Source organism: Jaculus jaculus, chromosome 4, assembly GCF_020740685.1.
Source record: "Jaculus jaculus isolate mJacJac1 chromosome 4, mJacJac1.mat.Y.cur, whole genome shotgun sequence".
Classification (NCBI taxonomy): domain Eukaryota; kingdom Metazoa; phylum Chordata; class Mammalia; order Rodentia; family Dipodidae; genus Jaculus; species Jaculus jaculus.
In genome coordinates this window covers 140,996,651-141,285,008 of record NC_059105.1, presented here as the reverse complement: position 1 = coordinate 141,285,008, position 288,358 = coordinate 140,996,651, and the positions used below count along the sequence as shown (strand labels likewise).

The window sequence follows — 288,358 nt, the reverse complement described above, 5'->3', positions numbered from 1 at the left end:
CCCCAGCTGAATGTGTAAGTCAGGCCATAGACATCAATGAACCCCATAGGCAATTTAAAGAAATTTGCTAGAACCAAGACTTCTGTGTTCTTTGGATGCTCATGAAGTTTGTCTGCAAGATATCCAGCTGGATCCAGAACGAAGCTTGCTTGACCAGGGAGTAAAAACAGATGGGACTGCACAGCTCAATGTACTGGTCATCTCTTACCAAGGAATTGAGCCAAAGCTGAACATTCTTGAAATGGCGAAGACGGCAGAAACTGTTGAAGTGGTAATTGATCCTGACGCCCACCATGCAGACGCAGAAGCACATCTTACAAAACATGTTACTGTTGGGACCCCTCCTCACGGAGGGATTCCAAGCCTGGGGAATCCAGCGAGACCCCAAAGACTGACACTGACGTTTCTCGATGCAAAACAGCAAGAGGTGTTTATTGAAGTACCAGTGCACCGGGGCTCAACACAGAGTCCCCACGCAGGAGGGGTGAAGAGCCCCGAATAGCAGCTTTACAGGGTTTATATAGGGAAAAACCACAGAGCTAGGGAGGGGGTCTTGCTCAAGGGACTTTCCATATAGAGTGGATTTTGATTGGTGGAGTCCATCTGGTGTTGCTTGCCTAGGCCAGAAGTGACCACAGGCAGGACAGTGGCTTCCTGAGTTCCAGAAAACTGAGACAGGGTTCGGGAACTAGGCAGTTGAACAAGGTTCAAGATCAGAGACTATCATCTTAAAATAGTTGTTCTTTAGTCAATTTGTGGCAAGCAAGCAAGCAAGTTACAAAAGCTAAGAAGGCAGGTTAGCATGGTAACGAGGCTTTTAATCTCTGTAACCTTACATTACAACCATTTCAGATGAAACCTCGGAGCAAGTGACAAGATGGGCTGCTGCTCTGGAAGGATATAGGAAAGAACAGGAGGCCTTGGGGTACCCTATGGTCCTAGACAGTGGTCCACAGACCAAGTCCTGCCTTGGGTGATTTGGGTAATGAAGGAGTTCAGCATGATATAGACCTCACCACACTCAACATTTCAGGAAGAGAATTATGTAGTCTCAACTAAGAAGATTTTTTTTCAGCGGGTCCCTTGAGAAATTCTCTGGAGTCATCTGTAGCTTCTTTGAAAAATATGTCTTGGCAAGCCAAGAACAGCAGATGAATGAGATAGTTACAATTGGTCAACCTGTGTAGATTATCCCAGCCTCAGTGCAGTGGGCTACCCGACCACCATTAAGGTTATAAACAGTCGTGCAAAGGCAGCTAAGGTACAGAGAGCCCCAAGGTTTCAGAAGAAGATCGAAGTTCACCGGGGAACAGAACAGGAAACAATGGTCAAATCCAGCTGTGGCAATTTTTGCTGGAACTTCTCACTGACAAGGGTGCTCGAGACTGTATTTCTTGGGTTGGTGATGAAGGAGAGTTTAAGCTAAACCAGCCTGAACTGGTTGCACAAAAATGGGGTCAACGTAAAAACAAGCCTATAATGAACTATGAGAAACTCATTCGTGCATTATGGTATTATTATGATGGGGACATGAATTGTAAAGTTCTAGGCAAGTGATTTGTGCACAAGTTTGTTTGTGACTTGAAGATTCTTATTGGCTCCAGTGCAGCAGAACTGAACAGTCTGGTCACAGAATGTGAACACAAGAAACTTGCAAATATGCAGCTCCATGGAATTGCCTAGCCAGTCACAGCTGTAGCCCTGGCTACAAACAGCAAAGGATAACAGGCCCCAAACTCTATGGGAGCTGAAGGTTTCTTTTAAATGTTTACAGTAAGTATTGATCGTATCTTTATTACTGAATTTGATTCTTATTTCTAGACTGTACATCAGATGTATGGTTTTTACTAGTATTTCATAGTCTTGCAAATTTGGATGTTTTTACTTTGAGCATATATTTTAGAAAATGTGTACGTAAAAGGAACACCACAACGTGTGCAGTGTGAGAGCAGGTTCATTGTGGAATAGTTAGTTAACAGTCAGGAAAGCTAAATTGGTCGGTTTTACTATCAAGCCCTACCCAAACTAGTTAGTAGCATCCGAAGCTGAAGCGTCAGTGCAGCATCTCCAGGGAGCAGTCTGCTTAACTTTTCTGAACATGGGACTGCTTCCTCTCTTTGTTTTCCATGCTGCTTTCCATAGAACCCGAAAACGTGAGTTCTCGGCTAAGCAGTATGTGCCTGTTTCATCTAATCAAGCCGAGCTAAAACTTTCTTATAAAATCATAATAACAAGGGACTAAGGTATCAGGTTATTTATATGTTTGCAAGTAGAGGACATAATTAGTTAGCTGGCAAGGAGCAGTGCTGAAGAAGGAGATCCAGGTTTCAATCTGGCTTAACTCAAGCCATTATTAAAGGGTTTTTGTTTGATTGCCTTGTTTTATTTATTTATTTTTTTCAAGGTAACATCTCATTTTGGTCCAGGCTGATCTGGAATTAACTATGTAGTCTCAGAGTGGCCTCCAATTCAGGATGAACCTCATACCTCTGCCTCTGGACTATTGGGATTGAAGGCATGCACCACATGCCCAAGCCCCATTCTTTTTTTTTTGTTTGTTTGTTTATTTATTTACCTGTTTGAGAGAGAGGTAGAAAATGAGTGAGAGAGAATAGGCATGCCGAGGCCATCAGCCACTGCAAACAAACTCAAGAAACATGTGCCACCTTGTGCACCTGGCTTACATGGGTCCTGAGGAATAAAACTTGAATCCTTTGGCTTTGCATTCAAACACCTTAACTTCTAAGCCATCTCCCCAGCCTGATTAATAGTGTTCTATATAGGTTATTCATTTTATCAGGTCAAAAATTTAGATTATTTTGAGAGGCATTTAATTGTAGTAAACCAGCTATTACAAAGTTCCAAAATTTTCTGGTTTTGCCCTCAGCGTTATAAAAAAACTGAAAAACTGTACCTCAACAAAAAAGAAAAGTTTGGTTTAGTTTGATGTGACTTCCTTTCTTTAAAAAAAAAAAAGAAAAAGAAAAAGAAAAAGAAAAAGAAAAAATTTGGTAGTTCTGATTTATTATGCCAGACCACTTGTGTTTCTGGTGAAACAAAGACTTTAGATCAGACAATAGTACTTAATCTATGAAGATGTTAGTTAATTACTTGTAAATAATAATAAAAGGAAAGTTTGACCTCCTTCTAGGCAGTCTTTAACACAAAGCTTCCACTTATTTTTGTTTTTGAATATATATGTGCATGTCTGCAAATATCTATACACATGACTACCTGACCACCTTGGATGTATTCATATATGCAAGCATAAAGATACTCAAAAGGGAGATTATTCAATTGTTCTTAAGACCTCTGAAACTAAGTAACTATGTGCAGTGCCTTACTGCATGCTGATACTAAACAGAAATTGTCAGGAAAGTATTTTTGGTTGGTTGTTTTTGGTTTTTTGAGGTAGGGTCTCACACTAGTCCAGGCTGACCTGGAATTCACTCTGTCATCTCAGGGTGGCCTTGAACTCACAGTGACCCTCCTACCTCTGCCTCCTGAGTGCTGGGATTAAAAGTGTGCGCCACCACGCCCAGCAAGTCTTTTTTCTTTTGTTTGCTCTAATGTATTATGCATGGATCATGATGAGAAACTGGCAGATAGCTGTCATATGTCATAGGAGAAGGCTGTTCCTCAAATACTACTTTACACATGGTCCTCATCCTTTATTTTATATACAAAAGTGGCTTTAGAAAACCTCACATGGTGTGAGAAGAGGGCCAAGGCAGCGGTGGCCTGGTGGTGCTACCAGCCTGCACAGTGGTTTGGACTGAAGCCTAGGGGCAGGACTGGGGGACCAGAAGAAGGGTCTCAATTACCTGTGCTGTGCTACAGGACTTGAACATGTATTGTTAGTTCATTTATATTAAATCCTTCAAGATTGTGCAGTAAAGACCTAAAAAGAGTAAATTTGTATCATTCATTTTTGCTTATTTACAAACCTACTACTGTAGACTGGAAAATTTATTAGTATAATTTGGGTACTGCAATTATAGGACTATTTGAGCAGAAAACAATAGAAAATAATAGAGGCACTGTCTTTTCAAAAGAAACAGGAAGTATAAAAAAGATCTGCCATCATCCTCTTCTTAGGGCCTAGCGAACTGAGAAATGACTGTTCATAAAGCTAGTGGCGATCACCCCAGAACTTGAGTCTTCACTTCCAAGGGAAATGCTTCAGACATTGAGTTAAAGCTGGAGCCAAGAGACTTCATGTCTCATTTGTGTAAGTTTTTAAGAACGGGAGGTCCCAGATTTCCTTTAAATCCATAAAAATCAAACTTTTCTCTGTTAAGCATTTCCCAGATGCCCCACCCCCAAACTTCTTTCTGTCCAGTTTCTCCTGGTGGAAGGGTTTTGTTTGTTTGTTTGTTTTGAGGAAGTTTCTTGTACTCCGCCTAGCACCACCCGTGATGCCCAACAATAGTCACTGCTGTTTCATGAGCTCATTGGTTTGTCTGCACTTGCACGCCCGTTGTCCTGATTGGAGCCAGTGCTTGCTAAATTGTCTCTTAAAAATAGCTTATGTTGAGAGAAAATGTAAGTCATGCTGTTAATACTCAGTTTTCTCATGAATTTTTCATGGTAGAATTTTATTTTCAAAGGAAGACATTGGCCTCTCTTATGTAAACATAGAAATAATGAAGTGTTCACTTTTGTTTTCAAACATTTTTTCCATGTGGTTCACACAGAGCTAATTTTTATACATGTCTTACTAGCCTGAGCCTGAAGTCTAATGACATGTGTTGGCCTTGAGAGAATCCAGCCAGTTGGCAGAACTGCAGTATCCAGTTGATCTAATATGAATCAACTGATCACATTTATTTTGGTATCAACCCATATAAATAAATTAGGAAGAATTATCTAGTTTTCTTCCCAGAATAATAGTGATGTTAAAATATGATATTTCTTTTAAAGGGTTGTACCATCAAAAAATTTGGGTGAGATCAGTCATTTTCTGCAGTCATCATTTTAGCCTACTGCCTTTTTTCAAGAACTAGACTATCTTTGAAATAGCACAAAAATATAAAATTCATAATTGTGAAACCTATGATTAATTTAATGTCTTCTGATCTAATTGACATAAAAATATTGATATTTCAATACTTCACTTATTCTCAGGAAAAAAAATCTTTTGTAAAAGGGGGGAGGATTTATTCATACATTTTTACTCCTTAAATAAAGATGCATATACTGTCATAATAACAATTATGTATTTCTTTGTATTTTTTGTAATTTTACATAAAAGTTATTTTTACTCAGATAAAAGTATTTGTGCATAAAAGTGTAAAATAGTAAATGAGAATAAAACCATTATACAATAAAAAAATCACATAGCACCCATTAACTAACAGTAGTGTCAGAATCTTTTAAAATTCTACTTCTATCAATAGGATAAATTTAAATCTTGGGAACATTGGAAAACCAAATAATTTGTATTAGTTTTATGTGATTTGTTATCATTATAGTTGGAAAGTGATATTCTAAAACATTGTGCGTTTGTTACATATTACAAGGTAATGGCATCTAGGTCATAGGTATTAGTGGTCTAATGTTCAGAACATGTTCATAATTAAATATATATATTTTTAAATTTATTTGTAAAAGAGGAAGAGAGAGAGAAAGAGTGAATGGTTGCCCTTGGGCACCAGCCACTGGAACAAATTCTAGATGCAGGTGCCACATTGTGCATTTGGCTTACATGGGTACTGGGGAATTGAACCCTGGTACTTAGGCTTCACAGGCAAGTGTCTTAACCACTATTACTATCACTCCAGCCCTAAATATATTTTTAAATAATAAAATACTTTGAAAATTATTTAATCCACTTGGTTTACTTTATATATATATATATATATATATATATATATATATATATATATATATATATATATATATATTTAGCCCTTAATCAAGTTAAGACCATAAAAATTGTGATATCAATTATTATAATTGTGTATAAAAATTGAAAAATAAAATATAGTTTCCAAACTGATAAAAAGCAGCATGAACAAATGAAATATAGATGGTGAAGTTTTGTTTTTCCTTTGTAAGGAGACAAGTGAAGTAAGATGAGAAAAAGGAACATAGAATTACACATTTTGCTTGTGTCATGATAAAAAAAATAAATCAATGACAGCATTTTTCTTTAGAACAATTTTGTTTCTCAAGAGTAATGGTTCTGATGGAATTGATTTTTCTCAATCACTGTCAGGGCTTTTCTGAGCATTTCACTAACAACAATAGTTTTCCTCAAAGGAAAAAAAAATTATGAAATATTCCCAGGTGGGAATAAATGTGACAAATAACATAGTATATCAATCAAGCCACCCCTACTCAAAATGCTGACGAACAAATAGAAATGAAATGTAAATATTTTATGTGGGAAAATAAGTAAGTACCATAAACTTCAAGTTTCACTTTATTAGACATGTGCATGTATAATGCACACTCTCATATATACATATATGAACATAAACATAGTTACATAAAACTGTGAAAAATAAAAGGTGAAACAAAATTATTTTTAAAAATTGTTTTAAGAATTACCAAACCAGAGATCTAGAGGCCCCTAAGAGCCCATCACTGAAGTAGAGTTAAAATGCCCCTGACCTGGCTCAGGGTATTTTGCATAAGAGGGGTGGACAGATTGTTAGAGCCACAGGTTGGGACATTATGCACAGAGACATTGCCTCTCCTCCATTACTGATTGCTGCCCCACAATGCACTACCCATAATCCTCATGGGGATGACTTGCATCCCCAAAAAAGGAGGCTCCTTTTGGAAAAGGAGAAGGGATGAGGGAAAAGATGGTACCAACATGTGCTGTTTACATACTAAGTATGTATGTAACTAATAAAAATAAAATTAAAAAAATTAAAATTAAAAAAATTAAAATTAAAAAAATAAAAACAACAGATGTGTTGATGCACACCTGTATTTCGAACACTTGGGAGTGGGCCAGAAATTTCTTCAGTTCCAGGCTGGTCTGAGATACATGGAGGGTCTCAGGCCAGCCTGAGCTACATAGCTAAGACTTTGACTCATTTTTTTTTTTTTTTATAAATGTAGGTTTTAAATTGTGTATACAGCATGAAGAAATGAGTTTTCACTTTGTCCATCCACTGAAGTTTGGGATTTTAAGTTATATCTATACCTATTTAATTACCTAATTTTATATTTTTGCTTTATGTAATTAAACTTTGGACAAAGTGTCTTGAAATTTTAATTCCTTTAAATAACACTCTATTATAATTTTGTTTTCATAATGAAGACTTTTGGATAAATATACATGTCCAAAATTTGTAATATTCTCCCCCCTCCAGTCATGATAGACCAATTGTCATTTTAGCCTGATTTGAGAGAATATCATGGAAACATATGGAGAAATTTTTTGAAAAACATCATGGAATTTTATTTGTGCCTTAACATTTCTTAAAGCAAAAGTTTAAGTCTCCTATTTATATAATGTTTAAGAGATTACCCTAAGCATGTTTCCAGCACTTTTCAGAAGAAATGAAGAATGAAGGAGAAACATGGGTTTGGTTAAGTCATCGCTGTGTTAAGATTAATATCACAGCATTGTTTGCACTATTACATGTAGCAGAATTACAAAAAAAAACTGGGCCTTATTTTTGTCATTTTGTAGTTTCTTTGACAGCTTACCTATTCTTTCACTGCATGGTTATTATCAATAAATTAAGAAAATATTGTGTTGTACTTAATATTGAACATTTTTTTAAAAAGGTAGATCAGGGGAAGGGATTTTGTATGTGTGTGTGTGTGTGTGTGTGTGTGTGTGTGTGTGTGTGTGCGCGCGCGCGCGCTCGTGCTTGTGCTTGTGTGATCTGTGTGTGTACAATAGGTATTGCTAAATATGAGCATGCAAAATCTAATAAAGTACAAAATCACTTGTTTGTTCATAGAGCATGGTGAAGAAATGTGCTATTTTTGTTTAAGATTTTGTTATATTTATTCCTACTCAATCACCTGATTGTTATATTTTTGCTGTACTGAATTAGTCTTTGGACAAAGTGTCTTGAAATTTAGGCTTTTAATCTATAATTTAATGTTAGATATTATTTTCTTTGTTACTATATAAATGAAGGGGAACATATTTTTAATTACTTCAAATAAAACTATAACATGTTCATATATATTTAAGGTACAAAACCACATACATAAATAGATAAAATAGTTGACTATTTCTTCTTGAATTTCGTGGAAGTTTATTTTAAATGAATTTCAATAGTTTATACAAATGAAAAATGAATTTTGAGTAATCAAAAAAAAGTTTCATTATAGAATCTGATTCCATTGTTTTCTATTTCATATGCAAATTAGTAGTGAAATGCTTTAGCTCTAGATATCTACTGACAGCCTTCTCAAAAGTTGTGTTGTCAGTAATGATCAATTTCAGGGATAGTTAAAGAAAATATGATAAAATTACAACTTAGAGGGCACATAACAATAGCAAGATGCTGCACATTGTACCTAATAGACAACACTAGGTTATTAAAACTCTCCAAATATATCACATGAAGTAAGTTCGAAAACATTCCCTGGCTTTTCATACAGCAGTTACTAAGCAACCAAAAGAAATTCCGAGAATACTAATCTTTATACAATCTCTTCACTGAGCCTATGGTAAATATTTAAATCCAATCTGAATTTTAATTCTTTATTTCTATAAAAATTACTATTTGATATATTTAATTTGGGGGGAAGTTTTAATGCAGAGACTATTAACTAAAACTTTGTAAGTAACACACCCTTATTTTATTAGAAAATATGGTCCTCCTTTAATTAAGAAAATTTTCATTGGGAATGATATTTATCTACATTATCATAGTCAAGTATACACTTACTGGGAGATGTTAAAGTTGATAATTTTTTGCTTTCAACTTTCATAAAATTCAAACATCAGAGAATATTATTGTATTTTCCTCTGAGCTTCTCTTATGTTGATATATTATACAAATATTGATTGCTATCAGCAAATGAACATATCACCCTCAAACCAGGTGTTCAAATAACAGTCTTATTCAAATGCCTGTTTACCACATAAAGGTAGTCATTGGGGAGATAATACAGTCTGTATAGTGTAATTTATATGTCAAATCAATGAGAACTTGTTTAGAACTAAGCCTGTGTCTGTGAAAAAAAAAATACTGAAAATGTTTACAATCAAATATAGCTTCTAGGGCTGGAGAGATGGCTCGGAGGTTAAAGGCACTTGCTTGCAAGTCTGATCACACAGGTTCAATTCCACAGTACCCACATAAAGTCAGATACATAAACTGGCACATGCATCTGGAGTTTGTTTGCAGTGACAGGAGACCCTGGCATGCCCATACTTACTCTCCCTCTCTCTCTCTCTCTCTCTGGCTTTTTCTCTGCTTCATTCCCTCTATTAAATAAGTAATTAAACTATTTAAAAGAAAACAAATACAGTTTATGCTTGCAGATACAATAGATAATAATAAAGGCAAACTTTCAACTAACCAATGTTTTATCAGAAATAATAGAGACCATATAATTAGGTAATGTTACATATAAAGATAAGATCTTAATAGTGGTCTATTTGTTACTTACAGCTTGATCTCAGAAGGCAAAGTCAAGGTTTATTTCTATTATTTAAGAAATAAGTGATCATATTGTGAGAAGGGCATATGACAATATTCTTGACATTTTCCTTCTTGCTAATAATTTTCTACAATATTAAGTACAAATATTTTACAGAATTTTTGTTTATATCAAGAAATTGTATAAAAGGTAGCATTTTCAGATTTTAGCCAAACTTGGCGGTTTTGTTGTCAATCTTTTTTATTCTGATATTTTTCTTACTGAAATTTTAATATATGTTACCAATAACATGTAATATTGTACAAAATTAATGGATACCCTTTGTGAAGATGGGAAAAATGTCCAGACAAGACCAAAAGCGGTTTATGGAGGAAAGGGTTTATTTCAGGCTTGCAGTTTTGAGGGGAAGCTTCATTTTGGTGGAGGAAGGGTCTGGATAGAACATTTTTCCATAGTATGTGGTAGGAAGCAACAAGAGAATGAGCTAGCTATCACTGCCAAGCTGAGCTATGTTGCCTCAAGTGCCACACCCAGTGACATACTTCCAGCAAGACTCCACCTCCAAAATGTGTACTTGGCTATAGAATGAATAAAAAACTTAATCTCAAACATAAAAGGCCATGGGGACATTTCCCATTAAAATTATCACAGCACTAATACCTAATTTAACTGTACTTTTCATTAGAATACAAAGCTAATTGGCTTAAGAAATTGGAAATAACAAGGAAAAATAACAGCTAGAAAAAAAAAAAAAGAAAGAAAGAAAGAAAGAAAGGAAAAGTCTTCAGTCCTACAACCTTAAGAAAATTAATTGTGCCTATGTCTCAGGTTTTGGAAAAGTAACCATCCCTACCATGGTCTCCAGATGAAAAGAGCCCAATTAACCACTCCTGCAAGTTTGTGATTCCTGGAGCAGGAAATTCAGATTGACTTAACCCATCCTCCAGCCTACAAATCAATAAGGCATCCCATAGGTTCTTTTAAATGTTAGTCTACAAAATCAATGGAAGTTGATAACACGAGGAAAGAAACTAAATGCAAAAAAAAAAAAAAAAAAAAAACCTTGGGCTGGAGAGATGGCGTAGCGGTTAAGCGCTTGCCTGTGAAGCCTAAGGACCCCGGTTCGAGGCTCGGTTCCCCAGGTCCCACGTTAGCCAGATGCACAAGGGGGCGCACGCGTCTGGATGTTCGTTTGCAGAGGCTGGAAGCCCTGGCGTGCCCATTCTCTCTCTCTCCCTCTATCTGTCTTTCTCTCTGTGTCTGTTGCTCTCAAATAAATAAATAAATAATTAAAAAAAAAAACCCTTGGATAACATGCTTCCTCATTTTGACATATGGGAATTAAAGTCAATTTAACTATGTTGTATCCTCCCTTTTTAAACATATGCAAATTATGTATGTCTAAATTTAAATGATTTTATAAAATCAATAATCTTATTTTATAAGTTACATTACTATCTAGTAGGTAGACAACAATATAGAGAAACATAGAAGAGGAATGAGTTAGAAGATATATAAAAATATTTAAGTAGGGATGGAGAGATGCCTTGGCAGTTAAGCGTTTGCCTCTGAAGCCTAAAGACCCCAGTTCGAGGCTCCATTCCCCAGGACCTACGTTAGCCAGATGCACAAGGGGGTGCATGCATCTGGAGTTCGTTTGCAGTGTCTGGAAGCCCTGGTGTGCCCATTCTACCCCCCCCCTTTCTCTCTCTGCCTCTCTCTGTCACTCTCAAATAAATAAATAAAAATGAACAAAAACAAAAATTAAAAAAAATATATCTGAATAAAGGCAGTAAACAACTCAATTTTATTTTCAAAATGTCACTGCATCATAACTTGTTTATGTTGAATGCACTTACATAAATAAAATCAAGATATGTTATTCTTTCTATAGATTTATACAAGTCCTAACTATTTTCTTAGCTCTATGGACTCTGTTCTGTATATTCTCTCAATCCTTACATTCTTGTTATGTTTAATTCTCCTGAACATGTTAAACCAGCTCTTTGGTGGAGTTCTGTATGCCCTCTGCTTGAGTGTGTGTATCATTGTGCTGGCACTCAAACCTCAAATTAAGTCACCTTCTTACAAAGTTTTCTCCTCTTTTTGTTTAATGTAGTCTTAAACATTATATTTTCAGTCTATAAAACCAAATAGCCCCTTTTCAATATTTTAAGAGCACATCTTTAATTGTTTATCACCTACTGATGGAGTTCACATTAAAGGAGTGGATAAGAATATTTGCTTTTTTTATTCACTATACCACAATGACTAGAATAGAGCCTTGTACTCAACCAATGCTGTATAAATTGGATCTTTGACGAACTCTGCTAGATTTATAATCTTCATTTGAAGTAGTCTGTCCCTGCATATCATTAGAGGACAATACTGTAGTGAGAATTACCAGCCCTTCATGTTATGCTGCCTCATTCTAAATGCTCAGAAGCTTATGCGTGGAGTTCTGACATGGATACTTTCTTACTTCCAACTCCAGAACAACACTCAGAAAAATATTAACATATTTAATGTTGTTTTGCTTCCTATCTTTTAACACTGCTTAAATAGTGAATATAAACACAGCACTAGAATCTATATTTGAAAATAGACAAATAAATTGGGAAGGATGCTCCAAATGCAGTTTTAATAAATATAGTTCTTGTTATTTGATTGAATTTCATAAAGTGTTTTCATTTATTGGCTTCATTTCTAACATCATGTAAACTCTGATAGTGAATTAATTATTTGTTCTTTTTATTTATCCCAGTAAAGTTCATATGATTATAAAAGATTCATTTCATCTTGTTCAAGTAAATTATGATTTTCCACAGGGTTATCTTTCAAATTGTGTTCTCTCTATTATTTGCATATTTGTATTAGCATTATTTTTAATACATGAGTTGTGAATTATTGCTGTTTCATGCATCAAACAATCTTATCTGTGCCACTCTGCAGATATACATATAAATTCCTATCATGAAATGCATTTGGCAATGATTCTTATAAACACCTAAAGAGTGAAATTCTATTCGCATTAATACAATTACTCTCATAGCTTCAAAGAGCACAAGCATTCTTACTCGATTTAGTTTTGTGGTGATAAAAAGAAACGACTTAATAATTGATAGGCCTTATCATTCTTTCAATTTTGCCATACATATATTAATAGACTAATAATATTTACATGGCTCAATGATAATGCATGAATTTATCTCTAAAATAAAAGTACATCATTTATTATATATTCAAATATAATGGTACACTTAGGTTGGTATGTTAGACCATGTCACATAATAATACTCATGAATGTTATTTATTTATTTATTTGTTTGTTTGTTTGTTTGTTTGTTTATTTGAAAGCAATAGACAGAGAAAGAAGGAGAGAGGGGTGAGGAGAGAGAATGGTCACGCCAGGGCTTCCAGCCACTGCAAATGAATGCCAGATGTGAGCGCCCCCTTCTACATCTGGCTAATGTGGTTCCTGGGGAATCAAGCCTCAAACCAGGGTCCTTAGGCTTCACAGGTTAAGTGCTTAACCACTAAGCCATCTCTCCAGCCCATGAATGTTAATTTTTAAAAATTATTTATTCCTTTATCTAGTTATGAGAGAAGCAGAGAGAAAGAGAGAGACTGAAAATATGGGTAGAATTCTCATTGTCCCAGGTACTTTGTAAGCTTCTGCTTTGTATCTTCGCTATCAAAATTGTTGTAATTATAAGTAAAACTTGATATTGAATGAGATCTTATCTCTGTTATCATCCACTTCTATTTCCAAGAAACATAGGCATGTTCCAGGTTCATCAAGTGATAGTGGCAATGATTATCTGAATATAGTGTTACCTATTTCCCATGTATAAGATGCACACAAATTCCCATGCATGGATTTTATTTTAAAACACCAATCTTTTATTTGCTAGTAAAACATTTCAATGTTTTTGACATACAATACATTTAATGGTTTTCATCTCCAAAAGAAAATAAATATTTTATGAGTATATAGAGACCTTAAAATATTGAATTTTTACATATATAACATATTTATATTTTATTTAGAGAATAATATTTAAAAAGGACAGTTTCACATTATTGCTATCTCCATTAGAAAATTTACATGTTCCATTACTTACATATGAGTATATTTTATTCCAATTTTACATTTGTAGTGATAACCTATTGATTTTATATGTAATTAATTTTTGAAGTTTACTCATTTTTGTAAAAAAGATGGTTCTCTTATTTTTATTTTATTTTATTTTTTCTTGAATGAGTTTTTTGGTACTGTAGGTTGAATTCATAACCACAAATATGCTAAGCCAATGATCAAGCATTGAGCCACAATCCTCATTCCTTAGGTTAAGATTTTAATGTTAATTACTTTTATGGATTAAATAGCATTGCTTTTCATCATATATGATGTTAATGTTTATCCATAAATGTTGCATCTTGAAGTTGTTTTCTGAATTATTACTTATAAATATCACATAGTAAATTTTACTCAGTATGTAGTATGGAATATACATATATATACATCTCAGTACAAGTTACTCAAGTTATAATAATGTTGATTGGAATTTTAGACTGAAGAAATAGATTGAATTGTGAAAGTAATCTGCTCTGATGGAGAATTCTTTACTCTAAAACCTTAGGTTTTTTCTGGTTCCAAAGATGTTTCACCATAACTCCACACTGAGCTGTTGGACTAGGAGGCCTATGAGACCCCCCAAAAGGATGTAATACATTGTAGCATTACAATGAAATGACAAGAACGTTTTGTTAAAGACACCACAGGCTGTTGTCCTGGGACACTGAGAAATAAAGATGGGATTGAGAAAGAAACCACAGTGTCAGAAGGTGCTATGCAAGCCCTGAGTCTGAACAAGCAAGAGATCATGCAAGCTAAAACATCAACCCATGAGGCAAGATGCACCCAACTGTAATCGTAGCACATAATTTATGTGGATAGTCATCTACTCACTGAGTAGGAATCTCTGCTCAGTGGGAGGAAATTCATGCCTGGTACTGAGAACCAAGTCAAAAATATAAGTCTTGGAAGGTCATATACCCCAGAGAGATATTTTCACTATCCTTTGGCTAAACAAAGACATCATACTCATCAAATAAACTTCTAAGTGTATATGTTAAAGTTCTTTGATTAATGCTGTTCTTATACTTTTTTGGAGAACTTTTATTTTACAGATGCACAAAAATGCAATGGAGACATAAGACTCATGAAAATTACAAAAGACAAAGCCCAGGGATTAGCCCTGAATGAGTCATTTCTATCATACCTGTATGAGGTCTAGGAACTGTGAAGTGATAGTTCAAAGAACATGAGCGCTGGCCTCACTGCTAGCCAGAATATAGTTTCTTTGAAGATGGCAGTAGGCATTGAATACACCAAAAAAGATGAAGTCAAAGGGATACCAAGAGTTCCACACTTAAAAGAGATTTCTATCACGTTCTAAAAGGTTCAGGTTAGGTGTTGTAAATGAGTGAGACTATGTGTCGATTTTTTTTTCTGTGATTGGGTAAGTTCACTGAGAATGATCTGTTCCAGGTTCAACCATTTTGCCTCAAATTTCTTTGTGTCATTTTTTCTTACTGCTGTATAGAATTCCATTGTGTACATATACCACATCTTTGTTAATCATTCTTCTAATGATGGACATCTGGGTTGATTCCAGCTTTTAGCTATTACGAATTGAGCCGCTACAAACATGGTTGAGCAAATCTCTCTGGCCTTTGGTTTGAAGGTTTTAGGGTAGATGACCAGTAAGGGTATAACTGGGTCTGTTGGTATTTCTATAGTCAGCTTTTTCAGGAGTCTCCATATTGCTTTCCAAAGTGGTTGTACCATCCTGCATTCCCACCAACAGTGAATGAGTGTCCCTGCTTCTCCACATCCTCGCCAGCATTTATTTTCATTTGACTTTTTGATGTTGGCTATCCTTATTGGGGTAAGGTGGAATCTCATAGTTGTTTTAATTTGCATTTCCCTGATGATTAGGGATGATGAACATTTTCTTAAGTGTGTGTTTGCCGTTTGTATTTCTTCCGCTGTGAATTGCCTGTTCAACTCTGCTCCCCATTTTGTGAGTGGGGTATTTGTCTTCTTATTGTTTAGACTTTTGAGTTCTTTGTAAATTCTAGAAATAAGGCCTCTATCAGTTGGATAACCTGCAAATATTTTCTCCCACTCTGTGGGTATTCTATTGGCTTTGCTTATTATATGCTTGTCTGTAAAGAAACTCTTCAGTTTCATATGATCCCATTGGTTGAGTGACTGTTTAAGAACTTGAGCCACTGGGGTTTTGTTCAGGAAGTCTTTTTCCATTCCTATATCATGGAAAGTACTTCCTAAATTTTCTTCTAGTAGTATTCAAGTTTCTGGCCTTATGTTGAGGTCTTTGATCCATTTGGATTTGAGTGTAGTGCATGGTGAAATATGTGGATCAAGTTTTAGTTTCCTGCATGTGGTTATCCAGTTTGTCCAGCACCATTTGTTGAAGATGGTATCTATTTTCCAGCCTGTATTGTTTGGGCCTTTGTCAAATATCAAGTAGCTATAGTTGGTGGACCCAAAATCCGGGTCCTCAAGTCTATTCCTTTGGTCTATACTCCTGTTTTTATGCCAGTACCATGTTGTTTTTATTACTATGGCTTTGTAGTATAGCTTTAGATCAGGTATGGTGATGCCACCAGAGGTATTTCTTTTGCTGAGGATATGTTTGGATATGCGAGGCCTTCTGCCTTTCCATATGAAATTTGAGATCATTTTTTCTATCTCTGTGAAGAACACTGTAGGGATTTTAATTGGAATTGCATTAAATCTACATATTGCCTTTAGTAGGATTGCCATCTTCACAATGTTAATTCTGCTATCCAGGAGCATGGGAGGTCTTTCCATCTTCTCAAGTCTTCCTCAATTTCTTTTTTGAGAGTTTTTATATTTTCATTGTATAGATCTTTTACTTCCTTGGTTAACATTGTTCCAAGGTATTTTAATTTTTTTGTTGCTATTGAAAATGGGACTATGTCCTTTATTTCTTTTTCTGTGTCTTTGTCATTTGCATATAGAAATGCTACCAATTTTTGTGCATTGATTTTGTATCCTGCTACTTTGCTATAGGAGTTAATCACCTTCAGGACTTTTAGGATGGAGTGTCTCAGGTCTCTTACATATACAATCATGTCATCAGCGAATAGAGCTAACTAAACTTCTTCCTTTCCAAATTGTATCCATTTTATTTCCTTCTCCAGTCTTATTGCTTGGGCTAGGACTTCCAGAACTATATTTAAAAGCAGAGGTGAGAGAGGACATCCCTGTCTTGTTCCTGATCTCAATGGGAATTCCTCCAGTCTCTCTCCATTAAGTATTATTTGGGCCTTTGGAGCTTTGTATATTGCCTTTATTATGTTAAGATGTTGACCGGCCATGCCAATTCTCTCCAATGTTTTGATCATGAAGTGATGTTGTATCTTGTCAAAGGCCTTTTCTGCATCTATTGAAATGATCATGTGGTTTTTATGTTTAAGCTTGTTTATGTGGTGAATTACATTGACCGATTTTCATATGTTGAACCACCCTTGTGTTCCTGGGATAAATCCCAATTGGTCAAGGTAGATAATGCTTTTGATGTGTTGTTGAATTCGGTTTGTGAGCATTTAGTTCAGGATCTTTGCATCTATGTTCATTAGGGAAATAGGCTGGTCGTTTTCTTTTCTTGTGGCATGTCTGCCTGGTTTTGGGATTAGGGTGATACTAGCTTCATAGAAGGAGTTGGGTAGCTTTCCCTGTTCTTCAATGGTGTGGCACAGTTTTAGAAAGATTGGTTTGAGTTTTTCCATGAAGGTTTGATAAAATTCGGCTGGGAATCCATCTGGTCCTGGACTCTTCTTTTTTGGGAGGTTTTTTATTACTTTTTCAATCTCCGTGAGTGTGATGGGTTCATTAAGGTGATTAATCTGCTCTGAGTTTAGCTTTGGTAGATGATATGCATCCAGGAATTTATCCATCTCCTCCACATTTTCCAGTTTTGTGGAGTAGAGGTTTTTGAAATAAGTCCTGATGATTCTGCCGATTTCACTGATGTCTGCTGTGATCTCTCCTTTTTCATTTGGAATTTTGTTAATTTGGAGTCTCTCCTTTTTTTGCTTGATCAAATTGGCCAGAGGTTTGTCAATCTTGTTTATTTTTTCAAAGAACCAGCTCTTTATTTTGTCAATTGCCTTAATTGTTTCCTTGGTTTCCAATTCATTAATTTCTGCTCTGATTTTAATTATTTCTTTCCTTCTGGAGCTCTTTGGGTTGGATTTTTCTTGTTTTTCCAATGCCTTTAGGTGAATGGTTAGGCTATTGATTTGGGATCTTTCTGTCTTTTTTATGAACGCATTGAGTGCTATGAATTTTCCCTTGAGAACTGCCTTCATTGTGTCCCATAAGTTTTGGTATGATGTATTCTCCTTGTCATTCAATTCAAGGAATTTTGCAAGTTCATTTTTTATTTCATCCACTATCCATTTATTGTTTAAGAGTGTGCTATTCAGTTTCCAGTTGCCGTTTGGGTTCTTGTTGGTTTTTTTGTTGTTGATTTCTAGGAATATAGCATTATGATCTGATAGCATGCAGGGAATTATGTCGATTTTCCTAAATATGTGGAGGCAGTCTTTGTGACCCAGTATATGGTCTATTTTAGAGAATGTTCCATGAGCCGCTGAGAAGAATGTGTAGTCTGTGGATTTGGGGTGGAAAGTTCTGTAGATGTCTGTTAGGTCTAAGTGCTCTATGGTTTTTTTGAGCTCTCTTACTTCCCTGTTGAGCTTCTGTTTGGATGATCTGTCTACTACTGATAATGGTGTGTTAAAGTTCCCAGCTATGATGGTGTTGGTGGTTATTTCTGTTTTATTGTCAAGTTGGTTTTGTTTTATGAACTGTGGTGCCCCTGTGTTTGGTGCATACAGATTTATGATTGTAATATCCTCTTGATGGATTGTTACCTTTATAAGTAGGAAGTACCCTTCTTTGTCTTTTTTTATTGTTTTTAGTTTGAAGTCAATTTTTTCTGATATTAATATAGCTACACCTGCTTGTTTCTTATTTCCATTTGCTTGGAATATTGTTTTCCACCATTTAATCCTGAGGAGGTTTCTGTCTTTAGTGGTAAGGTGGGTTTCTTGAAGGCAGCAGATTGAGGGGTCTAATTTTTTGATCCACCCTGTTAGCTTGTGTCTCTTGATGCATGAATTAAATCCATTAATATTTAGGGTTATGACTGTGAGATTTGATTTGATCTTCCCTCCCTCCCTCTCCCCCTCTCCCCTCTATCTCTCTCCTCTCTAACTCTTGTATATTAGTTATGATTTTCCAGCTTGGGGCTACCATCCACAATGAGCTTTTGATCAGAGAAACCTACAAGGTTTCCCAAAACAATGACAGACTTCTGTCAGAGTACTTGATGACCCACCAAAGGCCAGTGGTAAGACCCTATTGCTGAAGACTCCATATGTAGCTGATACACAAAATCAAATGGCATGGCTGGAAGCCAGGAAAGGGTCATTCCCCAGACAGTCAGCGTGTCTAGTGCCAGAAGGTGTTACATGGGCGACTGGAGGAAACGACCAATATCTGTCCAAGCAACTCATTGTCTAATCTAATTAGCAACAAATAACCTGACGTGATGCCCACACGAGTGCAGTAGTGGCACACAGCCATGGTGAGGAACCAACTACTCTTGATTTGGCTAACTGATCCACTCAGTGGTACTAGACCCATAGCTGGAGCTGGGAAACAGGTCAGAACCATACCCAAACACAAGCCCACTCTACAATATTAAGCTATCATCAATCATGGAGAACAAGAGGGCCTACACCTATCAATCTATCAAAAAAAGTAAGTGTTGTTTCAATTGGAGAATCTGCTTCTCTTTTTCAGATAGATGCAGATCCTATGGAGAGAGCTGCCCCAACATACCTCAATTTGGCCCAACTGAAACTAAGGACAATTGGTGAAACAAGCAAGGGTGATGTTTTCCTGTGAACCGGATACCAGCACAAAGGGGAAGGAGACCAACGCAGAGAAAAATCAACTCCTACCAAATCAGAGAGCCAGAGCCTCAGAGGCCCCCAACACCTCAGCACTGAAGCAGACTAAAAATGAACCCAACATGGCTCAGGGAAATTTTGCGGAAGAGGGGGCGGAAAGAATGTCAGAATCACATGTTGGGTCATGATTTGCAGAGACATTTAGCATACCAATAACTGGGGACTAACCCCTCAGTGCATGACCCATTTATATCAACAAGGAGGGTCTAATGGGAGGGTTAGATCATAGATGAGCCTAAATAATGGTACCAAACTGCCTGTATTTGATGAAAAGAAAACTAATAAATCAAATTAAAAAAAAAAAAAAAAGATTCAGGAACATGAGTGGAAGAGGGTACCTGAAACAATGTAAGAGCCACAGGTTTTGTAGGCATACTTGCGGTGCTGGCCTCCTGACACCAACTCACTGACCTGTTCATGATGCCGTGGTGGTTGCATATACTCCCATAAGACTAGCGCAATTCTGAGCCCATCAGCATTTTGACCTAGAGGAAGTAGCATAGGGGACAAAAGGAAGGATATTACAAAACAGAGGAAGGGATACCTTGAAATATGAGGATCCTAATGGGGTGGGTGTGGAGAAGAGGGGAAAAAAGTTAAAAGGATGAGAGGATGCTCAGATTAATATATGTTCATATATTAACATTATCACTTAAAAAGATCTAATGTCAGTTATCTAATCTGCAATTAAAACTAACTTAGAAAAAGCATATCTCTATTGCAATATGTTTCTGTTTTATTTATTGTATTGTTTATAATACCTGAAATATTCATATGGCCTTTTCTATACTGAATAGCATTCATATCCCCAAATATCTTATCCACACTTCACTTTTCTTAGAATTTCAGAAGAATTTACTTTCTCTTTCCAATTCTCCTGGCTTGCTTTTAAGTTAAGGGAGTATATTTTGCTTTTGTAAGTCATCATAGCTCCTTAACTTATGAAGAAAACCTTTGGTACAATAGAAGAGTTTTTTTTTTAATAATTTGAGGAGAATTATTTGGACAGTTTTATAAAATATGTAACTAACAATTATGCTAATAATACATTCCAACAAAACATGTTGATACATTTTTAGTATAAAAAAGCCATCATTTTCAACAATTTTATCTAAACCTAGAAATAAAAATGTCCTATTTTGTAGAAGAGTGGCAAATAACTTTTATCTACCATATGTAAAAGAAATTTCTATTCAAAGTTTTGCTTTTTATAATTAAGGAAATAAGTTTATGTACACATTCACATTAACAAGTATGAGTATTTAAACACAAACCAGAATACATGTTTAAAATAACTTAAACAATTATAAGATGGAGTGATAACATATAATAATTTTGTACCTTAAATTGTAGAAAGCTATATCTAAGAAAGAATTTTGAAATTTTTTACTATGGTACAATAATAAGTATTAGGGAAGCTGAAATAAACATTCTACTATAAATACATGTATCAAAACTTTATGATACCTCATAAAATATGTACAATGTTTATATGTTCCAGTTAAAATGAATTGGTAAACAAGTAATAAAGAATATACAAACAACTGTCCACTCTTTGAACTGTTGTCTCCATGAAGTACAAAAATATGAATTATCCGGGCTGGAGAGATGGCTTAGCGGTTAAGCGCTTGCCTGTGAAGCCTAAGGACCCTGGTTCGAGGCTCGGTTCCCCAGGTCCCACGTTAGCCAGATGCACAAGGGGGCGCATGCGTCTGGAGTTCGTTTGCAGAGGCTGGAAGCCCTGGCGCGCCCATTCTCTCTCTCTCCCTCTATCTGTCTTTCTATGTCTGTAGCTCTCAAATAAATAAATAAGAAATGAACAAAAAATAAAAATAAAAAAATATATATGAATTATCCTCGTGTTCTTTCCTAGTCAATAATGTTTATGAGCAGATAATTATTACATTTTTGTGAGCCTAGAGTCATTATACTTGAATTTGAACTATGTAAAAATGAAATTATGCTCTATATATTACTTAAATTTTTGTGTGTAGAGCACGTTTGTGGCGCAGTAGGTACACGCGTGTGAGTAGATGAATGCACTTCACGGAAGCTGCAGGAGTGATGCACCAACATAATCTGGGACACTTCTTACAATGTTGATTATTATGTTCCCCAAGTGTTTTTAATTACTAATCCTAGGTTGACCCCAAGAATAAGCATTTCTGATGTATTTTGATATTATTCTCATGTTACCAATTCACTTTTAAAAGTAACGCTGATGGGAAAGAATTAAATAAAATAGGAATTGACATGGAGTAAAGTAAACATTTTCAATGACATTTAAGTCATGACTTTCAAGTAAAGAGCATCTTTTTAGCAGAAGCAGTAAACTCTATGGGCAGTTTGGGAAATGGTCAGTTAAGAGACTATTAAGACTGCTAAGTCCTTTCCTAGAAGAGTACAAATTTTGTCCTGGAATATTCTCATAATCAGGCCTTGTTTTATATATTTTTAATACACACAGCCCTTTTCAAGGAAACATTACTTTTCTATTGTTACTCATTTATGACTTACCTATTATTGCACATGTGTATTTTGAGCTAAAATCACACTGTGTAGTATAGCTTAGTGGTCATCTATTATGTACCTCAGGTGATCTTCCCCTCTCATTTTCTCGAATGCTGGATTTACAAAAATATGTTTAAATCTTTCTATGAAGGTCTCTGGATTTTACACTATACTGCCATCGCTTCTGTGGATTTCTTTCATGGGTTTTACAGGAGGTAAGGTAATTAAACTCCAACTTAAACTGGACATGTCAAAATCTGCCTACTCGAACTTTTGTCTAAAAGAAACATGTATAATTTATTCACATGCTTTATTGCCCAAAGGAAGCCATAAATCTCATAAAATTTCAGTTGTCTAAATATAAATACTAGTGAATATCCAGAAATGTTTGGTAAAAGCATTTTACATGTATTTCCCCACTGAATGTTTTATTTTGATTGTTTCATGTGTGTGAGTGCGTACACATGCAGAAACAACAAAACAAATTCATACTTCTTCCAGAGAAACACTATGCAGTGTGTCTTTCCATCAACAAATCATCCATCATGCTTCAGAAATAAATCTCTCAAAATAGAAAAGTAAGGAACTTCAAATAGAAACATTCTTGATCTTATTCATACACAAATATATTGAACAGGCATTTCAAAGTAACAGCAATAATCAATTCTGAACCCTCAACTTTTTTAGTTAAATGTTAAGCCACTTCAGTTTAGGTAAGGTTTGGGATAAAGTGCTCCTAGGAAATTCTATTCCTAAAATCCTTTATACAAAACCTGAGAAGTACATCCAGTCCTCTCTGGTGACCTCATTATCTTCCCCATATGTGTCTGAGGTGAAGAATGATTTTGTCAATCACTGTCCTAAGGACTCCTTTGGGTACACAGAGAGGATCCCTCTATATCTTTCAAGCCTTTGATCTTCACGGGGTGCAATTATCAGGCCACTGACTCTTCTGTCATCCTTGTCTTTAGGGAAACACGTGAAGTGTCAATTTTTGGGCACTCTGTACTTCAAGCTTGCCTTTATTTTGCTTCACCATAGAGATTTAAATTTAAGGCCATCACTCTATAATATATGCTTTACATATGTAACATAAATTATGGAAATATTGTACTTTGCTCTAAGAGCTATAAAAAACATATACATGAGTAAAATACTTCCTGCTAAACAGCTAGTTTTTATGGGAACTTTTGCTTATAAAGGCATTTATGTTTTATTAGTCAAACAAAATTAGGTAATAAAAAGCAGTTTGGATAGTACCTATTTAAAATTTCTGTGTATATTTACCCTCAATGACAATAATAGATTTTGGTCCTCTGAATAGCCAAATCATCAGAAACTTCTATTTATAATTTTCTACTCAAGTATAATATTTGAAAGACATTTACTATGGCACAAAAAAGGATCCACTATGCACCCAGGAATCAGATTTTAGATAGTTACTCTGAAGAGAGAAAAATATATACCCCACCAAGTATTTTTGCCTCAGTATTAATAGCAACATTATTTCTCATAGTCAAAACACATAAAGAATTGAAGAGCTAATACCAAATTGATGTATTCGTCCAATGACAGGTCATATCATGATCAGAAATAACAATGGTCCAAGTCATTGAATGGGAAGGTTTCAAGTGCCACAAGAATGAAACTCATGCTGAGCAAGAGGTGGGGGGGTGGGAAAGACCCATGCAATGTAATAATGTTTACATAAAATAATTGAGAATGAACAAGTGTACTGACAGAAAACTGATAACTACCTGCTTCTAGGTCAGAAGAGGAGATTGACTATACAGTGGACGATAGCAATGTTCCTGTATCATAGAAAGCTACTGGATTTTGGCAATGGTTGTAGTTATGTTGCTACATATTATATGTTTGTGTATTAAAAATATTCAGCATCACAAAATTACACATTTAAAATTAACATATTATATTATATTACACAAAATTAAAATTGTAAAAAGCAAAACTCACAAGGAAATGATTTATATGTTTTTATGTAATTTAATTTATTGGTTTTCTTTTCAACAAATACAGGCAGTTTGGTACCATTGTTTAGGCTCATCCATGATCTACCCCTTCCCAATGGACCCTCCTTGTTGATGTAAATGGGTCGTGCATTGTGGAGTTAGCCCACAGTTATTGGTAAGATAAATGTCTCTGCATATCATGACCCAACATGTGACTCTGACATTCTTTCCACCCCCTCTTCCGTAAAATTTCCCTGAGCCATGTCGGGTTCATTTTTGGTCTGCTTCAGGGCTGAAGTGTTGGGGGCCTCTGAGGCTCTGGCTCTCTGATTTGGTAGGAGTTGATTTTTCTCTGTGTTGGTCTCCTTCCCTTTTGTGCTGGTATCCGGTTCATCAGGAAAACATCATCCTTGTTTGTTTTGCCAATTTTCCTTAATTTCAGTCGGGCCCCTTTTGAGGTATTTTGGGACAGCTCTCTCCTTAGGATCTGCATCTATCTTTCTTTCCCCCGTATTTGCAGCGCAGCTAGGCAGTCGCCATCTTGGCCGGAAGTCATGATTTATATTTTTGAGAATATCAAACAATGATCAAGTAACAATTACATAGAAGTAGCTGTACATTTCCTTTGACTTAAATCAGAGAAACATGTAATAATAGTAATTCAAATGATGAATTTGTGAAATGGATTTTTATGAAAACCCATGAAAAGGAGGTACTTTTTCAGAAATGACAATAAAAGTTACTCAGCATTTCCAATCTTAGTAGACCAGGATGTCTGTATCTTGGACCCAGGTCTGATAATATAAAGATTAGAGCCCACTGTCTGTTAGCAGGCTATGGATAAATCTCAGTGGATAAAGTGCTTGTTGAACAGACATGAAGACCTGAGTTTGGACCCCAGAATTCATGTCAAAGCTGCCCATGGTTTCACAACACTGCAAACACAGCATGGATGGAAACATGTGAATTCCTAGGCTTGCTGGGAGGCTAGTCTAGCTGAATTTGTGAGTTCTAGTTTTAATGAGAGACATTATCCCAAAAGGTAAGATGAGGAATCATTGTGGAAGTCATCTGTCATTGACTTCCTGCCTGTATGTGTATGCATACAAACATGCACACATACACACACATACTAACATACATGGAAGCCCAGAAACCCAGAGACACATACAAAATCATTCCATTTTCGACTACCAAGATTTTATGAAAAGCAAATATATCATGAAAATATTCATAATTTTGTTTAAAAATTACTCATTGCATATTCAATATTAAATTCTCAATACTAGCTCTCATATAAGATGTGCAAAATAAATCCTCATTCTCATTCAAAAAGTAAGATTTATGCTAAGCATGGATTTAAGTAAAAATATATCACATGTTGTAACTAAATTTGAAGGGCATATAAAATTTTAGTAAAGTTTCTGTATATGTTAATTACATTTATTGGATTTATAATAAATCTCATCAAATGCATTAAAGTTTTAAAGTACTTCTGTAGGATGATTAACTTATTTTGATTTGAGTGCATTCAATTGGGTATCTATAATGCTATAAAAAATTCATGATTAAGAAAAAAATTGTATGTATGTGCCATTTAACAGCATTTTATTAAACATGCAAATGGGATCATGAAAAGTTGTTTTATTCAATATGATTTACTTTGAAGGATACTGATAAAATACCATGTAAATAGGATTATTACATTTTATATAAAATTTTTGAGGGAATTATAGGAGTCATGTAGTTTTATTTTTAGGTAGCCAGCTAGGGGGAGGGCCCAAAGAGGATTCAATATCCAACCCAGTCCCATTTCACCCCTCAGCAACAGCACTCTGTACTCAGGTGTACTGGCATTTGTGGGGGGGTGGGGGCAGCCTTCTGAGTCCAAACCATTCAGGTCTCTCTTAGACTCACCTGAGACTGAGGGTAGTGTTAGGTTGGTGGGCACCCAAAATGGAGTCACCAAGGACAGCAGGAGGGTGACAGACATAAGGAAGTAGGTTATCCACATTCTTCAAGGAACCACGATCTAGAATCTCAAGTTGAAATTCTCCACTCTTGAGAGTCAGTCCTGGCAGCTCGTCCCCCATCTTCCACCACCCCGCCGGCCAAATAAAAGCTTCTATCTTTGCTCAGAGTGGTTTACATAGTCTTGGTCACTCCTGAGCCTTACAGGTAGTAAAACCCACCACAGCAAACTATGACAGGGACTACCCAGGCAGGCTACACCTCTTGTTTTTTTTTGGTTGTTCATTTCTCTTTGCCTGAACTTCAGCATTCCTGCCCCAGAAGACTCTTCCCTTTACCCCATACGTACATATTGCAGTAGCCTGGCTGCTGAAATGGTAAGGGTGTTTGTTTATTTCTCACTTTATTGCTCTCTTATTACCTTCTTAGCTTTCTTTACAAGACTTGGCTCTTTTTTAATGTTCAGGGAAAGCCCTCTTAAAGTTTTTCCTCCATCCCCTCGTTTTGCTTCTTAGGTGAGGTCCCAGGTCCTGCTTCTACATGAGTGAATATACCTATTCCAGCCTTCTCTCTGGATTCACAAGATCCCCTGAATAAATGTAATAATGATCTATAACTTATCCTTCTCATTACATTTCAATGTTTTACTAAAAATAAACAACAGCCAAAAGTTTGGGTTCATAGCATTTCCTGAATGCCAAAAACCTATGTGACTAGTAGATTACTTATTATTATGTATTACTTATTATTACTTATTAAATCTATGTGATTAATAGATTGGGATGCTTTTTAATGGTTTGCATGAAAATGGATTTCAAATGTGCTACTTTATGGGCTGGAGTAATGGCTCAGTAGATGGTTAAATATACTACTTTGAGAAGGAATTTGCATTGAAAATTGAAGATACAGCAGACTCTTTTCTTTTTGTGTTTTTCTGCTGTTTATTGCACATAAGACCTCACTCTGTAGCATGAGCTGCCTTCTTTATCAGCAAGTTAGTTGGGATGCTATCAATTCCATGGCTTTAGATCTGCCTAAATCTCCCAAATTCTAGAATTAAAAGCATGAGTCACCACACCCAAATACGAACAAGTGCCCTCATAAACAGATATCAATAGGATAAAGCAGAGGATTAGAAAGAAATACAGGGTTTTTAAGATAATTATGGTAATATAGTTTTCAGAGACCAAAGTGTAGCAAACTGAGGTTCATAATTTAGAAAACCACAGTTTCTTTTTAGTCCCATAGTTTTTGTTAACACAAAGCAAAGGGGTCCAGAGCAAGAAAATAGGGGAGGGTGCTCTGAACCACCTAGAGAAAGCAAGAGAATGCTTTTACATTTTCCTTGTGAGGAAATATGGTGTTGGGGGGAGAGGGCAGTCTTACTCTACATTGTGAAGTGTCTGGCCCAATGCTACATGGGTTGTGTAGACAGTGTGTATAGACTACATTTCACATGGGGGATGGAAATTTGCTAGACCCATACAGTTAGTCCCCAGTCTTTCTAAGGTGGACTTTAATATTGGTTTGGTTTCCCTGGAGCTAGACTCTGAGAGGGAGGAGCTGTCTTCTCCCACCTAGGTAACACTGGCCTAGGAATTACCATAACAGAAGGTTTTGATCCTAGGAATGCAGACGAGGCCTGTTTTTACTTACAAGGAGGGGTAGAAACAACCCATTGAAGCCTCAATCTCCACAATAAAGGAAGTTGGAGCTGGGGAAGTTACAGAGAGTATGGGTGACAGCAAAAGGTTCTGAATCCTTGATGAAACCAGAAGCATATGCATAATCACATATCAAATAAAAGCAAATAGTAAATTATACAGCAAAGTTCTGAATTTCAAGCAGATGAGAAAAAAATAGTTATAAATTTTAATTTTTTTTCTTTTTTTTTTGCCAAAAGATGAAAAGGCACACAGATGTAAGCTCTAGTGAGATTAAAATGAGGAAAACAGCAATATATGTATATGGAGAGAAAATAATCACTGAAAAAAAAAAAACTGTATATAAACAATATATAAACTTGAACAATAGCTAAAATAGGGATGGACCCATGAGAGGTAAGATCAAATGTACTTTTCAGTGAAGGATGGCAGGGTAGAACATTTGGATCCAGAGCTGTTAGGGTCAGAGCCTGAGCTCTGGCACCCCTAACACACTAGCCTAAGCTACCCATCCTTAACAATTAAACTGACAAGTTATAATAAAAACCAAAGAAAGGAGGTTTATTCAATGTGGTCACACTGGGAAGAGGAAAAAAGAGGCTCCTCCCTCCTCCTAGGCAAGATCTACTAGTTTTGAGGGACTATTGAGATCAAACCATAGTTGTTTACTAGTGACATCATAGTGGAATATTGTGCAGAGACAAGAGGTTGTGAAGGACTCAGGAACCAGATGGATGCCATGACAGGCTTCAGAGTCCCAAATAGGCCTAGGTTTCTGTTTCTTGGAAAGGTCTAAGTTTTTATTTTCTAGTAAGGATGGGCTTAAAAGTTACTGGAAACTGATTATGCCATACATTCCTGAAGTCATAAAGCTCAATTTCCCTAGCTCCAGCCTGCCAACCTTGCCGTAAGGGTAGGCTTAACAGTTAAACCGATTATGCCATACATTATGCCATACAGTCCTGAAGTCATGAGACATTCCTGTAGTCATGGATGAGCTCAGTCCCCTAGCTCCAGCCCGCCAACTTTGCCTACCAAAACCCTAAGCCAACCAGAAGAGTATACTGTTTAAATCAACAAATCATGTACCCATCCCCTTCTTCTATGTTCAAATCCCTATATAAACCCTACCCTCCCACTACTCGGGGCTCTTGTACAGACCCACTGCAAGAGACTGAGCTTAAGCCCAAAATAAAGCTCCTTGCCTTTGCATACGCGTTTGGTTCTCTTTGGTGGTCACTGGGGATGCCGAGAACTGGGCATAACAGCTAGAGATTTTAGAATCTAAATAAAGTCATACTGCATGTGGCACTTGCTGCAGGCAGGTTGACATTGCTGGTAGAAATCATCCAATTAAGAGTTGCTTGTGGGGGTAGAGGTTTATTTTGGCTTAAAGGCTTGAGCGGGAAGCTCTGTGATGGCGGGGAAAACAATGACATGAACAGGGGGTGAACATCACTCCCTGGCCAACATCAGGAGGACAACAGGAACAGGAGAGTGTGCCAAACACTGGCATGGAGAAACTGGCTATAACACCCATAAGTCCACCCCAAATAATACACTGCTTCCTGGAGGCATTAATTCCCAAATCTCCATCAGCTGGGAACACGCAAGTTTATGGGGGACACCAGAATCAAACCACCACATTCCACCCCTGGCCCCCATAAACTGATATCCATAAATGATGTAAAATACAATGTATTCAGTCAAACTTTAAAAGTCCCCATAGATTTTATCAATCCCATTGATGTTCAAACATCTCCATAGTCCAATGTCTTTTAACTGACTGAGCTATAAGCCAAAAAATAAAAATAAAAATCCCCCCCAAAACCCACAATGGCACAGAATACACATTCACACTGCAAAAGATGGCAGTAGGCATAGCAAAGAAATATTCTACCAATACAAAATTTAAAATAACCAGGGCAAACAAATTCTGTAGCTTCAAGTCCAACAACTTCAGGCAGTGACAAATCTCCACCTCCGATAATTCTAACCAGCAACAAGTCTCTGACATTCCTATTCCACTCCTCCAGCTAAGGCTACTCACAGTCCTGGCAAACTTCATCTGGGGCTGGCAGCTTTCCTTAGCAGCCATCTCGTGGTGCCAGCATCTCTACTGGGTCTCCACTACAACCCAGGGTTCACCCTCATGGCCCCGTGGGGTCTCTATGAAGGCATCCAATTAACCTGCTTCACACTGCCCATAGCCATTTCCAAAACACAAGACTGTGTTGCAAACTCAGTGACTGTTTCTTTTGTGCATTTCTTATACTCCACAACTCCAGGTAGGGTGGTGCCAATATGTTAATCTGGGGAGGGGGAATAAAGCAGATTTTGAAGAACAGGACACTCCTTGAGCACTCAGGCCCCTCCAAAAGAATCTGCATTCTTCCTGTTGCCTCAGTGCAGGTCAGCTGGCCCAATCTCATAGTTTGTCATCTCTCAATTGCAGCTGAACAGGAAGCAGTTCACCCAAAGATTTCAGTTTTTCTGTGCCATATCCCTCTGCTCACACCAGTTCATTTCTACACAAAGCAACCCTGCACAATTTCTCAGGACCTAGGCATAACAGCAAGCTTCCCACACAAACTGCTAGCCCAGTCCAGGCAAAGCTCTTTCTCACCCTCATAAGCCAAACCTCACAGTCCATAGTTCTTATGCATTCAAGCCTTTCAACTCTGACCAGAATAGCCCATCAAGTAATTATAGCACTACAAGGTGTCTCTTAGGTCAAGGTTTCAAATCCTTCCACAATCCTTTAAAAATCCATTCCAAAAGGCCAAAGCCACATAGTCAGGTGTCTAGTAGCAATCCCATTTCTAGGTACACCTTTGCCGTTGCAGTCAGGCTCACATTGCTGGTAGAAACCACCCAACCAAGAGCAGCTTGTAGGAAAAAAGAGGTTTATTTTGGCTTACAGACTTGAGGGGAAGCTCCAAGATGGCAGGGAAAACGATGGCATGACCAGAGGGTGGACATCACCCCCTGGCTAACATAAGGTACACAATGGTAGCATAAGGTAACCTAAGGTAGACATAAGGTAGCAACAGGAGAACGTGTCAAACACTAGCAAGGAGAGACTGGCTATAACACCCATAAGCCTGCCCCCAACAATACACTGCCTCCTGGAGGCATTAATTCCCCAATCTCCATCAGCTGGTTACCTAGCATTCAGAACTCCTATGTCTATGGAAGACACCTGAATCAAACCACCACAGAAGTGTTATATAGTACATTATATTTTATAAAACATATACACAACAATCATCAACAATTAGCATCACTAATTTACAACAGTCGATGATTGCATATATATATAATTATATATATATATCTATATTATATACAATATATGTATGTATGTATGTGTGTGTATATATATATATACACACATATACATTACTCATTAGCTTCTATTAATATTAAAATACAAGATATATAGACACACATGTACTTATCACATTTTATGAAAAAAATATCTCTATTCTAGATAAAATGTAGATGGAAATGCAATTACGTCACTTCTTTAGTCTTCAACTTATTTGGCCAAACTAGTGATTATTTTAGCCAATCATTTCTTTTCACTTGAAATGACTTACCTCTTGGCTTCTCAGGTAAGATTTTACAATACATGCTTGCTAGTCTCATTCTCTTTAATTAGGTCTTCAGAATTTTGTGACTTCTCAATCTAAGAGATATGTATGGATCAATGTACTCATATTTCTTTTTTTTTAAAATTATTTATTTATTTATTTATTTGAGAGCGACAGACACAGAGAGAAAGACAGGTAGAGGGAGAGAGAGAGAATGGGCGCACCAGGGCTTCCAGCCTCTGCAAACGAACTCCAGACACGTGCGCCCCCTTGTGCATCTGGCTAATGTGGGACCTGGGGAACCGAGCCTCGAACCGGGGTCCTTAGGCTTCACAGGCAAGCGCTTAACCGCTAAGCCACCTCTCCAGCCCTCATATTTCTTTTATGCTTTACACATAGTCCTTTTAGAATATCATCTACTTTGATGTTATTAATATCATGATACAAAGTAATAACCACTATATGATCATGGCCTGGTGTTAATTCAATATATTAAGGAAGATATACAAAATATTGATAATGAAATCTCCCAGTGGTCTTTCAAAATAGCATAGAATAACATTCCAAAAACACATTTCTCTAGCAGTCTCTTCCAGGTCATTTCCAGTAAAGAGTCTAATGTATCAGTTGCCAAACACAGTAATGTCAATGTCAGTCTTGATCATTTACTTGGGGATTTATAAAGTCTCACCTGAGCAGTGCCTCCTGCTCCCTCTCTGTCCACATCTCCTATTCTTTTCTACAAAAGCACAAAAAAAAAAAAAAAAAAGTAGAGTTCAGCATTGTTTTAGTGATGTAAACATACTACTTATATGTGAAGTGGTTCAAAGGTTTCCTAAATCCTTCAGGTATCAACTTATGGGTTTTAAATAAATGAAGTCGTTTTGCCTACATATTTCTGATTTCCACTTTATATTTCTCTTCTTAAATCTCATTAATACCCACCTTCAGGTACTTGTTTGCTGATCTTATTTGTTTTCTACTTTTCTGCTGACATGTATTTTTGCCATTTGCCAATTCATTTTCATAAGTTGTGTCTGATATTAACTCAAAGCTAATAAATACTTAATGTTTATATAAATGAGAGAGTGAAGTTAGATGAGCTGTGTTTATGGTGTAATGGGAGAAAAAATAAAATTCTCTTTATACTTATAAGATTTTTTCACAATGAAATATATGTAATGCATATCTAGACATATAAATATGGAATTCACATATATTCTAAGTATTATAGCATCAATTACAACTAACATTCCATTTTGTAAAGTTTAAATTGATAAATAGCAGAATAAAAATAAATAAATGCAGTCATATAGTGCTTATATTAGACCTGCATTTCCTTGTACTAATATTATATTAAGTCGTTGTAACAAATGTTACTATTAGGAAGGATAAAATGTATAGTACAAATCCAAACAGATGTCAAAAAATGTGTTTGGGGTGTATTTATTTTTATTATAAGTCATGAAAAAATAAACTTAATTAAAATAAGAAAAATATAGTCAAAGGTGGGAAAAAAATCACAGACATTAAATTCTCTAAAGTGAAAGTAAAAGAGTTTCAAAGACGAGTATTCACCAGAGGCAGATTCCATGGCAGGATTAAGTAGGATAAGAACAAAACCCAGGGATTGGATATATTGATGAGGAATTCATTAGTAATTGTAGCAAAAGCTCCTTCTCTGTAGTCATAAAGATAGGGACCAGGATTTGTGCTTTGGGGAATAAAGTGGATAGAGACATTGACATTAACCATTCAAGTCAATGGAGGCTACAATTAAAGAAGGAAATAAAATGTGACATGGTGAACAAAATAGATCAGAAAACAAGTCTTTTTTAAGCACGTTGGAGTGCAAGATGTGGGTTGAGTGTGGGAGTGAGAAGTAGAGTAGAACAGCCTTAAAGAAGAACACTGAAGGGACAAGGCTGCCAAACTAAGGTGCCAACATATAAGAAGAAGGTCAATATTCCCTCTGAAGTCAAAACTCTAGCTATTTAAATACATTCTTCCCTTTTAAAAATATTTTATTTATTTATTTGAGAGTGATAGAGAGAGAGAAAGAGAGAGGTGCAGGCAGAGAGAGAATGGGTGTACTAGGGCCTCCAGCTACTGAACAGGAACTCCAGACACTTATGCCATCTGGTGCATCTGACTTACTCAGGTACTGGGGAATTGAACCTGGGTCCTTTTTGGCTTTGCCAGCAAGTTCCTTAACCACTAAGCAATCTCTCCAGCTCCTATTTCTCCCTTCTTAAATGAGAAAGTTTGAAGTTCTGTACCATGTCAGCATATGAAAATCATTTCAAAAGAAATTATTTAATATGAACAATGAGAAAGAAGATGCTTACGATATGTCAGGTCACTATACTTTGAGGCAATTTATATGTTCTCTCTCCTATGAATACTTTCTGAACCTAATTTGGTTGCTGCAATTTTAATGAAAACTGTTTTTTATTTCTGAGGAATAAAGATTACTGGTGTTATTTTGTACATTATTCAAAAATATACATACATGAGAATATCATCTTCAATTTTATGACAGTAAAATATAGCAGGTAATAATGAAATGCATCACAATACTGGGATATATAATATGGGAAGGTTAAAAATTAATTATGATAATTGAAGAACTACTATTGTATATTCAGAGTAAATACAAAATGAAAATCTGCTCTAATGATCTTTTAGTGCACATGGTGTAAATTCATCTTAGGGGTCTTTGGGTATCAGTCACTTTTTAGATTATCAATCATGATTAGAAAGATTAAGCCTTTAGTTAGTAAGTCTATATCTTGTTTGGCTTTAATAAATGTTTACTCTTCATAGAAGTTGTCTGGTACACATTGTTCTAGGCTCAATTTTATTTTCATATAAATTCACATATTCATGCCCAAATACCTAGAACCTCAGAAAATCAGTTTAAACATGACTTTAAAGATATAATTATGGTTAAACACGTGCAAATTGGTATGTTACAATAAAGCTTGCTTAATGTGGTTATGAGGTGTACAAAGAGTTATCATAGAGTTACAGAGAAAATGTCTCAGGGGGAAATAACAACAGGATGGCTATCTTCACACCAAGAAGAGAGAACTCAGAATAGCAAACCTGCTTACAAATTGCTTTGATGTTTTTAACATTTAGATCTATGTTAATCACAGCAAATGAAAACACAAAATATTTTCTTACATTGGACAAAACTATTACCAGTCTTTAAGTAATAGCTAGTAGCAATAAACTAAAATTTGTTAAGAGGTTACATTGCACACATACATCAAATGCAATTAAATGATTTATCTAAAGTCAAAAGGAGTAGTGGCACCATTCATGACTGTCATCAATGAACTGACTTCATGCAACTTCATATACTTCAAAAGATAGTCTGAGCCCAGGTAACTTACTAAAAACACATAATAAATGGATGATAAGAGAATAAAAATCACATGTTTGAGGAGTAAAACGCAAGTTAAAAGTATGGGTACTTAAGGTCTGTTACATAACATACATGCTATAATTGGTAAATAAAATAAACTGGCAACTTCTCAATTCACAGTCTGATATAAAAACGGAGTAGCATAAATAGAATTATACAAAATTTTGCTTCATTATGTATTATGATCTGAACAGTGCAAGTTTGTGAAGGACACATCTTGTTCAGTGGATCAAGATGCTTGCTTGCAAAGCTTGTGTGCCCATGTTCCACCCTCCAACCACCCACTCAAAGCCATATGTGGGCATTCTATCACACCTGCAAGAGAGCCTGGCATGGCCCTCCCGTACACAAATACAGCAAGTAAATTAAAATTTAAAACAATAAAGAAATAAAAAGTTGTCAGTGTGAGCTATTCTGTCACAGTGATGTCATATCTGGCATGTCAACCAAGCTTAATGGCATAAACAAAGAATAACACAAAGCATATGAGAACAGGGTGTGTATAATGACTCAAGGTGAAATTTATACCACAAGGCGTACACGAAAAGTGATGACTTTTGCTAAGTCTAAGTTTTATAAGGTAATTAACAGTGGAGAAAAATGAGTTAGAATAACAACTGTGGTAATCAATGAGTTGGATGTAAAAAGGTATAATTACAGAGGGTTTGTTGTGACTAATAGTGACAGTTTCTCCTTATGCATCTATAAGTAAATGACTAAGAAAGCCTGATGCGATGGCTCATCTCAGTTGTTAACTTGACAGAATTTAGAATCACCATGGATACAAATCTCTCATCTTGTCTGTGAGTAATTTTCAAGATAAGGTTAATTGAGGTGGGAAGACCCACTCTGAATGTAGGCAGTGACAATTCATGGGCTTGGGTGCAGGACTGAAAAAAAGTAAAAAAAAAAATGAGCTGAGTAGCAGCATTCAGTTAGCTGCTATATAATTGTGAATGCAGTGTAACAAGCTGCTCCGTGCTCCCACAATGCAGTATTCCTTCTCTGCCATGCTGGATTTCGTGCCCTTGCACTATAAATTGACAATGCCAGGAATTTGTCATAGCAGTGAGTGACATAATTAATGCTCCTGGTATATACTTTTATGATGTAAAGGAACACATGGTACTGAGAAATTTCATCTGTAAAGATCACAAATATTTGTATCTTATGTTATCAAAGATACCAGCAGTAATATTAGAGTGAACATATTCATATACAAGATAAAATAATAAATAAATGGCTGAAGAGATGGCTCAGCAGTTAGGCACTTGCTAGCAAAGCCAAAAGAACTAGGTTTGATTCCCCAGTACCCACATAAAAAGCCAGATACATAAACTGTAGCAAACATCCAAAGTTTGTTTGTAGCTGCTAAAAGTCTTGGCATGTCCTCTCTCTCTCTCTCTCTCTCTCTCTTTACAAATAATTAAATAAGAATATTTTAAAAATAAACATTGAGGAAAATATACTTGAATGTCTGGATGAATGAAACAAAACCAATGCTTTTGTAAGATGGATAAAAATGTTTTAAAAGTAGTTACTTTGATATTCTACTCAAGAGAGATTGAGATGAAGTGGTACCCTCTAAAGAGATGTTAGCTTTTGGTCCAGCATAAACTTGAAGATGAATGTATTATATGGATAGAATTTATATACATATGGGATTTCATTAATAATTCATTATAAATTCTAAAGAATATGGTAGAACTAAAGAGGAATGAGAAAAGATGAAGAATGGGGAAAGGTAGCACCTTGTAATCTATGAGATGAAAGTGTATTTTTGAGTTCTTGGAATAGTTGTTAAAATCAGGCATAAGAGAAATAATCATATTGATTTCAGTGGATTTCAGCATAAGAGATCTAATAGTGTTTCAAATGGTAGGAAGTAGGAAAGTATAAGTTTTATTTGAAACTGTGATATGAATACATAAAGGAATAATAGAGAGGACATTTGAAAATCATCACTCTGACCTTCAGTCTATAAAAAATAAGTCCAAGAAGCCAATGTGTTTATCTTTCCTAAATAGCATAGTGTAGTTAACCAGAGTTGGTACAAATTAGTCTGCTGTTTCTTTAAACAACCAAGGACTTTTAATAATGATTCCTGGAAAAATAGGTACACAATAAAGAAAATTATGTTAATAATTTACTGGTCTTTAATTTTTCTCCCCATTGTTATTTGTATGCACCACTGTGGAAAGCCACATGAATACCCCTGACTAATCTAACAGAGTGATCCTCCTAAGTGAGCCTGCAGCCATAATCCCTTTTTCTGTAGCCTACAGTCAGAGCATATCCAAAGCCTTCCTTTACTTCCATGGTGAAACTTACTCTTTCTTCTGCAAGTCTTGGACTCTGCTAAAGCATAAAGTTATGATGGGCAAACCACTTGCTATAGTTTAAAGTTGGCATTTGTTTGTGTTGTAATGTAGCCCTGTTCCTCTAGACATAACATGATGCCACCATGGAGTAGAGATTATCTTGGTCTGTAATCATGTTAACTAATCTAGTACAACAGTGCTGGGATAGCTGAGACTACAGCACAAATACAGACAGTGGAGGCACTGGCAATCCCTAGGAAGAGGAGTGAATTATTGAAGGTCACTCACTGGGGATTTGAGCCATCCCTCCTTTCCACACCATTGTAGCAGAAAGTGATGTTGGAAGATGCAAGATATACATGAAATGCAAGGTTAAATGAAATTGAGACTAGATGATGTAACTTCCATGAAGTCATTATTTAGATGGTGTGGGACTTTGCAGTGATACATTTGTTCAGAGGTCACCCAATCCTGTAAACTCCTCACTCATCCTCTGTAAGTAAGCCCAATAAACACATTTGTTCACCAGGTTTCACTTTAGTAGAATTGTACTGTAGTCTGTGTTTAATAGTCTTTTGGTGTTGAATAGACAGGCATTTGTTCATATCTCCCCAGTCTGCACATCCTGTATTCCATCATCCCTGTCAACACTAATAATTAGTATAGAAGCAGAGTCATAATTTAATCTCAGTGCTCCTATGTAATGTTGGTTTCTATAAAATGACACATTTTAAGGTTAACACCATGTCACATGTGTGTCCTATTACTTGTTGATGGCATTAAGGATTATTGAGAAGATTGACAATAGTCCCTAAGACCTTTCCTCAGTGATGGCAATCCATAATCTTTTGTTAAATATTTGTCTTAATTCAACTCCATACTCAGGAATTACTTTCTTAAGGAAACCTCTTCTGATTACAAAAAGGAATACTGCATCCTATCTTCCCATATTTTAGTCATTCATTTATCTTCAATTTTCTCCATTATTCTGCATTTCTCATCTTTTCATATATTTCTTGTTGATATGTTAATTTGTATTGCACAATTCCTACATTAGAAAAAATCTTGAGAATACAAGATAGTGATTCTTTCTTTTTTTAATTTTTAAAAATATTTGTTCTTAGTTATTTATTTGAAAAGAAGAGGGAAAGAGAGAGAGAGAAGAAAAGAGGCAGAGAGAGAGAATGGGTGCACCAGAGCTCCCAGCCACCACAAAGTCCAGACACATGCACCACCCTATGCATCTGGCTTACATGGGTCCTTGGAAGTTGAACTTGGGTCCTTTGGCTTTGCAGGCAAGTGCCTTAACTGCTTAGCCATCTCAGCAGTTGGGCAATGATTATTTATTTAACTCCCCCTCTCTCCTTCTGCCTTTATCTTCCTTCCTTTTTCTTCAATCCATCCCTTCTTTGCTCCTCTCCTTTACTTCCTTCCATTGTTTTTCTTCCTTCCTTCCTTGCTTTGATGTTTTAATTTCAACTTTACTAAGCTTCAAGGTATTTGCTTAATAAAACTAATGGATAAATACATATTTGTTTGCATTAAGTAATGGCATTTTTATAGAAAATATAAGGGAATATACATATTTCAACACTCGTCCCCATCCACACCAAGTGATAGCTCCATCTTGTTTAAAGTTCCATTTTGTTGATATCAAAAACATGAAAATTTGCTTCTAATAAGCTTATTTCTCCTAATTTCTGTCAATAATAAAGACCATTAGTTTTTAAACACAAGGAATTATCTAAGATCATAACCAGAGATGCATGCTGATCACTAAACCTGTCCATCATTTTTAAAAATATTCTGTTTATCTATTTTTAATTTATTTAAGAGAGATAGGGGAGAGGTGGATGGGGGAGAGAAAGAGAGAGAGAGAGAATCGGTGCACCTGAGACTCTAGCTGCTGCAAACAACTCCAAATGCATGTGCATGTTGTGCATCTAACTTTATGTGGGTACTGGGGAACCAAGCCTGGCTATGCAGTCAAGCGCCTTCACCGCTATAGCTCTCCAACCCAGCAATGTTGTTTTTGAGTATTCTCTCTTTGAATTAGAGCAAGAATAGCAGCATTAATACTCAGTAATACATAGCGGAAAATACATTGTATTCACTATTTTTCCTTGCTATTGTTAGCAAAACCTTCCTTCTATGATTAAAAGTTTTATAAGTGACTTGTTGTTTTGAAAATGAAAACTCATTTACACATTCATTGGCTTTTGTTGAGAAACCCTTAAGTTGACTTGAGACTTCTGACAGCATGTTTTTCAAGTATTTTTAACTTAAATATTCATTGTTTAAGTCTATAGAAATTTAAGTTTTAAGCTATTGAACACTTCTTTTCAATTTACTGGACCAAAAATACTGGTAGTTGTGTCTCCTCAAATTCATGTGTTGAAACTCTAACAAGGGAGATGTCACAGAGACATTTTTTTTTAGTTGTGTCTTTTAACCAGGATACAATGGTGACAGGGACATTTATGAATGAGACTATCACCAACAGAAGCAGCAGAAATGCTTAGGCACCAAGAAAAGAACACAAAGGAAACAGAGAGTGTGAATCAAGGAAAGATCCCAAGAGTAAGTCAAAGCTGCCATCAGCTTGATATTTGTCTTCCAGAACCTTGTGAAAATAACCCACTCTTCCACAGCTTAATAAAGCAACCAACATTTGCAAACTACTATGCTTCTTTCTCATATTTTATTTTTCTCTATGATAGTAAGTTTTCAAAAAAAAATCTGTAGAAAAACAAAAGTAATTTTCTAGTGACAATTGTTTTTGTCATCTCTGTCATTAATAACAAAATAACACTATTTACACAACCTTACCGCTGGCTACAGCAGGTGCCTCTTTAAACATCACTTTACAGAAACTGCTATTGAGGTTTTATATACCTTAACTTATTTCTTACTTTTAAGATTGCAAATTAGATTTATTTAATGAAAAGGAATTGATTTCACTGAAGATGATTTTTTTTGTGTTCTTTTTACGTTGCATATACTTCAGAATAAAATCAGAAACTCTGGACTATAATTCTGGATCAAACTGAGAACATATTTTGAAATCTAACTTGGTGTTTCTGATTTTTAATTATCTCTGAGTATAAATCTGTCATCAAAAATTAACTTTTTAATTTTTTTCACATGAACTTTATTTAAAGTCAGTAACTCTAAGGAGATAGCAAGGTTAAATGAAGTCTTAAGAGTGGATCCCTAACTGGTTAGGACATGAGAAAGGGAAACACACCACTGCCCTCTCTGCTTCTGCACATCTACCCAGAGAAACGCACCATAAGTGCCCAAATGGCAATGCCAGGGCCACTCAGAAGACTGTATACACCCAACAAGGGAGGAGGCCCTGCCAGAAGAAGTCAACTCGAATGCCACTTCTAATTTAGACTTGTAGATTTCATAATTGTGGGAAAATAATCTGAAGTTAAACTAACAAGCTCGTGATATTTTCTTCTTGCAGATAAAGCAGATTGGTACAGACAGTACTAGAGTAACCATTGTCTAAAAATATCGAAAAGGCTTTTGAATTGGGGGATATGTAAATGTCGAAGAGTTTTGAAATTTTTTCCTAGAAAATATGCACAGAGATAAGAAAATTCTTTTTTTGTTGTTGTTGTTGTTGTTGTTGTTTGTTTTGTTTTGTTTTTCTAGGTAGGGTCTCACTCTGGTCCAGGCTGACCTGGAATTAACTCTGTAGTCTCAGGGTGGCCTCGAACTCTCGGCGATCCTCCTACCTCTGCCTCCCGAGTGCTGGGATTAAAGGCGTGCGCCACCACGCCCGGCAGAAAATGCTTTTGAAATAATTGTTATAATGCAATAAAGAACTTAACTTAATTCTAGCATTTTTAGAAGAATGAACTTACAAAGTACGTTAACATATGACGGGTACAAAATAAGTATTGCCTGACATCTCATATTTGCAATTAAAAAAGAAATGAACTTAGAGAGGTAGAGAATGGAACAGTTCCCAATGGTGGTCATTGTGTGGAAATGGGAGATGTTGATTAGATACAAAATTTAATATAAAAAGACTAATTTAAGAAATACCTTACACAATAAAGTGACCATCACCAATAAACCTGCATTTTGTACTTGAGAATTGCTTGAAGGTTTGATTTTGTTTGCTCTAACTTCAAAAAATAAAATAAATAAATAAATAAATAAATAAATAAAAAGAGTGTGGAATATGTGTCAACTAGCTTGATTAAGCCATTACACAATGTATAAATGTATCAATGCATCATGACATATACCATAAACATGTACAATTTCACCATTAAACATATTATACGTGTAAAAGGTGATTATAATTTTTAGAAATTGAGAAAAAGGAAGTTCTAGAGCAAAACAAGGGTGTGTCCAGAATACCCCTCTGCAGGGTGTTTCATAGGACATTTTTATAGAATCATCCTACTTGAAGCCAAAATTCATGCTAAGTTATAGTAAAGAAACACTTCGAACTTGGACTAAAGATGATATAGGTAAGGAAATAAAAGGGGGGTAAGTTGTTAGTCTTCTGAGATCATTCAAAGTATATAGTGGTGCTATCTGTCTGGGAACATGAATTATCCTTCAGGAAGAAAGGAGAATATCCTTCAAGGTAATATGGATGTTGTCAGAGCGGTCACACTTAGAATATGCTTGCTAGCTTAGGATATCTATTTCTTGTATTCCAAGCTCATAATGATCTTACTGTCCTTTTCCCAGCATAAGCACGTGTTTAGCAGAAGGGTTGATATAAAGACATGGAAACTGTGCCATGCTGCCAACATAGTTGGCTGGAAGGCAGGGCTTGCACCCACATGGGCCAGGAAGATAGAACATTGTTCCACCCTTAAAATCTAATGGGTTCTCTAGAAGAAGAGAACTGACAGAATGAACTGTATTAAGAGGAAATTTATTGGATTAGTTTACAGCAGTTCAACAATAGCAGCTTGCAAGCCTGAGGGTCACGGAATCTGGCAGCTGCTCAGTTGGTGAAGCTGGATGCCTCAGCAATCCCAACCAGGCATTCCAGGCCTGGAGGTGTCCTGGAGAGCCACTGGTCTTCAGTCCTTGTTGTTCTTCAGGCCACACTGGCCTTTAGTCCACACTGGAAACCAGCAAGAAGCACTTGCTGGGAGGAGAGGATATTTTCCTTCCCAGAGCTTCCTTAGATTAAAGCCTCCCCTGCCACCCCCAGAGGGGCCACCCTCTGGAGGAAGGGCTCACCCTGGGAAAAGGACTTCCCCTTTTGTTAATCTTTCCTGGAAGCAACCTCTGAGGCTCACTTATGAGGAATGTCTATGGATTCCTAAACAGATCAAGTTGACACAAAACTTAACCGTAACAGTATGTCTACCTTATGTCTATCTCTATAATCTGAAAATGACTGTCATGTAGATTATCAGTTATACAGCTGAAAATGAAATTGACTCAGGATGGATTATACCTTAAATCCCTTGGTCACATGATGGAAATGATATTTAAATGAGCTTTGAACTCAGAGTTGATGATGGAATGGGTTGTGACTTCTAGGATGTTGGCAATAGGTCAAGGCACATTACATTTGAACAGGGTATTACTTCTTAGGTGACAAGATTATGAAGAGCTTTAGGCTGATGTGATTCATATCAAAGTTAATATAGTGAAGTTCTAACCCCAAGTTCCTCAAAGAGCAACTATGTGAAGACAAGTTCTTTAATGAGACCATTATGTTAAAAATGAAAGCATTAGAACTTTAGCTTGTGCATGATGGTAGGAAAAAGAACTTGCATCAGAGGCATGTATTTGCAGAGGACCACTGCCTTATGAAGAACTTAGGACCAGCCTTATGAAGGCCCCGCATAAGTACAAGGCTTGGGAGAAAGTCAACTTTGGCAACGCATTGACAATGGAGTTCTATGCCTCTCAGCTAGGAATTATATATATATATTTTCCCTGTTGTTTGAGTTACTTAGCCTAATGACACGTTTGTAGCAAACTAATACAACTAGAGTCAACAGTCAATTAGAGTACAACCGCTTGGAGTAAAAAGGGAACAGATTCTCTCAAAATACCACTCAAATGCTGCAAAACAAATCTACAGCAAAAATATTTTAACCATGTTATTCATATTTTGAATTAAGATTCACCCATACCATACAAATTTATTCTCAGAGACCAAGTCACTTATTAGTGATTTAAAAATATTTATAACTAAAACAGGCCAAGATACTTGAGTAACCTTTAGCAGTTACCTTCTTGTTTGTGGGTAGGAACACCTGAACAGAATTAGGCTGTGGAAAAAGAGTTTATTTCAGGATCATAATTTAGAAGGAATTAAAAACAAACAAACAAAACAAAACATGAAGATCTGCTCACCACTTCACATGTCAGCTGCAAAGAAAACAGGAAGCTAGCTCTAGTGGACTTAATTTATAACTCAAAGGCCAACTCACAGTGACAAACCTCCTCTAGTAAGGCTTCACCTCCTGAAGGCTCCAGCAGATCGAGACTTCTTGAGGAGCTTAATCATAGCAGTTGAGACTACAGGAGCTATTTTCCATTCAAGTTAACCTATGCCTAAAGGAAATGTTATGCTGTTTATATGTTTCTAACATATTGTTGCAGTCACTGTTACAGAAAACCTCTGATCAAGAGTGGGGGGTGTCATTTTGGCTTATAGACTTGAGGGGAAGCTCCAAGATGGCAGGGGGAAATAGTGGTATGAGCAGAGGGTGGACTTCACCTCCTGGGCAACATCATATGGACAATAGCAACAGAAGGGTATGCTGATCACTTGCAAGGGGAAATTGGCTGTAACACCCATAAGCCCACCCCCAACAATACACTGCCTCTAGGAGGCATTCTCAAATCTCCATCAGCTAGTAACCTAGCATTCAAAACTCCTAAGTTTATGAAAGACACCTGAATCAAACCACCACACATATTATTACTCTTATTCATACATTTTATTTTAAAATACTAATCACAGCAACTGCTTATCAATTAAGTTTTCATTAGATAATTTTACTGTGACTATGGCACCAAAAATGTTTTCTAAATTATGAAGATAATGCATTAGTCAAACTATAATTGTTGAAATGTATGTATGCCCACATAGTCATATATGTGGGCAGATAGATAGATAGATAGATAGATAGATAGATAGATAGATAGATATTTTTACATATATGTATATGATGTAAACAAACACATATTCATACACAGATGCTCCTTCCTTACCATGGGTTGATCAACCCATCCTAAACTGAAAATATTGAAACTTGAAATTTTATTTCATGTACATAATCTAAGCAGCGCTTCATGCTGTTCATACAGCAGACTGTACGGTACAATATATTTATCATCTTGATTTCACATATTATTTATATAATGTTAGAATGAGTACTAGGTTGTAAATAATTTGACAAGCTCAATGAGAGTGAAAAGGAAATTGATGATTTATGAATTTAATGGTATATCAGGTAGACATATAAGGTCTACTCTTACACATAGAAGATGCAAATCCCTGATAACTCTAATTTCATAACTTTTTTATTGGCAACCTCCATATATATACACAATGTACCTGGTCATAATCCCCTCCTCCACCCTCCTTTGTCTCTCCTCCCCCTTTTCTACTCTACTCAACCCTTATTCTTTCCAAATATTCCCTCTTCTATTTTGAGGTCATTTTTTTGTTTTGTTTTGTTTTTCTCTCATACAAATACAGGTGTGTGTAGGTAGGGTAAATCACTGTGAGGTTTTGAATGCAATGGCCACTTATGCCTGAAAGACAGCATCCCAAACAACCCCCTTGTTTTTTTGGTTCTTACATTCCTTCCAATACCTCTTCCGCAATGCTCCCCGAGGCTTGGCAGGTTTGGTAGAGATGCCTCAGGGGTGAACACTCCACTCTCACTTCTTCTCTGCACTCTGATGATTTCTGGGTCTCCCTAGTTTCCACAACTATCTGAATAAAGAAGCTTAACTAACAAAAAGTGAGAATACCACTAATACATGGGCATAACATGAGTATTTATATGGCAGTCTATTGAGCATAATATATGAGTTTAGCCAGATAACACCCTCTAGGGCTGAAGTCCTCCAAATCCATAAGCTTTTGATTAGGGTTTTAGTACCAGTCTTTTCAATGGCTTTCCATATTATTTATACTACTGATATTCTGATAAACTGTTGATTGGTACTAAATTCAGAAGGGCATGTTAATCTTAATAATAACATTTTGATATCTTACATTTTTAAAGGCCCTCAAAGCACAGTTCAGGAAAAAATATCTATAGCCTCAGGGCAAAGCCAGTAGATTAAAACCTACATCCATGTCCACTATCTATGTAGGGATGCCAGCCTGCTTTCTTTTGGAAAATTTAAAGCCTTTTCTCTTTTTTATTTTTTTTTTATTTTTTACTTTTTTGGTTTATTTTTATTTATTTATTTGAGAGAGACAGAGAAAGAGGCAGAGAGAGAGAAAGACAGAAAGAATGGGCGCGCCAGGGCTTCCAGCCACTATAGACAAATTCCAGATGCATGCGCCCCCTTGTGCATCTGGCTAACGTGGGTCCTGGAGCATCGAGCCTCGAACTAGGGTTCTTAGGCTTCACAGGCAAGAGCTTAACTGCTAAGCCATCTTTCCAGCCCAAGCCTTTTCCCTTGATTAGTCACTTCTAAACTGGGTTAACCATAGAAAGATTTTTTTTTTTTGAGAGTATATTTTCTTTTTAATTTTTAAATCAATTAAATTTTTTTTGTTTCTTTTATATATATATATATATATATATATATATTTAATTTTTAATTTTTTTATTTATTTGAGAGCGACAGACACAGAGAGAAAGACAGATAGAGGGAGAGAGAGAATGGGCGCACCAGGGCTTCCAGCCTCTGCAAACGAACTCCAGACGCGTGCGCCCCCTTGTGTATCTGGCTAACGTGGGACCTGGGGAACCGAGCCTCGAACTGGGGTCCTTAGGCTTCACAGGCAAGCGCTTAACCGCTAAGCCATCTCTCCAGCCCTTTTTTGTTTCTTATCTTAAGTTTCTGTTGATAATCTCCTTACATATAGTCAATATATCCACAAACATAATCTTCTCCCACTAACCCCCTTTCCAATATATATTTTAATTTGATGTCAAATAAACACATAAATTGGTTCTAGCATCATCATCCAAATGAGAAAATTCAAATTAAAACCAAAGTGAAGGACTGGACGGATGGCTCATTGGTTAAGGTGCTTGCCTACAAAGCATAACAACCCAAGTTTCATTCCCCGGTACCCATATAAAGCCAGATGCATAAAGTAGTGTGTACATCTTGAGTTCATTTGCAGCCTCTGGAGCCCCTGATATGCCCAGTCTTATCTGTCTTCTCTTTTCTCTCAATCTTATTCTTTCTGATTGCAAATAAATAAATTTTAAAAACAAATGAGATGTAATTAGACACTTAGCAGAATGGACTGAGAAATCCTGATGAAGGTTTGGGCTGGGTTCCAAATCCAATGTTTGGAGTCCTACTGGGCTTGGAAGAGGGCATGTGGGAAGAGATGCTGTGGAAACTTAGGTCATCCAAAATCATAACTGAAACAGTTGTCAAAAAGGAGGTTGTATAAATAAACAGTCTTAGCCTGTAGGGAAAGCATTGAAATCAATTGGAAACTTTTTGTTAGAGGCAGGGAAAAGTGGATATGAGAAGCAGAATTAAGATTTACAACAATGACATAGTATGCCATTCAGGAATTTTTGATAGATTAAAAGAACAATAGTTCAAGGCATTAGGGTTGCTTTCATTTTAAGACTAGCTGCATCATATATGTATGAGTATGAAAAGAAAATGTTAATAGTGACAGAATGTGCATTTGTTTTAACAACTGAGCTTCCCTTGTGTAACCTATAGAACTTTTCTGCATCTTTTATTTTGTTCTCCAAAATCACCGGAATCTTTTTCAAATAAGGCTGATTTGACTGATTAGAACTTCTGTGGTGGTAGAGAAATAGAATTTTCAGAGCCAAATTATCTTAGGCTATCTTCAGTCCCTTAATTGCCAAGTCATCTCTACAGCCATCTTTAGTCCCTTAATAGCAACACTTGCCCATCCTTGTGACTGTCAGGTAAAGACTTTTGGAAGGTTTTAAGTGACCATTAGCTCCCAGAAGCTCAGAATGTTATCAAATAGTTTCTGGCCTACAGCAGAGATTTCCCCACTTGGCTGTAATCTGCTACCTGGTGTTTCCACCAATGTATTTGAAGTACGTTTTGATTTCTGACTGCCTTTTGTTCTATAAATATAAAGCCTTATGACATCAGTAATATGTTGGTGTGTGGTGTTTAGGGTACTCTGAATCTGTGTTCCAAGGACAGTCACTCATTTGGATTCAGAATATATCATCTCTACTCTCTTTCAGGTGAGAGCTGTGTTTTGCTTCAACATATCTCAGGGTTGTTCATTATAGTAGACAGTATACACACATGACTAGTGGCTATGTATTGGACCACACATAGCTAGACTTTGGCAATAGTTGCATGATACAGAGATAAGGCCATGTGGGTAGAGAGGTAGTATTGATTTGAAGTAAATTTCACTTTTCATTTGAAAACACTAAGACAGTGCTTACTGGGAGAGGTAATGATAACTCATTGCAATATAACCTGATTTTTTTTTTTTCATGAAAAATGTTTGGGACATTATACTTGTCTTTCTCCTACTTTTTTTTTTTTTTTTTTTTAAGGTAGAGTCTTGCTCTAGCCCAGGTACACCTGGAATTCACTATGTAGTCTGAAGAAGGCCTTGAATTCACAGCAATCCTCCTACCTCTGCTTCACAAGTGCTGGTATTAAAGTCATGGGCCTGGTGGCTTGTCTGTTTTTTGTTTTTTGTTTTTTTTTTCTCTAAATTTATTAACATTTTCCATGATTATAAAAAATATCCCATGGTAGTACCCTTCCTCCACCCCGCTTTCCCCTTTGAAATTCTATTCTCCATCATATCCCCTCCCCATCTCAATCATTCTACTTACATATATACAACACCAACCTATTAAGTACCCTCCTCCCTTCCTTTGTCTTCCCTTTATATCTCCTTTTTAACTTACTGGCCTCTGCTACTGAGTTTTTTTTTTTTTTTTTTTTTCTTTCTCACACGGAAGCCCAATCATCCATAGCTAGGATCCACATATGAGGGAGAACATGTGGCGCTTGGCTTTCTGGGCCTGGGTTACCTCACTTAGTATAATCCTTTCCAGATCCATCCATTTTTCTGCAAATTTCATAACTTCATTTTTGTTACTGCTGAGTAGAACTCCATTGTATAAATGTGCCACATCTTCATTATCCACTCATCAGTTGAGGGACATCTAGGCTGGTTCCATTTCCCAGCTATTATAAATTGAGAAGCCATAAACATGGCTGAGCACGTACTTCTATGGAAATGAGATGAATCCTTAGTATACATGCCTAGGAGTGCTATAGCTGGGTCATGTGGTATATGTTTTAGGAACCTCCACACTGATTTCCACAATGGCTGGACCAGGTTACATTCCCACCAAGAGTGTAGAAGAGTTACTCTTTTTCCACATCCCCACCAACATTTATGATCATTTGTTTTCATGATGTTAGCCAATCTGACAGGAGTGATATGGAATCTCAATGTAGTTTTAATCCGCATTTCCCTGATGACTAGTGATGTAGAACACTTTTTTAGATGCTTATATGCCATTCATATATCTTCCTTTGAGAAATCTCTATTTAGCTCCATAGCCCATTTTTTGATTGGCTTGTTTGATTCCTTATTAGTTAACTTTTTAAGTTCTTTGTATATCCTAGATATTAATCCTCTATCAGATATATAACTGGCAGAGATTTTTTCCCATTCTGTAGGTTGCCTCTTTTCTTTATTCACAGTGTCCTTTGCAGTGAAAAAATCTTTGTAATTTCATGAGATTCCAGTGATTAATCTGTGGTTTTATTGCCTGAGCAATTGGGGTTGTATTCAGAAAGTCTTTGCCAAGACCAATTTGTTGAAGGGTTTCCCCTACTTTTTCCTCTAGCAGTTTTAGAGTTCCCGGTCTGATGTTAGGGTCTTTAATCCATTTAGACATAATTCTTGTACATGGACAGATAGCAGGATCTATTTTCATCCTTCTACAAATAGATATCCAGTTTTCCCATCACCATTTGCTGAAGAGGCTGTATTTACTCCAATGAGAATTTTTGGCATTTTTATCGAGTATCAGGTGGCTATAGCTGCCTGCACTTACATCTGGGTCTTCTATTCTGTTCCACTGATCTATATGTCTGCTTTTGTGCCAGTACCACACTGGTTTTGTTACTATGGCTCTGTAGTAGAGGTTAAAATCAGGTTTGGTGATACCACCAGCCTTTTGTTGTTGTTGTTGTTGCTCAGTTCTATTTTAGATATTCAAGGTTTTTTTGTGATTCCAAAAGAATTTTTGGATATTTTTTTCTATTTCCATGAATAATGCCTTTGGAACTTTGATGGGGATTGCATTCAATGTGTAGATTGCTTTTGGTAAGATTACCATTTTCACAATATTGATTCTTCCAATCCAAAACAAGGGATGTTTTTCCACTTCCTAGTGTCTTCTGCAATTTCTCGCTTGAGTGTTTTAAAGTTCTCATTGTATAGATTCTTTACTTCCTTGGTTAGGTTTATTCTAAGGTACTTTATTTTCTTTGATGCAATTCTGAATGGGAGTGGTTACCTGATTTCATCCTCTGTGTGTTTGTTGTTAGCATATATGAAGGCTATTGATTTCTGTGTATTTATTTTATATCCTGCTACATGGCCGTAGGTTTTTATCAGCTCTAACTGTTTTCTAGTAGAGTCTTTAGAGTCCTTTATATATAGAATCATGTCATCTGCAAATAATGATAACTTGATCTCCTCCTTTCCAATTTGTATCCCATTTATGTGTGTCTCTTGCCTTATTGCTATGGCTAAGACTTCCAGTACTATATTAAATGAAGGGAGGGCAGTGCACACCCTTGTCTTGTTCCTGATTTTAGTGGGAAAGCTTCCAGTTTTTCCCTGTTTAGTAATATGTTGGCTGTAGGCTTGTCATAGATATTCCCAGTCTCTGTAGGACTTTTATCCTACAGATGCTGGATTTGGTCAAACACTTCCTCTGCATCTAATGAGATGATCATGTGATTTTTGTCCTTCATTCTATTTATATAATATATTACATATAGCGATTTGCACATATTGAACCATCCCTGCATCTCTGGGATAAAGCCTATTTGGTCAGGGTGAATGAGCTTTCTGAAATATTCTTATATTCTGTTTGCCAATATTTTGTTGAGAAGTTTTGCATCTATGTTCATGAGGGAGATTGGTCTGTACTTTTCTTTTTTTGTTCTATCTTTGCCAGGTTTTGGTATCAGGGTGATGCTGGCTTCATAGCAATTTGGTAGAATTCCTTCATTTTTTTATTTTATGGAAAATCTTAAGAAGCAATGGTGTTAGTTCTTCCTTGAAGGTCTGGTAAAATTCAGCAGTGAATCCATCTGGGCCTCACTTTTTTTAGTTGGGAGTTTTTTGATAACTGTTTGGATCTACATGCTTGTTATAGGTCTATTTAAGCAATTAATCTCATCTTAATTTGATTTAGGTAGGTCATATATATTAAGGAAATCATCCATTTATTTCAGATTTTCATACTTTGTGTAGTATATGGTTTTATAGTATGTCCATATGATTTTTTTTTATTTTTTCTGGCATCTGTTGTAATGTTACCTTTTTCATCTCTAATTTTATTAATTGCTGTCTTTTCTTTCTTTCTTTTGGTCAGATTTCTTAAGGGTTTATCAATCTTGTTTATCCTGTCAAAAAACCAACTCTTTGTTTCATTGATTCTTTGGATTGCTCTTTTAGTTTCTATTTCATTCATTTCTGCTGTAATCTTTATTATATCTTCCCATCTGCTGATTTTGGGTTTGCCTTGTTCTTCTTTTTCCAAGGCTTTGAGGTGAAACATTAGGTCATTTACTTGTGAACTTTCTAATTTCTTCATATAAACACTTAAAACCATAAATTTACCTCTTAGGACTGCCTTCATTGTGTCCCAGAGATTTTGGTATGCTGTGTTCTCATTATCATCTGACTCTATAAATTTTTTGATTTCCCTCTTGATTTCTTAACTGATCAATTCATCATTTAGTAATGTGTTGTTTAATTACCATGATTTTGAGTATGCTCTATGGCCTGTCTTGCTATTGATGTGTAGTTTGATTCCATTTTGTTCAGATAGAATGCAAGGAATTATTTCAATTTTCCTGAATTTGTTAAGATTTGCTTTGTGTCCTAATATATGGTTTGTTTTAGAAACGCTCCATGTGCTGCTGAAAAGAATGTATATTCTGCAGCATTTCTATGAAATGTCCTGTATATATCTGTTAGGTCCATTCCTTCAATGTCCTCATTTAGACCAGATGCCTCTCTGCTTATTTTTTCCCAGATTGACCTGTCAATTAATGAGTGCGGGATGTTAAAGTCACCCACCACCACCGTGTTTGGTATTATCTGTGACCTTAGTTCTAATAGTGTTTGTTTGTTGAATTTGGGAGCCCCCATGTTAGGTGCATATATGTTTAGGATTGTAATGTCCTCCTGTTGGAGTGTGCCCTTAATCAATATAAAGTGACCTTCCTTATCTTTCTTGACTAATGTTGGACTGAAGTCTTCCTTGTCAGATATTAGGATAGCAACCCCTGCTTGTTTACTAGGCCCATTTGCTTGAAACACCGTTTTCCAACCTTTCACCCTAAGATAATGTCTATCCTTTGTAGAAATGTGAGTTTCTTGGAGACAACAAATTGTAGGATCCTGCTTTTTAACCCAGTCTGCAAACCTGTGTCTTTTGGTTGGGGAATTGAGGCCATTGATATTAAGTGTTATTATTGAAAGGTGTGTATTTATGTTTGCCTTTTTTTTTTTTTTTTTTTGTGTGTGTGTGGTTCTGATTCTACCTTTTCTCTCTTGTGTTAACTAGTATTTGAATATTGTTTATTTTTTTCCAGGTTCCTTATATGTGTGCTTTTCCTTCTCTTCAGCATGGAGGATTCTTTCAAGGATTTTCTGTAGAGCTGGTTTTGTCTTCAAATACTCCTTTAACCTGCTTTTGTCGTGGAATGTCCTTATTTCTCTGTCTATTTGAAAGGATAGCTTTGCAGGGTGAAGTAACCTTGGTTGACAGTTGTTATCTTTCAGAATTTGGAACACATCACTTCAAGCCCTTCTGGCTTTGAAAGTTTGTGTTGAGTAATATGCTATAATAATCCTGATGGGTTTGCCTTTGTAGGTAACTTGATTTTTTTTCTCTATCTGCTTTTAATATTTTTTCTTTGGATTGTGTGTTTGGTAGTTTGATTATAATATGGCGAGGAGAGGTTCTTTCCAGGTTTTGGCTGGGGTTCTAAAGGCTTCCTGTATCTGCATTGGCACCTCTTTCCCAATTTGGGGGAAATTTTCTTCTATGATTTTGTTGAAGACGCCTACTATGCCTTTGGAGTGGAATTCTTCTCCTTCTACTATGCCCTGAAATCTTGTTTGATCTTTTCATAGTGTCCCGATTATCTTGAAATTCCCACTCATACTTTTCTATAAGGTTTTTTTGTTTGTTTGTTTGTTTTGTTTTGTTTTGTTTTGTTTTGTTTTGTTTTGTTTTGTTTTCTCTTTGTTGGGCTGTATTAGATCTGCTGCCTGGTCTTCTAGCTTAGATATTCTGTACTCTCTTTCATCAATTCTACTGGTGAGATTTTCTACAGAGCTTTTTATTTCATTAACTATATTCTTCATTGCTAGTAATTCTGACTGGTTTTTCTTTATTATTTCAATTTCCTTATTTATGTCTTGTATTGCCTTCTTTATTTCATTAAATTGGTGTCCTGCATCTTCTTTGATTTCTTTTATTTCCTCTTTGAGTTCCTCTTTGAGTTACTCTTTGACTCCTTTGATTTGTTCTCTGACTTCTTTGAATATATTTACAATCATTCTTTTGAAATCTTTCTCAGGCATTTCCTCCAACTTGTTCTCACTGGCGGTCATCTCTGATGCATTAATACTTTTTGGTGGATTTATATTGTCTTGATTTTTCATGGTTCTTGTTTTATAATGTATACATTTTTGCATCTTGGATTAAATTAATGTTTGGATTTTCTAGTTTGCTGGGTATTCTTAGCTGTATCAATTGATCTGATGTTGTATATCTTCAGTGTAGGAGATTAAGATACTAGGTGTGGCTCTTAACACTCAGATTTATCTATAAAACTGTTCCTAGGGGTTCTGTTTGCCTGCTATGGGAGTATTCAAGTAGGCTGAGTGGAACAATATACAGGTAGATTCTAAAATTTAACTAAACACTGTACACATTCAATCAACAACAGTACAGAGTATTTATGCAAGAGTAACTGTTATAGCAACTAGATCCTCTATCAACAAAGACATTAAGATTTCTGGTCTGTTGAGGGTTCCACATCAGCTTATGACCAAGTGAGATCCTTCCCTCGTGCAATCCCAGTTACCTTTTTGGATGATTTTGGTTTCAGTCAAGTAGGCTGGCTGGGTCGCTGGACCACTGTTCTGTATTCTGGAGCTGGGCACTGGCTTTTCCTGCAGTGCAAACCGAGCCTGGCGGCTGTGGCCCTAAAGATGGGCATTCTCACTGCTGGATCCACTGCTGCTGTTGCTGAAGCTGCCACTGCTGGTTCCACTGCTGCTACTGAAGTAGCCGCTGCTAAAGCTGCTGCTGCTGGGCCCACCACTGCTGTGTCTGCTGCTTCTGGGTCCATGCTGCCTCTGCTATAGCCACTGCTGCTGGAGCTGCTGCTGCCGCTGCTGGAGTTGCTGTTGCCAGTGCTGGAGCTGCTGCTGTTGCTGCCAGAGCCAGAGCTGTGGCTTCCACCACCACTTCTGCTGCCGGAGCCAGGCCGCCACTGCTGGAGCTGCGTTGGCCTGCCTGTGTGGGCTCTGGATGCTTTGGGACTCTACTTCTCTGCTGTCATTTTAATTTCTCATACACTTCACTTTTTAGTAAAAGTATGTATTTTACTGGGTTTTCTTTGGCTTTTTCTCCCCTAGGCTTCTTTGGCATGGTTCCTATGCCACCATCTTAACTGGAAGTCTGAAATATTTTCTTAATGGAAAGGAAGAAAGCAGAATATGCTTTTATAAAGCGAAATGTGATATATCTCCTCTATGATCTTTAGATAGTCTGTTGTTAGACTTCCCTAAAACCTCACAGATTAAAAAGAGTCTTCAGGCATCAAAGTTGTCAGTCAATTTCTAAAGCCTTTTAAATGTGAGACAGAGGTAGGAAGGTGGGGATAGAACTTTATATGGTTTGTCCTAACACACCTCAGACCATCTTGCACTTCCAACAACCGCTAGAAAACATTATGGGGGTTAATCATGCAGAATCTAATTAACTTTTAGCATTACTTTATGAAAGGACCTTGAAAGTCAGGTCTGAAGAAGAGAAAGCAAGGAATTTGGTTTCAGAAAAGTAATAAATTGTTATAAAATAGCCATTTCTGCAATGATGTTGAATTCTAAGCCCTTCAAGAAGTCGGTTGTAGAACATGTTATATTTCATTGTGTCAGTAACAGACTCTCTTCTGTAAATTATTTTTCTCTTAAGGAATACTTTCTCTGGCCTTCAAAGTAATACTTAATACAGGAATGCCAGGAGTAGGCATTCAATGTCTTTGAAAGCTAAACCATAGGAATCTCATGTTACCACTTAAAGTACCTTGAATTTAAAAGATAATGTGCATGTCCAAATTACTGTATTAAAATTCCTACATGGGGCTCAGGCAATATTTCAGTGCCCAAACCATTGCTTGCATAGCCTGCTAGCCCATGGTCAATTATAGTCACCCACGTAAAACTGGATGGGCATTCAATGGCAGTGGCAAGAGAATAGTCATATGTGGTTAAGGGTAACTTAATCAAAATTGCTATATACTCACATTTAATGTATAAAAATCAACCATATGTTTTCTCACCTTATTTTGTGCTAGATATTTTCACTTAATGAGATCAAGTCAGATCATATTTTGCTACTCAGTTAGTTATAATGAGGTTTTAGTGTAAAATTACTGTACATATATAAATCTTTATATTTTTACTTATTAGGATTTGAAAGTTGCTGTCTTATGTATCCTATTACTATGGTATAAAAGTAACACATGATCCCTCCTCTCTGGAGGATGTGCACATGGAATGAGTAGGCCAGGGTTCCTTGTTCATTTCCCAACCTCCAGATCCTTGGCCCCAGTACCCCTGCTGCTAGCTTGGGAGCACCCTGGACCCTGTGTGCCTGCTACTAAGCAGGACTTTTGCTCTACCTTCCTCAATGACTTGCCTCTGAGTTCCCAATTCCCAGTTTCCCTGGGCCACTGTGGTAGCTGACCTCATGCTTCTACACTTAGCTTCCCAGGTCCTGGTTCCCCAACTCCCTTTTTCCTGTGCTGAAGAGCACATGCAAGTAGAGTGAGTAGGGCTGAGATCCTGAGCTCCCATTTCTCCACCTCTCAGTTCCCCCTGTACTGGCGATATACTTATGATATTCACAATCTGCACGTCTACATTTATAACCACATCCTAATTTAATATTATTCACATTTAAAACAGATCACTGATTGAGGATCCTACAAGAACAAATGCATCTTTCCTTTTCAATGAAATAAGAATTTTACCCAAGATGGTTAGACTGCAATGCAAATAAAGTATAAAAAACAGAAAACTGAGTGATCTCAACCAAGAATACCTAGTCTTGGGCTGGAGAGATGGCTTAGCAGTTAAGCGCTTGCCTGTGAAGCCTAGGGACCCTGGTTCAAGGCTCGGTTCCCCAGGTCCCAAGTTAGCCAGATGCACAAGGGGGCACATGTGTCTGGAGATCGTTTGCAGAGGCTGGAAGCCCTGGCGCACCCATTCTCTCTCTCTCTCCCTCTATCTGTCTTTCTCTCTGTGTCTGTCGCTCTCAAATAAAAAAAAAAAAAAAAAAAAGATTACCTAGTCTCACAACGGAAGCCCCAAAAAAGAAAAAGAAAAACTTAGAGAAAACAATAGACATCGAATCCCAAATTGAAAACACAACAAGCTAGCAAATCAAAAAACAACAACCTAGCTACTGGAGTCTGAACCATACACTTTTAAACAGTAAATGAGTTGTGGAAGAAAAAAAAAATGAATTGAATGATAATGAAAACACAACTTACCAAAACTTATAGGACACAATGAAGGCAGTCCTAAAGAAGAATTCATAGTGCTAGTACCTTGATAACAAAGATGGAGAGATCTTAAGTTAACAATAACCTAACCATCCACATGAAGGCATTGGAAAAACAAGAAGAATCCAAAAGGTCTGGATGGAAAAACATATTCAAGATGAGAGCAGAAATGTACGAATTGGAAAGTAAGAAAACAATTCAGAAAATTGATGCGAGTCCTGCCCATGAGGTCCAGACAGACATGGAGGGAGGTGGGCTGGGCCTGGCTGTGTGTTTGCTGACTGGGGCTTCCCAGGGCTTCAGCCAAGCACTGGCCCCGCACCTGGCCTGGCCTCTGTCACCCTGTTCTGCTCCCTGCTGCTCCCAGAGCAACACACACTGACACAAGGTGAAGCTGGAGCAGGACACACTGCAGGCAATTTTGGGGATGTTTGCAAAGGCTTCCTGAACCTGATTGACTGAGCTGAAGTGAACAACTACTGGGCTGCAAACTTGTCCTCTATGCTTTGCTTGACCTTGGGCACTGTAAGGCCTTCCCTGCTAGCCCAGGCTTCAACAGGACTGGGGTGAACATTTTGTTGCTCTGTGCCATGTAGCCCTTCAAGGGCTGGGCATGGTACTGCATAGGGAAGGCTGCCAGGGATATGATGTGCCAGGTCCTGGCCACTGAGGAACCCAGTGTGAGGTTGCTGAGCTATGCACCAGGTCCCCTGCACACAGATAAAAGCAGCTGGCCCAGGAGACTTCTATGGACCCAGAGTTAAGGAGAAGACTGCAGCAACTGGAATCAAAGGGGAGCTGGTGAAATTTGGGACTTTGGCTCTGAAACTGCTCAGCTTGTTGCAAGTGAACACATTACAATATGGAGCCCATGTTGATTTTTATGACAATTTAGTTCAGGTCTTTTGCCTCATGTCCTTTCTCCCCTACTTTTGGTCATACCCAGAAGGCCTGTAACTGTCCATGTTCTTCCCAAACCTATCTGATGCAGATAAACTCTCCAACACTTGCTGGTGCTGTGAGTCCTCAGCAAGCTTCTGTAGCAGAGGTCCAGTAGAGAGGGGGAAGGTGTTGGGGCTGTTGATCCCCAGGAATACAATTTTAAGAATGAGTAGAGCAGAGAAACAAGCTGAAAACAGAAGAGAGGAGGACGAGTCTCTTGCCTGTGGTAGAGAGGCAGCTAGGAGGACCTGTGTTAACTGGTAGGGCATCCCTGGTCTTGCTTAAGGCAACCGGATCTTCTGTTGTACTGTCTTCCTTCTCATGCCTTCTCCCTCCATTATTCCCCAACCCTCCCTTAGCTGTAGTCAAAATAGTAGTTAAGGGAGATACAAATAAAAGGCAGATGCTCTTACTAGTGCCTGCTTCTTCCTCTATGCCTGGGCATGTTCCTGAGGCAATTCAGTGTTGCCTTAATCTCCTAGGGAGTTGTCACAAAGATATCTGCCTCCTCTCACCTGAGGTCCATTCAGTTGCAAGCCCAAGTCTAACATTGTCCAAGAAAGACATGGCAAGACACCTCTTCATGCTTTTTGTCTACACTGAACCATTTTTACTTAATGATATTTCAATGCCCAATAAACAATTGCCCCTCATAGTGGATCCTTGGATTTCCAGTTACGTTCTTGTCTGCATGGAAATGCCATGAATGGATCCTAGCTCCTCTCCTCTTAGCCACTGTCTATGTGGTCCATGAACCACAGTGTAGTTTTTTTTGTTTTGTTTTGTTTTGTTTTTTTAAGGTAAGGTTTTACTCTGGCACAGACTGACCTAGAACTCACTCTGTAGTCCCAGGCTGGCCTCAAGCTCATGGTGACCCCAAAATGCTAGGACTAAAGGTGTATATCACCACACCTGGCTGCACAGTATATAGGTTTGAGACCAGTGTGATTTAAAGGGAGATGGTCAAGTACAACCCTCAAGTTGAGTGTGGAGACTCACATTTCTAGTCCCAGCACTCAGGCTAAGGCAGGTTAAATACCATGAGTTCAGGGCAAGTCAGGGTTACAGAGTGAGAATCTGTCTGCAAACCATGGGAAAAAAAAAAAAGTCTTCCTCCTAGTTGGTAGCCATGGGTTTGGAGTGCCAACTGAGGGCTTGCAGCCATACCTGTCCCATATTTGAGAGTTTCCAGATAGCCAATGCCAGTACTCAGGCTTGTATCTGTTTGTATAAAAGGAACTTTACTGAATTTGTGGAGAAATGCTTTGTACCCTAGTATGTGATCTGTTTTATAGAATGTTCCATGAGCTGCTGAGAATGTGAATTCTATGGAATTGGGGTAAAATGTTCTATTGATGTCTGTTAAGTCCAATTGATTTATGGTATTGTTTAGCTACATTACTTGTCTGTTAATTTTATGCTTAGATGATGTGTATATTGGAAGTAATGGGGTATTAAAGAAAAATTACAGAAAAGGTAAGAAGGAGTATCCTAAGGCATTGTCTGCACTCACCAGAAAGACTGATGTATTCCATAACCCCATAATGAACATGAATAACCCCACTGACGAGGGGCATCCATGGAATGAGTGTAGTGGTAGGAGATATAAGAAAATAGCATGAGGAAAATATGACTAACATGTTATTTGTTCATAAGTAAAGTTCATAATCTATAGAATGAACAAAATCTAAAGGTTAAAAAAAAAGAAATTGATGAAATAAACATCTGGTTCTTTGATGAAAATGATTGATAAACCCTTGGTCAATTTCATGAAATAAAAAAAGGAAAGTCTCAAAATGACAAAATCAGAAAAGAAATGGGAGTGGTCACAACAGACATCAATGACATTGGAAGAATCATCAGTATATACTTTCAAAACCTCTACTCCCCCAAATTGGGTAATCTAGAAGGAATGGATGCATTCACTCACATCTCACCTTCCAAAGATAAATTCAGAGCAGATTAATCTCATTAACAAACCTATCACATCCATCAAGATGAACAAGATATTCAATAACCTTCCCTAAAGTAAAGTCCAGGATCAGATATCTTCTCATCCAAATTCTATCAAACCTTCACTGAAGAACTGAAATAAATTTTTCTCAAATTGTTTCACATAATGGGAAAACAACAAATCATCCTTGACTCCTTTTATGAAGGAAGAATCACACAAAACCAGACAAAGATACAAGAAAAGCAAACTATAACCATATATCCCTGATGAACTTAGATACAAAATCCTGGACATAATCCCCCAAAACTATAATCAACAACATGTCAAAAGCATTATCCCCCTTGATCAGGCAAGATTCATCACATGGATGCAGGAATGGTTCAACATATAGACATTGGTCAATGTAATACACCACAAAAATAAACTTAATCACAAGAACCACATGATCATTTTAATAGATACAGAAAAGGCCTTTGACAAAATACAAAATAACCTCATGATCAAAATTCTGGAGAGAATAGGCATGGGTGGTATCTCTCTCTCTCTCTCTCTCTCTCTCTCTCTCTCTCTCTCTCTCTCTCCATATATATATATATATATATATATATATATATATATATATATATATATATATATATATAAAGCCCAAATAATATTTACTAGAAAAAGACTCAAAGAGTTCCCATTGAGATCAGGAATAAGACGGGGCTGCACACTCTTACCATTGCTCTTCAATACAGAAGTCATAGCCCAAGCAATAAGACAGGAGAAAGAAATAAGAGGGATACAAGTTGGAAACAAAGAAATCAAATTAGAGCTATTTACTCATAACATGACCCTATACATAAGTCACTGAAAAGGTTATACCTTAAAACTTTAAAGGTGATTAGTTCCTTCATTAATGTGGCAGGATACAAAACCAACACAAAAAAATCAGTTGCCTTTCTACATGCCAGAGACAAATATATAGGAAAAGAAATTAGCAAAGTTGTTTCATTTAAATTTTTTTAATTGGTTCATTTTCATTTACTTATTTGAGAGTGACAGAGAGACAGAAAGAGGCAGATAGATAGAGAGAATGGGCACACTAGGGCTTCCAGCCTCTGGAAACAAACTCCAGACACCTGCACCCCCTTGTGCATCTGGATAATATGGGTTCTGGGGAATCAAGCCTTGAACCGGAGTCCCCAGCCTTCAAAGGCAAGCGCCTAACCACTAAGCCATCTCTCCAGCCCAGTTGTTTCATTTTTACTAGCCACACACACACACAAATAAAATACTGTGGAATAACATTAAACGAGGATGTGAAAGGCCTTCATAATGAAAACATAAAAACACCCAAGAAAAAAGTTGAAAACTTGCGAAGATGGAAAGACCTCCCATACTCCTGGATAGGTGAATTGATATTGTAAAAATGGCCATTCTATCAAGCTTATTTACAGATTTACTGCAATAAAAATTATAGTATCAGTCTTCATAGAGATAGAAAAAATTATATCAAAATTCATATGGGATGGCAGTAGACTAAAGAAAGTAGACATATCTTTAATAAAAGAATCACCTCTGGAGGTATCACCATACCAAATATGAAGCTACACAAGTCATAGTAACAAAAACAGAATTATACTAGCATAAAAACCCAAATATAGACTAATGGAAAAGAATTGAAGACCCAGATATTAGTTCAAGTAATACAAACTACTTTGCATTTGATAAAGGTGCCAATAACACAGACTAGAGAAAAGATAGTATCTTCAACAAATGGTGCTGGACAAATAGGATAACTACATGTAGGAAAATGAAAGTAGATTAATTCATTTCACCACATAGAATAATCAACTCTAAATGGATTACAGTCCTCAATATAGGACCTGAAACTCTTCTAGTATAGAATGAAAAAGCGCAGGAACTCTCCAACATTTTGGAGTGGGGAAAGACTTCCTGAAAAAAAAGTAGCCCAGGAAGTTAAACAATCACTTAACCAATGGGGTCTCCTGAAGCTAAAAAGCTTTTGCACAGACAAACATACCATAATCAGACTCAATAGATTACCCATAGAATGGGAGAAATGGGAGCTATACACTGACAGTGGCCTAATGTCTAGAATCAACAAAGTACTGAAAAACCTAAACAATAAATAAAATCAAACAACTCACTCAAAAAAAAAAAAAAATGGAACAGAGAACTGAATAGAGAGTTCTTAGAAAAAGAATAAAAATGTCTAACGCATACTTAAGAAAATGCTCAACATGCCTAACCATCAGAAAAATGCCAATTAAAACAACTAAGAGATTCTACCTTACTCCAATAAGGATAACATTCATTAAAAAAAAATCAAATGATAACAAATGTTGGCAAAGACCTAGTGATTCCTTTACTGGCATTTACAATAAAAATTCCATACTTCAGTACAGAGATATTTTCTCAGCCATGTTTATCATTACTCAATTTATAATAGCTAAGAACTGGAATAAACTCAGGTGCCCATCATTGGAAGAATGGCTAAAGAAGTTGGGCAACTTATGCAGAATGGAATTCAACTAAGCAGTAAGAATAAACTATACACTGAAAGTTGTAGGAAAGTGGATGGACTTCAATTGGATTATACTCAGCGAACACACACAATCACAGAAAGACAAATGCTGCATGCACTCACTCATCTGCAGTTCCTAACCTGGATCACCTAGAGTTGGTAGCATACTGGATAGGCAACTTCAGGTCCAGACAATAGGGATGGGAGGGCTTAGGAGGAAGGAAATTGGGAAAAAAATAAACACAAAACTAACCCCAAAGTGATGTGCATAGAAACATTTCTCCTTGAAGGTAAGGTAGACTATAACCCTCAATGTGAGTATAGGGGATGCACCAAAAAAAAAAAAAAAAGGAAAGACCCTGGAGAGGGTGGAATGAAGCCTAACCTTAATAAATTTTGGCTCTTATCTGTAAGTCCTATTATCAGAAATAGGTACTACCCACATTGATCTGCTGATCAGAAAAACCTATGAGGTTCCCAAAAAGAAGACAGGCTTCTGTCAAAGCAATGATTATGCAACTGAGATAAAAAGTAAGACCCTATTGCTGAAAACACCATATGTTGCCAACATAAAACACACAGAGACCTGGTTGGAATCTGGAAAAGAGCCAGTCCCTAGTAAGTTAGGCCATCTAGTACTAGAAAGTACTATAGGAGCCACTGGGAGAAAATGGTGGAACAACAGTGTGAGCAGGCAGGAGTCTAAGCTACTCAGAAGCAACCAGTTTGACAAGAAGTACACAACATTGCAACATTGGCACATACCCTTCATAGCTACCCAATGGCTTACTGATTGTCTAAGAGATCTGATGAGTTTAAAGGAACACGTATCTTGAACTGGAAACCTGGTCTGAATCCTATGGAGACAAAAGTTATCTCCAATGTCAAGCTCCCACTAGTCTTTGGCTAAAAAGAGGGGCTACACCCATCAAAATCACCCTAAATTAATAACAGTTATCTAACTTATTCTATGTTGGTTTAACTCTCCACTTGAGAATCTGTTTTACTTTTTATAAGGTAGTAAGACCCAAGAAGATAAAGCACCCCTCACATTTCAGCAAAGGCTCAGTTGAAACCACAGAGGAATTAGAGACATGAACAAGAGTGCTGCTTCCATAGTAAGCTTGACATTCAACACCAGCATGAAAGAGACAGATGCTGAGGACACTCAACAAATATCAAAGCAGAAATCCAGAAGCTCCTAAGAGCTTGTCACTGAAATAGACTTAAAACAAACCCACCAAGGCTCAGGAAATCTTGCATGAGAGGGGGCAGAAAGATTGTAAGAGCCCCAGGTTTGGATGTCATACACAGAGGCATTGCCTTCCCTTAACAACTGACTGATTCACCCACAATGCTTAACCCACAACCCCATGGGGAATATCAGCAACCATACTGAGGAGAGCCCCCTGAGGAATAGGGACAGAGTGGAGGGAAATGATGGTACAAACACAAGATATGTCCATATAAAATATATTCTTAATAAAATAAATATAAATGAATAAATAAGTTTCACAAAAAAAATCTCTACATTGTAAACTACAAAATATTACTGAGCAATAGTAAATTTCTAACCTAATGGGTATGTACCTTGTTTGGGATATGAAGACTAAGTATTATTAAGTTTGAAATGCTTCTAAATATTACCTGTAAATTCCTAGAGTCCCTAGCAATATTCCCAATAGGACATTTTAAACACTATTTTTTTTTTTCCTACATGGGCTTGGAAACAACATATTCTCAATTTTTTGGAATGGAATTTATAGTATTATGATAAACAAAATGTCAAGAATGGTTTATACTAGTCAACTTTCAAAACATTTACCAGGGTATTAAATACACGAATGTCTTGACATTACAATAGTCATTTAGATCACGAAACACTAGAAAGTTAAGAGTATTCTCCACCTGTTTAAATATTTGATGCCTCAGTAGTCACTATTATAATTATAATGATTCTCACACCTGTGGACAATAGTCTTACAATTCAAGTGGCTTGAACAATTTGAAATATGTTACAGTAGGATATTAATGCTAAAATTTTCTTTTTATATAATGTGTTGATGTAAAATATAGTTCTACATAAGAGCTGAAGTTATATCATTTATAATTTGAAATATCAGAGGACATATTGCTTTCCTCATGTTAGGCAAAGATTAATTGAATACAGCATAAAATGTAGGATTATAAAGGGATGAAACTGTCTTCATCAGAAACAATAGCTCTTTTGCTCTTCCAAACATAAATGAGAAAATGAAACAAACAAACAAACAAAAAAGACATTGGAGAACAACATGTGGAATCATAAAATGTGATAAAGTGTTTATGTCTAAATAAAAGAGGAATTTTTAAATTTTCATTTATTTATTTGAGAGTGACAGAGAGAGAAAGGGGCAGATATATATAGAGAGAATGGGTACACCAGGGCCTCCAGCCACTGCAAACGAATTCCAGACATGTGCACAACCTTGTGCATCTGGCTAATGTGTGTCCTGGAGAATCGAGCCTCGAACTGGGCTCCTCAGACTTCACAGGCAATCACTTAACCACTAAGTCATCTCTCCAGGCCATAAATAAATTTTTTTTTTTTTAATGAGCATAAAAAATGGAGGATAGGGTCAAAGGTTTGAAAACCTTTCATCAGAGAAACATGAATGAATCATAAAGAAATGAAAAATTGCTTATAAAATTGATAATCAAGTAAGGGCATTTTTAAGTCACAAAGAGATTTCCTTAGATTCACACCATGAGTGGTAAAATAAAAGTGGAAAATAACCATGTGTTGGTGAGTATCTGATATAATTGGGGGTTTTCACACACACTGATCATGGGTGTGAAGTACCATGACTTCTTTAACAGCCTCATCAATATGTACAGGCACTCATATTTATCAGCAACCTGAAGGTATATCCATGAGGATTAATCCCTTAGGTATTTCACAGGAGGAAAAAAAAAATGAATTAGGACAGAGACTATGAAGCTGTCTGTAAAAGCTTCATTTATAGTGAACAATAACTGCAAGGAACTGGTGTACATTACCAGATTGATGAATGATTAAACTATGGCATATCTATGTATCTGTACTTGAAATATCACTCTGTATAACAGCAATAGACTAATAGATTTATATAGTTGAGAAGAATATGACAAGGATTGTGCTTAAAGAGTTAAATACCAAAGTCACTTCTGGCTAAGATGGCAACGGCCTAATTGTGCCACACATCCCCGGGAAAGAAAGGTAAGATATTAAGGGTTCACTATGTCTTTTAGGGGACAGCAATCTCCAGTAGATTGCCAGTGGGAGGGCACACTGGGGGGAAAAAAAAAAAAAAGAGAGAATCACTGATTCCCTCACATCCGTACCCACAGTCCCAACTTAAGGAAACTCCTGCACTTACTGTAGGGAAAGGCCCCAGGCCAACATAGTTCCACTTACCTCACTGCACAGGGGCGATCGCCCTGCTACCCCTGATCAGGAGTGACCTTGGCCAGGCTACGCCTGCTGGTCTATTGGAACTCAGGCTCCTTTGATCAATTTGCCCACCAAACAGTGCCATCATGCTGATCCCCTGCTTCTGGAAGCTTAGCCTGCTCCACCCACTAGCACACTTACTGCTCCAGCCTCCCGAAAATTCACACGTGAGCCCAGGCCCATTGCAACTTCCCACATGAGCTCAGACTGTGTTTGTCACTTGCACTATCTCAGGTGCCATCCCCTCCCTTATCTGCCATGCTGGCTGACTACCATTCTCCTGTTGCAGGGGAGCACAGACTGCTTCCAGGTCCCAGTGTTCCACCATGACAGAGTCTGGGCAGCTTAGGTGTTTGGAGCCTCAGTGTCCCTCCTAGCATGAGCACTGGCAGCTTTGGCACATTACCATGTGAGAGCTCAGTCAAATTTAGCGCCCTGGCAAGGCAGGAGCTCAGGCACTTTGGCAAGTGAGAACCAAAGCACAGGCTGCTTGGCAAGTGCCTCCGGCTGCTTTAGACTTCCCTTGTGCTTGAGCCCAGGCTGATCCACACATCTACATGCCCATACATGGCAATAGGCAGACCACAGCACAAAAGAAGTAACATGAAAAATGAAATGCAAGAAAATTCAGTTAGATCACCCAGTCCTTCAATAGACATCTCTAATCAAAACATGGAAGAGTCATTAGGATCAGAACACCAAAATGAAGCTATGAGCAATACAACCCTGACCAAGCTACTGGTAGAACTTGCAGAAAAGCAACAAAGGACTGATAATCATGTGGATACTGACATCACTAGACTAGGCCTAATAGATAAGAAAATGTAAGGAGTTCAAAGACACTTAAGAGATATGAGTTGGAGTGAAAAAAGAGGACCTTAAAAATCAGCTGGTGATGCTAAATGAAGACATAAAGAAATACAAGGATGAATTCCAAGAATCACCAAGAAAATCAGCAAAAGATGTGAAAAGGGAGCTCGACAGAGGGATGGAAATTATGCATAGAAAAGCAGTAGAAACTACAAACCTAATTGAACAAGTCCAAAATTCTCTAGAAGGTCTCAAGAATAGAGTCAGCCATGTAGAGGATAGAAACTCTAATCTGGAAGACAAGATGGAAGAAACAGTTTGAGAGTCCAAAAGTCTCAGTAAGTTCAAAACTTTCTGTGAACAGAACATGAGGGAATTGTGGGATACCTTTAAACATCCTAATATCAGGATCATTGAAATACCAGAAGGAGAAGAAATTCAGACTAAAGACATGGAGAACTTACTTAACAAAATAACTGAAGAACTTCCCAAGTCTCTTAAAAGAAAGGCCCATCAAGATACAAGAAGACAACAGAACTCCAAACAGACTGAACAAAAGATGAAATGCTCCAAGACATATTGTCATTAAGACTCTAAACATTGACACCAAAGAGAAAATCCTAAAAGCAGCTAGGGAATAACAGCACAACACTTTTAAAGGCAACCCCATCAGAACTACTCTAGATTTCTCAGTGGAAACATAGAAAGATAGAGAGGCCAGGAATGAAACACTGCAAAGTCTAAGAACCTATGGCTTCCAACACAAACTACTCTATCCAGCAAAAGTATCACTCATAATAGATGGTAAAAGAAAATTTTTCCATGACAAAACTCAGCTTTAAAATTATATAAACACAAAACCAAACCTATAGAGAGTATTTCAGGAAATTCTTCACAGAGAAGAAACAAATAATCAAACCCAAATGCCTACAAGAAGCAGATCACAATAACAGGGTAGGCACAAAAAAACTTCAAAGCCCATGAAAACACCAACACATATATACCATCACAATATGGCAGGGATCAAATAAAATCTCACAGTAACTACCCTAAATATTAATGGCCTTAATTCACCCATCAAGAGACACAAGCTCACAGGATGGATCAAAAAATTAGAACCCTCAATCTGCTGTCTTCAAGAAACCCACCTCACCACTAAAGACAGACACCTCCTCCGGGTGAAAGGGTGGAACACAATATTCCAAGCAAATGGGAATAAGAAACAAGCAGGCATAGCTATATTAATATCTGATAAAATATACTTCACACCAGAAATAATCAAAAAAGACAAAGAAGGCCACTTCCTACTTACCAAGAGAGTGATTCATCAAGAGGATATTACAATCATAAATGTGTATGCTCCAAACACAGGGTCACCACAGTTCATAACACAAAACCTACTTGACAGTAAAACAGAAATAACCACCAACACCATCATAGCTGGGGACTTCAATACATCATTATCAGTAATAGACAGATAATCCAAACAGAAACTCAACAGGGAAGTAAGAGAGCTCAACAAAACCATAGATCACTTACACCTAACAGACATCTACAGAACTTTCCATCCCAAATCCACAGACTACACATTCTTCTCAGGAGCTCATGGAACATTCTCTAAAATAGACCATACACTGTGTCACAAAGACTGCCTCTATATATTTCGGAAGAGTGACATAATTCCCTGCATAATATCATATCATAATGCAATATTGCTAGGAATTAACCTCAAAAGACCCACCAAGAATCCCAATGGCAACTTGAAACTGAACAGCACACTTTTAAGCAATAAATGGATAGTGGATGAAATGAAAACTGAAATTGCAAAATTTCTAGAATTGAATGACAATGAGAACACATCGTACCAAACCTTATGGGACACAATGAAGGCAGTCCTCAGGGGAAAATTCATAGTACTCAAGGTCTTCATAAAAAAGACAGTGAGATCCCAAATCAATATCCTGACCATCCACCAATAGGCACTGTAAAAGCAAGAAAAATCCAACCCAAAGAGCTCCAGAAGGAAAGAAATAATTAAAATCCAAGCAGAAATCAATGAATTGGAAACCAAGGAAACAATTAAGACAATTGACAAAACAAAGAGCTGGTTCTGTGAAAAAATAAACAAGATTGAAAACCTCCTGGGCAATTTGATCAAGCCAAAAAAAGACATGCTTCAAACTATCAAAATTCAAAATGAAAAAGGAGAGATCACAACAGACATAAAGGAAATTGGGAGAATTATCAGGTCTTATTTCCAAAACCTCTACTCCACAAAACTGGATAATGAGGAGGAGATGGATAAATTCCTGGACACATACCATCTATCAAAGCTAAACTAAGAGCAGGTTAATCACCTCAATGAACCTTTCACATACATGGAGATTGAAAAAGTAATAATAAAAAAAAAAACTCCCATAAAAGAAGAGTACAGTACCAGATGCTTCTCAGCTGAATTCTATCAAACCTTCTAGAAGAACTCAAACAAATCTTCCCCAAACTGTGCCACACAATTGGAGAACAGTGACAGCTACCCAACTCATTTTATGAAGTTAGTATCACCCTAATTCCCAGGCAGAGATTCCACAAGAAAAGAAAACTATAATCCTATTTCTCTGATGAACTTACATTCAAATATCCTGAAAAAAATCCTCGCAAACTGAATCGAACCACACATTGAAAGCATTATCAACCTTGACTAAGTGGGATTCATCCCAGGAACACAGAGGTTGTTCAAGATACGAAAATCTGTCAATGAAATACACCACATAAACAAGGTTAAACAAACAAACAAACAAAAAACACATGTTCATTTCAATAGATGTAGAAAAGGCTTTCGGCAAGATACAACATCATTTCATGATCAAAACATTGGAGAAAATTAGCATGGTTGGTTCATATCTTTATATAATAAAGGTAATATAAAAAGCTAATAAGGCCCAATTAATGCTTCATGGAAGGAGACTTGAGGAACTCCCATTAAAATCAGGCAGGAACTAGACAGGGTTGTCCATTCTCACCTCTGCTTTTCAATATAGTACTGGAAGTCCTAGCTCAAGCAATAACACAGGAGAAGGAAATAAAAGGGATACAATATGGACAGGAAGAAGTTAAGTTAGCTCTATTCACTGATGGCATGATTGTATAAGTAAGAGACCCATGAGACTGCATCTCAAAACTACTGAAAGTGATTAACTCCCATAGCAAAGTAACAGGATACAAAAATAATGCACAAAAATCAGTAGCATTACTATATGCAAATGACAAAGACACAGAGAAAGAAACAAGGTACATGGTCCCATTTTTAATAGAAACAACATCAACAACAACAACAAAAATACCTTGTAATAACATTAACCAAGGAAGTGAAAGATTTATGCAACAAAAACATAAAAACACTCAAAAAAGAAATTGAGGAGGACTTGAGAAAATGGAAAGACCTCCCATTCTCCTGGATAAGCAGAATTAATATTGTGAAGATGGCAATAATACCAAAGGCAATATACATAGTTAATGCCATTCCAATTAAAATCCCAATGGTGTTCTTCACAGAGATAGAAAAAGTGATCTCAAATTTCATATGGAAAGGCAGAAGGCCTCACATATCCAAACATATCCTCAGCAAAAGAAATACCTCTGGTGGCATCACCATACCTGATCTAAAACTATATTACAAAGCCATAGTAATAAAAACAGCATGGTACTGGCACAACAAACAGGAGTATAGACCAATGGAATAGACTCGAGGACCCAGATTTTGGGTCAAGTAACAACAGCTACATGATATATGACAAAGGCCCTAACAATATAGGGTAGAAGAAAGACAGTATGGTCAACAAATGGTGCTGGTCAATCGGGATGACCATATACAAAAAATTGAAACTTGATCCACACTTTTCACCATGTACTACACTTAATTCCAAATGGATCAAACCTCAATATAAGACTAGAAACTCGAATACTACTGGAAGAAAATTTAGGAAGTACTTTGCATGATATAGGAATCAAAAAAGACTTTCTGAACAAACTCCAGTACCTCACGATCTTAAATCCTCACTCAACCAATGGGATTACATTAAGCTGAAGAGTTTCTTTACAGATAAGCATACAATAAGCAAAGTCAATAGATTACCCACAGAATGGGAGAAATATTTGCTGGCTATCCAACTGATAGAGGCCTAATCTCTAGAATCTACAAAGAACTCAAAAATCTAAACAGAAAGCAGGCAAACACCCCACTCACAAAATGGGCCAAAGAGCTGAACAGGCAGTTCACAGAGGAAGAAATACAAATGGGAAACACACACTTAAGAAAATGTTCATCATCACTAATCATCAGGGAAATGCAAATTAAAACAACTATGACATTCCACCTTACCCCAGTAAAGATAGCAAACATCAAAAAATCAAATGAAAATAAATGCTGGTAAGGATGTGGAGAAATAGGAACACTCATCCACTGTTGGTGAGAATGTAAGATGGTACAACCACTTTGGAAAGCAATGTGGAGACTCCTGAAAAAGCTGACTATAAAGATACCAACAGACCCAGTTTTTCCCTTACTTGGCATCTACCATAAAACCTTCAAATGACAGGTCAGAAAAATTTGCTAAACCATGTTTGTAGCAGCTCAATTCGTAGTAGCTAAGAGCTGTAATCAACCCAGATATCCAGTACTGGAAGAATGGATAAATAAGATGTTGTATATGTACACAATGGAATTCTACACAGCAGCAAGAAAAAGTGGCACAGTGAAATTGTGAAAAATGGTTGAACCTGGAAAACATCATACTCAGTGTACTTACCCAGAAGAAAAATTGCCACATACTCTCACTCATCTATAGCACCTAACCTGAATCTACCCAAGATGCCTTACATACCCAGCAAGCATCTCATGGACTAGACGATAGGATGGGTGGGGATGGAGGGGAGGGCAATGAAGGGGGTGGGAAACACAAATCTAGACCCAAACGGCAATGGTACATCCTAAAAAGCAGATCAAATGACTGAACCTTCACCTGGCCCTTAGAGGGAACACCTGAGCCACAAGACATGAGAGAGGGTATGATGAAGACTGACCTTAATCTTCTACAGCTTCTCTCTCTCTCTGTCTCTTTCTCTCTCTCTCTCTCTCTCTCTCTCTCTCTCTCTCTCTTCTTTCTAAGTCTTTTGTATTAGTTATCTTTTTCTTCCTTTTCTTAGTGGGCACTGACATATAACTCCGAGTATCAGCATGTGGCTATCATCCACAATCATCTTTTGCTCAGAGAGACCTAAAATGTTTCCTAAAAGAAAAACAGATTTCTGTCACAGTACTTGATGACCCACCAAAGGTTAGTGATATGACCCTACTGCTGGAGGCACCTTGTGTGGTTGACACGTAAAATGTAATGGCATGGCTGGAAGCTGGAAGAGAGTCAGTCCCCAGAAAGTCAGCACATCTAGTGCCAGAAGGTGTTACATGGGCGACTGGGGGAAAATGACCAATATCTGTTCAAACAACTCATGGTCTACCTACTTGGCAGCTAATAACCTGTCATGATGCTCACACAAGTTCAATAGTGGTGCACAGCCATGGGTGGAAACCAACTGCTCTTGATTGGGCTAACTGATTGCATCAGTAGTATGGGACCCATACCTGGATCTGGGAAACAAGTCAGAACCATATGCAAACATAAGCCCGCTCTCCATTATCAAGCTACCACCAATCTTGGGCTACCAGAGGGCCTACACTATTAAATTTTCTATTAAAAAGTAAGGGTTATCTCATTTGTCTGGTGCTGACTCTCCCTTGGAGAATCTACTTCTCCTTTTCAGATAGATATAGATCCTAAGGAGAGAGCCACCACATCATACCTCAAAATGGCCCTGGCTGAAATTAAGAACAATTGGCAAAACAAGCATGGGTGTTGTTTTCTTGGTGAACCAGGTACCACCACAAGGGTGAAGGAAATCAACTTCTACCATATCAGATATCCAGAGACCCAGAGGCCCCCAACACCTCATCACTGAAGCAGACCAAAAATGAACCCAACAGGGATCAGGGAAATTTTGCCGAAAACAGGGAGAAAAGAATGTCAGCGCCACATGTTAGGTTATGATGTGCAGAGACATTTATCCTACCCATAACTGTGGGCTAACTCCAGAATGCATGGCCCATATACCTGAACAAGGAAGTTCCAAGGGGTGAGGGTAGGTCATGGATGAGCCTAATAATGGTACCATATTGACTGTATTTGCTCAGTACATAACTAATTAATGAAAAAAAAAAAGAGTGAAATACCAAGTATACTAAGTATAATGACTCCCCCCAAAAAGCCATGTGAGAATATTGAGGCAAAGTTTATGTGTGAAATATTGACAAATATAGATGTACACACATGTATGTGTGCATATTCTAATATATATAACATATAAATTCTAATATATAATATATATTTAATATATATTCTAATATATATCTATTTCTATTTTTTAATTCAAGAAAACAAAAATGTAGCAAAATAAATGTAAGGAGTTCAGATTTGAGAGAGAATATCTGGGAAGAATGATGGGGGAGATTTTAATATGAAGGAAATGTTTATATCTTCATTGTTGTGATTTTTATACATTTATATGTATGTCAAAATTTTTTATCTATAAATGTTTTAATTTGTTTCATGGACCTTGCAAAAAGCAAAATTTTAAAAATTATGATGGGTTAATATATAATAAATATCAGTGCTGGAATTATAAGCTTAGTTTTAAAAATTATCTTGTTTTCTCAATTTTCTATTTATGATGAGAATATCACACTAACTTTTATTTCACTAATCATATCCAACACAGAATTCCTTTTTACAGTACACCACATGAATTCTCAAATTTGGGTTTATGACCTAAAACTTTGATTTATTTCTTTGATCTAAACCCAGGATACGAAAAGCAACTCTGTTGGTAACTTTGGTAGATATTAATTTGGCTACTGAATGCCTAATGTAGATTTCAAATACTTTCTTTTCCTATGGGCACCGATTCCTCTGGCAGTAAATGAATAAAGTATATTTCATCTTTGAGCTCCTCTAATTTAAAGCAACTTAATCAACCGTCTTCATTGAAAGATTCTGGACTACAATTACCACACTAATATCTAGCTGTCGGTTCTTTTCAGGCCTGGAACCAGAGAGTAATTGCATTACATGTATTTTCTTGTGGAAATTGCTTTGTGCCTGGAGGTGCTTTTTTTTCCCTTAATCATTTCTTTCCCATGATGTAATTGTGAGCCACGTAGAGGAACTTTTAGTTATAATATTCAAATATGTTTTTTTCTCCATATGGACAAGATTTGGGCTAATATTAATGATAATTTGAGAGCACTTAATGATGCCCAAGCTACATTATTTGAGGTTACTCTTCCCTGCAAATTTGATATGTTTGTCATGTTTTACTGTTAATGATTATTATATTATGTGATTAGTTTATATGTAAACATTTAACGTATAATATTTTCATGAATATTTTCTCATGTTATGATTTAAAGGTATTTTGTGGCAGTGAACACACTAAGTTCTTAATAGTTGTCTAAAATATTATTGTACTTTTTCATCATACTACAAGTCAAGATGTCATAGTCTTTAAGAAAATACAACACCATGAAATAAAATTAAATATCATTAATTTAATTTTATTTATATATACAAGTCATACTTCAAAGTGAATTCTTAGTCTATAGCACATAATCATTTATCTAATGTTTTGAAAGTTAATAGTTCAAGCTGATCCTCCACAAATATAAACATAATTTGCCTAATTACATATAATAACACTTTATCACAATTATCTTCATGTCTAAAGGAAGGTCTATGTCCTACCTGATCCTAAGTTTTACTTGTAAAAACTGACAAAATGGCTGAACCTTCACCAGACCCTTAGAGGGAACACCTGAGCCACAAGACACTGGAGAGGGTATGATGAAGACTGACCTTAATCTTCTACAGCTTCTCTCTCTCTCCTCTCTCTTTCTCTCTTTCTCTCCTCTCTCTTTCTCTCTCCTCTCTCTTTTGTATTAGTTATCTTTTTCTTCCTTTTTTTTAGTGGGCACTGACCTGTAATTCCCAGTACCAGCATGTGGCCATCATCATAATGAGCTTTTTATCAGAGAGACCTACAAGGTTTTCTAAAAGAAAGACAGATTTCTGTCAGACAAATTGATGACCCACCAAAGGTAAGACGATACTGCTGAAGACACCTTATGTGGTTGTCATGTAAAATGGAATGGCAAGGCTGGAAGCTAGAAGACAGACAGTCCCCAGACAGTCAGCACTTCTAGTGCCAGAAGGTGCTACATGGGCAACTGGGGGAAAATGACCAATATCTGTTCAAGCAACTCATGGTCTAACCTACTTGGCAGCAAATAACCTGTCGTGATGCTCACACAAGTGCAATAGTGGCGCACAGCCATGGAGGGAAACCAGCTGCTCTTGATTCACTAACTGATCCCCTCAGTGGGATGGGATCCATATCTGGATCTGGGAAACAAGTCAGAACCATATGCAAACATAAGCCTGCTTTCCATTATCAAGCTACCACCAATCTTGGGCTGTAAGAGGGCCTATACCTATTAAATTCTCTATTAAAAAGTAAGGGTTATCTCATTTGTCTGGTGCTAACTGACTCTCCCTTGGAGGATTTACTTCTGTTTTTCAGATAGATATAGATCCTAAGGAGAGAGCCACCCCATCATACCTCAAAAGGGCCCTGGCTGAAATTAACAATTGGCAAAACAAGCATGGGTGCTGTTTTCTTGGTGAACCGTTTACCAGCACAAGGGTGAAGGAGATCAACACAGAGAGAAATCAACTCTTACCATATCAGATATCTAGAGACCCAGAGGCCCCCAACACCTCATCACTGAAGCAGACCAAAAATGAACCCAACAGGGATCAGGGAAATATTGCCGAAAACAGGGAGAAAAGAATGTCAGCGCCACATGTTAGGTCATGATATGCAGAGACATTTATCTTACTCATTACTGTGGGCTAACTCCAGAATGCATGACCCATATACCTCAACAAGGAGGGACCAGGGGGAAGGGGTAGGTTATGGATGAGCCTAATAATGGTACCAAATTAACTGCATTCACTGAGTATAAAACCAACTAATAAAAAGAAGGTGAAAAAAAAAAAAAAAAAAACAAAACTGGCAAATACTTCTTGGCAAAGATTCTGTGTGGTAGTTCAACCTCTATAAGTCGTATTTGCTTCTATAACCCACTATTTGTACTAAGTATCATTGGTAGAAGTCTCTTCCTTAATAATTCCATATACAATAATAAACACTATAAAGCTACATATACTTCCAATATATATGTGGTTAACTTTAAAGAATTAAATGGGTCCTTCTCCATCTTATGATCTCTCACTGTGCATGACCTGCCCCAAAGCCTACAAAGTTATTAGGAAATTTACTGAAAATGCATTTAACCCAATTGAGCCAGGGCTAATTGTCTTTTAAAATTTAAAATCCAAATGATCTTCGGTTGGTCTCTAGAATTATATTCTTGTTGAATTCCAAGCCGCAAGGTTATATGACATTCCTTTCTTCTAATAGTCTGAAAGTTTACTCTTATATACTACACATATACCTTCGATAATAGACAATTATCCTGTGCTTTTCATGACACAGATTTTGACCCTGATGAAATCTTTGGAAATGTTCTCTTTCTTTGATTTATGAGATGTCAGAGTTCCTTAGTTTGTTTGATTATTTACTTATTTATTTATGAGACAGAAAGAGAGAGAGGAAGGGAGAGACAATTGATGCACCAGAGTCTCCAGCCACTGATATAGAACTCCAGACACGTGTGCCACCTTGTGAGCAGGCACAACCTTCAGCATGTGTCAACTTGTCCATCTAGCTTACACGGGATCTGGCGAGTCAAACATGGGTCCTTAGGCTTCATAGACAAGTACCTTAACCACTAAGTCATCTCTCCAGCCCTACATATGTTGTTTTCTTAAGCCTTCGACCATTAATGATCACTTTCCTTCAAGTCTTCTTCCTCAGTGTTTTTATTTCTGCTTCCCTTTGTCACTTAAAGCTTTATGAAAGGTCATTTTCCTCTTTACTTATTACTAGCACTGATTTGTTTAGACATTCTCTTGCATCACAGCGTTTATAACTACCATATCTGCTAAGTGGTAGTCATTGCCCGAATGTTTTATTTTTGCACTGAAAGGGTATTTGTTTATCCATGTGTAACTTGAAGCGTCTTTCTAAGGGAAGAAAATAATTTCTTTCCTTCAATTGAAGCTTGGCCATAAACTCATTCTGAACATTGTCATGTAAATCAAAGTGGTTAACTGAAATAGGATTATCGATATGGAAGAATTCTAAAATCCCTTTTCATTTTCCTTCTACAAACTAGTCATATATATATAAGAAGTTCAGGTTAGATTTTTTTTACTGATTGGCATGAAAGACACCTGCACTTGATCCATAACCTGGTGCTGTTACAGTAGGCTCACCATGAGCCATTACATAAAATGTATATGTGAAGGTTTCTTGACGTTTTATGATTCCTTTTATATTTGGAGATATATTCCTGATTTTTTCTTTGGCATACCCAAATGTTAGTAATATATTTATTTTGTATATCCTGAACTGAAGTCTATCTCCTGATGAAATCATACTCTTCAGTTGCTTACTGGAATATGCTTAGATGTCCCATATCCTTCTCAATGTTACCATGTCTCCAAAGTAATAGTAATCTATCTTCAGCTCAGTTTGCTTACTTTTCTGTTTCTTATTGCAAGAATGAAATCATCACATATTCATCAACTAAGGCCAGAAGGTTCCATGTTGTTCTTGGTTCTTATGCTTATTTTAGTGTCACCTTTTAATTCTGGGCTGCATTATTTTTATTTCCAAACTTGGTCATAATTTTTTCATGACACCATGGTATAACTAATTTTAACTCAGCAACTTCTATATTGCTATTTTTTTTATTTCAATTCACTCTGCTCTATTGTTAATATTATAGTTTTTATTTTACTAATATGTCACTGCAATCTACACATGATCAGACTGAAAGTATGAGTTTAACATTCCATCTTTCAGGTTGAAATAAACAAGCAGGAGTCAAGAAAACAAAGCATGTTTAATACCTTCCGGTGAATGTAAAAATATGGCAACATTTATTGACACATTTTTGAAAAAATGAAATTACTAATTGCTTGTGCAACTCTTATTTTAATATATTTTCTTATTTAGTTTATAAGCTAAAAAGGACTTACTTAAATTTTTGCTGGATAATTCATGCACATTTCCAATTTTACTTTTTTAGTGCATCTTACCTTGGCAAATTTTCTATAGCTCTTTTCAACTTTCCTTAACTCTATAGATTCCTCCTTACATCACTTCTCTGGCCATATACCTGTACACTTTTATTTATTTATTTTTTAGTTTTTGTTTACATATTCCATTAGATTATAATCTTTTTGGAGACAAGTAAAAACATTTGCTTATCTAGTGTGTCATTCTTCCATACACAACAAATTCTACTTCAGGATTCAAGGATTATCACCTTATTAGTATATTAATAAATTCTGTCTTGCCATAGACTCCAACATAACAATTCTTTATAATTAAAATCAAGTAAATGGGCCGGAGAGATGGCTTAGCGGTTAAGCACTTGCCTGTGAAGCCTAAGGACCCTGGTTCAAGGCTCGATTCCCCAGGACCCACATTAGCCAGATGCACAAGGGGGCACATGAATCTGGAGTTTTTTTGCAGTGGCTGGAAGCCCTGTCATGCCCATTCTCTCCCTTTCTCTCTCCTCTCTCTCTCTCTCTCTCTCTCCCTCTCTGTTTGTAGCTCTCAAATAAATAAATAAAATAAACAAAAAAAATCATCTAGTAAATAAGATTTTCCCATAGATTATAATAGGTAAAATTTCAGTACCTAGTGTCTGAGTAAAATTATTGAATAGAAATATCTTATAAGTTAGTAGAATCTTTTAAGGAAAAATAGATATTGTTTGATGCAATTGATATCATTTAATAAAATTTTGAAAAATCATAGTCGTCATTCCTGCTACAAATTATGACAACCAGAAAAAACTTTGGAAACATTACTGGAATAAATATCTAAGTATTATTTATTAAATGCCTTTAAAAATTTCCAACTTTAGTCTTGTATATTCTATGTACATGTGATTTATTTTTGTAATGATTAAACTGAAAGGTGATCTCTAATCATGAATAACAAAAAATCATCTAGCTAACCAAGGTATCTATGGTCCTCAAGGGACCTAAATTTTATACAACATACATGCAGTTCTCCTTATCCTATTTTATTTCTTACTAGTTAGGATTTAACGTTGTACAGAAAAAGAAATTGTAGTATATAATATTAAAAATGCTGTTATGATCCTGGCTTGGTGGTACATACCTTTAATTCCAGCACTCAGGAGGCAAAGGTAGGAAGGTAGTGGTGAATTCAAGGCCATCCTGAGAATACAGAGTGAATTCCAGGTCAGCCTACACTAGAGTGAGACCCTATCTTGAAAAACAAACAACAACAACAAAAAATAACAACAAAAAAGCAGCTATGCTTTTTCTTTGTATTAGAATATATATCAGGTATTTTAGCAATTATAATCTTTGTTAAAAGTACAAAGCATGCCACTTATATCAATGTTACATCTATTATACTGAATTTGTGCCAAGTGCATGTGAAGATTGGCTAATGATTCTGCAAAAGCTTAAAACACAATATATTGTATGGAGGAAATATTATTAACAGTCCATCTAAGTAATAAATCTGTATTGATCAGGCACTCATTTTTATGTATATCTAATCAAAGCTACATAAATTTTTCAATAACTTTTTAGAAAATTTGAAATATAAAACCAAATCAAAAGAACATAGATATAAAAACAAAGTCAAAATATCTCCATTATTTTTCAAGGAAAATTGAATATACTTTTCATAAACCTTACTGATTTAAAAATCTTTGTTCTTATTTTAAATATATGTTTTAAGTTACTAATTTTAGATTATACCATTGAACCTTTTGCATGTGGTATATTCCTATAATATGAATATTTGGGGTATTTAGGAGGCTATCACATTTTGATATAAATTACTGGCAGCAATGCAATACTACATGAACTTGAAATGAAGAATTATATGATTTGGTAGTTTTAAAATATAATAAAATTTTGTATATTTAGCTTAGCAGAAACTAGCATTATCATCAATATAAATGAAACTATTTTATAATAACCAATTGATTATTAGGGAAAGTTTATTCAATTTCCTTAAAATAAAAGAATGTTGATAATTCTCTTTGACCAAAGTGAGCAAGGCCAATTATAAAACTAATATATACAAATGCTATGACTATCAAATAGCTATAGGACTGATGGAGATCTAGAAAGATCTCAGTGCATATTAGAAATCTTATATTTCAAATTTATTCTATAATCCAAGGTCCTTGTCATAATAACAGTGACCTCATATTGTTTTTTTTGTTTGTTTGTTTGTTTTTTTTTAGACCAGTAGCATCTATAATCAACTCAAGAAAGGGAATATTCAGTATTAGAGTTTCAATACTAAGGGATGGTCTTATGATACTGGAAGATTAAAAAAGTAGATGTTATAGATAAAATTGAGACTTAAAGCTATGTGAGGCTGAGTCTGGACTATGATTGTACATAGACCACAAGAGAGTAAAAGAGTCAAAGAGATGGGGGAAGGGACAAAAGGAAATATGTAGCAGAAAAGAAGGTAAGTTGGGGAGAAGAAGGGGGAAAGAGGATGAAAGAAAAAGATGAAGGAAAGCACCACAGCTAGATCTTATTCTTAGTAAGCTATAAAAGTTGCCAAAATATATGAAAATATTAATATTCTACTAAAAAGTTATACAAATTCTGTATACAATTAAGAAAATACTAATATTTACATTTGTATTTATTTTTGGTATTAGTCTTATCATGTAGATTTTTAAAAAATGTACCTTTCAATGTTGCAAGTAGAACCAACTGATTACAGGTCTGTATTAATCTGTTTTAATGGTCTGAAGTGTATAAAAATTAGACATATATTGACAATAAATGTAGCAGGACTCCATGTTTGACCTTCACTAAACATGAAAACCATGCTAAATTGCAGATCTACCTCCTGTTCAAGGTATAAAAAGCTCTTATATAAAGTATTCATGAAAAATTGGGTAATTTCTGCATGGTCTAAAACAATAATTTAATTTATTTAGTGTTTTCCTAGGATAATGTACAATTCCAACTTTAAAGTGTGCCCTAGTAAATATTATGCTTACATTGAACATTCAAGATTTGTCTTATGAGAAGGAACCATTTAATGGACGTAGATTGCTATGTGTTGATATTAAAGTACTGCTGCAATTACTATTTTCTTTTCCAATTAGTCTTCACTGGATAATCTCTGTGAACATGTAAAATCATACATTTAAAAATCACATTAAGAGGAGATGAGTACTGGAGAAGGGAAGGTTGAACTGGGGTCAGGTAACCAGGATAGAGCAGAAGATAAGAGAAAGAGGAAAGTTATTCAAAACTAAAGATATAACATACAGAAAACTAATATTTTTGATAATAAAAAATATAATAATAAAAAAAGAGGGCTGGAGAGATGGTTTAACAATTAAGTGCTTGCCTGTGAAGACTAAGGACCCCAGTTCGAGGCTTGATTCCCCAGGACCCACATAGGCCACATGCACAAGGTGGTGCATGCATCTGGAGTTTGTTGGCAGTGGCTGGAGGCCCTGATGCACCCATTCTCTTTCTTTCTCTCTCTGCCTCTTTCTCTCTCTGTGTATTGCTCTCAAATAAATAAATAAATGAATAAAAATTAAAGAAAAAAATTTTAAAAAGAAGAAAAAGGGGTTGAATGGATGAATTGGGGGGGGGTTCTGACAGTGCTGTAGACATGGGATGTTGCAGGAAAATCCCAGTGCCAGAAATGGGTATCTTAATGAGGTGTTGGTCAGGGTGGTCCCTGAGGCCTCCAAAACAATTATCTCCTATTGACAATGCTCTTGATTATCCTCAATAATTATAGACTAGATTGTTAGAGATACCACATACTTCAGTTACATGTCACCTTGAAATCTAGCTGAAACAAAGCAGGACATTTTCCTGATGGTTGGTTTACTTAGCACTTGGAAGTAGGAAGTTGACTGCTGGAGAAAAAATGTCTTTATCAGTAGTGGAGCCTTGGAACTACACAACAGACCAAAAAGGCAAGAAGTTCCCACTGATGCAATTGTGGTATGACTGTTAGAGTTGCAATCAGCTGGTCTCTGATTAGACTGAAGACCCACTTTAGAAAGGAATTTACACCTGGTACTAGAAACTTAGTAAAAATAACATGTCAATTAGGTCATACCTAAGGAGAAAGCCACAAATGTTGTTTGGCTAAATGAATATGTTGTGCCCATCAAACTGTACACTGATTAAAAGTTGTTTCTTTTATATCTCATCATGTGACAATAAGACCTACAAATCTGATATCTGGAATGTGTTGGATTGAGGAAATAATAAATTTGCTTCAAAAATTTGTGCTTTTGATATAACTCAGTGATAAAGTGATTGCCTACCTTTCACACAAGACCCTAGGTTCAATACTCACCATGATCCACCCTGAAATCATACTAGTTGTAACATACTTGCTTCATTTATATTTTAAACTTTCTACAATAATTACAATTAATTATAAAAGATATAATTTTGTGATCATTCACTGCTAAATTAGAGGGTATATTTCCATTCCTAAAAGCAGAAGCTTGTAATGTTTTCCACATAATAGTGACTGAATCATGGATGAAGTATGCTATTATTTTGCAAATTTTATAGATATATTTTCAAGTTCTGCTTTGAAACTATTATGACAGGGGCTGGACCAACCATGGTTATAAAATATTTAATTTTAGAAGAGATATTAGAATTATAATCAAAGCTGTCATTCAGGCAGAGCACATTTTCTCAGTCATACAGTTCACTAAAATATTGAAAACTAAGGTATTGTTGAAAAAATTGCAACCTTAGCAGTCTTCAGAGAAGTGACAATGTCTCCTCCCCATCTTAAACTGCTTCTTAGAATGTAGAACTCCAAAGGTTAATGCTTGCCCACTATGAGACATTCCATTCATCTCTTATCTCCTCTACATTTGAATAGATTGTACCTGTGATTTATTAACTATCATATTGCCTCTTCTTTCCCCAGGATATGCCTCTCTGCATGTAGAAAATCCTTTTTTGATTTCAATCAGATAATGTAGTGGAAGTATGGAGTCTTTTCTTTCCACGTGTAAGTTAGACTAAGTTCCTTAATGTCTTTGAAACCATTTATACTTTCCTAGAGAAAAATAATTTATTTTATACTTCAAACTGTACCTTTTTAGAGATTAAGAGAGCAAAAGTGAGAGAGAGCGAGAGAGAAAGAGAGAGAGGGCTCACCAGGGCTTTAGCAATTGCAATCAAATTCAAATCATTTGTGCATGCCACCTAGTGCATATGTTTGACCTTGCACTTGCCTTACCTTTACAAGTCTGGCTTATGTGGGATCTGGAGAGAAATCCAAAATGTGTCCTTAGGCTTTACAGATAAACAACTTAACTGCTAAGCCATTTCTCCAGGCCTCAAATTGTACTTTAAACTATATCTACTTAGGGGAAACTGTGTAAAATCCAATAAAGGAAGGCAAAAGTCTGTGGTATAGTTATTATAATGGATGGAAACTTGAATCACTTCATGACCAGTTATTCAGAAAATGTATCAGCTTCCTATAAACAGTAGTTACCCCCAATGCTGCAAGTGTATGATCTTAAAATATGATTGTCTAAATAAGCATTTTGAAATCTTCCTCTGTTTTCTTCTAATATTTTCTATTTTTTTAATTTTTAGTTTTCTATCCAGCAAATACAGGCAGTTTAGTACCATTAGTAGGCTCATCCGTGACCTGCCCCCTCCCCATTGGCCCCTCCTTGTTGAGGTATATGGGTATTGTGGAGTTTGCCCACAGTTATTGGTACAAGAAATGTCTGCGCATCTCCTTACCCAACATATGGCTCTGACATTCTTTCCACCCCCTCTTCTGCAAAATTTCCCTGAGCCATGTTGGGTGCATTTTTGGTCTGCTTCAGTGATGAGGTGTTGGTGGCCTCAGAGGCTCTGGCTCTCTGGTTTGGTAGGAGTTGATTTTTCTCTGTGTTGGTCTCCTTCCACCTCGTGCTAGTATCTGGTTCATCAGGAAAAGAGCACCTTTGCTTGTTTTGACAATTTTCCTTAGTTTCAGCTGGAGCCCTTGTGAGGTATGATGGGGTAGTTCTCTCCTTAAGATCTGCATCTATCTGAAAAAGAGAAGCAGATTCTCCAATGAAGAGTAAGTTAGCAACAGGACAAATGGGATAACACTTATTTTTTTTAGACAGAGTTTAATAGGTGGAGCCACTCTTGTAGCCCATGACTGATGGTAGGATGATACTAGAGAGTGGACTTATGTTTGCATATGGTTCTGACATGTTTCCCAGTCCTATCTATGGGTTCCATACCACTGAGGGGATCAGTTAGCCAAATCAAGAGCAGTTGGTTCCCCACCATGGATGTGTGCCACTATTACACTTGTACAGGCATCACAACAGGTTATTTGTTGCTAAGTAGGTTAGACCATGAGTTGCTTGGACAGATATTGGTCATTTCGCCCAGTCACCCATGTAGCACCTTTTGGCCCTAGACACACTAACTGTCTGAAGATTGACTTTCCCTTGGCTTCCAGACATGGCGTTTCATTTTACGTGTCAGTAGCATATGGTGTTTTCAGCAATAGGGTGTTACCACTAACCTTTGGTGGGTCATCAAGTACTCAGGCAAAATCTATCTTGCTTTTAGGAAACCTTGTAGGTTTCTCTGATAAAAAACGCATCATGGATAGTAGCCCCATGCTGGTAATGGGAGTTACAGATCAGTGCCCACTATGAAAATGAGGAAAAAGATAACTAATATACAAGAGTTAGGAGAGCGAAAGAGAGAGAGGGAGAGTGAGAGGGAGGGAGGGAAGATGTAGAAGATTTAGGTTAGAGTTGATCCTACCCTCACCAGAGTCTTGTGGTTCAGGTGTTACCTGTAAGGGCCTGGTGAAGGTTCAGCCATTTGTTATGCATTTTAGGAAGTAGAATTTTATGGTACCATTGCCATTTGGGTCTAGATTAGTGTTTTCCACCACTTCGATGCCCTACCCTCCCTCCCAATCCATCCTAGTTTCTGGTCAATGAGATGCTTGCTGGGTATGTAAGGTATCTTGGGTAGATTTAGTTTAGGATGAGTGAGACTACGTGGTGATTTTTTTTTTTTTTTTCTGTGATTGGGTAAGTTCACTGAGAATGATCTCTTCCAGGTTCAACCATTTTTCCTCAAATTTCATTGTGTCAATTTTTTCTTTCTGCTGTATAGAATTCCATTGTGTAGATATACCACATCTTAGTTATCCATTCTTCTAGTGATGGACATCTGGGTTGATTCCAGTTTTTAGCTATAACGAATTGAGCTGCTATAAACATGGTTGAGCAAATCTCTTCTGGCCGGTGATTTGAAGGTTTGATGGTAGATGCCCAGTAAGGGAATAACTGGGTCTGTTGGTATCTCTATAGTCAACTTTTTCAGGAGTCACCACATTGCTTTCAAAAGTGGTTGTACCATCTTACATTCCCACCAACAGTGGATGAGTGTTCCTATTTCTCCACATCCTCACCAGCATTTATTTTCATTTGATTTTTTGATGTTTGCTATCCTTATTGGGGTAAGGTAGAATCTCATAGTTGTTTTAATTTGCATTTCCCTGATGATTAGGGATGATGAACATTTTCTTAAGTGTGTGTTTCCCATTTGTATTTCTTCCTCTGTGAAGTGATTGTTCAGCAATTTGCCCCATTTTGTGAGTGGGCTTCTTACTTTTTAGATTTTTGAGTTCTTTGTAGATTCTAGAGATTAGGCCACTATCAGTTGGATAACCAGCAAATATTTCTCCTATTCTGTGGGAAATCTATTGGCTTTGCTTATTGTATACTTGTCTGTAAAGAAACTCTTCAGCTTCATGTGATCCCATTGGTTGAGTGACTGTTTAAGATCGTGAGGTACTGGGGTTTTGTTCAGTAAGTCTTTTTTCATTCCTATATCATGGAAAGTATTTCCTAAATATTCTTCCAGTGGTATTCGAGTTTCTGGTCTTATAATGATGTCTTTGATCCATTTGGATTTGAATATAGTGCATGGTGAAATGTGTGGATCAAGTTTTAGTTTCCTGCATGTGGTTATGCAGTTTGTCCAGCACCATTTGTTGAAGATGCTGTCTTTTTTTCCAGCCTATATTGTTCGGGCCTTTGACAAATATCAAGTAGCTATAGTTGCTTGATCCAAAGACTGGGTTTTCAATTCTATTCCATTGGTCTATACTCCTGTTTTTATGCCAGTACCATGCTGTTTTTATTACTATGGCTTTGTAATATAGCTTTAGATCCAGTATGGTGATGCCACCAGAGATATTTCTTTTGCTGAGGTTATGTTTGGGTACGTGAGGCCTTCTGCTTTTCCATATGAAATTTGAGATCTTTTTTTTTTTTCTATCTCTGTGAAAAACACTGTATGTATTTTAACTGGAACTGCATTAAATCTATATATTGCCTTTGGTAGAATTGTCTTGTTCACAATTTTAATTCTGCCTATCCAGGAGCATGGGAGATCTTTCTATTTTCTCAAGTCCTTCTCAATTTATTTTTTGAGTGTTTTCATGTTTTTGTTGTATAGATCTTTCACTTCCTTAGTTTAATGTTATTCCAAGGTATTTATTTTTTTTTGTTGCTATTGAAAATGGTACTATATCCCTTATTTCTTTCTCTGTATCTTTGTCATTTGCATATAGAAATGCTACTGGCTCCTGATTTTTTGTGCATTGATTTTGTATCCTGCTACTTTGCTATAGGAGTTAATCACCTTCAGGAGTTTTAAGATGCAGTCTCTTGGGTCTCTTTCATATATAGTCATGTCATCAGCAAATAGAGATAACTTAAGTTCTTCATTTCCCTATTGTATCCCTTTTATTTCCTTCTCCTGTCTTATTGCTTGAGCGACCACTTCCAGTACTATATTGAAAAGCAGAGGTGAGAGAGGACAACCCTGTCTTGTTTCTGATCTTAATGGGAATTCCTCCAGTCTCTCTCCATTAAGTATTATTTGGGCCTTCAGAGCTTTGTATTTTGCCTTAATTATGTTATGATATGAACCAACCATGCCAATTCTCCCAAATGTTCTGATCATGAAGTGCTGTTGTATCTTGTCAAAGGCCTTTTCTGCACCTATCAAAATGATCATGTGGTATTTATGTTTAACTTTGTTTATGTGGTATATTACACTGACAGATTTCCATATGTTGAACCACTCTTGTGTTCCTGAGATGAATCCCAGTTGGTCACAGTGGATAATGCTTTGGATGTGTTGTTGGATTCGGTTTGCAAGGATTTTGTTTTGGATCTTTGCATCTAAGTTCATTAAGGAAATAGGCCAGTAGTTTTCTTTTCTTGTGACATCTCTTCCTGGTTTTGGAACTATGGTGATACTAGGTCCATAAAAGGAGTTGGATAGCTTTCCCTGTTCTTTAATTGTGTGGCACAGTGTGAAGAAGATTGTTTGAGTTCTTCCATGAAGGTTTGATAGAATTCAGCTGAGAAGCCATCTGGTCCTGGACTCTTCTTTTGCGGGAGGTTATTTTTACTTTTTCAATCTCCATGAGTGTGATAGGTTCATTGAGGTGATTAATCTGCTCTGAGTTTAGCTTTGATAGATTGTATGTGTCCAGGAATTTATCCATCTCTTCTACATTATCCAGTTTTGTGGAGTAGAAAATTTGGAAATAAGTCCTGAAGATTCTACCAATTTCACTTATATCTGTTGTGATCTCTTCTTTTTAATTTTGAATTTTGTTAATTTGAAGCTTCTCCTTTTTTTGCTTGATCAAATTGGAAGGGTTTTGTAAATCTTTTTTTTTTTTAATTTAATATTTCAAAGAACCAGCACTTTGATTTGTCAATTGTCTTAATTGTTTCCTTGGTTTCCAATTCATTGATTTCTGCTCTGATTTTAATTATTTCTTTCCTTCTGGAGCTCTTTGGGTTGGATTTTTCTTGTTTTTCCAGTGCTTTTGGGTGGATGGTTAGGTTGTTGATTTGGGAACTTTTTGTCTTTTTTTTTAATGAAGGCATTGAGTGCTATGAATTTTCTCCTGAGGACCGCCTTCATTGTGTCCCATAAGTTTTGGTATGAAGTGTTTTCATTGTCATTCAATTCAAGGAATTTTGCAATTTCATTTTTTATTTCATCCAGTACTCATTTATTGTTTGAAAGTGTGCTATTCAGTTTCCAGGTGCCGTTGGGATTCTTGGTGGATCTTTTGTTGTTGATTTCTAGTAATAAAGCATTGTGATCTGATAATCATGCAGGAAATTATGTCAATTATTCTTAATATGTGGAGGCAGTCTTTGTGACCCAGTATATGGTTTATTTTAGAGAATGTTCCATGTGCTGCTGAGAAGAATGTGTAGTCTGTGGATTTGGGATGGTTTGGGATAGAAAGTTCTGTAGATGTCCGTTAGGTCTAAGTGATCTATGGTTTTGTTGAGCTCTCTTACTTTTCTGTTGAGTTTCTGTTTGGATGATCTATCTATTTATGATAATGGTGTATTGAAATCCCCAGCTATGATAGTGTTGGTGGTTATTTCTGTTATTGTCAAGTAGGTTTAGTTTTATGAACTGTGGTGCCCCTGTGTTTGGTGCATACAGATTTATGATTGTGATATACTCTTGATGGATCGGTCCCTTGATATGTAGGAAGTAGCCTTCTTTGTCTTTTATGATTATTTTTGGTTTGAAGTCTATTTTATCTGGTATTAATATAGCTACTCCTGCTTGTTTCTTATTCCCATTTGCTTGGAAATATTGTTTTCCACTCTTTCTCCCTGAGGAGGTGTCTGTCTTTAGTGGTGAGGTGGGTTTCTTGAAGGCAATAGATTGAGGGACCTAATTTTTTGATCCATCCTGTTAGCTTGTGTCTCTTGATGGGTAAATTAAGGCCATTAATATTTATGGTAATTACTGTGAGATTTTATTTGATATCTGCCATATTGTATAGGTGTGTTGGTGTTTTCATGGGCTATGACGATTTTTATGCCTACTCTGAGTTTGGTTATTGTGACCTGCTTTTTGTAGGCATTTGAGTTTGGTTATTTGTTTCTTCTTTGTGAAGAATTTCCTGAAATACTCTCTGTAGGTTTGGTTTTATGTTCATATAATTTTAAAGCTGAGTTTTGTAGTGGAAAGTTTTTCTTTCACTATCTATTATGTGGGATACTTTTGCAGGATAGAGTACTTTGAGTTGGATGTGATAGGTTCTTAGACTTTGGAGAGTATCATTCCAGGCCCTTCTAGCTTTCAGGGTTTCCATTGAGAAGTCTGAGGTAATTCTGATGGGGTTACCATTGAAAGTGGTGTGCTGCTTTTCCCTACTGCTTTTAGGATTTTCTCTTTGGTGTCAATGTTTAGAGTCTTTATTATAATTTATCTTGGAGAGTTTCTCATTTGTTCCAGTCTGTTTTGAGTTCTGTTGGCTTCTTGTATCTTTATTGACCTTTCTTTTAAGACACTGGGGAAGTTTTCTTCAATTATTTTGTTAAATAAGTTCTCCATGCCTTTGGTCTGAAATTCTTCTTCTTCTGGTATTCCAATGATTCTGATGTTAGGATGTTTAAGTGTATCCCACAATCCCTCATGTTCTGTTCACAGAAACTTTTGAACTTACTGAAAGTTTTGAACTCTAACTGTTTCTTCTGTCTTGTCTTCCAGATCAGAGTTTCTGTCCTCCACTTCGTTGACTCTATTCTTGAGACCCTCTAGAGAGTTTTGGACTTGTTCAATTAAGTTTGCATTTTCTACTACTTTTCTATATATCATTTCCATCCCTCTGTCATGCTCCCTTTTCACATCATTTTCTGTTTTTCTTGATGATTCTTGGAATTCATCCTTGCATTTCTTTATGTCTTCATATAGTATGGCCAGCTGATTTTTGAGGTCCTCTTTTTTTTTTTCACTCTCCCTCAAACTCTTAACTGTCTTTGAATGTCTTCTAATGTCTTATCTAATTATTCGCGCTTATTGATTGTAGCATCCACACAATTATTGGTCCTTTGTTGCTCTCCTGTAAGTTCTACCAGTAGGTTCGTCAGGGTTGCATTGCTCATAGCTTCAATTTGATGTTCTGATCCTAATGACTCTTCTTTGTTTTGGTTAGGTGCATTCATTGTAGGACTGGGTGATCTAACTGGATTTTCTTGTATTTGATTTTTCATGTTATTTCTTTTACACTGTGGTCTGCCCATGACTGTGTATGGGCAGGTAGGTGGGTTGATCCTCCTGGGCTCTAGCACGATGGGTATCTGAGGCAGCTTTGGGCAGTTGCCAAGCAGCCTGGGCTTTGCCTCCCACTTGCCAAGGCTGCCTATCTACTGCCTGAGAGGGGCGTCAAAGTAGCCTGAATTCTCAAGAGGTAATGTGCCAATGCTTCCTGTGTTTGAGCTTGGAGAGGTACTGAAGTACCAAGCCTGAAGGAGCCCAAACTCTGGCTGGGAACAGTGGGCCTTGCAAACAGTCTGCGCTCTCCTGCCACAGGAGAATGGGGGATGACTGGCGTGGCAGACAGGTAGGGGATGACACCTGAGCTGGTACAAGCGAGAGATACAGTCTGGGCTTGTGTGGCAGTTGCTGTGGCGCTGGATTCACTGAACATGAAGTGGCAGGAGCAGTAATGTGGGCAAGTGTGCACAGCAGTTTAGCTTCCACACACAGGGATCCTTCGGCTGTGATTGGAGCGTGTTTGGCACACAATCGAAGCATTGTGGCAGTGGCTGCGGCAGCTGCAGTGGTGGAGCGTGGTGGCTAGTTGTTACTTGGTGGGAGGGGTGGTCTATCTGCTTGGGAGGGGATCCACTATTCCCTGTCCATCCCCCCCCCCCCCCCGTGTCCTCCCACTGCCAAGAAGACCCAGAAAACGCCTAATGGATTGCCTTTCTTTCCCCGGGATTTGCAGCGCAGCTAGGCGGTTGCTATCTTGGCCAGAAATCCCCTAACAGTTTCTTATATTTGTGTACTTGATTCATTTTGGCTTTACTTTTATTTTACTTATTTATCTTTTTTGTTTTTTCAAAGTAGGTTTTCACTCTAGTCTAGGCTGACCTCGAATTAACTGTGTATTCTCAGGGTGGCCTTGAACTCACAGCAATCCTTCTACCTCTGCCTCCCAAGTGCTGGGATTAAAGGTGTGTGCCATCATGCCTGGCTTTGGCTTTACTTTTAAGACAAAAGTTACATTTGCTTTATAAAATTGCAAGTGGTGACTATAAATGCATATAATCTTCTTTGACATATTTTCTTGTAGAGTTAATATTTTCATATTTTATTATAACCTTCCTTGTCTTTATTTTTTAGTTATTTACTTCTTCTTCTTCTTATTATTATTATTGGTTTTTCGAGGCAGGGTCTCACTCTAGCCCAGGCTGATCTGGAATTTTATGAAAAGTTTTGTGGTTACAGAATGTGGTGCACTTGTGTTCTCTGTAACTGTTACAACCTAAGCTATTCACAGTAATTTCAGGAAGAGAACTTGAAAGTCTTCACACAGTCCCAGGTAGCAAAGTATTGTAAAATGTAAAGAGAACATTACCTGCCTTTACTGCCATGAAATTAAGTGCCAACCACTGAGTAAGTAGTTTAGATCAATGTTGCTTAATTTTCTTATTGAAGTGACAATAAAATATTAGTTAATAGATCATTATCTAAAATGATAAGATGGAAAGTTAAAACCTTTGCTCTAGATGTAATTTTTATGCAAAAAGAACAACAATGTATCAAAATCAGTAAAAATAAAATATTGTAGTAGTCATGATTTTAGCATGACAAGAATATGTCATTACAATCACCCAAAAAAGAAATAGTGTGGTGGTGCACGCCTTTAATCCCATCACTTGGGAGGCAGAGGTAGAAGGATTGGTATGAGTTCAAGGTGACCCTGAGACTACATAGTGAATTCCAGGTCAGCCTGAGCTAGAGTGAAACCCTACCTCAAAAAACCAAAAGAAAAAAAAAAAAAAAAAAAAAGAAATACTGAAACTTACATCAAAATTTCTAGAAAACAGAGTATGATGTTTGAAACACTTTGGCAGTAGTTAGTAATGATCTCTTTGTCTGAAAGGTGGAATAAGAATAGAATTATATTCGACCTTGTGTTCAAGTGCCCAAGAGAATGAGGATGCTATTAACTAAATTGTCAAAGTGGTAGAAAAAATGTATTACATTCTTAAAGGAGGTCATATAATCAGAATAAAATTTAATAAAATTTAGTTATCTGTGGGATATTCAATAGAGAAGTTTCTACAATTAATGACAAATTCATTTTTGGTTCAGAACAGAAATGGCACATGAATGAAAGTTATTATCCTCTATATTGTACATTATAAGTTGAAACTATGCAAAAAATTAAAATCTTGAGTTTATATGATTGTTTAACTATGGCAAAGTTCACATTATTCATATTGTATAATTATAACCATATCCCCCAAACATATATAATTTATACCCACATGTAAAAGTTAAGACTGGGAAAGTCCACATTTCATGGGTGAATGCAGATTAATCATTGGTCTTTATTTTACATGTCCTACATGATGTATCTCAGAGCATCTTCTAAAATATTATGATTAAAAACCCAAAAAGGACCTACATAAGTTTTTATTAAATTAGAAAATCAGTTCAAAAAAGGAGTATCAACTTTTATAGCAGATGATTTGGAAGAATTACATTTCCAGTTGCAAATAACTAGGATTTAAACTAAATACCATGACATAGAATTTCAATTCAAAATGAATATTACAGATAAATTTAAAACAAAAAATAATGGAAATTCTTGGAGAAAGTAGGACTAGAAAATGATTCTTTGCTATGACACAAGAACAAAATTGAAAGATACATTTTATGATTTTGACATCATCTAAATTTTAAAATATTTTTTCTGTGAAAATCTTCAATGATAAAACTTAAAATAATAGACTGGAGTGTACTATTTACAGTGAAGCATCAAATAGAATACATTAATATCCAAAATATATTAAAGATTTTTAAATTCACCAATAAATAAACATAGAAACACAACCCTTATGAAATGACCATGGGTACATTTATTATTCAAGATAGGTTTAGAAAATGAAAACTTCACTTACTAAAATTCACTGGAGAATTGCAGATTAATAGTACTGGCATATATCATTATATTACAATGAGAAAAGTTAAGATACAAAACTAGTAATATTCAATACTTGTGAGAATGGAAATATATCTGAAAATTCATTCATTGTTGGAACTATAAAAAACAGTCACACCAAAAAAGAATTTAATATTTTATTTCAAAAGTACTTATCACATAACCAATTTTTAGGTTGGGAAGGGCTCCCAAGATAGAATCACCATGGTTATCAGTATCTTCAAGACACCATCTGGTCATTGTCCACCACCCCCCTTGCCTAACTGCCCCAGGTCATGGTTTTCTGCCCCTTGTATCATAAGTTATCTTGTCACTGTTCTCTTGCCACACCCTACCTATTTTTAATGGTTAATGTAATTATCTCCCTTAAAGGAACTTTTCTATTCAGCTTAATAAATAAGTTATTTTTTCCTTCCTCACCTTTCCCCAACTGGAAAAGCCCTATAAAACCCACTACCTGAAAAAACAGGTTGGCTGTGCTCCTGTCTTGTGAGTCAGCCCTGGAAGCTCCTGCATTTCCCGAATAAAAGCTTTCATCTTTGCTTCAGCGTACTTTGCGTGGTCTTGGTCACTCCCAAACCTTACACCAATCAATTGCACTCTTCAGCACTCTTCCCAGAAAAGCACTAAATGTATTTAAGAATAAAATATCAGCACATGTTTTCATATTAAATTTGTAAATGGGTATTAATTATGGCTTGATTCTAATAACAAAACAAATGAAACTTTCCAAAGTCCTTTAATGATGAATGAATTGGGAATGTGTTAAGCTTTTATAATATGGTATACTACCCAGTTATAAAGAGGAAACAATTACTCATTCACCTAAGTTGGTCCACAGTCAGTTTTTATCTTCAGGAACATCAACCACCTTTTTGAAAACAATATATATATATATATAATTTATTTGAGAGAAAAAAAGAGGGAGAGAGAGAGAAAATGAGCAGGCCAGGGCTTCCAGCCACTGCAAACCAACTCCAGATGCAGGCTCCCCCTTATGTATTTGTTTATGTGGGTCCTGGAGAGTCCAACCGGGAACCTTTGTCTTTGCAGACAAATGCCTCAACTGCTAAGCAATCTATCCAGCCCTCATCCACCTTTTTTGAGACAGTGTCTTGAATGGCCCTATTGGCCAGTTAGGCTAGATTGGTAGGACAGTCAATCCAGGGACCTCCTGTTTGCAGTTACACAGTATGGGACTTCCAGCTCAAATTGCCACACAATATGTTACATGGGTACTGAGGACCAAACTCAGATCCAGATGATTGGGAGTTAAGTACCTCACCAACTAAGCCATCCCTCCAGCCCCATGATTATATTTATGTAACATCTTTAAAACAACATAATCATTAATGTTCAAAAAAAAAAAAAAACACCTCAAACTGCTAGAGATTTGTGATGGAGAAGGAGGCTAGCTGTTAAGAGGAAATATGCAGAAGTCTTAAAATGAGATTACAATTAAATACTCTGATTTTGGTGGTAGTTACCTGAAACATCAAGTGTTATGTTTATCCCACAATATGCATGTGTTGCATTGTAGGATATGTTATTTTCAATATCTAAAATGTTAATTTTTTAATTCTTGGTGTATCATTATTATTGTAAAATCTAATACAGGGTTTGTGTACAACAACAAACAAATTATAATTTACTTAGAGCAAATAATCAGTATGCCTATTCTGGTTTAGCCCATTTTTCCATTCTGGAATGAACCAAGGAGTAAATGTGATTGTTAATATAATGGAGTTTACTGACATAAGCAATGTGGACACTTACATACACTTACATAGGTGAGAGGCAAGTGTCCTAGTAACTTCTGAGTCTTGTCAGAAACAAATTGAGAATGATTATTGGTTTTTACCTGTATCCATTGCTATGTAGATGGCTTTTTTAAGGAAGGATGTGAGACCAGTCAGTTTCTGAAATTTTGTAATCTAGAAGTTTAACTTCAAAGAGTGTTTATCATGTAAACTAATAGTCATATTTTATTTTTCAGTCATTTAGAACAACTGACATTTTTGAAAAAAAATACTCAGAACTGCATATCTCTAGGGAAACATGAAGTATTTAAATACTTCTTTTATATTACCATTATTTTTTTTTATTTTAGGCTGAATTAACTTTGACAGAAAATATGTTCATATATGCCTTTGGAATATTGACAATATATTGCTTTGTTATTAAGTATATCCAGAACATCAGCTATCTACCTGTATTCAGTTTTAATAACCCATAAAAAACTCAATAATTGCCTTTAAGACCTCAGTAAAATTCAGAAAAGTTTTATTAAATGTGTTATTTGCTTACCAGCATTTACCTAAGTATTTTTTTCTTATATAGAGAATTTAAATAGAACTGGTGATTCATCAGTGTCTGTCAGAAAGTTTTATACTGACTTTTGTAAACTGGATTGGCAGTGTATTTATTTCATATTGAATTTCAAAAGAATAAAATACAAGATAGGTGCATCAGTGTTGATCCTGAAGTTGACAGGAGTCTTTTAAAATAAGGACAGAAAGGCACATGCATAAACAACATGTTCTTGCAGAGAGCAGGAGGATTCATATTTCTGGGAGATCTCTTGTTACTTGTCATACACCTTTTACAAATTCAAGCACTTCAGTTGTGAGAATATGGTGAAGATTGGAAATATTGTTCCTTTAGAGGTTTTACAAATCAGAAATTTAAAAAAATTATTGGGTACATACTTAATTCCTAAAGTTTGTTTATGTAATGTAAGTTTTTGAGTAATCAGTATATGTTTTCAATGAAATAACCACATACTTACTGAGTAAGTGTATACAAACATTGCAAGTACTTGTAATAAAACATGAGGTAGCTCACATAATTACAAAAGTACTTGTCTAAAAGTCCTCTGGAGTAAAATTCCCAGAAATAATAGAAAGAATGACTATTATTATGTATGAAACATTTATAGTAATTGAGAACAGTTATATTCTAAGGTATATGAAAATGTGGCAATAGGAGGAGCTTAACTCTCAGTTGTATATTTTATTAACCACTATCAGTTAAGGAATAGTATGTGACAATTATCTTTACTGCTCATGTTAAAAATCATCCTAACAGGGACTGGAGAATGGCTTAGTGTTTAAAGCACTTGCCTGCAATGTGTAAGGACCCAGATTTGATCCCCCAGTACCCACGTAAGCCAGATGCACATGCATCTGGAGTTCCCTTGGAGTGCCTATTCTCTCTCTCTCTCTATCTATTTCTCTCTCTCTCAAATAAAAAAAAAAATCATCCTAAGAGCCCAGATTGTCATGCACATGTGAAATTGAAATATTTGAAATATATTGTGTAATCCATGTAAGAGCTATACTATGTATGATTTGGATTAAATTGATAGTCATTATAGAATCTAATATATTCATCAACTTGTGCACCTCCCATATAACTGTGCAGTCTGCCTGGATCTGTTTAAATGTTCTAGATACACAATAATAAGCAAATTCATGGCATTTCAACTATTGGAAGATTGGATGGAAATAAATTAATTTTTCATTTCAAGATTTTTACAGATATGGAATATGATTCTGCTAAGTAAATGGAAAGCTACTCATCTGATTCTGGTGAAGTAGGTGTGTTACAGGATTTTACTCCTAGCAAGTCAGACAGAACCCAGGGACTAGTTTGTTTTTAATTACAGTCTTTGTGTGTTAGTTAGTGTCTGTGAGTGTGGATTCAGGTGTGACATAGCATGCTTTAAGAGATCAGGGATATATCAACGCCTACCAAATCAGAGAGCCAGAGCCCCAGAGGCCCCCAACACCTCATCACTGAAGCAGACCAAAAATGAGCCCAACAGGTCTCAGGGAAATTTTGCAGAAGAGGGGGCGGAAAGAATGTCAGAGCCACATGTTGGGTCATGATATGCAGAGACATTTATCGTACCAATAACTGTGGGCTAACTCCACAATGCACGACCCATATACCTCAACAAGGAGGGGCCAATCGGGAGAGGGTAGGTCATGGATGAGCCTAATTATGGTACCAAACTGTCTGTACTTGCAGAATAGAAAACGAATTAAGAAAAGAGAGAGAGAGAGAGAGAGAGAGAGAGAGAGAGAGAGAGAGAGAGATCAGGGAACAACATCTGCTGTTAGTCCCTGCATTGTCTATTATTTGAGGCAATGTCTCTTATTGTTCTCTGCTGCCTAGGTCAGGCTAGCTGGTTCCTGAAATTCCAAGATTCTATTTTCCCCTCATTCCCATAGAACAGATGGGATTATACAAATTCCACTGGCATCCAGTTTTACAATGGCTCAGGGGATCCAAACTCAAATCATCAAATGTGCACAACAAGCATTTTACCCACTCAGCCATAACCCAGCCCACTAACCAGATTCAATTAAGTATAAAAGCCTTGTTTCTTTATTTTCAACTTTCTTGACTAGACGTTTGGTATGTGTGGGGGGGGCAGTGTTCTAGGCATCATAACTCAGGTCCTCATGCTTGCACAGCAATCACTTTTTAAACTGAGTCATTTCTACAGTCCCTTACCTACTTAGCTTTTCACTGACAGAATTTTTACTTTCATAAAGACAAGTGTAATATGTATAAAAAAACCAAAGTTTCATTATTAAACACAACTAATATCTTCACTTAGAATATACATACCATCTTGAAAGAATCGGCAATCTTTTTTTTCTATTTTTAATTACAGTTTTTATTTAAAAAATAGTTGAAACTACAAAATTAACATGAAAGTAACACATTTAATGGGCAATAAATTATGTAATATGTCAAATGAAATTCTAAGGTCTTGTCCAAATTTTCTGTTATATTGTCACTCTCACATACTTTATTGGTAACCACTGGTCACTGAAATATGAAACATTCAGGACCATCCAATGCATATTAGTAAGCAATAAAGCAAATCATTGATAAAATTTCACAATTTTTTCAGATACACTATCTGTAACTAAGTACAGTATCGCATAGTTTGCAAAAGCTATGAAGGGTATCATGCTATTATAGATTTGGTTACATTTACAATTGTCCATAGTAACAAATTTCAAAAGCGAAATCTTGGCATTTGTTATTCATTCACATTTTTAATATTTTAAAAACATTTTGGGGCTGCAGAGATGGCTCAGCAGTTAAGGTGTTTGCCTGTAGAGATAGACGACATTCACTCAGTTCTCCAGTACCCATATAAGGGCAGATGCACAGGGTGGCACATGCATCTGGCATTCGTCTGCAGTGGCTAGATACCTTGGCATGACCATTCTCTTTGTCTTTCACTGCTTTCAATTAAATAATGAATTAGTAAGTAAATAAATTCTTTTTCATTTTGGAAGGTGAATATCAAAAAGATGATTCTCTCTGTTATTTTAATATTGCATATATTTGATTTCTAATAGAAATTTTATCAACAAACTGAATAAATTGAATACACTTGCCATAAAATTGAATGTGAATATATACGAAATATTTTGATAGAGTTACATTAAGCTGCCTGACTGAGAAGTGGGGATTAGCTGAGAAGACACATTTGTTAACTGAATCCCCATATACATATCAGGTGCCCTCCTTAATATTTTAGTCTATAGACTATTATCTGATGCTCTGTACACAAATAGAACAACATACAACATACTCAATGTTGCTTAAACTGTGTCTCCAATTTATATATATATATATATATATGTGTGTGTGTGTGTGTGTGTGTGTGTGTGTGTGTATGTGTATATATATGTATATATAGTTAAATATATATATGTGTATATATATATGTATATATAGTTAAATATATATATGTATGCACTTAAAGTCAGGGATACAAAAAAAATCCTTCAATCCTTCTGGGTCATCTTGTCTATTTCTGTTCTAATTGTGGGACGGTTTCAGGCAATTTTTTCTTAAGTATTCTGTTCAATTTTATATGATTCATATGACACAGCTTCTGTTATTTCCCATGAGACCCTGTTGGTAAGTAAGCTAATACTCCAGTACAACTATTTTACATTCTCACTTTCTCACTTCGGATTTCGCCTCTCCTTTTTGGTGCACTTGGTTGAGTTTGTTGATGGAATGATGATCTGTCACAGTGTCCTTCAGTTGTCATGAGCACCTCCACTGCCACACCATTTCTGAAAAGCACAGCAAAATCTACTGTTTCCAAAGTTAAGGAACCATAAGGTACCACACGAGATAGAATAACATTGTAGAAACAAGCTTACATAATCACATTTAATGTCCAATAGAGAATTTGAGTCATTTACATATATAATCATATATATGATTATATATAATAATTACATAATAATCAATTAAAACAGCTACAATTTGAAAAATTCTCTGAAAGATTATATTTTATCTTTAAGTCACTGTGTGAACTGATTGGTGTCTTTACATGAGCCAAGATGATATAGTCAATTGGCTACAGTTAAGGGACAAGGTATTTATGATGTGTGGGGCTATTTTAAGAGGAGCATAGTAAGCTTTCACTATATATATACATATATATTATATATATATATATATATATATATATATATATATAGAGAGAGAGAGAGAGAGAGAGAGAGAGAGAGAGAGAGAGGGAGGGAGGGAGGGAGGGAGGGAGGGAGGGAGGGAGGGAAGGGGAGGGGGAGGGGGAGAGGGAGAGGGAGAGGGAGAGGGACGGAGGGATCTGCATATATATTTACAGAAAAATAATGTCTTTTGAACCCCTTTCTTATGTGGACCTTCTTTGACAAGATAACTCTATAGCCTGTAACTAGACTACATACAGTGTACATTCCTAATCCAGAGTCAGATGCTTGATTTAGAGAAGTTGTTACAAAATATCTTGAGGCTCAACCCTTAAAATTTGGTGCTAATTTTCTCAAAATCACATGAAACCAATGTGTAAATTAAATTTACTTTTCTGTATTTCAAATCACAAAAAAATGAGAGCATTCAAAAACACTCTGAAAATGAAATGAACTTAAGCAGACACTTTTAAGTGGAAAAATCTTTCAATCAAGATGGTTTGGTTAAGGAAAATGTCCTGTGGACTAATCCTCACTGTTCAGGAGTGGAAGGATGTTGACTATTGCACATTACGTTTCCCAATCATGTCAATCATTAGCTATTGTCTCATCTCAGCCTACAGTGAACACCTCTGTCTGTAACTGTTGTTTTTTTTATGTTGTTGATTGTTTTGTTTTATATTCTAAGAAGGAAACATTCTACTCTTAGCCTATATTAAATAAGTACATATTGGAGCTTATTAAGAATAAAAGTATAGCATTATTTTCAAATTAGTCAATATGGGTATACTTCCAATACATAGAAGTTTTGTGTGATTTTTGAGCTAGGCCAGTTAGAATCTTCTTAACAATATCTATCAGCTTCTACATGTAAATGCTACAACCAATGTAGAACTTTACTGAAGAAGCAATTTTCTCCTCTTTTTAACACATTGTAAAATGCAGACACTGAACACTGCACCAGTACTTCAGATTTGCTTATTGTGTTCCGTTTCATTCAGTTAAAAATCTGGGAGATAATACCTACTTAGCTAGCTACCTAAATACCAAGAATAACAAAAACAAAATATTCATATCGCTTATTTTTAAAGAAAAAAATGTATTTGTAATATCATGGATGATACTTATTTTTTGTTTCATTTTACAAGCAGTATTTTTAAGCATTGAGGCTTCTACATAGCCCTTGATGATACCTATGTTTAAAAAAACACAATAAAAATGAAAACTTTAATTAAAATTGTAATGAATCTTGTGTTTTATTCTATAAAAATGCATTTTGTCTCAAAAGAAATCAATTTGGGGCTGGAGAGATGGCTTAGCGCTTAAACTCTTGCCTGTGAAGCCTGAGGACCCCAGTTCGAGGCTCTGTTCCCCAGGTCCCACGTTAGCCAGATGCACAAGGGGGCGCACGCATCTGGAGTTCTTTTGAAGAGGCTGGAAGCCCTGGCGCACCCATTCTCTCTCTCTCCCTCTATCTGTCCTTCTCTCTGTGTCTGTCACTCTCAAATAAATAAATAAAAATTAAAAAAAAAAAAAAGAAATCAATTTGAAAGCTGCCATGGCTAGGATTAAATTCCATTTGTACTCATAAACTACATTTGTTGTCTTTATTGCAATGTTATTTCATGTCCAGAAAAGACACAGACAGTATGATCATTTTATTTTCTATAATTATAATTTTCTATCATGTATTTTGCTATGTTTATTTGTATATATGTATGATTTGATGCACATTGAAGTATTTATGATTTCTCTATACAGAGTTATTGAAACAAGTATTATTTTTTATGAAGCATTTTCTCCTTAATAGCTATAATTATCCTAATAAATGCTTTGTTATGTGCAGTGCCTTATCTGTAACAATGTATGAGCCAATGATTTTCGTTATGTAATAGACTTGCAAGTCCTTAATAAATTAGAACAAATTATGAAAACACCAACTCAAAGAACTATGTTGGATTTAAATTTGATCAATATGATGATTTGAGAGTAAAATGCCCTCAACAGGCTCAGGTGATTGAATATGTGATACAGGCTGGTGGCATTGTTTGGAAAGGTTGTATAACCTTTATAAAATGGGATTTTGAAGGAGGAACTATGTCACTTGGAGAAAGGTTTTCATGTGTTTTATCCAGGCCCCACTTGCTGTTCTCTCTCTCTGCTTGCTCTGAATATAACATGCCAAACATCTAATGTAGTTCTAAGAAACTGATAAAGGGTAGAATTTTCTGTCACAGTGTAATTATTGTTAAATGAAAAAAATTACAACTTTGTATGTGTGTTAATATTTTATTTATTTATTTGGAACAAGAGAGAAAAATTAATTTATATTATTTTACATATATTTATATATAATATATAATACAAATAAATTCAAGAATAACTTCCTGCCAGGCTCCTTCCCAGTCAGGTAGTGCCAAGGGAAGAACCAGGCCTGCTGGTTCCTCCCTAGGGGTTGAGGGGATGATGAATGCCGGACGACTCAGAAAACTCTCCTGGCCACAGGAGAAAAACCACACTGAGTCAGGAGTCTTTTCAATGCAGGAACTCGCAGAAACAACTCGCTTTATTACTCTGAGCAGTTGCCTATATCATGTTGGGGACGAAGGCAGAGATTTTAGGATGGGGGAAGAGGTAAGGCCAATAGTAAACTTTAACTATTGAAATGGTAACTACAATTGCCAAATGGAGGTAGCAGGCCAGAAACCATTAGGCATCTTGCTAAGTCATAGCTGGCCAGAGACAGGCTGCCAAATTTTAGCTAGGCTCAGGAAGTTCCACTAGGCCTCACGCCTGGGCCTTTCAGGGCCCCAAAAATTCCAAGAGACATTAAGAAAGTTAAAAAATGGAGGCTGGAGAGATGGCTTAGTGGTCAAGTGATTACCTGTGAAGCCCAAGGAGCTCAGTTCAAGGCTCGATTCCCCAGGACCCTCATAAGCCAGATACATAAGGGGACGTATGCATCTGGAGCTTTTTTGCAGTGGCTGGAGGCCCTGGAATGCCCATTCTCTCTGTCTATGTTTCCCTCTCTCTCTGCCTCTTTCTCACTCTGTCTGTCTGTCACTCTTAAATAAATAAATAAAAATAAATAAAAAAGGAAACCAGAAAATGATGTGAAAAGGGAACTCAACATAGGAATGAAAACTATACATTAAAAAAGGCAGTAGAAAATATAAACTAAGCTGAACAAGACAAAAACTCTATGGAAGCTATCAAGAATAGAGTCAGTCATGTGGAGGATAGAAATTCAGAACTGGAAGACAAAACAAAACAAAACAAAAAAAATAGTGTAGGAGTCCAAAACTTTCAATAAGCTCAAAAAATTATGTGAACAGAAAATGAGGGAAATGAGATATACCATTAAAAGTCCCAACATTTGGATCATGGAAATACCAGAAGGGGAAGAAATTCATACCAAAGGCATGGCAAACATATTCAACAAAATTATAGAAGAAAATGTTCCCACCATGTCAAAAGAAAGTCCCATCAAGAAATAAGAAATTAACAGAACTCCAAAAATACTGTTACAGAGTAGAAATTCTCCAAGACATATTATCTTTAAGACTCTAAACATTGATAACAAAGAGAAAGTCCTGAAAGCAGATAAGGAGAAACAACACATTACATGGAAAAGTAACCCCAGTAATTACTTCAGACTTCTCAATGGAAAACCCTAAAGCCAGAAGGGCCTGAAATGGAACATTGCAAAAGTCTAAGAACTTTTTGCTTCCAAGCCAAAGTACTCAATCCAGCAAAAGTATCCCTCATAATAGATGGTGATAGAAAAACTTTCCATAATGAAACTCAGCTTTACAACTGTATGAACACAAAGTGAAACCTACAGAGAGTACTTCAGGGAATTCGCCACACAAAAGAGTCAAATAACCAACCTCAAGTGCTTCCAAGAAGCAGATCACAATAACCAAACCCAGAGAAAGCACAAAAAAACTACAAAGTCTAAGAAAACACAAAATCTCATAAACCACCACAATATGACAATCCTCACAGTTATTACCTATATATTAATGGTAGTTTTTCACCCATCAAGAGATGTACGATAACAAGGTAGATCAGAAAATTAGACCCATCAATCTGCTATCTTCCATAAACCCACCTTACCACTAAAGACAGACACTTCCTGAGGGTGAGGGGGTGGAAAATGATATTTCAAGCAAATGGAAATAAAAAACAAGCATGCATAGCTATACTAAGATTGGATAAAGTAAGAGTTCAAACCAAAAGTAATCAACAAGGACAAAAAAAAGGCACTTCTTAGTTATCAAAGGAACGATCCAACAAAAGGATCTCACAATCATCAATCTTGCTTCACCAAACACATGTTCACCACAATTCATAAAACAAAATCTACATGAAAATTAACAGAAATAATCACCAACACCATCATAGTTGGGGAATTCAATAGTCCACTATCAGCAAGAGATAGATCATCCACACAGAATATTAAGAGGGAAGTGAAAGAACTCAACAAAATGATAGATCAATTAGACCCAACTGACATCTACAGAACATGCCACACAAAATCCACAGATTACACATTCTTCTGAGCAGCCCATGGAACCTTGTCTAAAATAGATCATATATTAGGTCATAAAGCCTGCCTCCATATATTTAGGGAGATTGACATAATTCCCTGCATGATATCAAATAACAATGCTGTATTGCTAGAAATTAACAAAAAAAAAAAAAAAAAAGATGTGCCAGAAATCCCACCAGCTCCTGGAGACTGAATAGCACACTTTTAAACAATAAATAGGTAGTGGATAAAATTAAAAAAATGAAATTTCAAAATTTCTAGAAATGAATGACAATGAGAACTCAACATACAAAAACTTATGGGACACAATGAAGAGGAAGAAAGGAGATGTTTCAAATTAACAAAATTATTAATAAAAAAGGAGAGACAACAACAGACATAAGTGAAATTGGTAGAATCATCAAGACTTATTTCAAAAACCTCTACTCCACAAAATTGGTTAATATGGAGGAAATGGATGGATTCTGGACAATACCACCTACCAAAGCTAAACTTAGTGCATATTAATCTCCTAAACGTACCAATCACACCCATTGAGATTGAAAATGTAATTTAAAAGAAAAAAAAGAAAAGAAAATCTCCCCACAAAGAAGAGTCCAGGACCAGAAGGCTTCTCAGCTGAACTCTATCAAACCTTCATGGAAGAACTAAAACCAATTTGTCTCAAACTGTGCCACATAATAAAAGAACAAGGGAAAACTCTCCAACTCCTTTTATGAAGCTACCAAAACAAGGCAGAAATGCCACAAGTAAAGAAAACTATAGGCCTATTTCACTGATGTACTAAGATGCAAATTCCCTGAACAAAATCCTCACAAACCAAATTCAACAACACATTGAAAGCATCATCTACCTTGATCAAGTAGGCTTTAATCCCAGGAATACAGGTTTGGTTCAATATGCAGAAATCTGTCCATGTAATATATCACATAAATAAGCTTAAACACAAAAATCACATGATCATTTCAATAGATGGAGAAAAGGCCTAAAATGTTTGACTATAGATTTACCAACAGACCTAGTTATACCCTTACTGGGCATTTACCCTAAAAGCTCCATGCCTTCATTCAGAGAGATTTGTTCAACCATGTTTATAGCTGCTCAATTAATAATAGCTAAGAACTGAAATCAACCCAAATTTTCATCTCTGGATAAATGGATTACCAAGATGTGGTATATATGCACAATGGAATTGTACTCAGCAGTAAGGAAAAATGACACAATCAAATTTGAAGAAAAATGGTTGAATGTACAAAATATCATTCTCAGCAAACACACCCAATCACATAAATACAATCATTACATGGTCCTACTCATGTGTAGTTCCTAACCTGAATCTGGCCAAGATGGTGATATTCTTAATAGGCATCTCAAGGACCAGAATATAGGGAGTGTGAGATGGAAGGGGAGGGGAGGAGAGTGTAATTGTGGGGCACAAAACTGGACCCAAATTGAACTGCTACCATAAAACCCTATATTCTGAAAGACAGACTAAAATATTGAACCTTCATCAGGTCCTTCGAAGGAACACCTGAATCAAAGGGCCCTGGAAACCACATAATGAGGACTAACCTGAATCTTTTCCTGTTCTCTCTCTCTCTCTCTCTGTCTTCCTCTCTCAATCCTCTTCTCTCTTTATCTTGTATATTACCTATCTTTTACTTCCTTCTTTTCCCTTGGCACTGGCCTGTAACTCTAAGTACCAGGATGCAGTGGTTAACATCCACAATGAGCTGTTGATCAGAGAGACCTACAAGGTTTCCAAAACGAAGACAGGTTTATGTCAGAGCACTTGATTACCCACTAAACGTTAATGGTAAGACCCTACTGCCAAAGATATTATATGCTGTTGGTACAGAACATGGACAGATATGGCTGGAATCTAGAAGAGAGACAGTCCCCAGACAGTAAGCTTGTCTCTTGCCAGAAGATGCTACATGAGCAAGTGGGGGAAAATGACCGACTTCTCTCTAAGCAACTCATAGTCTAAGCTGCTCAGCAGCAAGCAAACTGATGTGATGCTCACCCAAGTGCAACAGTGGCAAACAACCATGTTGGGTAACCAACAGCTCTTGACTTGGCTAACTGATTCACAGTGGAATGGAACTCATAACTGGAACTGGGAAATAAGTTGGAACCATATCCAAAAAACAGAGGAATTGGTAAATGAACAAGTTTTCTGTTTTCTAGTATCAGAACAATGGTGAAGGAGATAGACACAGAGAACACTCCATTTCTACAAACCAGATATCCAGAGACACAGAGGCTCCCGAGACCTTATCACTGAAGTAGACCTATGAACACATCATTGCTCAGGGAAATTTGCAGAAGAGGGGGCACAAAAGATTGTTAGAGCCACAAGTTGGGACATTATTCACAGAGACACTATCTGTTCCTCACAACTGATGGCTACCCCCAAAGTGCATGACCCACAATCCCCAGCAAGGAGGGTTCCTTCAGAGGAGGAAGGACAGGGAGGAGACTAATGTTTGTACTAACACAGCTGTTTACACTTTGAGTATGTATACAACTAATAAGAAAGAAAGAAAGAAAGAAAGAAATAAAGAAAGAAAGAAAGAAAGAAAGAAAGAAAGAAAAAAAAAAAGAAAGAGGAGACTTATGGCCAAGATGGAGACCACCTAGCTGCACTGCAAATCCCGGGAAAGAAACGCAAGGCATTAAGGGTTTTCTGGGTCTTCTTGTCAGTGGAAGGGCACGGAGTGGGGGAGGGGGAGGAAACAGGGAATTGAGGATCCCCTCTCAGGTGGGTAGACCACCCCTCCCACCCAATAACCACCATGCATACTGTGCCTGCTGCCTCTGTCACCGTGCGCCAATTGCCTGCCATCTATCCCTGCGTGCAGAAACTTAAACTGTTCTGCACACTCGCCAAAATTACTGCTCCTACAAAGGCATGCTTAGCAAGCCCAGTCCCACAGCAACTGCCACACAAGCCCAGACTGTGTCTCTCACTTGGGCCAGCTGAGGTGCCTTCCCCTACATGTCTGCAATTCTGGCCGTCTTCCATTGTCCTGTGGCAGGGGAGCACATATGGTTTCCATGTCCCAGTGTTACCAGCCAGAGTTTGGGCTGCTTCAGGGCTTGGTAACTCAGTCCCCCTCCAAACTCAAAAGCAGGCAGCTTTGGTGCATTACTGCTTGAGAATTCAGGCAACTTTGTGACCCCTGTAAGTTAGGAGATAGGTGGCTTTGGAAAGTGGGAGCCAAAGCCCAGGCTGCTTGGCAACTGCCCCAGGCTGCCTCAGATTCCCATTGTGCTAGAGCCCAGGCTCATACACTGTTATGGGCAGACCAAAGTGTAAAAGAAATAACAGGAAAAATCAAATGCAAGAAAATCCAGTTAGATCACCCAGCCCTACAATGAAAACATCTAACCAAAACATAGAAGAGTTATTAGGATCAGAACATCAAACTGAAGCTATAAGCAATGCAACCCTGACAAACCTACTGGTAGAACTTGCAGGAAAGCAACAAAGGAACAATAATTGGGTGGATGCTACCATCTTTAAGTTAGAATAAATTGATAAGAAAACGGAAGAAGTTCTAAGACAGTTAAGAGTTTGAGGGAGAGTGGAAAAAAAAAAGACCTTAAAAATCAGCCGGCCATACTAAATGAAGATATAAAGAAATGCAAGTATGAATTCCAAGAATCATTAAGAAAATCAGAAAATGATGTGTAAAGGGAGCTTGACAGAGGGATGGAAATGATACATAGAAAAGTAGTAGAAAATGCAAACTTAATTGAACAAGTCCAAAACTCTCTAGAGGCTCTCAAGAATAGAGTCAGCGAAGTGGAGGATAGAAACTCTGATCTGGAAGACAAGACAGAAGAAACAGTTCAAGAGTTCAAAAATTTTAGTAAGTTCAAAAGTTCCTATGAACAGAACATGAGGAAATTGTGGGATACACTTAAATGTCCTAATATCAGAATCAGTGGAATACCAGAAGGAGAAGAATTTCAGAACAAAGGCATGGAGAAATTATTTAACACAATAATTGAAGAAAACTTCCCTAGTGTCTTAAAAGAAAGGCACATCAAGATACAAGAAGCAAATAGAACTCCAAACAGACTGGACGAAAGGAGAAACTCTCCAGGACATATTATCATTAAGACTCTAAACATTGACACCAAAGAGAAAATCCTAAAAGCAGCTAGGGGAAAAAAAGCACACCACTTTCAATGGTAACCCCATCAGAATTACCTCAGACTTCTCATTGGAAACCCTGAAAGCTAGAGGGGCCTGGAAAGAAATACTCCAACATATAAGAGCCTATGGATTCCAACCCAAACTACTCTACCTGAAAAAAGTATCCCTCATAATAGATGGTGAAAGAAAAACTTTCCATGACAAAACTCAGCTTTACAATTATATGAACACAAAACCAAACATACAGAGCATATTTTAGGAAATTCTCCACAGAGACAAAATTAATAATCAAACTCAAATGCATACAAGAAGTAGATCACAAAAACCAAACTCAGAGTAGACAGAAAAAACTTCAAAGCCCATGAAAACACCAACACACATCTACCTTCACAATATGGCATGTATCAAATCAAATCTCACAGTCATTATCCTAAATATTAATGGCCTTAATTCACCCATCAAGAGACACAAGCTAAGAGGATGGATCAAAAAATTAGATCCCTCAATCTGTTGCCTTCAAGAAACCCACCTCATTACCACTAAAGAGAGACACCTCCTCAGGGTGAAAGGGTGGAACACAATATTGCAAGCAAATGGGAATAAGAAACAAGCAGGAGTAGCTATATTAATATCAGATAAAATAGACTTCAAACCAAAAATAATCATAAAAGACAAAGAAGGCTACACATCAAGGGACCGATCCATCAAGAGGATATCGCAATCATAAATCTGTATGCACCAATCACAGGGGTACCACAGCTCATAAAACAAAACCTACTTGACAATAAAACAGAAATAACCACCAACACCATCAAAGCTGGGGACTTCAATACAGCATTATCAGTAATAGACAGATCATCCAAACGGAAGCTCAACAGCGAAGTACAAGAGCTCAACAAAACCATAGATCACTTAGACCTAATGGACATCTACAGAACTTTCCATCATAAACTACACATTCTTCCCAGCAGCCCATGGAACATTCTCTGAAATAGAACATATACTGGGTCACAAAGACTGCCTCCTCATATTTAGGAAAATTGACATAATCCCCTGCGTGATATCAGATCACAATGCTATATTGCTAGAAATCAACAACAAAAGACCCACCAAGAATCCCAATGGCACATGGAAACTGAACAGCTCACTTAAACAATAAAGGAATAGTGGAACACAAGGGTGGTTCAACATATGGAAAACTGTCAGTGTAATACACCACATAAACAAGGTTAAACATAAAAACCACATGGTCATTTCAATAGATGAAGAAAAGGCCTTTGACAAGATACGATACCACTTTATTATTGAACGTTGGGGAGAATTGGCATGGTTGTTTTATATCTTAACATAATAAAGGCAATATACAGAGCTCTGAAGGCCCAAATAATACTTAATGGAGAGAGACTGGAGGAATTCCCATTAAGATTGGGAAAAAGACAGGTTTGTCCACTCTTACCTTTGCTTTTCAATATAGTACTGGAAGTCTTAGCTCATGCAATAAGACAGGAGAAGGAAATAAAAGGGACACAATTTGGAAAGGAAGAAGTTAAGTTTGCTCTATTCACTGATGACATGATTGTATATGTAAGGGACCCTAGACACTCCATCCCAAAACTCCTGAAGATGATTAACTCCTATAGCAAAGTAGCAGGATACAAAATCAATGCACAAAAAGTGGCAGCATTTCTATATGCAAATGACAAAGATACAGAGAAAGAAATAAGGGACATAGTCCCATTTTCAATAGCAACAAAAAATAAATAAATAAAATACCTTGGAATAACATTAACAAAGGAAGTGAAAGATCTAAACAACAAAAACATATAAACACTCAAAAAATAAATTGAGGAGGACTGGGAAAATAGAAAGACTTCCCATGCTCCTGGATAGGCAGAATTAACATTGTGCAGATGACAATTCTACCAAAGGCAATATATAGATTTAATGCAATTCCAATTAAAATCCGTACATTGTTCTTCACAGAGATAGAAAAAAATGATCTCAAATTTCATATGGAAAGGCAGAAGGCCTCGCATAGCCAAACATATCCTCAGCAAAAGAAATACCTCTGGTGGCATCACCATACCTGATCTAAGGCTATATTACAAAGCCATAGTAATAAAAACAGCATGGTACTGGCATAAAATCAGTAGTACAGACCAATGGAATAGACTTGAGGACCTGGACTTTGGGTAAAGCAACTATAACTACTTGATGTTTGATAAAGGCCTGAACAATATACACTGGAAAAAGACAGCATCTTCAACAAATGGTGCTGGACAAACTGGATAACCACATGCAGGAAACTGAAACTTGATCCACACTTTTCACCATGTACTACACAGAAATCCAAATGGATCAAAGACCTCAATATAAGACCAGAAACTCGAATACTACTGGGAGAAAATTTAGGAAGTACTTTCCATAGTATAGAAATGGAAAAAGACTTCCTGAATAAAACCCCAGTAGCTCACATTCTTAAACAGTCATTCATCCAATGGGATCACATGAAGCTGAAAAGTTTCTTTGCAGACAAGCATACAATAAGCAAAGCCAATAGATTACCCACGGAATGGAGAAAATATTTGTGGGTTATCCAACTGATAGTGGTCTAATCTCCAGAATCTACAAAGAACTCAAAAATCTAAACAGTAAGAATCAAACATCCCACTCACAAAATTGGGCAAAGAGATGAACAGGCAGTTCACAGAGGAAGAAATTTAAATGGCAAACACAACCCAAAGAAAAATTCATCATCCCTAATCATCAGAGAAATGCAAATTAAAACAACTATGAGATTCCACCTTACCCCAGTAAGGATAGGAAACATCAAATATTCAAATGAAAATAAATGCTGGCAAGGATGTGGAGAAGCAGGAACACTCATCCACTGTTGTTGGGAATGCAGGATGGTACAACCACTTTAGAAAGCAATGTGGAGACTACTGAAAAAGCTGACTATATATGTACCTACAGACCCAGTTATTCCCTTATTGGGCATCTACCCTAAAACCTTCAAACCAAAAGCCAGAGATATTTGCTCAACCATGTTTGTAGCAGCTCAATTCATAATAGCTAAGGGCTGGAATCAACCCAGATGTCCATCTCTAGAAGAACGGATAACTAAGATGTGGTATATATACACAATAGGATTCTATACAGCAGTAAGAAAAAATGACACAATGAAATTTGAGAAAAAATGGTTGAACCTGGAAGAGATAATTCTCAGTGAACTTACCTAATCACAGAAAAAAAAAAAAAATCGCCACATGATCTCAGTCATCTACAGCACCTAACCTGAATCTACCCAAGATACCTTACACACCCAGCAAGCATCTCATGGACTAAACAATAGGATGGATGGGGAGGGATGGGAGGACATCGAAGGGGTGGGAAACATTAATCTAGACCCAAACAGCAATGGTATCATAAAAATCTACTTCCTAAAAGGCAGAACAAATGGCTGAACCTTCACCAGGCCCTTACAGGAAACACCTGTACCACAAGACACTGGAGAGGGTAGGATCAACTCTCCCTAAATCTTCTACATCTTCCCTCCCTCCTTCTCCCTCTCCCTCTCTCTCTCATCTCTCTAACTCTTGTATATTAGTTATCTTTTCCCTCATTTTCTTAGTGGGCACTGACCTGTTACTCCCAGTACCACCATGGGGCTATCATCCACAATTAGCTTTTGATCATGGAAACCTACAAGGTTTCTTAAAAGAATGACAGATTTCTGTCATAGTACTTGATGACCCACCAAAGGTTATTGGTAAGACCCTATTGCTGATGACACCATATGCAGCTGACACATAAAATGGAATGGGTCTAGATTAGTGGCTCCCACCCCTTTGATTCCCTCCCCTTTCTCCCCCTCCATCCTAGTGTCTAGTCCATTTACTTACATTGTTGAAGAAAATACATTTGTAGAATTAGTTCAAATTTATTATTAAAGAATTTCTTAATTTTCTAATTAAAGAAAGATGTGAGGAGCAGATAGCAAGGAGATGTGCTATATAGGATGGAAGCAATAAATTTTGTTTATCGTAGGATTGCTTTAGTGTTGAATATGTTATAAGAAGGAACATTGAAAAATTCGAATGCAGCTATCATCTCTTAAAGAGAGTTTTCCTATAGAAATTTGAACTTATGTTGGGCGTGATTGCACATCTGCAAACTCAAAAATAGAGAGAAAGAGATAGGAGAATAGGAGAATGGTAGAGAGTTCAAGACCAGCCTTAACAAATTGTCACTTCATCTTTTGGTAAAAATGTTTTTGTGTATGTGATGATTTGTCTTTTTTTTTTAAAAGCATGCACAAAACATATATAATAAATATGCCATATATGTTCAGATAGATTTAGCATGCACTCAATTATTATATATTTTATATACATACATATGTGATGAACACGCATATGTATGACACATTTTTTTAATCCAGTACATGGTAAAGATATTGGAGGTTTTCTTTTGCTTATTCAAATAGAAAATATTCCTTAAACTTTATCCCATAAGAATTTGCAATTCTATGACTTTACCTTTTACTTTTGTATTTTTTTGAAATTTATACCATTTCATTATCTTACAGCACTCAAGAAAGTTAGATATAAGTTCATAATACAAAATAAATCACCTAAAGGCAGCACATCTTTTTTGTCTGCATGTATGTGGTGAACATACCTGTGTTCATGCATGCTTGTATGTATGTGGACCTGCATGTATATGCAGGCAGGCATGCACATATATGTACATGTGTGGAGGCAGAAGACAATCTTCTGTGGCTTCCTTAGGAATAGTGTTCAATTCTTTTGAGACAGATTGGCCTGGAGATCACCTATTGTGGCAGACAGGATGGCCGGTGGGTTTCAAGGGTTTTTCTGTTTCATTCATACATACAAGCATAAATAACACAGCAACAAAACAAACATGTAGTATCAGGAACTGTCCATTTGAAGTGGATCCCCCCCGTGAAACTCTCATTTTTTTTTTTTATTATTTGAAATTTCCTTTGTGTCTCATTGTTTGAAAGGGCATCTCTGTAGATTTCTTTTATCTCAATAATTTTTGCTACAGTTCAAGTCTCAAATATTTTAAAGAACAATGTTTTTCCATCATAATAGACTATCAAACAAAACAAATATTTCAGTCAGCATGTACCAATATTATCCACCATGAGAGACTAAAAGATTATGTCTTTACTTGTAAGAACAAAACAGCATGCAGACCAATTTCTTCAATTTTTCTCAGAACAAGCACTTCACAGCCTAATTTTCTTTCTGTGCATTTTCACAATTCAACTCAGTTCAACAAATTTTATTGAACACATATAATATTCAGGAGAGAGTGTTTCACTGAAATAAATTACCATGGCATGTAGATTCAGTCTTCATGCATGCTTTCCTCGGCACATCTAGACTAGCTGAAAAGGCTATAAAATTTTAATTTCTTAAATAAAATATAGCCTAAAACTATGAAAGACAAAAGTATTTGATTACATTTTTTAAAAAAATATGGTGGTTTGACTTTATACAGAACTACTCTGATAGCGAGATCATTATGAATCAATTTTATTGTTGAGTAGAGAAATCATGCTACATGCATCTTACAGCAGGGAGGGATAGGTGTAAAATAATAGCAAATAGATATGGTAAAAAGTTTTGGGTGTTTGTCATTGGAAGGAATATGCTTTATAGGAAAAAATAGCTATACAAATAGTTCTGGTTGAATAGTCCACACAGTATTCTTTCTGAAGGCAGGACATGTTTGTTGTATATCACTGGGGAATGATATACTGGTATACTCTAAAAGCTGAAATTAAATATTGTAAATGGGAACTCTTGCTGAAAGGAATTATTAGGACTCCACAACGATGATATTTTTTTTAACGATAATATTTTTTTTAAAAAGGCAGAGATGGGGCAAGGAGAATGTGTCACTAAAGATTGACTAAAGATGTGTCAATGAATCATTGTCCAAATTGACAAGTCTTTTGATATTTTGGATGATGGTTATTTGATTTGCTACTATTTTAGTCTTAGAGATAATTTTGTACCTTTAATTAATAGTATTGATAAATATTGATTAGGGGATACATACTTTTAAGTAATGGTACATAATTAAAGAAATGTGTTAATATATGATTTTATTCTTATCAAATTATAATCTGTCATTCCATATTTCAAGCAAAAACACAGAAAAAAATCCCAAGAATGATATTTAAGGAAACATGGTTTGTGCAAGTCCTAGGAGTTATGGGTAGCAGTATTACACTAAGCATGCACTTTTATCTCCTTGCAAAACTCACTAAAGTCCATCTTCCTACTTCATCTATATATAACTAGGAAATGTAAAAAGGAAAATGATGAAAATGTAAAATAGTTTGTATTCCTCAGATTTTGTAGATTCCTATTGTATTGAGTTTGCTTTCTTTAAACCTACTATCTTCAGGGTTTAATAACCTTATCCCATATGTTGAAAACTTAGATTTTTTTTTAGTTGCTGGAATTTAGAATAATTTAGAAATAATGATGATAATATTGTATGTTTCAGTTATTAATTTCTGAAAGTCATTGAAGGTTCTGTTGATAGTAATTAATAACTGGCAAAATCTAGATAAAGATGGATTATTTGGTGATACCCTTTTTTTTGTTCTATCTCATTTTGTTTTCTGGGTTTCTTAAAAGTTTTTATTTTTTTATTAATTAGTTTTATATTCATCAAATAGAGTCAGTTTGGTACCATTATCAGGCTCATCCATGACCTACCCCCTCCCCTTGCCCCCTCCTTGTTGAGGTATATGGGTCGTGCATTGTGGAGTTAGCCCACAGATATGGGTAGGAGAACTGTCTCTGCCTATCATGACCCAACATGTGGCTCTGACTTTCTTTCTGCCCCCTCTTCTGCAAAATTTTCCTGAGCCATGTTGGGTTCATTTTTGGTCTGCTTCAGTGATGAGGTGTTGGGGGCCTCTGGGTCTCTGGCTCTCTGATTTCGTAGGAGTTGATTTTTCTCTGTGTCGATCTCCTTCAACCTTGTGCTGGTACCCGGTTCACCAGGAAAACAGCACCCTTGCTTTTTTTTTTTTTTGCCAATTTTCCTTAGTTTCAGCCAGGGCCCTTTCGAGGTATGATGGGGTAGCTCTCTCCTTAGGATCTACGTCTATCTGAAAAAGAGAAGCAGATTCTCCAATGGAGACTAACTTAACACCAGGACAAATGAGATAAACCTTACTTTTTTTATAGAGAATTTAATAGGTGTAGGCCCTCTTGTAGCTCACAATTAATGGTAGCTTGATGATGGGCTTATATTTAGATATGTTTCAGACTTATTTCTCAGCTCCAGCTATAGGTCCCGTTCCACTGAGGGGATCAGTTAGCCAAATCAAGAGCAGTTGGTTCCCCACCATGGCTGTGTGCCACTATTGCACTTGTTTGAGCATCACAAGAGGTTATTTGCTGCTAAGTAGGTTAGACCATGAGTTGCTTGGACAGATATTGGTCATTTTCCCCCAGTCTCCCATGTAGCACCTTCTGGCACTAGACGTGCTAACTGTCTGGGGACTGACTCTCTTCCAACTTCTAGCCATGCCATTCTATTTTATGTGTCAACCACATAAGGTGCTTTTAGCAGTATGGCCTTACCACTAACCTTTGGTGGGTCATCAAGTTCTATGACAGAAATCTGTCTTTCTTTTAGGAAAACTTGTAGGTCTCTCTGATCAAAAGCTCATTGTGGATATTAGCCACATGCTGGTACTGGAAGTTACAGGTTAGTGCCCACTAAGAAAAGGAGGAAAAAGAGAACTAATATACAAGAGTTAGAGAGAAGAGAGAAAGAGAGAGGGGGAGCGAGGGAAGCTGTAGAAGATTAAGGTTATTATTCATCATACCCTCTCTCATGTCTTGTGGTTCAGGTGTTCCCTCTAAGGGTCCGGTGAATATTTAGCCATTTGGTCTGCCTTTTTGGAAGTAGAATTTTATGGTACTATTGCCACTTGGGTCTAGATTTGTGTTTCCCACCCCTCTGTGGCCCTCCCCTCCCTCCCCAACCATCCTATTGTCTAGTCCACGAGATGCTTGCTGGGTATGTAAGGCATCTTGGGTAGATTTAGGTTAGGTGCTGTAGATGAGTGAGAGTATTTGGTGATTTTTTTTTTTTTTTTTTTCCTGTGATTGGGTAAGTTCACTGAGAATGAGCTGTTCCAGGTTCAACCATTTTCCCACAATTTCATTGTGTCATTTTTTTCTTACTGCTGTGGCATTGACTACAAGAGTATGTAAATCCCTTAAAGTTTATTGTATAAATGAGACATAGTAAGGATACCTGTAGCAAAATAAAATACAAAACTTCTAACAATAAATATAACAAATGTTACAAAATCTGAGCTTGCTCAAAATATTTTACATTGCACTTGGTTTTCTTCACTGATGATATGAGATGAAGATACAATACCTCCATGATAAACTGTAGTAGGTAAAATCATAGACAGTGTGCTGGACCACTGGAGAGCAAGGACCTGTGATGATGGACTAGAGACGAATGATAAAGCAGTTTGAAGGAGGACTAGTCTGCTAAAATGGTGCTTGAATGCAAGGTTTCGAATGCCCTTGACCTTGTCACTGCAACGGTCTCTTCATGAGTGAAGGGTGTGATTATGTTTCTCAAGGGAGTTATCACACCCTAGGGGATAATAAGCAAATGATGAGATTTCATCACACTACTTTGAATTGCTTATCATTTAGAACTTAAGTACTAGTTATTCCTAGGAATTTAAATGAATACTTCAGACCTCAATTTACTATAGACTACTAAAGTCACTAAATAATGGGATATGTCTTTTATTGCATAGTATTCCAGAAATTTGTATTTCAAAAATAGCTCCGTTATGTGTGGATAGTTCTTGCCTTGCTTTCTCTTCTTGTGCCCATATGATTTTTAGAGTCTATGTCAGATAAATTTTCTTTATAGCTCAGTGTATATTGTCTCAGAACATACAATTAATAGTTCCATAATATATATGAGATAGAGCATCACTGTTTCCTCTGTTACTAATGTGCCCTTCAAACATATTGGGTTCATTTTGATGATATAAATTGATCTCTATCCCTGTTTAATTAATACCCACCTGTTTTGTCCCTACTCATGCTGTTCTGTGTGACAGTGCTCTAATCTAACCTACGTGCCATTCTGACCTCATCATCATTATAATTACCTTAACATTGACTATGTAGTTAAATACTACCACCTGTACTCTAATTTTATAAATATACCCATCATCTCCATGTTCACTAAGCTGAGCTCCAAAATAATAGATTCTACCAGCTCCTCAGGTAGATTATCATCAGGAACCTGCTTAGTAACTCTGATGCCCTTTAAATGCAGAGACAAATCAGACTTGGAGAATTATGTCTTCCTTGATTCTTATTGAGGAAAACCATTATGTAGCTCCTGAGGATTTGCCAGTCATGTGTAGAATACTTGGCACAGTATGCCACTGGAGAATTGAAGGATTCAACAAGTAAACCTTCCTTGTTAACTTTCAATCAACAGATCACATATTTAATGAGTAGAATAAAAAGAATTCAACCTATTTATAAAGCAATTCTTTGGCTTTTTCATGTGCATTGGGTTACAGGAATGTCATAAAAGTACAACACAGGATGGATGTTAGGTTAAATAACAAAACATCTATTTTCTTGGAGTTGAGAAACTGAAAACTGGAGATGACTGTGCTGGCAGGGTTGGCTTACTCCAAGATCACATAGGGAAGAATCTCTTATTACCTTTCTCTCCATTGCTTTCAGATGGTGACTTCCTTGCTGTGCGCTCATGCAATCATCTCTATGTATACCCATTGATCTTGATGTAGCTTTCTCTTAGAGTTCTAAGTGCCTCTTAGTAATACACTGGCTGACTGGATTAGCACCCGCCTAATATAAGTAATATATCATATATTTTCTGGAGGCTATTAAGCAAAATAACACAACCAAGGGATGCTTTAATCCTTACCTAATCGGCTATTTGATTAAGCTTCTTTGGAAATAAATGAATTAACACATAAGAAATGAAAAGGATATTAATTTTGGAACTGGCTTAAAGTGAATATGTTTCCAGAATAAATAACCTAATGAACAATGCCTTAAGCTCTTTTCAATTTTCAATAAAAAAGTAGAAAAATGGAACAAAAATTGCATTCAAAAGGCAAAATCTCATAAGAAAAGTAGATAAATATGCCTTGAGAAAGGGAAAAACTGTAACACCAAGAACTTTTTTGCATAGGATGGGATGATTATTGAGGATGAGAACTTTTAGTCAGTTACTAAAGGCCAGATAACAAAAAAACAGGCTGATAATAAAAGTTTTATATAAACCTTGGATGCATCAGGTACATCAGATAAAGAAGAGTTGTTCCAAAACATGTATATTTGCTTCACATACTAGTCATAGAAAGCAATAGCTTTGAAGTGAAATGTATCCACCAGTTATCATTGAATAAACAGAAGTTATCACAGTGGATCAGGATTTATTTCAGAGGAATCTTGTCTAGAATATGCTTATCTAATCTTGGCCAGTAGCTCCAGGTTGGATTGAGAGATCACTCATGTGTCATGTTGAACTTACCATCTACTACATTCCTCTTATAGGAAGGATAGCAGTTACAGATGACAGGTAGATATACGGGATGTATTGTAATGCTAAGTGATACATTACAACTTTTATTCACATTTAGTTACCAAAGTAAACTCATATGACCAAATTTTCAAGGCAAGTATAGTTTTGATCACAAAGTCATTGCAATATACTTGGATTAGGGATTGTATGTGTGAAAGAGTAAAGGAAAGGAGACAATAATTTAATAATCATTTCTACTTCATAATACAACAGTGTGTGTGTGTGTGTGTGTGTGTGTGTATTAGGACAACCTTGAATTGTGTGTCCCTTCATTCCACTTCAGCTTGAGACAAGTCTCCCTTGTTTTCCTTTCTGCCACTTCATGTGGGCCAGTCTTGCTGATGCTTGAGATTTCTGATTCTTCCGGCTCCACCTCTCATTGCTGTCTGGCATGTTGGGATGATGGGAATCAGAGGAATTGAAATCAGAGTAGAAGGCTTACAAAGAATTGTCTTTAAGTGCTAAGTCATGTCTCAGTTCCATAGTATACCAAAGTTTTACTACAGTTCTTGAAACTGCATTATTGGGGCAAATAAGCTAATTTTAATGAGGAAATGAACTCAGGTTTCCATTTTGGGAATGCAGGTTCCCATACACAAAAGTTGTCTTTAAATGAAATTAAAGATTAATTGTTATATTAGTTGTCATTGTTATTTAAGAAAGTTGTATGATTTTTCTCATCATGTGCACAGATTCTGTTAAATGCATTTGGAATATTTCCACAGAAAGCTTTTCTGATTGAGTTTGACAGCTATTTCTTCTTGATATAGTATCCTACTTGAATTATATATCCACATTGAGATAGTTGAGATATATTTTGCTTTCTTGAACCTAATACCAGCAGTTTCTGGCATCTGGATGCATAATATAATTGAGGATTGTTATTTTTTCTGGAAAGTTTTACATAGTAGACCAGCCTCACATAATAACTAAATGAGATTTTCCCCCCATATTTAAATTTAGTTACAAACAGAGTCTTCCCATTCCTACACCATCACCCAAAAACAAAGAGGCAAAAATGCTACTGGAAGGTAGAAGTCATATTATGCTCAATGGGCTTATGGTTTTGTTTCGTGAGTATCATTCGGAGTAAAAGAGCACTTAAAGGATGAGTTGCTATCCTCATATATGATAAAAAAAAAAAACCCACAATTTTCAATGACAAATTTCAGATGGAACTAATACAAAAAAATATTAAAATCAAATAAAATGAGATGACTTAACACTATCATGAATTGAGTTAATGGCAGTTAAAAATACACAATATAAGAAATTTCTTTCCATAAAAAAGTTTTCTGATTCAGTTGTGCTGTTTCACAAATACACAGATGATGAACAAACATCCATTTATTGCACATTGACAGCAACTTCTCCGAGTTCTAAGTTTTATCCATTGGGTATATATGTATGCTTGGTCCTTTGGGCTTTTAATTTGAAATGAGTTATAATGCTAAACATCTTGTCCTATACTTCATGGCTATTTAGAATTCTTGTGTAAGAGTAGCTATTCAAAAATCATCCCATGTATTTTTTTTTTTCTCTTTTGTGTGTCTGTTTTGTAGAAATACAAGAGTTAAAATGAATCAATATCAGCTGTGTTAGATGTGGCTATCTTTCCCATAACCACTTTCAAAATTATTTCCTTCAGGTAAATATAAGTTTTAAATCTGAATTTTCTTTTACTGTAGTTCATTCCTTTTTTGGTTACTTTTACTTATTAATTTGAGAGTGACAGACAGACAGAGAAAGTGGGCTCATCAGGGCCTCTAGGCACTGCAGATGCACTCCAGATACATGTGCCACCTTGTGCATCTGGTTTACATGGGTCTGGGGAATTAAGCCTCAAACTGGGGTCCTTAGGCTTTACAGGCAAGCTTTTAACTGCTAAGCCATCTCTCCAGCCCTAGTTTATTCATTTTTTTTATTTTATTTTTACTTTTTAGTCAGTTTGTTTCTAAAGAGATTTTTAAATGCTGCATTTACATATAGTATGGGACTTACCACGGTGTTTTGAAAGAAAAATCTATGCTTATCCTTTTGTAGTATAAAAAGTTCAGAAATAGAATTGCAAGGTTGCTCCTATACATATGTTACATAATGAAATTGCTAATACACTGACTAAGCAGCATTCTAAAAACTTTGAAGTTTAACTTTGATCATAATTCTGTTAAATTTTTAACATTTCATTTTGATAGCTTGTCCTGTGGGGTATTTTTGAATTTATGATTTAATTTCTCAGTATTTTGCATTTTTAGTATTTTAATTTTTCTTATTTCTAGTTTTATTTTACTATAGTAAGATAATACTGTGAATTTAATCCTTTGAAAGTTGCTGAAATTTTGTTCAATAGCACAACATATGGTCAATTGGGGTGCATTTTCACTGCATATTTCAAAATAATTTTTGTTGTTCATTTGTTGAGTGTTCCATAAAAGATAATTACGATACCTTGGAGGAATGTTAATAACATAGTTAGTTTTATAAGAGAACTCACATAGGGGAGAAACAGAAGAAAACATTTGAGTCTTAATCATGCCCTTAGGGTTTAAAAGAAATCATTAATTTTAGAAATAACAGAAACTTTTTTCACATATTCTGGAAAAATAGCATGATGTATGATTTACTCAAGTAAGTACCACTAGGATGGATTTATATACACAACTGTTAATGTTAGTCAAACAATTCTGTCATAAACCTTACTCAATCTTGTTTGCTTCATGTACTTTACATCTAAGTCTCATTCAGGCTCTTCCCATTATTGCAGTCATTGTTTATCGCTACAATCATCTGATGATAATGTCCATATGGCTTCTGCAAACTGATGTGATTTAAGTAGAGCAATTTACTCTTCTTTCCAACTTTATTGTCAATGCAATACTCAATTCATCCCTTTATGTTCAATGCAAAAAGACTCATGAAAATTGTAGTTCTTGAGACACTGAAAATGAACTATGATTATTATTGTCTTAATACAATGAAATTGAACTTATATAAATATAAATTAAAATTTTGTGTTAATATACAAAAACAGCATTTAAAATGTTATGTGTAAAGCTGTTATCAAATACTCAAGGGTCATTTAGAACTTATAAGTGTGATTCTTCTTCTGATTATATGCTTGGTTTTATAAAATTACATTTATTTTATTCATATAAAGATTCACCATAATAATTCTATCATGAAATCATAAATGCACTCATTTACTTGCTCCTTTACTTGTATACTTATCAATTAATGACTATGTGAAAAATGTTGTGATATTTAAAAATCTATTACCTGTCTTAATCTACAATGATAGTAGATAATTAACTGTTTTGGTAGCTAGGTAAAACAAAGGTTAAAATTTCATGATCTTCTTATTATGTGTCTAATACCATGTTACAAATTATCCTCAAATTTAGACAAAAGTCTTTTAACATTAATATATTTTTAGAAAAAATTAAGAACAGCTCTGATGAACAATAAGTCTCAGATTGCACTTAGTGGCAATTAGGTCTTAAGCCAGCACTGAAGCTACCTGAGTTTCTGCACAGACTACAAGGACCCACGCCTGGGATCATTTGCCAGTTACTTCCCTGGATAATCTATAGCATACTTATTTAGGTTCTTTGTGCTGAATGGGAAAATTGCCTTCTAAGACACTGCATTACATATCCTAATTCCCATCATCATCTATTACTCATACTAATCAACAGTGATATAAAAGAAGATGAAAACACTCCAGCAAGAATTACAGAAAAAGAGTAACTTTGAGGACCATCTCAGAGGCTGTTTTCTATATAATTATTATTTTTACATGCAAATAAGACTTCTCAAGGTTAAGTGGTAAAATGAAAAAAAAAATTTTAAGAGAAAAAGAGGCTATTCTTGACCATGACCTTTTAATGAAAGGCAGTTATTTCCTGCTCCAACTATTGAAGTACTTACTCCATTAATCCTCAGTTTTTTGTGCATGATTACTGCACCAATAACAATAATAATGAGGGTGATGGTATTTTCATTTGGCTCACCATGCTAAGGCATTTTATGATACAGATGCTAATTTAATCAAGTCACCTTCCTTATCCCCTTTAAACCTTAAGGGTTATAAAGCATATGCTATTGTCAGTCCCTTTTTTAATGTGAAAGAAGCTAACATGTAATATTTAGTCTTAGATTGGTAAATTGTAGAGGTAGATAAAGATGATAAATACGTTTCCTATTTTGTTGAAGGTTCACTAAACTAATCATGAAGCTCAAAATAACCTCAAATTAAAACAACTATGGGATTCCATCTACTTCAGTAAGGTTGGCAGTCATTAAGTAAGGGTTATTTCATTTTTCAGGTGCTAACTTTACTCTCCATTGGAGAATCGGCTTCTCTTTTTCAGATAGATGTAGATCCTAATGAGAGAGCGTCGTGAGCACTCTCAAAGATGATTGGTTGAGAGGATTCTGCTGGCGAAAGCCAATGATACTCAGACACTGGTATACTTGCAAAGGAGTTTACTGGGATAAAAGTCATGCACAAGCAAGTCCAAATGATCACAAATAATATTATAGCTAATATAATATATAACCAAGGTATATTCATCGCTACATTACTAACACAAGGATATTTTTAACGAGTCTAACATGTATACGACCTGACAATGCGAGGTTTGAGTTGCGACGTTTTACGACCTGACCAACGCGAGGTTCGAGCTGCGATGTTTTACTTTCGGTTTGCTGCGCTTCAAGCTGAGTCTTGGTCCGCTGGCATAAGCTAGTGTTCTGGCTTACGGATGATCATTCGGACAGAGTGTCAGGCTGATGAATTTGGATCAGTGATGTGTCTCGCGGGGGTCTCAGTCAGGACTGCTGAGTAACCTTTCAGTCAGTCATAGTGTCGGGGAGACTGAGACAATGGTTGCTGAGCAGCTGGGGTTTTTATACCTTCCAATACTTATCTAATAGTTTCACACACACATCTGCTAATCTCTACTATGTCACTGCACACAGTTAGTCTTAGTTTTGCTTACAAGCTTTGACTTTGCATTTTTTACTCTCACAACAAACTTGTTTATCCTAAACTGGCCCTGGACCATATGCTGGTCCTTACATGCTCATAACAGAGAGCCACCACATCTTACCTCAAAATGGCCCTGCCTAAAACTAAGAACAATTGGTGAAACAAGCACGTTTTTTTTTTTTTTTTTTTGTTTGTTTGTTTGTTTGTTTGTTTTTTGGTGAACTGGATACCAGCACAAGGGTGAAGGAGATCAATACAGAGAAAAATCAACTCCTACCAAATCAGAAAGCCAGAGACCCAGAGGCCACAACACTTCATCACTGAAGCAGACCCAAAATGAACCCAACATGGCTCAGGAAAATTTTGTGGAAGAGGGAGTGGAAAGAATGTTAGAGCCACATGTTGGGTCATTATATGCAAAGACATTTATCCTACCCATAACTGCAGGCTATCTCCAGAATGCATGACCCATATACCTCAATAAGGAGGGCGCCAGGGGGATGGGGTAGGACATGCATGAGCCTAGCAATGGTACCAAATTGACTATATTTGCTGAGTACAAATCTAATTGATAAAAAAAAAAAAAATCAAACAAATGTTGACAAGGATGTGGGGGAAAAGGAACCCTCTTTCACTGTTGATGAGAATGTAAAGTAGTACACCCACAGTGAAAACAATGAAGATAGAGCTACCAACCAACCCAGCCATTCCCTTACTGGGCATTTATCCTAAATGCTCCTTGTCTTACAACAGAGATATTTGTTCAGACATGTTTATAGCTGTTCAATACATAATAGCTAAGAACTGGAATTAACCCAGTTGCCCATCACTGGATGAATGGAAAAATTAAGTTCTGGTATATCTACACAATGGACTTCTATTCAGCAGTAAGTAAAAATGATGCAGTGAAATTTGTAGAAAAATGGACAGAGTTGGAACAGATAGTACTCAGCAAACTTGCACAATCACAAAAAGACAAACACCAGATGGTCTCACTAGAGTGCAGCTCCTAACCTGGACCAGCTTGATAACTGATAGGCAACTCAAGGCCCAGACAATAGGGATGGAAGGGTTTGGGGGAGGTGAAGGAGGTGGGTGGGGAAGCTGGGGAAAAACAAACACAAAACTAAATCAAAATGAACTGGTACCATAGAAATCTTTATTCTTGAAGGTAGACTAAAAGATACAACCCTCAATAGGAGTATGGGGAGAGCACCTGAAAAGAAAGTCTTGTAGAGGGTAGGGTGAAGCCTAACCTTAGGGGAATATATATACATATATATATATATATATATATATATATATATATATATATATACACACACACACACATATATACACATACATACACACACACACAATATATATGTATATGTATGTATATGTATATGTATATGTATATGTATATGTATATGTATATGTATATGTATATGATGTATATGTATATGTATATTTGTTTCTGACCTGTAACTTCCAGTACCGGAAATCATTTACTATCCACAGTGAGCTGTTGACTGGGCATTCCATCAAGGTCCCCAAAAGAAGACAAGTTTCTCTCAAAGCAGTATATTCTACCAACACAGAGTATGAAGAGACCTCGATGGAATCCAGAAGAGAGCCAGTATCCCAACAGTTAGCCTATCTAGTTCTTGAAAGTGGTACATGAGCTACTGGGGGAAAGTGGACAAAAATGGTCTGAGCCAACAGAGTTCTAAGATACTCAGAAGCAAGCAATCTAACAGCATTTACATGCCAGTGCAATAGTGGTACACAGCCTTGTTGGGTAAGCAATAGCTTTCTGATTGGCTAAGGCATCTGCTCAATGTAAGAGAACCCATATCTGCAATTGTGAACCTGATCAGAATCTTATAGAGACAAAGATTATGCTCTCCAGTGTCAAGCTCTCACTAGAGTTTGGCTAAAAGAGGGGTTATATACATCAACATCTCCCTAAATTAACAATGACTATCCCATTTATACTGTGATGACTCATTCTTTGTTTTGGGAATTTGTTCTTTTTTTCAGAAGGTAGGGACGAGACAAACTACTCTTTGCCCATTGTACTTCTTAAAGTGATTTACTTTTACTTCTCTATAGATGAAGGACCTGCTATCAATTGAATTACACATTAGTAATATAAGCTTTTTATCATAAATAAATTAAGTAGGTTAGGCCCAAACCATGTTTGACCTCATATAGTAAGTTAAAAACCAAGTCATAAAAGGACTCAGTTTTCTATATGCTAGGTTCCTTTCTTTCCAATAAAATTGATTTGTTATTAGTTTTAAACATTTTGTAACAGAACAATATGAAATTCTCCATGTATAATGACTTGGGTTAATAAAGATAAATTGTTGAATTTGGAAACTTCTTTGGAAATAATTATATCACAATACTTTTTTACATAATTATGCAGAAGAAAATAAACCACTTTTTTTAACCTTTTTCTTGTATATGTCAAGTTTTCTTACACTCAGTATTTCTCCTAGTGAGTTTCTAAGTTGCAACTATGTTGTGAATTATTTTTTTTATTCTAATGTGTTCCATAGCAAAGTATAAAATTTTACATTTCATTTTGATATGGAAAAGTCATACCCCGATTTGTCATGGTAAAACAGCATTACAACATCAGGTACTGAATATCTTAATAAATTTCAACCATACATTCTAGTACCCAGTTATTATAATAATGAATCTTAAGGGTGCAACTTAAGTCCCAAGAGCAAAAAGAATTAAATCCAATTTCTCTTTTCTCAGGATACATAAAATGAAAGTTATTAGTGACATTTGAACTCCTTTTGTGCTACCCCTCATTCTAAGTTATGTCTGTTAATGCTAAAAAATCTTATGGCATAAAAATAAGTCCTTTACAAGATCAATGGAATTTTTGCATACTCCTTTCACCTTTTAAGACTTTTGCAAATATGGTTCATATCAATTATGACACAAAATCATTGTAAAATAACCTTGGTTCATGGGAAGTGGATGGATGGTCTCTGTTAAGTGTCTCCACATAGCTGACTACAATATAAGTCCATTCATGTCTTGTTTCAATATACAAGTCAAAGGTTGAGTCTGGGGAGTGATGAAATTCTATTACAGAATATTAAGAAAAAAATCATCTCTCTCTAACTAAAGATTGAATCTTGTTAACAAGAGCTCTCACAGTAATTTAGCTGTCCTTCTTTTATGGTGGATCCCACTATCTAATTATTTGAAAATAATTTGCAAACATATGCCCATAAAACCATCCTGAGAGCAAGCTCTACATCTTATCTACAATTGCATTACTGAGAGCAAACACAATGACAGATCAAAACTATTAGAACCACAAAATAGCAGTAAATCAAAATAGTAGACAAAAAAAACATTTCTAAAATCTATAATAAAATCAATTTATTGAAATTGAACATTAAATATGGAAATGCAAATAAAAATTACAGAAGAGGATGAAACCTACCAATTGTTTTAAATAGGTATATGACAGATCAAATCAGCCAAATTTCAACCAGAAAAAAATAGCATAATTAGGGCACAAGTAATCAGAAAGGAAGTGGCATAGATGTATGTGAGGATGGGTAAGGCAAGTTCAAAAAAAAAAAAAAAAAATGAAAGCCAGGAAAACATTACGATGGGCCAGATGAATGCTCATCTGTAGCAGAGGTTACTATCCCTGAGTAAATTTTAATTTTCCTTCTCAGAAGAATATCATTTCTCCTAATCAGGCACTTCAATATATTAAAATATCCCTACTCAGATTTTCTATAACAGTCACTCTCTAAGTCAACTGAGTGTGGCCATTAATCAGATCTGAAAAAATAGATTCACATCAACATCTGAAATCATCTTTGTATAACTGATTTTAGTCTAGCCCACTTCACATGTTATACTTTGCATGAGACACATTGCTGATGAAAGTAGTAGCCCCAACCATTTCAAGGGAGCACATGATCATTAGGTAATACACAAACTAATTTCATGACCAGTATCATGGATCAAAGTGCCAAGTTACATAAATAATCTTCAAATGCCTCTTTCACTTAAGATAGTATCTACTTTTATTCCAACTTCATGAGAGGAAATTATTTGATACTGATACATTAATACTTGTAGAACAAATTGTACATTGAATGTTGCACCACACTACCTTATTTTGGAGCACCTGGCTATAAATTTAGGAGTTCAATAGACTCCATTTCTAGTACCTGATAAAAAGTTTCACCAGCTATAGTAATGTATTTGTAACTTTATGATAGCAACATTTATAAATAGAAATTCCAAAGCAAGGGATGCATAGGTTCAAGAGTAGAAGACAGTACATGTGAAGACGGCATTATCTTCAGAGATGTTTATTCACCTGACATCAAACTGAAATATTATTTTTAATATGACCAATAAGTAAGAACATTCTTGCTTCCATTTGCAGGGATTTGATGGTGTTTCATTAAGTAGTTGTAAGCTAAACCATCCTCACCAAGTAATTAAAATAAATTCCCATTCCCTTTCTCAGAGTCAGGTTGACTTACCTTTTAAAGTCAAACTCTCTGGTTATATGTCTCATCTTTAAGGCTCACATAGCCTCAACTATGAATCAGTACATTAACTACCAAGTGTGGCCTGAAGGTCACACATGAAGAACAAAACCAGCTCTGTTGCTCAGTGCATTAGTCAGAGTTCCCTAGAGGAACAGAGTTAATAGAATGAATTGTATTAAAAGGGAATATACTGGATAAGCATATGGCAGTCCATGCTAGGCTTCAGTCCATGCTGATCCATACTGGAAGGCTGTCAGTAGTACCAACAGCCAGATGGGAAGAAGGGATCCTTTTCACCGACAGCTCCTTAGATAAAGCCCTCCCTCTGAGAGGGGCCACAAATCTGTGGGAAGGAGTCACTCTGGAGTAAGGACTTCCTCCTTAAATTAATTCTTCTTGGAAGTAACCTCACAGACCGACCTAAAAGGAATGTCTATGAATTCTGAAACAGATAAGTTGACAACAAAACTTAACCACCGCACTCAGGAAATTACAGTATCTAATTATTACTACTTGAAACTAAGGAGAATGGTTGGACTCTCTTTGGTCAAAGCCAAAATTATACATTTGTCCACCTTACTCCAGTAAGGATGGCAATCATTAAATCTAACAATGACAAATACTGATGAAGATATGGGAAAAAGGAACCCTCATCCACTGTTGGTACAATGTAAATTTGTAAAACCAGTATGGAAATCAATTTGGAGACTCCTGAAAAGGATTAACATATAGCTAGAAACAGACTCAGTTATTCCCTTACTGGTCATTTACCCTAAATGCTCCATGCATCAATGCAGATACATTTGCTCAACCATGTATATACCTGCTCAAGAACTTGAATGAACCCAGATTCCATCATTGAATGAATGGATAATTATGTCATGGTACATTTATACAATGGAATTCTACTCCGCAGTAAGAAAAGATGATGCAATGAAATTTGAAGAAAAATGGGCAGACTTGGAATAGATCACACTCAGCAACCTCACACAATCACAAAAAGACAAACAATTCATAGTGTCACTTATCTGCAGTTCCTAACCTGGACCTGCTCGAGTTGCTGTCATAACTGATAGGCAACTCAAGGCCCAAAAAAATAGGGATGGAAGGCATTGCATGAGCTTCTGGGGAAAAATGGCCAACAGCAGTCTGACCAACTAGGGGTCTAAGCTACCCAGAAGCAATCACCCTGACAGGATGTATACACCAGTGCAATAGTCACACACAGCCCCAGTGGGTAGCCAATAGCTTTCTGATTGGCTAAAAAAATCCACTCAGTATAAAGGAACCCATATCTGGAATTGGGAAGCAGATAAGGATCCTATGGAGACAAAGATTATGTTCTCCAGTGTCAAGCCCTCTCTAGTCTTTGGCTAAAAGAGGGATACTGTACATCAAATTTTCCCTAACTTACTAATGCTTATCTCATTTAAACTATGCTGACTTTACTCTCTGTGGGATAATCTATTCTTTTTCAGTAGGTAGTGAGACCAGAGAAGATGAACTACTCCTCACACTTCATCTGAACAAAAGCTGAATCCACAGAACTGGGGAGAGGAGCAAGAGTGCTGCTTCCATGCTGTTCCTGATAATCACCACCAGGGTGTTGGAGACAGACCCTGAGGATACTCAACACCTACCAAAGAAAGATCCAGAGGCTCCAAAGAGCTCATCAATGAAGTAGACTTAAAACAACCCACCACCGTTCAGAGAATTTCAAAGAGAGGGAGGACAGATTTAAGAGCCACAGGTTGAGGCATTATGCCCAGAGGCATTCCACCCCAGAAAATAATTAACTACTGTTGCTATAATGCAACATATAATCCCATGGGGAATGCCTACAGCCCTCCTGAGGAGCATCCTCAAAAGAATGGGGGCAGAGTCGAGGGAAAAGAGGGTACAAACACATGATGTATCCACATGAAACATCTTGTTCATAATAATAATAATAATAATAATAATAATAACATAAAATAATAAATAAATTTGTGAGTGCTTGTCTTCTTTCTTGTGTGCACAAATATTTAATGGGCATTACATTTCCACAGTTTGTTCTCCTTGACTGATTATTTCTTGTTGACTCAGACAATTTTTGTTGATCTACATGTATTCAGTTTCCATCCATTCTTTTATATTTATAAATAATGCTTTCATTATCAAATATACACTTGTCTTTATATTCTAATATTATCAAACTTTCAGATGGGCCCCTTGAGGAAACAATTATCATTAAAAATATAGTGCTTTTTGGCTAGTATTGCCATCCTTAGATGAAGATTGGAATATTTGCTTCCTCAATTTCAAGTGCAATCTTGGAAGGAAGGCCATGCATTAGGGCAATACACTGAACATCTCCAAAGCACAAAGGGGGAAACAGCATCCTTATTTCAAATGTCTGGCTTCCAGTACTATGAAGAAATATAGTTCTGTGAATTAACAAGTGTGGTTCTCTAGTATTTTATAGGAAAGCCTGAGTAGACTAGTAGACTAAGAAATTTTGATACCAATAAGTTTTATCGAGATAATTATATATATATAATTTAATTGTTAGAATGCTTGCCTGACAAGCATTGAAACCAGCCTCAAAAGAAAGGTGGGCAAGTTTATTAAGGCTGGCATTTCAGGTTATCCTCTGTCCTCTACTAGCACATATGTATATACAGACACACACACACACACACACACACACACACACACACACACAAGAACATGCAATGTTACAGTCACACACATCCATTAAAAATACCTAAGAATGTAGAGTGATTTTGGTCTCTTTAACAAGTGAAGGCTCGAAAAGATTTAAAATGAATGCATGCTAGCAAGAAAGTGATCTATTGCTCTTGATTTGGCTAACTGATCCACTCAGTGGTACTAGACCCTTAGCTGGAGCTGGGAAACAAGTCAGAACCATACCCAAACACAAGCCCACTCTACAATATCAAGCTACCATCAATCACGGGGTATAAGAGGGCCTACACCTATCAAACTGTCTATCAAAAAAGTAAGTGTTATCTCAATTTTCTGGGTGCTAACTTACTCTCCGTTGGAGAATCTGCTTCTCTTTTCCAGATAGATGCAGATCCTAAGAAGAGAGCTGCCCCAACATACCTCAGAAGGGGCCCAACTGAAACTAAGGACAACTGGCGAAATAAGCAAGGGTGATGTTTTCCTGTGAACTGGATACCAGCACAAAGGGGAAGGAGATCAATGCAGAGAAAAATCAACTCCTACCAAATCAGAGAGCCAGAGCCTCAGAGGCCCCCAACACCTCAGCACTGAAGCAGACCAAAAATGAACCCAACATGGCTCAGGGAAATCTTGCGGAAGAGGGGGCGGAAAGAATGTCAGAGTTACATGTTGGGTCATGATTTTCAGAGACATTTATCATACTAATAACTGGGGGCTAACTCCACAATGCACGACCCATTTTCAATAATAAGGAGGGTCTAATGGGAGGGGGTAGATCACAGATGAGCCTAAATAATGGTACCAAACTGCCTGTATTTACTGAAAAGAAAACTAATAAATCAAATTAAAAAAAAAAAAAGAAAGTGATCTAGGGAAAAACAAGTTAAAAATAAGTTCATGATAAAAATAAAGGAGTTAGAGGGGTAACTGCTGTCTTTTTAAGAGAATCCATATATAATTATGACAGGAATGGTGTTAAAATATGTGTACTAACAGAAATATGGATATTAGAAAATATGCTGTCAAAATGAAAAACATTTTAGTGATGACACAGTTATAAGCAAGTCAGTTTTTAAGGGTTTTGGATGCCACCATGCTGGCCTATGGGGTTAATATCACTATGTATGTCTATGGGATTAGCACCAACCTGAGCCACAAGAGGACCCACAGGATGTCTGAGTCAAGAGAACAATGCCCTTTGCCTGATGTGAGTAGAATTAGAGGGTAGTATCATCATAAAAACTAGTCTAAAGTAGGTCATTACATTAATGAGAAATGCAGTTAAGACTTTTAGATGGAATGGTTTTCCAAATTCTCAAATTTTGAACTCCCATTTTCTCATCTATGTAGAGGCAAAGTGTCTTCTATTCTTAAAAAGATACTTTTAGAGGCATATAAGTTGTCTGGTTTCACAAGTTCACATCTGGAGCGTAATTTTCCGAGGTTAAGTCATACATGGACTCTCATATTGGTTTAGGTGATATTTACATAAGGCTTGGATTTTAGACATTTAAAGTTCATAGTGGAATAAATTCAGATGTTAGGGCATGTCATGATGGAATTAATGTATTTTGTATATGAGAAATATATAAATACAGTGGCTAGAATCAGAATATCATGCACCAAATATTTCCTCACCACAAGGAAAATGATCCTGCTGAAGCACTAACATCCAATTTGATTTTATTTGAAATAGTCTCTTTATGGAAGTATTCAATGTTAAATTAGGTCATAAGGGTGATAACCTAAGGAAAAGCAGTTGTTATACTTTTAAGAAGAAATACAAGAGTGGTTGTTCACTTTGTGTGTGTTTGTGTCTGTATATGTAATCACATGAGAATTAAACAAGAAATTTTCCAAAACTATTGGTGATATACTTATTTTGTACTTATAATATAGTCCAGAAATGAGAAGAAACTAAACTGATTTATTTAACTACCAAGTACTTATATTAGGTTGTATGGCATATGGCTGCTTGAAGAGATGGATACTGTATGTATGTATATGCACATATATGTCTACATACATTTGTGTATAGATTTTATCACACAGCCCCCCATACACACACACACGCACACACACACACATGTATATATAAGGCATACACTTATATATTTGCCTATGTATGCATATGTATTTCTGTATATTGCAGTTTTATAGTATAACACATTATTACTATTGTATTTAAGTAATTCATTCTTTGTCTATTTAAACATGCATATTTTATTCTATTTTATTTAGTTCAACTATAATTGTACATCTAACATCCATTTTCTGTAATTATCACTTTTAACTGTTTATGTGAAGTGCCTGTAACAAAAGTCTGATTTAAAAAAAAAGACATAAATTAATGGAATTTCATTTTGAGGGAAATTCAATAATTGAGGTAAAGATATGCTGGTTACATGTTAGTGAGGCTGTAGCTGGGCTTGGACCAAAGCATTAGATAAATAAGAAAAGAAAGCAGAAAGAAAACTTCTTATTCTCTAAAATACAAATTACTCTGTGGATAGCAAAAGTGAACTCAAGTACCAGCAGCTTAAAATCTATTGCATTGATCTCCTTTTAACTTTTAAAATTGATCATGTTTCACAAATTCATTTAATTAATGATGCCACACTTTTAGAACTAAACAAGTCAGAAAAAAAAAATCACATCAATGAATATACTTCTAAAAATCCAAAAATCTTCCAAAATTCCATAAAATAACTATATTCCACATTTATCTTTAACCTGCCACAGACAGAAAGTTTTGAATAAAATAATTTCCAAAATCTTATGTTGAAATTGACATTAAAATTTAAAGGTGTTAATTATCTTCATATTCTTAACTTGAAATATAGAAGAGATAAAGATACCTTCAATATTTAAAATGAAGTCTTCAGAAAATGTTTAGAAAATGGGCTAACATCATGAGACCCATTTCCCCAACTTTATGAATCATATATACCAGATGACAATATTTTATTAACATAATTTATATGTTACAAATAAATTAGATTTTTCTATGAGATCTTCACTTTTTGTACCAATCATCACACCTAAGCCAAACATCAGTGACATTCTAATATACTAAACTGTATTGAAGTTTAATGACCATATTCCATTCTAGTAGACAAATCACTATATGTTAACATTTGTAATGTTATAAAGCCAGATACCAGGATATATATTTTTCAAAAGTACTTACAAACATAATTTTATGGAGGAAAGAATGATAGCTTAATGGTTAATGGTGTACTCAGAACCCTGTGCACCCACATAAAATCCCACACAATATGATTCTTGTATCTGTAATGCAAATACACCTACAACAATGAAACTCCAAAGATCCCAACCAACTCTCCTGGCCTTCATACCATCAAAGAACAGCAAGGCGCTTTGCCTTAAACCAGGTAGAAGAGAGGACCAAATCCCCGAGTTTATCCTGTAGCCTCCAAATGGCACACTTGCACCAATACACAAGCAGGTTCATACAAACAATGTCAAAATATTTTATTTTTATCACAGGGTTTTATAAACAACTGTTTCCAAATAGTGCAATTTGAGCTAAAACAGACCTAGTAATTATATTGTGATGACTATTTGGATTATATAAACTGGAGAGGGTTTTTTTCTTTCTTAATGTTGTTAACCTTCAAGTGGGAATGAAATCTGATACAACACAGATGTATTTGGTTGTAAAGCTTAACAGGGATAAGAACTCAACATCCTGTTGATTCCAGTTTACAAGGAAAATGTGATGCTAAGAAATAGGTGTCACTGACTCAGAACATCAGACACCTCTCCTGGTTCTCCATAACCAACCAACTGGAAATTACAGTTTTGGAAACTTCTTACACATGGCAAACCTACCAATATATGATGGCTCCTGATGTTTGATCCAAAATTTAAACCTAACACTGATCAAGGCTGGGAATATTCTGGCCAGTACATAAATAATATTTGTTTGAAAATAATAATTTGTTCTAGTCTGTAAATTGTATGCATTTGCAATAGATATTGATACACATATGTATACTCTTATGTACCCTCTCTTCTGTCCACCTTACACTGAGGACCCTCCTCAGAATTCCATATGGGGCCATGAATGCACTTGTCATTACAGGGTGAGGGACAATGCTCAGAGTACACATTCCTACCCTGTGGCCCTTACCTTTTTCCTCTGCTCTTACAGAATGTTTTATGAGCTTTAAGGATTTGTTAAATTACACTTTGGTTTCAGAATCTTTGTAACTGTTCTCCTTGGTGTATGGACCTACTATTACTGCAACACTTTGACTTATTTCACCCAAGCTACATATAAACTGATGAGATGATTCTTAAAGTCGAATCTAGATAAAACAGTTTGAGCAGTAATTCCATCCCCCTTCTATGACAAATAAACAAATGACTTATACAAATTAAGAGGAACGTGTCAATAAACAGGTGACACATTGGTCAGTACCTTTCAAGTCTACCTTTGGAGCTATAAGATGTGGTATTTATATGATGAGAATATTATACGTTGAAGACTTAGAGAGGATGATCCTTGTAGAAAATGAGGAACCTGTAAACAATTGTTTGTGTAGCTCTCTGAGGACCCATACCATGCCCTCCTTTAACTTCATTATTGATATAAAATACTTTTAAATAGTTACAGAAATTCAGCCTGCTTTCAATTCTGTGGAGTATTATCCATAGCATGTCAAAACCTCTCTAAATATGCTCAGTATGGTGTTAGACTAACCTTGTATAATTGACATTTTCCTATTTCACCCCAGTGGGAAATGGTGTTTTCTGCCTTTAGGCATCGATGTACTTGGAATACATGTGCTTTGTCAATGACAGAACTGTAATACTGGTGATCAGTGTTTGTAAATTTAGGCATCATTAAAACGACAGTCTTGGCAAAATAAACATGTGTTTCTGGGGTAAGAAGGAAGCTGCAGAAACAAAAAGGATGGTAATAATTGATGCTCATTATGAATTTTAATATACATTTTAATTTTATAGGAAGCAGTGACTATTGAAAAACAATACTCAGTATGCCTGTATTTTAAATTTATTTATTTGCAAGGAAATAGAGAGAGAATGGGCAAGCAAAAGCCTCTTGCCACTGAAAACCAAATCCAGACACATGTTCAACTTTATGCATTTGGCTTTAAATGGGTACTGGGGAATTGAACCTGAGCCATCAGGCTTTTCCCAAACAAGTGCCTTTAACCACTGAGCTATGTCTGCAGCCCCAGTAATAATATACTAACATCAAGACTATAAGGAAACTATAAAATACAAAGGTCTATGTCCTATGAATGTGTCTTTTAAAATGAGTGTAATGCTTTTCTACTTTCCATATCTCTTCTAATGATTCAAGGAATGTTGATCGATTTGACTGTCACCAGTAAGATCTTAGAGCAGTGCTCAAGTTCTAAAGTTCTATCTCATACATTAGCAAGTTAAAATATTCAAAAAGTAAGCAGTAGAAATTAATCTTCATTTTACTAGAGGTACAGGATTAGGACAGATTCTTTCCTGGGAAATAGTTTTAGGGTTTTTTTTTTAACATTTAAATATAGATGTTTGGTGAATTTTTAATTTTGTTCAGTTTTATAATTTTAATTTTAAATATTGTAAAGGATTGAGTACTAGCATTTGGCCCTACTGATATGTGGTGGAAATCTTAGGAGGAGCTGTCTAGAATAAGGTGTGTGGTTGAAGGGACATTGGAACCCTTCATACCATCTCTCTGAAACAAGGAGCCATGTTAACGGTATTCTTCTTAACTTAAATACTTGTCACAAAGTTGGAAAGTTATCACAGCCCATATTAATGATTAGTATATGTTACCCCATAAATTTCTAATGTTTCATATTGTTTTTTATGTGTTTATGTATCAATCTTTATGCAATTGTTAAGTAGTTTTGAGTGGAGATTGATCATAAGTTTTAAAATTAGAGCCCGGAGAGATGGCTTAGCAGTTAACACATTTGCTTACAAAGCCAAAGGACCCCAGTTCAATTCCCCAGGATCCACTTAAGCCAGATGCACAAGAGGGCACATGAATCTTTGGAGTTTGTTTGCAGTGGCTAGAGGCCCTGGCATACCCATTTTCTCTTTCTCTATTCTCTGCCTCTTTATCTTTCTCAAATAAATAAATTAATTAAATTAAATTAAATAGTAGGGCTGCAATGGCTTAAGGTGCTTGCTTGCAAAGCTGATTACCCATGCAAAACCTGATGCATGAAACAATCCATGCATCTGAGTTCATTTGCAGTGGCAGAGGACTCTGATATGCCAATATTCAATCTCTCTGTCTCTTTGTCCTTTCTGTATATCTACCTCAAATAAATAAATTGTTTAATTAAGCAGAATGTTTGTGTAATAATTTGGAATAGCCTTAGGCTTTGCTGATGCATGTAATTTTATATTAAATTTACTAAATGTAGAAAGCCCTATTGTGGGTTTTTGAGAGAGACTTTCTAGATTTTTTGTTGCATAACAACCCGGAGAATTTTCATTTCAATAATATTTTATATTCTCATTTATGAAAGTAGAATAAATATTTATTTATTTAGATCTCTAGTTTTTTCTTAGAAATGCTTCTTAATCTACAATGTATGTAATTAACATCCTAATTAAATTTATTACTAAGGATCTTTATCTTCAAATCTTACTTGAAAATGTTTAATCAATTTCTTTTTATATTTTTTCTAAACATGCAAAATAGAATTAATTACATACACTGATCTGTTATGTTGTGTTGTAATTGCTTGTGTGAGTTCTGCTTCATTGTTTGCTTTCTGTTATATAAACTATTGAAAGTCAGCAATTAAAGTCTCCATCTACTACTGTTGAGCTTTTCTATTTATTCTCTTTGTGGGCTTCATATAAAATTGTGCTTTCACATTTTTGTGTGAACACGCTTCCAGTATGTACTGTTATCTAGCCATACTAAATAAAAATGTGTTATGTTTCTAGCATACCACTATTGACAGAGTATAATTTAGTGATCCAGTGACTATATTGATGCTAATTTAGGAGGCATAGGTGAGGGGTTATTACAGTAGATGAATACATGATTCAGAGGAGATGGTGTTATTGGAAAGCCCAGCAAATAGATAATCTGCTTCCTTGGAAATCCTAGAACAGTTTACACATCTATGCTAATAGGTGAGTCTTCCCCCCTAGTAATTATACTACTTTTATACTTTGGGGAGTAGCATGTGAATTATGGAAATTTTGGAACTTCTGCATTTGTGAGTTGCAGAAGCCTTGTTAGCTTCAATCACTTCCTCCCTCCTGTAGGAAAGTAGTCAGCAGCAGAAATAGCTACACAACATCACAATATCTCTTGACTGTGACTTAATTTTTCCTGTTTCTTTTTGTGTTTTTTTTTTTGTTAATCTAAGAATGTTGATTGCATGTGCTGCTTGGCATTATGTACATGACATTTACTTTGGTTTTCATAGCATGCATTCTTGTTTTTATTTTTTAAAGATTTATTTTTATTTATTTGTTAGAGAGGGAGAGAGAGAGACAGAAAGAGAGAGAGTGTGCCAAGGCCTCCAGCCTCTGCAAATGAACTCTGGATGCATGTGCCTCCTTGTGCTTCTGGCTTACATGGGTCCTGGGGAATCAAACCTTAGGCTTCCCAGGCAAGTGCCTTAACTACTAAGCCATCCCTCATGCCCCATTCTTATTTTATATTTGTCTTTATTTTATTAAAAAAAACTTAATATTACTGTATTTACTACTATTGTTAGCATTATTTTAATTAGGACAATTTATGATATATGACATAATTGTGACTCACTCCATTATATACCTGTATTGCTTAATTACTTTTGTATGTACTCACTTAGCTGGTCAAAGCTAAAATAATCATTATGACAATGCCTTTTAGCTATATACTCAGTGTTGTCTAATACCTATTGTCTACAAAGTCAAAAGAAAACAAAAACTGAGACAAAAACAAGCCAAATCTGAAAGAGAGACAAGAGAGAGTGAGTAAAACCTTTCCATGTTCGATTTTATAATTTGCAATTTCAGTTGCTGAGTTCTGTTTTGGAAAAATAATTGTGGCAAACTAGAATTTGAATTAGGATTAGGACAGAATTTCCAGCATCTTCAGAATGATCCTAAAGATATGTTGTCATTTGGTAATATGGATCTTTACATAAAGGAGTGTTCTCTGCATTAATGATTATAAAATCAGAATGTTGATCAACTCTGAAAAATCCTGAAAATTTTCTTTATCATTTGTCTCATCTCTTCAACCAAGGTTTAATTCCTTATGTAAAAATACACAGACAAATTCATATCATTAGTGGCAAAATGTGTTTGCAAACTTAAACAAAAATCATTTATATACCAAATTTTCTTTAAAATTATTTTTCATTTCTTATTAGTAAATCTATTTTATATAGATATCATCTCAAAATTGTCTAAAGTTTTCTTACATATGTAAGTATTTTAACAAGGATAAGTTTTAAAATTCCTTGTTTAATTGATAAAAAAGAATGCAGTAATGATACAGTATCAAAAATATCATTAATTAAAAAAGTTATTTCAGATCATAAATTTAGCCTTATGAATTATGTATTCTATGAAATATTTAAAATTATTCCTCATGGTGAGTTTTTTTTTTTTTTTTTTGCCAGGTTTTGACCTCTTTCATAGTAGGATTTGGGTCAGGGTGAAAATCAGATGTGAAAAACAGAATCAAGTTGAAGGGTCTATAGCATCCTACCATTTGATTAATGTAATAAATTGAATTAGAATGATTTTTACTCCAACGTATAGGGAGACTGGTTCCAGGAATACTGCAGGGTTCTGAAGAATTGGTGTAGATTCCTGTTGAGTTCATACTGTGAATGTTAACTCTTCAAGGAATACTGTCTTCCTGCTTTTAAGTAAAGTGAACTGCTACTGGAGTTTCACAAATTGTCCATAAGTTAAGTTTAATAGCTATTTACTGAATGCAATATATTGCAAATATTATGCTAAGGATTATAAACTTATCCCTATAACCTATATTGTGGTAGTTTGATTCAGGTGTCTCCCTAAAATTTATGTGTTTATAATGATAGAAACAATGCTGATGGCAATTTGGGAATTGGAGCCTCCTGGAGGCAGTGTATTGTTAAGGGCAGGCTTATGGGTAGTGTGTTTGGTACACACACCTTCTGTTGTTGTCTATCTGATGTTGGCCAAGAAATGTCTACCTCGGCTCTTTTCCTCTGCCATCATGAAACTTTCCATAAATCATTTCCTCCCACAACTTGCTCTTGTTTGGGTGTGTTCTGCCAGCATCACAAAGCTGACTGCAAGCATATATATTCTTGGGAATTTTCTCATTCCCTACTTAATGAAATCTAGTATGGTTTATAATATAGGACAAGACTATTATCAATGTTCTCTTTTGCTACTATATCTATATGTGGTGACAGGACCTGTTCAATAAAAAGAATGGAAAATAATGTAAGTGTTCTTTGATACATACATACATACATATGTGTGTGTGTGTGTGTGTGTGTGTGTGTGTGAATATATAAATTCATTTCTTTAGCAGTATGAGCTAAATGTGGTCCTTTGAGTGTCAGAAAGTGGTGACTTAATAGTCAAGTTACTGTGAAAATGATTATGCTAGCTTCAACCATCACAACATGTAAGAACTGGGATAATTAAACACACTGCCCTCCCTCAGCTTCTTTCAGAGTTTCATGGGCATTATCCCATTGTCTCTTGCTCCAGTGGTTCTGATAATAAACTATTCACCTAATTGATGATATGAGATAATTAATTCTTCTATTCAGGACTGATTTATTTTCTTTCAATAGTTTCTTAATAGTAAGATGAGAGGTGGATCTGTTTGAGTTTAGTTACTATACAGATCAATGTTTTTCATAAGATCTGTAAAATTTTGCATGTCATAACTTCAAATACTCTTGTTCGTTTTTTCTGTCTTTTTGCCTTGCAGGAATTGTGATACACATGTTGGTTTTTTTATGATGCCTAAAAAGATTTAGGCTTTTTAAAAAATACTTTCTTCTTTCTGCTTGTCAGATTGGAAAAGCTGTGGAACCATCTCTATGCCAAAGATTTGAATGGCAAATCTGTGGTTTAGTCTCTTTATTAAATTTCTCTTCATTAAATTTCTCTTCATTCTTCCCCCAATACCACTTTTCATTCATTTATTTATTTTTTAAAATTTTTGTTTATTTTTATTTATTTATTTGAGAGCGACAGACAGTGAGAGAAAGAGGCAAATAGAGAGAGAGAATGGGTGTTTCAGGGCCTCCAGCCACTGCAAACCAACTCCAGACTCATGCACCCCCTTGTGCATCTGGCATGTGGGTCCTGGGGAATTGAGCCTTGAACCGGGGTCCTTAGGCTTCACAGGCAAGTGCTTAACCACTAAGCCATCTCTCCAGCCCCAATACCATTTTTTAATGGGTTATGATGGAAGTGTAATGTACTCTGACATTTTCTGTGCTTTAGGAAGCTTCCCATTTGTTTCTATCCAAGTTCTTATTTGTTTTCCAAAATTATTTATCATTATACAAATGTTTATATGTATATATAACCTTTAAATAATTTAAACAACTTACTTTGGATGTTTGATAAGAAATGAACTAACTCCAGCTGGGTATGGTGATTCAGTCCTTTAATAAGAGCACTTCAGAGACAGAAGTAGGAGGTCTGTTGTTGTGAGATCAAGGACAGCCCGGACCTACCAAGAACCTTGGCTAGAGTGGAACCCTACCTAGAAAACTCAGTATATATATTACTAGACTATCATGAATTTTAAGAACAAAGCTAAAGAAGTGATCTATTCATCATAGATAAGTTGCAAACTATCATCGTCTTTTAACATCTATCTTTACTAGATGAAGCCTCAGTTATGTTCATAGTAAGCTGTTTATATCTATTCATGATTTGCCAGAAATCTTTTTGTAATTGTTAAATATTAAAAATTATCTCAGTTCTAGGAGCACAGTGAAATATTTCAAGACTATAAAATAGACATTAGAATACTTTCTGAACTGCCAATCAAAGAAAAATTCTCTATATTAAGCGATCTTGACTAATTTGTTTTGATGTTCTTAACATAAAGAAAAGCCAGCACTGGTTCCTTCATAGTAAAAAATAAAAAGAAAAATAAATAACTCACTTTCTGGAACTAGCCAACTAGAGCCACAAGAAACAATAATTTTCCAAGACTTGCATCACTGACCACTGTTATGTTTGTAAAGCTCATCTTCAAACAAGTGTTTACCCAAACACTTATGTAAAATTGAAAGACTCCTGTGTGTATAATAATTACAGCCGTTCTTCATTAAATATGTCCATCTACTAAAATAACCAAATTTTCAGTAATCTTGGTATGGAATTGTTTTCCTTTATTCATGGTTGAATTTTAAATGTTAATATTCTCTCTTGTAATCATTGGAAACAATGGCTATTTAGAATTTTAAAAGAGAGCTCAGTAGATGGTTCAGTGGCTAATGGCGCTTGCTGGCAAGTCTTGCAGCCCAGTTACAATTCCCCAATGTACATGTAATGCCATATGCAAATGACACATAGGTTTGGAATTCATTCACAGTGGCAGGAGGCCCTAGCATAACCATTCTTTCTCAAATAAATAAATAAATTATATTAAAAAAAGAATTTAAGCAGTATTCTGCATTTGTCACCTTTCAATCTGTTCTTTTCTAAGAAGCAAATGTCAGAGAACTTTTTATCTTTGCCATGCCCTTATGTGTTATCTTTCTTCTTTCTTTTACAGTTACTTACATCAAAAAGAAACTGAGCTCATTGGAGTATAAGACACATTTAGATTTTTACAGCATGCCAATAATAAGTATGCAAATGCAATGTATTATGTGTCATATAAATCAATACCAAATTCATAGTAATGTTATAAGCACTTAAGCAGACAAATTCAGTCTCAGAGAAAATGTTGCAAATATTTGCTAAGGTAAAATATTATGAATAGCATGTAAATAGTATTTAAAAATAATTAAAATTATTTATAAGAGAAGTGTATATTTTATATAAAACTATAAAATCAAGGGTTTAAGAACTTGATTACATTTTTATGAAATAAAATGTTTTAAAAATCTTTATGTGACTCTGTATTATTATGGATGTAATTAAAATACTGTCTTTTTTAAATATAAATAAAATATAAATGTTTAATTGCATATAAGTTATTAAAATGATGCATTTATTAGAAAGTCTTGAATATAATTTCTTTTTATTTTTAAATAATTTTCTTTAATAATATTTCAGACAAAACATACATTTTGCCTATACTTAAATATATGCAGCTTAATTGATATGCACTTTATTTTGCAACAAATAAAATCCATATTTCTATTGAATGTGTATGCTGCTTTAAGCCTTGACTGTTTCTCATTTTTCATTACATTTATTAAACTTCCAGAAGTCTTTGGCTCTTTAGCAATTTATATTAGTATGCTCCTTGTGGAGGATATGAAAAACAACATGTGAAGTGATTATATCAACTTAGCAAACAAAATTGCCTAGTAGACCATGGCACTGTGTACAGAAAAGCATCTAATATTTACATGTGGACCAAGTAAAGTTATAATTAACATATCTTTGATAAGCAGATATTAAATGACAACAGATCCAAAAAATAAATAATATTCTTACAAGAGACAAGTGATAGTATCTCTCCATTACATTATTGGAAGGTGTGTTTTTAAAAAGGACATGGAAAAAAGTTTCTTTTTGAAATAATTGATAAAAAAAAAATGTTATTGGGCAAATAGAAAGGAAGCCAAATGACTGAAGTCTAGTATCATATGTCTGAACATAAGTGGAAGACATTTCTTTTCAGAAAGATTTATAGATTTACTTTATCAATTAATATCACTGTATTTTAATTCTTTCTATATTTAATAAATGAATGATATATATTATGAAATATATTTTTTCTTGAATTTTCCCAAACAAATGAATAAAACTTTTTTTCATATATGAAATGTTGTATAATACCTTACTAAGACTTCTCAAAACTTTGCTGTAACAGCACTCATTTTTACATATAAGTGTTTCTCCTCTAGGGAGATTATGGTTGGTGTGAAGTAGTATAGAAGGTCATCATATATTTACATCCTATTTAATTAGTATGTATGCTATGATTGCAAAATTCTAATCCATGAACTATAGCATTTACTATTATTTTTAACTAGTTTGTAATACTTTTCAGAAGGTTATTTTCTCACCATGAGGTGGCTGATGCATTCATGACATCAACTTGTTTTTTATTGCCTGTTCAATACCTATATAATATTGGACCCATTGACATTCTTTTATGAACAATACAGGAGGAAGGCCAAAAATGTGAAAATATTAGTGGTACTAGTTGGAAAGAAAAAGTGGGGGTGATCAAGGGAGCACAAATGAAGGTTAATTGAGGGGATTATGGTCAAAATGCTTTTTTACAGGTATATAAATTATCTCTAAAAATTAAAAATAAGTACTTTATGTTCAAATCTGGAAGAATGTCCTATATAGTATTATGTAAACAAGAACCTTTTCTTTGACCACTGTATTCTATTTTTCCTACTTTAAACATCACAATATTAGCCTAAGAGCAAGTTGCATTTTACAATATGTTTTTGTGGCCTTATAGCTTGTCTTACCTCACTGTAGGGTTTGACCCATATCTGGCACAGATATTCACCAATAACTCCCTACGGTTTTAGGATCAAGCTTTTTCCACCCTCTCAAGTCATTTCCACCCAAACAAATGACCTATGTCTCCTTCTCTCTTTCTCTTCCTCTCCCCGACATTTTAAGAGCTTTTATATGTGTTATTTTGCTAATGAAGGAGTAGGTTTCTATAGTCCTAATTACTGCTACATTTCATTTTGTGTATACCTCCCTCTATTCTTCCTTGTTCTTGACCCCTGCCATCATTCTACCACACTTCCCTGTCTACCAACACCTCCTTTGTGAGCTCTTTCCTTCTATGCTCTCCAAACCTCATTTGAGCTTCCTCACCAGTACTACTGTTGTATCTACAACTTGTAAACTAATCAAACTATTCCATTTCAGGATCCACATATAAGAGAGAACATGTGACATTTGTCTTACTAAGCATGGGTTCTTTCACATAGTAATTTTTTTCCAGGTCCCACCATTTTTCTGTGAATTTCATATTTTAAATCTTCATTACTGCTAAATATAACTCAATTATATATATGCACCACATCTGTATGATCTGTTTATCAGTTGAAGGGCATATGGGCTGATTTCATTTCTTAGCTATTGTGAAAAGAGAAGCAACAAAAAAATGGATGAAAAGCTATTTCTATGGTAAAGTGTATAGGCTTTCGGGTATAGACCCAGGATAGCTGGGTCAAGTGATAGAACTATGCTTATATATTTGTGAAACCCCCATACTGATTTTCATAGTGGCTGTATAAGTTTCCACTCACACCTGGAATCAAAAAGCAATGAAAACCCCTGCTCAAATAGCTCTGTCTATCTTATACAGTCCATGAATTCTAACCATGGAGTATTACCACCCACAGTTATAGTGGCTCTTCCTCTCTTAATTAACCTAATCAATAATCCCTCAGAGATTTGCACACTAAATTAATCTATATAATACCACACAGGTGACTCAAGTCTCTGTCAAGTTGACAAATAAACATTCATGAGTATCTTTAAAATGTTTAATTCCTTTAGTGTTACTGTATTTTGAAGACATCTGTGTTATGCTAGAATAATGGAACTGTCATTATATTTGTTGATAAAAGTGAGTCCTCCTTTCAATACTAAACTACAAGGTGTGATAATGGTCTATCAGAACAATTCTTTAAGTCATAGAATAGGATTTCATTGATCTACCTCTAAAGATCCAATATTTTCAATATTACAATAATAGCATACTTACCAGTATTTTATGGGTCTATAATACCTCCATGTATTCCAATTGATTTCAAGGTTCATGAGCCTAGGTGAGCATGAGCATCAGAAAAGATGAAAGAAAAAAGATTAGATTATCAATCTGATTCAGAATCAAAGTGGTTACTGGTATGCTGACATATAATAAAGTAGTAATTTAATAGAAAGCTAAAATTTGCTAGAAAATGTTTGACTTTTCATTAATAATCAGTTTAGCTATTAAATAAAGATTCTTAGAGATGTTTTGATATTGGCAGTATAATTTTCCTTTAAATATTGACAACCCATAATAATATAATCTTGATCACATTACATTTTTGCAAAATGGTTTACATATATAGAAACAACATTATCCAGGCATGGTGGAGCATGCCTTTAATCACAGCACTTGAGAGGTAGAAGTAGGAGGATCACCGTGAGTTTAAGGCCACCCTGAGACTACGTAGTAAATTCTAGGTCAACCTGGACTAGAGTGAAACCCTTAAAAATACCAAAAGCAAAAACAAAACAAAACAAAAAATGGAAAAAAAAAACAACAAAAAAACTGTAGCCAAATCAAGAACTCACATATGTGTTGTTATCAATACTAGTAGAATAGAAATAAGTTGAATGTTCCTTTGTTCTGTAACATGTCTTGCTAAAAATATATTTATATATAAAGCAAAACATTTTATATGACATTTTGACAGCATTTTATCAACTGAACTATTAAATAACATATTTTTTGTGCATATGCAATAAAAAGTAGTTTTCAGTGAATAATTTGAACTCTGAAATATCTGTCAATTCTTACATTTATTTCCTGGATAGTCTGCTAAGTGAAAAATAAAATACATGGATTCTGTTAGTTGAGTTTGACCTCATTATTTTTATAAAACTAACATAATGATTATTTACTACTGACTTGAAATTTCAAGATATGCCATAAAGATTTGTGAATTGTTTTGATTTGTTGCTATTAGGAATATGTGAAAAAATACAAATGTGCTGGTCCTATGGATGTCATTTGCTTTCTATAATCAGAAACGTGTGTGTACAGATAATGTAGAAGGTAGCGTGGCAGCAGTAGATGTAATATCTTCATAATTAATGCCTTTGTGATGTATGCACACCTATGTGTAAATTCCTTCAGTATTAACTGTATGCTATTATCATCAAGACACCACATTATTGAATAGGAAATTGTTTAAAAGATAAGTTCTTAACATACTTTAACATCTTATTTGTGACATGACTTTTTAATATATTTGAAACATTCATTTTTGTAACACAAGATTTATAAAAATTTCCAGTTAACAGTCTATTAAGGAGATGGTAATAATTTCCTATGCCTATCCATTTACCAAAAGTCCAATTGTTCTTGGTATTAGATGTATTAGATGCAATGGAGTGGAGTGAAAGGATTCCTGTAGGAGAATGCTGGTTAGTGTGGCTTGCTTGGAATCACCTAAGATCATCAATTCTTCAGCTCACTGTAATTGCTCACTGAAGCACAGCATCTGACAATATGGGACATTCACCCACTGCTGAGAATCAACACAGAGCAGTGTAAGGACTCATCATTGTGTCTGGAAAAATCTGTGGGATTGTCATCTTCTTTCCCTCTAGGAGGACCTTTAGAAGTGAGCCTCATTGTCACTTATAGAATTACAATGTTTTAATAGAAATAGATACAGATGGCATGTCTTTAGGTAAGTGTGGGCATAAAATAGATGATAGATAGCTATTTTCTAAAAGCAAAAATACAAAAAAGATACAAATAATTGTAAGTGAGATAAATAAATATTTCTATGAATGGGCATTGATCTAAAAAAAAGTGTTCATTGAAAGGATACATTGGGTCTCAAGCTACATTGATTGATAAGAAAAGTGTGCATTGATGACTTCATATTAAAATTCCCTAAACTCCAAGTATAAAGGGTAAGTCCTAAAACTTATATCATTTAGATGTAAAAACTCTTTTGACATCTTTGTCTCCATTATTTGTGCTTTTCCCAAAGTCCACAAGCAGTTCTCTCTGGTCATTTTTTTTCTGTATTTCTCTCTATATTCTCACCTAGCAAATGATGGTTAAGATTTTTCTTTCTTGTACTAGATCAGCATTTGGAAAAATACCTAAAATATTTTTGCTTTGTTATGTTATCCTTTTTTGCTTATTTTATTTTAATAGTTGTGCATGTATGTATGGTGTGCATGTTTGTGTATATGTGTTGGTATGTGTGTGGATGCACACGTGTATGTGCATTTGGAGACCAGAGGTCAATGTCATGTATCTTCTCTAATTGCCTTCACCTAATTCATTGAAATGGGAACTCTCACTAAATCCAGAACTCACCAACTCGGCTAAACTAGCTAGTCCACAAGCTTCTAGCATAGTGTGTCTCTTCCTTCGCAGAGCAGGGATTACAGTAACACACTGATCCAACCAGCATTTCCATGGAAGCTCAGGAACTGAACTCAGGACCTTATGTGTTCCTGGCATAAACTATACCCACCTAGCCATTTCCTCAGTCCTGCTTTTATTTTCTTCAGCATATCCATAAAAATAAAGCAATTTAAGCCATCCTGTTTTAGATTGCACTCATCTAATTATATTCAGTTATCTAAAGTACATATCAGGTAGAACTCATATTCTCCATTGTGAAATAGCAAGCAATATTAACACATAGTGGCCTTGAAATGAAAGGAAGAGGAAGTTAATCAAATTAGATATGAATCAGTATAAATAGGCTTAAGGAAAAATGATTAGCAGGTTACGAATTTTAAAAACACTTTATATATAAATGTATTATTATTTGACTTGCTGGCTGAAATATATTTTGATGACCTAATATACTCAAATGTTTTAAATATATTCACTGCTACTTAATTAGAATCATTTCTATGGCACCCAGCTAGAAACAGTATCCTGGATATTATAAATTATAATAAACAAACATTCATCCATCTGGGCATGATGCCCAGAGAACCAGCAAAGTGAAATTGGGCAACTAGCTCCCAAAAAGGAAAGCTAGGGAAAGAAAAGCAATCTAATATGAAATAGTTATGTACACAAAGAATCTTGCCATTTTTGCCATAATCGGGAATTACTTTTGTTTGCTGTGAAGCTCAGCAGTTATCTGTTTAATATTGCTTGCTTTTTCTCAGTTCATAAACTTGTCTTAAAGATAAAAAGTTAAAATACTACTAATCTGGGCAAATAAAAGTACAATTTTAGAAAAGCATTAATTTGTATTGATGGGTTTTAAAAGGGAAACACAGGCCTTAACAGGGTTCCATGGCTAGCACTGTTAGACATCACTAATAGAGAATGTCGAGAACATTTAATTTCCCGTCATAATCTTAAGGCATCAGGACAATCTTGTGCAGGCTTCTCTTTCCTCACACACTGAGTGATAGCACACACAGCATCTATAGTGAAAGAGCTTTCAGCAAACACTTGAGAACAAAGGTTAATCTCAAATGTAATATAAAGGAGGAAATTACAAGAAACAGGAACTTACTGTTATTCTTTTTCCATGGAGTCCAATACATTCATATCAAAAACGATGTTTTTACCCGTTTTTACATTGTTAAAACTATGACAAATCTGATGTAATACACAAAAGAAGGATGTTATATATTAAACTGTGACTCTAAGATGTCATTTTGTTCACAGTATGCAAAAGAAAAGAGTACAGATGAGGAAAATGAGGAAAAGAGAGACAGAGAGAGAAGAGGAAGGGAGGGAAGGAGTGAGAGGTGAGGGGGGAGGGAAGGGTACAGGGTAGAAGAGAGGAGGGGAGGCCTGGGGGAGGGGAGGGGAGAGGAGGAAAGGAGAGGAGAAATCCTGTTTCTATTTTGGTGCTTTACCTCTGTTTTCCTACCTAATCTCTTAAGTGCTTCCTGTGGGAGGTACAAGGGTTTTATGCTTTCCTCCCACCCAAGTGTGTGAATGCTTCCGGTATTTTTTTTAATTTTTTTTTTTTTTTTTTTTTTTTTGCATGGGCTTCTAGATCCTGTCTTCCACAAGTGTGGATAACTGTTCCAGCCTTTTCCTAGATACCAATTTCACCTAAATAAACCTCATAACGTATTATTTCTCCCTAAATAAACTCAATAATTGATAATTTTTCCTCTTCAAGTCCATTTTGTCATTTATTTGTTAAAATTGGGATAAGGACCCAAAAATTAGGGTATTGCAAGTCTGGAAGACCCAATCCCAACCCCAAAATCCTGCTTCATAATGATGCTAAGTGAATAGTAAATTTTATACTGCTGTTCATTTCAGTAGTAAGCAATATTTTGTACAAAATTACTTTCACTTTTTATTATATTTTTCTGTAAAACAAAGCAGAAATTATTATCTTCTAAGCCTTAAAATAACAATAAATGAATGTTGAAAAGTAAAAGTCAAAAACTTGTAACATGATTATGCATTAGATCATTTTTAATACACAATAAACAGCTCTTACTGATAGAACTAGATGCTGGCAAAGCTGCACTTAATCTTCCAGACTTCATCTGCTGTTATTCCACTTGTGAGCTATAAGAGCTCAGTGTATGACAAATATGTGTTCACCTTTGTTTACACAAAGCAGCATGTCTGTGGTATTCAGAATTTAAAACCACCTGTGTAAAATATCTGCAGACATTAGTAATGAAATACTAATAATCTTACCTGAAATGGACATTATACAACAGGATTAAAAAAAATTATATTGCTGGATCAATATACTAAAAACAGAAGGCATAGCTTTACATAATTTTGTTAAAACCAAATATCACTTCCTCTTTTATCAAAGGCATAAATTGTTTAAATATTTGACTATTGTGCAATTGTAAGCATACGTTTTTTAAAAAGTAGTAATTTTAACACTTTTTATTATTGTAAAAACAATAAAAATACACTTAATGACTTCATAGTTAACCATATTTAAGGTATGTTTTTTTTTGACAGAATAACAGCAACACAAAATATTCAAATAGATATCTATAATTTTTGGAGATTTGTTCCATTCTAAAACTAACAGAATATATTAAGACACAGAAATTTTATTTCCAGAAAAACTGACTATATAAAACATAAGAATGAAATTTTATACAGAAATAATTTTTAAATCAAGTATCATCTTTATAGAATAGAGTTGATACACTGTGCTGGTGTAAGGATGGATTTCAACATCCTATTTCTTAGACTCAACCTTGGCATTTTCTTTTATTAACAAAGAAAATTTTAGCAAGTTATTTACTCATGCTAATGTTTGGCTTTTTTCACCTACAATGAGCCTTTATAGAAATGCATACATCATTAATCATAAAACATTTTATCACTTTACATACTACATGGACATGAACACAATGAATACATATTTCCATCTTCATAATCTGTGTTTAATAATATTTCTCAATTCTTACCTATAACCAGTACTTTTTACAATACTTGTAATGGTAAAAAAAAAAACAAATTATATATAAAGCATTTTGTCAAATCATTTGTAAGGGCACCTTTGAGTTGAGTAATCAAGAAATTCCAGTTTTAGAATCAACATCATGTGCTTTCCTTGCTTCATAGGTATTGCACTAGATATTTTAATAAACTAATGGCATGATATTCTTTATGTTTATTTTGTTTAAAACTACAGAAATAGTACAACTCAAAAAAGGAAGAAACAAGACAGAAAAATTTCACTGTATCAAAAAAATTTGCAAATGTGCATATAGTCTATGTCCATTTTTCTAAAAATTTTAGTCCAGCAACACACATTTCTTACGAAGTACATGACAATATCTGAGTTCTAGATTCACCTACAACATAAATCAAAAGAGAAAGCTATGAAGATTACTCAATGGTTAAAGAAACTGGATTGAGAATTAAAGGAAATTTCATGCAAAAAAAAAAAATAATAACCTTGTCAATTTGTTTTACAAAGCCAATGAAGTCCAGGCATCTACATTAAATTTGGGTAAGTGGAAAAATTGTTGATGCTTTAATTGCAGTTTTATGTCAGTTACAAGAGGTAAATGTTCCTGTTGCTAATGTAAGAAATACATACGAATTTAGTGGCTGTATTAGTTAGGATTCTCTAATTGAACATAACTGATAGAATGAACTGTGTTAAAAATGGAAATTATGAGTTTAGCTTATAGCAGTCCAACAGTAGTAGTCTGCAGGCTTGAGAGTCAAGGATCCAATAGCTGCTCAGTCCATGAGGCTGGACTCATCAGTCCCAATCTGGCACCAAAGGCCAGAAATCTTCCTAGAGAGCTGCTCAAATTCTGTCTACTCTGGAAAGCTGAGGAGAGTCCAACGCTGACAGACGTTTGCCAAATAGGTTAGCTGCATGCGCAAGTGAAAAAACTCCCCAACAAGCTGCACAGGCAGCCAGGCAGGAAGAAGGGCTTCTTTTCTTTCAGAGCTTTCTCACATAAAGCTTCCATCAGGGAGAGCTGCCACTGTGGGGGATGGGTTCACTCTAAAGGAAGGGATTTCTCCTTCAGTCAATACTTCCTGGAAGCAATTTCATAGACCCAACTAAGAGAAATGAGTGCAGATTACTAACCAGTATCAAGTTGACAATGAAATTTAACATGCATAGTGCCAAGTCCAAACTTCAATGCTGGGGCATGGATCAGAGATAGAGTGCTTGGTTAGCATGCTTAATATCCAGGGTTCAAACTCAAAGAAGAGGAGGACGGGGGTGGAGAAGGAGGAAGAGGAAGAAGAAGAAAAACAGGAAAGGAAGAAAAGAGCACACACATTCTAAGGACTAGAGAGGTGGTTAAGTGTTCTTCCTACTCATGCATGATGGCCTGAGGGATTGAGATTAAATCACGAGATCCAATTTATAAAGCTAAGCATGAGCATGTATTTCTGTTATGTTGGTCTTATGGAGAGCAAACTCAAAAGAAGTAAGTAAAAAAAAAACAAAAACAAAAACAAAAAAATAAACAGAGGATTGGCCGGCAATACAATGAGACACCTGATGTTCTCCTATAACCCATGATTATGAGCAAACAAACCTTAAATGTGCACATACAAACACACACATACACAAAGAAAAATAAATAAGTATTTTTTGGTTTTGTTTTCTTCTCTTTTTTTATTAATTAGTTTTGTATTCAGCAAATACAGTCAGTTTGGTACCATTATTAGGCTCATCTATGACCTACTCCCTCCCCATTGGCCCCTCCTTGTTGAGGTATATGGGTCGTGCTTTGTGGGGTTATCCCACAGTTATTGGTATGATAAATGTCTCTGCATATCATGACCCAACATGTGGCTCTGACATTCTTCCTGCCCCCTCTTCCACAAAATTTCCCTGAGCCATGTTGGGTTCGTTTTTGGTCTGCTTCAGGGATGAGGTGTTGGGGGCCTCTCAGGCTCTGGCTCTCTGATTTTGTAGGCGTTGATTTTTCTCTGTGTTGGTCTCCTTCCCCCTTGTGCTGGTATCCGGTTCATCAGGAAAGCAGCACCCTTGCTGGTATCGCCAATTTTCCTTAGTTTCAGCCGGGGCCCTTTCATACCTCAACATTAAATATTTTAATTTGTTACTTAAATACTTTCTACATTTTTACTACATTTTTTTGTCCAAAAATTATTTTTTTAAAAAATAAATATGATTGATACATTCCCCCTATATGCTGAGTATTTCATTTTTGTATGACAGCCAAGTCAAGCCATATACTTTACTTTCTTGGATATTTGCGATGAAGCAAATTATTTTCATGAGCTTTCCCGGTGGGTCCCTCACCTCCGCTCGGCAGCTCTCCCGTAGGTATGCCCTGCTCTGACGAGGTCGTCTCGGTCTCCCCCAGCAAGCGGGTCCGGGCTACCGAGGAGGGCGCCTCGCGACTCCGCTTCGTGCGGCTCTCGGAGCACGCCACGGCCCCCACCCGAGGGTCCGCGCGGGCCGCCGGCTAGGGCCCGTGCAGTGCCTGTGACTATACTATACGGTGCCACCTATGGAGAAAACTATTGTGAAAACCAACATTCAGATGGCTGTTCCTCCTGGATGCTTGGAAGAGTAGCTCCACGCTCTGGCTTGGCTGTAAAACACTTCATTGATGTAGGAGCGGGTGTTATAGATGAAGATTATAGAGGAAATGTTGGTGGTGTACTGTTTAATTTTGGGAAAGAGAAGTCTGAAGTAAAACAGGGCGATCGGATTGCACAGCTTATTTGTGAACGGATTTTTTAAATCCAGAAACAGAAGAAGTTCAAGTGCTGGATGACACTGAGCGGGGTTCGGGAGGTTTTGGTTCCACTGGAAAGAATTAAAAGTTTGGGCAAGAATGGAAAGTGAAAAACTGAATAACTTTTTCTTAAGCATGAAGAGAGTTTGTTTAAAGTGTTTTGGTGTTAACGTTTTTAAATGCAATAGCCTAACTGGATTTTGTTCTGGTGAAGGAAAGGATACCTTTGTTAGGATCATAGAACAGCTTTGTGTTTTCTATAATTGACAGCTGCATATGAATCTGTGTGATGTAATGCAAACTTTTTTAAAATATTTAATGCTTTCAAATTTAAACCAAGTGTATGATTCTAGATTTCTTAAATTGTATTATTTAAACCCCTTTGGCAACTTATGTTTTCATGAATTAAACGAAGTCAGCATCATGACCTTTTCACATTTAAGTAACTCATATTCTGTGAAGAAGCATTGCAGTAAAACAGTGGAAACTGGAAGCCTCAACTTTGGCCAGTCAGGCCAATGACCAAACGAGTACAATAGTGCCTGTCTGCTCTGGGGACCCAAATGCTCTCTAATTGGACTGAAGGCCCGCTCTATGGGAGGTAATACATACCTGGTACTGAAAACCTAATCAAAAGCCTATGACAGGGGAGGTCATGAGCCTTAGGGGTATAAAGCCTGCTCTTGTCTGGATAAATACATATATTACTCTCACCAAATTGCCCTGAAAGCACTACACTTAATGCTCATATTCATATATTAATGCTAATCTCACTGCTGGTTAGGGAAGCTTCTCTTTTCAGATGGTAATGACCACTGGGATGACCCAAAAGGCAACATTGTGCTTAGAAGAAGGGATGGAGGAGAATACAGCACTGAAACATCTCTATCACACCTTCCAAGGCTCAGGATCCATTGTGGAAAAGGTGGCAGAAAGAATGTAAGAGCCAAAGGAAGGGTACCACTCCTTACATTTATCTGTCTGGACAGAAATTGGCCTCAATATCCAAGACCTCACAATGCATAGCAATAAGTACACAAGACCCTCATAATAGGAGAAAAAGATGGTGACATCAAATGAAAAGAGAGACTAATGAAGAGAGGGATATGATGGAAAGCAGAGTTATGATTGGGAAAGCAGGGTAGGGGAAGAAAATACCATGTTTTCTTGTCTGTAAGTATAGAAGTTGTCAAATATGTGTGTGTGTGTGTGTGTGTGTGTGTGTGTGTGTGTGTTCATTTTAATAAAAATTGTTATAATACTCTTTCTAGGTGACACAAGCATAAATAACAACATGACAAATAGGAGATGTCTAAAATAGACAAGATGTTTTAGTAACGTTGATGAAGAGTACATGTACCACTGCAGTCTGTTCTGAAACAGAACAATATCAACAAGGGTGATAGAAATGAACTATCAGTTATGAATGCATCATTCTAAAGTGTTCAAGGCTTATTTTCTCAAATTTTATAGTTGAAAGCTTGCTGCATTCACCTTGTTGCAAAACAAAAATTACTATACATATGCCCTAGTTTACATAAATGAATTCACACATTCTTTCACAGTTTAATGCATCATAGTTCTTGGCACAAGATACCTCTTCTCATTTGAGAATTGAGGGATATATTCCTTCCATTTCTAACCTATAAATGTAAGTTAAATTGTAAATCACTGACCAATGGCATAACATAAATGATATGGTCAAGGGAAGGTTATGAAAAAAATGCCTATGAAATTAAATCATGGTCATAGATACTAAAGAAATTCTTACTTGACCTCAGTGCTGTCCCAGTACAGAACAGTACAGTGAACATGCCTGACTTAGATATCCTCATAGATATGTATGTTCATGTCTGTTCCCGTTGTGGCCATTGAGAGGTCAGGACAACTGAGCTTCAGTAAACCTAGAAAAGCACTTCTTGTAAAGATGGCATATGAATAACATAAGTAGAGTTAGGCAAGGTCTCTTGTGCCTAACAATCTACAGCTCTACATCTTCCTATCTATACCACTGATAAGAACAGAGAATGTCAAAGAGATGCACTCAAACTCCAAGAGTCACAGAAAACTATTAATCCTTCATCAAGAGAGTACTGAAACTTTACATACATCACATATATGAAGCTGCCTTTCTTTTGTTTTTCTACTTGCTTTACTCCCTATTATAAGAATTCATTAAAATCTGTCTCCCTTATTAATAAAATTAGTCATTCTTTTTTGCACAATTTTGTACTTGTGAAATTATCATTACAACTGAAAAAAATTACTGTCTTCTGATGTTACTGATTTGTTCTCAGCTTATTTCACTTGAATCCAGATTTATAAATATATGCATGTATGTTTCCACAGTCTACAAATGATGATAAGGGAGGGAAGTAGCTAAAGTTTAAAACATACGATAAAATAAATCTGCGTACCTCTGGTTGGTCCAAAGTGATACATTCTGGATCTGAGCATTTGGGAACATACTTCTATTTATCATTTGTTTAAGTCTAGGAGTGATAGTATGGTTATTTTTGTCTATAAAAATTTTTAGAGTGATAGAACTGGACCTGTGCATGATAGATGCGTAAATATGGATTAATCAGAAGCTATACAATGGTATATCCAAAATATTGAGTTTGTTGTATTCTTGAAAGAGGTGGGCAAAGCTATTAGGATCTCTGTAATTGATGAAACTATTATAAATGGATGAGTTAACAGGACAGTTTAAGTGTGCTAAATAGCATTATTTTGAGTGGATATTATAACAGCAGTGGTAGATAGGATTTCATTATTTTGTAGTATTATCATTGTGAAAGTTTCCTTCTTTTAAGGTTATAATTTTGTAATTCTGAACTTACATGTGTTTTAGAAAATAAATAGGGTCTATAGAGATGGCTTAGCAGTTAGTGCTTGCCTGTGAAGCCTAAGGACCCCGGTTCGAGGTTCGATTCCCCAGGATCCATATTAGCCAGATGCACAAGGGGGCACACACATTTGGAGTTTATTTGCAGTGGTAGGAGGCCCTGGAGCACCCATTCTCTCCCTCCCTCCCTCTCTCTCTCTCTGTCTTTCTCTCCCTCTTTTTTTCTCTGTCTGTTGCTCTCAAATAAATAAATAAAAATAAACAAAATTTAATAAAAAAAACAAATGAGTCGGTTGTATATAGCAAAAGAAGTCAGGTTTTAAATCATCAAAAAAGAAATTATAAATAACAAGAGGAAATAAAGGAGAAAGGCTTGAGTGAAATTACAAATGCATTTATGCATGTAGATAAATTAGATGTAGGAATAAATATCATTACTTTTGTATGCAAATGAGTGAGTCTGAATTCATGAATTTTACCATGTTCATCAAATTTTAAGATTCAGTGACAAGGAACACACTTAATATCCAGATATTGGTTGCTTATGCCATTTTTTTCACTGCACACAAATGCAGTGCCTTCAGGAAAAAGAGTTTAACTTTGGCTGCATGAAGTATTCAAAAATGATTCTAGTATACATTTTAATATAAGGAACAAAGCGAATGAGAATAGATAGAAGAGAATTGAGTGGAGAAGAATGAAGAAAGAGAAGTAGCAGATAAGGTAAATGAATCATGAAATAACTGAAGCAGCAAAAACCGATGGAACTAAAATATGTCCTATGAATAAAAATAATATTTCTTCATCAAGATATGCTGATATATTATTGCTATCTGAAACTGGCAACATTCTTAGTCTTAAAGTTATATGCAGGAGATGCTTTCTATATTTTGGGGGGGGGGCTAGGAATTATTTTGGAGCAAGTATACCGTAGGAGGGAGGACACGTGCTGTAAATAATAATGTGATTCTTCTTAACTAAGATTTATAAAATGTTAACACTAAATATAACATTTTATACAATAATTTTAATAGCAAATTGTCTTTAAATATAGTTATTAAAGACGCTTAAGTATAATTTGAAAATCTTAAGTTGGAGGTTTTGCACATATACTTACCTGGTAAGTCTTCATGAAATAAACTCTGTGTTCTCCCTGTGTTCTCTCGGTACTATGCAGAGTGCACTCCTCCAGTGGCTTTGTATGCGAACTAAGGGGACAAATCCCTGATCCCTCTGTGAATTTATTCTCTATATTGACTTAAATAAAGGTAAAAATGAACTACTTCAAATTTCAGGAAAGTCTGAATTACAATGAAACCCATAAACAGAGTTTTAATCTACATTGCTTATTCTGAGTACTCACATTCAAGATGCTTGAAAGGGGCGATAAAACCAACAGTTCTTTTATTTTTCTCTCTTAATTTGTGTTTAAAGTAGCCAAAAGAATAACAGGAGTAGTTTCCTTTCTATATCTTTTTTTTTTCAATGAAAAGTTATATGGATGTGGCAGAAAAAGTAAAAAAAAAAAGTTTGTTTATTCTTTTCTCAAGAAGAGCAAATATAAAAAGAGGGAAGAAGTGTTCATGTCATATAAACAATAACTAGTACCTACTTATATGCTAAGGAGTATGAGCAAATTAACTCACAAGGCAGTTATGACCACTAAGACAAAAAATTCATTAAGTTATTTGCCCTTAACAGCCTTTTTCTTTTTACCCACCTTTGTGTCTGAACTAACATTGTGGTGACTATCAGATTATCAGTTGTAATCCTTTTTGCAATGCAAGAACAGACCCCAGCCTCTAACAACCCCAGGGCTAAGAAGATCGTCAGATCCCATCTGAGGCCTGTGGTGGAGATTTCCCCCGCTTTGTAATAACTCACCTACCTGAAGACCAATGTATTTGAAGCCAATGTATTTGAAAATTACCTTGATTTATCACCTTTGTGAAATTGTTAACACATTGGAACATGGAATTTGGGGTGACATAAATCTGTTTCCAGGCCTTGGTCACTCATATTTAGTTCCAGAATAAACTATATCTTTTCCATTTGGAGATAAAATCTGTGTCTTTGGCATTGGCAGTGGTCTATGAACATCCCAGAATGCATATATCAAAGACAGTGATTTTTTTGTTTCTTTATTTTCTTATGTTTCTGTATTTTCTTCCTCCATCTGAAGCTATGGCTTCAAAGGAAGTGAATTTTAATGATGCAAAAGAAAACAGCTTGAACCCAATTTATCAATTGTTATGCATGATATGACTTCTCCTGCTACCTGAATATTCAGTTTCATACTTAGTACTCAGGAGAGGCTAATATACACTTGGATGATAAAAGATTTCATGGAAAAGGAATGTAAGACAAATCAAAATAAAATGGCTACAAGTTTATTGCAAATAAGAAAACTAATATAGCTATTCACATGGACTTAATGAGGATCTGATTAGTGTTCCTCAAAATGCATCTTTAACATAAAACATGAACATTAAAAAGACTGGACAGGGCTGGAGAGATGGCTTAGCGGTTAAGCGCTTGCCTGTGAAGCCTAAGGACCCCGGTTCAAAGCTCGGTTCCCCAGGTCCCACGTTAGCCAGATGCACAAGAGGGCGCACGCGTCTGGAGTTCGTTTGCAGAGGCTGGAAGCCCTGGCGTGCCCATTCTCTCTCTCTCCCTCTATCCGTCTTTCTCTCTGTGTCTGTTGCTCTCAAATAAATAAATAAATAATTAAAAAAAAAAAAAGACTGGACAGCAGTAGTAAACCATGTGGTGGGTTAACTTGGGTTTTAATTAAAGGCTAAGATCAGAAAATAATGAGCAAAATAGCAGGTATCTTGTCCATATGCAAATAAAATAAGAATGTGATAGTGCATTAGGGTGAAGATACTCATTACATAGGTAAGGAGCTTATTAATGAGATTATTTTCTTAACATATGTAGTGAAATAGGTCTAAATGATAATAGAAAATTAATGTATGAAAAATCATGATTAATTTTAATTCAAAATATATTTCATTTGTACTTTAAAATCATGTATGCACTGATTTGAGGAGCAAATGGAAATATCTGGCATACATATGTGCATGAATTTTTTATGATTATTGCATAATCATTAATGCTGGAAATTCCTCCTTTTATTAACTGACATGTGAATTTCTTACTTTAACTTTTAGTATTTAATTTTTACATTACTTGGCATAAGAGATGAGCAAACATATCTTTACCAGGTTAACAGTTAAGTACCTAACTCAGTAGAAAACACTGAAAATATTAAAATAAATATTTATTTTGGTAAGTATACATTGTTTCCTAATAGAGGTATAGAGATATTTATCATTAACAAAGCAATACAATTTACAAATTCTTTAAATCAAGTTTTCAGGTTTCCTTTATGAATAATAGAGACTTGGAAAGTCATGCTGATTAAGATTTGCTTACTTTTCATGTGACTACATTAGGCAATAATTATTCAAATTTTGTATGTCAATAAAATTCAAATGAGCCATCATGAATGAATGATGGTGTACAGTTGAATTTCTACACATAGGTGACAATTAAATGGCAACTCATGATATAGTGATTAAAGCATTCATCTATTTTAGGAATATTTCTTCTTGTTTATTATGTTGTACATCTTATAAGAAGAAATGCCATTATTCAATTATCACCAAACTCTTGAACTCTTGAACACAGAAATTACTTAAGCATTTTTATTGTTAGGAAGTTTTTCATTGTAGATATATCCGTGCTTTTTTTTTTTTTTTTTTAGGAGACAGCATGTTTCCTGGTTTTATTTAAGTACAAATATAAGATGTACATAAGCTGCTTATTCATTTTCTTCACTGCGCAGCCTGGCGTCGGGATTGGTGACTCTAATAGCCAGCTGGGCCGCTCTTGCCGCAATGGCTTTGCGGTTCTTGGAAGAAACGTTGTGAGCAATCTCAGCGCAGGGAGGTTTGCTGCACATTAGCAGCACTTCCAGCGCCTTGACGCTGTGGACCGGGAACTTCCCGAAGCCACTGGGCAGAGTGTGCTTCGTTTTCTTGTTGCTCCTATAACCAATGTTGGGCATCAGAATTTGGCCTTTGAATATTCTTCCACCCTGTTGTTAATACCTCTGGGTTTCCGCCAGTTACGCTTAATTTTGACATATCGGTCTGACTGGTGCCGGATGAACTTCTTGGTCCTCTTTTTGACAATCTTGGGCGTCACCAGAGGTCTGAGGGCAGCCGTGATGCCCAGCAGAAGATGGCAGCTACCTCCGCAGGCAGCGCCGAAGAAGAGGGAGGGACCGCGGCTGCGCAAGGGCTAATCAATATATCCGTTTGTAATAAAACATTTTTGGTCATGACTAAATGCAGAGAAAATGTTACTTGAATATAGTAATCAGTCTCAGGTAACTGGCATGGATCTCTAGACCAGACACTGCTTTGGAGGAAGGAGAAGTTCCATAATAGCAGAAAATGTTAGAGCCCTTTTCACAGGACCAAGCAGAAAGAGTAAAGTCACAAGCCACACCAGCACCACACAAAGCAAGTCAGCACACTTCAGGAACTTCAGGCAGATCTACCGTAGGGCTGGACTCAAAGATCCACACACAGTGACACCTCCTCCACCCAAGTGGTTGCAGATCTAAATTACAAACTTTAATACAATCCTGAATATATTGAGGGCCATTGATTCAAACTACCACACTTGAAGGTACATACTTATTTAGTCAATTATGTTGAAATATTTAACAATAAAACACTCTCATAATATTCTTTTGAACTTCTGGACTTGCTTGTGAAATTTTGAGAGCAGTTCACAAAATAATGTAATTGATCATAATTTTCAACAACATTATGCTCATTTATAAATTTATAAGCAATAATTTAAAGCTTATATAAATTTCAAATTTCACACAATTACAACCTTATGTGCAATTACTCTAATTTTTATATTTGATATTTTATTTCTAATATGAAAACAGACAAGGACAAATAGAAACTGAAAAGCAGTACCACTAACAAAGACAGGAGGACAGTCATGTGGAAGAGTAAACCAATAAGTATTGGGCAGAATTGAAAATGTTGAAAAGTGAAGAAAACAGACATTTGGAAGTGGCAGATAAAAGATTAGAGATTTGTGTCCATAGAATTTCATTATCCCATATATTTACTTAAAAATTGATAGTGTGCTATGTATGTAAGAGCATCAACAATACTTCTTAATATTGTTTGTAAGCTGTAACTTCATCACATTTTTTTTTTATTTTACAATGTACTCAAGTGAACTGCTAGGGTTATTCTTTTATTAGAACTTGTTATCAGAGATGTTTGGATCATAAAATGAAAAAGCAAGTGTCAGAATATTTCATTACTTTTACAGTGTATTTTTAATATCTATAACACTTCATTCCTAATTTAGAATTCTTCCCATTTAGGAAGATTAGGGTCACAGAAAGATCTATAATCCTCACTTATTTTGAAAAATTATAAATATTAAGCAGTGGGTCTTAGGCAAAATATTTTTTTAAAAAACTTTCACTTTAAATACCAGTAACAAAAATCCCATAAAATTACTCAAAAATTGTTGCAATGCTTTAAAATATTCATTATTATTTCCATTATGTGAACAGAGCATACTATGAATCTAATGCACCTGTCATTTTTTAAATGAGAGAGAGAAAAAAGAAGAAGGAGGAGTAGGTAGAGTAGCAGGAGGAGCAGGAGGAGAAGAAGATGATGATGAAGAGAGACACACATACACATGCACACACACACACACACACACACACACACACAGAGAGAGAGAGAGGGGGGGTGGGGGGGACTGGGCTGGAGAGATGGCTTAGCGGTTAAGCGCTTGCCTGAGAAGCCTAAGGACTCCGGTTTGAGGCTCGGTTCCCCAGGTCCCACGTTAGCCAGATGCACAAGGGGGCGCACGCGTCTGGAGTTCATTTGCAGAGGGTGGAAGCCCTGGAGCGCCCATTCTCTTTCTCTCCCTCTATCTGTCTTTCGCTCTGTGTCTGTTGCTCTCAAATAAATAAATAAAAAATTTTTAAAAAGAGAGAGAGAGAGAGAAAAAATTGGCACACCAGGGCTTCTAGCCACTGCAATCAAACTCCAGACTAGTGTGCCCCCCTGTGCACATGTGTGGCCTTTAGCATGCATCACCTTATGTATCTGGCTTACTTGGGACCTGTGGAGTCAAACATGGATACTTAGGCTTCTCAGGAAAAAGCCTTAACTGCTAAGCCATCTCTCCATACCTGCACTTATGATTTTTAAAGTAAAAACTTACTGTCTAACAGGTCTGAAGAGAAGCATTCCATCTGCCATATTAGAAGTGTATACACACACACACACACACACACACACACACACACACACACACATAGTTTGCATAAAAATATGTATAATTCAGTCAGGCTGAGAAAATAGCAAGAAATTATATGTAGAATAATGGGACATAAATCTTTAGACAGAAGTACCAAATATTTCCTACAATTAATATAAAGGGCAAAATGGTAACGTTTCAATGTGGTACAGTGAGATTTTTTTTCAGTAATTTTCAAGTTAAAAAGAAAAGCAAATTCACACAAAAAATTAAAGTACAAAGGGAACCATCCATTTCCTATACATGCATAGATACTTACATACATAATATACATTAATAATGAAAATAAAATGTCACAATTATGTCAGAACATTAGAACATGTTCTGGTAGCAAATATACCAGAAAATGTTCTCAACTCTGAATACGATCTACAGGGGCTATAGAGATTTCTCAGTGGATATGGCACTTGCTTGCAATGCCCAACTGCCTGAATTTGATGCTCAAATATCCATGTAAACCCAATGCACAAAGTGGTACATGAATGTGAATCTTTGCAGAGGCAAAAGGCCCTGGTGTACTCAATGCCCTAATTTTCCCTCCCTTCCTCCCTCTTTCCCTCATCAATACTTTCAAATAAATAGATAATTTTTTTAAAAGGGAAAGCTACACTATTTTTAATAATAATGACCATTAATACTGAAGCATGATATTTATATCACATATAGATATATGTAATATATGGGGGTAAGACTGTGTTTACTGTTAATTTACAATATCTCATTTTGCCTTTTGCTCAGATTTTATGCTAACAAACATAGAGAATTTATTTATTACATCTATTTATTACATCATTGATATCTATGACATTAAAGTGGGCTGGTTTTCATTGTTAAACACCAAATGAACAAATGGCAAAGAAACACATATTTAACAGGATGCTTAGAGGTAGACTGAGTTTGCATTGGAGCTTTTTCCCTCAAATTAAAAAGAGGTTCTTTTAAGCTTGAAATGGGCCACATGATGCTGGTGTCTTAAAGAGATTTCATGAAACCAGTGGTTGGATAATCAGGTGGGAAAACATGGCAGAGTCACGCTGCTTTGCATTGGGAATGCCAGAGTAAACTATTCCAGAGAGGCAAGACTATACCATTTCCATACTGATGGTTTATCCGTGGACTCAAGTAATGATGAGAATGCCTTAAATCTAGGTGAATACTTTGCAGCTGGATTACCCATATAAGCAGTTTGAAAGGAGCATAAAATTATGATAGATCTATTCATAAGAAGTGAAAACAAGCTCTGTTTACATCTAATTTTCAGATCTATGACTCAAGCACAAACACATTGATGCTTTAGAAAAAAAATAAAACAATAAATTTTAATTCCTAAGATAGATAATACCTCCGATTTGAACATGACTTTGTAAGGTAATCATATTTATTGATTTTCTTATTTTAACCTCACTTCACCTTTATGGAAATTAATGTCACAGAGTGCATTCACATTGTGGAATGTAAAACATTCATAAAATAATTCTCAGGCAATAATATTTTTTTAAGAAAAGACTTCTTTATTTTTTTGAGATGGAACGTGTTAAATTTCAAGAACTAGCGATTAGGCTATTAATATATCAAAAAATTATAAAATTAATTTATATTCTACTGCACCAGATTTTATGATCAAAGTGTTAGCTTGGAATACCTAGCTGTATTTATGAAAACTTTTCAAGGTTACTTAATGTATCGTATATTCCTTTTTAATGTATCTCTAAGTTTATACTTTTATAAAAAATAGGAATCTTTCTTAATACTAAGTGTGCTATCTTCGTTACTGTTTTTCCCCAACTTTGCAGTTTTAAGATGTCTTATAATGCTTGGGCAGCCAAGTGTCACAAACTGGGTGATGCCAACAATAAGAATCCATTTTCCCAATATTATAAGGATGAACAGTGCATGACCAAGATGTCATCAGATGTTTGCATGTGAACATTCCATTCTGGGTTTCAACCAATGCCACTTTCCTCTCATAACCTTTTTTGGTTTGATATGAAGAGAAGTCTCTTGTAGAGATCTCAATATTGTATTATTTGATGAACCTCTACAAGGACTTTGTTTAATCTTAATTGTTTTCTTAAAGGCTCTGTGTTAATCCTGTGCTACTGTAACAAAATACATGAGGTTAGTGCTTTTTAAAGTATAGTGATTGGTTCAGTTCAGTGCTTGAAAGTTGGAAAGCTTAGTACTATCATATTCTTTGTGTTGAAGAAGTCCTTCATGCCTGATGTCAACACAAAATAAGTTACAGTCAGAAAAATAATCAAGAGACCATAGAGGAGCTATGCTCGTTCTTAACATCATAGCTTATTCTACCAGCACTCACTCTTGGAATCGTTCTGCTATAGAAGACTACTATCAATTAATTCATAAGGGTAGAAGTTCCACACACCTGATTATCTTTTATTTGGCACTCTACTACCTTAAATCTACAAAACTGATGCAAGACATTCAGTTCATGAACATTTTGAAATATTAGTCATCTCCATTGCTAAGCATATTCGTATTGGGATTAGTCAAATTGCTTCCTGACATGAATTTGGAGAAGATACATAATTTAGTTCATAGTTATGGATATTATAATTCTATATTAATATTAACCTCTGGCATGTGAAATATTTGATAAGTAAAACAATGCCATGCCCAAACATTCCATCTTCAACCTATTCCTTATCATTATGTCTTATTTTCTCTACTTGTGACTTAGTTATTTCAATCCAAATTGGAATGAAAATGATTAATTTGAACTAATGATTGGTTCTACATATTAAATAACTTTTTATCTGACTTATTAGATAATACATTTTCAGTTTTGGGGTACTTTTTATTTGAAAATTTTATATACTTTAAAAAATATGTATTTATTTATTTAGTGGAGAGTGAGAGAAAGAGGAAAAGAGAGCATTATAGGGCCTCTAGCCACTGTAAACAAAGTCCAAATGCACATGCCACCTGGTGCATCTGGCTTTCATGGGTACTGGGAAATTGAACCCAGGTCTTTAGGCTTCACACGCAAGTCCCTTAAACACTAAGCAAAACTCTCTAACTCTGTTTTTAATTATATGCTTTAGTGTATGTAAAAATCACATGTTGTTATCATCCCCTCATGTTATTTTAAATCCCATCTTCCCACTTCCATTCCACTGAAGGCCCTCCTCAGTGGAGTTGTTGGTAGTCACCATGGGGCTATCAATGCTTAGTCAGTATATGTGGGTATAGGACAATGCCTCAGGATACTCCTTTCCATCTTGTGACTCTTATATTTCTGCCCCTCCCACAACTTTCCTGAGCCTTGATAGGTGTTTTATAAGCCTTCTTCACTACTGAGCTCTTGGTAGCCTCTAGATTTATTTTTTCATGGGTTTTGAATGTTCTTAGTATCTATCACCATCTCACTAGAGCAGGTTGTTAGGATACCAGTGAGAGCAGCACTCATATTTAAATCTCCACATCCTCTGTGAGGCCTCCTGGGCCCTGGAAGAAGTGCTACAGATGGCTCCTTTCATGCTAGGTAGTTGGTTATCTTTTTTTTCTTATTCTAATGGATCTTTGTTCTTCCTGGGTTTCATTATCATCAGCGTCTAAGGATTCATAAAATGGGTAATGAAATTATGTAAAAATAAACATAGTGTTATTATTTGCTTTTTCAATTGTTTTTTTCCACATTGACTAATTCTTAACCACTATTTGTTTATACTCAGACAAGTATTTGAATTCTTGTCAATGTTACAAGTGCACACTGTTTGATATAATATGTATATAGAGAGAAAATATTTAGTTTCATGACAATTATATCATTCCTTAATTTAATTCCTTTATAGGTTTGCAGTGCCTCTAGCATAAAATTTTTGAAACTTCTTTGAAATAAAAGGACCAGAAGTCAAGTATGGCCATGATACATGCTATTTATATGAATTTCAGCATTATTCTTAACCTTTCCAACACTCTTTCCTTCTATTCAGTAAGGTTGCTAATATTTCACAATGCTGTTAGTGATGCCATAGGATCCTTGTTATAGGACCAGGGCATGAATTGGTCCACAGAGTCGGTACAGACAAGAAGTATTATGTAGATTTGTGTTTGTTTTAGGATTGAAACCTTCATTCCTGGAGGAAGCAGGGAGAGTCATTAAACTCATGAAATATGTAAGATACTTACAGTCTCAGGAGCCTCACAAAAATCACAAGACTCATGAGGACACTCACTGAGGTTATATAAGCCATAAATATCTGTTAAGAGAAAGGATACCCTTAGGTGATGTTTTGTACAGGGAACTCTAATGATACAGTTTTCATGAATTTTCCCCCAAGCTGAAGACAAAGTCTCCAGATGTAGCTGCCAAAGTCTTCTATGCCCCTGGAAATAAACACTATGATTCAACACAGGAGTAGAATTGATAATTTGGTATGGTGTTTCCCTCTCTGTCCTATCTGGTATAATAGAAACAAACTTCCCAGGAAGAGTCACACACAACTGTGAGGTCTTGGGAATATGTCTCTGCATCTAGACCATGCCTGGTTAGACATGACCTTCATTTGCCTTCAGGGACTGTGTGAGCCTCCTCTCTCATCTTAGGGATTTAGTAATAAATTGAAATTTTACTCTATCAGATTTCAATGGTTTTTATTTGCTTTGTATATGCCATGGGGAGATTCTTCTCTGTTCAAGTCTACTTTGGGTTCTAAGTGCTTCATGAATTTGGATGTCTTCCATTTTCTAGAGTTGAAAAAATCCATGGTAATTTCACTGAATAGATTCTCTACATGTTCTGTCTTTCTCTGAAATACTTGTAAACCATGAATCTTTAAGTTTGTTCTCTTGAGCATATCCTAGAATTTATGGATGTTGTGACCATGCTTTTGTTTCTATCCTCATTAATGTTTCAATGAAGTATTTCATCAGCATTTAATATCCACCTTTTCTGTATTTTTCTGGGTCAGTTCTATGGATGATGCTTTCCTCTCTAATTCTTTTTATTTAATTCATTAAGTTATCCATTTCAAATGCCTTTATTTTGTTTTTATTCAAAAACTCAAATTCCTGGTTGAATGTTTCTTACTATAGCTGACTTTTTAAGTATTTATGGCCAATATTCTTATCCATTTTTTAATTTTTTTTTTCTGTATGTTGCTGATATTCTCCTCTAAGAATGGGATTGATTCATTAGCTAATATGTGTCTTAGGTCAAATCATTGATAATTTTTTATAAAATAATTATAAAATTTTCATCTGGCATTTTACTTGTTTCTGTGTCTTTGAGTTCAATAGTTGAGGTGTTGTAATATTTAGAGGAGTCATCTTGACTTTCTATATTATGTTTCTTGCATTTTTGACTTGTAATTTGTACATCTGTTAGGTGTGACATTCATTCTATATTTGGGGAGAGTAGCAAATATTCTTACTGAGTACCATACCCATGAATGCTCAATTCCTTGAACCACTTAGCCAGTAGGAATCAAGCTGCTACAACATCCACAAAATAAAAACACCCAAATTTCAAAATCCACTAAAAAATAATTATAGTCTACTAACACATTATCAATGACCATAGAATATTAATTTAGAAAAAATATCGAAATCAGAATCAGACAATGATAAATATGAAAATAGAAAATTTATGCTATAATGGAAAGGGACAAGAAAAGAGGAAGAAAACTAAGAAGACTGGCTAAATAGACAAAAAAAAAATGAAAGAAGATAAGAAGTAAGAAAGATCTTTGGGGAATGGAAAGGATCAGAAAAAATAGATGGTTTAAGAAGAAAAGAAAAACATAAAATTTCAACTAGTGGAAAAGTTCATGAACAAAATCACACAGATGTAAGAAGAAACCAAATAAAGCCATGAGTATCAAAACAAAAATATTATAATGACAAATTAGTACTAAATGTAGAGAGTGAACTAAACGAAGGAAGTACATGTGGGAAGATGAGGAAAAGATTAATACTCCACAGGAATGGAAAATAGTCAATAAATAAAATTAGATGAATGTATAAGGGCTTATAATGAATTTAAACAAATAAAGCTATAAAAATGTTAAAATCTATAATGTGATAAAATGCTTCTCAGGGCGCACAAAAAGGCATACATAAACATAAAAAAAACTATAAATAAATAGACTAAAATGAGGTATTGGAACAAACATTTTTCTAGTTCCTCAAATTTGGTGAATACCAGTTGTATGAATGACATAGGAAAGGCCAGTTGAAACTGGAGACTTTTGTCTTTCCTTGGTTTTATGATGTGCTTAATCTGTACTAAATGTCTCATAGTTACAGGGACAATTGTCACAGTGGCTCATTCCATTTGTATGGATTCTGATTCCCACAATTTGTTTCCATTCAGAGTCTAGGAAAATTATGTAATTCCCTGAAACTCCCTAGAAATATTCCCTGGGGGTATCTGTTTTACCTGAAAGATGTACAAAGACAGATGTTTGCATTTCCCATCCTTCCTTAGTAGTAATCACCCTTCTGGAGAGATAGCTCTGTGTTTATCATGTCTACCTCCTAGAACTTGGGCTTTAGAAAAGTAAGTACCAAGTAGTTGTCTAGAGAATTTGGTCTAGTCACTGGTCTTAGGTTCAGAGCTATCAAACTACAGAAAATTGTTATTTATTAATTCCTGTTCCAAGACAAGGAGGATAGGGCAGGTGATAACTATTTAAGCTTTTCCAAGACTGAGCCAGCATCCTGCCTTGTATGCCCTTCAGCTAATCTAGGTATGGTCCTCTTGTTCTCCATGGGCTGTTCTTGGCTTTGCATCACCAGAAGCATGCCTTATTGAGATCCCTTGACCTGTGGCGATCGCAGAGCCTCACAGTAGATTTTCAAGATAGTACCTGGTCACTGATAACCAAGTCATACAGCATACTAACATGGGGTTCTTTCCTTACAGAACCATCTCACAAACATTTCACATTATGAACTTTTATTTGTTCAATGGGTAAACTATTTTTTGGACACACAACCCACAACAAAAAGCAATAATTTCTGTCTTACCAAAATGTTTGGGAGAAGGGTGATCGGATAATTATAGCTTTAACTGAGAAATGTAGCTTCCATGACAATACTACTTTATCTACATGAAGTCTCTGGAACTTTTCAGACTATGATTTTTTTTCTTGGAATTTACTAAAGAAAGATCATTGGATGCTTTGTAAGATGGTTGATGTAGATGTCTGGAATGTTTTAAATTATAGTAGGCTATAATGATCAGTTTCTTTCCTCACCAATGGAACATCTTGCTTTTCAAAGGGTACAGTGTTTATGAGGGGCTTGGATATTTTTTGTTATGATACAGTTCTATATTCAGCAATCTAACAGCAATACAATGACCATAAATGAAAATCTAATTTTCAATAACAATTTCTTAGCACATGCTGTGAAGAACTTGGGTGTGTTTCTAATGAAAAGCCAATGCATGGCCTGAAAGCACTTATAATCGAAGGGAAGAATCATGAAATGATAAATTATAATACATTCATTAGTAAAATGTATTTCAATATACAACAGAAATATAAGAGCATGCCTAATTTCATAATATTAATTTATATTTAATTTTATTTAATATTTATCATTTGGAATTTTTTGGTTTGTATGTGTAAAAGGATGGCTTTGGAAGAGGCATGCTATGGGTTCTTTCAATGTGTGTGGTGGGTAATTGTGTGGTTTGTATTGTATTCCCAAGTATTTGAGCAGTATGCTAGGCCTCCTCCAGCCCTCATGCATGCACAGTTAAGTGCTCTTAACTCATCTCTCTTGCCATGTTTATAAATTTTAAACATGTAGATTACAATGTTACCCTATCATATATTATAATTCAAAATAATATTTATATTTCATGGAAATGCAAAATGTTAACAAATAATTCTTAAGTCTAAAACAATTAAATAATTATATTAATTCCAAACAATTGCAAATTACCACAGAAATCTTTTAATTACCACAGAAATCTTTTAATCCCTAAACTATCATATGATTCTAAGTACAAATTACATAACATTTCATATAGCTGTTCTTAATACTGTAGTCCATTTCTGTTATGAAGTCATAGGTAAAAGCTATGAAGTCAAAACTAAAATAATGAGGACCTTGCCCTGCATTTGGCAATTCTTCAAGGTTGTGAGTCAGAACATACTGTGTCTTTATTACTATTACATTAAGCTCCTGCACATGTAAAATAGCTCTTACTGACTATATCATATAGGTAGAATAGCTGGTTGCCTAGGGCAACAAAATATTGAAGACCTAAAGTGTTTTGTGTCTATTTGTTATGTGAATGATTATGTGCTGGAAGGAGAAGACATTTTTCATATTGCCTGGGGCAGTAAAAACCCTCAAGTTGACATTCATTCTGTTTCTTCTGTAAGAAATACAGGCATACAATACACAAAGGAACATCTCAATTTGACATTAGTTGTTAGTCTGTATATGAACATTGGGTCTTCCTGAGTTTAATAAATGATGAACCCTTAGTTTAATTTTTTATTTAATCAGGTACTGTGTGATTAGTTAATGATATTGTGAGGATTACTCTAAAGTGTGATAATTTATTATGCCTTCATAAGGTCACATTCCTTACTAAGTTGAATAAGTTATTTTGTCCTTTGTACTTACTTCCCGAGTACTATCAGCTATGTACTCAAGATGAAGTTAAAATATTATCAGGAAGGCTACTATGTAGATAATATTTGATACTCAATGTATGTATCTTCTCAAATATTGTCATAATTCCCAAGAAAAGTGCTCAGACTTCCTTTTTGTATTGATAATATGCTGACTCAGAAGGGAAAGACTATTAGCCATGTCTGCTTCACAAGGTAAAAATTGACTGCAAGTGAATATATTTTGATGGTCATCTGGCTATCTAGAAACTAAGAATACTTTACTACAAAAACACAGTGATGGGACAGGAAATATTCCTGGAAAACAGCTTATTGGGGGATAAGGACCTTTTGTTCTCAATGTGACATGCTAAAAGAATTGCAAGCACAGGAAATTATTTTTTTTCTAGATGTAAAACCAATGTAAGAGGCTATGTAAAATTTAACTCTATAGTGCTCCAGCCAGCAAGCAGCAAAAATGTTGATAAAGAAAGGATGGAAAAAATTATATGTGCATGGTCTTTTTCACATTAGCTCTGGTAAAAGCCAAAATGCTATGTAGGAATATACAGAAGTCATTAAAAATAATGACTTTAAAAGTCATAATATATATTTAGTTTTGTAAGTAATATACATGAAATGTTTTATTTTCTTATACTACATAGGATCAAATATTTGATATTGCAGTAGTTCTTTATCAAGTATTTATTAATGACAATATAATGCAACATGTTTGGTAAGAGTTCATATAAGTAGGCTTAGAAAAAGAAAAACTAAAGGAAATATATGTTGAAATTCTTACAATGACAGATTCTGGCTTGACATTATTTCTTTCTGATGATACTTCACAGTGTTTATAGACAATCAATTCTGTCAGTCATCATGGAAGTGATTGCTGATCGATTTTATTGTCTTAAACTCAGGAACAGCATCTTGAAAAAAAAACACTTTTCTCCAGATGGAAATTCTTGACATGCAATCAAAGTTTCAGGAGGATAGAAGACTATGGGAAGAACTGTCACTGAGAACAATTGTTACAGAAGGTTCTATAGGATCAGGTCAAAGATTTGTGAAACGTTTACACCAGATTTAATGTTAGAGTTCTAAAAGTGTTTATGTGAAACTGAGAAACTTTATGTCTGAATGAAGTGCCATTTATGTTTTTGTTGAAAAAAATCTAAATTCTCAATATACTTTGTTTAAATATCACTTACTGAACACTATTCAGGACTGGAGAGATGGCTTAGTGGTTAAGCACTTGCCTGTGAAGCCTAAGGACCCTGGTTTGAAACTCAATTCCCCAGGACCCACCTTAGCCAGATGCACAAGGGGGAGCATGCATCTGGAGTTCATTTGCAGTGGCTGGAGGCCCTGGCACGCCCATTCTCTCTCTCTCTCTGCCTCTTTCTCTCTCTGTTGCTCTCAAATAAATAAATAAAAAAATAAAAGAACACTACTCCAAACAACACAAAGTTGTAAAAACACATATTATATTATCATTAAACATATATGCCAGGTATGTGACAAAAGATAGTATCATATAATTGATAGAGCCTAATGGTTAATGGTTAAAATGTAGTATAATCATTAACAAATTAAAATATGAATGTCAAATATATGTACGTGTGTATAGTTTTACAAGATAATTGGAATATGAAGATGCATAAAACTGAATCTGTGCTGAAAAGAGTATAGCTGAAATTACATATGTTCAATAATACCTTTTCATATGATACTATAAGTATTAAAAATAATTAGTGATAATTTTCCAAGTTTAATGACAAATCATTGTTAAACTAGATGTCTACTTACCTATGTTTAATATATTTAGATCTGGTAAACTTTTATGGAACTAGGGATCAACATTTTAAAATCTGATTCAGTTTATCTCTCCAAAGATTTTCTCAAACTGAAGGTTAAGTGCCCAGCCCTCCACAACATTGTCATTATTTCATATGCCATCCACAGTGATCTTTAGGAGTTCTGACACAAGGGTATTGATGTGCATTCTTAAGTTTAATAATTAATTAAAATGACTCATGAAAAATGTTGTTGTACTCATCTTCACTTTGCTGGTATGAACATCCAAACCAGATACAATTTAGAGAAAGGGGTAAGTGTCAGCTTACAGATCCACAGCAAAGTTCCATCAGTGGCAGAAGATGCTGCTTCCATACAACCATGCAGAGAAAATACCAAATAACAGCAAAATTAAAAAGCATTAGCAGGGAACCAACAGCAAGCAGGACCAAGGCAGAGCTTAAACATCTAGGCATACCTTTGGGCTGGAATGTCATCCACCCCCAAATTCACCTTTGGGCTGTATTCTAGGATCAGCCTCCAGTGTCACCATCTTCAGCAAGGCTGGAGGTCAAGTTACAAGCTTTAATAAAACACCTGAGTTTAAGAAATGTATTAAAACTACCACACCTGGGAAAGTGGTTACAACCATGATGTTGTTTTATTATTTTGATGTTTAAAAACTAGACCCATATAGAAAGACTGGAGGAGAAAATAAACCCTCGAATTTCAGCCAAGGCTCAGGTAACACCATAGAGAAACTTGGGGAGATGAGCACTAATTCTGCTTCCACAGAAAGCCAGACAATCAATGCCAGGGTGAATGAGACAGATACTGAGGATGTTCAACACATACCAAAGCAGAAATCCAGAAGCTCCCAACAGCAAATCACTGACATACACTTAGAACACACCCACCAAGGCTAAGGGAGTTTGGCAGGAGAGTGGGCAAAAAGATTGCAAGAGCCACAGGTTGGGACTTCATACCTAGAGGCATTGCCTCCCCCAATAACTGAATGTTGCTCCCACAATGCATAAGCCACAAACCCATGGGAAATACCAGCAACTCACTAAGGAAAGCCCCCAGTAGAATGGGGGCAAGGAGGTGGAGAAGGATGGTCCTAACACATGATGTATCCCCACAAAGTATGTTCTTAATGAAAATCAATAAATTTAGAAAATAGAACCACACAAAAGGAGTAAGTTATGGATTGGAATTGGTAGGATTTGTAATGTAAGGTTTTAATTGTCCTAAAAGAGGTATCAGTTTTCCACACATTTGTGTGTGACAACAAATAGAATATTGTTAAACAGTAAGTCCATCTTCACTTCAATCTACATTTTATCATAATGGAGAAATGATAAAGTATTTCTGGAGTGGTGACAAAGAAAAATAAAGGTGAAATAATGATACAAATGGAAGCCTGAAAGAAAAAAAATATAAAGATTTTAACTCATGTACATGTTTCAAAAATGTAATAATGCTATAGAGTTTTAAAATATGCTTACATAAAATTGCATATGTAGATCTTTAAAAACACTTTTTGGCAAATGGTATTGATAAAGATAATAACCATCACCAAATTTGTCATAACTATTAGTTCTTTAAATTGATTTTAGTTTGAAATCCCCACAGTGATTTATTCTAGTAAAATGAATTCAAAGAAGCCTTACAGAAATATTCCATAGAATAATGAAGTGTAAGTATATCTCATTGCAAAATAAATCATATGGTCTGAATGAATGTCCAGTGATTTCATCAACACAAAGTCAGAAAGAAACCACTATGTGTGGTGCATTCACTTTATATATTTGATATAATCCAACAATAGATGTTTTCAAAACCTCAATGTAAGGATTGATTTAAGCAGGGAGCATCAGGTACTCTTGAAATAGAATGGGTGAAAAGATGTTATAAAACAGGACATGCCAAGGTGGTCAATAAGTTACTTCAAAGATTATTACTAACCCAAAGTTTAAAAGAAATGCACTACTGTTTAATAAAATGATGGTACTTTGAAGCATTAGTATTAGGGTAGCCTCATACTATAATCATTCTGATTAAAATGAGGCTTGAGGACTGGAGAGATGGCTTAGTGGTTAAGCGTTTGCCTATGAAGCCTAAGGACCCCAGTTCGAGGCTCGATTCTCCAGGACCAACGTTAGCCAGATGCACAAGGGGGTGCACGCATCTGGAGTTTGTTTGCAATGGCTGAAGGCCCTGGCTCGCCCATTCTCTCTCTCTCTCTCTCTCTCTCTCTCTCTCTCTCTCTCTGCCTCTTTCTTTCTGTCATTCTCAAATAAGTAAAAATAAAAACAACAACAAAAAAACTGAGGCTTGAAATGACACAGAACTGAACCTAAATGGAACTGGTACTATAAAATCCTGTATCCTAGAAGAGAGACTAAAAGGTTGAACCCTCATCAGGACCTTAGAGGGAACATCTGAATCAAAGGACCCTGGAGAGAGTGAGATGAAGTCTAACATTAATTTTCTACCGTTTATCTCTTTTATTCTTCCTTCTTTTCCCCTTATAGTTTGCAACATGTTTTCTTTTTTTTTTTTTTATCACATGTGCATGTACTACCTTTCCTGTAACAGCCAAATACCTAAACTAAAACTTATCACCCCACCTCTCGTTCTCTCTCTCTCAAGCCTCTATAAGGTTATTATCAATAACTCCAAAGCAGCTGTTGGAAATATTTTTAAATTCTCACTATTTCCATAAAAAAATCTATTTCTCAGTAGTGATATATTTTATTCAGTAGTGTTATCTTACTATATCTCATAACATGAGAACCTAATACATAATGATGTTAATATTATCATGACTGACAAATCCATTTAGTATATAATTATGCATTACATATCATATGTAGTTATCATATGTAATAACTGCATCAAATATTGCTACATTCTACTCTTGAGTCATTTTTTAAAATATTTTATTTAATTATATATGAGAGAGAGACAGATAGAGAGAAAGAGAGAATGGGCAGGCCAGGGCCTCTAGCCACTGCATACAAACTCCAGACAGTCAAGACACATGTACCCCCTTGTGTATCTGGCTTACATGGGTCCAGGGGAATCAAATCCAGGTTCATAGGCTTTGCAGGCAAATGCTGTAATGGCTCAGCCATTTCCCCAGTCCCCTCTCTAGTCATATTTTTATAACCTGAGTACAGTAGATTGAATGATTACTAAATTAGCTTGAATTTATACATACATCAATCTGTTTAGTAGACTGAGTAAAACCTACCTAGTGAAAACATAAAGCTACAAAGTGGTTTGAGGTTCACTAGTCTGAAAGCACCAACCAATGGCAGTATAAGGCTCAATCAGGAGAATTCAGAAGCTTGGGGGCCAGTTGAACTGGTGATCGCACTGTAGAAGAGAACACCCAACATTCTCATGTGTAAGTGTATGTGTGTGTGTGTGTGTGTGTGTGTGTGTGTGTGTACATGTGTGTGTTCTCACAGCATGTGAACAGGATGCATGCCTACACTACACACATCACAAGCTTCACGCAGGACTGATATTAAACTTGTTGAGCCTAGTTTAGGAGTAATCCTAATAAACTAATTAAAGAAGAATACCTTCCAGTTTTGATATGTAGTTATAACCTGTTCCTTTTAATGATTTTCAATCCACAGATTCCCCTGCCTCTGACACTGGCCACAAATATCCAACTGTCGATTTATAATCTTGAAATTTCTCATTGATACCAAACTTTCTGTTTTAACTAACATTATCCTTTGTTTTTATACCCACTGACTCCACCCTGCAGTGTTATTTTATTTTAAGTTCCAGTTAGTATGCTTTATAAAGAGAGTACACCTTCTAGGAATGAGGTTCACACAGGAAACTAAGATCAGTGTGGATGACATGAAGGGGTGGATTTGTTTATCTTTCATTTTAAAGACATGGGTTAAGTGGAGTAACAGTCATGTAACATAAAGAGGAAAGATGGTGGGAAAATAAATAGAAGGACATATATATGTCAGCATATGTATATACTGAATAGAAGGTATAAAGTGCCCTCATACTAGGCTCAGAACCATAATCTTCCAGCATGATGCTATTGGTACAGCTCATGAGCCTATAAAGTCAGATCACAGTCATTCACATTCCACAGATTGCATCTGGGTTTTCTCTAGAATTATTCATTTTATGTTCTGGACAAATACATAATTGCTTGAATTCAGCTGTGTCTATAATAAAATGTAGATTTATTGCATAAGTACCATTTGAGCTCACTTACTTAACTGTGCTAATCTACTGAATTATTACTGTCCCCACAATTTTGCCTATTCCTTAATGTCATGGAGTTGAAATGATTGTAACATTGTAGTTAGTAAAGGAATTTCAGTTTATTTATGGCTTTTTGATTTATAACATTGTGTGATGGTTTGAATATGAATGTATGTCCCTCATAGCCCATGCATTTTTAATTAATGTTGTTTCCTGCTTAAGTCTCTAGCAACTAGCTGGAGGGGACATATCACTGGAAACAGATCTGCTTCCAGCCCAAAGGTGTGGAAAGGGAGCTCTGGTGGTTAGTGCCTCCTGCTTGCTGGTGTTTGCTTGCAACAGTTATTTCTCTCTGCTTGGTCTTATGGAAGCAAACAGCTTCTTCCACCACTGATGGAGTTCCCCCTGGATTTTGTAAACTGAAAAATTCCTTCCTGCCATAAACTTGGGTCTGGTTGGATGTACCTCCCAGCAATGTGGAGCTGATTGCAACAAATGGTTTGCACGTGCAATCTAGGCTGTCCTTGAATTTGTGATTCTTCTTTGGCCTCTTCAGTTATACATATATCCACCACATCTGACTGTCATTTTTGTCCTTTATCATTCAACTCAACATTATAAAGTAATGTTTCACTGTCACTATTCCATTCATGAACGTATCATGTTTTGATGATGTCATCCTCTTCTCTTTCACTCTAAGCTTCCCCTCCATTCATCCTCTGTCCTCCCCTATTAGTTCCTCTCCATAAATAAGTGTGTTATTTTACATTGTTCTCAGAAATGACCCTCTATAGAACATTAACATTGCTGTGACCCGGTCTTAACCATAACTGTGTAATTAGCATTTGAATTTAGTTTCATTTGTAGAATAAATTTTATTGCTTAATATACACAAGTAAATTAAATCCATCAAAAGTATTTTGTAAATATGTTATAACTTTCTATGACATATTTTACCAATAAATAGATATCATGTAAACCATGTTTAGATTAAATATCTGTAAAAATTGATTAAAGATTATGTTCTCATCATATTTTTAATATTTTCTATTTTGGCTTTTCATTAAGATATTTAACATTTTTGACTCTTCAGCTTCTTTTTATTTATTTATTTCTTTTCAAAGCAACTGCATCTCTACTTTCTTTTGTTAAACAAAATTTAAAGCCATAAAAAAACCCTGCTGAAATGTAAATGGATAAAACGAAGCAGGCAGGTGTTTTTATTTATCCTTCTAACTGAATTGAATGTCTGAAAGGAAAATAAAAAATGCTACAGTGTATCTTGGATACAGGGATATTATATAATATGTAATGCTACTCAAGATTTTAAAGAAAGAAATTACCAAGCTATTGTATAGTAAGTCCTTCTGAAATGTATGTAATTATGAAGTACAAGAGCTTTCAGTAACCATCACCTCATTATATGTGGCATATTTACTGCAGTATATTTACATAGTTGTCACATATTTGCTTGTGTAGTCATACTTATCTTTGTGAGATAATAAAGGCTATTGAAAATGTTTACTGTTGCAGTCTAATTTCTCTATAATTTTATATGATTGCATTTAGAGAGCTGTCTTTAAGGGTTCTATATAATGAACAAGTGAGGATATAGTTAAAGTATTGAAAATATATTTCAAAATGATGAATTAATATTCAGTCAAAATTACTTACATAGGCAAAATCATGATCAATTTTGATAATGAAATATATAAAAGATTGAGACAAATATATAATTTAGTGTATTTTCTTATATATTATCTCCTTCCATTTCAAGTTGACATTTTTGAAAGATTATTTGTCTTTTTTCACAGCAAGATAGAAGGCTGGATGCCTCCATTTCTCTTCCTTTATATTAAAGACTTGTCACAACATCTCACTGTTTATTTAGCTGGTGAAATAAAATTCATATTTTATCTATGAAATGAAAATTTTATTACAGTACATATGAATAGTAAAAGTCTTCTTCTCTGTGACCTTCCCACTCATGAATACATCATGTCTTTATCTTATCTGTCCTCGGTTCTTCTCCTCTAGTGCACTTCTATGCACTGTTTGTCCTACAGTTTACATTAATCTCATTTGGGATATACATGGATACTACTTTCACTTTTTAATATCAGGGTCAAAGCTTTTCTTTCAGTTTTCATTGTACATTCTATTCTTACATTCACACTAAAATGTCTTATAAGCATTTCATCTTAATGCTTTTCAAATCTACCAGCTTTGATGAGTTCTTTCTTATTTTCTTCCTACCTATATGATTCATATCTACATTAAGAATACATTAGTTAGGTGGAGAGATAGCAATTGCCTATGAAGCCTAAGGACCAAAGTTCCATTCCCCAGTACCTTCATGGGCCAAATTCACATGTGGCAAATGCAACTGGAGTTCATTTGCCATACCTGGAGACCCTGGAATGCCCATTCTATCTATATATCTACCTCTTCCTCTCTCTGTATCTTTCTTTCTCCTTCCTTCCTTCTCCCAAATAAACAAACAAATTAAATATTTTAAAAAGAAGAAATTAGATAATACTGAATACTTAATATATAAATAATCTTTAATTAGCTCTTCAATGAATGAATAAGATCTTGCTCTTACTGTTCAAACTAATTGACCTGAAAATCTTTCTAAATAGAATAATTTGTTATTTAGAGGGAAATAGATTTTCTAAAAGTCAAAAGCAATATCTTCCAACCTAGAGGCAAAAGGATTAGCCAATTTTTATTTGTTTCACAAAAAGTGAAATTCTATGAGGTTTGTCATTTGATACAGTAAAATTGTAATTTTTCATCATGGATTGCTACTTATATATTTGAATGTTCTTCTCCAAAATAAAAACACGTGGCGTGGTGTACATAAGAATACACACATGAGGAGGGTTTCCTGTTCAGCCACTGAGTTTACCTTTGAGTGTTTACTCATATTAGTTAGTTGTACCATTTTGATTCAGTCAATTTGCTGTTTTCTTGGGCACATAATTTTCTACCAAACACTGGAGTAACAACTCTTGTCTCATTGCTTAGCTGAAGCCACTGCATAATTTTAATAAGCAATTTTATACTCATAAATATAAAAACAATCATCAAAGCATAACAAATGGCAGTACTTTATGCAACCTAAACGTACTAACAAGAAGAAATAAGGCTAAAATAAAGAAAATCTAAGAATTATTGTTTTAGCATTAAAATTAACTTCTGGGCTGGAGAGATGGCTTAGCGGTTAAGCACTTGCCTGTGAAGCCTAAGGATCCCGGTTCGAGGCTCGGTTCCCCAGGTCCCACGTTAGCCAGATGCACAAGGGGGTGCACGCGTCTGGAGTTCGTTTGCAGAGGCTGGAAGCCCTGGCGGGCCCATTCTCTCTCTCTCCCTCTATCTGTCTTTCTCTCTGTGTCTGTCGCTCTCAAATAAATAAATAAATAAAAATACTTAAAAAAATTTTTTTTAATTAACTTCTAACTTAGTCTTGGCCTTACAATTTTCAGGGCTGCATATAAATTATGAAAATTATGAGCCACAATGGACATACAAATTTATTAAAAGCATTCAAGTGAGGCAAATAAATTATAAAATGCTCTTAAAAATAAAAACAGCACTCTCCAACTAGAAATGATGTTTGTTTTTTTTTTTTTCAATATTCAAAGGCTGAGTAGCCAGCAATGTATTAGGAATAATCTGTGGGAGTTTATCATTGATCATTATTTCACAGTGCCTCCCAACAAGAAAAGTTCAAGCAGATAGACTGGAGACACATGAGGCATCTATTCCATTTCTCAGGTAATCCAGATAGATTGCATAGAGGTACAACATCCACAACATCCTTACTAGAGAAAAGGTAGGGAGGCTTATAGCAAGTTAAGTTTCACAAAAGTTTAAATGAAAAGGCCCTTTCATAATGATAAATGCTTGGAGTTTTGTTTTAGTATTAATTGCTGCATATCTTTTTCTCTGCACTCTTACTATCTTTATGACCAATTTGCATGCAAAGTATTAAAGGAGCAAATTACATTGTGAAATTCTCACTGTCAAAAATATTACTTAGCAGAACTGAGTAAGAGAGTTTGAGTTTTAAGCAAAACAAAACCCTGTAGGCACTGCTAGGCATGCAACCAATTACTTACCCACTTGCGCATGTACCTTTTGTTACATGAATATTTTTCACAGTATGATTATCTTAAATACTCACAAAGATGCTTTCAGCAGACCATCAGATATCTGTTGTATTTTTTGAAAGTGCTTATAATAAGGGCACTGCAATCTCAAATACCCTACAGGAACTGCTGTGCAGTACAAAGGGGCATAAGTAGATATCTGCACCAATTATTGCTGCTTTTTGTATAATAAACTTTAGGTAATTTAGAGCGTAAGTGCAGACTGTATTTCAAGTTTCCCATTCCAGTCACATGTGCTGTGAGCTGAGTGGTTAAAAAAAATGTTCCTGGAATCCTTGAATGCCATTTTTTTTCAATTAAATGGAAAAGAAAATAAAAGCATATCTGATTTGTTAATTAATCTGAGAGAGGCTTTTTCAACTTGTTTGTACTTGTCACTTTCAAGTTGATTTAGAATCTGTATTGACCCAAAGGCTCAAAGATAATGGTATTCTTGAGTATTCCATGTACTTTTATGTTTCCTCTCAGTTTATTTATTTTTTTTTTTTGCCTCTCCCCCTTCTCCTTCTTTCCTTTAGTCTTGTCCACCCCTCCTATTCTCTCCTCTTTATACTCAAATAAAGCACTCACATATACAGAGACCCCAAAATACATGAGCTAATGAAACATTGGCTAGTTTAATCATTAGCAGACAAATAGAGCTTTTAAGAATGAATAGTCATGAATGTACTTAATTATGTCCTAATTCTTATATTCCCTTCTGGTCAGTTGTCATAGTAATTGTAACCCATATAAAAAGTAGAGAATTGAATAGTTCTAGCAACTGATATAATCTGTTTTCCCTTCTCTTAATTTAAAAAATAACTTATATCCAAAATCCATTCTTTGAGTTTTCTAAAATGGGCAAGAAATATTTCTCAAAAATAGTTATCCGATTACATAGTATTGACATAGACAACTTTAAAAAAATAGTAACTGATCTGAATGTTTTGAACTTAATTCTATATTTTGAATTCAAATGAATTTTATTATTATTAAGTTATATACTTATATGTTCTTTGTTTCTTTTTTAAATATATTTTGTTCATATGTACCCCACACTGTCCTACTTTGTGTTAGGTTCTAGGTTCACAATGAATGACTGACGAAGAAAGACATAAATACTTTAGGCTCCAAGTTTTTATTATAATGGGAATGAGGGAGAAGACGGGCAAGACAAAAAAGAGAGAGAGGGTGGTCATATGAACATTGGAGACATGGAATGAGAGGAATAATAGAGGAGGATAAAGGGGTATGCACACACTTTGAGTGGGGGAGACAAAAGAAGACAAGTGAGGACCAGTGTTTTATGGAGAGAGAAGGAAACTGCCCTGTGAAGGAAGGAAGGTGGGTGGTGTACCAAGTTGTGGGTTGGGGGCGAAGGGGCCATTTCCCCTCTTAATTTTTACCCCAGAAATATCCAGGCAATGGTACTAGAGTTCCTAGACTAGCTTGTCCATGTGTTAGAGAGAGTTTAGATCGCCTAGGACTACTATCTTTCTACCCATTTTGTTTTTAGAAATAAGAAACAGAAAGAAAATTGTTTGGAAGGGAAAAGGAGAATTCTCATGCGAGAGGGACTATATGATCCTAACTGCTTCAAGCTTAAATGGGGCATTGGCCTGAAAGTTACTATTTCAGGGGTTCTTATCTGTTTCCTTACATCAGGAGAAAAAGAAAATGCACATGGCATGCCTATGTGATTTGGATGAATTCAGCCGGAACAGGAGTACAGAGGAACCTGTAAATATAAGAATAAAAATGTCAATTGAGTAAGTAACAACAGGTATTTCTAAAATCATTTGGAAGTGGATCTGATATAATGAATTACGTGAGTAGGCAAATCAAACACTGACTGATGATATTGGAAAGCAGAAAAATTTCAGCAAATTTGAGGGATAACTGGTGCAGAATAGAATGTTTTATCTCAGAGGAAATAAGCAAGGTCTCATATATAGCTTATTAGGAATATGTGTGAAAGAATGATAATTCAGTATAAAGGGTATTGTCCCTGGTCACAGAGATGTCAAGCCATACACAGAAAATAATAATGAAATGATTATTATAAAAGACTAATATATCCCCAAATAATTATGCCTCTGGACTATTTACATTTAATTCTCCACAATTGCCATAGTTGATTGTTGAAATTCTAGTAATGCATGTGTGGCTTTTGGGAGCCTCATAATTTGGTTTCCTTTTTGCCAAACATCATGCCATATGTTGTACACATGGCAAGCTCTTGTCCTATGTTGTATGATGCTTGCTTCTGGGTGCTGTAGTAGCTGAGGCTGAATATGCAGGATGGAAGCTATTCAGGAGAGAGATAACAGCCAATAGGAAAGAAACTCCTGGATCACATTAATCTATTAACCATCATGATCTGAAATACATATGATGTTTATCATTACGTTATATGCATATAATATATATGAATATGTAGGAAAAAAAACCCGCAGGGGGCCCCCACGCTCTGCCCGGATAAGGCGACACCCCAAATCACTCACGAGAAGCGGTCTTGATGCAAACTGCAAGAGGATTTTATTCCAAGCGCTCTGGGGCCCACAGTCATACACCTCACAGGGGTAGAGGACTGCAGAGCCCCGAATGCAGGAACAGGACAGTTTTTATAGGGTTTCTAACAAAGCCTGTGCCTTAGACCAATCATTTTCTAATATTAGGAGCCCCGCAGGGTGTTAGCCAGTCAGTTGGTGCCACCCCATAGTTTCTAAGCCAATTAGTTTATGACCTTGGTGGTCAGAATTTGCGTAGGTCACATATATGCATACAGATTTACATATATATATGGATATATTTAAATATATGACACAGATGACACATCGTCCTCTTCCCATAAAACCCTCTCTCTCTCTCTGTTCCTCACTCTTTTGACTCATTCTCCAGGTGTGTCTATCCTGGCTTGTTTCCCTACTCTCTTATCTTGCTGTTGCACACTTCCCTCTTTCCCCCATTACAATAATGTTTCAGAGACAAAGAAACTATCCATCTTGTTCCTTCATTACATGGCCTGGACCTAACACCTGGTACCACTCAGTCTCACTGTGCTACCTCTTCTAGCCCTTACTAATGGTTTTCCCTGGCAAAACCATGACATCCTCCCTCGGCCATTTATCAACCCATCAAATTAATGAGATAATTACCTCCACTTGTGAAGACTGGAGGGAGAACATTCATTATTACACAGTTCTATTTAGGATCAAACAGACTGTTATAAACTTCTTGATCTAAGTTGGCCCTAATCAAAACTTACTAGTAAAGCTTCAAAGATGAAATGGAAAGAAATGCCTATTTAAAGCAGATTTTCAAAATATTTGATTGTTTCCTATTGTTTTGCTAAACTGATATAAAACTTATAAAATGTCTTTTTCCCATTGTGTATCTTATATAGAGTGTACTGTGGAATTAAATATGTTCACATTATTATGCTCAACTATCCACTGCCAAAACTTTTCATCTTCTCAATTGGAAAATTAATTTTCCAAAAAGAAGAACCTTCCTCTAGCCCCTAGTGATCATAATTTCACCTTTTTCTCTGATTACTGCTACTCTAGGTACCTAGCATGCTTCAAGTCATAAAAATCTATCCTGTTCCTGGCTGGCTTATTTTATTCAGCACCATGTTTTCAATAATTATCTATGGTATAACATACATTAAATGTTCATTTCTTTGAAAGGTTGAACCTGTGTGCACACTCCAATTTTTGTATCTTTAAGGATAATCTATTCATATTTAAATTTCATTAATCTAAATTAAAAATTTTACAGTGTTTTATACTTCTCTTCCTGTGTAAGTCCATAGTGTTTTATATCTGAAATACTCTTACTTGTAAATATCTGTAAAGTTACATAAACAGGCTATGAGAAAGTATCACTCATTGTACTTGTATGATTGAACTTTTGTGCTTTGTTGTATCCCTTCTTCTCCTTTCCAGATGATGAGATAGTGACAGAGTGTAACGTGCTGAAGTGGTTCTGTTTCTGTCTAGACAGCAAGGACTGGAGATTGCCTCATGTATATTATGTTTTCTTCTTGTATCTGTAACAAAACTCTGCATTTGTGAAGTTTATAGAAAAAGTGTTCAAATCAAGTCCACCATTGATCAACTTGACTTATTGCCAATCACTCAGTTAAGAATGTAAGGTCAACCACACATTTCTCTCACAGGGCACTGCTACCCTGCTCACCCATGTGTCATATCCTTCAGCTGACTTCTCAGCTCCTTATAGGAAGGGACACTAATCCTTTGGCCCTTTACTAACCCCTTCTTTTGTCTAGTCCTACCACTTTGTAGTTCTTCTCTGACTGAATTTTCTTCAAACATCTAAATAGAACAATACTTAATATCCTCAATGCCTTACTATTCCTCCAATATATATATATTATGTTTAGTACATAAGAAGAAAATCAACATAAATACTGTTTTGTTTTTAACTTATCTCATTAATTTTCTATTGACTCTTTATATAATCCCCTGCTTGGATGGAAAGTAAAGTATACATTTTAGAAAAGTATGTACCATTGTCAACATTATCCTCAGGGCAAATTATTATATAGGCAAAATAAATATTAACAGAACATTCAAATAAATAGAAAGATAAATATATACCAAATTTTAAAAAATAATGTGCAAACCAAGCTATACTGTGAAATAGTCACATTTTTTAGGATTATTATTATTTAGCTGAACCAAAATATAATGTTGAAATTATAAAAGAAAATACCTAGCTTGTATACAAATTCACTTTCTGGGTTAGAATTAATTAGAGGAATGCAATCAAACATAGATATTTTAATACAAATTTTTTCCTCAATATAAATTTACCTTATTATCATTTGTGAAATTCTCATATATTTCTATAATTTATTTTGATACCACCTACAATGTGATTCTATCTAATCACCTTCCTGACCCTTCTAAAATTCTTTCCATTAAAACTTCATAATATATCAAGTCTTGTTCTTTTTTATATTTTTTGTCTTTTGACCCACAGAGTTAAATTAGTGTCATTTCAAAGATCATATGTAAAAGGATATTTACTACACAATGAATAACCCAACCTTGATTATACTACTAAAGAACATTACTTCCCCTTTCCCAGCAATAATCACTTGTGCCAAGCCACTCTGGGAGGTATTGGGGTCCATAGACTAATACTACTTGCAGATTCAAACACAGGCATTTCTTTATGTAAAGGGCTAAGATTAATATAGAGGTGCAGAGCTGGAAAACTTACCCAATACAAGTGACTAGTGTGTGCTCAACCCTAAACATGACATGTAAACCACACCTTCTGGATCATTTTTATATATTGTTCTTGAAAACTAGAAAGTAAGACCCTTGTATAAAAATGAATTATCTTAAAATAAACTGAGAAAAAGTAGTGCCTGAAGGGAGAAGGACATTGCTTTATCCACCATCATAAAGTGGTCCACTAACCCTGTGAGTATAAAAGCATCAACAGCAAAACAGGCTTTGATATGAATCAGCTTCCAATTCTAACACAGGAGGAAATGTTCAATTGATGGCAAAAGGAAACCACAGCCAGCATTTAACATTTGAATTTTACACAAGTAGATGCTTAAGCAGATACATGCCATCAAATTATTTTTGACAAAATAACAATTGTATTTAAGCCAACATTACTTGTTTGCCCTTAACATCCAATTGCAAGTGCCATATATTAAATGCAAAGTGTATATGAAACACAGGTATCTAGATTGCCTTGAATTTTTCATTTCAGATAGCATCTTTTCTTTTTTAAATTTCCTCTTTGATAGAAGTTCTATTTAATGGTACTGAGATAATATGACCTTATACCAAGATAACTTTAAAGGGCATATGGCTTGTCATATGTTTTTGGTTTTGTTCAAACTTCATACTAAGAATGCATAGATATGAGGAGTTTGAATGCAAAGTGTACCCTATAATCTCATGTGTTTTAAGTAGTTGGTCCCAAGCTGTTGGAAATTTTGGAAAGTTGTGAGACTTTTTGGAGGTGAAGTCTTGATGGAGGAGATGTGTCTCCCAGGGCTATTCTTGAAATTCATTAGTCAAACTAAATGGGAGGTCAGAGCTAGCTCATTCTTGCTGCTTCCTCCCAACTGATGTGACAAGATATAATGCCCCAGCTGTCTGTTTAGCAAGCTTTCTTCACCATAATGAAACTTCCCCTCAGAACTGTAACCTTGAAATAAAACTTTTCCTTCCATAAGCTACTTCTGACCACTTATTTTGTCTCAGCAATGAGAAGATAACTACTATAAGCTAGCTCTTTTGGTAAAAGAAAATGTTTTCTAATTACTTAGTTAAAATTTATTTCACATACATGATATACAATGAATATAGAGCCAGATGTGTTGGATGTGTGTTCTTCAATCATATAGTATTCTGGAATAGCATCTTTATCATCCCACATAATCAGCTTCAAATTGAAGATATCACTGCTAGCCAGGCGTGGTGGCACACTCCTTTAATCCCAGCACTCAGGAGGCCAAGGTAGGAGGATCACCGTGAGTTCAAGGCAGCCGTGAGTAAATTCCAGGTCAGCCTGGGCTACAGTGAGCCCCTATCTTGAAAAACCAAACAAAACAGAAAAAAGATATTACTGCTGATATATTAAAAAAATAGAAAACAAATAAACAAAGAAAAACCCATTCTTTTAAAGACATTTTTCTCAGGGAGAAATATTCCGCAATTGGAATTGTTATAATAGTACTGCACTTTTGATCTTTTAGAAGAAAATAAGACTATTTCCACATGGTTTTAAATAACATTTTATCTAGAAGAGTGAATTTTTTTGTCTGCCATATTTTATTTGAACTTAAATAAGTGCAGAATGAATAAAATACATGTATATCCATGGTAATATACAACTGTTTCATAGTACCTTGTCTAACAGAATAATATTGTTGAAAATTATAAGCTGTCTCTAAGTTGCATTTAATTGATAACATCTGTGAAATCATTTAATTTTTTAAATAGAAGTTTGAAAATAAAATGATGAAATTTTAAAACTTGGAATCTGTTAAAATTAATAATAGTTCTTGCTTCTTTCCAAGTAGTTTTAACTAGATCGATGCTGCAGAGTGTCAACTGTAGACTCTAGTGACGCTACCTGCTATGGTAGGGCATATATCACAGAATGTGGGAAAAGCTGTCATATATATTTTTGCATTTTAGTAGAAATCTCAAACCTATGTAAATTACATTAGAAAAAGATATATGATGTAAAAACGTAAGGCGGGGGAAGTTCTACCAAGTGCTGAATCTTGGTCTTCCATAAATACAAAAGGTAAACATTTCTCAATTAATCTGTTTGAAGAATATTCATGCTGGCAAATTGCTTATTAAAATTACTTCTTGCAAATTAGTGGAAAGGTGGAATTTTATAATTTATAAGTCAATTAGCATATTGGATTTTGAAAAAATAAATCCTCTTTAGAATTTACTGATAACAGAAATGCAGCATCCTTACTGGCCTTGTCAGGGAGAAAGTATTCATTTAAGGGTATAGCGTATGTTTTCTGCTCAGCTAATTAGCTCAGTGACCTGTCTGGTCCTCAATGGCATCCCAGATCATTTGTACCCTTTTATTATGGCTTCTCAGGTGATTCACTTCCAACCATTACCACTGATGCAGGATTTGGGGGTCCAAGAGGGGCATCCAAAACTTATCAACTCCAATACTGGCTCCTAATCCCATTTTAACAAAGAATTGATAAAAGTGGATTCAAGAAGGTTAAATTATGAATTATTGAGGTTGTTAGGGAGAAATCCTAAATTGTGTGGTCTATATAAGGAAACTTGGGCATCTAGGGAAAGGCTGGAGCAGAGTTACAAGTACATGAAAGATAGGATCTAGTAGCTTTTGTAGAGAAATTTAAAAGAAACACATGTGAAAGGCACAGGATAGGCCCTGAACCTCCTCATGGAAGAAAGTTAAGGAAGTAATTGGTAACCGCTTAAGAATAGGAGACAGAAAATACCAAAGCAGAAACCAGGAAATTCAGATAAGAAATGGGTAATAAAGAGAGTTAATCCCTGGTTATTTGAGTCTATAGCAGGCCCAGGGTTTAGAGAAAATAGCCATGTGGTAGATCTAGAATGTAAGCAAAATTAATGCATTGTAGACTCAGAGATTAGAGAAAAATCGTGCATGCAAGTAAAGTGAGAAGTTACCACAATGCATATGCAAATATAAGGCAAGCAGAAAACCACTCAGACCAAGACACAGTAGGAGGTTTGAAAGCCAGACTTACCTGTGTCCAGAAAGAGATCACAGGTCAGGGAGAAGGGAGAGATCAGCACAGGTAAGCTTTTTGGTTGATTAAAAATGGATTTTTTTCATGGTCCTGGTGACATGGCTTAGCGATTAAGATACTTGCCTGCTAAGCCTAACAACCTAATTTTAATTCCTCAGTACTCCCCTAAAGACAGATGCACAAAGTGCCATGTGTCTGGAATTTATTTGCAGTGGCTAGAATTCAGCCCATTTTCTCTCTGTCCTTCCCCCTCTCATATACATATATATATATATATATATATATATATATATATATATATATATATATATGTGTGTGTGTGTGTGTGTGTGTGTGTGTGTGTGTGTGTGTGTGTGTATACACACACATACATACATAATATGTATATATATTATGTATAATATATGCATAATATATATATACAAAATAGATTCCAACTCACACATGTAAGGGGGAGACTTTATTGGCTTGCAGAATTGAGTTCTGACCCCAGTGGCCAGCCCACCAAGGGAGTGTGCATGACTCTAGAGGCAGCACGGGCTGCAGCAGCCATTGTGGACAAAATTGGATCTGCTATAAATTCCATTCCTGAAATTTGGGGTGGAATCTTCTGGTTTCCCCTTTATGCTCCTGTCCCTAACTGAAACTGCCTTTAAAATAAGCTATTTTTGGGGTGCTGGTGACATGGTTTAGTAGTCTAGGTGCTTGTCAGTGAAGCCTAAGGACCCAGGTTTGATTCTCCAGTACCCACTTAAGCCAGATGCACAACCTGCTGCAATTGTCTGGAATGTGTTTGCAGTGACTGGAGGCCCTGGTACACCCATTCTCGTTTTCTCTCCCCCTCCCTCCTATTTCTTTCTATCTGTCTCTCAAATAAATAAAATAATTCTTTCTTTCTTTTTTTTTTTTAAAGCTACCTTTCCCCTGATTCTCCTTCACCAAGAATCCATTCTCACTTTCTCAGGCTCTTACTGATTGAAAGTTCCTCAGTATTTGAGGGTATTAGAAAATGGCCCCATTTCTTTTTCTCCATTCTCATGCATGCTAACCTTGTCTGGGTCTTCTCTAGTTTCTCATTCTTATCTATACTATGTGACAAAATGAGAGTAATATTTGGCTTTCAAGTTATGCTAAAGATTAAGTCATGGCATGAAGCATGTTGAATGGTATGTGTGATGGCTGTTCCCTGGTTGTCGACTTGACAGGAATTAAACCATGACATGGAAATAAATCTCTGCCACTGAATGTGAGAAATTTCCTTCATTGCTTGAGTTGGGAAGACAAATTCCAATTGTCCATGAAACTCTTCTGTGGTCTGGGTTCCAGGAGTGCATAAAAGAGAAGAAGGGAAGCTTAGAGTAGTATTCATCACCCTTTATTATGAACACAATGTGACCATCTGCTCCATGCTCCTGCCTTCTGTATGTCCTATCACCATATACTATAACCTCAAACTGTAAGCTGAAATGAACCCTTACTTCTTATCAGGTGATTGTGGGTAGTAATGAGGAACTAATACTTATTGTTTATTATTAATTATTATCCTTGTCAGAAATCCTCCCCTTTCTTGTAATAAAGGGATACTTGTACTCCAAAACATTTCACTGGGGTCTTTTCTATTTGTGGGTCAGCATCCACATTTCCATTTCCCTAGGCTGTTTGTATGTCACCATAAACAAATTAGCAGCTGCAGTGGCAAGCACGGTAGAGTCCAGGTCCTGAATGAGGGAAGGCAAATCATGGACAAAGAAACTCACCACACTCAATTAGAAGTACAACAGCAGTGGGGAGCCAGGGGCCTCCTGGTCCCACTGGGGACAAGAGATGCTGAATTTTGGCCAACTGTGTTTGTATTATTAGGTTTATGCACATATCACAAAGAGTTTATACTTCACAAATAATGGCCTTCACTTAACACAGAATGTCTTGAGAGAATGTCCTTGATTTTATGGTCTGTGATTTTAAGGTAATGGGTTTGTTTGCTAGGGAAGTAGCTAGCTATGGTAAACAGAGCTTTAGGGAAGGAAGGTATGATTGGATTTTACTTCTTTTATCTATTTTGAGGAAGGAGCAGGTGCATTCCCCAAAGTATCAGCATGCATGTTGATCTGGCTTTGCCATCATAAACATCCTTTAATCAAGGTACTTTTGTACAATTATCCTGTCAGCAACATTACGATATGACAGTGGTCTCCAATAAGCACCTCAATACTGGAAGAAATTAGAATGCCTAATTCTTCAGCATGTAACTTTTTATTTAATCTTCCTGGTATACATATTGATATATGAATATAGTCATTTTGAATAAAACTTATCCATGTTAGTTCTCAATATATATCCTTCAAATATTTATTTATGTATTTTTTATGCATGCATACATGCCAGGAATTCTTGCCTTTAGAAATGAGTACCAGTTGCTTGTACTATTTTTAGCATCAGACTTAAGTGGGTAGCTTAGGAATTGTACCTGTAAGGAGATTTGCAAGCAAGCACCTTTAGCACTAAGCTATCTACCCAAACCATTACCATTCAATTTTGTGCATATTCTGAGTACTTTTTATTAGAAATATTTTTAATATCATGCTCTTGCTTCAAAAATTAAAATGTTCTCCTCATAGTATGTTTGTCTGTGCAAAAGCTTTTTAGGTTCATGAGATTCCATTAGTTGAGTGCTTATTTAATTTCCTTGGCTACTGGGGTTTGTTCAGAAAGTTTTTTCCTAGATCTATATTGTGGAGAGTGCCTCCTTTTTTTTTTTTTTTCTTTCATTAGTTGAAGAGTTTCAGGCCATATATTGAGGTCTTTTTTTTTTCTAAGAAAATCATTTATTTGTTAATTATTTATTTATTTGCAAGAGAGAGAGAATGAATGAATGAATATGAATGGACACACCAGGACCTCCAGCTGCTGCAAATGAACTCCAGATGTTTGCACTACTTTGTATATAGAGCTTTATGTGGATACTGGGGAACTAAGTCTGGGTCATTAGGCTTTACAGCCAAGCGATTAAACCACTGAACTATCTCTCCAGACCTCAGAAAATTACTTTTAAAGTATTTTATTATTTATTTATTACAAGAGAGATAGAGAGAATGGGTACACCAGGGCCTCTAGCCACTGCAAACAAATTCCACACACGTGCACTATCATATGCATATGTGGGTACTGGGACTTGAGCCTGGGTCCATAGACTTTGCAAGCAAGCTCCTTAACTGTTAAGCTATCTCTCCACTCCCCCCCCCCAAATACTTTTTAATTGTCTTACTTGCCTAGCATACCACAGTAATCCAGGGGAAAAGTTGGTCATTTACTGAGCTACAAAGGACTCATTTGCTAGGCTTCAGTTATTTAGAAAGGACATATAGAACATTGATAAAAACAACAACAACAAGAATCAAACTAACTCAGAAATTTGACTGTCTTAAGAAATACTTTTTGTTTTTCAGTTGAAAACTACTTAGAATTTATCAAACATATCAAATGTCAAGCAGCTCCTGTGGTAACTAATCTGCCCTGAGAGTTAGCTCAGTCCTATTGGACAGGCATCAATTCCTTCTGAGGGTTACAAACCCTTGACCTAATCGCCTCCTGCTATGCTCTGCCCCTTCAAGGTCTCACCAGATTTCAATACTGTTATCTTGAGGACCTGAGCATGTAGCAAAAACCTTATTTAAACCACAGCAATAGTTTGTTGTATTAATGTATTAATCCTAGAATATTCAGAGCTTTTCCTGCTGTGCGTACTGAAGCCGACATTCAGTACTCTTGTGTTGGTGTCAGAAGGCACACCACCTAGAGCCTGTGTAGTTTTTGTTATATATGTGGAATTAGGTTTTAAAATGTGTTTGTGAAAAAAGTGTTCTGTTTGTGTTTTATTTTAAAATTTGACTCCCTTTCATTTTTAATTTTTTTTATTAATTAGTTTTGTATTCAGCAAATACATTCAATTTGGTACCGTTATTAGGCTCATCCATGACCTACCCCCCCCCCTTGGCCCCTCCTTGTTGAGGTATATGGGTCATGCATTGTGGAGTTAGCCCACAGTTATGGGTAGGAGAATGTCTCTGCATATCATGACCCAACATGTGACTCTGACATTCTTTCCCCGCTCTTCTGCAAAATTTCCCTGAGCCATGTTGGGTTCATTTTTGGTCTGCTTCAGTGATGAGGTGTTGGGGGCCTCTGGGTTTCTGGCTCTCTGATTTGGTAGGAGTTGATTTTTCTCTGTGTTGATCTCCTTTCCCCATGTGCTGGTATCTGGTTCACCAGGAAAACAGCAACCTTGCTTGTTTTGCCAATTGTTCTTAGTTTCAGCCAGGGCCCTTTTGAGGTATGATGGGGTGGCTCTTTCCTTAGGATCTACATGTATCTGAAAAAGATAAGCAGATTTTCCAATGGAGAGTAAGTTAGCACCAGGACAAATGAGATAACCCTTACTTTTTTTTATAGAGAATTTAATAGGTGTAGGCCCTCTTGTAGCCCACGATTGATGTAGCTTGATAATGGACAGTGGGCTTATATTTGGATATGGTTCTGACTTGTTTCCCAGTTCCAGCTATGGGTCCCATACCACTAAGGGGATCAGTTAGCCAAATCAAGATCAGTTGGTTCCCCACCATGGCTGTGTGCCACTATTGCACTTGTGTGGGCATCACAAGAGGTTATTTGCTGCTAAATAGATTAGACCATGAGTTGCTTGGATAGATATTGGTAATTTTCCCCCAGGTCACCCATGTTGCGCAATCTGGCACTAGACATGCTGACTGTCAGGGGACTGACTCTCTTCCAACTTCCAGCCATACCATTCCATTTAACTTGTCAACCACATAAAGTATCTTCAGCAGTAGTGTCTTACCACTAACCTTTGGTGGGTCATCAAGTACTCTGGCAGAAATCTGTCTTTCTTTTAGGAAACCCTATAGGTCTCTCTGATCAAAAGTTCATTGTAGGGCTGGAGAGATGGCTTAGCGGTTAAGTGCTTGCCTGTGAAGCCTAAGGACCCCGGTTCGAGGCTCGGTTCCCCAGGTCCCACATTAGCCAGATGCACAAGGGGGCGCACGCGTCTGGAGTTTGTTTGCAGAGGCTGGAAGCCCTGGCCCGCCCATTCTCTCTCTCTCCCTCTATCTGTCTTTCTCTCTGTGTCTGTTGCTCTCAAATAAATAAATAAATAATTAAAAAAAAAAAGTTCATTGTAGATGATAGCCACATGCTGGTACTGGGAGTTACAGGTCAGTGCCCATGAAGAAAAGGAGGAAAAAGATAACTAATATACAATATTGAGGTCTTTGATCCGTTTGGACTTTACTTCTTGATGTATGGTGAAATGAGTGGGTCTAATTTCATTTTTCTACATATGGTCATCCAATTTGTCCAACACCATATGTTGAAGATGCTGTCTTTTCTCCAGTCTACATTATTTGTACCTTTGTTAAAGATCAAGCAGCTGTATTTCCTTGCTCTAAGGTGTGGGTGTTCAATTCTGTTCCACTGGTATATGATTCTGTTTTTATTCCAGTACCATACTGTTTTGTCAGTATGGCTTTGTAATATAGCTTTAGATCAGGTATGGTGATGCCACCAGAGGTGTTTCTTTTGCTGAGGATATGTTTGGATATCTGAAGCATTCTGCCATTCCTTATGAATTTTGAGATCATTTTTTTTCAATCTCTGGGAAGAATTATGATGGTATTTTTAATGGTATTGTGTTAAATCTGTATGTTGCTTTTGGTAAAATTGCCATTTTCTCCATATTAATTCTACCTATCCAGGAGCATGGGAGGGCTTTCCATCTTCTCAAGTCCCCCTCTATTTCTTTCTTGAGTGTTTTATGTTTTCATTATATAGTTATTTCACATACTTTTTTTAGTGTTATTCCAAGGTATTTAATTTATTTTTTGTTGCTATTGAAAATGGGACAGCCGCACTGATTTTGTTCTCCATATATTTATCCTTTGCATATAGAAAAGCGACTGATTTTTGGACATTGATTTCACATCTAAACACTTTGCTGAAGGAACTTATCACCGTTAGAAGTTTTGAGATGGAGACTTTTGGGTCACTTATGTATAGGATCATGTCATCTGCAAATAAGGCTAGCTTGACTTCTTCCTTTCCAATTTGAATCCCTTTTATTTCTTTCTTTTATCTTATTTCTTGGGCTAGTACTTCTAGTACTATGTTGAAGAGCAGTGTTTATAGTGGGCACCCCTGTCGTGTTCCTGATTTCAGTGGAAACTGCTTAAGTTTTTTTTCCCATTAAGCATTATTTATGCTTTAGGAGCTTTATATAAAGGCTTTATTGCATTGAGATATAAACCCCCATGCCTATTCTTTCCAGGGTTTTGATCATGAAGTGGTGTTGTATTTTCTCAAAAGCCTTTTCTGCATCAATTGGGATTATTGTGTGGTTCTTTTGGTTTAGTTTATTTATGTGGCATATTACATTGACTGATTTCCATATGTTAAATCATCATCCTTGCATTCCTGGTATGAAACCTACTTGATCAAAGTGGATAATGTTTTTGATGTGTTGTTAAATTTAGTTTGTGAGGATTTTGTCCAGGATCTTCGCATCTAAGTACATTAGGGATATAGGCCTCTAGTGTTGGGCCTTGAGAGGCCAGGATGTGAGGCCTAGTGGAACTTCCTGAGCCTAACTGTCTCTGCCCAGCTATGGCTCAGCAGGGGGCCAAATGGCCTCTGGCCTACTATTTCCACACAGGAAATTAGAATTCCTGCCTGTGGGCACTTAGAACTCACCAGGGTGCCAAATGGCCTCTGGCCTGCCACTTCCGCACAGGAAGTTAGAGTCTCCACTCATGTGCACTTACAACCAATCATCTCAAAGGTCACGGTATGCTATTGGCCCTTACATCTCACCCCACCCTAAAGTCTCCGACTTTGTTCTCAACACTATATAAAGACCCGCCTGTAACAATAAAGTGAGCTCCTGCTTCCAAAGGACTGCCCACTCAATGTGGTTTTTCTCTGGTGGCCAGGAGAGGTTTCTGGGTCGTCGACGCTCATCATCCCCCAACCCCTAGGGAGGAACCAGCAGGCCTGGTTCTTCCCTTGGCACTACCTAAGCCAGAAGGAGCCCAACACTCTAGTTTTTTTGTTTGTTTTTCTTGTTGCATCACTGGTTTTGGTATTATGGTGATGCCAACTTCATAAAAGGAGTAAGGGAGGTTTTCCTAGTCTCTTATTATGTGGAATATTTTGAGAAAAAAATGGTTTCAGTTCTTCTATGAAGGTCTGGACTTTTCTTTATGGGGAGGTTTTTTATTACCTTTTCAATCTCCATGGATGTGATAGGTTTGTTTAGGAGATTAACCTGCTCTGAATTTAGTTTTGATAGGTGGTATATGTATATAGAATTGCATCCATTTCTTGGATATTATTTAATTTTGTGGAGTAGAGGTTTTGGAAGTATGCTCTGGCGATTATCTCAATTTCCTTGATGTGTGTTGTGATCTCTCCTTTTTCATTTCTGATTTTATTAATTTGAGATTTCTCTATTTTTTATTTGATAAAATCAACCAGAGGATTATCATTTTTTTTTTTTCTAACCATTGGTGACTCTATGCCCTGTTGGAGAATCACTTCTATTTTTCAGATGGGAGCTGTGAAAGGCCCAAGAATTCAGAAGCCCAGAAATACTATCACGCTCCAAAGGGAGCTTAAGCGGGCCCCTGCATACCTCAAACTCCAGGCTTGACTCTCTGTTGGAAGCAAGTAAAGAATCCCTCTTCTCATTATATCAGAGCCCGCTCCTAATATAAAACTAGGTAAAAAGGGCATGAGATAGCCCTCAAGGATAGGAAATGAGTAATGAAGTGAACCACTTATTTGGTTTCTGTAAATAGCCTGTACCATAAGCCTTAATAGCCTACACTGTAAGCCTTAGTAGCCCGCACCATAAGCCATAGCAGCCTGCCTCAGACCACCAAGGTCATAGGAGGCTGATACCACACTCTACTACCCCCACCTAAGGACCTGCACAAATGCTGACCTCCAAGGTCATAGGATACTGATACCACACTCTGCCACTCCCACCCACGGACCTGCGCAAATGCTGACCACCAAGGACATAGGAGACTGATTGGTCCACAAGGGGCTTGAACAAATTAAACTAATTGGCTTAGAAACTATGGAGCACAAACTGATTGGCTCGCACCCTGTGGGCTCCTGGTGTTAAAAAAATGATTGGTCTAATGCACAGGCTTTGTTAGAAAGCCTATAAAAACTGTCCCATTCCTGCATTCAGGGCTTTGCAGTCCTCTACCCCTGTGCAGTGTACGACTGTGGGCCCTAGCGCGCTTGGAATAAAATCCTCTTGCAGTTTGCATCAAGACCGCTTCTCATGAGTGATTTGGGGTGTCGCCATATCTGGGCAGAGTGTGGGGTCCCCATCTTGGGGTTCCTTCAGCTGGACCTGAGGTGATAAATGACCCAACACACTCCACCTCTGCCCCAGCTGAGACCACAGAGGAATTGGGGAAATAAGCAAGAGTTCTACTTTTTTGGTTAATCTGATATCAGCACAAGGGTGATGTAGAAAACACTTACCAAACTAGAGATCCAGATGCTCCTAAGTGCCCATCACTGAAGTAGACTTAAAATGCTCCCAGAATGGCTCAGGGAATTTTGTGGAAGATGGGGTGGAATGATTGTCGGAGCCACAAGTTGGGATATTTTGCACAGAGACATTGCCACTCCCCAATGCATGAACCCCATGTAGGTGAACTGCATCCCCAATGAGGAAGGCCTCGTCAGAAAAAGGGAAAGGAGCAGAGAAAGGATGGCACCAGCATGTTATCTTGACATACAAAATATGTCCATATCTAATAATAAAATGTTTCTCTATAAAAATAAATGATTTCATTATTGTAACATTTAATAAAGATGATATATTTGGCATTTATGTTAGGTAAACATTAATATTGCTAGTATCAATCAAACTTCAATTCTGAAGCATATTGCAAACATGAACTGCCATGCTTTGCTCATCAGAGAAAAGTCAACACCTTTACCTGAATTGCATTAATTAATAAGTTTTTATCACTTACCATTAAAATATATAAGTGAACTGGTAGTTGAAATAAGTCCAGTTATAGATTAATTTGTTACTAAAATTTATGATACAAACACTATCCTTTAAGATTTTTCTTACCAAATGAATCATTTTGTCTTTCACCACCAAATAGGTGTCATCTGAAATCTGATAAATTATCCAAACAATGCCTGCTTCACTCTTATGATCTTTCTCTTCAAAACCATTTAAATCTAAAACTTCTGATTAAAGGATTTATGCTAAATGTTTGTGTTTTCTCATGTTAAATACTTATAAAACCCAGAAGTAGGTGCCCTAGTGTGAATGCTTAAGGATTACAGCTCTTTTTATTAGTTCTTGGGCCAATTCTATATTAAGTTGTACAATTTCTAGCCTGAAGCCAGTCTTGGCAAAGAATCAGGTTTAAAAATCTAGCAGCCATGAAAACAATTCTAAATGACAGGATCATCATAAAGAATAGATCAAGATATCATTTGGTTACACCCATTGGGAATGTTGTTGAGCCCCGAAGAGAAATAAAGTAGCATATTTGCCCGGGCTTCTTTCATTTCCCCTTAGGTAAGAATAACTATTCTAACTTACCCCTTTTTGATACCTTTTAAGTGAAGAAGTACAAATAGGCTGTACCTGGAAAGGCCTGTGCAAAGTGACAGAAATTGGACATATGCTACACTTAGGTCACTCTCATTCCTCACTTAGGGCACTTGAAGAGAAAAAAGTGACAGGGGAGAGCACATCTTTGTTAGGATATAAAAATACAATGAAAAGACCTCAAAAGAAACTCAGTATTTTTCCTTACTTCAAGGCAAAAATTTTTGACATGAAAATTGAAAGTTCTGGCTAAGATCTGGAAGTTACGGGTTTTGGACATTGTGACTTGTGGGATAAAGTTGTACCATGCACAGCCAAGATGAATGAAACAAAAACATTTTTCTATAAAACAGTTTAGGGAAAGTCAAGTATGTACACAATTAATAATCTTCCAGATGTAAGAATAGATAGCAGACTAAAATTTTAATATTTTCAAGGAACTTAACCCAAGGATATTCCAGCGTTGACCAACACTAAAAAAATTAACTAGGCTAACTCTTCCCTTAGGTTAGGATTTTAAGATGACCAGAGAGAATATATTTTCTTCCAACCTCATGTTTTATACATAGGTAGTGTGTATGAGAAGGGAAATCAGATAAGTATTTATGTCTGTAGGGATAGAAGGAGAGAAAGAATATACATATATATCTTTGTCCCCAAATTGTTCATATCTTGTATTTAAAAAATAATCTAAGTATGTCAACTTTATGGATTCAACATAATGACCCCATTGAATAGATTATTTCTACTAGTAATTCATTATGTAGAAAATAAATGGCATTCTTCTTAACTTTTCTATGACACTTTATTTCTTTCCACTGATTGTCATAAAATTATTATATTTTTTTATTTCTTTCTTTGTTTTGAGATAGTGCCTCACTCTGTAGCATGAGCTGACCTAGAACTCAATAACTATTCCAGGTTTTCTTGCACTTCATGGTAATCCTCATTACTCAGCCTCCCAGATCCTGGGATTGGAGATGTGAACCAACATATTCAGTGAGATTTAAACTATCCACCACATATGCCATTTTAACATCCTTATTTATTTAAATAAAACTTTATTTTTCAATTGAGAATAAAGTACTCTAAAATATTTTGTATTTATTTTCAATCAAAGAGAGAGAGAGAGAAAGAGTGAGAGAGAGAGAGAGAGAAAGAGAGACAGTGCACTGGTCCTCCAGGGTCTCTAGCTGCTGGAAATGAACAAAGTCCAGACACATGTGTTACCTTGTATATTCACCTTTCCATGGGTGCTGGGACCAAACCTGTGTCATTTGGCTTTGCAGGTAAGTAACTTAACTGCTGAGCTATCTTTCCAACCTAAAAATAAGGAACTTTTGATGAAAGGAGTTACTGGAAAATTAATAAGATAAGCTTGTCATATGATTATTATAGTTAAGATATTAGTATTATTTTGTGAAGTTTCCAAAGGGATGATATAGGAAAGGCAAATTCAAAATTAGCCTGAATAAATTCATTTTGTGATCAAATTAAGTGAATTTTGAAATGTTTTCAATAAAATTTAAAATATAACAAAACTACTACCTAGCCCTAGCTGAAATCGCAGAGGAATTGGGGTGATGAGCAAGAGTGCTGCTGCCATGGTGAACCGGATAAGTTCCAGGGTGAAGGAGACAGACACTGAGGATACTCAGCACTTACCAAAGTGGTTCCTAAGAGCTTATCACTGAAATAGACTTAAATCACACCCAACATGTCTCAGGGAATTTTTGCAGATGAGGGGGCATAAAGCTAGTTAGAGCCACAAGTTGGGAACATTTCCTGAGGCACTGCCTCTCTCCAATAACTGACTGCTGCTCCCCCAACACATAACCCACAATCCCCATGGGGATAACCTGTGGCCTTAATGAGGAGGATCCTCTTCAGAAAGATGGCAGGGGTGAGGGCAAGGATGATACCAACATGTGATGTTGGCATAAGTATGTCCATAATCAATAAAATTAAAAAGAGGAAAAAAAGAATAATATAGCATGCTGTCTGGAAATAACAAAGCAGTAAAATAGAAATGAGAAAAGTTATAAATGAAGAAATGAGTGGAGTTGAGAAGAAACAAGTCAGAACCATTTCCAAACATAAGCCCACTGTCCATTATCAAGCTGCTATCAATTGTGGGATACAAACCCAGAAAACAGCCAAGGTCTGTTACTGCTATGGTACATGGCACCAGTTATTTATTTTTTTGTTTTTGTTTTTTTAAGCTTCCCCATCATTATCTGGAAAGAAAACCTTCTAGAGTAACATCATTACACACAGCTCCAATAAAGCACAGTCACTACTATGCATCATAAAGCAGGTATAAGATATTCTACATTCACAGAGGGATGATACAGTACTGTCCTACATCTATAATACTAGAGGGTACAATTTAAAAGGCATTATTTGAGACTTGATTCTATTTTTCCAGCAGAGGGCCCAAAGGATAGTAGGCCACAGCTCTGTAGAGAAATGCACGCTTAGGATTTCCTGTCGTTAGTGGTACAGCTCTAAGTGCTTGTTCTCTTCATGAACATTAGCTAAAAACCGTTGTGGGGGAGGGGGGAACAGGAAAAATTCCCCATGAAACAAAACTCCGTAACCATTGAATTCATACAAAGATGACCAAGTGAAGGTAAGCAAGACTCAAGCTAGCAACCATTTAGCAAATCTGTCATGCCTGGATGATGAGAGCTCTGAGGAAGAGAGGGGAGGCCAAGTAGTGCTTCAAAGCTTCGGACCACAATCAAAACACAGCATCACTTCAAACAGCAGCAGCACCCAAACACTGCTCGTGTGGATGCTGACATCAATATTGAATCATCTGCTCATTCATCCAGGAAGGGAAGATCAGTTACTACTGTATTTTGATTGTGTTCAACCCAATCACCACCTTACAAAAATAGCAAGCTACCATAATAAAAAATAAGGCTTCTTTATCCAGCACCAGTTATCTTCAGCTCACACCAGCCTATCAATGCCATCACCGTATCTAAAGAATGGAAGGAAACAAAGAAACCAAAGCAGATGGATTAGCTGGGATCACCCAGCTGGCCAGGCTGAGCTCCTTCTCAGTGGTATTATTTTCCTCCTATTTCTGGTGTTTTGTCTAACCATAAAGATTTTGAGGTCTACACTGTACGCAGAAACTTCATGAACTCTGACGGGAGATGCACAACCATCAACCAAGTAGATGTTAGGTAGGTGTAAGCTGGCAAAGCCTCACTGTAACTATTTAATTCCATGTATTTATAGTTAAAGGAAATAAACTTAGGATGTTTCATTGTCTTTATAAATATGCTATAAATGTAGTTGAAAGGAGTTACAAATTAGGTTCAATATGCAGTGTGACCATAAAGGAATTATGACTAGATAATAATGAAGTGCCAAAAGCAATGATGGTTAAAAATATAATTATTGCCTGAGGCCATCATAATATACTTACTGGAACCAGTGGTTTAGGTATTATTCCTCTAACTTCATTGTAGTCCATATTAATCACATAATGAAATTTTCCTTGTGTCTGTGTATACATATACTTCCTTGATTATGGCGTCTCTTATACCAAGATAATATTTGTGTAATACACTGGTCTTTCTGAGTCACTGGGCAATGCGTAGCTGTATTAGACATAAAGGTGGTGCTAGAATTCCTAGGAGAATTTGTCTACTACTATAGTATCCTTTCTCAATTCCTTGTTGTTTTTGTTCATTTTCCCCATATATTCCCCAGAAAAAAGTAACCAGATATGTATATTCTTCTTTACATTTCATATTTCTCAAAATTATTTCTTATATTTGTACCTCTATTGATCGTGTCTGTTGCCCTCACTAAGGAATGCTATCCATTCCTTCTACTTGAGGGGAACATTTTTGTTGTTGTTTGTTTGTTTGTTTTCCCTGTGATTATCAAGGATAACATTTCACAACACAAGAAGGCAGAGTTACTGGCAAAAGGCCAAGGTGACTTTGAATAACAAGGGACATTTCTTTTCCTCATATTTCAAAATATAGGAAAGTTAAACTTAGATGATAATTTAATTTTGAAAATAATTTTGACTTATGATAGTACTTAGAATGGTATGAAGTGTTAAAACACTTTTGAGACTTTTGAAAATTTTAACTACATGGACTGTCCACTTTTCCTCATTATGCCAATACTTAATAATATGGAATTAAACAGTTAATAAAGAAAATTAATGTATTTACTATATTGCAGCTTTTCTGTAGCCAGTGTGTTTCTATTCATTTTTTTATATATGTGGGTTACTGGTTGTGAGAGCAGCAGTCAGTTGTTTTTGTTTTTTTTTTTTTTTCCCATAGATAAACTAGCAAAAGAATGGGTATTATGTAACCAGGACAGACCACTCTGTTAGATTTTCACACACAGATGTGTGTATGCATGCACACACACTTGAGCGCTCGCATGCATCAGAAGCAATACACTTGCAAGGAGGAAAGATTGATTAGGACTTAAAGCTATACAGATTTGATTCATATTGGTTTGGCCCTGTTGCTTGGGGCCAATGATGCAAACCACAGGGCATAGCCAATAAAGAAAGATTCAATAACTTAACTTCCTCCCATTAGATCCTACATCTAAAACACTCCAACAATCCTGCTGGCACCACAGGCCAGCAGTCAAGCCTTTACTAGGGACTTTAGAGGCCATTTGAGATCTAAACCACAGAATCCTTAAACTGATGCTTTCTGACAATGTCTTTGCAGGAACAAATACATTTATATCACATTTTAATGCTATAGTACATTAACTGTGCTCAAATTCATTTGTTCAGTGGGCTCTGGAATGAAAAAGGCATAATTATGTTTTTTGAATTTCTGGTTTTAACTTGTATTTCACCAAACTCTCACGTCATTCATCTTCATTCTCATCCCACTTCCCCAAGGAGCATGCTCAAATAACTGCTTAAAATTAATCACTGTCCTGGGCTGGAGAGATGGCTTAGGGGTTAGGCACTTGCCTGTGAAGCCTAAGGACCCTGGTTTGAGGCTAGATTCCCCAGAACCCAGGTTAGCCAGATGCATGAGGGGGCGCATGTGTCTGGAAGTTCCTTTTCAGTGGCTGGAGGCCCTGGAGTGCCCGTTCTCTCTCTACCTCTTTCTCTCTCTGTCTGTCCCTCTCAAATAAGTAAATAAAAATAAAATAGCATCTAAAGAATTAATCACTGTCCTTATATGAAATAGCTCCTAGCTTCCCATTTATGATTCTTATACTCTTTGCATATTCTTCACCATGATAGGTGTGTGTGTACACACGTGTGTGTAAAAATACCTTACTGCTCATTGAAGGAGAAACATAGCCAGGGGGGCCCTGGGACGAGGCCCTGAGATTACAGCACATGCACAACTGCTACTTCCCCAGTGAGCCAACCTAAACCCTGCCTACACACCTGGACACTGCTGAGGCAGGAAACAAGCCTACGTAAAAGGGCCAACACAATGCCAAACAATGAAAGGACCAATGGGAAGCGAGAAAGGGGTACTTAGAGATGTGCTTCTCACCTGACTCCTGGAGTCTGTGTCATTGACTCTGCACCTTCTTACTCCCACCCCCAAGGGCTGTTTTTTTTTTTTTTTTTTTTTTTTTTTTGGAGGGGGGGAGATCCAGCAACAGGTCATAATTAGTTCTGAAATAATCACACATTTTAATATGTTAAGCTGCTAAGTCAGAACCATGGTCATGTACAACTTTGGTAAGCATTTATCTATTCTTATAAGTATATAAATAAATAGAGTCATTTTCATTTTATGTCTAAAAGATTATGAATTAATTGTAACTAGAACTTGGTATTGTCAGTGGCCTGTTTTGCAAGTTTGTAAAATTAGATCAGTGCATAAAAACATCCCAAGGTTTGAAGAGAATCATTTCAACCTGTATACTATGTACATAGAACCAAAAATATGATCAAAGAAGCTCAAAAATAACTAGAATCAAACCTGGACTAACAATGAATTTTATAGATCCACATACCCAAAGTTGGCATAGAAAGAGGGGCTGTTTGAATAAAGACCAGCTTCAGATGAGTATCCATGAAAGTGGTCTGAGGAATTCAGAGAATTTGGATATTTTCTCAGATATTTTCCAATGTGGACAGATTATAGCACATTTTAGTTATCACGTTGACATTCCTAGTTTATGAATAAGATAAGTTGAAACAAAAAAATAACTTTTTAAAATGCTTCATGATATTGAGAGGTTCATTTCCAAATATTTTGAGCCAGTAATGAAAACACAGTGGTCCTTATGCAAGTTTACTAACATATCTTTACTTTCAAGGTGATGTCACAAGTGTCTGGGTATGTGGTAGAGTCACTTATCTATTATAGACAAGGCCCTAGGTACAATTCTTAGGATATGAAAAAAAATGGTATTAAAAATTACAGTGCTACCACATATAGTATTACAGACGCTAAATTTAATTTATTACATTACTAATAAATCTGATTAATAATAAGCAGTTATAACTTTGCCAGATAATTTCAAAGATTAGTACACTGAAAAAAATGTTCCTTTTCTCAAAGTTACTATGGTGTCCCTATTTGATTAGGCAGGGGGAAAAAAGGAGAATTTATTCAATTTCTTCTCTCTGTTGAAATTCTATTAAACCTTTGCTATAGTTATTGTCCAATTTATAATTGTTTAGAATCATTCAAGAATTTTAATTAAATGCATGTAGATCTAGATCAATAAACTAAAATAAGTTATATTTAATATTTAGTGAAGCCAATTTATTCTGCATTGTGGATATATCCTGGGTAGAAAGAAAAGAAGAAAACTCATTCATTTATTCAGGAAAGGCCAGACAGCATGTTGGCACTTACTCAAAACCATGAATCAAAACAGACAAACACTTTGCTTTTATGAAGGCTAAGCCCAAGTGGGGCATATCCCATAAAGAGAAAATTTACCATTTGTCAAGTGGGATAACTGCCTTGAGGAGGAACACAGGAGGGAAAAGAACAGAAAATGATGGTGATGAGAAAGTGCCCTCTCACAAAATAGAGAAGTTCTGTCCTGAGAAGGTGAGATAGAAGCACACATCAGAAGGAAGTGAGATGCAAAGTTGTCAGCAAAGAAAACTTTTCAAGAGAAAGAGGGAGAAAAGGGTTGTAGAATGACAATAAAGATAAAGTTCTAATTTTATGTTTTACTTCATGGAAAAGCATGCCCTCAGTTTAGGTAAGAACATGCCATTTATTTATGATACAACATAATGAGGATTACATGAGTATCTTTATGAATCCATGTACCCAACAGCAGGCTACAACAGGAGTTAATGTCTTAGTAAAAGTTATGCCTCAACAGAGTATTCATTAAGGTGATCTGAAGAATAATTTATATATGTCTTCAAACACTTTTCAAAGAAGACAGATAATAGTATCAAAACTGTGTGTTTGTCTCAGTATTTCTCTGAACACTTTCCCTATTTCTTGTAAAGCACCCTTCTACAATTAAGATAGACAAGATGCTCCATGACATAGGTACTTAAAAATTCCTGTTTCCTGATTTATTTTGTGTAGAATTAGAAAGTCTACATCCTTGTGACAAATTTTTTTTCTGCAATAAAAATTAATTCAGTCTTATCTCTTGAGATAAGATACTGCTCAGAACAAAACATACAGTAATACATATTGTGTAGCATATATTTGCTATATATTATGCATAAAGTAAATATATTATTTGAAATCATATACATATTAAATCAACTATGCTCATTGTTGCAATTTCCTTCTCATTTCTGGGACAAACACCTGTCTTATCTCAGGCTTACTGATTGCAGGGGAAGAATCAACATGGTAGTGGAAGCTGGCCCATTTCTGTACATACATACCAGAGAGAAAAAAACCAGCAAGCATGAACAACAGCCAGAGGTCAAGCTTCTCTTATGTATCTAATCAGGTCTGGCCTGAAGATGCACCCAGAATGACACACCTCCTTCAGCATGGCTCCTTCTACTGAAGACTAAGTAGGAAATGTAATGAAAATCATCTGAATCTATGGAGGATATACATTTACATTCAAACCACCAAACTCAAATTTTATGGATTTCCATTTATTTTCCTTCTTCCTTCCTTCCTTTGTTTCTTTCTTTCTTTTCCTTCCTTCCCTTTCTTTCTTTCTTTCTTCCTTTCTTCCTTCCTTCCCTCCCTCCCTCCCTCCCTCTCTCCCTCCCTCCCTCCCTTCTTTCTTTCTTTCTTTCTTTCTTTCTTTCTTTCTTTCTTTCTTTCTTTCTTTCTACCTTTCTTTGTTTTTTTTTTTTTTTTGTAGGACAGTTTGTCAGTGCTATTCATTTTATTTATTTATTTATTTGCAAGCAGAGAGAAACAGAGAGAATGAATAGGCACACCTGGGTCTATCTAGACACTGCAAACAAACTACAGATGCACATGGCACTTTGTGCATCTGTCTTTACATGGGTAGCAGGGAAATGAACCCAGGTCATTACGCTTTGCAGGTAAGTGCCTTAACTGAGCCATCTTTTCAGCCCATCCATTTACTTTTTCCATTCTAAAATAGTTATAAAAATGTGTTACATAAAATTCTCTAAGTGGCTCTTTTACAGTTTCTTCATTTCATAATAAAATTTTAGAGTTACACAAACAAGGAGAAAATTAGTTTTTTTTTAATGTTATGAATAAGTTCCAATATGTTCATGGAATTGAGCAAGAACTAATATGTGCATTAGCATGTATTTAACACACCCTTCAAGGTACTTTCATAGGTGCATACTCACAAATATATTACACAACAGTGCTGCTTAAGATTTTACTTTACTTATTACTAAACATTGGTGGTCAAATATGATGTTCTGACTCATTTTTTTCTTAAAAATAAAAATGGTTCAAGAATTTGAATCCTGATTAATTTTCTACTTGCACCAAACTCTTGCTACAAGGAGTTACATATAAACTTAAGTATTAAATGTGACATATAGGACATCAAAAATGATATCCTAATATAATAAGAACTTGACATTTTTTGAAGAGTAGGTAAATATCTTTGTACATAGAATTTACGTGAATCATTGAGAAAAACAAGAAATTGAAAAATAAATTATTAAACTCATATTTTCATTCTCATTTTATTTATACCTCTTGTGATTGACCCTCTTTATAATTCCTCTCACTAGAAATAGAGTATCTTCTTGTCTTCCACTGCATTTGGATGAATTGCTAATGGAGTTAATCAGTGAATAGACATTTGAATAATACTAATTCAAGAACATGGAGTACAAAATGTACTCAGGAGATTTTTGTTTTCTCACTAAGCAAACCACACAATGTTAAAATGTAGTTCTGCTTGCTGTTTTTGGTGTTACGGCTGTTAATGGTATACCTTGGACTCTGTAAGTCTGAAGTGAAATACTTTCTCCCATAAGCCGTGTCTTGTTGGATGTTTGGATGTTTTCCCAGCAATGTGATGATGAGTTCTACAATGATGGGGAAGTGGACTGTTGCTGAATTGAAGCATAGCATGTGGATGTTGGTCTTTTGGAAATTGGGTGCAGAAGGAATATGGATGGACTTGATACTTTGGACTTCTGAAGCCTTACAGAATGGTAAGCACATTTTTATGGATTATTATCATAATAGTTTGAAAATGCTATAGCTGCAGAGAAAATTGAGTTTGAAGACTTGGTTTATGAACTTTCAAAGGGGAGAGAGAGAGAGAGAGAGACCAAAGAGCTTTGCTTGAACCAAGCTACAGGCATAAGGACCCTCTGTGTTCTTGTGCCCAAGTACTAAGCATTTGACCAAGGTTGAATTCAAAAATAAGTAACCATTGTATTTGGCAAAAGGAAAAAAAAAAAAAAAACTCAAAGATGTATTATTTAAAGTTGGAAAAATTCAGACAATTTCAAAATTACTAATCCAGAGACTGATTTTAGGTAGCTGAGGTTACAGTTGTTAAATACATTCCACCATTAAAGGTTAGCCAACTACTTTGCACTGAGACAATGGAAAGATGCCTGGGAGTAAAATACACCACGAGAAGGCTGAAAGAGTAGGAATGCAAACTCTTTTTACAGAAAATAGTTACTGAAATGAAGAATTATTAAACCTTCCCTTCAAGGTCATAATTTATTTGCCCCTTGGATTTACAAATTACCTGTGTCACTGCTCACCTCATATTAGTTTTAGATGCAAGAAAAATGCATGGATTTTGTCATGAAATGTACATCGTGCCAGGAGCCCCTGCTGAGATGCAACATGTGAAGCAGGTTGATGTCCCTGTATAGAGGAGGATAAGACCATTGTATGAAGTTCCAGAAGCTACTGCTGAGAATGTGAAGTAGGGTGATAGTCTCTGTATTTAAGGCCAAAAAGGTCACTGAATGGCGCTGAGAGAATGGACTTTGGTTTGCAGTAGATATGGGAAGATTTACTGGATGTACCAGAACTATGTGATGTATACCACAGAGTTCTGTTGGCTCAGGTTGAAAGTTTTCTTCTGGCCATTCAGCCCAGCTGGACAGGTGAAAATAGAAAATACTGCTGCTATTGTCGCTGATTATGGATGTCAGACTTAAACTTCAAATGTTTACCCAATGGTTATTGATTTGGCAATGGCCTAGTCTCTCCTTTGTATGCCTTTTTACAATGGAAATGTTTACTACATGCCATTATGTGTTGGAGGTATATAACTTGTTTTGATTTTACAGGACTCACAGTTAAGAGACTTTTTTTAAATCTCAGATGAGAATTTGGACTTTGAAACAGTCTTAAACTTGTAAAATCTTAGAGGCACTTTGAAGTTGGACTGAATGCAGTTTATGTTTATGATATGGTCATGAGACTATGGGTAATACAGTAGTTTGGATGTATGGTCCCATACACTCCATTTTTTTTAAGTCCTTGCTTGACCCCTTAGCCACCAACCAGATCCCTGCTACAAAGGACATGTCAGTGAGGGTGGAACCTGAAGTATAGCCCTACTAGGTGTGTTTTGAGGTCTGATAGTTTATGCTTGATAGAACTGACATTTGCTTTCTGCAGCTGCTCCTTTCTGCTTGGATCTATTAAAGTAAGTCACCTTCTTTCACCATTCATAGTGTTCCCCTATACTCTCTAAGCCTGAAATGGACCCTTTCCTCCTACTAGCTGTATCTGGTTGAATGGCTGTCCCAGCAATGTGAAGCTAACACCTATGATATTAAATTATATAAGTATGCACATCATTATATGAGGATCTTTTGAATATAATTAATTATAGCATTTTATTTTCCAAAATAGCTATTCATTGCCTAAAGTTTACCCTTTAAGAACACACACACATGTGCATGTATATATATGTGTGTGTGTGTATATGTATGTGTATATGTGTGCATGTGTGTATTCCAGACTAGCCTGGAATTCACTATGTAGTCTCAGGGTACACTTGAACTCACAGTGATCCACCTACTTCTGCCTCCCAAAATGCTGGGATTAGTCATTTACTCAATGGGATATTAATGGAGTTCTTGCTATGTTAATATATTGAATAAGACTTAGGTCCATGTTTTTAGTTAATTATATCATATACCATTCTAGTAAAGGATGAAAAGTAGCTTTCACATTTACAAATATAATAAAATAAATATCAAACATTGAGATAAGCAAATATAACAGGAATAGGTTAAGTCATATCATTAGTTTATTAAATAGACACTCCTTATGTATTAGAACATGTATTAGAACATGACACAAAATAAATTAAAAGCTTTAAGGTAGAATTTCAATTGCTTTGGAAAGCTTGTAACATTTATCTTACATGAGAAAACAATAAACCTGGAAAGGCTACTGATGGATTGTTTAAGCTTTTGCTTTCATTGGAACATAAGTATGGCATCAGAGAATTGCCTAGATAATCACAGAAACATTTGTACACTACAATAAACAAGCATAAGCTTACATAAATATACCTACATTCACACACACACACACACACACACACACACACACACACACACACACATGCACAAACACCACATGTATATCCCTACAATATTGTTAAAAGCCTATGCAACAGAGAGACAGGAATTTGAGTTGCAAAATGCTTTCTCTGATGGAAGAGAGTCCATGTTCTCACAAAGCTAGAGTGAGGCACACATTTGTCTTTCTCTGAACAACTTTACCTTGTTGGATTAAGTTTAGTAGTAACTGCCAAATGAAGTTATATATTTTAGAATTTGAAATTATGGTTTTAAACATTTGTCTTTGTGGTATCTATGAAGAATGCACTCATTATACCTATTATTCAAAAAGGAAGAAGGATCTTTGTGATTATTACTTTTTTTTTTTTTTTTTTGGTTGTTTGAGGTGTGTTCTCACTCTAGCTCAGGCTGACCTGGAATTCACTATGGAGTCTCAGGGTGGCCTAGAACTCAAGGTAATCCTCCTACCTCTGCCTACCGAGTGCTGGGATTAAAGGTGTATGCCACCACGTCCGACTTTAAAGGCTTTTTAACTGATACAGTATCCATGTCCCTATGTGGTTTTACTTTCATTATTGACTGTATCAGACTTTGAAGACTAGGCCTCAGCCTGCTGTAGAAGCACCTGGCTGCTACTGTTACTGAATTAGGAAGAATCACATCATGAGAGTGATGATTTACAACCTTTACCTTGGTAATTACAGGTAGGTATTACTATGGTATCATTCCTTAACTTTCTTAATTATTTTTAGTTATTTCATAGTTTTTATAAGGTAAAGATTTCGGTTAAAGCAATATATATTCAATTCTGAAAAGACATGACATTTGGAACTGCCATTCAGCAATAAAATCTTTTTATCTTTTTGGCATCTTTTGGAGGAACAGATGGCTTAGAATAAGAAAATAATCGAAAGGATAAAGAAGATACAAAAGTAGACAAAATGTTAAGTAGATGTTGCTTCCCTGCCTCTTAAAAAAAAACCCTCCGTCAAGTGCATGACTTGTTAAACCTTCAGCTGTACAATAGGAATATAGGAAAATCACAATTTAAATGATTCTAGCTAAGCATAAAGATATTCAGTTTAAACAAAAACAACTTAAAAGTTTTGTTCTTCTTTGCTGCTACTATTTTATACATTCACTCATTCTGCAGCCCTTCACTGTCATGCACTTAGTAGACTTATAGGGCAGTAATTGAATTCAGTAAAATTTGACAATTAAAGCTTATGAAAATGAACGAAGTATAAAGAGATTAAAGAAAATTTTCTAGTGCTTTAGTTTCTATAGGCAAAACTATGCTGGCAAAAGGTATGGGAGCATAATTATTTCTACTTGGTTTCCACATTTATGGTCTGTTGAATTTGGAGCTATAGTAAGACACATTTGGATATGAGGTTAACATTTATTTTTAATTTACCAATAAGTACGGAAGCTGAGAGTATTCCAACAAGGGGGGAATTTAGATATTTAAAATTTTTCATAATTATAAAAAATTTTCAAATATAATCTGAAATATTGATGGATACAATAGACACAGATATTGGCCAGGTAGTCAGGGTAACAGAACACCAAAAGTAATGGGTTTTTTTTTTTTAAATTCTTTCATTTAAAGCAGGATATGTCACTAAACTTCAAGAAATCTGGATGTTTCATCTGCCAGGAAACATTTCTAGATTAAGCTTGTACCCTTTATAAGGACAGATACTTTAACTCTTAACTAACATTCCTGACAAGGCTTTAAAATTTTGTCTTTTTTTCACAGTAACTTGCTGATCTGGTCTTCTTTATGTAGTTACCCCACATTAAAAAAAAATCTGACTCTTATGGGAGGCTTCTCAAATTTCCTCTTGCCTCTTTGGGCAAGAGCTCCACTTAGCTTTCTTCTCTTATGTTCTAGGCTTAAGGCCCCTTTCTCTCCCTCCATCTAAAGCTTTAAGCTGTAATAAAATATTCTAAAACTTCTCCTCTGAACTACGTAGTTCATTCTTCAAATTCATAGGTCAAGCAACCAGAAACACCCCAAATTATTGGTGCGTTGGAATAAAAGGAACCCCACATTCCTGTATCAATAGATTAGGCAATGATGACCTCAAGAAAGTTAAGAGAATAGAGTAGAAGGATATGTCCAGTTTAGAAAAGATCACCAAAGTCAGGATGGGCAATACATTTAAATTGAATCCGTTGAGTTCAGTGGGATGTTTCTTTTGAGCCAGGTCAAACCACAACTTGATTAACTGACTTCGATTTGCAGATTTGAGGTCTGCAGGTGTTGCTGCAGAACTTCTCTAAAGAAACCACTTCAATGCCAGTATGAGTAAAAGTACAAGAATTTATTTATCTGGGGGCCAAAGAACCTGAGATAATTCTCAAAAAAAGCTCTGTGGCTAAAGAGACGGCTTATTAAGTCACTTGTCTGCAAAGCTTAAGAACTCATGATCAAATCTCCAGGTCCCACATAAGCTAGACACACAGTGATGCAAACATGCAATTTTTCACATGCACACAAGGGGGTACTTGCATCTGGAGTTCGTTGACAGTGGCTGAAGGCCCTAGCACACCCATTCATTCTCTCTCTCTTTCGCTCCATTTCTCTCTGTCACTCAAGATAAATAAAAAAATAATAATAGTAATAAAAAGAAGCTCTGGCCTCCAGCTGAGATTGTATTTTGTATTTTATAGTTTTCACAGCTCCTTACCAAATACCACTTATAGTAATTCAGTGTTGTAGACAGCCCTATGTTACTGATATGAACTTCCAGAACAGGCACAGTTATGGGATGAAGGGATTTATTGAAGAAACAGATCTATAATGGCAGAAGAAGCTAGCCTGCTTTCACAGGTCCAAACAGAATGAGAAAAATAAATAAAGAAAGAAAACACTAGGAAGCACACTTTTGGAATGCCAGGCAAAGCTCCTACACTGCATATTTTTAAACTAGAATTCCAAATCCACTCCACACCTTAAGACTGAGCCTTCCCCTATAGTGACACCACCTCAAGCCAGGTGGCTGCAGACCAAAATTACCAGCTTTAATAAAATCCTAGGGCTGGAGAGATGGCTTAGTGGTTGAGCGCTTGCCTGTGAAGCCTAAGGACCCCGGTTCGAGGCTCGGTTCCCCAGATGCACAAGGGGGCGCACATATCTGGAGTTTGTTTGCAGTGGCTGGAGGCCCTGGCGCGCCCATTCTCTCTCTCTCTCTCTCTCTCTCTCTCTATCTGCCTCTTTCTCTGTCTATCACTCTCGAATAAATAAATATAAATAAACACAAAATTTTTTTTAAATAAATAAAATAAAATCCTAAATATATTGGGGGACATCAATTCAAACTACTAAAACTCAATGAATCAGTTCAACTTTTTTTTCTACCACAGTCTCTCTCTCTCTCTCGTGTGTGTGTGTGTGTGTGTGTGTGTGTGTTTATAATTGACAGCTTTCATACTTACAGACAATAAACCTTGATAATTCCTGCCCCTCCCCCACTTTCCCCTTCACAAATTCACATTACATCATAACACCTCCCTCTCTCTGTTAGTCTCTCTTTTATTTTCATGTCATCATCTTTTCTTCCTTTATGAGAATCTTATGAAGGTAGTACTAGGCCCTGTGAGGTCAAGGATATTGAGGACAATTTCTTTCTGGACATTTTTTTTGTAAGCAGTCCTACCCTTTGTTTGACTCTTACATTCTTTCTCAATGGACCCTCAGCCTTGGAAGGTGTGATAGAGATGTTTCAGTGTTGAGCACTCCTCTGTAATTTCTTAGCATTGTGGTGGCTTTTAGGTCATCTGAAAAGAGAAGCTTTTCTAATCAAAAGTGATAGTAACATTAATATATGGGTATGAACATAAAATGCTTACAGGGCAGTTTGGTGAACATAATATTTGCACTTAGCCAGACAAGAGTAGGCATTACGGCTCATGACCTACCCCACCATAAGCTTTTGATTAGGTTCCCAGTACCAGGCATATATTCCCTCCCATAGAATGTTCATCCAGTCCAATTGGAAAGCAGAGTAGACATGCCACAATTGCACCTGTTTGGTCATTTGGCCTGGCTAGCCAAACTTGAGGTTTGCAGTGCCACAGTTTTCATCACTGATGACTTTTGTCTCCCATAAAGCTGCTTTCTCCAGCTTACTGTCAGTTGGTCTATAGTAAGGATGTCCCCAGCTAGATTTTTCAGTGACCTTGCAGCCCAGGAACATGGAGTATTCAGCAATACAATCTTACCTGTATTTCTGGTGGGAAACTAAGAGCTTTAGCAATAGCCTGTAATGTTTTAGGGGCATTAGCAATTTCCCTGGCCACAAATCTCTTGAAGGTATTACATTCCTGGCACTGAAATTTTTCTAGTAACAATCTATGCCTTCTGGGTGTGCCATTAACCAAAAAAGTAGATTTTCATATGGCTTATTCACAATATTCTGAATTTTGATTAACTCTTCCACCACATTTCTTTTATTCAGTCTCTTCCCATGATTTTTCTTAGGGCGTTCCACCCCCAGTAATCTGCTTGTGTACTTAAATATATATATAATTCCATCCCTTTAAGTTCTTCCCCCTCCTCCCTCCCTTAGAACCCCTTTCTATCTTACTGGCCTTGCTATTTATTTTTTACTCCAACACAAACACAAATTTAAACATTTGTACCATCAATCTACATATGCAAGAGAACATGTGATGTTTGGCTTTCTGGGCCTGGTTATCTCATTTAATATAATCCTTTCCAGATCTATCCATTTCCCTGAAAATTTCATTATTCTTTACTGCTGCATAAATGCCATTGTATAAATGTTGAACATCTTCAGTACCCATTCATTAACTGAGGGACATCTAGGATGGTTCCATTTCCTAGCTACTGTAAATACAGCAGCCATAAACATAATTGTGCAAGTTTCTCAAAAGTAGTGAAAAGAGACCTTAGGATATATGCCTAGGAGAGATATAGATAGTTTATATGTTATATCTAATTTTAGCTGTCTCAGGAACCTCCACATTGGTTTTCACAATGACTGTACCAGATTACATTCCCAGAAAGAGTGTAGAAGGGTTCTTCATTTTTGTCAACCTCACATTTATTGTCAATTGTTTTCTTTCTGATAGCCATTCTGATAGGAGTGAGACAGAATCACAAAGTAGTTTTAATTTGGATTTCCCTGATGACTATGGATATAGAACATTTGTTTAGATGTTTATATGTCATTTGTCTTTCTTCTTTTGAGAACTGTCTACTTAGTTCCATAGCCCAGTGTTTTAAACATTAATTTTTAAAAATTTATTTATTATTTGAGAGAGAGAAAGTTGCAGAGAGAGAAAGAGAGAATGGGTGTGTCATGGCCTCCAACAACTGCAAATGAACTCCAAATGCATGTCCCCTCTTATGCATCTGGTTTAAGTGGGTTCTTGAGAATTGAACAGGGGTCCTTAGGCTTTACAGGCAAATGCCTTAACGGCTAAGCCATTTCCCTAGCCACCCCAAACCCCAGCCCATTTTTAATTGAGTTGTTTGATTTCGTATTGGTTAGTTTTCTCATTTCATTGTATATCCTGGATATTAATTTTCTGTCTGATGTATAGGTGGCAAATGTTTTCTTCCATTTGGTAGGTTGCCTCTTTGCTCAATTCACAGCATCTTTTGCTGTACAAAAACATTTTAATTTTGTGAGGTCCCAGTGGTTGATCGGTACTTTTATTTCCTTAGCAACTAGGGTTATATTCAGAGAGTCATTGCCTATAGGTAGAAGTGTATCCCCTACATTTTACTCAAGCAATTTCAGAATTTTAGGTCTGATATTAAGGCCCCTAATCCATTTGGACTTGATTGTTATACATGGAGAGAGATAAGGATCTATTATAATTCTTCTGCATCCAGTTTTCCCAGCACCATTTGTTAAAGGGGCTATTTCTTCTCTAGTGATTATCTTTGTAATTTCGTCAAAATTCATAGGCTATAGTTGCCTGGATTTACATCTGGGTCCTCTTTTCTGCTCCATTGATCTGTGTCTGCATTTGTCCCAGTACTGTGATGTTTTTGTTACTATAGCTTTGTAATATAACTTAAAATTGGGTATGGTGGTACCCAGCAGCCTTATTTTGGTTGCTTCAATTTTTTGTGGCTATTCAATGTTTTCTTATTCTTTGCAATGTATTTTAGGATTTTTTCCATTTCTTTAAAGAATGACATAGTTGTTCCCTCTAAAGTCCTGGTGATGGTTCAACCATTTGGTCTGCCTTTTAGGATGTAGAATTTTATGGTACCTTTGCCATTTGGATCTAGGTTTGTGCCCCCCCACTCCCTCCACTGCCCTCCTCTTCCTCCCCATCCACCCTACTGTCTAGTCCTTGAGGTGCTTCCTGGGTATGTTGGCATCTTGGGCAGATTCAGGGTAGGTGCTGTAGATGAATGAGTCTATATGGCAATTATCTTTCTGTGATTGGGTAAGTTCACTGAGAATGATCTGTTCCAGGTTCACCCATTTTTTTTCAAATTTCATTGTGTCATTTTTTCTTACTGCTGGATAGAATTCCACTGTGTAGATATACCACATCTTAGTTATCCATTCTTTTACTGATAGACATCTGGGTTGATTCCAGCTCTTAGCTAGCCAAATAACCTGTCATGATGCTCACACAAGTGCAATAGTTGTGCACATCCATGGTGGGAAACCAACTGCTCTTGATTTGGCTAACTGATCTGCTCAATGGAATGGGACCCATAGCTGGAGTTGGGAAACAAGTCAGAACCATGCCCAAACATAAGCCCACTCTCCAATATCAAGCTACCACCAATTATGGGCTATAACAGGGTCTATACCTATCAAATTCTCTGTAAAGAAATAAGGGTTATCCTATTTGTCTGGTGCTAACTTCATTGGTGATTCTGCTTCTCTTTTTCAGATAGATGCAGATCCTAAGGAGAGAACCACCTCATTATACCTCAAAGGGGCCCCAGGTGAAGCTAAGAATAAGTGGCACAACAAGCAAGGGTGCTGTTTTCTTGATGAACTGGGTACCAGCACAAGGGTGAAGGAGATCAACACAGAGAACAATCAACTCCTACTAAATCAGATATCCAGAGACACAGAGGCTCCCAACACCTCATCACTGAAGCAGACCAAAAATGAACCCAACATGGCTCAGGGAAATTTTGTGGAAGAGGGGGCAGAAAGAATGTCAGAGCCACACACTGGGTCATGAAATACAGAGACATTTCTCCTACAGATAACTGTGGGCTCACTCCACAATGCATGACACATATGTCTCAACAAGGAGGGCCAAGGAGGAGGGGTTAGGACATGGATAAGCCTAACAATGGTACCAACTGACTGTACTCAGTAAGTACAAAACTAATTAACAAAAAATAAATAAATTATATAAAAAAGAATGACATTGAATTATAATGGGATTGCATTAAATGTATAGATTGCCTTTTGTAAATAAGATTATTATTTTTGCAATATTGGCTCTTCCAGCCCAAGTACATGGGATGTCTTTCTATTTCCTAATGTTTTCTTTAATTTCTCTTTTGAGTGTTTTTAAAGTTTTCTTATAGAGTTTCTTCACTTCCTTAGTTGGTTCTATTCCAAGGTACTTTATTTATTTATTTATTGAGTCAATTTTGAATGGGAGTGATTCCCTGATTCATCCTCTGCATGTTTGTTGTTAGTATATAAGAAAGCTACAGATTTCTGGATATTTATTTTGTATTTTGCTATGTCCCAAAAGTATTTATCAGCTTTATCAGTTTTCTGGTAGAGTCTTCAGGGTCCTTTATGTACAGAATCATATCATCTGCAAATAATGATAATTTGAACTATTTCTTTCTAATTTGTATCCTTTTTATGAGTGTCTATTGTCTTATTGCTATATCTAAGACTTCTAGTACTGTATTAAATAAATGTGGGGACAATAGACACCCTTGTCTTCTTACTGATTTTAGTGGACAAGCTTCAACTTTTTCTCCATTTAGTATTATGCTTGCTGTACATTTGTCAAAAATAGCCTTTATTACATTGAAAATATTCCTTCAATTCCCAATTTCTACAAGAATTTTACTATAAAAGGGATGTTGGATTTTTTACTGCATTTTCTGCACCTATTGAGATGATTTTGTGACTTTTGTCCTCTAGTCCATTAATATAGTGTATTACATTTATTGGTTTGAATATGTTAAACCATCCCTGCCTTCCTGGGATAAAGCCTAATTGGTCAAAGTGTATGATTTTTTTTATATACTAGTGAATTCTGTTTGCTAAAATTTAGTTGAGAATTTTTGCACCAGTTTTGGTATGTTATTTTCTTTTTTGTTCTGTCTTTGTCTGGTTTTGGTATCATGCTGATACTGTCTTTGGAGAAGAAATTTGGTAGAATTCCTTACCCTTCTATTTTGTGGAAACATTTTAGAAGCATTGCTGTTATTTCTTCCATGAAGGTCTGGTAAAATTCATAAGTGAATCCACCTGGGCTTGGACTTTATCTTATTGGGAGATGTTTTATAACTGCTGGGATCTCCATACTTGCTGTAAGTCTATTTAAATGGTTTATCTCATCTTGATTTAATTTTGTTAGGTCATATAAATATAGGAAGTTATCTATTTCTTTCAGATTTTCAAACTTAGAGGAGTACATATTCTTAAGGTATGTCTTTATTATTTGTTGAAATTCTTTGGTTTTTGTTGTAATGGTGTTCTTTTCATCTATAATTTCATTATTTTTTTTTCTTCTCTATTTCTTCTGGTCAGATTTTCTAAGAGTTTATCAATCTTGTCTTTCCTTTCAAAGATCCAACTCTTTTTCATTGATTCTTTGCATTACATATTTCTTGTTTTTATTTCATTTTCATACCTTTTTCCAAGACCTTAAGGTGAAGCATTAAGTACTTGTGACTTTTTCCCTCTTTCTTTCTTTCTTTCTTTCTTTCTTTCTTTCTTTCTTTCTTTCTTTCTTCTTTCTTTCCTTCTTTCTTTCTTTCCTCCTCTTCTTCTCCTTCTCCTCCTCCTCTTCCTTCTCCTCCTCCTCTTCCTCCTCCTCCTCCTCCTCCTCCTTCTTCTTCATTTGTTTGTTTGTTTCTCAAGGTAGGGTTTCACTCTAGTCCAGGCTGCTGACCTGGAATTCACTATGTAGTATCAGGGTGGATTTGAACTCATGGTGATACTCCTACACTGCCTCCCACAGACTGGGATTGAAGGTGTGTGTTACCACACCCAGTTTAATTTTTTAACACAGGCACTTAAAGGTATAAATTTCTTCATAAGACTGACTTCATTGTATTGTAAAGGTTTTGCTAGGTTGTGTTCTCATTATTATTTGATTCTATGATTTTTTAAAAATTCTTTTGATTTCATCAATGACATATTCATCAGTTAATATACTGTTTATTCTCCATGATTCAGTGTGTGTGCTATAGTTTTTCTTGTTGCTGGTTGGTAGTTTAATCCCATTGTGATCAGATATAGAATATGGAATTATTTCAATTTGCCTTCATTTTCAATATTTTCTTTGTGTCCTAATATGTGGTCTATTTAGAGAATGTTCCATACACTGCTGAGAAAAAAAAAAAAAAAAAAGGATATTCTGCAGCATTTAGATGAAATGTTCTGTAGGTGTCTGTTAGTTTCATTTGTTCTAGAACATCATTTAATCCAAATGTCTCCTTTTTTTTTCTTTCTTGGGATGACCTATTAATGAGAGAGGTATATTGAATTCCCCCAGGCCCCATACAATTTTGCTTGGTGTTTTCTATGACCTTAAGTCTAATAGTGCTTGTTGAAATTGGGATCACCCATACAGCCATGTTAGCTGTGTATATGTTTAGAATTGTAATATATTCCTGGTGAATTTTTCCTGTAATCAATTTAATTTTTTTTTTAATTTTCCTCACTAATGTTTGTTTGAAGTCTATCCTGTCCAGTAGTAAGTTAGCAACACCTGCTTGTTTCCTAGGCCCAGATGCTTAAAATATCATTTTCAATTCTTCCACCCTAAGATAGTGTCTGTATTTTATGAAGAGGTGAATTTAATGGAAGCAACAAACAGAAGAATCCTGGCTTATAATCCAATCTGCAAACCTGTGTCTTTTGCTTGGGGCCTTGAAGCCACTTATATTAAGAGTTAATACTGAAAGGTAGGTATTTATCTTTGCCATTATTCTGGTTTTGTTGTGCTTCCTGTTTTGCATTTACTGTTTTGTACAAACTGTTATTTGAGTATGGATTATGTTTTCTGTTTCCTCATGGGTATACTTTACTTTCTCTTCAGCATGAAGGATCCCTTCAAGTTTTTTTCTATAGAGCTGGCTTAATGGTCATGTATTCCTTTTACCTGTGTTTGGTGTGCAATGTTCTTATTTTTCCATCAAGTAGGATAGATAGATTTGCTAGATAAAGTAATCTCAATTGACAGTTGTTATCTTTCAGACCTTGGAATACACCATTACAACCCCTTCTGGTTTTAAAGTCTGTGTTGATTATCTGCTGTTATCCTGATGGGCTTGCTTTTATAAGTGACTTGCTTTTTCTCTTTAACTGCTTTCAATATATTTTATTTGGTCCGTGTGTTTGGTAGTTTAATTATAACACAGCAAGGATAAATTCTTTCCAGGTTTTGTCTGTTTGGTGTTCTAAAAGCTTCCTGTATCTGCACTGGCATCGCTTTCCCAATTTGGGAGAAGTTTTCTTCTATGTTTTGTTGAAAACACCTATGATGCCTTTGGGATGAAATTCTTCTCCTACTCTACCCTGGGTTCTTGGTTGATCTTTTCAGTGTCCCAAGTATCTTGAAATTCCCATTAATTCCTTCCTATTAGCTTGTTTTCTCTTTGTTGGACTGTATTTTTCTGCTGCATGGCCTTCCGGATTTTATATTCTGTTCTGTCCCTCATCCATTCTACTGGTGAGACTTTCTACAGAGTTTTTTATTTGACTTACTGTGTTTTTTATTTATAGTAGTTCTGACTGGTTTTTTTACAGTATTTACTTTTTCTAATTCATATCTTACTGACCCCCTTATTTCATTAAATTGGTTTACTGTGTCTTCTTTGCTTCCTTTTATTTCTTCTTTGATTTCTTTGACCATAGTTATGATCATTTTATTTTTTTGGAAATCGATCTCAGGAATTTCATCTAAATATATCTCATTGGAGGTCATTTCTGATGGATTTGTAATTTTTAATGAAACTACATTGTCTTGACTTTTTTGTGTTTCTTGTATTGTAATGTAGAGATTTTTGCATCTTGGGTTAATTTGATGATTGAGTTTTCTAATTATCTGCAGTATTCTTAGATGTGTAAACCTGACATTACATATCTTCTGGGTAGGAGCATAAGGTGCCAGGTATGGATTTTAAATGACTCTCATTGTAACAGCAAATGTGACCCTAGGTGTTGGGCTTGCCTGCTATACAAGTATCATAGCAAGTTGTGTGGAGCAAAATACACGTAAATTCTAAAATTCAACTGATCATTTTACACATTCAGTTAAAACCAGCATAGAATATTTATGTAAGAGTTGGTATTAAAGCAGATTGTCTAACAAAGTCAAAGTCCTTAAGGATGTGTGTTGTCCCATACCCTTATTCTTGTCAACCTGGAGGCTGAGATTTCTGTTCTGTAAAGGTTTCTAGGTCAATATGTGGCTGAGTAAGACTCTGCTCCCAGAATGACAGACGAGACAAAGGCACTATAAATCAGGAACAACAAAGGACAATCCCAAAATGTAGCTTATTTAAGAAAGGCAAATCCATCCATCCATTAGATTTAACACATAATTTGTTCTGACATAGAAGGTGTGATTAGCACTTCCAGTATAGGCGTTTTTGGAGAATACTAACCTAGTGAAAGCATGTTCTATTACCTTTTGGCATAGCTTTGGTTTTGGCTGTGCAGCATGGCTGTTTGGGTCCCTCTCTACTGTGCTGTGTGCTCAGGCAGGCAGGGTGGGCGGATGGCTGCTCTGATTGTCTGTGCTGTGTAGCTGAATTCACTTCCCCAGGTCTCTGGTTGTTGCTGGCACTGACACTTTAGGAAGGGGAGGCTGTGGAATGTGCCTGAAATTATACCAGAATGATGTGGCTGGTCCCCAAAATCCTCTTCCTCATGATCTGTTCAGCTGGCCCTTACTGTCCTCTCCTTAAGGTTTCTTGAGTTTGCAAGGAGGCTGGTGTGAGTGGAAAATCCATTCACCTGGTGTCTCCTGTGACTTAGGCAGAGCCCCATGGCTGCATGGGCCCACAGAGAGGATGGAGTTGCTTCCATATGCTTCTGTGGTCTCTAGTAGACCTGGGTCTTTAATACTTGTCTTCTGTGGTTGATAATCTCCTATACACCTTGACTTTTTGGTAGAAGAGTGTATTTTGTTATAGTACTACTGATTTTCCCCCTAGGTTACTTTGGTACGGTTCCTATGTCACCGTCTTACCCAGAAGTCCACAGCATCTCTTTTATCATTTTCTTTTTTAAATTTTTGCTTAGAGGGAGAAAGAGAGAGAGAGAGAGAGAGAGAGAGAGAGAGAGAGGGAGGAAGAGAGGGAAAGTTATACATGTAGAGAGAATTGGAATTCCAGGGCATCAGCCTCTGAATTCAAACTCTAGATGTTTGTGCCACCTAGTGGGCATATGCAACCTTGCACTTGCCTCACCTTTTTGCTAATGTGGGATCTTTTGCTGGCTAATGTGGGATCTGGAGAGTCAAACATAGGTCCTTAGCTTTGCAGGCAAGCACCTTAACTGATAAGCCATCTCTCCTGCCCTCATTTATTTTCTTGATAGCCATTTTGGATGAGTTGAGATGAAACTTCAAAGTAATTTTAATGTGAATATCCCTAATTGCTAAGGCCTTTTAAGAATGTTTGAGACATTTGTGTTTAGTCTTTTGAGAAATATATATTTAGATGATTGTCCTACTTACTGGCAATTTTAATTATTTATTTATTTATTTATTTATTTATTTATTTATTTATTTATGTATGTATTTTGGTTTTTGGAGGTGGGGTCCCACTCTAGCCCAGGCTGACCTGGGATTCACTATGGAGTCTCAGGATGGCCTCAAACTCACAGGGATCCTCCTACCTCTGCCTCCCAGTGCTGGGACTAAAGACATGCACACCCACCATGCCTGGCCTTGTCTTTTTCTTTCTGTGGACTTGTTTGACTAAGAATTACACAGTTTTTCTAATTTTTTTCTTTTTAAATTTTTTGTTCAGTTTTATGTATTTAATTGAGAGTGACAGAGAGAGAAAGAGGCAGATAGATAGAGAAAAAGAGAGAGATGAATGGGGGTGCCAGGGCCTCCAGCCACTGCAAACGAACTCCAGACTCATGTACCCCCAAACCATGTGCATCTGGCTAATGCTGGTCCTGGGGAATCAAGCCTTGAACTGGGGTCCTTAGGCTTCACAGGCAAGCACTTAACCACTAAGCCATCTCTGCAGCCCCAGTCTTCCTAATTTTTAACTCACTTTCTGAGATAAATTTTGACTGAGTAAAAGGGGGTCAGGTGGATTACAAATAAATATGCAGCTCAGCTGACTGAACTCACTGTGATGCTCCTGTTTCAACTTCACAAGTGTAGGAATTATAGGCAGGAGCCATCATTCCTGGCTAATCTTGCTAAAGCTTTTAGACAGCCATTAGTTTGATTGAATTAATGTAGGAATCTTTTGTTTCTATTCATTCATTTCTTCCTTAACCTACAATATTTCTTAACATCCACTTCATCTCGCTTTGGCTTCATTTTGTTTTTCTAGAACTTTGAAGTCCATTATTAGTTTTCTTTAGCTTTAAATGTCTTATTTTTTTTTTTTTTAATTTGAGCACTTATAGCTACAAACATTTCTTTGTTACTGCCTGCTATGTGGCATATAGGTTCTGGGTGATTTTGCATTCATTTTCATTTGATTTAGGATGTTAAAAAATCCTCATTGATTGCTTTAGTGGCCAACTAATTCATTCAATGATGTTTTATTGTCTCCAAATATATGTGTTGGTACTGAGCAATCTCTTTCTATTGATTTCTAGTTTAACTCTGTGGTCCAACAAAAGGTAGATGTTATTTTAAGTTTTATTTTCAGTGGTTAATGTTTACTTTGTGCCTTTAATGTGATCTATTTTAGAGTATGATACATATGTCACTGAGATTATATATTCCATATCTCTTAGGTAGAATATTGAATAGAAATACTGTTACATCTACATAATCTATAGTGTGGTTACTATATTTCTTGGAGTACCCATGGTTCTCCTTTAAATATTATATCAAAGGTTATGTTTTACCTAAAAGTAAATTTTCTACTGGATCACCACTCGTAATCCTTTCTTTATTGTCAGTTTACATCCATAGTATAAGTACATATTTTGATAGTATATGTTTTAAAGAAAATCTAGTTCTCCATTCATTCCATTTTGCTTAATGGAATTGTTTGTGGGTCTTCTATCCCAGATGATGACCCTTAGATATGAAGGAAAAGATGTAAAAGGGGTCCTTAACAATGTTTTTACACCTTGCCCAGATATCAATACTAAGACACATCCAAAGGTTTTAAATGTTGAACATCTCAGTACACTTTGTAATTTGAAAGTGATATGACCTCTTATGAACTTCACATCTGGTACTCTGAGCAGTTGTGCTCCAAGATTTCCCCTATTAGCATAGTATGGAAACACCAGAACAACCTGAGCTGAGCATTTTGTCAGGAGCATAACAACCATGCTTTTGGCACTAGAATTAGTATACTAGAAGTAAAAGGAATTGAAAGACAGAAAATTCAACATGGTATTCTTCTCATGCTTAAACTAAAAGTCTGAATTCTGCATTTAAGTATGAAATGATTATAAAAATAAGAGTGTAAAATAATAATTAGATTTTATGCCAACCAAGAGAGCTGATGATAGATGTAGAAACTAATAACATTTATAAGAAATTAAAACCACCAAAATTTTACATCTACACATATAATGTGAAAAATTATGTGCTAGTAAACTCTAACTATAGAACTTGTTTTTGCTGCAATCATTTCGAGTGTTATCTTCTGTTTAGGGAATTTACCCTGCAGAGATAAGTAAAAAAACAAAACAAAAAAAAAAAAAAAACAACCCTATACTCGGGCTGGAGAGATGGCTTAGCGGTTAAGCGCTTGCCTGTGAAGCCTAAGGACCCCGGTTCGAGGCTCGGTTCCCCAGGTCCCACGTTAGCCAGATGCACAAGGGGGCGCAAGCGTCTGGAGTTCCTTTGCAGAGGCTAGAAGCCCTGGCGCACCCATTCTCTCTCTCTCCCTCTATCTGTCTTTCTCTCTATGTCTGTCCCTCTCAAATAAATAAATAAAAAATGAACAAAAAAAAAATTAAAAGTTAAAAAAAAAAAAACCTATACTCACTACAAACGAACATCAATGATAGACCAATAAATCATTACACCAAAGTTAGCTTGGAGAAACAATGAGTATAGGTGTGGTAGTTTAAATGGATATCCCCCAATAGATTCAGTTTTATTAATATTTTTTTAGATTTCTAGCTACCTGGGTGGAGGAGGTGTCATTAGGCAGATGATAAGGTCCAGCCTTAAGGTGTGATGGTGGATTTGTAAACTTGTATCAGTTTGAGTTAACTCCCTATGAACTGTTAGTAAGGGAGAACTCTGAGGTCCCTGAAAATAAAGCTATTGTTTCTATTCTTAGTTTTCCACTAAAACTAGATGGTAAGGCTCTTTTACTGATAACAACACAAGCTTCCATTGCAAGACAGAAAAATCAAACTGGAAAGGACCTGTAAGCTTTCCCCGTGATAAATAATAGTCATAGAAGGTTCTGAAAAGTTGATGGAGGAGAAAAGTTACTAAACTTTGTACCAGGTATGGGCCCTGTGTGCTATAAAAGTGATAATCTAGGGTAAATGTGCATACTCATGCACAAAGTGGAATATGCATCTGGAATTTATTTGCAGTGGGAAGAGGCCCTGATGTACCAAATCTCATATTCATTCTCTCTCTGTTTCTCTCTCTCTCCTTTACTCCTTCCCTCCGTCTGCTCTCCAACTCCACATTTATCTACCTTCACTAATTTGTTCTACCAATACTTAAGAAAGTTAGAATATCCTAACTACACAAACTCTTTAATACAGAGAAAATTTCAACTTCTGTCAGCACCATTTACTCTATACCAGCATTAAAAAGTGTCAAAAAGCAGAAAAACACTTCACAGAAATATTACCCATTAGCATAGATACAAAAAGTTGTTAAAATTTAGCAAATACAATTTCCTAGAATGTAATCAATGTGAGTACAACATAGTAAAAGTTTACATAGCTAAATTACAAGTGTGGTTCAATGCAAAATGAATTCATTAACATAATCAACAATACAGACCCAAACAAAGAAATGGAAAACAAAAGTTTAACAAAACTATGATTTTCATCTGGTCCTGACAAAAATTTGTAATAGTATGGCACATTTGAAGTAAATTTTAGAATTTCTTATAAGTCTAAATGGACCACATCTCCAGTCATTCCACCTGAAAAGATTTATCCTACATAAATACAATACATATCATTAAAAACTTGAATATCCAAGTTATCAATATTATAGCCAATAACAAATATTCTACAGATATAAAGAGAAAACATACCATACACTGAATCATAGAAAAGGATGTTATAGAACTTGGGAGTTGGCTCAGCAGTTAAGGGCAGTTACATGCAAGGCCTGTTGGCCTGAGTTTGATTCCCCAGTACCCACAGAAAGCCAAACACACAGAGTGGAGTATATAGGTGGAGTTCGATTGAAGTGGCAATAAGCCTGGGTGCACCCATTTCTCTTCTCTCCGCCTACCCTTCTTCCTCCTTCTCTTCTTCCTCCATATCTCCTTCTCTTCTTCTTGTCTCTCTTTCATATTGTAAATAAGTAATAGATAAATATATGTTTTTTGTAAAGAGGTTGCATTACTATGAAACCCCATAGAATAATCTCAGATCTCAAAATAACTATTTTCAGTGAAAAAAAAATGAGAAAATGAGTGGATGAATGAATAAATAGATAACTACAAGGATATCATCTCTAAAGTATAAGTCTACACCATACAAATCATATGGGGAAAGATAATATTGGAATTGTGATAGATGAGATAGGGAGGACATAGGTGGATTTTTTTTTTTTTTTTGAGGTAGGGTTTTGCTCTAGCCCAGGCTGACCTGGAACTCACTATGCAGTCTAAGGGTGGTCTCAAACTCACAGCAGTCCTCCTACATCTGCTTCCTAAGTGCTGGGATTAAAAATGTGTATCACCAAGGCCGGCACTTAGTAATGGGGTAACCTTTATGTTTTTTATAATTCATTTACTTATTTTTTATTAATTAGTTTTGTACTCAGTGAATACAGTCAAGTTGGTACCATTGTCAGGCTCATCCATGTCCTAACCCCTCCCCCTGGCCTCTCCTTGTTAAGGCATTTGGGTCATGCATTGTGGAGTGAGCCCACAGTTATGGGTAGGAGAATGTCTCTGCATATCATGACCCAACATGTGACTCTGACATTCTTTCCCCGCTCTTTTGCAAAATTTCCCTGAGCCATGTTGGGTTCATTTTTGGTCTGCTTCAGTGATGAGGTGTTGGGGGCCTCTGGTGCTCTGACACTCTGATTTGGTAGGAGTTGATTTTTCTCTGTGTTGGTATCCAGTTCATCAGGAAAACAGCACTCTTGCTTGCTTTGCCAATTTTCCTTAGTTTCAGCCAGGGCCTTTTTGAGGTATGATGGGGTGGCTCTCTCCTTAGGATTTGCATCTATCTGAAAAAGAGATGCAGATTCTCCAACAGAGAGTAAGTTAGCACCAGGACAAATGAGATAGCTCTTACTTTTTTAATAGAGAGTTTAGTAGGTGTAGGCTCTCTTGTAGCCCATGATTGATGGTAGCTTGATATAGGAGAGTGGGCTTATATTTGGATATGGTTCTGACTTGTTTCCCTGCTCCAGCTATGGGTCTCATACCACTGAGGGGATCAGTTAGCCAAATCAAGAGCAGTTGGTTCCCCACCATGGCTGTGTGTCTATTGCACTTGTGTGGGCATTGCAACAAGTTATTTGCTGCTAAGTAGGTTAGACCATGAGTTGCTTAGACAGATATTGGTCGTTTCCCCCAGTTGCCCATGTAGCACCTCTGGTACTGGACACGCTGACTGTCTGGGGACTGACTCTCTCTTGGCTTCCAGCCATGCAGTTCCATTTTTTGTGTCAGCTGCATATGGTGTCTTCAGAAATAGGGTCTTACCACTAACCTTTGGTGGGTCATCAAGTACTCTGACAGAAATCTGTCATTCTTTTAGAAAACCTTGTAGGTTTCTCTGATCAAAAACTCATTGTGGGTGATAGCCCCATGCTGGTACTGGGAGTTACAGGTCAGTGTCCCCTAAGAAAATGAGGAAAATAGGTAACTAATATATAGGAGTTAGAGAGGAGAGAGAGAGAGAGAGAGGGAGAGGGAGAGGGAGGAAAGGAAGATGTAGAGGATTTAGGTTAGACTTGATCCTACCCTCTCATATCCTCTTGATGGATCATTCCCTTGATAAGTAGGAAGTGGCCTTCATTGTCTGTTTTGATTATTTTTGTTTTAAAGTCTATTTTATCTGATATTAATATAGCTATGCCTGCTTGGTTCTTATTTCCATTTGCTTGGAATATTGTCTTCCATCCTTTCACCCAGAGGAGGTGTCTCTCTTTAGTGATGATGTGAGTTTCTTGAAAACAACAGATGGAGGGGTCTAATTTTCTGATCTATCTTGTTAGCTTGTGTTTCTATTTTTTTTTAAATTTTTTATTTATTTGAGAGTGACAGACACAGAGAGAAAGACAGATAGAGGGAGAGAGAGAGAAGAGAATGGGCATGCCAGGGCTTCCAGCCTCTGCAAACGAACTCCAGACGCGTGCGCCCCCTTGTGCTAACGTGGGACCTGGGGAACCGAGCCTCGAACCAGGGTCCTTAGGCTTCACAGGCAAGCGCTTAACCACTAAGCCATCTCTCCAGCCCAGCTTGTGTTTCTTGATGTGTGAATTAAGGTCAGTAATATTTAGGGTGATGACTGTGAGATTTTATTTCAACCCTGCCATATTGTGTTGATATGTGTGGTTTGGTGTATTCATGGACTTTGATATTCTTTTGTGCCTACTCTGAATTTGGTTATTGTGATCTTCTTCTTGTAGGCATTTGAGTTTGATTATTTGATTCTTCTCTGTGGAGAATTTCCTGAAATACTCTCTGTAGGGTTGGTTTTGTGTTGATGTAATTGTGAAGCTGAGTTTTGTCATGGAAAGTTTTTCTTTCACATCTATTATGAGGGATACTTTTGCTGGGTCGAGTACTTTGGGTTGGAAGCCATAGGTTATTAGACTTTGCAGTGTTTCATTCCAGGGCCTTCTTGCTTTCAGTATTTCCACTGAGAAATCTGAAATAATTCTGATGGAGTTACCTTTGAAAGTTGTGTGCTATTTTTCCCTAGCTGCTTTTAGGATTTTCTCTTTTGTGTCAATGTTTAGAGTCTTAATGACAATACGTCTCGGAGAGTTTCTCCTTTGGTCCAGTTTTGCTTGGAGTTCTATTGGCTTCTTGTATCTTGATGGGCCTTTCTTTTAAGAGACTGGGGGAGTTTTCTTCAATTATTTTGTTAAAGAAGTTCTTCATGCCTTTGGTCTGAATTTCTCCTTCTGGTATTCCAATGATCCTCATATTAGGATGTTTAAGGGTATCTCACAATTTCCTCATGTTCTGTTCACAGAAACTTTTGAAGTTATTGAAACTTTGAAATCTCGAACTGTTTCTTCCATCTTGTCTTCCAGATCAGAGTCTCTATCCTCCACATGGCTGACTCTATTCTTGAGAGCTTGTAGAGAGTTTTGGGCTTGTTCAATTAGGTTTGCATTGTTTACTACTTTTTTATGTATTGTTTTCATCCCTCTGTCAAGCTCCATTTTCACATCATTTTCTGATTTTCTTGATGCTTCTTGGAATTCATCCTTGCATTTCCTTATGTCTTCATTTAGCATCAACAGCTGATTTTTTATGTCTCTTTTTTTCACTCTCTTCTATATCTCTTGATTGTCTTTGAATTTCTTCCATTTTCTTATCTATTAGGTCTAGTGTAGTGATGGCAACATCCACACGATTATGGGTCCTTTGTTGCTTTTCTGCGAGTTCTACCTGTAGCTGGGTCAGGGTTGCATTGCTCATAGCTTCATTTTGGTGTTCTGATACTAATGACTCTTCTATGTTTTGACTAGAGACGTTCATTGTGGGACTGGGTGATCAAACTGGATTTTCTTGCATTTGATTTTTCATGTTATTTCTTCTGCACTGTGGTCTGCCCATCACCTGCCCATCACCTTTATCACCATGTATGGGCAGGGAGAGTAGGAATGAGGTCTAGATGGGTGGGGGAAGTGGTGCCTCTTGGGGGAGCTGGCCTGTGCTACCCATCAGGCAAGCAGATGGGCTGAGTGGTCTTGAGGTAACATGTAGGTGGGCTGATCAGCCTGAGCTGAAGCATAGTCGGAATCTGAAGCAGCCTGAGGTGGATGCTAAGCAGTCTGAGCTCTCACTTGATACAATGCCAAATCCATCTGAGCTCTAGAATGGAAAGGGTGCCAATGTTTCCTGAGCTCTCACAGGGTGATGCACCAAAGCTGCCTGTGCTGGCACTCAGAGAGACACTGAAGCAACAAGCACCAAAGCGGCCTAAACTTGCAGGTGGTGGGATACTGGGACCAGAAGCAGTCCGAGCTCTCCTGTAACAGGACAATGATGGTCAGCTGGCCTGGCAGACAGGGAGGGAGGGGCTTTCACCTGAGCTGGTGCAGGTGGACAGGCAGAGTGACCCTGAGCTCATGTGGGCATGTGGAATGGGCCTGGGCACAGGTGTGAATGGGCAGCAGCCAGAGCAGTAAGTTAGCAAATGCACTGAGCAGGCTAAGCTTGCACAAGCAGGGATCGACGGTGGCACATGTGTGATGGGCAAATGGAGCCTGAGCTGCAAGATGCCAGTGGGCAGCACCTGTCCAATGTCAGATATGGGCAGGGGTAGCAGAGTGATCAGTCCTGTGCAGATAGGCAAGTGGAACTATGTTGGCCTGGGACCCTTTTTCTACAGTAAGTTGCAGGGGTATCCTGAATCTGGGACAGTGGTTACATCAGCTGTTTAGGGAGATTGGGGGATTGGTGAGCTACCTGTGAGCAAAGGAATCAATGATTCCCTGCTTTTTCCCCTCTGTGCCCTCCCACTGGCAATATACTAAAGATTTCTCTCCCCTAAAAGACCCAGTGAACACTTAATGCCTTACCTTTCTTTTCCAGGGATGTGCTGTGAACTTCAGCGGTCTCCATCTTGGCTGGAAGTCTTGGGGTAACCTTTATCAGGAAGAATATTTTTGAGGGTGATATGAATATTCATTATATGGGTAATATTTTCTTGTTATGCACATAACCAATATTTACATATTTTGTTTACTAAAGGTATGCAGTTCATAGTGTATTAACAATTGCTCATTATAATATATTGTTACAATATTACTTTAGTTATGACAGTGTTTCTATAGGTATTAATCAAACTCCTTATGATATTGTAGAGAAAGAAAATTGTTAGGACTGGAGATATGGCATAGCTGTTAAGGTGCTTGCCTACAAAGCCTAAGAACTCACGTTTGAATCTCCAGGTCCCACATAAGCCACAAGCACAGTGATGCACGTTCACAATGTTGCACATGTACGCAAGGGAATATATGTGTCTGGAGTTCATTTGCAGTGGCTGAAGGCATGGGCATGTCCATTATCTCCCTTTCTATCTCTCTCTTTATAAATAAAAAAAGAAGAAGAAGAAGAAGAGGAGGAGGAAGAGGAAGAAAATCCTTAAGGTTTTGCTTATTGGTAGATTAATTGGGAGGCTTTTCAGATCAAGACACCATGAAAGCAATATTTTACTTATCCCATTGGCACTACTAAAATCATATAAAATTGCAATCTGTATAATACATACAATAAAAATTATTATATATGCACTTTATTAAGTATGGATACATGTATTGTTAATTATCCTTAGTTCTGTATGGCTGTGAAATGAAAAAGAAACCATGAAGGAAATGTGGTTAAGAGGGAACATATGATCAGCCAGAATCATGAAATCCATTTAAAGAAATCTACATATAAATATGTAAGAATATAGAAATAATAATGGGTTATAAAACTATAGTATGTTGTGATCTGTATGAGTTAATAAATGTAAAGGAAAGCCACTAGTTTAAATATCCCTTTCCATCATTTGTTTTAATTATAAAAGGGAAAACTGTAAATTTTGAAAGTATTTGGAAGAAGAATAGATGAACTTCACTACTAGTCTCATAGACAATGTCTTAGTACATCTACTTAATAGCAAAACAACACAAAGCCACCAAATTTAAGTACTTTATCACAAAAAGGTATTTCTTTAGCTCACTTTTGTGTGGTAGATCACAGAATTGACATTTACTTAGTTGTGGTGGAGACCTCAGGTGTCATTGCACATGGAAGTGGTCACATGTTGGGCTAAAGACTGGCAAAAATAGCATTGGTGTCCTGTAGCAATATAATCCAATGTAAACAAATCTACTCATATTCAACCAGAACTAATACTAACCAGCATCAATTCCTTATAATGAATGCCAAGATCCATCAGCCACCTACTAGGGCTTATCTGTTTTCTTTTTTAATATTTATTTATTTATTTAATAATTATTAACATTTTCCATGGTTATAAAAAAATATCCCATGGTAATACCCTCCCTCCCCCCCGCCACACACTTTCCCCTTTGAAATTACATTCTCCATCATATTACCTCCCCATCTCAATCATTATACTTACATATATACAAATAACAACCTATTAAGTACCCTCCTCCCTTCCTTTCTCTTCTCTTTATATCTCCTTTCTAACTTACTGGCCTCTGCTCCTAAGTATTTTCCTTCTCACACAGAAGTCCAATCATCTGTAGCTAAGATCCACATATGAGGAAGAACATGTGGCCTGGGTTACCTCACTTAGTATAATCCTTTCCAGATCCATCTATTTTTCTGAAAATTTCGTAACTTCATTTTTCTTTACCGCTGAGTAGAACTCCATTATATAAATGTGCCACATCTTCATTATTCACTCATCAGTTGAGGGACATCTATGCTGGTTCCATTTCCCAGCTATTATAAATTGAGCAGCAATAAACATAGTTGTGCATGTACTTCTAAGGAAATGAGATGATTCCTTTGGATATATGCCTAGGAGTGCTATAGCTGGGTCATATGGTAGATCAATCTTTAGCTATCTTAGGAAACTCCACACTGATTTCCACAATGGCTGGACCAGATTGCATTCACACCAGCAGTGTAGAAGGGGTCTTCTTTTTCCACATCCCCGCCAACATTTATGATCAATTGTTTTCATGATGTTGGCCAATCTGACAGGAGTGAGATGGAACCTCAATGTAGTTTTAATCTGCATTTCCCTGATGACTAGTGACGTAGAAAAAATTTTAGATGCTTATATGCCATTAGTATTTCTTCCTTTGAGAAATCTCTATTTAGCTCCACAGCCCATTTTTTGATTGGCTTGTTTGATTCCTTATTATTTAAGTTTTTGAGTTCTTTGTATATCCTAGATATTAATCCTCTATCAGATATATAGCTGGTGAAGATTTTTTTCCCATTCTGTTGCTTTTTTCACTGTGTCCTTTCAGTGCAAAATCTTTGTAATTTCATGAGGTCCCAGTGATTAATCTGTGGTTTTATTGCCTGAGCAATTGGAGTTGTATTCAGAAAGGCATTGCCAAGACCAATATGTTGAAGGGTTTTTCCTACTTTTTCCTCTAGCAGTTTCAGAGTTTCGGGTCTGATGTTAAGGTCTTTAATCCATTTGGAATTAATTCTTGTGCATGGCAAGAGAGAAGAAACTATTTTCATCCTTTTTGCAGATATGTATCTAGTTTTCCCAACACCATGTGCTGAAGAGGCTGTCTTTTCTCCAATGAGTATTTTTTGCAATTTTATCGAATATCAGGTGGCTATAGCAACTTGGGCCTACATCTGGATCCTCTATTCTGTTCCACTGCTCTATATGTCTGTTTTGGTGCCAGAACCATGCTGTTTTTGTTACTATGGTTATGTAGTATAGGTTAAAATCAGGTATGGTGATACCACCAGCCTTATTTTTGTTGCTCAGATATTTGAGGTTTTTTTGTGATTCCAAATGAATTTTTGGATTGTTTTTTCTCATTCCATGAAGAATTTTGATAGGGATTGCATTAACTGTGTAGATTGCTTTTAGTAAGATTGCCATTTTCACAATATTGATTCTTCCAATCCAGGAACAAGGGATGTTTTTCTACTTTCTAGTGTTTTCAGCAATTTCTCACTTGAAAGTTTTTAAGTTCTCATTGCATAGATTCTTTACTTTCTTGGTTAGGTTTATTCCTAGGTACATTATTTATTTATTTATTTATTTATTTATTTATTTATTTATTTATTTATTTGATGCAATTGTGAATGGGAGTGATTCTCGGATTTCATCCTCTCTGTGTTTGTTGTTATCATATATGAAGGCTACTGATTTCTGTGTATTTATTTTGTATCCTGCTACAGGGCTGTAGGTTTTTATCAGCTCTAACAGTTTCCTAGTAGAGTCTTTAGGGTCCTTTATGTATAGAATCATGTCATCTGCAAATTATGATAACTTGATCTCTTCCTTTCCAATTTTCCCTTTTATGTGTGTCTCTTACCTCATTGCTATGGCTAAGACTTCCAAAACTATATTAAATAAAAGTGGGGACAGTGGACACCCTTGTCTTGTTCCTGATTTTAGTGGAAAAGCTTCCAGTTTTTCCCCATTTAGTAATATGTTGGCTGTAGGCTTGTCATAAATAGCTTTTCTTATATTGAGATATGTTCCTTCTATTCCCGTCTCTGTAGGACCTTTATCATGAAGGGATGTTTAATTTTGTCAAATGCTTTCTCTGCATCTAACGAGATGATCATGTGATTTTTGTCCTTCAATCCATTTATTTAATGTATTACATTTGTAGATTTGCATATATTGAACCACCCTGAATCTCTGGAATAAAGCATACTTGGTCAGCGTGAATGATCTTTCTGATATATTCTTATATTCTGTTTGCCAATATTTTCTTAAGAATTTTTGCATCTATGTTCATGAGGGAGATTGGTCTGTAATTTTCGGTTGTTTGTTCTGCCTGGTTTTGGTATCAGGGTGATGCTGTCTTCATAGAAGGAGTTTGGTAGAATTCCTTCTTTTTCTATTTCCTGGAAAAGCTGAAGAAGCAATGGTGTTAGCTCTTTCTTACAGGTCTGGTAAAATTCAGCAGTGAATTCATCTGGGCCTGGGCTTTTTTTTAGTTGGAGATTATTTATAACTGTTTGGATCTCCATGTTTGTTATAGGTCTATTTAAGTGATTAATCTTAATCATATAAATCAAGGAAATCATCCATTTCTTTCAGACTTTCATACTTTGTGGAGTATATGCTTTTATAGTATGTCCCTATGATTTTTTGAATTTCTCTGGAATCTGTTGTGATGTTACCTTTTTCATCACTGATTTTATTAATTTGGGTCTCCTCTCTCTTTCTTTTGGTCAGATTTGCTAAGGGTTTATCAATCTTGTTTATCCTTTCAAGGAACCAACTCTTTCTTTCATTAATTCTTTGAATTGTTTTTTTGTTTGTTTATATTTCATTAATTTCTGCCCTAATCTTTATTATTTCTTCCTGCCTACTGATTTTTGGTTTGCCTTGTTCTTCTTTTTCCAAGGCTTTAAGGTGAAGCATCAGGTCATTTACTTGCGACCTTTCTAGTTTCTTAATATAGGCACTGAAGGCTATAAATTTACCTCTTAGAACTGCCTTAATTGTGTCCCAGAGATTTTTGGCATGTTGTGTTCTCATTATCGTTTGAATCTATAAATTTTTTGATTTCCTTCTTGATTTCTTCATTGACCCATTCATCATTTAGTAGTGTATTGTTTAGTTTTCATGATTTTGTGTATGCTCTATAGCCTTTCTTGCTACTGATTTGTAATTTAATTCCATTGTGGTCAGATAGAATGCAAGGAATTATTTCAATTTTCCTGAATTTGTTAAGATTTGCTTTGTGTCCTAATGTATGGTTTATTTTAGACAATGTTCCATGTGCTGCTGAAAAGAAGGTATATACCTGTTAGGTCCAATCCTTCTAGGACCTCATTTAGTCCAGATGCCTCTCTGTTTATTTTTTCCTGGGACGACCTGTCAATTTGTGAGAGTGGGGTGTTAAAGTCACCCACAACCACTGTGTTTGGTGTTATCTATGACCTTAGTTCTAATAGTGTTTGTTTGATGAATTTTGGAGCCCCCATGTTAGGTGCATATATGTTTAGGGTTGTAATGTCCTCCTATTGGAGTGTGCCTTTAATCAATATAAAGTGACCTTCCTTATCTTTCTTGACCAACGTTGGACTGAAGTCTACCTTGTCAGATATTAGGATAGCAACCCCTGCTTGTTTTCTAGGCCCATTTGCTTGAAACACCGTTTTCCAACCTTTCACCCTAAGATAATGTCTGTCCTTTGTAGAAAGGTGAGTTTCTAGGAGACAACAAGTTGTAGGATCCTGCTTTTTAACCCAGTCCACCAACCTATGTCTTTTGGTTGTGGCATTTAGGCCATTAATATTAAGAGATATTATTGAAAGGTGTGTATTTATGTTTGCCACTTTTTTTTTTTTTTTTTTTGTGGTTCTGGTTATACCTTTGCTTTCTTGTGCTAAGTAGTATTTGTGTATTGCTTGTTTTTTTCCAGGTTCCTTATATGTGTGCTTTTCCTTTTCTTCAGCATTGAGGATCCTATCAAGTATTTTCTGAAGAGCTGGTTTTGTCTTCAAATACTCCTTTAACCTGCTTTTGTTGTGGAATGTCCTTATTTCTCTATCTATTTGAATGGATAGCTTTTCACAACCTTGGTTGACAGTTGTTATCTTTCAGAACTTGGAATACATCACTCCAAGCTCTTCTAGCTTTTAAAGCTTGCGTTGAACAATCTGCTGTAATCCTGATGGGCTTGCCTTTGTAGGCAACTTGATTTTTCTCTCTAACTGCTTTCAATATTTTTTCCTTGGTATGTGTGTTTGGTAGTTTGATTATAATATGACGAGGAGAGGTCCTTTCCAGGTTTTGTCTGGCTGGGGTTCTAGAGGCTTCCTGTATCTGCATTGGTACCTCTTCCCCAGTTTGGGGGAATTTTTCTTCTATGGTTTTGTTGAAGAAGCCTACTATGCCTTTGGAGTGGAATTCTCCTTCAACTATGCCCTGAATTCTTATATTTGATCTTTTTATAGTGTCCTGAATATCTTGAAATTCCCACTCATACTTTTCTATAAGTTTGTCTTTCTCTTTGTTGGACTGTATTAGATCTGCCACCTGCTCTTCTAGCTTAGATATTCTGTCCTCTCCTTCATCCATTCTACTGGTGAGATTTTCTACAGAGTTTTTTATTTCATTAATTGTGTTCTTCATTGGTAGTAATTCTGACTGATTTTACTTTATTATTTGTATTTCCTTATTTATGTCTTTTATTGCCTTCTTTATTTCATGAAATTGGTGTCCTGCATCTTCTTTGAGTCCTTTGCTTTCCTCTTTGACTCCTTTGATTTGTTCTCTGACTTCTTTGAACGTATTTACAATCATTCTTTTGAAATCTTTCTCAGGCATTTCCTCTAACTTGTTCTCAGTGGCAGTCATTTCTGATGCATTAATACTGTTAGGTGTATTTATATTGTCTTGCTTTTTAGTGTTTCTTGTGTTATAATGTATATAGTTTTGCATCTTGGATTAAGTTAATGTTTGGATTTTCTAGCTAGCTAGGTTTTCTTAGCTGTATCAATTGATTTGATGTTATATATCTTCAGGATAGGAGCTTAAGGTGTTAGGTGGGGTTCTTAAGGCTCTCAGAGTATCTACAAAGGTGTTTCTAGGGGTTGAGTTTCCCTGCTATGGGAGTATGCAAGTAGGCTGGGTGGAATAAAATACAGGTAGATTCTAAAATTCAACTAAACACTGTACACATTTAATCAAAAACAGCACTGAATATTTATGCAAGAGTAGTTTTTATAACAACCAGATCCTCTAGCAACAAAGACTTTAAGATTTCTGGTCTGTTGAGGGATCCAAGTCAGCTTGTGACCAAGTGAGATCCTTCCCTGGTGCAATCAATCCCAGTTACCTTTTTGGATGATTTTGGTCTCAGTCAAGTTGCTGGCTGGGTCATTGGGCTGCTGTTTTGATTTCTGGAGCTGGGCACTGGCTTTTTCTGTGGGGCAAACCATGCCTGGCAACTGTGGCCCTGCAGAACAGCACCCCCACTGCTTGAACTGCCAGTGATGCTTCTGAAGCTGTCACTGCTAAAGCAGCTGCTGCTGGGTCCACCGTTGCTGTTGCCGCTGCTGCCACTTCTTTAGCTGCCACTGCTGGATCCTCCACTGCTGCTCCTGGATCTGCAACTGCTGCTTCTGAAGCTGCTGCTGTTGGATCTGCAACTGCTGCTTCTGAAGCTGCTGCTGCTGGATCTGCCACTGCTGCCACTACTGGTTCTGCCGCTGTTGGTGGTGCCGGAGCCGCTGATGTTGCTGCGGGACCCTGCTCCAGCTTGGGTCCTGCTGTTCGCTCAAGTTGGCATGGCCGGGTCCCGGGACCGCTGCTCTGTTCACTGGAGCTGGGCACAGGTGGTGGGGGAGGGGAGGGAGCCACAGCTGCTCTGGTTCTCTCGCTGATCCCCGTGTTCTTTTTACCTTGTGATCTGCTCCTCTGTTGTTCACTGCCGTTCTCCCTTGACGTTCCTTGAGTTGCGGAGAGCTCCAGTGTGAGTGAAAGCTCCCTGCACCTGGCTTTTCCTGTGGCTCGAGCCTAGCCTGATGGCTTTCCAGTGCGCTGCCGCTGCCATGGTCGGTGGACCTGCCAGGGCCGCTTTTGCTGGCCTGTGCAGGCTCTGGATGCTCTGGATCTCTTCTACTTCTCCACTGCCATTTCGATTTCCTATGCACTTCACTTTTTAGTAAAAGTGTGTATTTTGCTGAGTTCTTTCAGTCTTTTTCCCCCCTAGGCTGCTTTGGCGTGGTACCTACGCCGCCATCTTAACCAGAAGTCTTATCTTTCTTTTTAAAAGATATGTTATTTATTTATTTATTTATTTGCAAGGAGAATGAATGTCAGTAAAATAGAGAGTGTGAGTGATAGAGAGAGAGAATGGGCACACAAAGGCCTCTAGAAGTTACAAATGAAGTCCAGATGCATGCACCACTTTGTACATCTGGCTGTACATGGGTTCTGGGGAATTCAACAGAGGCCATTAAGCCTTTCAAGGAAGTGGTTTTATCATTGAACAATTTCTCCAGCCCCTAGAGCTTATCTCTTAAACATTCTGCATCATTTGCATTGTCCCACAAGGACAAATTGCTAGTACATGGACCCGTTAGGGACAAATTATATCTCTTACATAGAACAATTATACCTCTGTACAAGGCATCCTTATAAATGGAAGATATAAGACTCCCATATAACTTCTAAATGAGTAATAGATGTATTGGGTTTTACATTTTTAAGATTTATTTTTATTTATTTATTTATTTATGTATTTGTTTGTTTGTTTGTTTATTAGAGACATAGGAGAAGAGAGAGAGATAAAGAGGAAAGAATGGTTATGCCAGCACCTCTACCAACTACAAAAGAACACCAGACACAGGCACCATCATGTGAGACCTGGAGTATTGAACCTGGGTCCTTAGGCTTCACAGGCATGTGACTTAACCACTAAGCCATGTCTCTAGCCCCAGGTTTTACTTTCTTTTTTATTACTTGGGTTTTGTTTTGTTTTTCTTATTGTCAGTCAGCCTAGACACTGTTTTCTATGTTTGACTACTGTTAACTTCCCTAACCCCTTACTTACTCATATTTCAAGACTGTTAAGACTTCCTGGAAATAAAAGGACAAATAACCTAGAGTTCTTTTTAATCTATCCCATCCCCCTGGATCCATGCAAAATATAAAATAGATCTGTGCTACTATTTCAGACACTGCCTGGGTGGCTCAGCTACTTCTCTTATTCCAGATCATTTTCTTTAGCCAATAACCCCTAGCACATCTTTGTCCTTGATGTAAGACTCTAGTCACTTTTTTAATCAACCTGTCTCAGGATAAAGATATCCACTTCCTTTACAGGAGACCATTAAAATTACTGGAAATAACTTTAAAGAAAATTTAAATTGTCAGTTATATCATCTTTCCTAATTATGGGAGTAATTCAGACATTTGGGGAATTAATTTATCATGGTTACTGAGAAAAAGAAAATAATAAATATTTTGTAGTATATATATTGGGAGAAGATCTTTTAAACTTTCAAATGAAGACTTAGTTTGTATAAGAAAAGAAGTATAATTTCCATCAAAGCAAATGAACATAAACGTACTAAGTGCATTGTTTATATTTTAGTATCAAGATAAAAACAGAGAAAGAATGATCATTCCCAGAGTAATTTATCCTCACATAGTAAATTTATCAAAATGGAAGCAAAAGAGAATGAATTACTGATTCCTATGGTATGAATGATGAAACTTCTTTTGAAATTTTTATTTAGAACTATCAGTGAATTTGGGAGCCTGTGCATTTTTACTTAAGAACGTAATATTTGTAAGCCTGTCCTTTGTTTTGTAGACCTCAAACCATTGAATTCAAGTGCATATCTGGGTTGAAAATTTTCTATACTGTTAGACAAAATTAGGGCAGGGTGAAGGCCAAGACCTTACACCAAGACTAGTATCCTCAAAAATAAGAATACTACATGAATGCAGATGCCAAAAATATCCAAAATCAAAATAATTTTAATTTATTACATTTTGTATCACTTATTAAATTTAATTTACATGAGATTTGGATTATACCTGTCATGTCATTTAAGTAATACTAATATATGAAGTAATTAAAAATATTTATTGATTCCTTTTATTTTTGAGAGAGATAAAGAGGTTGATAGAGAGAGAAAGAGAGAGAGAGAATGGGAGCAGCACGTCCTCTGGCCACTACAAACTCCAGACACATGACACCACCTTGTGTATCTGGTTTATGTGGGTACTTGGGAATTGAGCCTCGGTCCTTAGGTTTTACAGACAAGAACCTTAACCACTAAGCCATCTCTACAGCCCATGAACTAGTTTTTATACTCATCATTTTAAAGATAAGAAAACGTAAACCTGAGTGTGATGGTGCATACCTTTAATCCTAGCACTCAGGAGGCAGAGGTAGGAGGATTGCTATGAGTTCTAGGCTACCCTGAGACTGAGACGGCATACAAAATTCCAGGTCAGCCTGGGCCAGAATGAGACCACTACCTTAAGTAAAAACAAAAACAAAAACAAAATGGAGACACTAGAAGACTGGTTTTCAGGGATATTAATCTCTATTATATTAGCCCAGATATTCATTTCATTACTTTCTTGTATAAGTAAAAGGAATTTTTAAGATATGAAGAAAACTAGCCTTAATGTTCTGTTTTTGCTTGTTCTCTCTCTCTCTCTCTCTCTCTCTCTCTCTCTCTCTCTCTCTCTCTCTCTCTCAATCCCTCTTCTGTCTAGCCCTTTTATATTTCCTGTCTTTTTCTTCCTTCTTATCCTTGGCACAGCCCTGTAACTCCCTGTACCATCATGGGGTTATCATCCACAATGAGCTGTTGATCAGAGATACCTACAAGGTTTCCCAAAAGAAGACAGATTTCTGTCCGAGTACTTGATGACCCACCAAAGGTGAGTGGTAAGACCATACTGCTGAAGACACAATATCCTGTTGGTATGGAACATGGAGAGACCTGGCTGGAATCTGGAAGAGAGTCAGTCCCCAGACAGTTAGCTCGTCTAAGTGCAAGAAGGTGCTACATGAGCAACTGGGGGAAAATGACCAACATCTGTCCCAGCAACTCATGGTCTAAGCTTCTTAATAGCAAACAGCCTGACGTGATACTCATACAAATGCAACAGTGGCACACAGCCATGGTAGGTAACCAACTGCTTTTGACTTGGCTAACTGATCTGCTCAGTGGAACAGAACCCATAGCTGGAGCTGGGAAACAAATCAGAACCATACCCAAAAAATGAGTCTGCTCCCCATTATCAGGTCCCACCAATTGTGGGCTACAAGAGGGCCTAAACCTATTAAATTATCTCTAAAATAATAATGGTCATTCCATTTATCTGGTACTGAGTCCACTCTCCATTGGAGAATTTGCTTCTTGTTTTTAGATGGACACAGATCCTGAAGAAAGAATCAGTCCATCGTACCTCACCAGGGCCCCATCTGAAGCCAAGAGGAATTGGGAAATGAGCAAGAGTGCTGCTTTCTCAGTGAACCTGGTATAAGCACAAGGATGAAGGAGATAGACACAGAGAGCACTCAACACCCACCAAACCAGATATCCAGAGACACGGAGTCTCCCAAGGCCTCATCACAGAAGTAGACCTAAAATGAACCCAACGTGGCTTAGGGAAATTTGCAGAAGACAGGGTGGAAAGATTGCTAGAACTACATGTTGGGTCATTATGCACAGAGATATTGTCTCTTACCCATAACTGATGGCTAACCCCATAGTGCTTGACCCACATTCCTCAATGAGGGGGGTCCCTGTGGAGAGGGAAGGACAGGGAGGAGGCAAACAATGGTGCTAACATGGCTGTACACACACTGTATATATAACTAATAAAAAATTTAAAAGTAGAAATATATTTCTCTATTGTAGGTAATCCATTTATAACAAAGTTGAGTTATCATATCAGTTATTTTGAGATTGTCTTTAAGAAAATTATGACAATATTATAATTTGAATAGAGCTTACTTGCCATTCCATAAGACAGGATTTTATTTGAGTTACATAGTTTGTGCATTTAACTAGGGAATAGGTTCTAAATATTTGAAAAAGCCAGGAATGTGTCTGAATAGAAAGTGAACAAATTATCTTACAAACAGAAATATACACATACACAATTGCTGCTCAAATTTTTGGAAGCAAATTAAAATAATATCTTTAATCCATACTACCTACATGAATTTCCCTTAAAATGTCTATGCCTGCATTATCAGTGGGCTTCAGAGAAATTTTAATCATAGTTTAGTAATAACTTTACACATTTGATCCAGTACAAAATTATAGCATTGTAATATGATAAGAAGAATCTCCTCACCAGATGGCTGCTCTCTGAGGAAGCAAAGACTTGTCTACAAAATTAGCAGGGCTGACAAGGTCTCTTTTATTTGACCTCTGTTAATATACTCTTGCTCCAACCTACCTTAAAACATTACAAAAAGTCTTCCTAATATTTCTTTTCTATTACTCTGCAATCCATAGGGTCTATTCATAGTAAATTGGATTCTTTCTTTAATGGTACGAATAAGTCCACACACTTACTCATTCTAGTTTTATAGCCACAAGTTCAATATTTTTAATCCCTTGAAATATACAATGCTCAATAGAAGCATTGCTACCCCTTGATTGCCTTCTGCATCATGAAAGATACACCAGTGCCTTGGGCATTCTACTGGGTCACAATTCTAGGAAGTAGATTTATGTCTAATATGTTAATGCCCTATTTTTCAATAAATTACACCTTTTCTCCTATCATTGAGGAAATAATATTAACAAGAACTTTCTTACTAGTAGTGTGAATTACCTTTTTAATGATTCAAATAGCAAATATTTTAGTAGGAACATTTTTCAGTATGCGTTTGTTGGAAAATATTTCCAAACACTAGGATGTGTTCAAAAACAGTAAGACAAGAGATGGATAAATGATTCAGGTGCTTGCTTTCAAAGCCTGATGGCTGGGGTTGGATTCTGAATTACCCACATAAAGCCAGATGCACAGACATGCATATGGCATTTATTTCCAGTGGCAAGAGACCCTGGTGTGTCCATTTATTCTCTCCCACTTCTCTTCTTCTGAAAATTAATTAATTAAAAAGTATAATATAGTAAGACAAAGTGAGTTTGATGGTCAGTCTCAATCTTTTATTCACTTGCTGTGATAGCTCAGCAAATACAAACAATATTTTACTTATGTATAAAGTTGATTGGGTACTTCTCTAGACACCCCCATCTTAGGTACCTGGAAAACACACACACACACATTTGTAGTAGACAGTTCCACAATATTGGATGCACATCCAACCAAACACAGTTTATGGGAGGAATAGGATTTATTTCAGCTTACAGATGCAAAGAAGGTTCCATCAATTGTGCAAACGGCAGTCTCCCATTCATAAATCCAAGTAGAGAGAGAAAGTACCACCAGCAAGCAAACACCAAAAAGCAGCAAACATGGGCCCAAGTAAAGTTCAAATCTCTCTACATACCTTTGTAAGAGACTTCTGATCTGCCTCCAAACACACTTTTGGCATGGACCCCAGGATCTGCCACCAGTGACACTTCCTCTAGCAAAGTTAGATGCTTTAATAAAACACCTGAATCTATGGGGGACATATGTCCAAACTATCACTTTTTCCCAGTACAATTTACTATTTTATGTAAGGCTTGTGTTTCCTGCACAAAGTACCAACCAAAGCAACTGTGGAAGAAAAGATCATGGCTTATAGCCTCAGGGGGAAGCTCCTTTATGGCAGGGGAAAACATGGCATGAGCAGATGCTGAACCTCACCTCCTGGTCAACATTAGGTGGACAACAACACAAGGAGAATGTGCCAAACACTGGCAAGGGGAAGATGTCTATAACACCCATAAGCCCACCCCCAACAATACATAGTCTCCAGAAGACCCCAATTCCCAAATTGCCACCAGCTCAGAACCTAGCTTTCACAACACATAAGTTAATGGTAAACATGTGAATCGAACCACGACAACATATTAATAATTTTTTAAAATTGATATTAAATAGTACATGTTTCCTCATAGCATTCAGAAACTACTTCTCAATGATCTTTGTATTGCTGAAATGTTTGTGTATATATGTGAACTATAACTTTTATCTCTCTTGTAGTATAAAGAACAAATTTAATCAAAGATAAGCATTATTTTCCTCAAGAACATTCAGTGATATTATTAATAAATTTCATTTGTTCATGTATTTAGTGTTTAATTAGTTAGTTAATAGTTAGTATTTAATTTTGTAATAGTTATTTGGACTGAACTTGAACATGTAAAGATGTTTCAATCAGCATACCACAGAAATAAGGAAGATCCTCTAAGATATTCCCCCTTAGGAATGAAGCAATTACAATTCATGCAACAGCATTCCAAAAGGGTTTCAAACCTCTTCACTTGCCTACAGACACATTTCTCAGGATACACCCTATTGTGAACAGACTCATGCAAACATTCAAATTGCTCATATCTTTAACCTGGAATATATTGGATATACATTTTTAAACAACTATCCCTGTAATAGTTCTATAACCCACAAAGATTTCTATATTTAGAAATTTTACTGGCAATTTTGTGAGATATGTGATATTTAAACAACTGTGGTGGTTTGATTCAAGTGTCCACCATAAACTTAAGTGTTTTGAACGCTAAGTTCTCAGCTGATGGATATTTGGGAATTAATGCCTCCTGGAGGCAATGTATTGTTGGGGGCGGGCTTATGGGTATTTTAGCCATTGCCACTTGCCAGTGTTTAGAATGCTTTCCTGTTGCTATTGTCCACCTTATGTTGGCCAGGGGTTGATATCTAACTCTGCTCATGCCACCATTTACTCCTGTCATCATGGTGCTTCCTCTCAAGTCTGTATGTCAAAATAAACCTTTTTTTTTTTCCCCAAGAGCTGCTCTTGGTTGTATGATTTCTGACAGCAATGTGAACCTGACTTCAACAGTAGTGTTGGTACCAAGGAGTGGTGTCATTGCTGCTAGAGACCTGCCTGTGTGGCTTGGGCCTTTTGGACCTGATTTTCAAGAGGAATGTGAAAGGATTTGAAACCTTGGCCTAAGAGACTCCTTACAGTACAGCTTGATGGACTATTCTGGTCCAAGTTGAAAGATCTGAATGCACTAAGAAGTATGGGCTGTGAGGTTTAGCTTGTGAAGATGACAAAGACCTTTGCTTGGACTGTGTGAATGGCTTGCCGTCATGCCCATGTACTGAGAATTTTTGCAGAGTTGCATTGCATATGAATGAACTTGTATGAACAGAGGGATATGGCACAGAAAGAAATCTTTAGTCTAAAACTTCTGCTCATTCAGCTGCAATTGTATGAGAGAGTATAACCATTGACATTGGGCCAGCTGACCTTCACTGTGACAACATAAGAATGTTGACTCTTTTGAAGGAGCCTGAGTGATCAAGGAGTGTCTTGTACTTCAAAGTTTGCTTTATTCTCTGGATTAACAAATTTGCACTGCACCTGGTATTGTAGAGCATAAGAAATGCAGGAAAGAGGGTCATTGAACTTGCAGCACAGTCTTATGTTTTGGAAACAGCTATGAGCAGTGTGAAGCAGGTTTGTTAAATACATACTTGGAGACTTTATGGAGTTTGCACTGGAGACCAGTGGAGATATTGGCATCACGAGATGGCTGCCAAAGAGAGCTACAAGCCCTGGATGAAGTTTTCCAGGACTGTGAATAGCCTACGTGGAGGGATGGAATTGGAACTCGAGAGACTTGTTGCTGGTTAGAATTATCTGAGTTGGAGATTTGTCAGACTAGAGGTGTGGGATTTGGAACTACAAATTTTTTTTTTTAATTTTTTTTTATTTATTTGAGAGCGACAGACACAGAGAGAAAGACAGATAGAGGGAGAGAGAGAGAATGGGTGCGCCAGGGCTTCTAGCCTCTGCAAAGGAACTCCAGACGCTTGCGCCCCCTTGTGCATCTGGCTAACGTGGGACCTGGGGAACCGAGCCTCGAACCGGGGTCCTTAGGCTTCACAGGCAAGCGCTTAACCGCTAAGCCATCTCTCCAGCCCTGGAACTACAAATTTTGATGTTTGTCCTCTTTAAATATTGTATTGGTTGAATATTCCTTGTTATGCCCAATACTATCTTTTGCAATGTGTTTATTCTGTGCCATTATGGGTTTTGGGAGGATTTTCTTGGTATTATGGCTCAGTTAAAAGATGTTGGATTATGGGAATGTTTGAACATTATTATGACTAATAAGAAACATGGGAAACTTAAAAATTGGACTGAAGGCATTGTACTTTCTATCTTATATAATTGTCAGTTTATTGAGGCCAGGGTTGTAATGTGGTGGTTTGATGAAGGTGTATGCTCATAAGCTGAGGTGTTCTGAATGCTAGGTTCCTGGAGACAGTGTATTTGTGGAAGTGGAACTATAGGTATTATAGTGAATATCCCATTGCCAGTGTTTGGCACACTATCCTGTTGCTATTGTCTACCTTATGATGGCAAGAGGGTGATGTGCACCCTCTGGTCATGCTATTATTGTCTCCTGCCATCATGGAACTTCCTCTTGAGTTTGTAAGCCAAAATAAACATTTTTCCCCCACAAAGCTGCTCTTCATCATGTAATTTCTGCCAGCAATGCAAACCTGACTACAACAGAAACTATAAATTGATGTGTAGAAGTAGGAACACTCATCCACTGTTGGTGGAAATGTAAGATGGTACAACTGCTTTGGAAAGCAATATGGAGACTCCTAAAAAAGCTGACTATAGAGATACCAACAGACCCAGTTATTCCTTTACTGGGCATGCACTCTAAAACCTTCAAACCACAGGCCAGAGAGATTTGCTCAACCATGTTTGTAGCAGCTCAATTCGTAATAGCTAAGATCTGGAATCAACCCAGATGTCCATCACTAAAAGAATGGATAACTAAGATGTGGTACATCTACACAATGTAATTTTATACAGAAGTAAGAAGAAATGACACAATGAAATTTGAGGAAAAATGGTTGAACCTGGAGCAGATCATTCTCAATGAACTTACCAAATTACATAAAGAAAATTGCCACATAGTCTCACTCATCTACACCACCTAACCTGAATCTACCCAAGATGCCTTATATACCCAGCAAGCATCTCTTGGACTGGACAAGAGGATGGGTCAGGAGGGAGGGGAGGAGAAGGAAGGAGGTGGGAAACACAAATCTAGACCCAAATGGCAATGGTACCATAAAATTCTGCATCCTAAAAGACAGAACAAATGGCTGAATCTTCACCAGGTCCTTAGAGGGAACACCTGAGCCACAACACACTGGAGAAGGTATGATGAAGACTGACCTTAATCTTCTACAACTTCTCTCTCTCTCTCTCTCTCTCTCTCTCTCTGTCTCTCTGTCTCTCTGTCTTCTCTCTAACTCTTTTATATTAGTTATCTTTTTCTTCTTTTCCTTAGTGGGCACTGACATGTAACTACCAGTACCAGAATGTGGCTATCATCCACAATGAGCTTTAGATCAGAGAGACTTACAAGGTTTCTGAAAAGAAAGACAGATTTCTGTCCCAGCACTTGATAACCCACCAAATGTTAATGGTAAGACCCTACTGATGAAGACACCTTATGTGGTTGACATGTAAAATGGAACAGCATGGGTGGAAGCTGGAAGAGAGTCAGCCCCCAGACAGTCAGCACATCTAGTGCCAGAAGGTGCTACATGGCTACTGGGGGGGAAATGACCAATATCTGTCCAAGCAACTCATGGTTAAACCTACTTAGCAGCAAATAACCTATCATGATGCTCACACAAGTTCAATAGTGGCACACAGCTGTGGTGGGAAACCAACTTCTCTTGATTTGGCTAACTGATCACCTCAGGGGTACAGGACCCATAGCTGGAGCTGGGAAATAAGTCAGAACCATATCCAAACATAATCCTGCTCTCCATTATCAAGCTACCATCAATCATGGGTTACAAAAGGGCCTACACATATTAAATCCTCTATAAAATAAAAGTAAGAGCTATCTCAGTTATCCTGGTGCTAACTTACTCTCCACTGGAGAATCTGCTTCTCTTTTTCAGATAGATGTAGATCCTAAGGAAAGAGCCACTTCATAATACCTCTGAAGGGCCCCAGCTGAAACTAAGAACAATTGGTGAAACAAGCAAGGTTGCTGTTTTCTTGGTGAACCGGATTACAGCACAAGGGTAAAGGAGGTCAACACAGAGTAAAATCAACTCCCACCAAATCAGACATCCAGTGACCCAGATGCCCCCAACACCTCATCACTGAAGCAGACCAAAGATGAACCCAACATGGCTCAGGAAAATTCTGCCGAGGGGGAGGGGCAGAAAGAATGTCAGAGCCACATGTTGGGTCATGATATGCAGAGACATTTATCCTACCCAAAACTGTGGGCTAACTCCAGAATGCATGACCCATATACATCAACAAGGAGGGGCCAAGGCGAGGGGGTAGGTCATGTATGAGACTAATAATGATACGAAATTGACTGTATTCGCTGAGTACAAAACTAATTAATAAAAATTAAAACATACTATTTAAACAAATAAAAAATACAAATTGAAATTCTAATTAAACAAAGTATTTCAAAATGTAGAATCACACATATGTATAGCTGAAATGCCTGGTTTATTTTGTTCCATATCAAAATCACTTGAGTTGAGAAAAATGTACTTAGGTTTGCATTTTTTTGTATATATATCTAAATAATATTATTGAAATTCAATAAACAGTCAATCTAATAATATAAATTGATCCATTATAAATATAAAATGAACAGAGACTATTTTGTAAGTTCTCAAATCTTTAACCTAGAAGAATACAGACTAATACTCTTTAGAAAGATGAAGAATATGAGTGTTTTTAGTCAGATTTGTCAGTAACTTTTTATAACACCATTTCTAACAATGTCAAAGCATTCCATTGATGAGTTTATAGTAATCATTACTGATTTCTACAATTTGCTAAATTCTTGTGTTTTTCCTGGTACAGAATTTCATATGAAACTTTTACCTGCACAGTTTTCTAATTCTTTTTGAGGCCTGATCCTGTTCTCAACCACAGCTTTCCCTACATCATGAGCCCAAATAACTTAGAAATGAATAGCTATGTATGTCACAATGAGATTCACCATGTTCCCTCTCTTTTGTGTTTTACCTTCAGCAAAAAATATGTTCAATTCTAGCAAGGAACAGTAACATAAACAAAATCTCAATGCCTGAAGTATTTTTATCTAAAGACAAATTATCTATATTTATCACAAGCTAAGTAGAATTAATTTATTCCAGTGGTACCAACAACATAAAATGCACCATTATGAAATAAAATAATTCTTGATACAATATGTAACTTGCTCCATCTATCTTTTTTTACTTAATTCTGCTTGCAAAACAAGCAATAATCAAGAAATGATATAAACATGGAAATTCATAAGCTTTCACCCACTTCTACAATTCTCACAGGCTACTGGGACCTTGATCCCTTTAGAGTTCAACTTGACACAGGCATTATATACTAAGGATAGGGAAGGAGTTTCACTCCCCATTTATTATTTTTACAGTCCAATATTTCTGTCGAGTGCCTAACGTCCACAGTGAGAGGCAATGCAGAGAATCATCGATCAGTGCCACAGACAGGAATATGACCCACGAATACCAACCAGACCTATCCTGCTTTATTGTTCTGCTTTGTTTGGATTTTAATAATTTTACCTAGTTAAAGCTTCATTTCTACCTAACAACACTATTTATGTGCTCTACTTAGAAATAAAACTTGCTTATTGCTAGATTTAATCAGTAGGTATCATGCTTGATGATGATACAGCATGTCTTTTATGAAAGACAGTTAAATATTCAAAAACTGTCTAAATGCATATTTGTTCACAAGGAAGGCACCAGGAGATGATGTACTACTTATAAACCTACAAAAAATGTGCAATGGGTAATATACTCATGAAGATTGAAAAATAAGCTGATTTGTCAGACTGTCACACATGACAAAAGGAAAAGCAAAACCCTGTAAGTTAACAAAACTAAATAGAGAAATAAACTGCAAGCCTAGTTTATCATTTAATAGTTAAGAAGATAAGATTGAAACCACTTAAATAATGAGTCTGACCTTATAATTAAGTTTCTATGCACCTATGCTTCCTTTTAACATAACAAGGACACTATAAAGATGTGAACAGGCAAGATGTTTAATTCTATGTTCTCATCTATATTGACAAGCTCTTCACACAAACAGTACTGTGATTTTTATTTAAACACTGTCAAGACTTAATCTTGAGGGCAATATTTCCATGTGTTTGTTTTTAACTAGAATCCCCAGAATCCCCAAGTCCAGTCTTGATCCCCATTGCTGCTGTTTCTGTCATTCTGTAATCACTAAAGTTTGGAAATTTATTCTTTATATGCTTTAAATGATCTTATTATGGTGTGTAATTACAATCATTTGATTTTTTTATTGACATTACTGCACATCTCTTACTGTACCTAACTTATAAGTTGAACCTTGCCATGTATTTTTATGTATGGGAAAATTAGTGTTCACTACTATCAGTGGATTAAAACTTGCACTGGGTACTTGGGATACATTGTCTCTAAAGATGAGGAGTCTACAGCATACATGTCAAGTATAACTGAAGAATGCTCTGAGCATGTATACATTTTATGTAGCACTACTTCAATGTATACATTATAAGTTCCTTCCCTTCTCCTTTCCATATAACTCATTATCTATTATCTATACAGATCAATTCTGACAAATAATAAACAAAGCAATGTCTTTTGACAGATATTTGGATGTACATGGGGTCCCGAGGTGAATGACTGTTGCAGTCAGGTTTGCAATGCTGGCAGAAATCACCTGACCAAGATCAGCTTTTGAGAAAAATTAAAAGGTCTATTTTGGCTTACAGACTCGAGGGGACACTCCATGATGGCAGGGAAAATGGCCATTTCCGAAATAAAATACTGTGTTGCAAATTCAATGACCCTCTCTTTTCTGCATTTTGTATACTCCATAGTACCAGGTGGGGTGCCAATTGGTTAATCCAGAGGGAAATAAAACAGATTTTGAAGAACAGGAAACTCCTTCAGCATTCAGGCTTTATCAAAAGGCTGCATTTTTTTTTTTTTTCTCATCCCAATGAATGCCAGCTGGCACAGCCTCAATGGTTATAGTCTCTCATACAATTGCAGCTGAACAGGCAGAAGTTTGGGCTCAAACATTTCATTTCTTTTCTGTGTCATGGCCCTCTGTTCACATCAGTCTGTTTCTATGCAAAGCAACCCTGCACAAGTTTGCAGGACATGAGCATAACAGTAAGCCTCTCACGCAAACTGATTCTAGCCCAGTCCAAACAAAGCTCTTTCTCATCCTCATCAGCCAGACCTCACAGTCCATAGTTCTTAGTGTATTCAGTTTTTCAAATCTGACCAGAATAGTCCATCAAGCTGTACTTATAGCACTGAACATCATCTTATTCTGAGGTTTTAAGTTCCACATTCCTCTTGAAAATCAACTCCAAAAGGCCCCAGTCACACAGTCAGGTATCTAGCAGCAAATGACCCCACTCTCAGTACCACTTTACTATTGTAGTCAGGTTCACATTGCTGGTAGAAATCATCCAAACAAAAGCAGATTTGGGGAAAAAAAAAGGGGGCGGTGGTAGTTTGGCTTACGGACTTGGAGGGGGACTCTCCAAGATGGCAGGGAAAACAATGGCATGAGCAGAGGGTGAACATCACTCCCTGCCAACCTAAGGTGGACAATAGCAGCAGGAAAGTGTGCTAAAATCTGGCAAGGAGACACTGACTGTAATGCTTTTACATTATGACTACTCATTAGTTGTTTCCTCCAGCATTCTTCATAATCCAAGCAGTAAATAATTCTTGCATGGAAAGACTGTCTTTTGTCATGATAAACACTGAAATAGCATGATAAACAGCCCTATCCTTCAGTATAATCAGTTGGGGAAAACTGCCCTTTTCTCCCAATTGTTCCTTAAAAGGGAAATTGCTAATTTTATACTGTGTGATTCTGTTCTTCATAAAATAGGTTTCACTATTCTTGTTAAAACTGTTGGTCAGAAAATTATCTGCTATTCAAGTAAGTTTGTTTTACTTTTTTTCTTAAAAATATTTTAATATGCCTTGTTTATTGTTATAACAAATGAGCTAATAAAGATGAATTTTCATATTGTGACAAAAAAGAACATATTTGTATAGATACATCATGTGTTGGGTACCATCTTTTTCCTCTTCCCTGCACCCATTCCTCAGGGTCCTTCCTCATTTGGGTTGCTGGTATTCCCAATGGGGTTGTGGGTTAGGCATTGTGGGAGAAATGGTCAGTTACTGGGGGGAGGTTGTGCCTCTGGGCATGACATCCAAATATCTCGCTTTTAAAAATCTTCCCGTCCCCTCTTTTGAAAACTTTCCTGAGCCTTGTGTGGTTTAAGTCTACTTTAGTGATGAGCACTTAGGGACCTCTAGATTTCTGCTTTGGCATATGTTGTGTATCCTCAACATATGTGCCCTTCACCCTGGTACTGCTCGTCAGGCTCACCATGGAAACAGCATGCTTGATCATCTCCCCACTTCCATTGTGGTTTTGACTGAGATGTTGAGACGTGGTTTATCTCCTTGTGTCTTGCTGCCTTCTGAAACAAGAAAAAAAATATTTTCCAATTGAGAATAAATTCAGCATAGGTTAAATTGGACAAGCATTATTAATTTGGGTACAGTTAAATGGGCCTAACCCCTCTTTTAGTCAAAAACTAGTAGGACCTTGACATTGGAGAGCACAATCTTTGTCTCCATAGGACTCGACCTGACTTTCAGTTCCAGATATGGGTTCCTTTCCATGGCACATATCTCTTAGCCAATTAGAAAGTCTTTGGTTACTCACTAAGGCTGTGTGCCACCATTGCACTGGTGTGTACTTCTTGTCAGACTGGTTGTTTCTGAGTAGAATAGACCCCTGCTTGCTCACACCATTGTTGGCCTCTTTCCCCCAGTAGCTTATGGTTCAGTAGCATTTCACTGTGTATATATACCACAACTTCATTTTCCATTTGTCCAAAAATGGACCCTAGAGTTTATTCTGGTTCTTAGTTATTATGAATTGAGCAGCTATATATATGGGTGAGCAACTATCTCTGTAGTGAAGCATAGAACATTTAGGGTAAATGCCCAGTAAGGGATAACTGGGTCTGTAGGTAGTTCTAGCGTTTTCAGTAATCTTAATAATGATTGCCATTGTGATTGTACAAGTTTACATTCCCACAAAGAGTAAATGAGGATTCCTCTTTCCCCACATCCTCACCAGTATTTGTTGTCATTTGGTTTTTAAATGTTTGCCATCCTTACTGGAATAAGGTAGAATCTCATAATTGTTTTAATTTGCATTTCCCTGATGGTTAGGAATGTTGAACATTTTATTAAGTGTGTGTTTGCTATCTAATTTTCTTCCTATGAAATCTCACAATTCATTTATCTATTTTTTGAGTGTGTTTGAGTTTTTATTGATTAGGTTTTTGAGTTCTTTGTAGATTCTAGGTATTAAACCTCTGTCAGTGGTATAGCTGGCAAAAAAATGTACCCCATTGTGTGGGTAATCTATTGACTCTGCTCATGATATGTTTTTCTGTACAAAAACTTTTTAGCTTTATGAGATTCCATTGGTTGATACATTGTTTAATTTACTGGGCTACTGCAGTATTGTTCAGGAAATCTTTCCACACTCCTATATCACATAAACTTCCTCCTATTTTTTTTTTCTTCCAGTAGAATTTCAGGTCTTACATTGAGGACTTTAATGCATTTGGAGTTGATTTTTGTGTATAGTGGATGAGTGTGTATAGTTTTATTTTTCTACATGTGGTTACACAATTTGTCCAGCAACCTCTGTTAAAGATGTTGTCTTTTCTCCAGTTTACATCATTGGTATCTTTGTCAATGATCAAATAGCTATAGCTACATGACCTAAAGTTCACATCTTCAATTCTGTTCCATTGCACTATATAACTGTTTATATACCAGTGCTATGCTGTTTTTCTTACTATGAATTTGTAGTATATCTTTAGATTTGGTTATATTGATATCTCCAGATTTATTTGTTTTGATGAAGATATGGTTTGGTATCCAAAGCCTGCTGCCATTCCATATAAATTTAAGATCATTTTCCTATCTCTGTGAATAATAGTTCTGGGATTTTTATTGGTTTTACATTAAATATTTATATTTCTTTTGTTAGACTTGCCATTTTCAAAATATTAAATCTACTAATTCAGGAGCATGGGAGGGCTTTCATCTCCTGAACTTCTTCCTAGAGTGTTTGCATGATTTTGTTTATATAGGTCTTTCATATTCTTGGATAGTCTTCCAAGGTATTTGATGTTTTGTGTCTATTGAAAATGGAATGCTCTGGCTCAATTCTTTTTCTGTATATTTGTCCTTTGCATATAGAATTGCCACTGATTTTTGCATGTTGATTTTGTATCCTGCCATTTTGGTGAAGGAATTAATCACCTTTATAAGTTTTGAGATGGACACTTTGGGGTCACTTATGTACAGGATCATAACATCTGCACAGAGGGTTAATTTGTATCCTTTTTCTTTATTTCTTCTGTCTTATGACTTGGGATAGGACTTCTAGTACTATGTAGAAGAACAGTGGTGAGAGTGCGAATCCCTGTCTTGTTCCTGATATCACTTGAAACTCATTGAGTCTTACCTATTATGTATTAGTTGGGGTTTAGGTGCCTTATGTCTAGCTTTCATTTTGTTGACAGATAAACATTCCATGTCCTTTCCTTCCCAGGACTTTCGTCAGGAAATAATGCTGTATTTTGTCAAAGGCTTCCTCTGCATCTATTGAAATCATCATGCGGTTTTTGTTAAGTTTATGTGGTGTATTATGTTGACTTATTTCCAGATGTTGAACCATCCCTGAATCCCTCAGGTGAATTCTGCTTAATCTAACTGAAAAACAATTTTTATGTGTTGTTGAATTTAGTTGGTGAGGATTTTCTTCAGTATCTTTGCATCTAAGTTCATCGGGGTTATAGGCCTACTTTCCTTTTCTTATTGGATCTCTGTCTGATTTTGGTAATAGAGTAATGTTTTCTTCATAAAAGTAATTGGGGAAGATTCAGTGTTCTCTGATTTTCTGAAACAGTTTGAGAAAAACTGGTTTTAGTTCTTCAAGAATGGCTTGGGAGAATTCAGCCAAGACACCATCTGGTCCTAGACTTTTCATTATGGGGAGGATTTTTGATTACCTTTTCAATCACAATGAATATGATAGGTTTGTTTACAAGATTTATTTGCTCTAACTTTAGTTTTGATAGATGGTATGTGTCTAGAAATTCATCCATTTCTTCAAATTATCCAATTTTGTGCAATAGAGGTTTTCAAAGTGTGTCGTAATGTTTACAAGTTCAATGATATCTGTTGTGACCTTTCCCTTTTAATTTCTGATTTTGTTAATTTGAGACTCCTATTATTTTTAATTTATAAAATTTGCCAAGTGTTTATCAATCTTTTTTACTTTTTCAAAGAACCAGCTCTTTGTTTCATCAATATTTTTGTTTTCTTAGTTTCCAGTTTATTCAGTTCTTTTCAGATCTTTATTATTTCTTTCTGTTTTGGGCTTTTAGGGTTAGATTCTTCTTCTTTTTCCAGTGCCTTTAGGTAGATGGTTAGGTTATTAGTTTGGTATTTCTCCATCTTTGTTATGAAGACATTTATTTCTATGAATTTTCCCCTTAGGACCCTTAGGGCTGATTTCATTGTGTCCCATAAGTTTTGTTGTGTTTCATTATAATTCAATTATAGAAATGTTACAGTTTCTTTTGTAATTGCTCCCACAACCCATTCATTGTTTAAAAGTGTGTTTTTTCAGTCTTCAGGAGCTGATATGTCTCTTGAAAATTTCTAGCCTTAAAATATTAATATGTGGTATGATTCAAGAAGTCACATCAATTTTCCTATATTTATGGAGGCATTCTTTAGGGCCTAATATATTGTGGAGAAGGTTCCATGGGCTGCTGAGAATAAATGTGTAGAATTGGGGTGGAAAATTCTGTAGATGAACACTAGGTTTAGTTGATCTATAGTGTTGTTGAGCTTTATTATTTATCTGTTGATATTTTGGTTGAATAAGCTGTCTATTGATGTCAGTGGAATATTGAAGTCCCCAACTATGATGGTATTAATTTCTATTTTATTGTCAGGTAGGATTTTATTTAATAAACTGTGATCTACCTGTGTTTGGTGCATATAGATTTATGATTGTGATTTCTTCATGTTGGATCATTCCCTTGTTGAGAAAGAAGTTTGGTTTGAAGTCTATGTTATAAGATATTTATATATTAACACCTGTTTGATTCTTATTTCCATTTTCTTAGAATAACATTTTCCATCCTATCACTGTGAAGGGGTGTCTGTCTTTAGTGGTGAGGTGGGTTTCTTGAAGACAGCAGACAAAAGACCCCATTTTTTTTGATCCACCCTGTTAACTTGTGTCTTTTGATGGCTGAGTTAATTCCATTTATATTTAAGTTTATAACTGTGAGGTTCAATTTTATCACTACCCTACTGGGATGCTTTATGAAATGGTGTTTACATGGGATTTTGACTTTTGGAGCCTGATTTAATTTTGGTTATTGTGATTTTTGTAGGCTCTTGAGATTCATTGTTTGATTCTTCTGTGTGGATTATTCCCTGAAGTTTTCTATGTAGGTTTTGCTCTTTGTTCATATTATCATAGATCTTACCTTTAACATAAAATGTTACCCTTTCACCATCGATTATGAGGGATACTTTCAGTGTGTAAAGTAGTTTGGTTTAGAAGCCATAGATTTTTATATTTTGAAGTGTTCCATTCCAGGCCCTTCTGGCTTTCAGGGTTTCCATTGAGAAATCTGAAATAATTCTGATGGAATTACCTTTGTATGCTGTGAGTTGTTTTTCTCTTGCTATGCTCTGTACTCTCTCTTTGTTTACACATTAAGTTTCAACTGTAATGTGCCTTAGTAAGTTTTGTTTTGTTTTGGTTTTTTTTTGGGGGGGTGTGTCCCACCTGTTTGGTGTTCTGTGATCTTCTTATATCTGGATGGGTCTCTTTTCAATGTTTGGGAATATTTTCTTCAAAGGTTACACTGAATATGTTCTCTATGCCTCTGGCCTGGAATTCTTCCCCTTTTGGTATACTATGGTCCATATGTTTGGTTGCTTTAGGGTATCCCATAATTCCCCCATGTTCTATTTGCATGGATTTTTGAACTTAGCAAAGTTTCTGGATTCCCAATCAATTTATTCTATCTTGTCTATCTGCTCAGAGGTTAATTTTCCACATGAGTGACTCTATTTGTGAGGAGTTCTAGAGGTGCCTTTAAAAGCTGTGTTTGATTTTGGTTTTCTGCTGTGTTTCTTTGTACCCTATTCATCTCTTTTTTGAAGTACACTTTTTGTGGCTATTGAAAATGGAACATACTCACTCATTTCTTTTTCTGTGTATTTGTCCTTTTCATAAAAGCTGCTGATTTTTCTGTGTTGATTTCATATCATGCCACTTTATTGAAGGAATCAATGGCCTGTAGAAATTTTGAGATGGAGGCTTTCAGGTCACCTATGTATAGGATCATGTCATCTGAAAACAGGGTTAACTTGACTTCTTTCTTTCCAATTTTTATCTTCTTTATTTCTCTCTCTTCTCTTATTTCTTGGGCTAGTTCTTCTAGTACTATGTTGAAGAGTAGCAGTGAGAGTGTGCACCCCTGTCTTGTTCCAGATCTCAATGGGAACTCCTTAAGACTTTCCCCATTAAGTACTTTTTGGCCTTAGGCTTTATATATAGCTTTTATTGTATTGAAATATAAACTATCCATGCCTATTTTCCACAGTGTTTTGATCATGAAGTTATGTTGTTTTGTCAAAGAGCTTCTTTACGTCTACTGAAACCATCACGTGGTACTTGTGTTTAAGTTCTTCTATGTTATTGCAATTACCCATTTCCATTTCTAATCTTGGGATTTGACTCTTGTCTTCTGTTTTCTTTTGACCAAATTGGACAGTATTTGTTATTCTTCTTATTTTGTTGAAGTAACAGCTCCTTATCTATCAATCTTTAAATTGTTTTCTTTATCTTCTGTTCATTGATTTTTTTTGCTGTGATCTTGAATATTTCTTTTCATCTTGTACTTTTAGGTTTCAATTGTTCTTGCCTTTCTACCTCCCTCAAATGCATATTTAAGTTGTGCATTTGAGATCTTTCTGTTGTTGTCATGTAGGCATTTAGTCCTCTGAACTGCCCTGTTAGAACTGCTTTTATTGCGTCCCATAGGTTTGGGTATGTTGAGCTTTCATTGTCAATCAGTTCAATAAAATTTTGTATTTCTTTTCTGGTTTCTTCAACAAACCACTTTTTATTTAATAATGAATTTGTCAGTCTTCAAGAGTTGATGTGTTTTTTGTTGTTACTATTGTTGATTTCCAGTTTTAATGTATTCTGGTCAGATATAATGCAGAGAATTATGTCAGTTTATTTGAATATGTGGAGACATACTTTATGTCCTAATATGTGGTCTATTTTGGAGAAGGTTCTATGAGCTGCTGAGAAGAATATATATTCATTAAAATTATTGTAGATTTTTCTATAGATGTCTGTTAAGTGTACTAAATCCCATTTTCTTTTTTTAAATGTATTTTATTTATTTATTTGAGAGAAAGAGAAAGAGGGAGAGAAAAAGAAAGAGAAAGGGAGAGAGAGAGAGAATATGGGCATGCTAGGAGTCCAGCTGCTACAAACTCCAAATGTATGCACCTCCTTGTGTATCTGGCTTACATGGGTCCTGGGGAATCTAACCAGGGTCTTTTGTCTTTGCAGGCAAATGTGTTAACCACTACACCATCTTCTTCAGCCCAATTCCTTTTTTTTTTTTTTATCCATCCTTCAAATTCTTTTTGTTGGCTTTCTTCCAATTTATTTAACCAATTTTTCATTTGCGATTTGAATTCTTTTTGCTGGCTTTCCTAAATTCCTTTCATCCATTCTTTGATTTGCTGTTTGATTAATCTAGGTCCCATTTCTTCACATTAAACAAGCCACTTGTTTATGGTTTCAATGCAACATGGTTCATTTAAAGTGCTTGTTGAGATTTAACTCTGAGCTTCTATGTCTTGCCTTTCCTGTAATCTTTCATTGGATGGTTCCATTGTGGGAGTAGGTCACATTGCTGGGGATCCCTTCCTGCCTTCCTGGGTGTTCCTTTGAGTGTGGCTACTCTGAGCAAATCTGGGTAAGACATTGGGAGACCTGGCTTTCTTAGTGTCTAAGATGTGTGCTTTTTATTCAGTCTTATTCATGATATGAATTTTTGGAGTGAGGTTAGATTCAAGCTTCTCCTGGGAGATGAGGCTGATGCACAGTTGCCCTCTTCTTCAGATAAAAAAAGAAAAAAAATGTGGTGGGGTTGGCAGATGAGTGTGCTAAGTAGGCTTCAATTTGGTTGGCTTCTTTCAGTTGTTCATTGTGCTTGTTTTGTCCCCTAAGGCAGCCACTCTAGAATGTCTCTACTCTTGATGGGTTTAAATGTACATAGCTCCTACGCTCAGCACCATCTCACAATGGTGTGCAGTATGGCCCTGCTCCCAGCTGCTCTTCAGTTGGTTCTACCCTTCCAGGTAGCAGCCCAAGAATAGCTTTTCCCTTGACAGTGACACCCAAGCTCTATCCATCTCACAATGGTGCATATGGTACTATATTTAACTATATTCTTATAAAACTATTTTTAAATGCAAGACTATATACTAATACGTTGTCAAGCCAATTATTTTAGGACAAGTATATTTTAGTAACATAGTATGAATGAATTAAAAGAAAAGAAAACTAGTACATAAAGTGAAATTTATAAAATTTAAAAACTGTATCTGATATAAAAAGAAAAAAAGTAGCTCACAATGTTGAAGTAAAAAAAAATGTATTATTCTAGTATATAAAACACGTAAAATTTTGTAACTCTAAAAAAAAGCCACATACCACCATTTGGGTATTAAAAAAAAAACTTGAATTTTCTTATAATGTGTATACATGCAAACATAACAACAATAAACACCTATTTGCTCAAGATAATTAATCATCACCAAAATACAAATGAAAAACCATAATAAGGTACATTTTCAATTCCACTGGAAAATAACAAAGGTTAGTGAGTATACAAAACTGGAAACCTCATCGATTTTTTATGTAGTGTCTTTGTGAAACAGGTTTCACCAATGTTGCCACTTGGCAGAGGGGGAGGAAATTAAATTTATAATTTTATATTGATATACAAGATCTACTTGCTTTAGAGATACATGGCACTTAGTGGGACCCTACAATGATATTGGCCAGAGCCTGTAACTGATTAGCTATGTAGGTGACTTCCTCCCACTCCAGCAATGACCTTGGGAGAGAGAACAAATGCACAGAGATACTCTAGGTCTTCTCCTGGGAACAAAATGGAAGGCCTACGATTGTGAGAACCATACCTGGCAAAAGCCATAGGACCTCTACAGATGCCAGAATATGGTGCTACTGTAGCAGTTTGTTTTTCATTGTTGGATCAAATTATCTGACCAAACCATTTATTGGAGGAATGGGTTTGTTACAAGCTCACAGTTTGAAAGGAAATTTTCATCAGGGTGGAGAAAAGCATAGGAACTGGCTCATAACCTCACATATCTGCAGCTGAGAGAAAGTGAAGAAGAGAGAAAAAGAAAAAGAGAAGCAGAGGATGGATCTGGACACCTAGTAATTTGGACTAATCAACCCCTCTAAGCATGTAGAATACATGTAGTTTATTTTCAAAACTAAAATATACATGCTATAAGCAATGCATAAATGAACAAGTTTTCAATGGGCACAACAGAGTCTTTGGTGGATAAAACTGGAATTCATTTACAGGCAAAATAACATTTTCAGTTGGCCTGGAAAAACAACTTTAATGAAGATATTAGGATGTCCATAGTAACTGAAAGTGAAAAGTGGATTTCCTTTATTCTGACTCATTTTATGTTTCTAGAGGTCCTAGATGTATTAGTACGTTCTATAGTTTCAGAGTCAGGTAAATAAGTGAGAGGAATTTGGAATAATTCAGAACAAGAAGTAACTTCAGAATACACAATTTTTTGTTGATTTTCACCCATAAAAGTACTACATTAAGATAAGCAAAAATAATATTACTATTAAACAATATTCAAATAAGATTATTTAATTCTGTATTGGTAAACAGACAAATAGAACACATTAACTGTGCTTTTTAAGTAACTATTTGGATTGTGGAATTTAGGACATATTGCTGTTTTTAATTTAGTAATTAATTTCTTCTGCTCTTTAGTAACTTTTTAAACCCTACAGGGTTTTAATCAAGTATTCCTTCTGGGACACATGGAAGATACCATATATATTGTTTTCTTCAATTTCAATTTATGGATGTTTGAAGCCAGAGATACTGAATCTGTGGACAGATAGGTCTGACTATACTTCCATATTTAAATTACTTTTATATTTGTTTCATTAGCATAGGCCAAGGTATATTGTTAAAATAAGGTAACATCTACATTGTGATATTAGCAAATTTTAATATTAACTTATATAAACGATAATACACAAAGGGATTCATCCTTTGACCTCATCAAACAAAATAACTATGACAAAATACTGTGCTTGTTATGTATGAAGAAGACATTGAAAAAAACACCCAAATAAAAGCTGTGAGATTTAAACAAAGGATCTAGATTTAAAAAGGATTGGTCTCAAGAGCATATAGGGACAAAATATCAAGACAGTGGGACTAGACTTTACATGACTAAACTTTCTACTAATTTTGTTGATGAGTTGTACTGATCTGGACTTGCCTTTGCAAAAAGAAAAAGAAAAAAAGAGAAAAAAAAAGATTCCTATGAATACAAATGATATTATAGGGCAATTCCAGGTTACAGACTTTATGAGATGCAGTGCAGATGGGCACTGCCATGCAGACGAACAGTGAAGAGGAGACGCCATCAGTATCACTGATGGTCTCCTCTGCAGCCATCTGGCATTGTTTGTGAGACGCACCTCCAAGGACTCATCGGAACCTCAAAGCAGTAACTCTTTTCTTACAGTTCCCTCAGCTGCACTAGAATCTGTGGTTATTTCTACAACCTTTTTTTTTGGTGGGGGGAAATATAGCATTAATAGGCAAAAGAAGCATTATTACAAGGTTGAATTTGGATCACTATTATCATTATACTTTACCGTTCTTTCTTAATGTAATGTGAGGAAGATATTACCACTTAAGTAGCTCATTAATAAGAGAAATGCCTAGAATGTGGGTAAATTCAGAGAGTTGCTGGGTGCTTCTGGGTGTCAGTGTAGAAGGATATACACATAATATATCACATTCTTTCAGAAATAGGAATGACATAGATATTCAATATTAGAAGTAACATAACTTTCCCTGAAAGAGAAAAAAAAATTAAAATTACTACCTATAAAATGCTATCAAATATATGTAGTTCTATGATAATTTTCTGAATATCTGCTATAAAAGTCACTTAATAGATCTTTAAAAAAAACATGCTTAGTGGCATTCAATGAAAAGTGACATTATAACATTGCAGGTTAAATTAAGTTTTAACACCAGATTAGATTTGAAATTTGATCATTTTAAAAAAAGTTGGTAAGATATTTTCTTATAATATTTTATATTAAATAATGTTTTCAGATACCCTAAATACATTGTCTGCTAAAATAATTATGTGCAAAGATATAAATATATCTTTTGCCTCTTCTTAACATGCAGCTCTTTTCTCTCTGCTATTACATGAGCTGCTGATAAATCTGATGATACATGTTGGTGATCTAACACTACCTAAATGATGCAACTCTATTTAATACCTACCCTAAAGTATCTTCTAAGAATAACAACAAAAAATTCTATTTCATTGTGCTTTCTAAGTAAATGCAATATAGTTTAAGCACATGAGGGTGAAGAGGCAAGATGGTTGAGTTGGTAAAGCACATGCCCCTTAAGCGTGCAAGTCTGTGTTCCTTACCATGCATGTAAAAGCAGGGCATGGTGGTACATGCTTATAGTCCCAGAGCAAGGAAGGTGAGGTACCCTGAGGAAGCCAACTAGATCAACTAGACAGCTCTGAATTCAGTGAAAGACTATCTCTAAAAATAAGGTGAAGAGTGATGGGAGGAGACACTCTGATATTGACCTCTGGCTTCCACATACCATATACATACATGCATATAGACCCTATATATACTGAGATACTGAGATGTTTGAAAGAGTAATAGGAAGCCACTTTCAAAACAGAATCCATGGGGCTCAAGACATGGTTTATCTGTTAAAGATGATTGCTTCCAAAACCTGATTTCCTGGCTTCAATTTCTAGTACCCATGTAAACATAGATACATAAAATTGTCCATCCATCTGGAATTTGCTTGCAAAGGCAGAAAACCCTGTGCACCCTTACTCACTTTCTCTGTCTGCCTCTCTCTCTTTCTGAAATAAAAAAAATGCATATATTAAAAACAAAACAGAATCCCATCTAGAAAGCATTTATGCCATTTTTCTTGAAGCTGAAGAGGAATTTCAACTAAAATTTCCATAAATTTTTATAAATTAACAGATGATTTTAAAATAGAGTTAATGGATAATTTAAAAATAGTGATTAGATGAAGTATTGTAATGTATTTTTACACAAAAGTGAATACATCTTAAAGTACTTTTAAAATCATGAAATATTCTTAAAGTTAAATGAATTTTACCTTATATAACACATAGAAAAATATAAAATTAGAACTTGTTTATTATTTTTTAATTAATCTACTATTATTCATGATATATAAACCCCAAAACAATTGATCATATTAGATTTCAAGTTGAATAATTGCTATGATTGATATTTTTATCACATAACTGATAACAACATTCAATTATTCAGGGAAGGAAATTGATGATATGATGATAAAATATGCAATAAGAAGTGAAAAAAATTGCAGTGTTATATTACCATCATGGTAATTTGTAGTGTATGTTTTTTGTGTTAAATTGAGTCTGCCTTTTATTTTAAAATAATTATGCAGAAAGACAACATAAAAAGTTTAAATTACATTCAGATTTATTTAGAGATTTTTTAAAACTAATAATGTAGAAATAATTTTACAACTTTTTAAAACATTTTCTGGACAACTTACTTACATGTAATTTTCATACATTTACATTTTCTTTTTTAAAATTTTTTTTGTTATTTTTGTTTATTTATTTGAGAGAGACAGAGAGGGACAGAAAGAGGCAGATAGAGAGAGGGAGAGAGAATGGGCGCGCCAGGGCCTCCAGCCACTGCAAACGAACTCCAGACACCTGTGCCCCCTTGTGCATCTGGCTAACGTGGGTCCTGGGGAGTGAGCCTCAAATGGGGTCCTTAGGCTTCACAGGCAAGCGCTTAACTGCTAAGCCATCTCTCCAGCCCCATTTACATTTTCTTACATTACTTTCTTTCTCTTCTTCTCTCCCAAACCTCTTCTCAGTGATGCATTTCTTTTCAACTAACCCCTCTTGTATTGTGATTTCTTATTTATTTTTATTTTTTTGCCTGTCTTCATTGTGGCGACTTTAATTCGGTGTCCTCTATACACTCATGTACCCTGAATTCTTTGTTTCTAGATGGTGATAATTTTGGAGGTAGAGCCTTGTAGGAGCAGGAGTTTTATTGGGATGACTTATGTTTTTTTTTTTTCCCAAGATAGGGTCTCACTCTGGTCCAGATTGACCTGGAATTAACTATGTATTCTCAGGGATGCCTCGAACTCACGGTGATCCTCCTACCTCTGCCTCCCGAGTGCTGAGATTAAAGGCATGTGTCACTATGTTCAGCTTTGGGTTGGCTTATGGATGTTATAACCATTGTGAGAACTTGGCTTATTCTCCTGCTGCTGCTGTCCACCTGATGTTGGCAAGGAAGTGATGTGTAACCTCTACTCTACCATCTTTTCCCTGCCTATGGAAGATTTCCCTTGAGAATGTAAACCAAAATACAAACTTTCTTCCCATGAACTGTTTTTGGCTGGATGATTTGTCCTGGAAACCAGAAGTTAACTGCAGAGTCCATCATCCATGGATGGACCCAATACTGAGCAGGTGAGGTCAGCACTAAGTAGTGACTAATGCAGCTGTGTTCAGAAGACAGCATTGCAAGCACTTCTCCCCATCTTCAGTTCCCTCAATCTTTTTCATTTCTCTTCTACACGTTCCCCTTGGAGGGTATGATTGAGAGGTCTCATTTATTAATGGTTACTCAACTATAAGTTGTAGTACTCTAACAAGTTTAGGTGTCCTGAATTATCACTGTGATCTACAAAACAAAGAAACAAACAAGAAAGAGTAGCACTAATCTATAACAAATATCTAAAGAGCAATTGTTGGTACAACGAATCTATTTAGCAAATAATAGTAGTAGCTTCCCATATCATGCCTATAACCTTCTCAGTCACAGATATTTGAGTATGTTTGCTGTAACATGCATGAATTCCCTCCTGTGAAGTAATTCTCAAATTCAATGAGAGAGCAGTTATGCACACATGCATGTGCATGCATGTGCATGCATACACACACACACGTACACACAAACAAACACGACATTGATGCCCCTACTGTAGATCACAGAGTCCCTTGCTGTTTAAGACACTTAATGAATTTTAGTCCTCAGTAGCCTTGTAACACTTTCCTGCACTGTGGCAGCTAGCCATCAAGGCAAAACCTCCCATCTCAGCTCCTGCTTGACTTGGAATCTTGCAACTGAAGCAGGTGCTCTTTTCATGAAAAAGGCCTTACCATCTAGCTCTTAGATTAAAATAATAATAAGCGATGGTAATAGGCTGTATTGTGGAAAGGGCCTCATGGGACAACCTGACCAACAACTCACTAGAAGGGATTTCAACCCTGGCACTGGGATTATTCTGCAATGGCTTGATTTCTGCATGTAATATTATGCACCCCTTCAGAGTAATTCTGCACAAATTATCATTTTATTTTTGTATTTTTTTCTTTATTAGTTGTGTACATATTCAGTATGTAAATAGCACATGTTGGTGCCATTATTAGTCTCCTCCCTGTCATCCCCCTTCTGAAGCGACCCTCCTCATTGGGGCTTGTGGGTTGTGCATTGTGGGGGTAACCATCAGTTATGTGATGGGGAAGAAGCAAAGTACATTGCAGTTTTAGTTTGCTAATAATGAACTATGATTATATATATATTATATTCATATCATCTTCAGGTTTTTTAATTTTTTTTGGTTACTTTTCTTCATTTATTTGTGAGCGGGAGAGAGAGAGAGAGAGAGAGAGAGAGAGAGAGAGAGAGAGAATGGGCAAGCCAGGGCCTCCAGTCACTGCAAACAAACTCCAGACTTGTGCGCCCCCTTGTACATCTGGCTAACGTGGGTCCTGGGGAATCGAGCCTGGAACCGGGGTCCTCAGGCTTCACAGGCAAGTGCTTAACTGCTAAGCCATCTCTCCAGACCCATTTTCAGTTTTTATTAACTCTTGCTCACCTCCTTCTCTCCTCCATCCACCCTCTCTGACCCCACTAAGATGTTACCATATGAGAGAAAAAGAGAGAGAGAGAGAGAGAGAGAGAGAGAGAGAGACTAAAGAAAATAGAGGCAAAGTCAGATAAATATATAAATGATAGATAAATGCACACAAAGAGAGAATTGAGATATTTTCTACCATCACTTCACTATAAAATCAATGAGCAGATAAGCCAGAGGATAGACATTAGGAAACTATAGATTTTATGGTAATTTCATTATTGAAATAAAGGAAAGCTATCCACCAGATAGCAATATTGAAAACAATGTGATTATTTTCAAAATTTATGCCCAAAGCAACTGAGTGTATAGAAATGGATTACACTCCCCTTATAACCAGAGAAAACCTAAAAAGAAAAGTTGGAGAAGCTTGTAAACATGAAAATAAATCAAAATTTTCATTACAAGTATTTTAACTTTATTTGAGTATTGGACTTTTAAAATGAATACATTGTCCCCCCTCCAAACTGAAGAAGAAATGATTTTGATTTTCAGATTGAAGGACTTGGTATGATATCTTAACAGCACACAAAACTTTAGAACATTTTTCAGGCCAGGTAAATAAAAACTGCTAAGGGAGTGTCTGAACCAATAGTTACAAAAGAAATCATTGCAGAGACATTGAGAAACAGTGCATCCTAGATGCATCTGAGAAGCCAACCATTCTTTATCAGGATAGTGCCTACCAAAGCCCTGGGAATCCCTCAATTGTCCTTCCTCACCTCCTCTGGAAGCATCTTGACAATTCTCCAAGGTGGAGTTTTAAAGCAGCCTATTTTCTTGCATCTTTCTTTTTTTTTTAACCAATCATTTTAAAATAATTCAGGAAATTCTTCTGTGTCAAACATTATGCTGAGATTGTTTCCTATCTTTTAAAGATTTCTAGTAACTCTGTTCAGCAAACCATTAATGTTCCATTATTCGCAATGTATGGAGGTTTGGCATCATGATGAAGTTTCTTATCCATCTAATAGAACTAGTAAGAACTAGAAGCAGCAGGAAAACTGGCGCATGTGTCCATGAGACCAGACCCAGGACACTTTGTACCCACAGTATCAGGTTGTATTTGAGTTATCTGTTGTATTAAATGGAGATCTATAAGTGTACTGACTTTCCTCAGCCATCTTTATACTCATGTTTCTCTTGAGGTGCAATTAAGAGCCAAGTGACCCAGTGGTATGAGTCACAAAATAAAAGAGTCTTATTCCTTCTTGTCTTATTTTGTGATCTCTGGAATAGAGGAAAATTAAAAGATAAGCCTTAAACAGCACTTTGTCATGGGACAATGATCCAGATGTAGCAGAGGATGCCTGTGAATGTGAAGGGTGGCATCCATGGGTCACAGTGAAGTGATTGCTAAAGATCATCAGAAAAACAAAAAAGATGTCGGCAAAATAGTAAGATGAGGAATACTACAAAACTCCATCTACTAAGCCAGAATCACCCTGATACCAAACCAGACAAAGATAAAACAACAACAACAACAAAACAAAACAAAACAAAATACAAGGCTAGATTGCTTAACAGTTAAAGCACTTAGCTGCTAAGCCTAAGGCCCCATATGGATCTCTCCAGATCCCATGTCAGCCAGATGCACAAAACGTGAGTCAAGTGCAATTTTGCCCATGCCCATGGGTGGCACAATGTCTGGATTTCAACTGTAGTGGCTGAGTTCCTGGCATGCCAATTCTCTCTTTCTCTCTGAAATAATAATAATAATAATAATACAAAATTAAATTAAATTAAAATTACAGATCAATTTTATTCATAAACATAGATGCAAAACTTCTCAACAAAATATTGGCAAATACAATACAAGAATATATAAAAAATATGATTCACCCTGACAAAGTAGGCTTTATTCCACAGATGCAGGGATGGTTCAACATATGCAAATTGATAAATGTAATACACTATGTAAATGGACTGGAGGACAAAAATCATATGATCATCTCAATAGATGCAGAAAAGGCATTTGACAAAATCCAACATCCTTTCATGAAAAATGTACTAAAGAAACTGGGAATAGAAGGAACACATCTCAACATAATAAATGCTATTTATGACAAATCTATAGCTAACATAATACTAAATAGGGAAAATCTTTAAGATTTTCTGCTAAACTCAGGAAAAGACAAGGGTGTTCACTGTTCCCACTTTTATTTAATATAGTACTGGAATCTTAGTCATAGAAATAAGGCTAGAGACACACACTAAAAGAATAAAAACTGGAAGAGATCACATAATCACTACTTGCAGATGGTATTGTTCTATCAAAAATATCTCTTAACAATTCTACCAGCAAAGTGTTAGAACTGATAAATATTTTTAGTAATGTAGCAGGATACAAAACAAACACACAGAAATCAGTAACCTTCCTATATACTAAAAACATGCTGAGAATGAAATCCAAAAATCACTCCCATTCACAGTTCCATCATTTAATGCAATGTCCATCAAAATTGCAATGACATTTTTCACAGGAATAGAAAAAACTTCTAAAATTTATTTGGTAGCATAAAAAACTTCAAATAGCCAGAACAATTTTGATTAAAAAAATTTAAAAATGAGGCTAGTGGTATCACCATACCCAATTTTAAGCTATATTACAGAGCCATAGTAACAAAACAGCACAGTACTGGCACAAAGTCAGACCATAAATCAATGGAACAGAATAGAGACCCCAGATATAAATCCAGATAGTTAAAGACATCTGATTTTTGACAAAAATGCCAAAAATATGCACTGGCAAAAAGACAGCTTCTTTAACAAATAGTGCTAGGAAACTGGATACCTGTATTATGAGGATGAAAATAGATCTTTGTCTCTCTCCATGCACAAGGATCATGTCCAAATGGATATTAATATCAGACCTGAAACTCTGAGAGATCAATTGTACCCATATGGGCATTTGACCTGGGTGGCCAAACTTGAGACTTTCAATGCCCACTGGTTTCACCACTCTGATGGCTTCTGTTTCCCATAGGTATGCATGCTGTGCAGCTTTTTCCAGCTTACTGTCAGCTGGTCTACAGGCAAGAGGTTTTCATATCTGCTCCAGCTTGGTTTCTTAGTGACCTTGTAGCCCAGGCATGTGGAGTTTTCAGCAATAGAGTCTTACCATATATTTATGTTGGGAAACCAAGAGCCTTGACAATAGCCTATAATGTTTGGGGGGAGGGTGTCTCAGGAACTTCCCTGGCCAAAAACTCACTGGAAGGTATCTCGCTACTGGCACTGAAATTTATCTAATAATAGTCTATGGCTTCTGGTTGTACCATTAACCACAATGTAGATTTTCAGATGGCTTATTTACATTATCATGAATTTTGATTCACCTTCTCCCTTCCCTTCTTTTACTCAGTCTCTTCCCCTGACCTCACTTAGACCATTCAGCTCCCAGTAATCTGTTTGTCTACTTACATTTATACAATTCTATCCCCTTAGGTCCTTCCTGCTCCTCCTTCACTTACAACACTTTTCTAGCTTACTGGCCTCTACTACCAATTTTTTCATCCAACTCACACACAAACTAAACATTTGTAGCTAGGATCCACAGTTAACAGAGAACATGCAATGTTTGGCTTTCTGAGCCTGGGTTACCTCATTTAGTATAATCACATTTCATAATTTCATTTTTCTTTACCACTTAATAGAACTCCATTGTATAAATGTACCATATACTCATTGTCCATTAATTACCTGAGGGACATTTAGGCTGCTTTCATTCCCTAGCTACAATGAATAGAGCAGCAATAAACATGGTTGAGCAAACTTCTCTAAGGTAGCATGAAGAGTCCTTAGGATACATGCATTTGTGGCATGTCTGTTATGGGGGAACCCAACTGCTCTTTAATGGGACTGGAAGCCCATTTGATGGGAGGGAATAGATGCCTAAAGCAGAAAACTGAATCAAAAGCCTATCATGGGGGAGGTCATGAGCCTTGGGATTGTAATGTCTTCTCTTGCCTGATTAAATGCATATATAATATGTTCACCAAACTGTCCTGTAAGCACCCTACTTAATGTTCATACCTATGTATTAATCTTACTCTCACTTTTGGTTATAATATATATATATATATATATATATATATATATATATATATATATATATATAATTTTATTTTCTAGCAGATGGGAAATGAGAAGTGGAGGCTTGCTGGAGGAGGTGTGCTGTTGGGAGTAGGCTTCTGGGTGTTACAGTTCCCCGTTGCTTGAATTTAGCTCAGTCCCCTGCTACTGTTTTCCACATATTGTATGAGAGGTGACATCTAACCCCTGTTCATGTCATGCTGTCCCCTACCATCATGAAGTGTCCCCTCAATATTATAAGCCAGAATTAAAAAAAAAAAAATTCTTCCCAACAGCTTCTTCTGGTTGAGTATTTCCTTAGCAACAAGAAGGTAACTGCAACAGAAAATTGGATATAATGGTGTGGGTTTATTACTGCTCATAACCTGGCTGCATGGCATTTGGGTTTTTTGAACTGATTTATGAAAGAGTTGTGAAAGTATTTGAAACTTGACTCTAAGATATGCCTTGCAGTGCTTTTATCAGAGTTGTATGGGTCATTATGGTCAAATCTGGAAGACATAAATGCAGAAACAACTGTGCAAGGTAAAAAAGAGCTTTGTTTCAACTGGGCTAGAGGCAGTTTGTGTGAGAAGCTTGTTGGACTTTGCCCATGTCTTAAAAAATTTGAGTAGGGTAGACTTCACAAGACATGAACTGGTATGAGCAGAAGGTTATGGCACAGAAAGTAGCTAAAGTTTTGTCCTGCAGAGAGTACCCATTCACCTTCAGATGTTTGAAAGATTTCTAACATTGAGATCGGGCCAGTTATACTATATTGAGTCAGTAGGAAAGATGACATGTTTGAAAGTAGGGGCCAAGAATGCTGAAGGAATTTTCCTTTCTTCAAAGTCACCTTTATGCCAAGGTCTAGCCTCAGCAGGGTTATAGAGCTTGGAGGGGATGTGTGGAGTTGGTGTTGTGAGAAAATGGTTTGGAACAGTAGTTCAGGTGAAGCACACTGTATGAAGAACAAAACTGCTTCTTTATTTATACTTTTACAGTACATTATCTTTTTTTGCAAGCAAGACATAACAACTTATTCATGTGGCTTCTATTCTGTAAGAAATCTTGACCATTATTCTCCTTGATTTCCCCTCCTTCTGCTTAACTAATGAGCCTCTTACTTTATAGACATTCTGATAACATCTTAAAAAAGAAAGTGAAAGATTGTAAGCTGGTTGATATTTTACCCAGGCTCATGGAAACTAGCCAAGAACCTGGCAGGCAGCTCTTGTGGTTTTAAGGTGAGAGACATTTTTGACCTCAGAAAGGGCTGTATCAGCCACTCTACAAAATATTATCTTGTGGCCTGAATAACAGTGTAGAGCTTCTGGGAGGTGGAACGTTTCTTTATTTCTAATCCAGTACTGATTTAATTGTGTCTATAAACTTTCTTTGTTGCTCCACTTCATGGTTTGGTCCTGACCTTGCAAGCCTCTCCATAAAAGGAAGATTTATTTTTATTTATTTCTTTGATAGCAAAAAAGGAGGCAGAGAAAGAGAGAGAGAGAGAGAGAGAGGATGGGTGCACCAGGGCTTCTAGCCACTGCAAATAAACTCCAGATGTGTGCACCCCTAGTGTGTCTGGCTAACATGAGTCCTGGGGAATCGAGCTTTGAACCAGGGTCCTTAGGCTTCACAGGCAAGTACTTAACTGCTAAGCCATCTCTCCAACACAAAAGGAAAATTTTGATATTTTACTCTTTTCCCATCTTTCCAGACCATCCTTACTCCATTAATAAATGCCCCTGTATATGATAAAGGTTGATCTATCCAACCAGCGTTTTACATTGATGTCTTTCCTTTAGAAGCCCACCAAACTCTATTGTTAATTCTCAAAGTTACATATTCTGTTGTACTTCTTTGTGTGGCCCTAACCCAATTATTTCAAAGATGTTTACTTTTGCTCCCAAGCATTTCAGACTCCTTTGCTAGTAAGTCATCTATAGCTTCCGGAAATGTGTCCATTTATTCCTGTAAGAACTTTCTTGTAAGTAATTTTTCTTGGGAACAATTGGTAAGGCATGTAGCATTGCAAGGAACATGTCTCATTAGGTGAAATATTCATTTGTGGTGTTGAGAAACTTTATTCATTCATACTAGTCATAGTTTCAAGATCCATAATCTGTTCATGTGTTTAAACATTACAACCTTAGATATTTCTATAGAAACATTCTTTTCCTGTTTAATAGTTGGTGACTGTATAAATAGATCTGAATTAAATTCTCCTATTACTACTGAGAAGGGGAAAATGAAAGCAAAAATAAGCAATAATGAACTTATAATAATTCCAAAAGTTTCAAGGAAAAAATAGCACTAGTGTAAACTTTCAGGTAACAGACAGTCCAGGAGGTCTCTGAAAGACTTCTTGGCCCTGCCAAAGAACATCTCAGATGCCGCAGCCCTGCTGAACGGTGTCCCATCAATGTCACACTCCAGAGCTGATTATTGTTGCTGTTTGGCCACCGCAACCTTTTTATACTCCAGGATTAACAATTTTCTAGCACACCTGATATTATGAGTATAATAAATACAGGAAGAAGGAGTTCAATGGATTAGAATGTGATTTGCTTTGGGGACATGGCCACAGGGCAATGTGAGGCAGACTTGTTGCAAAACCTGAGTGGAGTCCTGATAGAACCATGCAGATGAACCATGGGTTGCAGTACAGCCCCCCAGAACCTTTGATAGGTCAGAACTGGGTACAGCTGCTAAGAAGAGCTGCTGGCTCAGAATGAATTGTTTTCTGGGCTGTAAGTAACCCAGCTAGAAAAGTGGAATTGAAACCCCAGGATTTATTCACTGGTTAGAGATGGTAGACTTGGATTTGATGTTTTTCTGGTTTGTTTTAGGTCTTGCATTGGGTCAGCCTTTCTTTCCAATTCCATCGTTTGCAGGGTGAATATTTATGTGGTGCCATAATATGTTTTTGATTTTATACGCTAATGGGTAAGAGGTCTGGAACAATGGGGATATTTGAACAATGTTGGGATTAATTAAAACAAACAAAAAAGTCTTTGGGGGGGCTGCAGAGATGGCTTAGCGGTTAAGTACTTGCCTGAGAAGCCTAAGAACCCCAGTTCGAGGCTCGATTCCCCAGGACCCACTTTAGACAGATGCACAACGGAGAGCAAGCATCTGGAGTTCATTTGCAGTGGCTGGAGGCCCTGGCACACCCATTCTCTCTATATATCTGCCTCTTTCTCTCTCTGTCTGTCACTGTCAAATAAATAAATAAAACAAACAAAAAATATTAAAAAACAATCTTTGGGGACTTTTAACTTTGGACTGAGTGCATTGCCTTTTACATCATGGATGAACACCAGTATACAGGGCCCACAGATGGTTTAAATTAGCTGTCTCATAAACTCATGTATTTTGAATGCTTGGTTCCCAGCTGATGGAAACTTGGGAGGTGGATTCTTAGTAGAGATGGTGAGGTTTTAAGGGCAGGATTATAGATGCCCTGTTGCTAATTTGCACATGTTATCTCCTGTTGTCATGAAGCTTCTCCTTGCAATGTAATCCAAACCTTTCAAACCTTTCCTCTTCTGATCTGCTTTTGGTTGGGGTACTTTATTCCAGCAACAAGACAGTAACTGCAACAAAACTGAAATGAAATTCTGTAATATATTTACAAATTTTCAAGTACTTTATGTAAGAATGTTGAAAAATTTATTAATTAAAAAAATATTAATTACTTTTGTAGTCAGTGAATACAGTCAAGTTTGTACCATTGTTAGCCTCCTCCCTGTCCTCCCCATCCCCTGGAATTTATTAATTAAACTATGTCTATATTTTTATTTTTTTAATTTGCTAAATTGAATTAAATACTTGTTTTATTTCCATTGGTGTATGACTCACAGGCAAGGGAAATTTCCCACTTAGTACATGAAAGCATGGTGTGTCATTGTCCATGTTATACACAGAGTAATTTCTTGCTAAATAAAAAATGTGATTTTACAAAATGTCTGCTAGAGAAAAAAAAATTAGACAAACACAGTAAGAGGGTAGAAGAAATAGTTGTGATGAGATTTCTCAGAATGTTTCTGTTGTTCCTCCTGGCATGCTCCACATCCCACACTGTTCAGTAACTTGGCTTGTTATGGTTGCTTCTTGTTTATCTAATCTGGGACTACATGCAAATGAAACTGTTCAGCTGTTTGGAAGCGCAATTCTTTGTATTTTGTGAAGCTTTAATTCTATGTGGAGAAAGGAAACATTAGAGGACTCTGCTTCTTAGTAAGTGCCATAACTACCGTGTACTGATGAAGCTAAATTTAGGGAGTTAAGATAATATAGACAATTATGACTATTTAAATACTTTCCATTTAGTAAAATGTTTTTGAGAGTAAAAAATTTTGTGTTTCACAGAAGTATTTCTTTTAATATTGGTGGTTTGAGTGTGCAATGGTCTTTATAGATTCATGTGTTGGAATACTTAATCTTTAGTTGGTGGCGCTGATTGGAAAGGTTGTAGAAATGTTAAGAAAGGGAAACTTTCAGGATTGCAGACCTTCTGTGATCATAGCCTAGACACACTTGTCATGCTTGCTCCTTTAATTTCCTCCCTCATGATGTGCAGATATGATACAGATTTTCTGGTCAGCTTTGCCATGCTTTTCTCAACAAGATGGACACTTCCCCTTGAAACTTTAAGCCAAAATATACAAACAGAAAGTAAGTGATAAATACTGTAATTTTAGCATGTGACCATAGCTTATGCCAGGCGTTTCAATATAGTTTACCACTGGCTGTTACATGAACAGTCTTTTATCCCCCCCCCCCGTGTGTGTGTGTGTGTGTGTGTGTGTGTGTGTGTGTATAGGGGAGCATACACATGTGTGCATGTGAGTGCAGCATATGGAGGCCAGAAGATGATGTCTGGTGTCGTCCACAATGACTACCCACTTGTTTTTTCACTTAAGCAGGGTTTTCCAGTTGGCCCCAAAGCTTCTTGATTCAGCTAGCCCTAGCCAACCACTGCTTCTACCTCCCATGTCCTAGGAACATAGGTGGCTCACCACTTAGTCTAACTTTTACATACATAATAGAGATCTATCTCAAATCTCATAGGAACAAGTCCATTCACTTCACCTCCCCAGCTCCAATGAGTATGGATGAAATTTTTGAATTTTGTTGAGTATTATCTCTACAGTATTCTTAAAAAATTACTCACTTTCATCCAACCTCAAACATTAGTAGTCCTGTATTATTTTTAGAATTGTTTTGCCAGGCACTATTATTTTGAATTATATATCTATTACTGTGGTGTTTAAGTACATTATAGAAAGAAAGTATTATCTACTATTTGAGGATGAATAACATATTCAGCATGAGATGTCCCAAAATGAAGGATAAAGAAAGCTATACTTAATTCATATCAGTGTTATTAGTTGTGAAATTTAAAGGGTAAAAGAATATCTGGAATTATTGAAAGGCAACTGGGTCTGTCATTGTGTTTTATACAAGGGTTTTTTTTTGTGAGAGGATAAAGTGAGAAAGAGTAGTCATTTTAATATTATAACACATTCTATTGGGTATGAGGCCAGAGGGAATAAATACCAAGCATGAAATAATGCTTACTTCCTAGAGATGGAATATGATTACTGATTACCTTGGAAATTGAAAATCCAAGATTTTTAGATTTGAACTTCAGGACTCACAAAATGGCCTAGTTCCTTTTTAATAATAATTTCAGGATTGAACTATGAGTTGCACCATTGGTTTCCTTAATTCTGAGGTCTTCAGATTTTTGATTGAGACACACTATGGATGTTTCAAAGTCTCTAGTCTGCAGAAGGGAACTATGGGACTTAGAAGACACATTAATTGTGCTTGTCAATACCCTAATGCATCCTTTTGTAAAAAAAAAATTAACATTATCCAATGAATACATTTTACTTTTCCTTAGCTTGCTATTTTCTTTTGTTTTGGTTTAGATAACATATTTTTAATTTATATTTTATTTTTTATTATTAGAAATGGACATACTTTGTATGTAAACACCACAAGTTGGTACCATCCTTTCTCTCCTCCCTGCTCCTTTGCTGAAGAGGCCTTCCTCACTGGGGATTCAAGCAATCCCATGTGTATTGTGGGTCATGCATTATGGGGCAGCAGTCAGTTGTGGGGGTGAGGCAATGTCTGTGTGAAAAATGTCCCAACTTGTGGCTATAACATTCTTTCTGCCCCCACTTCTGCAAGATCCCCTGAGCTTTGCTGGGAACATTTTAAGTCTATTTCATTGATGGGTACTTAGAAGCATCTAGATGTCTGGTTTGGTAGGTGTTGAGTGTCCTCGGTATATTTCTCCATTACCCTTGTGCTGATATCAGTTTAACTGACAGTTCAGCAATATTGCTCATTTCCCCAATTCCTCTATTATTGCAGCTGGGGCCATGGTGGAGTGTGCTGGATCATTCATCTCCTCAAGTTCAGTTCCCATCTGAAAAAGAGAAGCAGATTCTCAAGTGGAGAGCGAAGTCAGTGCCAGTTAAATGGGATAACATTATTAATTTAAAGAGAATTATAAGGGTTTAGTCACTTTTATAGTGTAAGGTTAGTGGTAGCTTGACAATAGAAAGCAGAATCATTATCTGGATATGATCTGACTTGTTTCCCAGTTCCAGATATGGTTACCTTTCCACTGAGCAGATCTGTTAGCCAGGCCAAGAGCAGTTGGATACCCAACATGGCTGTGTGCCACTATTATATTTGTGTGAGCATCATGTCAGTTTCTTTGCTTCTGAGTCACTTAGACTTTGAGTTGCTTGGACAGATGTTGGCCACTCTCCCCTGGTAACTCATGTAGTGCCGCCAGTACTAGATGGGCTAATTATCTGAGGACTGGCTCTCCTCTGAATTCCAGTCATGGTCCGTGCATACAGCAATTAGTATCTTCAACAGTAGGGTCTTACAATTAAACTCTGGTGGGTAATCAAGTGCTCTGACAAAAGTGTGTCTTATGATGGGCGACTTAAGACCATTAATACTTAAGGTTATTACTGTGAGGTTTGAATTAATCCCTACCAGGATGGGATTTTTTATGTGGTTGGGTGCTTGATTTATGTATTATTTTGATTCTGGTCTATTTTGGTTCTTGTGATCTTCCTGTTGGCTCCTGAGATTGGTTGTTCGGCTATTTGGTGTGGAATATTCCCTCAAATATGCTCTGTATGTTTGGCTTTGTGTTCATATAATTATAGAGTTGACTTTTTTCATGGCAAGTTTTTCTTTCACCATCAATTATGAGGAATACTTTTTGCTGGGTGATGTAGCTTGGGTTGGAAGCCATACTTTTTCTGACATTGAAGTGTTTCATTCTGGGACCTTTGGGTTTTCAGGGTTTCCAGTGAGAAATCTGACGCTATTCTAATGGGATTCCCTTTGTATATTGTGAACTGCTTTTCTCTTTCTGCTTTTAACACTCTGCTTTTTGTTTTCATTGTTCAGAGTTTTAATTATGATGTATCATGGGTAGTTTCTTCTTTTGTCTTGCCTATTTGGTGTTCTGTGGGTTTCTTGTATCTGGATTGGCCTCTGCTTTCAAGATTCAGAAAATTTTTTTCAATAACTTTGTTGATTATGTTTTCTATGCCTCTGGTCTGAATTTCCTCTCCTTCTGGTATGTCTAGGATCCAGATGTTTGATAATTTTAGAGTATCCCACATTTACCTCATATTCTGTTCACTTGATTTTTTGGACTTAGGACAGTTTTTGGCCTCCCAATCAGATTCTTCTGTCCTGTCTTCCAGGTAAGAGGTTCTGTCTTCCATATGACTAACTCTGTTGGTGTGTGGTTCTAGACAAGTTTTCATAAATTCTATTTTATTTTTGTTTACTCTTGTGATGTTTTGTATAGTGTCCATCTGCTTTTTGAGGCATGATTTCAATTTGAATTCTGGTTTTCTTAATGTTTCTTTTAGTTCATTCTTGCATTTGATCAAGTCTTCATTAAGCTTAATCAACTGGTTGATGAGGCCTTTCATTTCTTGATTTTTCCTTCAATTTAGTCATATCCCTTTGGAGGATTCTAACATTTTCTTCCATCAAGCTAAGCCTACTGTCAAAAGCTGAATGTTCTAGGAGACAATCTGTTCATTGATATGATTGTTGAATTTTTGATAGTTTGCTTCAAGATCAGTGATTTTGGTTTTTTATAATCAGGGTCTCACTGGTTTCTGTGTTTTCATTTTGGGAATGAATTTCCATTGATTTCATTGGAGGCTTCCATAGTAGGACTAGGCATCCTAGGTGGAGACCTCTCAGTTTTCTGGCTTTTGTTGGCTTTTTTGTGTTTTTGTCTACCCATTGTAGGAAGACTTTATTTTATTGAGGGGGAAGCAAGTTTGTGTCCTTTGGCTTGTTCACCCTCTGAGTCAGGTGAACAGGGATGTTGGTACTTAGTGTCCAGTCAAGATACCAGAGCTAAGGGCCTGATTCCACAGCTCACACAGGAGTAAGGCCTCTCTGAGCAAGGCACAACAGGACCTACAGGGGACTATGACGAGTAAAAGAACTAGCCTACTTTCTGCTGAGTCCTCGAGGACATTGACCAGTGCAGGCAATCTAGACTGGGGAGGCTGGAGGGAGGGGCAATGGGTCCATCCTACTCACTCCAGATTGCTGTGCCCTCCCACACACTAACTGCATAGGGAATTCAGACCCAAACTATGGGAGAGGGGAGAAATGAATCAGGCCAACTCACTCCAAACATGCACACCAGCCCTCATACTGTGCAGGGAACTCAGACCCAGGCTGAGGGAGGGGCTATTTTCTTGAATTTTGAACTGCTTTCAAATTTCCTTATGCGCCATCTCCTGCCTCATTCATATTTGTTCGTTCTGTATGTGCGCAAAATATATCTAATTCTGTGGGTATAAAAAATACTATGAGAAGAGTGAAAATGTTTGTTTTCCTCCATCTTGAAGTTTCCCTCCCATATGTTACACTGTTTCTTTTTTCCTGCTCTTATTCGATAAGCCAGAATGGTTGACAACTTTTGACTTGTGCCACCATTTCAAATGCAGCATCATGTGCTTATTAGCCATTGTGAGACACTAAAAGCTGTGAACTTATAACTAGGTGTTCATGGTTTCCAAAATGTGCACATTTCCACCAGAGTCTGTCTGGTTTACCCAACTTCCAGTACTACTGATATATATATTTTTTTCTTTCTGTCACATCCCAATATCAAAGTCCCTAAAAAGGCACCAAATATAATGAACTCTTAGTCCTTTATATATAACAGATATCTTGTATTACTTTTAAAAAAAAATTGAATCTATTCTGTAGCCTATTTGCCTTGAAGACTATCTTACATATTTCTAAGATACATACAATAAACCAATATTAAATTCACAACATAGAAATTTCAATATACAATAAGAAATCATATAATAGCTATTAAAATTTCAAGAAAATAACCTCTTTTAGGATTTGAGCTTTTAATTCTTGTGACTAATTCTCCTTATATGTTATGTTTTACATTGAATGTCATATCTTAATAATAATACTAATGACCTACTTTACTTCTTGGATTTAAATTATATCAATATCAAATTATACTAAAATGTCAATGCTAATTTGAACTGTAATATATTATCATATTTACTATAAATACATACATATATGCATATGCTTTGCAAGATATGCAAAAATAACAAACTGCCAACTTTGAATTTAAAATTCTCAGACTGATTAGCATGAAATATGTTGTGCTAAATAGCCTGAGAAAAGGGAAGCATGAAATTGACTTGACATATTAATATCATAGTTTATAGTGGGTCATATTACAATTAAATGGGAAATTTATTGTAAATTCACATGGTACTTTTGCTTTCAGAAAACACCTTTACTCTAAACAATTATATGGGAATATTATCATTTCCATAAATAGGCATGTTTGACTGAATGCTATTAAGGTTTCTAAGATATATGAATGTAAAAATAAAATATCTCAAGTATTCATAGTATAAATTTAAGTCAAAAAGGAGAAAGCAATACTGTATGTAGTATTTGAAACCCAAAATTAAACTATTTTTTTTTAAATTTATAATATGCATTATATCCTCAACCCAGCTCTCATTAAACTGGTGGACCTCCTCAGTGGGGTTATGGTAATCACCCTGTGATCCTGAAGGACCTTGTAAGTCCCTGTTGGGTAGTGGGGGACAGTGCCTCTGGGTATTCTTACCCACTCTTTTAAACCCTTCACAGTACATATTTTGTGCTTAATGCAGCAATATTTACCTTTATTCAAACAAATGAAAAAATAAAGAATATGTCATGTCCAAACTGAGTCACCCCATGAACATAATCTAATAAAGATTAAGATACTGTCTTAGGAAAGTCACCTGATTTCTCTGATACTTCTCTAGTCACAGATCTATCACTATCAGTATTTTTAAACACTTCAAAATCCAGATTCACTATTTCAATGCATTGGCCCACATTACACACACACACATGCACACACACACACAACTTTAGTTTTTGATTTTTATTTGTGTTTATTAGGAAAGCTTTTGGTTATAGTTGGCATCATGAAAAGGGTTATATCTATGAAAACAATTCCTCTGCTCATAATCAGAACCATGCAAATAATGTTGACAGCTAGGGTTAATGACTTCCAAAATGATTTGAATTGGTTTACCCTAAGAACAAAGTGAAGATCAAAAAACTTAGAATTTTCCCAAGGTCAAAAATTGATTTATACATGGTTTTTCTGCTAACTTGAAATCCAATCCCAACTTTTCTTTCACACCTCTTTCCAAACCTTTAAAAACCTCAATTTGTAATAGTGCCTTGTAAAATCTATAAAATTACTTCCCTAATATCTTCATATAACTCCCCAATTACAGTAACATATTTAATATCGAACATTTTCAAGGAAGAATTTATAATATATACTGTGGTGGTTTGATTCAGGTGTACCCCATAAACTTAGGTGTTCTGAATGCTAGGTTCTCACCTGATGGATATTTTGGAATTAATTTGGGATATTTGGGGTGTATTTTTGGGGGAGGGCTTATGGGTTTTATAGCCAGTTTCCCCATGCCAGTATTTGGCACACTCTCTTATTGCTATTGTCCATCTTATGTTGGCCAGGGTGTGATGTCCACCCTCTGCTTATGCTTGTTTTTCCCTGCCATTGTGGGGCTTCCCCTTGAGCATGTAAGCCAAAATAAACCTCTTTATCCTAGAAGCTGTTCTTGGTTTGGTGATTTCTACCAGCAACATGAACTGGACTGCAACAGTAATATGGTACCAGAAGTGGGATTGCTGCTAGACACCTGCCTGTATGGCTTTGGCCTTTTGGAGCTGATTTTCAAGAGGAATGTAGAAGGATTTGAAACCTTGGCCTAAGAGATGCCTTGCAGTGCTATAAGTACAGCTTGATGGACTATTCTTGTCTGAGCTGAAAGACCTGAATGCATTAAGAACTATGGACTGTGAGGTTTGGCTTATGAGGGTGAGAAAGTTTTGCTTGGACTGGGCTAGAAGTTTGTATCAGAATCTTGCTCTTATGTCCATATCCTAAGAAGTTGTGCAGGGTTGTGTTGCATAGAAATGAACTGGTGTGAACAGAGGGATATGGCACAGAAAGAAAAATCTTTGGGTGAACTGTTGCCATTCAGCTGCAATTGAGAGATTAAAACCTTTGAGACTGGGATAGCTGACCTGCACTGGGTCAAAAGGAAGAATGTCCATTCTTTTGAAGGGGCTTGAGTGCTCAATGAGTGTCCTGTCCTTCAAAGTCTGCTTTATTCCCAACTGGATTAACAAATTGGCACCATACCTGATATTGTGGATTATAAGAAATGCAGGAAAAAGAGGGTCGTTGAATTTGCAACACAGTCTTGTGTATTGGAAATGGCCATGGGCAGTGTGAAGTAGGTTTTGTTGGTTGTCTGCTTGGAGACCCCATGGGGCCATGAGGATGAACCATGGCTTGCCAGGACCATGAGATGGCTGCCAAGGAGAGCTGCCAACCACGATGAAGTTTTTCAGGACTGTGAGTAGCCTAGCTGGAGGGGCGGAATTGGAATGCTAGAGATTTGTTTCTGGTAAGAATTACTGGACTTGGAGATTTGTCACTGTCTAGAGTTGTTGGACTTGAAGCTACAGAATTTGATGTTTTCCCTGGTTGTTTTAAATCTTGTATTGGTTGAATGTTTCTTTGCTATGCCCAATGTCATCTTTTGCAGTGTGAATATTTATTCTGTGCCATTATGGGTTTTTGGAGGTTACTTTTTGGTGTTATGGCTCAGTTAAAAGATCTTGGACTATTGGGATGTATGAACATCATTGGAATTGATAAAAACTATGGGACTTTTAAAGTTAGATGAATGCATTGCATTTTATTTCATGTATGGTTATCAATTATGGGGGCCAGGGGCGGAATGTGGTGGTTTGTTTCAGGTGTCCCCCATAAACTTAGGTGTTCTGAATGCTAGGCGCCCAGCTAATGGATATTTGGGAATTAATGCCTCCTGGAGGGAGTGTATTGTTAGGGGTGGGCTTATGGGTTTTATAGCCAGTTTCCCCATGCCAGTGTTTGGCACATTCCCCTGTTGCTATTGTCCACCTTATGTTGGCCAGGGGGTGATGTACACCCTCTGCTTATGCCATTGTTTTCCTCTGCCATCGTGGAGCTTCCCCTTAAGCTTGTAAGCAAATCTCTTTTTCCCAGAAGTTGTTCTTGGTTGGTTGATTTCTACCAACAATGTGAGCCAGACTGCAACATATACAAAATCACCAAAACAAGTAGCTGCACATTTTGACTTCAAAAATTCAGTAAATAATGAAACTATAAAGCAATAATTACAACATAGACTCTGGAAAAGACCTATCTGGATTAACAAAACCAGACTTTGTACAGACAAGTACTTTCAATAGTAGTCACCTTTGTCTATTCTCTGCCTCAGATAGACATCAGATAAAATACACATGATAACATTAATTTATCTCAAAACGTTGAGTTAAGTTTCTGCTGAATTGGTGTTTATAAAATAAAATCAGTGGTTCCTACGCATTTTTCTTATTATTCATATTAAATATGTTATAAGCTAAATATAAATGCATTGTTAGCTGTCTTGTTTGCTATAGGAACTCTTCTTATTTCAGTAAAAACTACAAAATTTTCAATATGCCCTTTGCTATTTAAATTAAACTAATATATTACTTTCTTGTACAACACCTAATTGATAAATCTCTTTCTTTCACATAACAAGATCTCGCTCTCTCTCTTTCTTTCTCTCCATGATTGTAGTCATAAAATGGAAAATATCTAAGAAATGTGAGGGAAGTAATGGGATCATCTTTGATACTACCAGATAATGCTCTGTGTGGATTTCTTTTTGGTTTGAAAGCTGGCATTATATGTGCTCCAATAGCAATGTTGGGAACAGGTGGGCTAGATGCTACAAGGATACATCTGGCTACTGGTAAATTGGATTCACCAAAAACAAAACAAAACACAGCAGTAGAATAGCTTATTTGGTACAAAATTGAGCCACAGGAAGACTACTGAAGGAATAGTGAGATACTGTGTAGATCAAACTACTAAATGCAACACAATATTTTGTGCAGTTATTGTCTCTCAAAAATAGTCACTCAGCATTTTGATAACCTGTGGAGAAAAATATTACAAAAGCTTATTTTAGACATCTGATTGAAAAATACCTTGCTGGGTAAAGCTTGGAGCATATACATTTCTATTTCTTTCTCTCTCTCTCTCTCTCTCTCTCTCTCTTTCTCTCTCTCCCTCTCCCTCTGTTTCTCTGTATGCAGGCTTTTTAAAATGCATGCCACAGAGTGTGTGTGGTGTCAGAGGATGACGTTTTGAGTGTGTTTTCTTGTTTTCCCTCTTTTGTGAAGCGAGACCTCTGTTTGCCACATCATTTGCCTGGCACGTTGAACCACACACTTCTGCATAATTCTTTTTTCTCTGACATCCATCTTACCTTAGGCATAACAAAATGAATGGGGAAACAAAATAGGGTATTAAAAGGATAATTATATTTGGCAGTTCAGATCTAAAATAGAAAAGTAACTATGCAGAGATCATCTAAGTGAGAGTAGAATTAATTTTTATAGTAGATGTATTATTTATAGCAACAGTACTATTTATTTACTTAAAAAATTTTTTTGTTCATTTTTATTTATTTGAGAGTGACAGACAGAGAAAGAGGCAGATAGAGAGAGAGAATTGGCGCACCAGTGCCTCCAGCTACTGCAGACGAACTCCAGATGCATGCACCCCCTTGTGCATCTGGCTAACGTGGGTCCTGGATAATCGAGCCTCGATCCAGGGTCCTTAGGCTTCACAGGCAAGCGTTTAACCACTAAGCCATCTCTCCAGCCCAACAGTACTGTTTATTATTTCCAGTGTTACATTTATACTTTCACACTAAGTAATGTTTAGTAGTCAATATTTCATTCTATAAGTAAAGATTGTAGGGAATGTAGGTAATATACATTTTAGGAATTACTTTATTAAATATATCCATTCAGTTTATTAGACAACTGAATATGTAATGGAGCACCCTCATTGGGAATACATATATTATTCAGTTCTATTCTGTGAATTTTACTGTATATAACCATTGGAGTTTCACACAGTAGGGATAGATTCTACAAGCTTTTCAAAATTCAAAAGTTTTAATCTTTAATATTAGTATGTTTCTTTTTTTTGAACTTGGCATAATTAATCATCATACATAATCTGTTATATAATGTAAAACTATATAATGTCAAAAATGCTATGAAAACTCTATGTTGTAAAAGTTTCTAAGTCTGTCATTTATTATAAGGTATTAAAGTATGGACTTGCTGGCATGGGAGGTAATTCAGTGTAAAGTGTTACCACTCTAGCTGGAGAACCAACTTTGACCCCCAGGCTTCTGGGAAGGTAGAGACAATAGAGTTTCTAGGAAACTCACAATGAGTTCAGCAAAGAGAGACATGGAAATTCAGAGAGAGAAACCCTTCTCAACCTGAAAGTTGTCCTCTTACCTCCACATGTGTACTGTGAATTGCACAAACCTGCAGTCACTCACACACCTAAACATGAGCACACATGCGTACATGCCCACATGCACA

At 36.2% G+C, this 288,358-nt stretch overlaps 4 pseudogenes; 3 read left to right on the top strand and 1 right to left on the bottom strand.

The window, feature by feature from the left end:
* Window positions 1–1,725, top strand: part of LOC101615651 — a 1,822-nt pseudogene extending 97 nt beyond the window's left edge.
* A 54,910-nt stretch (window positions 1,726–56,635) lies between these two features.
* LOC101615954 lies at window positions 56,636–57,351 on the top strand (annotated as a pseudogene).
* Window positions 57,352–153,269: 95,918 nt separating this feature from the next.
* On the top strand, window positions 153,270–153,770 carry LOC101598113 (annotated as a pseudogene).
* A 6,537-nt stretch (window positions 153,771–160,307) lies between these two features.
* LOC101616242 lies at window positions 160,308–264,622 on the bottom strand (annotated as a pseudogene).
* Window positions 264,623–288,358: the final 23,736 nt, after the last annotated feature.